General features: G+C 48.5%; 1 protein-coding gene across 1 annotated transcript; it reads left to right on the forward strand.

Moving 5' to 3' along the window:
- Nucleotides 1–42,501: 42,501 nt before the first annotated feature.
- Nucleotides 42,502–230,258, forward strand: NFASC (neurofascin). The gene is given in 32 exon segments (XM_079903031.1): nucleotides 42,502–42,608; nucleotides 133,949–134,057; nucleotides 156,105–156,275; nucleotides 163,003–163,108; nucleotides 164,881–165,077; nucleotides 165,547–165,669; nucleotides 168,789–168,959; nucleotides 173,481–173,531; nucleotides 179,599–179,710; nucleotides 180,149–180,333; nucleotides 181,665–181,796; nucleotides 184,264–184,407; nucleotides 185,068–185,179; nucleotides 185,474–185,640; nucleotides 186,135–186,282; nucleotides 187,514–187,638; nucleotides 188,530–188,574; nucleotides 189,820–189,921; nucleotides 190,212–190,409; nucleotides 191,230–191,300; nucleotides 192,645–192,867; nucleotides 194,865–194,980; nucleotides 196,603–196,807; nucleotides 197,979–198,101; nucleotides 199,190–199,284; nucleotides 199,286–199,364; nucleotides 207,238–207,459; nucleotides 210,952–211,068; nucleotides 212,247–212,399; nucleotides 220,092–220,223; nucleotides 222,489–222,558; nucleotides 226,007–230,258. Coding segments are annotated over 30 exon segments (4,047 nt in total). The 5' UTR covers nucleotides 42,502–42,608; nucleotides 133,949–134,057; nucleotides 156,105–156,184; the 3' UTR covers nucleotides 226,239–230,258.
- The last annotated feature ends 16,142 nt before the right edge of the window (nucleotides 230,259–246,400 follow it).

Here is a 246,400-nt window from a genome sequence, read left to right on the forward strand (position 1 = left end):
TTTTGCCATTTTAGTGGATGTATAGTGGTATCTCATTGTAGGTTTTTTTTTTTTTAACATCTTTATTGGGGTATAATTGCTTTACAATGGTGTGTTAGTTTCTGCTTTATAACAAAGTGAATCAGTTATACATATACATATGTTCCCATATCTCTTCCCTCTTGTGTCTCCCTCCCTCCCACCCTCCATATCCCACCCCTCCAGGCGGTCACAAAGCACCGAGCTGATCTCCCTGTGCCATGCGGCTGCTTCCCACTAGCTATCTACCTTACGTTTGTTAGTGTGTATATGTCCATGCCTCTCTCTCGCCCTGTCACAGCCCACCCTTCCCCCTCCCCATATCCTCAATCATTGTAGTTTTAATTTTCATTTTCCTGTTGACTAAAGATGCTGAGGATCTTTTCATGCACTTCTTGTCCGTTTGTATCTTCTCTTGTGAAGTGTCCATTCAAATCCTTTGCCCAGTTTTTTGGTTCTTGCATTATTGAGTTGTAACACTCTTACAACCTATAAAGATATATTTATGTCGGGTTGGCCAAAAAGTTTGTTTGGGTTTTCATACGTTACGGAAAAATCCAAACAAACGTTTTGGCCACCCCAATATCTTTATACGAAATATATATGTATTAGTCTTTTCATTTGCTTAAAGGTGTCTTTCAAAGAGCACGTGTTTTTCATTTTGATGGGTCCAGTTTCTCTCTTCTATATTTCTAACCTCTATTGGCTCCTCCCCTTCAGCGTATAAACATGCTCCAATCCCCCCGATTACTACCAAACCAAACCAAAGAAAAACAGGACAACTACCACTTCCCCCACCACCTCCAAAAGCCCTTTATTGAACTCACATCCCATTCTAGCTACTGTCGTATCCTCCCTCCTCCATTCACAGCCAAGCAGCTCAAAAGAAAAGACTTCATTTATTGTACCTACACCTTCTAAACCCATTCCCTCTTTAACCCACTTCCACCACTCCACTGTGAAATCTCAGGCAGTGTCATGGACCCAGAAGCACAGGCAGGTTCTAAACTCTAGACCATTCTCAGCTTGCAAGGGCTGGGCTGGGGGGCACAGCCTGGGTGGAAGTGGGGCCCTTGCGGTTGACTGGTGGAGACTGGGATACTCTTCCACCACTTTTTCTTGGTGTTTCACTCCTGCTTTCCTCTAATGTCTTTGTGTTGTCTAAATAATCATCACATCAACACATTCCCTTAGAAACGACTGATGAGGAGTTACCATAGGAGAGTGCTTGTTGAGAGTGACCTTTCCTGGCCTCCACTCTAGTTATGCTGCCACTCCCAGCCCAGAACTTCTCCACTGCCTCACTCTCTTCCCACCTATTCCATCAGATGAGCTCTTGGAGCTCATCATTCCTGACACCCCTGCAGTGCTGGCCAGTGCCCATATTCTCTTTTTCTCCTAAACATTCCCTGCCTTGCTTAGCAAATACATATTAAGTACCTATTTTGCAGCAGAACTCAACAGCAAAATTATTGACTTCTGGTTGTCTGTCAGATGCTACCCTCAAGACGCTCACAGTCTAAATGAGACATCTGAGTCATCTAGCCCCACAGGGTGACATCTGAGAGCCTAGGGGAACTGGGACTGGTAAGGGAGCTCCAAGCACTGGGGCAGCACCCACAAAGGAAGGCGAATGCACATGTAAGGGAAGTGAGGTGTGAGAGTATAGGCATTTATGGTGAACAGTCCTCATGGGGGAGCTTAGGGAACCTGTGGGAAGCATCATAGGATGTAAGTATTCTCTCTTTTAACAGAAGTGGGATTGTAGCCAAGCGTATGGCTGGACTACATTTCCCAGCCTCCCTTGGTGTTAGGTGGGGACACCAGTGGAATGTGAGCAGAAGGGGCGTGTGCTACCTGGATCCAAGGCTTTGTAGGAGTGGGTGTGCCTCCTTCATGCTCTCTTCCCCTTTTTGACAACTGGGCAGAGACAATAACAAGGCCCTATGGAGACAGTAGAGCCACATAATGGAAGAAGCTCCGGCCTTTAATGACTCTGTGAAGCAAAGCCACCCTGCAAAGCTAAACAATCAGCCAAGATTGTTATAGGAACAACAAGTAAACTTCTAATGTGTTAAACCATGGGAAATTTTGAGGATATCTTTATTGTTGCAGTATGGCCCTACCCTACATAACACATTCTGATTATGATACATTTGTGAAAACCCTATTAAACACACACATATGTATAGAAAAGAAATGGAATAAAATATACCAAGTTGTTAATAATGGTGGTTATCTATACGTGGTGGAATTATGGGAGGATTTCCTTTTCTTTGCATTTTTCTCCCTTTCCCAAATTCGCGACAATGAGCATGTGTTATTTTACAGTCATGACAATTATAAATTCTCTAAATTCAGGTAGTTACAGAGATAATAACAAGTTGAGAAAGAACCTCATTACCAGAAGGCATGTAGCAAGTCTATTCAAGTACAGAATTTAAGGGTAGAAAAAAGCAGAGGAAAAAGCAAGAAAATAATTCAGTTTCATATTCATTGAGGACATAGTCATGCAAAGAAAAAGAGTAGGAGCCTGAAGCAAGATGATGGAGTAGAAGGACGTGCTTTCACTCCCTCTTGTGAGAACACCAGAATCACAAGTAGCTGCTGGACAATCATCAACAGGAAGACACTGGAACTCACAAAAAAAGATACCCCACATCCAAAGGCAAAGGAGAAGCCACAGTGAGATGGTAGGAGGGGCGCAGTCACAGCAAAATCAAATCCAATAACTGCTGGGTGGGTGACTCACAGACTGGAGAACACTTATACCACAGAAGTCCACCCACTGGAGTGAAGGTTCTGAGCCCCACGTCAGGCTTCCCAACCCGGGGGTCTGGCAATGGGAGGAGGAATTCCTAGAGAATCAGACTTTGAGAGCTAGTGGGATTTGATTGCAGGACTTTGACAGGACTGGGGGAAACAGAGTCTCCACTCTTGGAGGGCACACACAAAGTACTGTGCGCATTGGGACCCAGGGGAAAGAGCAGTGAACCCAGTGGAGACTGAACCAGACCTACCTGCTAGTGTTGGAGGGTTTCCTGCATAGGTGGGGGGCGGCTCTGTCTCACCGTGAGGACAAGGACACTGGCAGCAGAAGTTCTGGGAAGCACTCCTTCACATAAGCCCTCCAAGAGTCTGCCATTAGCCCCACCAAAGAGCCCAGGTAGGCTCCAGTGTTGGGTTGCCTCAGGCCAAACAACCAACAGGGAAGGAACCCAGCAGCAGTCAAATGGATTAAAGTTTTACTGAGCTCTGCCCACCAGAGCAACAGCCAGCTCTACCCACCACCAGTCCCTCCCATTAGGAAACCTGCACAAGCCTCTTAGATAGCCTCATCCACCAGAGGACAGAGCAGAAGCAAGAAGAACTACAATCCTGCAGCCTGTGGAACAAAACCACATTCACAGAAAGATAGACAAGATGAAAAGGCAGAGGACTTTGTATCAGATAAAACCCCAGAAAAACAACTAAATGAAGTGGAGATAGGCAACCTTATAGAAAAAGAATTCAGAATAATGATAGTGAAGATGATCCAGGACCTCAGAAAAACAATGGAGGCAAAGATCGAGAAGATGCAAGAAATGTTTAACAAAGACCTAGAAGAATTAAAGAACAAACAAACAGAGATGAATAATACAATAAGTGAAATGAAAAATACACTAGAAGGAATCAATAACAGAATAACTGAGGCAGAAGAACGGATAAGTGTCCTGGAAGACAGAATGGTGGAATTCACTGCTGTGGAGCAGAATAAAGAAAAAAGAATGAAAAGAAATGAAGACAGCCTAAGAGACCTCTGGGACAACATTAAACGCAACAACGTTCGCATTATAGGGGTCCCAGAAGGAGAAGAGAGAGAGAAAGGACCAGAGAAAATATTTGAAGAGATTATAGTTGAAAACTTCCCTAACATGGGAAAGGAAATAGCCACCCAAGTCCAGGGAGCACAGCAAGTCCCATACAGGATAAACCCAAGGAGAAACACGCCAAGACACATAGTAATCAAATTGGTAAAAATTAAAGACAAAGAAAAACAATTGAATGCAGCAAGGGAAAAACAACAAATAATATACAAGGGAACTCCCATAAGGTTGACAGCTGACTTCTCAGCAGAAATTCTACAAGCCAGAAGGGAGTGGCATGATATACTTAAAGTGATGAAAGGGAAGAACCTACAACCAAGATTACTATACCCAGCAAGGATCTCATTCAGATTCGATGGAGAAATCAAAAGCTTTACAAGACAAGCAAAAGCTAAGAGAATTCAGCACCACCAAACCATCTCTACAACAAATGGTAAAGGAACTTCTCTAAGTGGGAAACACAAGAGAAGAAAAGGACCTACAAAAACACACCCAAAACAATTAAGAAAATGGTCATAGGAACATACATATCGATAATTACCTTAAACGTGAATGGATTAAATCCTCCCACCAGAAGACACAGGCTTACTGAGTAGATACAAAAACAAGACCCATATATATGCTGTCTACAAGAGACCCACTTCAGACCTAGAGATATATATAGACTGAAAGTGAAGGGGTGGAAAAAAGATAGTCCATGCAAATGGAAATCAAAAGAAAGCTGGAGCAGCAATACTCATATCAGATACAATAGACTTTAAAATAAAGAATGTTACAAGAGACAAGGAAGGACACTACATAATGATCAAGGGATCGATCCAAGAAGAAGATATAACAATTATAAATATATATGCACCCAACATAGGGGCACCTCAATACATAAGGCAACTGCTAACAGCTGTAAAAGAAGAAATCGACAGTAACACAAAAATAGTGGGAGACATTAACACCTCACTTACACCAATGGACAGATCATCCAAAATGAAAATAAATAAGGAAACAGAAGCTTTAAATGACACAATAGACAAGATAGATTTAATTGATATTTATAGGACATTCCATCCAAAAACAGCAGATTACACTTTCTTCTCAAGTGCACACGGAACATTCTCCAGGATAGACCACATCTTGGGTCACAAATCAAGCCACAGTAAATTTAAGAAAATTGAAATCATATCAAGCATCTTTTCTGAACACAATGCTATGAGATTAGAAATGAATTACAGGGAAAAAATGTAAAAAACACAAACACATGGAGGCTAAACAATATGTTACTAAATAACAAAGAGATCACTGAAGAAATCAAAAAATACCTAGAGACAAATGACAATGAAAACATGACAATCCAAAACCTATGGGATGCAGCAAAAACAGTTCTAAGAGGGGAGTTTATAGCTATACAAGCCTACCTCAAGAAACATAAACTCTCAAATAAACAATCTAACCTTACACCTAAAGGAACTAGAGAAAGAAGAACAAACAAAACCCAAAGTTAGCAGAAGGAAAGAAATCATAACGATCAGAGCAGAAATAAATGAAATAGAAACAAAGAAAACAATAGCAAAGATCAATAAAACTAAAATCTGGTTCTTTGAGAAGGTAAACAAAATTGATAAACCATTAGCCAGACTCATCAAGAAAAAGGCGGAGAGGACTCAAATCAATAAAATTAGAAATGAAAAGGGAGAAGTTACAACACACACCGCAGAAATACAAAGCATCCTAAGAGAGTACTACAAGCAATTCTATGCCAATAAAATGGACAACCTGGAAGAAATGGACAAATTCTTAGAAAGAATTTGTCCATGGTTCCAAGACTGAGCCAGGAAGAAATAGAAAAATATGAACAGACCAATCACAAGTAATCAGATTGAAACTCTGATTAAAAATCTTCCAACAAACAAAAGTCCAGGACCAGATGGCTTCACAGGTGAATTCTATCAAACATTTAGAGAAGAGCTAACAACCATCCTTCTCAAACTCTTCCAAAAAATTGCAGAGGAAGGAATACTCCCAAACTCATTCTATGAGGCCACCATCACCCTGATACCAACACCAGGGAAAGATACTACAAAAAAAAAATTAGACTAATATCACTGATGAATATAGATGCAAAAATCCTCAACAAAATACTAGCAAACAGAATCCAACAACACATGAAAAGGATCACACACCATGATCAAGTGGGATTTATCCCAGGGATGCAAGGATTCTTCAATATATGCAAACCAATCAATGTGATAGACCATATTAACAAATTGAAGAATAAAAACTATATGATCATCTCAATAGATGCAGAAAAAGCTTTTGACAAAATTCAACACCCATTTATGATAAAAACTCTCCAGAAAGTGGGCATAGATGGAACCTACCTCAACATAATAAAGGCCATATATGACAAACCCACAGCAAACATCATTCTCAATGGTGAAAAACTGAAAGCATTTCCTCTAAGATCAGGAACAAGACAAGGATGTCCACTCTCACCACTATTATTCAACATAGTATGGAAATCCTAGACACGGCAATCAGAGAAGAAAAAGAAATAAAAGGAATACAAATTGGAAAAGAAGAAGTAACACTGTCGCTGTTTGCAGATGACATGATACTATACATAGAGAATCCTAAAGATGCCATCAGAAAACTACTAGAGCTAATCAATGAATCTGGTAAAGTTGCAGGATACAAAATTAATGCACAGAAATCTCTTGCATTCCTATACACTAATGATGAAAAATCTGAAAGAGAAATTAAGGAAACACTCCCATTTACCATTGCAACAACAAAAAAATAAAATACCTAGGAATAAACCTACCTAGGGAGACAAAAGATCTGTATGCAGAAAACTATAAGACCCTGATGAAAGAAATTAAAGATGATACCAACAGATGGAGAGACATACCATGTTCTTGGATTGGAAGAATCAGTATTATGAAAATGACTATACTACCCAAAGCAATCTACAGATTCAATGTAATCCCTATCAAATTACCAATGGCTTTTTAAAAAATTAAGTTATTTTATTTTTGGCTGCTTTGGGTCTTTCCTGCTGCACGCAGGCTTTCTCTAGTTGTGGCGAGTGGGGGCTACTCTTTGTTGCAGTGTGCAGGCTTCTGATTTTGGTGCCTTCTCTTGTTACGGAGCACGGGCTCTAGTCTCATGGGCTTCAGTAGCTGTGGCTCGTGGGCTCAGTAGTTGTGGCGCATGGGCTTAGTTGCTCTGCAGCTTGTGGGATCTTCCCGGACCAGGGCTCGAACCCATGTCCCCTGCATTGGCAGGCGGATTCTAAACCAGTTCACCACCAGGGAAGCTCCACCAATGGCATTTTTTATGGAACTAGAACAAAAAATCTTAAAATTTGTATGGAGACACAAAAGACCCCGAATAGCCAAGCAGCCTTGAGGGAAAAAAACGGAGCTGGAAGAATCAGACTCCCTGACTTCAGACTATACTACAAAGCTACGGTAATCAAGACAATATGGTACTGGAACAAAAACAGAAACATAGATCAATGGAACAAGATAGAAAGCCCAGAGGTAAACCCACGCACCTATGGTCAACTAAACTATGACAAAGGTAGCAAGGATATACAATGGAGAAAAGACAGCCTCTTCAATAAGTGGTGCTGGGAAAACTGGACAGCTACATGTAAAAGAATGAAATTAGAACCCTCCCTAACACCATATACAAAAATAAACTCAAAATGGATTAGAGACCTAATGTAAGACTGGACACTCTAAAACTCTTAGAGGAAAACATAGGAAGAACACTCTTTGACATAAATCACATCAAGATTTTCTTGATCCACCTCCTAGAGTAATGGAAATAAAAACAAAAATAAACAAATGGGACCTAAGGAAACTTAAAAGCTTTTGCACAGCAAAGGAAACCATAAACAAGACGAAAAGACAACCCTTAGAATGGGAGAAAATATTTGCAAATGAATCAACAGACAAAGGATTAATCTCCAAAATATATAAACAGCTCATGCAGATCAATATTAAAAAAACAAACAACCCAATCCAAAAATGGGCAGAAGACCTAAATAGACATTTCTCCAAAGAAGACATACAGATGGCCAAGAAGCATATGAAAAGCTGCTCAACATCACTAATTATCAGAGAAATGCAAATAAAACTACAATCAGGTATCACCTCACACCAGTTTGAATGGGCTTCAGCAGAAAATCTACAAACAACAAATGCTGGAGAGGGTGTGGAGAAAAGGGAGCCCGCTTGCACTGTTGGTGGTGGGAATGTAAATTGATACAGCCACTATGGAGAACAGTATGGAGGTTCCTTAAAAAGCTAAAAATAGAATTACCATATGATCCAGCAATCCCACTACTGGGAATATACCCAGAGAAAACCACGATTCAAAAAGACACACGCACCCCAATGTTCATTGCAGCACTATTTACAATAGCCTGGTCATGGAAGCAACCTAAATGCCCATTGACAGACGAAGGGATAAAGAAGAAGTGGTACATATATACAATGGAATATTACTCAGCCATAAAAAGGAACGAATTTGGGTCATTTTTTGAGACGTGGATGGATCTAGAGACTGTCATACAGAGTGAAGTAAGCCAGAAAGAGAAAAACAAATATCGTATATTAACGCATATATGTGGAACCTAGAAAAATGGTACAGATGAACCGGTTTGCAGGGCAGAAATTGAGACACAGATGTAGAGAGCAAACGTATGGACACCAAGCGGGGAAAGCCGCAGTGGGGTGGGGCTGGTGGTGTGATGAATTGGGCGATTGGGATTGACATGTATACACTGAAGAGTATAAAATGTATGACTAATAAGGACCTGCTGTATAAAACAAAAAAGGGATCAAATGTATTCTATTGGAAAGAAGCAAAAATAGACCATGTTTACTGTCTAAATTATATAATAATTTAATGATATTTCGCATCTATTGCAGATGTATTTATTATTGCAGATTGTGTTTGCTTCATCAATGTCTCTGCTTTGGTAATCTCTGCTGTTTGGTCATTTCTTTTTTTTTAACTTGAAGTATAGTTGATTTACAATGTTGAGTTAGTTTCTGCTGCACAGTAAATTGATTCAGTTATACATTAAAAAAAAAAAAAAGAGTAGGGACATCACAGAGGAAAGCCCCAGCCCATGCCCAGCCTGCGTTCTTACTCCTGCCCTGAACCTCTGTCCACCTCATGCCATACCCTGTTGCTGCAGGCATTTGAGGGTGGGGGAGAGGTTTTAGCTTCTGTTTCTATTTTCCTTCATATTGTTTAAGGAGCTGAGGCTATACATGAAGTTAACACAGAGAGGGTCTAGGACCAGAAGGCAGAGAAAGGAGAGTCAGGTGTTGGAAGGTGGGCACTAGTAGGACAGAGGTGCTGCACATACTTCTGGAAACCCACTCCTCCCCAGCATAGTACAGAGCACATGGTATACATGTTACATGTCTGACTGTTCTATCCTGAATTCCAAGACATGAAAAAGGAGGGAGGGAGCTTTCAAAGGAACAGGAAAGAGAAAGGAAGAGAAAAAGATCAATAGAGTTTAAGGAAAGAGTTAGACAAGAGGGAAAAGCGAGGGAATGAAAAGATGAGAGGAGGGACCTCTAACTGGAGGAAAAGAAAAAAACGAAGAGAAAAAATAGCAAAGGAGGAGGTACTTTTCGCAGGATGACAGAGGCCTTTCCAGGGTGAAAGAGAACTGTGGTGCCTGGGAGGAGTTGGTATGATAATTAGGGCTGAGGAGCCAGGGGTCGATGTCAGTGAGGGCTCCCCAGGCATCAGTCCCAATCCCAGGTGGAGCAGCTCCGTCAGGGTGCAGTGTGGGGCCCTTTTCTTTGCATTTTTCACCTGCAATTCACCTCCTCCCTGGGGATGCTGGGGAAACAACAATTCTGTTGATGCCAAGTTGCTTGGATAGATTCTGCTACCTGCTATTTGAGGGATAGGACAGGCAGAGCTTTCTGGAGATTAATTTTTGATTTATTGGTGGTAACAATGGTTTATTCTGATACACCCCAGGGTAAAGAAAGGGCTGTAAATATTTTAAATGCTGTTAGCCAGTGACAAGAAACATCACTGGTTGGGGAGCAGGGCAAATGGGAATTTCAAATACCTTCCCTAAATTACTTAAAGGCAAACTGTGAACACTTCTAGCTTGTTTAAGAGGGAGGCTGAGGGTAGGCGAGGGAAACCTTATTAACTCGGACAGCATCTTCTTTTCTCCGTAGAGTGCATTTGCTTTCGCTACAGATTGGTTGGCTTGGCTTTCATAGCTTGCTGAGGCAGTGTAAGGAGGCAGCTTTCAGCCTCCTGAAAAGAAGAGAGATCAGGGACCAGAGCCACCTGCCCCATACTCTCCACCAGGACCAGAGGAGCTCAGGACAAAGAAGCAGGGTGGGGTGGTGGGTAAAGCCTGGACCATGAGTCCAGCCTGGTTGTATGACCTTGGATGAGTAATTTTGACCCCGAATCTCAGTTCCTCTACCTGTAACATGGGACGATAATCCTTGCTGGTGTGGCAGGATGAAGATTGTGAAGTCTGGGAGTATTTGGTACGATTCTTGGAAGAAACAGCCCTCTGGGGTTTGCTTTTTCAGCCTCTTCAGCCCTGTTTGTCAGGCAGAGAAGAGGCTATTTCTTCTCACATGACAAGGAAACTGTGGCTGAGTGAGGGAATGTGGGTGATGGTCAGTGTCAGGCTCCCTGGAAGCCAGGATTAGGATGAGGTGAGTAAGGTATTATATTTGCCCCAGGTGTGCAAATTTAACGGGGTGCCAAAACACTCTGTCATCAAGATGAATAATATTTTAATGTAATACTTTTAAGATCAAAATTAATGCAAAAAAATCCATAATGAACAAAATATCTAATTTTAAAATAGAGACAGGATCAGTTCCCATCTCATAAAATAAGCAGTTTCTTCCCCCTGAGCACAGAGGCAAGGATTCCCTGGGGTGGAGGAAACACTGCCTGGGACTCCATATTGAGATTTTGTCCCTCTTGGCCTCTCAGTTTAGGGTATGACTCCTTTCTTTCTCTGACCTCCAGCTTTCCCAGCAGAGCCAGGAGAGGCAGGCCACCTGCTCACTGGATCTGGAGTAAGACCAGGCTGCACTTCAGTCCCTGTCCCATTGTTTACTAGCTCTGGGAGAGTGGGATAGTTGCTTAATATTCTATAAGCCTCAGTTTCCTATCTGTAAGCCTCAGTTTTCTCACCTGTGCCGGCCTCATGGAGTTACTCTGAAGATTAAATGAGATCATGTAGGGGGAGGGATGGACTGGGAGTTTGGGGTTAGTAGATGCAAACTACTACATATAGAATGGATAAACAACAAGGTCCTACTGTATAGCACAGGGAACTATAGTCAATATCCTGGGATAAACCATAAAGGAAAAGAATATTAAAAAATAATATATATGTATATAACTGACTCACTTTGCTGTATAGCAGAAATTAATACAACATGGTAAATCAATTATACTTCAATAAAAAATAAAATTAAAAAAATGAGATAATGTACATAAAGCATGTAACAGAGGGACTGGTCCATATTAAGTGCTTAATAAACATTTGTTATTATTTTTTCCATAAAATGGGTATCATGTCCTCAGCCCCAAAGTGAGACAAGTTATATGCTAAAAAGCATGATAATACCTAGAAGGAAGGACAGAGCTCCATTCTACTCCTGGAAGCCACCAGGAAGACAGTTCTATATGCTCCTCCCTCCAGCTCCTAAAAATTCTGGTCCTGGCCTGGGCATCTCAGCAGCCCCTCCCAAGAGAGGCTCAAGGCTGGACCCTGACCGGCTGGCCACCTGCCACAGTGAGCAGGTGCTGCCAGCCCAGTGACAGGTCACCATGAAAAAGCAGACTCAGGGCAACTGAGCTGAGGGTCCTGGTGATGAAAAGCTCCCCACGGGCACTGTAACTGGTCCTGCTTCCCCTTTTAAGTTGGGTACTAAGAGCATGGAGCTAAATTTATGGCCCATCTTTAGCAAGAGCATAATCCTTCATTTCGTGCATTAGGTTACGAACCTCCATTTAAAATGCACGCTCTTATTTTCAATTTGTCTCATTTCCAGTCACTCGTTTTAATTTACTTTAAGCTGCCTTAAATCCATTTTGAAACAAGGTGAGGAATAAATAAATACATCCTATCTGTATTTAAACAGCTTTCCATTGTATATGTATGTATTCTTGTGTATCTCTTTTGAAAAAATTACTGCCTGCTGATGCCTACAAATGGCTGTGTTTGTGTTTGCTAATTGTGTAACTGACTGGATTCAAAATTGAGAGCTCTGATGAGTACCTAGGAAGCAAGGAAACAGAGTGTTTTCATTTTCAATATAAAAAGCAGGGTTGGGCCCAGGTGTCTGCCCTAGGAAGAGTCAATTTAAGGCAGTGGTTCTCCGCTGGGGCCAATTTTGCCTCCCAGGGGGCACTCACTTGGCAATATCTGGAGACATTTTTGGTTGTCACAACTCGGGGTGCAGGGAAGGCATCTGGCATTGCTACTGGCATCTAGTGGGTAGAGGCCAGGGACGCTGCTAAACGTCCTGCGATGCAACCCCCACCATAAGAATGATCTGGTCCCAACTGTCAACAGCACCGAGGCTGAGCAGCCTTGACTTAAGGGTAGAAAGAGGGAGGAGGGGCAGAATCTTGTAGGGACCAAGGAGGGCTAGAAACCATGGGGGCAGCTCGTGAACCTGGTCAGGAAAAGGGAGCAGATGAGGGCCCATCTCCTCAATCCCCAGGAGACCCCAGTGCTCCCATAAAGCCACAGGAGAAGCAAGAGCAACTTGGGAAAGAAAGGCCTTCTCCAGTCCGAGGGGGGCTGGGTTCCGGCTGGCTGGGATAGGGAGACTTTCTCCACTGGGATCTCCATCCCGCCAGGCTTTCTGCTGTGTTGGCCCAGGGGAGCCCTGCTGGGGGTCAGAGGGCAGAAGAAACACAGGCAAGGGGCCTTCATTCCTAGCCCCCCTCTGTGGAGCTGCCTCAGGCTGGCCAGTTCCTCAACCGAAGTCACAGCCCTTCTCGAGGCGGCCGACTCCACGTGCCTCTCCTTAGACGTTCTCCTAACAACCTGTAGCTCCCCCTTCGCCACTGACCACCACGGTTCTGCCACCAGCCAGCTCTGCACACCTGGGCGAGTCACTCCGCCTCTGTGGCTTTCACTTTCCTAGTTTGTGAGGTGAGGGGTTGGACTAGATAACCAACTCGCAGATTTTCTGTATCGGAATGAAAATGTCCTGGCCTGGGCCGCTGCCCAGATCCTGGGTTGGGGGCAGCAGAAGCAGGCATCCTGTGGCAACTGTATGCATCCCAGGCCTTCCAGAGGGTCCCTGGTGAGAGACGGAGAAGGCTGGGAGCCCCAGGTCCTCTTGTTGGCTGTCCTGGGGGCGTGGAGGTGGTGTAAGCTCTTCTGGGTCCTCCGAGGCCCCCTGACTCCCTCCCACCCTCCTCTGCCAACCACACCTCTCTCAAGGCTATATGCATTCTCCTGGGCCCAGGTGCTCCAGGCCAGGAAGTCCCGGGGACCACCGTACACTCAGCGCTGCCCTGCTGGTACCAGCTGGTGGGCTGGGCAGCTTCCTAGGCAAACCTGAACAAAGCTACACACTGGATGCTACACACTGGCAGAGCTGGCTAGAGGCCAAGGGGGCCCCCTGCCTCGGGACAATGTTGCATCCATCAGCCCAGACTTACAGGCATCGCTCCTGCTCTGATGGACCATCAGGGCTAGACCTCAGCAACCTCCTTTTAGAAAATGGGCGGGGATGGAAGCATGGTCGATGCAGTCACAGTCAGTGAGCGGCGAGCAGTGCCCACGTCAGGCATGAATAAGCAAACGCTTCCTGAGTCTACAGGGAGTACATGCTCCGTGCCAGGCGCCTTCATAGAGAGCATCTCATTTAATCTCACAAGTCCTCGGTGGTGAGGTGGGTCATTGTGCAGCTGTTTCTCATTGAAGACTCAGTGTAGAGAGGGGAAATGACTTTCCCAGGGTCACACAGCCAGCAAATGGAAGAGCGAGGGTTTGAACCCAGGACTATGGGCTCTAAACCCTGACAGCTTCCCATTACACCACACCTTACAGAGTCTCACCTTATAGAGACCACCCTCACTCTTCCTCCCCATCAAGGGAAAAGGCAGGGTTAAGTGAGAGCTGCCAGCTGCCACTGTCGAGTCTGAAAGCCCTGGGGCTTTCCAGGCTCTCCAGGGTCTTCAAGCCAGCATGGCAAGAGGGCTGGGAGTGCCTGCGAGGAGGTAGGGAGGCCATTCCAGGAGAACAAGACCACCAAGGTGTGGCCCCTCGGCACACAGCTTTCTTGCTGGGCCCACCCCACCCGATGCTGGGCGGATCAGGTCCTCTGGAGCATCTTCCATGGCATCTTCCAGTGGGGACGGAGTCTAAGGAATCTCCCACCAGCCTTGCCTCCACCTGGGCCGCGGCTACATAAGAGGCAAATTTTGCTAGCCTGTCCATCAGGAGCAAGGTCCCTTTTCCCCTTTGAGTCTGCAAGGGGCAAATCTGAGAAAATGTCCGTTTCTCTCCATTACACTTCTTAGCTGGACTGAAGAATTCTCTCCTCCCTCCCTTCCTTCTTCCTTCCTTTCCTCCCCTTTCTGTCCCATCCACATCCAACCTCCCTCCCTTCCTCAACACAGACTCAGTCACCAGCCTCCTCTGTGCTCCCAAGAAACCAGTGCATACCTTATCACAGCCTTGTCACCTGGCATTATAATTGCTTCTCATTGTCTGTCTCCCCCCGCCTCTTTGAGCTCATATCCCTGCCCTGGCCCAGGGCCTGGCAGGCTAAGGGCCTGTGGGAGAGCCCAGCTCGTCCATTTGCTTCCTCCACAGGTGGGCCCGGCTCTGGGCTTGGTGCTGGGAGAGGCGTGCAGGAGCTAGGAGACTCATCACTGCTTTCCGCCTCCTGGACTGTGTACATGGAGACAACCCAGGGTCAAGCAGGGCAGGGCCAGTACAGTAACCTCCAAGATATTACTCAGACTTTTTGGAAAGAGGAGATGAGGACCGAAGTTGTCAGAGAAGTCACTAAGGAAAAGGTGGGATCCTTAGGGATGCGTGGAGCTGGACTGGTGCAGGGGGGGCTACTCCAGGTCAGGGGAGGGGAGGCACAGTGAGGGCGGGGGACGTGGAGGGCGGCCCCGGCCAGATCAGAGGGTAGGCGCTGGGGAGAGGAGGGAGAGGACTAAGGTCAGTGCCTGGTCTGCCTGCTTGTCGGCCACCTGCTGCACCACAGGCTGACTGAGGCCCGCCGACGCCAGCTCTCGCTCACAGCAGCCCTGTGGGGAGGCGGGCCAGCTTCTAGCTCCATTTCGCAGGTCGACAGCAGGGCGAGCAGAAGCTCCAAGAGGTTCAGCCGGTGCTCAAGACCGAAAGATAAGGGCAGTCACCCCTTCATGCTATCCTGGGTGATCCTGCTCTGGAGAGACAGGAGGCTCCCAGCCTCCTATCTGGGCTGTGTTCGGGGACTGCGCTGGGGGTCACCTTCTGACCCCTACAGGTGAGCGGAGTCCGGCCTTGCAACCTCCCACCTGCTGGGCTCCCGGGTCGGCTGAGTCTCCTCTCTAGGTCTCTGTGCTGTGCACAGTGCCCCTACCCCGTCTTCAAAGCACCCCCTGCAGCACGGCATGGCCCCCTGCAGGCAGGGTTGTGACGTCGCCAATGCCTGCAGCGTGGGGGATTGATGGGGCAGCTGTGTCACAGGGAAAACAGCGCTGGTCTTGGAGCCAAGATGCTGAATTTGAACCTCAGCTCTGCTGTTTACAGACAAGTCATGTCACCATTCTGAGTCTCATTCTCCTCCTCCGTGAGCTGAGGGAATGGTCGGTACGACCCCAGGCATCATGGAGGGCAGAATGAGAGGACCTCTATGAAAGCACTTTCTTGGTGCTGAGCGTGTGGAGATTGAAGCCTGGGTCTCCATGTGTCATTCACTGTAAACCACAGTGATCATCTATACTGTACAGAATCACAGCATCTGGGCACTGGAGTGGGCTCAGGGGTTGTAGATTTCTCCTTCCTACCCTGTTCAGAACTCCGGTTACAGCATCATCCCTGATGGTGGCCAACTTGTCTCTGCTTGATCCCGTCCAGAGGCCCAAGCTCACCACATGTGGGTGCCCCAGACCGTGCTCAGGGTTAGAACGTTCTGCCTTTCACTGACCTGAAGTCTGCCTCTCTCCCCTGCTTGCACACATACACTCTGACACACACAGCAACGGGAGCATAAATATTTATGACACGTGGCTAATGCAGTCGGCTTATAGGATTCCCAGTGCTTCAAATGGGAGATTTTTGTACAAGAAGGCTTTTATCTGCGGAGGGGGCCCGGGTGGGGAGTGGTGGAGGCAAGTGGGAGAGAGGCGCCTCTGAGTGTTCACTGCGGCAGCCCCAGTGCCTGAATTTGAAGGGAAGGTTAGCTGGCACCTGCCATCTTGGTCTCTGGGCTACATGAGAATCAATCAGCTTTGGAGGATTTTACTCAGGAAACCCCTTCCTGGCTCTGCAGGGCCAGTCTCAAGGTGAAAGAGTTCCTAATCAGAGGGGTCTAAACCCTCCTTACCTGGCCGCCCTGAGACTGAGTCCTCCCAGAGGGTGGAGCAGAGTGTTTCCACTCCCATCCACGCTGGTTTCCAGATTTCTTCCAGAGCTGAGCCCAGGGAGGAAGTCCTAGATGGCTGTGCTAACCTCCCAAGACCCCTAATACAGTCACGCCCCACCACATCTCCAGCAGAGGAAACGCACATATTCCAAACACTTCAAATGGTGCAGCCAAGAGCTTGTATTCATGTGGGGTCAGATCCTCCCACGGCTGGCCAGCCCGTACCCTCAGTGTGGCCACACTTCTCAGCATCCTGGGACTCTGCAAGGGGTGGCAAGCAAAGGGGTGGGAGAGTGGTCAGCTTGCACCTGGGCCTCAAGCCTGGAGCGTGCCTGCCCCGTTGCCCCTTTCCTGGCAGCACCCACAGGGCAGAGCCTGAACTGGAGAGGAGTTTCCCTGGAAGGGAGTAGAATGACTTCTAGCTGGACTCTTGATAAGGCAAGATTTAATCACCCCAGAGCTTCCCCTCCACCCCCTTCCAACCCTACACCCTAAGCTACTGCCCCTCCCAGTCTTAGACTACACAACTGACCTATGAGTATCTCACTTCATTCCACGTGTCCCTTTAGCAAAACCAGTTTTATTTCCCCCACATCGGACAGCTCCTCTGCTGAGGAAGAAAGGGAGGATACTGAAGAGTATCAGGCTAAAGAGAAGACTGGCTGTAAAACCTGGGCTGGGCGCCCCAGATTCTCATTTATCATTCAGGCTGGGGTGTAGAACCTTCTCCTGCAGGAAATTGTTGCTCGTTCCACCCACCCCCAAAGGTTAATCCCCTCCCCTCTGTGTTCCTGTAACACCCTGGGCATCTTTCTATCACTGTGCTAACAACATTATATTCATTTTGCTCATGTGACTTCCCCCCCCAGAGACCATAAGCTCCTTGAGAGCAGAATCTGTGTAGTGTTTATTCACAATCCGTGCCCACCACAGTGTCTAACATAGAGTGGGCACTTGATAAATATTTGGTGAAAGCTTCCCTGAGCTTGTGAAATTCACAAAAGAAAATGGAGCCTCAGTACATACATATTAATGGTTCAGGTAGGGGTGGGATTGAAATGCAGTAATAGAGAAGAGAGACCTGCCTGCACTTGTACATGTTTTCCAGAGGGCTGGGTGGGTGGAGCGGAGGAAAGTGACTGCAGCAGTGGGAGGAGGGTCAGGGTTCTGAGCTCTTGGGGATGAGGCCAGCTGCAGGCTGCTGTCTCTGCAGAAAAGAACCACAGTCCTGCAGCACAGTGACCATGCCTCCAGTCACTCAGGACCAAGTGCCAGTATAAGGGGGGTGAGCAGTGAAGACAGCAGTGGTGTTACCTATGTTGAATGGCCATCCATCACCTGAGAACTCAAGACGTCTTTCAGGAGCACCCACTCTGCTCTTAGCACTGAGGGGGGGCATAGAGATGAACCAAACCCAGGCCCCCACCTTCAAGGAGCTCCCAGTGCCATTGGGGAGGTGAGACTCACAGTTCTCCAGTGAGCAACTCAGCCAGGGTACAATGACAGACTGCATTGTGTGGTGTGATTGTGAGTGTCAGGGGTGAGAGGGGTGACATCACCAAAGGCCGACGGCATGCTAGGTGATATAAGGAAGTACAGACACCTCTAATGGTACCTGTAGAGAAGCAAATAATGCCTAGAGCAGCCAGAAGAAAGGGCTGCACGTCCCACCAGCTAAATGTTGAGAGCCAGGGGAAGGTTGCCTTCAGAGGCTGGAGGTAGGGAGTCAGAGCCTTGAATGATCCCTAAGAAAAGAAAGTAGTTAATTACGGAGAGAAGAGTGGAAGGACAGGGCAGAGCCCAGGACACTCCATCCACTCAAGTCTGGGAAGGGGATGGGGGTGCTTGGTGTGCACCATGGAGATCTTCTTCCTCGTGAATGAGTTTTTGTTGTTTAAAATTAAAGCATTAAAAACTGTAAATCATTTTAAAAGGGCATTCAGTGAAAAGTTCAGCTCCCTCCTACCCTGACTACCTTCTCAGATTCCACTGGTACCTGTCTCTTATGTTATCACTCCAGAGATTTCTGAGAATATAAAAGTTTATATTTTAACACAAATGGCAACACACTACAATGTTCTATATCTTGTTTTTTAAAATTAGAAATATGTGGGTGATTATTCCATTTAAGTCCCTATAGAGTTGCTGGATTATTTTTGATGGTTTCAAATAATAATTCCATTGCATGCATGTGAGAAAGGAACTTAACCAGAGCTACAATGATGCACAGTCAGGTTATTTCCAACTTTTTGCTATTGTAACTGGTATTACAGTATTCTTGAATGTATGTCATTTTATACAGGTGTATCTACAGAAACAGCTGCATCAAGGAGTATGTACATTTAAAATTTGAGAGCTATTACCAATAGTCCTCCATAGAGATAACACTGTATGAGAGTACCTGTTTCCTTCCTTTCCCACAGTACTAAACTTATTTGATTTTTGCCAATCTAAGTAAAAATGATGTCTCATCATAGTGCTGATTTGCACCCTGAATGAGTTGAACATCCTTTCACAAGTTTAAAAGGCATTGTTTGGGGCTTCCCTGGTGGCGCAGCGGTTAAGAATCCGCCTGCCAATGCAGAGGACATGGGTTCGAGCCCTGGCCTGGGAAGATCCCACATGCTGCTGAGCAACTAAGCTCATGTGCCTCAACTACTGAGTCTGCGCTCTAGACCCTGCACACCACAACTACTGAAGCCCACTCACTTAGAGCTCGTGCTCCACAACAAGAGAAGCCACTGCAATGAGAAGCCTGCGCACTGCAACAAAGAGTAGCCCCCGCTCACTGCAACTAGAGAAAGCCCACACGCAGCAACAAAGACCCAACGCTGCCAAAAAAGTTTAAAAAAATAAAAGGCATTATTTGCCTTTCTTTTCCTATGAAATGTTTAAATCCTTCATCCATTATTTTCTATGAAACTGTTGGTCTTTTTCTTATCGATTTGTAGGAGCTCTTTATTAAAGTAACCTCTTTTTATGATGTTGCAAATACTTTCTTATCTGTCATTTGCACTTGTAGCTTTTTTTTTTTTTTTTTGCGGTACGCGGGCCTCTCACTGTTGTGGCCTCTCCCGTTGCGGAGCACAGGCTCCGGATGCGCAGGCTCAGCGGCCATGGCTCACGGGCCCAGCCGCTCGACGGCATGTGGGATCTTCCCGGACCGGGGCACGAACCTGTGTCCCCTGCATTGGCAGGCAGACTCTCAACCACTGCGCCACCAGGGAAGCTCTTCGTAGCTTTTTTAGTGTTTGGTTTTTTTTTTAATAAATTTATTTATTTATTTATTTTTGGCTGTGTTGGGTCTTCATTTCTGTGTGAGGGCTTTCTCCAGTTGCGGAGAGCCGGGGCCATTCTTCATCGCCATGCGCAGGCCTCTTACTGTCGTGGCCGCTCTTGTTGCAGACCACAGGCTCCAGACGCGCAGGCTCAGTAGTTGTGGCTCACGGGCCTAGTTGCTCCGCGGCATGTGGGATCTTCCCAGACCAGGGCTCGAACCCGTGTCCCCTGAATTAGCAGGCGGATTCTCAACCACTGCGCCACCAGGGAAGCCCTGTTTTGTTTTTTTGCCAGGTAGAAATGTGCAGTTTTTATATGTCTGAGCTTATTAGTCTTTTCTTTTATGACTCTTCCAGTTCTTTAGAGTTTCCTTTTTATTTTTAAATATTTGATTGATAATCTAGAACACATTCTGATTTTAGGAATGACAGCTTTTTTTCATGTAACAATGCAGCTTGAATCTCATTCTTACCAGTGTATAAAAGTCATCTCATTCTTTTTACTGTGTGAATAGTGATTCCATCATATGGATTTACTTTATTAACCAGTTCTCAAAATTATAGATGGTTAGATTATTTCCATGTAATATGCCATTATAAGCAATAATGTAATGAGTATCCCCCTCAAAGATATCTAAAAGGTAATTTCGTTTAATGCTTCTGAAACTGTCATGTGCTTATGGATTATGTGGGGATCTGTTAACATGTGGGTTCTGATTCAGTAGGTCTGTGGTGGGGCCTGAGATCCTGCATTTCTAATGATACTGAGCTGTGGACCACATTTTAAGTAGCAAGAGTTTAGCTGACCTCTTGTACAAGTCTTCAATTCTTTCTGTGCACCCCATCCACCGGGGAAGAAGTTGCACTCAGGAGACATCTCATTCCATCTCTGAATAGCTGTAGTTGAGGTTCTTCTTCATATTAAGTCAAATCTGTATTTCTTCACCCTAATTCTGTAGCCTGGATCTGAACCACCACTCACAGCCAGCCCTTCAAGTTTTTGCCAGGCTCTTTTCTTTCCTGTGTCTTTTCCTCAGGCTGATCATCTCTTCTCCACCTGCTCCCCATGCAACAGGGGTCGTGGGGTGGGAGAGATGGGGAAGTGTGTGACCCTGCCCCAGCGTCCTCCTTTTGAACTCCGGTCTCAGTTGTAAGTTCTTCCATGTCTGCTTGTTCAGGTAAAGTCATTAAGTCTTCTCAGTGCTGAAGGTCAAAGCCATGTCTCGCATCTCCCTGTTCTGGAGAAGAATCTCTTAAACTGACGATGGTGGGAGTGGCTGTTTGGGGTGGAGGAAGATCACAGAACTGGAGACAGGACGTGCTGGAAAATTAACAACTGCTCTCCAAAATAAGCTGGAGCCTCCCTGATTTGTAGCATTTTCTGATTTCCACAGTGTAAATTCTCCCAGTGTGACCGATTTCAGGCTGGCAGTGTGATGCCACTGTGCAGGGTAGCACAATGCTATACAGCATTTTCACCACACAGACTGAATAAACTTCAGGAACATAGATAATAGATTGTAGTATAATAATTAGAAGTGAGGACTTTTTAGTGTATGTTTCCTTTTTAAAAATATAATTTATTTCATTGTAAGTTTTAACAATGGCTGTGTTTAACAACTGGCTTGCAAATGTTTTGAAAATTCAACCATTGGTTGTGCGAGCTAGGTCCAGCACACCCCTGGTGGGCGCCTACCTTAAAAGTCTCTCCCCTCTTCTCTGGAGGCCCTTTGCTCCCTGCTGCCTCTGAAACCCCTTTATCTCTTGTTCCCAGCCTTGAGGGCAGAGCCCACACTTCCAACATCAATGCTCTTCTGCCCCCTAGTGGCAGCTCCTGCCCTCTGCGGCTGCCTCAAACCTTAAACCCGTAGCAGGACCCACTGGCTCCAGCTCTGAGACAGGATCAGAGGCTCCCGCGGCTAAACAATCTCTCTCTCCCACTCCAGCCTTCTGGAACACAAGGGGACCCAGGTCAGAGCGTCCAGGGCCTCTAGACCTGCTGTACCCTCCTCATCCCGGATTCGTGTGTTCTCACTGCCCTCTGCAGTTCCAGCAGGGTGGTGATGAGTTGGGGGAAGCGGGTCTTTCCCTGGCACAGTGGCTCCATCTAGTGCCTCTGCCAGGTCAATGACATACGCACCTCCACTGACAGCCCCATGCTGGGCACCCCTGAGAGGGAGCTGCTCTAAGGGAATTCTTACTCAAGTGCTGTAGTTTGTTGTTGTTTTTGCTTTGGGTCCCCATGAGAAGCTCTCACCAGTCATCTTCATTAGAGCTGGGGCTTCCTGAGGAGGGAAAGAAAAAGGACCGTGTCAGAACAGCACCAAATCTTCCTCCACATGGTGGGACCCTCTCACTAGAGTAGCCCAATTAGAACAGTAAACTCCAGCCGGAAGGATCCTGAGGCAGTGGCCTTCTAACCATAATGGCCAAGACCCGCAGTTACAAATACGTTTTACAACATAACCCAAGACACCCTATGTAGAGAAGGTTCAGAAAACAATACTTACCTTACTATGTGCAGTGTATTTTTGACATTTCCATAATTTTCTATCTTGTCCTTTCCACTAAAAAAAAAAGTCTTTCCACAACTTAGTAAACAGAATTCACAGCTCATTAACAGGTCACCACCTGAAGTTTGCAGAACACTGGCCTTGGCTGACTTCTATGTCGCTGAGAGTAAACTGAGGGCAAAGAAATAACACACGCCCAAGAGCAAATCAGGGGCAGATCAGATCTAGTATTCAGGTTTCTGAGCTCTTCTTCCCTCACACCAGGGTCTCCTCTGGGCTCTGTCCCAGACCTCCCTTTGCACTGAAGTTCAAAGGCCTCACTCTCTGTGGTCCTGGTCCATTTAGGACAGATTGTCAGGATCTGCCGACAGGCTCCTCCATGCCCCGGAAGTCAGGGGTTGCCAGCTGCTCTAGCTCAGGTCCTCCCTTATGAATGCCTCCTGTTCCAGCACAAGGTGGCAGCAGAGAGAAGCAAATGGTATTGCTTGTGGCAAAGGAAAAGAGGCGTGGTAGGCTCCTGGCTGTGCCGTAACCTAAGAGGTTAAAGAGCAGCATTAGCATCTTTACTTGAGGTCAGGGGCCTGGAGGCAACACTTCAAGGGTGTGGGGGACACTCTTACGACTAAACTATCAACAATAAGCATTGATGGGTATATGAATCTGTACAATCTTCCTAGAAAGTATTTTGTCATTATGTTTAAACAATTTTTAATGTTCAAACCCACTGATTCAGAAATTCAATAACAGGAATTTAATATAGGTGCTAATTATATATACAAAAACATTCACTGCAAAAATTTTATATTTTCAATGGAAAAAAATCTAAAGAACACCAACATGGAATTAGTTTTAAAATTCTGTCACCACCACCACCACAACAAAAAATGTATACTGTGCAGCCATTAGGTATATTAAGGTAGAATTTAACGTAGAATTTTAAAAGTTTACAAAGGAGTATGTGCTATGACCCCATTTGTATAAAGTGTCCAGAGAGTCTCTAGGTAGTGGGGTGAAGGTGAATCACTTGGGGAGGTTTTCAAACCATGTAGCTTTCCTCAACCCCTCACCCAAGGAAATTGTGATATGCTCCTCTGGGAGCCTCAGCTTCCCTTTGAGAATCATTGCAGGGGGTGGGGAGGATAGACAATTGCTGGAGGTGCACACATACTTGTTTGTGTGTAGAATGTGTGTGCTTGTAGGATGTTGATGGGATGTTCACCAGAGTAGTAGCAGGAATTGACTTTGGGTGGTGAGATTTTCAGGTGGTTTTAGATAATAATAATACTTTTAATAATTATGATAAAAATACTGTTTATTTAACCATTCACTTGTTCAAGAACATCTGGGTTATTTCAAGTTTTTGGCTACTATAAATAAAGTTGCTATGAATGTTTATATACAGTTTGTTGTGTGAGCATGTTTTCATTTCTCTGACATAAACGCCCAATAGTGCAACTGAGATGTGTCTTATGGGCTAGCATATGGTCTATCCTGGAGAATGCTCCATGTGCACTTGAGAAGGATATATAGTCTACTGTTGGGTAGTGTTTCATAGATGTCTATTAGGTCTGGGTGGTTTATAGTGTTCTTAAAGTTTTCTATTTCCTAGTTGATCTTCTGTCTAGATGTTCTGGTTTTGAAAAAGGGATATTGTGATCTCCAGCTATTATTGTCGAATTGTTTATTTCTCCATTTCTGTCAGTTTTTGCTTCATGTATTTTGGTGCTCTGTCATTAGATGCATATATGTTTATAATTGTTATATCTTCCTGATGGATTGGCCCTTTTGTCATTATGAAATGTTCCTCTTTACATCTGGTAACATTTTGTTTTGTTTTGTTTTAAAGTCTATTTTATCTGTTATCAGTCAGTATAGCCACTTTAGCTTTCTTGTGGTTGCTATTTGCATGGTGTATCTTCTCCTTTCAGTCTATTTGTATCTTTCAAAACAAAGTGTAAGTCCTGTAGACAGAATATATGTGGATCTTAACTTTTTTTATCCATTCTGACAATCTCTGTCTTTATTTGGATTGTTTGGCCTATTTATATTTAATGTTTTATTGATGCAGTTGGATTTACACCTGTTATTTTGCTTTTCATTTTCTACACATCTCATGTCTTTTTTGTCCCTTTTTTCCTCTTTCGCTGTTTTCTTTTGCGCTAAGTGAATCTTTTTACTGTAGCATTTTAATTTCTTCAATTTTTAAAAACTTTTTTAAATTAATTATTTTAATGGTTGCCCTAAGCCTTTTACCATATACAACTTAACTCGTTATAATCAGCTTCAGAGTTATACTAGCTTAATTCCAGTGATATATAGAAATGTTACTCCTATAGAGCTCTATTTCCTGACACCCCCCCCCCCCATTTTTAAAGTACAGATTTCTACATCAGACTAAAGAGCTTCTGTAAAGCAAAGGAAACCATCACCAAAATGAAAAGGCAGCCTACAGAATGGGAGAAAATATTTGCAAATCATATATCTGATAAGGGGCTTGTATCCAAAATATGTAAAGAATTCATAGAGCTCAACAGCCAAAAAAAAAAAAAATCATTAAAAAATGCGCAGGGAGGGCTTCCCTGGTGGCGCAGTGGTTGAGAATCTGCCTGCTAATGCAGGGGACACGGGTTCGAGCCCTGGTCTGGGAGGATCCCACATGCCGCGGAGCAACTAGGCCCGTGAGCCACAACTACTGAACCTGAGTGTCTGGAGCCTGTGCTCCGCAACAAGAGATGTTGCGATAGTGAGCGGCCCGCGCACCGCGATGAAGAGTGGCCCCCGCTTGCCACAACTAGAGAAAGTCCTAGCACAGAAACGAAGACCCAACACAGCAAAAATAAATAAATTATTTAATAAACTCATACCGCCAACATCTTAAAAAAATGCGCAGGGGATCTGAAGACATGTTTCCAAAAGGCATACAGATGGTCAACAGATTCATAAAAAGGTGCTCAACGTCACTAATCATCAGGGAAATGCAAGTCAAAACCATAGTGAGCAGTTTATCTCTTGTAAAAAAAACCAAAAACAACAGTGAGATATCACATCACATCTGTTAGAATGGCTATTATCAAAAAGACAACAAATAACAAGTGTTAGCCAGAATGTGGAGAAAAGACAATGCTTTTGCACTGTTGGTGGAGTGTAAACTAGTGCAGCTACTATGGAAAACAGCAGGGAAGTTCCTCCAAAAATTAAAAATACAACTACCATATGACCCAGCAATTCCACTTTTGAACATATATCCAAAGGAAATGAAAAACCAGCTAAAAAGCAGATCTGCACCCCCATGCTGCTGTGAACACCCCATGTTCACAGCAGCATTATTTACAATAGCCAAGATATGGAAACAACCTAAGTATTCATCATTGGATTAATGGATAAAGAAACTATGATGTATATATATACAATGGAATATTATTCAGTAATAAGAAAGACATTTGCGACAACATGGATGGACCTAGAGGATATTATCCTAAATGAAATAAGTCAGACAGAGAAAGATAAATATTGTATGATTTCACTTATACGTAGAATGTAAAAGACAAAACAAATGAGCAAACATAACAAAGCAGAAATAAAGTTATAGAGGCAGAGAAACTGACAGGTGGTTGCCAGAGGAGAGGGGGGTGAGGGGAGGAAAGAAATAGGTGAGGGAGATTAAGGTAAAACTTCCAGGTGCAAAATAAATCAGTCAGGGATATGAAATGTATAGTGTGGGGAATATTGTCAATAACTATGTAATATCTTTGTATGGTGACATAGCTAGATTTAACTTGGTGATCATTTTGAAATGTACAGAAATATCAAATCACTATGCCGTGTAGCAGGAACTAACAGTGTTGTAGGTCAGTTATACTTCAAAAACAAACAAGTAAATGCATAGAAAAGGAGATCAAATTTCTGGCTAACCAGAGTAGGGGGTGAGGGGAGGGGGAATTGGATGAAGGCCGTCAAAAGGTACAAATTCCCAGTTATAAGATAAATAAATACTAGGGATGTAATGTACAACATAATAAATATAATTAACAGTGCTGTATGTTATATATGAAAGTTGCTGAGGGTAAATCCTAAGAGTTCTCATCACAAGGAGAAGCATTTTTTCTATTTCTTTAATTTTGTATCTATAAGAGATGAGGAATGTTCACTAACTGTATTGTGATAACAATTTCATGATGTATGTAAGTCAAACCATTATGCTGTACATCTTAAACTTATACAGTGCTATATGTCAATTATATCTCAGTAAAACTAGAAGAAAAATTCAAAAAAAGAAATATGTGGAAAAATTTAACCTACTCAAGAAGTTCTATGAACTGAATTTTTTTCATAACTTATATGGTAGCAACAACTAATTTAGCCTGAAGTCACTTGGTAGCCAAACCTGACCTGAACTATCACAAGGCAATGAATTATAGCTTTATTCATCTCACTCAGTGTGAATATTCATACATTTCACTGCAGAAGTATTAATGTGTTTGATTTACAGAGTGTTTGCCTCATGTCACTGGGGTTGTTACATAATGTATGGTATTTGCACCAAATTGTCTTTCTAAAATCTGAACCATACATCTGGCTTATTTTCCCAAAGGCACCTGGGAAAGCACTACATTCTATTTTTCAAACTTTCTTGAAATTTTCTTTTTCTTTGCTAGTATTAAAAGAAAATATTTCTTTTCTAAGAAAAGTGGAGAAAAAGGAAACAGACAAAATTTTGACTTCTGTCTATAGCTAGTCAGGACAGAACTCTTTGCACTCTCTCTGAAAGTGTCCTTTCCCGAAGTGTGCAGACCACTTTGCAGTTTGTAAGCATTTACAGCCACCATTGGTCGTAAGTAGTCTTCCCAAAGGAAGCTAAGGAAGTGAAGCCTGGAGAGAGGAAGTGACTTGTTGGAGGTTGTGACCATGCGGTATCTCCACTGGGTGGGGTTCTGGGCAAGTTGTTCATAGGACCTCAGGAAGTCATTGCTAATAAACTGTTATGTCCAAATCACATGGTTAGTTCCAAAATTGGACTTTGGTTGGGAAGTGGCTCAAATGAAAGAAAAGGAGGGTGACCAATGGAAATGGAGCCCTCTGACTGGGAGCCTAGGGGAAGGGCATGGGCCCCTTTCCTTGGGGGTGAAGGGAACTGGCAGCTGCAGCACCCTGATCTGCGGAAGGCATCCAACTGGTCATTGTAGGGGGACACATGGAAGAGTGAGAATGGGACAGAGAGGCTTTGCACTCAGGGTCCATTTGGAGTCTGATTTAGAGAAGAAGTTGGCCTATAGTTTTGGAGATCCCCAAGACCACCTGCAGGGTCAGCTATTTACCAAATGGACTCACAGAACTCAGAAAAGCTATCATACTCATGGTTACAGTTTATTACAATGAAAGAAAATATTAAAACCAGCAGAGGAAATAGACACACAGGTCAGGGCCCAGGAGAGACTAGGAGCAAACTTCCAGTTGTCCTCTCCCAGTGGAGACATGTGGACAGCACTTACTTTTCTCAGCAAAGATATGTGGTAATGGAAGAAATTTTCACATATTGGGTATAGGGAAGTCATTCAAGCTTATACATGATTTAACTTGAATTTTAGACTAACAAAAACAGCCTATTTATGGCCTGTCAGATATGCTTTGTACATCTGCTTTAGCCATTAAATAAAAGAATGCATTTAAAAATTAAAATGGAGTAACTTTGGTTCAAGCATCCAAAATGCATCTGGGTGGCCATTGTGGATGTGGTTTCAGACACATTCCTACATTACTCAGAACTCGAATTTTCTGAACTGTATCAGACTCAAGGACACCACTAGCCATTCTCAAAACAATATCTGCTAGCTGCCAGTTGCAACCTTATGGTCTCAAGGTCCCCCCTAGTTATTAAGCAACAACTTTGGACCCCAACCAATCTTGCTTAACAGGCATTCTTACTTCTTACCAGCTCCAATCCTAATTCCTGACAAACAATTTATGTAATTTTGTGGGTTTTCCCTTTGTAAGCCTCCCCCATTTTGTAATCTTAGAGAACACAGTACAAGTTCTTCTTGAATCTGTGTCTCCTGGACTATAGTCCTGAGCATAGCTCACATGAAAATTCTTTCCTATTCCTATTATAGATTTTTTATTATTTCCGCCGATAATGGCAACATGTACAGACTATTGCCAGCCAGAGAAGCTCACCTGAGCTTATTGGGGATCAGTCATAGAGGTATGGCTGACTGACTACATGACTGTGGGCATATCTAGTAAAATCACTTGTCCCCTTTGGCCACCATTGCCAAGGTTGGTCATACCATATCACAGGTTATGTCATGATGCTCTGGAATTTCCCCAGCCAAACAGGGTTTATTGCTCTGCAATAGGAGACGTTCAAAGGGCCATAGCCTGACTGACCCACACAGAAGCTGGAGCTCTTATATTTGTATCTCACTGGTCATTCAGAGACTCTTTATGGGGAGTTCTGGCTTCATGAGGCCATGAACTTCCAACCTCTGAAATTCCTCCTAGACCAAAAGGACTTAAAAGAGATACAAGTGCACAATGAGATAAATGCAAATTAAAACGATGAGATACCACTACACACCTATTAGAATGGCCCAAATCTGGAGCATTGGCACCAAATCACTGAATATCAAAAGCTGGTGAGGATGTGGAGCAACAGGAACTCTCATTCATTGCTGGTGGAAATGCAAAACAATAGAGCCACTGTGGATTTTTTGTTTGTTTTTGATATTACATAATCTAATGTTTAAAAGTAAAAAAAAATACGACAACAACAATGATAAAAAGCTAATGTAATTCAAAGATTGCTGACATTCAGATAAAAGTTGCTATACCACAAGGGATATTGGGATATTGGCAGCTCCCTTAAATCCCTCTAAAGCAGGGCCCAGTCTGGGCCCAACGGGCTGCATTTTGACCCACCGAGGGGCTTTGCTTGGCTGTGCCCAGTTTAAAGAAATAGAAGCTCAGTGACTTCCTGGGGGCAGGGTGGTACATACTCTCATTTGTGGGATTTCTGTTCATCCCTTATTTTATTTTATTTTCACACACACACACACACACACACACACACACACACACACACACACTGTATTTTATTTTCACAAGAGATAAATAAACTGACACCAAGCATTGTAAATGGATGACGGCAACAAAAGCAACAATGATTGCAATTACCTAACACGAAACACACTCATACTATGTCATGATATTGACATTCAGTCCAGGAATCCTCCACTGTAACAGCTCCTTTACTTTGCAGTGAAAATTGATTTGTATATTTTTTGCCTCTGAGTCCTTGTGGGATTTTTTATTATTAATCAAACAGAAAGTCACAAAAATTATAATCATCCTCATCAGTTCACTCAGTCCCATGTAATTAATTTTTTTTATCTTGATCTTTTGTTAGCACTTTTATGAATTCATCAGTTTTCCATTTGATTTCGGAAAATGCTTATTCATTCAGTTCAGCAGTATAGTCAGTAACCAGAAACCTGTACTTGTCAGAGTCTTTTCCATGAATTCCTTGAAGATGAAACCCTTTTTTTTTTTTGCGGTATGCGGGCCTCTCACCGTTGTGGCCTCTCCCGTTGCAGAACACAGGCTCCGGACGCGCAGGCTCAGCGGCCATGGCTCACGGGCCCAGCCGCTCCGCGGCATGGGGGATCTTCCCGGACCGGGGCACGAACCCGTGTACCTTGCATCGGCAGGCAGACTCTCAACCACTGCGCCACCAGGGAAGCCCCTGAAACCCTTTTATAGGAACATTTTTGCAAAAGCATCAGAGTACACCCAGAACTGTCTGTAAATGATGAAAGACTTAAAAATGACCATGGTTAAAGGTTTGATGAACGTTCATAATAATGCAATTGACAAGGAAATTTAGTTATTTCTGAGATATACATTTTAAAGTAATAACTAGAATTATGACTTTTAACATTATACCAGAACATATAAGATTTTTAGAAATTTCATGTAATGTCTGAAACATTTATATTAACATATTTCCATATAAATAACCCAAAGAATGTTTAGTATTAGTTTTTTTTCTTTGTTTTTTTTATACTGCAGGTTCTTATTAGTCATCAATTTTATACACATCAGTGTATACATGTCAATCCCAATCGCCCAATTCAGCACACCCCCACCCCCACCCCACCGCGTTTTCCCCCCTTGGTGCCCATATGTTTATGTTCATCCCTTATTATCTCACCCTGGCCACTTCCCATGCTCATGAACTATAACAAAGAGTGGGGTAAATTATATGTGCTAGGGAGCCAGACTGGTTTTGAATTCTGACTCTATGACTTGCTAGCTTTGGGGCTTTGGGTAGGTAATTTAACTTCTCTGTGTTTTATTTCCTCTTTTGTAAAATGGGGCTCATAATAGACTCTAATAGTAGAGCCACTTTGGAGGACAATTTGGTGGTTTCATACAAGATCACACATGCTTTTACCATATGATCCTGTAACTGGGCTTTTTAGTATTTACCCAAAGAAGCTGAAAACTTACGTCCACACAAAAACTTGCACACTGATGTTACAGCAGCCTTGTCCACAGTTGCCAAAACTTGGAGGCAACCAAGATGTCTTTCAGTAGGCGAATGGTTAAATAAACCGTGGTCCATCCAGACAATGCAATATCATTCAGCACTAAAAAGAAATGAGCTATCAAGCCATGAAGAGACATGGAGGATCCTTAAATGCACATCACTGTGTGAAAGAGGCCAATCTGGAAAAGCTACATACTATATGATTCCAACAGTATGACATTCTGGAAAAGGCAAAACTATGGAGACAGCAAAAAGATCGATGGTTGCCGGGAGTTAGGTGAGGAATGGGTTGGATAGTCAGAGCACAGAGGAATTTTTAGGGCAGTGGAAACACTCTGTAGGATACTGTAATGATGGATACATGTCATTCATATATTTGTTCAAACCCATAGAATGTACAAAACCAAGAGTGAACCCAGAGGTAAACTATGGACTTTGGGTGATAACAATGTATCAACACAGTTTCATCAATTGTAACAAATGTACCACCCTGGTGAGTGACAGGATGCGAGAAATCTCTGTACCTTCCACTCAATTTTGAACTTAAAACTTCTTAAAAAATAAAGTCTTAATTAAAAAAATAGAATTGGGGGCAAGGGACATATTCACTCATGTTTTTATCAGTTCCTTGCCCTATTTCTTGGTAGGCATATTTGTAATTGGCTATAACATATAGAAATGCTCTCTTTCCTTCTCATTTTAGCATAATCCTCTTCTCTCCTTTTCGCCAAGGCAAGTCGGCATTGGCCACAGGTTCCACTTTCACTGTGATCCCTGCCCTTCATCATTCTAGGGGCTTTTCTGCACTTTTTTCCTCTCCTGTGGTTGCCCTGGCAGATCCCTGCGTGGCGCAGACAGAGCGCTCTCACTGGTGATGGGTTTCTCCAGAACAGCCACAGCCCAGATGATGAAATAGGAATCATTACCCTCCTGACTCCAGCAGGTGTCCCAGCCTGATCTCTCCCAACATCTCTAATGAGCTGGAAAACAGAAGATTAACTTCATGTATACCCATATGGCATTCCCCAGGATTAGGGTCTGTCCTCATCCTTTCTTCTCAAGACATCCTTACCCATCCCCCATTTGTTCCCCGTTTTATTCCCCACCGAGCAGAATAAATAGAGACCAGAAGGATGGAAAAGCTTCTCCACCAACTACCCCAAGGTCATAGCAGAGTGACTAATGCCCCACCCATCCACCCCCCTGCCAACCACCATCCCACCCCTAGGAAAAGAAGCAGTTCACAAAAGCTGAAAACCTAAAGCTTTAGCTTAAACAGTCGTCAAATATTGCTTTCTACTTTAAAACACATCTGCTTGAAGGCATCCGGTTTTTGGTTAAAGGCACAGACTCTGGAGCCATAGCACATGGGTTTGAATGTGGCTCTTCAGTTTGCCAGCTGGGAGACCTCTGGCAAGGTACTTCACCTCCATTTTCAGCCTTGGTTTCCTCATGGCTTTGATGTAATGAATCAATGTGTTTAATAGATATCGAGTTCTTACATGGGACAGGCACACAGTAAGCGCTGTGTTAGCTATTATTACTTTAATATAGAAATGTATACAACTACTTACTAGCTAGAGTACTAAACTTCCACCATCCCATCTCTGTCCCCATCAAGTCTGAGCAAAACTGATGATCCCTGAAGATATGCCATGTTCTAGAACGCTTGTTACAGCACTAATGACCCCATGTTGTAAAGCATGGAAGTAGGGAAAAGTTGACCCCAAACCAACTCCAGCCTAAATCCCTGTATCTGGCTGTTTGGTGCCAAATGGCCCCGCTGCTTCCTGCACCGAGGCTAAAACCCCTTTGCCTGGCATGAAAGCCCAGGCCAACCTTGCATAACCATGTGTTTCCATCACAGTCTCTTACTACTGAGCACCCTAAAGGTAAGTGTGCCCTGACTATTAAAGCAGCCGTCCCCCAAACCAGTATTTTGAAACATCTTTATACCTTAGGGAAATGCACCGTAGTAAAAACTGAGACAGATGAGGACTTTTCCTCTTTTTTTTTTTTTTCTGGTCAGGTGGGAAAAGGGCTATTATTTTTTAATTTTTACTTTATATCGGACTATAGTTGATTCTATAGTTGATTTACAATGCTGTGTTAGTTTCAGGTGTACAGCAAAGTGATTCAGTTATACACATACATATACCTATTCTTTTTCAAATTCTTTTCCCATTTAGATTATTGCAGAATATTGAGCAGGGTTCCCTGCATTCCCAGTAGGTCCTTGTTGGTTATCTATTTTATTGATAAATATAATAGTGTGTATATGTCAATCCCAAATTCCCAATTTAACCCTCCCCCCACCTTTCCCCTTTGGTAACCATAAGTTTGTTTTCTATGTCTGTGAGTCTGTTTCTGTTTTGTAAATAAGTTCATTTGTATCATTTTTTTTAGATTCTGCATATAAGCAATATCATATGATATTTGTCTTTCTCTGTCTGACTTAACTTCACTTAGTATGATAATCTCCAGGTCCATCCATGTTGCTGCAAATGTCATTATTTCATTATTTTTAATGGCTGAGTAATATTCCATTGTATATATATACCTCATCTTCTTTATCCATTCATCTGTCGGTGGACATTTAAGTTGTTTCCATGTCTTGGCTATTGTAAATAGTGCTGCAATGAACATCGTGGTGCATGTATCCTTTAGAACCATGGTTTTCTCCGAATATGTGCCCAGGAGTGGGATTGCTGGATCATACGGTAGCTCTATTTTTAGTTTTTTGAGGAACCTCTATACTGTTCTCCATAGTGGCTGTACCAATTTACATCCCCACCAACAGTGCAGGAGGGTTCTGGAAAAGGGCTATTTTGAATGCAGGCCACTTCTCAGACAATTTTAGGAAAACACAAATAGCTGAGGACCTAGAAACCAGTTCGCTTAAAACTACTTTTGTGCACATACTTCTTGGAAAGTCTGCTACCCGCAAGGATAGATCTACCCTATTTTGAAGACTGCTGTTCTAGAGTACAATGCCTTGAATGTGGTAGGCACTTACTACATTTAAATTTATTTGTTCTGGAGAATAAACAACAGAAGCAAAAGCATGGAGACAAGAAACCCACAGTAGGTTTGAGGAACGGAAGGCAGTCTGCTCTGGCTGAAGTCAAGGGTGTAAGTAGCAAGAATCCTAGGAAACGAGGCTGGAAAGGAAAGTTGGAGTCAGAGCACCGGGGGCTTGAACGCCATGCGAAGGTGTGTGGGCTTCAGCTTCATTCCATAGTCGCTGAAGAGTCTTGAGTAGAAGCAGCAGCTGTGGGATGATGGCAAGGACACTTTCTGGGGAATCGGAAGACCTGGGTACAAATTGTGCCTTGGTCACAGTGCGACTTCAGGGAAATCCCTCTGGGGCTTCGTGTCTTTGGTCAAGTTCCCTAGAAGCAGAGCCTAGGACAGAGATTTGGGTCCTGTGACTTATGGAAGGATTGCTCTCAGACACAGGGAATGTGGGAAGCAGGATGATAAGGAAGTTGCTAAGCCAGGCTGTGTCTCAGGTAAAGACCTTGGCCTGATCCACAGATGCTCTGGGTGTAACTCACACCATGGCATAGTCCTCTCTGGTACGAGAGGCCAGGCTTTGCACCCCGCATGAGTTATTACTGGCCATCATAACCTGCAGGCATCCCAGGGAGGAGGTGCTCCTGTCAGCCAGAGCAGCCCCCAGAGAAGGACACAGGGCGAGACTTTGACCATCACTGCAGCGCTCATGGCAGCTGGGATGGGAGCGCTGGCCACTAACGCGGCTGTGCGGCGTCTTCCACTTCTTTCAAACAGGCCTAATATACTGACCTCGCTGAAGTTGTTTTGGGAAACACAAAATCGAAATTCTAAGCCAGAAAGCGGCAAGAGCAGGGACAGAGCCGTGTGATGGCATGGCTTCAGGGCAGTAGTGTGCCTGAGCTGCCTGTGTCCGCTCACAAGAGCCCCCTGCTAATTTTCAGGAACTTTGCAAGCTGGTTGTGAAACACAGTCATTACTTAAAATTAAATTATATAACCTCACAGTCAAATAATTATATTGAAGAGTAAGAAATAATTCAAAACATCATTTCCTAATTATTCTACTACACTTTACTACTGTCTATGATCTTGAGGTTATTCATGTCTATTGTACTGGTGCGTTGGAAATATTACATAATCATGAGCTACTTCCTGCGTGTCTCTTCCCAACTCCACATTCAGTGACCTCATATCGGTACCTTGAAATTGACCACGGTGGGAGAATTTACACCATGGAAATCAGAAAATGCTACACATCAGGGCTTCTCTCTTTTTTATTTTTTTTCCCCAGTGAACCCATTGTTAAATATTTACCAACACATCCCTGCTTCATTCTGCCCCAACACACAAAAATATGTACACAATGGCCAAATGACTGTCCAAGGAATGTTCTCCCTGGGCAAGAGGATGGGTAGGTGAGAAGATTTTATTTGTTCTTGGAATTTTTACAGCTGGGTGTTAGTAAGGGAAGAAACAGTATCTGAGGGGTTCCTTCCCTCCTCCTTGACCCCTGCATTTTTGCAGATAAGATCTACCTCGTCATGGTACCTGGTCTCTATGAAGCAGAAGGAGTTCATGGTCCATGAAAATTTCTCAGGTGCTTTGAATCATCTTAAGTTATGGCTATTCATCTATTCATTTCAAATGCTCTCTGTGTCTGAGAGGGTGGGTACCCCTTATTCCAGCCCCATCTTCAACAAGGGAGTGAATGATAGGGACTCATTCTGATCCAGGAGCTCCTCAGCAGGAAGATCACATTTCCCCAGCTCCTGACACTTCAGAACTGAAAGAGTTAGTCTGTGTGAAGCCCTGAGAGAGAGAGAGAGAGAGAGCAAGATTTAATTATTAAGGCTGTTTTATTTACAAAGTCATTGCCATTTAATAGACAGATTCTTTCTTATAAAAGGACTCTTAGAGGACCCTTAACAGGAAGTCAGCACACACAATTGTAAAATTGTGACCAGTCTTGGGTTTAAGGTTTAGAAGCACACACCAGCCAATCTGCCCAGTCAGACCTACTCTCCTGGGTCTACCCACCTAGAGGAGGTGGGAGGCAGGAGGGCCAGCCACCCAGGGCCTAAGCTTACAGACATGATGCCATATTGATGCTTATTTAAAGCAGAAACCTCCTCCTGCTGCTTTCCCAGGGGTTTTGTGCTAATAAATTGGCATAAATAAGATAAACGAATTGGGGGTGGCCAGGCCCACAGGTCAGGCTCTCAGCTGCTACCACCTGGCTGCCAGCTCATGCTGATGCTGGCAGCCAGCAGGAGTTGTGCTGGGAAGCAGTGGCTGGGAGGGGCAGAAACAGAGAAGTTTGGATTCTGGGGCCTGGGGTCTGGGGCGCAGGGCCCTGGCTTGCTGCAAAGTGCAGGTGCAGCCTCCTTTGCTTTGCCCCAACCTGCTGGGTCTGGTCCAGTGCAGAAGGAGGCATCCTGAGCCATTTAGACTTATGATTCCTTTAGCAGTGTGCAATCATAGCCTATAGAAGATGGAAAGGACCTGCAAGGTACAGGGACCATATTTCCCTGATAGAAAACCAAGAAACATGGTCAAACAAAGAATTTTTGTGCATTTGCTCTGTGCAAGAGGCAGTGTCAGAAAGATCATTTGGAGGTTGAAATGTTGTAAATGATAAGACATTTCAATGGTTTATGGAAAACAACAGGAAAGATCACTGTAAATGTCACCTCGAATATCAGTGGCTACCATGTTAGAAACCTTCTGCGGTTGCTACGTGAAAGCAAATATTTTTGGGGGGAGCTGTATTTCAATAGCCGGCATGTTTATTTCTGTCAAGTATGTTTACTTCTCCAAGAAATAATCCTAGCAGAGTTATGTTCATTTCAAACATAAGAAGGGAAACAGACAGTTTTCAGGCTGTGAAGATAGCTAAACCTCTTTACATTTCTTTTCTTTGGTCTATTCATTATTTATATGTTTGGTAATACCTAACCATAATCTCTTTACTTCGGTTAGCCTGTATGCATTAACAGGTCATTCTTTAGATGTTCTCATGCCTGCCTTAGACCATAAATGTCTGTGTGATTCTTTCACCAGCAGCTAGCACAACACCACCTACTGGGAGGTACTGCATTCACAGAGGTCTGCTCCGAACAGTTGTGAAGGTTGTGCACTGCACAAGTCAAGGTGCCACCAGTCATAATGTAGTCCAGTGCTGTTCAATAGAACTTTCTGTAATGTCAGAAATGTTCTTCAATCTGTGGCTGAAATGTGGCTAATGTGACTGAGCTGAATTTGTAATTTTAGTTAGTTTAAATTTAAACTAGTGGCTAGTGGTCCCCATCACCGGGCAGTGTGGTCTATACTCACAGGAGCTCTGCTTTTATTCAAACATTCATTCATCTGTTGAACAAATATTTATGGAGCTTCAGCTATGAGCAGCGTGCTGTGCTAAGCTCTGTGGATGCACAGAGATAAGACAGTCCCTCTCCCATTGGCTTTCTCTGTATCTGCCTTCCTGACCCCCTGCACTGTGAGGGGCATAGATTCCTGGATCTTTCTAAAATGTGGTCCTTCTGTACTCGCTCTGAGCGTGCCACTCAGCTTGCTTTGTTACATCCTCACCCACCCACCTTGCTGTCCCTTAGTGTGGCCACCACTCTGTTCTTCCACAGGACGCTAGAATTTCTATCCTTCAGCGCTGGTCACACAATGCGGCAGTGTAGGGAGTGCAGGGAAGTGGGGAGGGGGCACACTGGCGTCTCTGAGATCTTTGTGTGACTCCAGATTCCACCACTTACCGTCTTCAAAGTTAGGGAGCATTCCACAAGACCACCCCCACTCTGTCACTAACTGCAAGCTTGGGCATCCCCAAGACCACCCTCAGGTTCAATAATTTGACGGCAGGACTCACAACACTCACTGGGAGCTAGTATATCCGTGGTTATGGTTTATCACAGCAAAAGGATACAGAGTAAGGTCAGCTACGGGAAGAGGCAGAGCCCAGGAAAGCTCCACACACAGAGTTTCCAGCTGTCCTCCCCCCCGTGGAGGCGTGGGGACACTGCTGAATCCCAGCAGTGATGTGTGACAGTATGTACTGACGACGGCCCGCCAGGAAAGCTCACCCGAGCCTCAGTGTGAGAGTCTTTATTGAGACTCATGGGACTGACCTGAGTTTCCAGCCCTCTGGAGGTCATGCCCCAAGCCCCTACCATAAACCGCATTGTTAGCATAGACTATCTAGTGTGGCTGAGCCCCCAGAAGTAGACAAAGACACCCTTGTCACGGAGGACATCCCAAGGGTCTAGAGATTACCTCCCAGAAGCCTAGGGCAAAGGCCAGGCCTCTCTTTGGGCAAAGTTAATCCTTTACCACATCCCATCTGTGTGATGTTGCAATTGTACTAACCTCATTTGGCCTCTCATCAGTAAACTGGAGACAATGATGCCCACCTCACTGGGCTTTTGTGAGGACTAAGTGATCTAACATATGGGAAGAGCCTAGTACGGGAAAAGCCTCAACAAAAATCAGGTCCCTCCTGATTTCCTCCAGGTGCTCTGTCCTCAGCTCCTAAACAGGTCCACAGCATCATTCCCTCTCTCTCCTTCTTCCACCCTCTTATACCAACTGGCTTTTATTTTTTTTCCCCCCAAAAGGATCATACTCTACATATTATTACACTGCTCTTCTTTTTAAAGGAGATGTGTGTGTATTATTTTTTAGGTAGCTCCCTATCTCTCCACCGCACAGATTATCACAACGTATTTGACCGTTGCCCTCTGAATGGGCTACACTGAACATCCTTGTGCGTGCACAGTTTTGTGATTTGTGCCAGTGTTTCTGCAGGCTAGAGTCTTAGATGGGTCAAAGGCTACATTAAAGTCTTGAAGGCACTGCCAAATTGCCCTGTATAAAGTTAAACCTCTAGCAATAATGCGTGGAACTGTCGGTTTCCCCACATCTTCTGGGGACCAGGTGGAGGAGGGTGGCTTGGAGGGTATAACAGACACTGGTGGGGTCCGGCCCTGTCCCTCAGCGTTCCCCAGGCCTGTAATGCCAGTGTCCTACAAGTACGTGAGACAGTGCGCAGGGGCTTTATCTTGGCCTGAGCCCAGGGTAAGGCATGGCTTGTGCAATTTGGTTGGGAGCCATTAGATGCTAGGGAATATGAAAATCATCAGTGACTTACAGTCACCATGACAGAGGACACAGGAAGTGGGGTTTCAAGTCTAGGGTCAGCAGAGTCCATGCCTGCTGGGCTTTCAGCCGGAACTAGAGATACACACTCAGGGAAGAAAAGGATGCAGGAAGGCCAGATAAAAGTCTAGAAGGAAAAAGCAACCATTTTCTGCCCTTGTTACTGATTCAGCCTGTTCCTGACACACAAATAGACCAGCCTGCGTGAGCCAAGGCTGGTGTCCGTGCCCACAGTCTATCACCAGCAGGTGGTGCCCATCCCCTAGTCAGGACAGGCCAGCAGCTCGGGGACACCAAAGCCAAGGAAACACCTGCTTCGCCACCCTCAGGTCCTCTGGCAGTTCTGCACTCCCCTCTGGCCAGAATTAATTTCTTTACACTAAGTCTGTGAGACCTGAGTTCCAGTTCAGTTTCAACCACCAAATCACTGTGTGATTTTCTCTCTGTCTAGCCTCAGTTTTCTTAGCTGCTTTTTAAAAAAAGGTGAAGAAAAGGAAGAGAATGCTGGTAATAGCTAACATTTGTGCAGGGCATTTTGGTTTACAAAGGGCCTTATCTCATTGGTGTTCACTTTATCACCATTTTACAGATGAGAAAAATAAGTCCTAGAGAGGTTAAGTGATCTGCCCAAGTTCACCCTGCTGGCCAGCCAGGACTTTCTTGGCAAATCCTGTGTTCCTTCAACTTGACCATACTGAAAGATTCTAATATTGTAAATCTAAGGTTCTTAGTTCTCACCCTAAAATAATAGTTTTAATTAGGTGCTGTCAGACACATGTAGGCTTTGAAGTATTACTTGGGTAGGTTACTTGAGCTTTGGTTTTCTAGTCTAGAATAGTAATCAGTAATATTTATCAAGTGCTTATTATATGACAAACTACATGAATTACACTACATGAATTATTTCATTTCTCCTCACAACTCTATGAGGTATAATTATCCCCATTTTACAGATGAAGAAACTGAAGCTTGGAGAGATCAATAGCAGTGCATTGGGCATAGAGAAACCAACAGGGACTGGAACACATCAGAAGGCTCTAGGAGAGAATCTTCAAGAAGATAAAATTAATAGAATACCTGAAAGGTCTGAACAAATGGACACAGACCATTGATGGAGAGTTTAGAGTTGGGTTATAGATACTTACTATATATGAAACAAAACGAGTAGACAAAAATGACAGTTATTAAGTGTAGAAAAAAACCCAAAAAGTTTGCAGGAACTGAAAAGGTCAGTTGTGAATAGGATTTAAGTAATCATAATAAATACTAATTCTGATATAACCAGTGCCGAGATATGACTAGATTGGGAGGCTGGAGAGGAGGACAGGAAGGGTATATGTGAAGTGAAGAGTGTCCGTCACAGGGTGGAATCAAGAGATAATGCCTAGGTGCTTCCCTGGCGGTCCAGTGGTTAAGACTTTGCCTTCCAATGCAGGGAGTGTGGGTTCAGTCCCTGGTCGGGGAGCTAAGATCCCACATGCCTCACGGTCAAAAAGCCAAAACATAAAACAGGAGAAATATTGTAACAAATTCAATAAAGACTTTTAAAGAAAAAGCAGATAATGCCTAAAACAGAAGCAAGAAGTAGCAATATGGCATGTTATTAGATATACAGCGGTAAATAGGCAATAACCAAAGATCAAAAGAGTTGAAAGGGATGACGTCTAGAGAGGGGAAAACATGAGGGAAACATATTTTATAAGAAATCTTATCGAATGACTTGGCTCTAATTCAACTACGTGCTTGTACAGATTTAATAATATTTTTCAAAAGAAATAAAAGGAAAATAAGTAAATGGCCCACTTTCATCCATATCTGATGTGATGGAGGTAGGATCTGAATCCCAGGAGGCTGTCTCTAAGCTGGTCTCACCACCACCATGCAATGCCACCTAAAAAGGGGTATTTTGTCAGCTATTTGGATGACTCACTATCACCGGCAGTCATTCATTCCTTCAGTACTTATTGAGCACCTACTATGTTCTATCTAGGGCTGGGGACAGCATGGGGAACAAGATGCATTCCTGCTCTCCCAGAGCTCACAGGCTGAAAGGGGGACAGGGAGACAGGTGGTGCCGGAGCAGGGGCTGTGTGAGCACAGAGAAGGGGGCTGAATGTGGTTTTGAATGGGACCTCAGAGGGGCGCTGCCGAGGGAACTGTGGTTTGGGATGAGAGATAGACAAAGCTTCTTCCAAGTGCTCTTTCTAGCCTAAGATTCTGTGATGACCCAATCCAGATCTTTCCACAATTTCAGGTGAGAACGAGCTCGGGTCTCTGCCTGCGCAATCGTCAGCCAGGGCCTCACAGTCTCCATTTCTGAGCCAGAAGGGACCTGAAGGATTATCCAATCAACTTTTCATTGTTCAGTTGAGAAAACTGAGGCCCACAAAGAAGTGTCTTAACCACGGCAGAGAGTCAGGAGGAGCCCTTGGATCTCTGGCCTCCCAGTCCCGGGTTTCTTCCCTCTTAACTCAAGTCCGGGCAGGCCTGAGCCCCCTTAAGGCAGATGAAATTTCCCATTTTTAAAAGAAGACCACTCCACCCCCAGCAGGTGTCACAACATTTCTCACGTCCCCAATTCGGGATCCACCAACTCTTCAATCAACAAGCGTTCCTGGGGCTTTCCTGGTGGTGCAGTGGTTAAGAATCCACCTGCCAGTGCAGGGGACACGGGTTCGTTCCCTGGTCTGGGAAGATCCCATATGCCGCGGAGCAACTAAGTCCGTGCGCCACAACTACTGAGCCTGTGCTCTAAAGCCCACGAGCCACAACTACTAAGCCCACGCGCCACAACTACTGAAGCCCACACTCTCTAGAGCCCGTGCTCTGCAACAAGAGAAGCCACCGCAATAAGAAGCCCGCACACCTCAACGAAGAGTAGCCCCCACTCGCTGAAACTGGAGAAAGCCCGCGCGCAGCACCAAGACCCAACACAGCCTAAAATAATAAATAAATAAAAATAAAATAAATTTATATAAAAAGAAAAAAGATCATCGGCTGTTAAAAACAAAAGAAAAACAAACGTTCCTGGAGAGTCTATCAGAAGCAAGTCTCCCTGGGAACACAAGCTGTTCGACAAGTTTCTGCCCCCAAGAAGTCAGTCTGATGGTGGAGGGGCATAAACGGGACAAACACGTGATACCCCTGGGTCTCCAGCGTATTTCCTCCTGTAGGTTTGGCTCGCAGTAGGCGCTCAGCGAACGGAAACGGGTGCTAATTAGTATCATTTTCAACGCCAGTCCGCAAAGAGGCCCGTGGGTCGGTGCGAAAAGGAGGCGCTTTTTCTCCCCGGTCCAGGCCCTGCAATCGCTCCCCAGCGCGCCTGGCGGGGCGGCGCGGGAACATCCTGCCCTGCTCCTCCAGCGTCCTGGTCCCCGCTCGGCGCGCGAAGGGAGGGGCGCGGGGGCGCGCACGCAGGGTGTCGGGGGCGCGCTGGCCGCCCGGGGACGCGCACGGGCTGGTCTCTGCCCTAATGCGGCGGCTGGCGGCGAGAGGCGCTGCAGGGGACTCTGGGGAAGTGGCGGCGCCGGCAGCGGACAGCACCGACTGCACCCAGGGCCGGAGCCCGAGCCCTTGCAGGTAGGCGAGCGCGAACAGCAGAGAGATGGGGGTGGGGGTAGAACGGGGGTCATGGAAACCCATCTAGCGACACCCCCTTGTTCCCGCCCTCCTCTGTCCGTCTCCATCCCCTGACCTGTCCCCATCCCCCTCCATCCACACCCCCGACCCTTCTCTCCACGCTGTTACCTGCCCTGAATCCATCGTATAGTCAATATCTGGACCCCACCCCATCCAGCTCCCAACCCCGTCCGCCCCAACACCTTTTCTATCTCACTGGCTGCTTCCCCTCCCCCTTCCTGCACCTCACTCTCTTCCCCTTTTCCTTCTGTCCCTGCCTCATCCCCGAGCTCTGCCCTTACCTGTTTACCTCCACACCCCACTTTGTGTGACCCCTGTCCCTTCTGTTTTTCCTGCCCCGCACACCAGCCTCTCTCCTTGCCCTCCCTGCTCTGGTCCCCACCTCATACCCCCATCACTCTGTGCGCCTGTCTCTCCATCAGCTCCCTCACAGCTTCTGTCCTTCTCGGGTCCCCTCTGCACACCCTGTCCCAGCGCCTTCCCAACTGCCTCTTGGTTTCCTCCTCCACCATCTCAAGAACCCCATCTTCTCCCCCTTGGCTGTTAGCTGGGCTGCCACCCATCGCCTTCCCCACCTGCCCTTCCTGGTGCTTTTGTAGCCACATGGCTTTTACTGAGCCCCCCTCTCTGCCACTGGGCCCTCCTTCCCTGCTTGGGGAGGCCTAGGGCTCTGAAGGCCCTATGTACTCGCTGTTGCAGAATCCACTTCTAACCCCCTTCTGTATGTTTGATCCTATTCATGGCTTGGGGGCAAAGGATGCTGGGTGTTTGTAGGCCTCTCTTATGTTCCTCTTCAGCTACTCTCTTCCCCTAGTTGTTCAGATTTGTTTCCTAGATGCATGGGGGTGGGGCGGTGTTAAACATAGGGAAACTAGGACCCTTGGGGCAGGGGTCCAAGGAGATGGCCGAGCACCCTCTTCCTGGTCCTGATCTGAGCCCTGGGGATGCAAAGGCCTGGATGAGGAGCCCCACTGAAGGGTTGGGGAATTTTGGATTTTAGATGGGATTTTCCTCAGCCTCCAAGTCAGCACTTTGGCATCGGGAGCTGTCATGAGTGTGGCCCATGGGCTGGGCTGAGTGGGCAGAGTGCTGAATCACCTAGTCTCTGGTCCCCATGGCAGCCCCTCTCTTGCCCTGAGCTGGGTTCTGTTCCTCATTCCTTCCTTGGCATTTGGCAGTGGTGTGTGTGTGTGTGTGTATGTGTGTGTGTGTGTGTGTGTGTGTGTTGGGCAGAGATGCCTCCTTCCTCAGTCCAAAGGAGTGGATGACAATGTACCTTTTCTGCCTGTCTGTCTCCAGGCATGAGGGCCTGGTGTGTATTATCTACCCTTGGAACTGTGATGAGCCCTGCTGGGCCGCAGTCAAATCTCGGGCAAGGGCAGATCACGGGGCTTTGAGACCTGGTTGGGCCCAAGTTGAATTGTTTGTATGGAGCTGGAGACCAGCAGGTTCACAGCCCACCGAACTTGAAACGTACGTAGGAGAAGCCCAGGGAAAACGTGTGTGGAGACCCTGGGGATTGGTCATGCCAACTGTGGGAGCAGCGGGCAGGGAGAAGAAGGAAGGCAGAGACCTGTCTCCCCTGGTTTGGGGATGATTGGATCTGGTGGATTTGTATTGCAGGAAGAATTAAAGAAGATGGGGGTGGGGTCTGCTATGCATCTAATAATTCTACCTTTTGTCGTGACAGAGCGGGCACTTCTGAGGCAGTAATTTCTTCCTCTTGTGTTTGGATTCAGCTGAAGGTGTGTGTGTGTGCGCGTGCGTGTGCGCTTGCGTGCGCACGCGTGTTTAGAAAGAAAAAGAGAGAGAGAACGAGAATGAATAACATAGATGAGGAAAGAGACTCACTCACACTTAGGCCAGAAATTGTGTTTCCTGTGAAACAGGAAATGTGAAACAGGGCAGCCCGATTCCTGCCCTGGGGACCTCAGCTAAAATCCCAGGCCTTAAATTGGAGGTTAAGAGCAAATTGCTGACGGATCCTGTCCCTTCTCTGCAAGGCTCCCTCACTTTAGAAACATGAGTGGACTCCTTCAGCTCATGAACAGCAACTCTGAATGGGATTCAGGCAGTGCCCAGCAAGGGGTGGAGGGGCGGGTGTGCAGCTGGGGGACTGGCTGTCCTCTGCTTTGTCAACCTTCTGTACCCCGCCCATCATGAGTGGGGGTGGGGCAGGAAGCTTCCCCTGGCATCAGCGTTCCCAGAGCTGCCAGCTTTTCCTGGCCCAGCGAGGAGGCATCACCTGGAGCCGTCTCTGAGAGCTGATTGGATTAAGGTCCTGACGTTGAAATGCTTGACTGCTTAAGTGGGGGATTCTGATAACAATGTACACATCTCCCAGTTTTGTGCAATGCACCTCATCCCTCATCCCTTGTTTGACATCACAGAGGCTTCAGCAGGGATGCATTGAGGCACACAGAAAGGGAAGCCAGCTCCCTGGAGAGCTGGAGCAAGACCTGACTAGCTCCCTGTGGGCTGATGCAAGCTGGGCTTATGGGGCCGGGCTGGATCTTTCAGGGGTACATTGAAGAGGTAGCTGGTATCTAGGGGTTGGGTTCTGGCTTTGGATATCCAAGGGGTGAGGCATAGAAGGTGGTCCTATTTCTGCAGTGACTGAGAAACAGGATTCCCATCACTCCGTTGTTGCAATGTGTTCCCTTCCCCTGGTGCCACTCTCCTCCAAGACCATCTGAGACCTGGGGTGTGAGGAGCATCACTTAGTCTTTAGAAAAAGAATTTCTTAGGAAACTAGAAAGAGAGAGGCAGAGAAGTTCAGTCTTCAGTCTGTTTGGCCTGGGAGAAGAAGGGAGAAGGAAGTAAGAGGAATTCAAGACTGGTTACATACTTATTCATTCAACAAATACGAATTAAACCCTAGAGTGTGCTGCTCTGCTAGGTGCTGGGATCATAGAGATGAAAAGAGTTCTCTCAGGGCTGCCAGTGTAATGAAAGAGACAAGTTATCAGACAAATAACATAGATAAGCTTGAGTGAGGACATGGGGACAGGGATGGTGAACAGCAGCATCTTTCACTCCAGTGGCATCAGCCCCCCCTTTACCGATGCTGGTTGATGTTGTCAGAATGGTGGTTCAGGGCTGACATGGAAGTTGAATGTGAGGGAGAAGGTGAGGGAGAAGGTAAGATGCAAGATGTTACCAGATCCCCAGCTTGAGGGGGAAGAGGGGATGTTCTGTGTGCAGCTGAACCCTGCTGGCTACTGCTTCAGCCTGAAGGGGGAACTTGGGGACAAGATCGAGGCTACTCAACTCTGCCATTCCTGTTTCCTAAGCTCTTGTATTTTAGGGGCAAAGTGTGGTCAGAATATGCTTAGAATGTCAGAGTGAGTGAGAGGAAAGAGGCCCGGGGGCTGATGGAGAAATAGCAAGTTCAGGTATGTGCTCAGAAACAAGGTGAGTAAAAGTATTGTGAACTCTGACATGGGTGGAAGGGTCTTGGAGTTCTGGGAGGTCAGAGTCAGGTGGGAGTCATCAAAGAGGTCCAGATAGGGGAGAGGAGGTTGATAGTGACAGGGAAATCCTTAAAAGTTACACTCGAGCACAGGTCACCAGGAACATCCATAGCTGAACTGGGAAAGAGCCTAAGGATAGAGACAGCCAGCCTCACCTGTCTGAGGAATCCATCCCCCACCCCTCCACCTACACATCTGATTTAGCTCATTTCATTAGTATGTCCTGAGCCTTTGAAAATGTCCTAGGAACTAAGCTAGATGTTGTGTGTGTAAGTCAAGTGAGAGACACAGAAATGAAAACAAATTAAAATGCGGTACAAGAAATGCTCTACTGGAGGTAAAGGGATTCCTGGCATTGTAAGAGCATGGCTGAGGGGGCCCAGTGGGCTGTAGGACCTGGGCTGATCGTACCACACTGTTTGGACTCCTGCTTTGGCTAGAGCAGCCTGATGTCAAACTTTTGAGCGTTTACTCCAAATGCTCGGCTAGGGCCCAGGCCTAGTTGCAAGGGCAGATGTTAGATGCGTATGGCCTGGTCCTTGGGGCTGCAGGGAAGGGCTCTGAGAGCTAATGGCTGTGCTGGGTGCTTGAGGAGGCACTTCCACAGCTTTGCTGACCTGGGATATTGGTCAGACTGTGCCAGCCAGCTTGAGATTTCTTGAACTACCCTCCTTTCCTTAGGTTTTGAGACAAGCTAGGAAGAATCAAAGTGGCATAATAGAATCGTCATCATTATAGAGTGCTCACTACGTGCCAGGCACCCTACTACATGCTTGGTATTCATCATCTCATTTAACCTTCATAAGGGTTAACTCTACAAAAAAAGTAGTGTTAGGATCCCGGTTTTACACATAATGAAACAGACCCAGAGAGGTTGTGATTTAAGATTATAGAACAGTGAGTTGCAGAGCTAGAATTGAAAATATATTAGTTTGACACCAAAGCCCATGCTCCTCTCCTGTGAGCTCTCTGACCCTGGTAGGACTGGAATGTTTTATCCACTCGTACGAGCCCCTCTAGGAAAATCTGTTAGAAGGGCTCAGTTAGCATGCATTTTTCAGTACCTACTTTGTCCTTCTGAAGGATACAGAAATGTGGTTCCTGCTTTCAAATAGGGGAAATAAGATGGAAACATGTGAAAACCCTTGGAAATAATACAAGACATTGTATAATTAAGTCTTCAGACCCTGGACAGTAAAATTGCAAAGGAAGGAGTTATGCCTCAGTATGGTTTGAGTCAGGGAGGTGACATGGCATCGCAGAAAGTGCTCAGCTTTTGACATCAGACGGACCTGCCTTCAAACCTTGGTTCTTTCACTTACTGGCTGAGGAGCTACAGTTTCCCAGTCTGTGAAATGAGAGTATTAATATGAACCTTGCAGAGCCATAATAAGGATTAAATGTGATGAGGCAGTGAAGGGCCCAGCACCCTCCCTGGCTGGCAGTAAACACTCGCCAATGCTAGCTGCTCTTCAGAGAGGGGTGGGAATGGAGCTGAGCCTTGAAAAATGGGTAGAATTTTAATAAGGAAGGGAAGATGAGAGTTTTCTAGATGAGGGAACCCACAGGGGTATAAGCAAATACTGGATGGGTTCAGGTTCTCTGGGAAAGAAGTGCCTTGCCTCACCCTGCCTGCTTCCCCCAGGTTCCTGCAGTACAGCCTTATAGAAAAGGACACCTTCATGAAAACCAGCCCCATCATTAACAGAGCTTAACTGTGTTTCTCTTTCTGTAAAACTAGAAGACTGCTAAAAGCCTCTAGTCCCAGAAGCCTGTCTCTGGTGTTCATGTAATTGATTAATTTCTTGTCTTGCCTTTCCTCTCCCCAAAGCCATGAAAAAGTGGGGATGCCTGGGGCCTGGTGGGGTCATCCCCTCAGGCCGTCATCATCCCTTCCTGACTACTGTAGCTCCCCTCCTCCAGGAAGCAGCTGCCTGAGCATCTGCCTTCTCCTTGGGCTGCCCCTCTTCACTCTTCCCTTCCCAGACTGGGCCAGCCCCTCCTGAAAGGCCTCCCCGGCAGCCCCTCTCCCCGTCATTATGATGCTAATCGTGTTGTTAATTTTTCTGAGATGCAGAAAGAAAGCCCCAATCTGTTCTAATGAATTTAATTAGAGAGGGGCTTGGAGGGCTTTAGAACCTCTTACCAGGATCACAATAAACAGAGTTAACGAGATAAACAGCTTGGGATCAGCGGCTCAAGGGTAGGAAGGGAAGACTTCTGACTCAGTCCTAGAATGAGGAAGCCCCTGACACTGAAGTTGGAGGAAGGCTGTGTGAGCAGTTGTTCTCCAGGCGGTTTCCCTTTGGGGCTCATTCTGCCTGCCCCACCCAGCCCCATGGACATAGTTGCATATCTAGTTTTGTCCTTAGGTCTCCGTCTGGAGAGGTCTTAGCATTTTCGTCATCATCACCAAACATTTATTGAACGTGGGTAAGGGGTACTGCACCATCTTCTGGAGCAAAATTGAGGCTCCTGAGACCTCATCTCCACCCTAAAGGAGATAAGAGATATATATTCAAAAATAAGGAACATTTGCTAATTCCAGACAGTAAATGCTAGAAGGATGACAGGAGGTTATATTGGGCTTAGATGATCTGTAAAAGCCTCTTGCATGGGTCTTGAGACCTCAAGACTTGAAGACTTAATGGTCAGAGCTGCTGGAGGAGGAGCAGATTCAAAGGCACACGTGTGCAGGGGATGTTTGAGTCATGATGAATAAATGGCATGGCTTGGGTGGTGGGTGCGTGTAATTTCCTGGTGAGGGAACAGTATATTGAGACATAGTCGTAGAGGATCCTGAGTAATGGAGCCTTTACTTTTCTAGCCTGGTCATACTGGGGTCTCACTGCTTTCCCTCTCCGAGCACTTAGGATGGTTGGCTCGGGGAAGGGCTTAGGACAGGATGATTCTGGCCCTTCATGCTGAACTCACTCTCCTGGATCCAGTTTAGGCCAACTGGGGTGGGTTGACCAGATGCTAAATTTTGTTCTCAGATCTTACGACTTTCTGGGATGAGAGTGAATGGCTGGCAGAGCAATTCCAAGGACTTTTCCCAGTGATGAGAGTTCCTTCTTTACCAATGCTGGCCAATTTGCTTTGGCACTTTTTTGCAAGTACTCAGTGGAATCTTCCAGTTCCAGGGTCAGTGAGTTTCGTAACTCTTCCCTTTATATTATTTTCCACTTTTATTTATTTATTTATTTTTTGACCTTGCTCAGCAGCCTGCGGGATCCTAGTTCCCGGACCAGGGATTGAACCGGCCCCCTCAGCAGTGAAAGCTCGGAGTCCCAACCACTGGACCGCCAGGGAACTCCCTCATCTCTTTATATTATTGAGTTCTTTGAATGTGTGTGTGTACGTGTATATGTGTGTTCGTGTGTACACGCTGCTTGTGTTATTGAAATTATTCCGACTAGATTCTCATTCTCGTGTGATCTTTATTTGCATTACAAAAGTTATTAAACATTTCTGGGCCTTAATTTCTCCATGTGCAAGAGCGAAAGAGTCATCCCTGTATCCTATTGTATGTAGATCCATAAACTGAATGCTTTGAGAATAGGATTTTAAACATGAGGAGGTACTATAACTATCGTTTTGACAAGAAGTAAAATATTGAGCTGAAATTTTAAGTCAGTTCTCTCTCCCCCGTGGAACCTCTTGACTTGTAAGACTAGTCAGAGTTTTATTTGGGGGCACCAACAAAGAGTATGCTTTTTGTTATTTTCCATAGTCTGTCTGGGCTTATGCATAATTAGTAATGGAGTCAGTACACTGCTGTCAGGTGTTGGTTGACCTATCCATGCATGTTTGTGTGAGAGACATTGTTACAATGCCAAGGTTATAATACCCGTTGTGCGGTATTTTTCCACTTGTTGGAGGTGACATGTTCTTTATGAAGGAAAATGCCTCTGAGGCCACAGGCAATTTTCCTATGCTGACGTAGGCAAGGACAGAAACTAGATCTCTTTCTGATCGTCATCACACACTGAGTGGAAATGAAGCCTTTGTGACTCATGTTGGGAGCTAAACCAGGGTTCTCTGGCTGATCCCAGCTCTGAGCTGTGCCTTGGTTTGTTTTTACACAATGCTCTTTAGTCTTTGAAGCCTTTATTATGAGCAGAGCACACTTCTGGGTGGCAACTTGTTTTGAGAGAATCTTCAACTCATCGAATGTTAGAGATGGTTTAATCTAAGATCGTTATTTTACTGATCAAAGTGGCTAGTTTCTGGCAAAGTCAGTTCTTCCACACACCAGGCCACTTTAAACACTATATATGAACCTAGTAATGGTACAAGAGGGTATGTAATCAAGTTCCTTAAAGCATGATCTAAACTAGAAATGCTTTGAGGTGTCAGAGAAGAGAGGATATCAAAGTAGACTAAAGTCCTTTGGGAAGGTTTTGAAGTGAAACAGGAGCTGGTCTGGGTCCCTAGGGATGGGTAGGATTTGAATAGATAAAGGTAAGGGAATGGCATTTCTGGTGGGCTAAGGGAGCATAATTAGAGGTTTAGAGGAGGGAACTTATACTCAGGCATTGAATTGGCCAGGCTGGAGCAGTGGAAGCTGCAGCTGGAGGGACCAGCTGGGGCCAGACTCCAGAGAATCTTGAATCTGACTAAGGAGTTGGACTTTGTCTTGGTGAGGAGCATTTAAGCTTCTTAGCTGAGCTTGCTCTTGCTCTAAAGACAAGATTGTGGTGTTAGGAGAAGTGAATGGGGAATTCCGTCACAGGCAGTGGTGGCTGGGGATAGTTGCTTCTGAAGGGGGTTTGGAGAAAAGGGGAGTACTGGAACTTTTAAACACTTGTCGGCTGGTCGGGAGCTTGTCGCTGTCCAGGGTGCTGAGCTGCCATCTGCAACATTTTTCTCCCTGATGATGCCAGGTTAAAAGGTAAAGCCAGGGGCTTCCCTGGTGGCGCAGTGGTTGAGGGTCCGCCTGCTGATTCAGGGGGCACGGGTTCGTGCCCCGGTCCGGGAGGATCCCACGTGCCGTGGAGCGGCTGGGCCCGTGAGCCGTGGCCGCTGGGCCTGCGCGTCCGGAGCCTGTGCTCCGCAGTGGGAGAGGCCGCAGCGGTGAGAGGCCCACGTACCGCAAAAAAAAAAAAGATAAGGCCAGGAAATGCATGGAACCGCCCAAAAGGGATCTGGAAAACTGTCCTGGCTAGGACTAGGTAGCATGTGGGCTTTCTGGCAGCAAATTGGTCTGTCTGCATCATCTGACTTACAATCCTACAATCCTTGTGATGAAAGCAGAAGTTTGGGTTGGGGGAAACTAGTAATGGCCCTTTTAAGAAGGAGTGACCATGTGTGTGCACATACGCATGTTAAAATGACCCAATTTGTAGCCCTATAAATTTTGCCTTAGAGTCTTTGTATTTACATGAGACTCTCAGCACATTGCTTCTTTCATTGTGAAAGAAGCAATGCGCTGGAGAGAGCAACAAAAGTTCCCAGAAGGCCCTACTCATTGCTTCAAATGAAACATCTAAATGTTCAACATTAGTGCTGTCCAATAGAGCTTTCTGTGCTGATGGAAATGTTCTGTATCTGCACTGTCCAACATGGTAGCCACTAGCCACATGTGGCTATTGAGCCTTGAAATGTGGCTAATGTGACTGAGAATTGAATTTTTAATTTGATTTAAATAGCCATGTGTGGCTCCTATATTCAACTGCACAGCTCTAATGTCAGAATCCTTGCAATTTGCACTTACCCTTGCATATTTGTCCCTCCTACCTAAACCTCTTTGACTTAGAGTAAAAATGGACTGTTGAATGGGGATGAGTTTGGCACATTGCTGGAGAAAACCCCAAGCTGAATCTGAACTGAGAGTCCGCGCCTGGCTGTGAGCTTTGCCCTTTTTTATTGTCACGGTGGGGACAACCATGCATGACGCACTGCGGTTTTCCTTTCAAGGGCAAGGAGAAGGCTTCTTGGATTCTGGCTCTGGTCCCAGGGACCTGACCCGAGACTTTTTGGAGCCTTGAATGGGCAAGCAACGCAGTGTGTATGGCCCTGGACACTTGGCTTTGTGGTGAGGTGGGGTACAGATTTTGTGCTGTTACATCAGATGTTTGTGGGCATCCAGCAGAGAGAAGTTCCTGGTCTTGATCCGTCTCCTTTTCTGACTGTAGGCATCATTTCATCTTGTCTACCTGGTATGGGGGATGTGGCCCAGGATGGGGATGTGGGTCAGTGGTAGAGATACCAGAGGGGGAAAATGCTTTAAAATGCCAATTAATAGGCAAGTAATAATAACCTGTCAAAAGACTGGAGCAGAAAATTTCCATTGCATAGGCACGTGCCAGTGCACATATCCTAAACACATTTGACTTCTTTGGGTCTCGGGTCTTAGGCTTTCTATGTATAAGTCTGGTTTCCTAAACCAGAGTGTGTGCTTTTTGAAGCCATGCCTTACAGTTTTCTTCCATAGACTCTCAGTGTTCTGATAATCTTAATAAATGCCTGCTTGTTGAATAGTTCTTTGTTAGCCTGGAGCTATCAGTTTGACTCCTAGAAAATGTGTGCGCATGAATACAAATAATATTTATGAAGCCCCTGCTGGGCATAAGTCTCTGTACTTGGTACTGTGGGCAGTGACAAAGGAGGAGCCAGGGATGGTTGATCTCAGTCTAATGGGAGAGCAAAGGCAGGCATGTGTGAAAAATTATACACACACACAACTGATAGACAGAAACAAAGACTGAAGTGGTAGGAGGGATACAGAGCTGGGGGAGGGGTGCAGGATGTTGGAAGGGTCATTTTATGTATGTGTCTCTGTCTGGCCTTCTCTTGAGGATTCCCTCCTTCATGAGGCTTAGCTGGTACCAGCCACCCCCATGCCTGCAGTGACAGTGCTGCCTTTATGGTGGATCAGGCAGCTCACTGTCTCGCTGGGGCTGTGCTGAGGCGCTGCTGTCCTGAGCTTGCCTCTTCTGTGGTGAAGACACTCGGAGAGGGGGGAGGGGGAGTGGGGGCAAAGACTGTGTGGAAGGGGAAGAAACTCCTTTTTTTTCTTGTCGCTGAAATGGTAACAGGGTCCTGCTCTCAGATTCCCTCCTGGCCACAGAGGGGCTTGTTGGGACTCCAGCAGCTCTGGTACATGGAGCCCCGTGATGCAGGCTCAGGTGAGGCTCTGGAGGCGACGAGAGAAGCAGAGCTTAGTGACGTGGCTCCCCGAAGTCACCTGAGCCCCTTGCTCTACTCTCGAGGGGTGTGCCCTGCCTGGTGGGGAGCAGGTGGGCTGCATCTCCCAGCTGGGGCTGGGGAGGGACTTCTCTGGTTGACTCACAGGGAGGAGCCTGCCCTTTTCCATCCTCCACGAGCACATGAGTCACCTGGGATCTTGTTAAAGTGCAGAGGCAGAATCAGTAGGTTTGGATTGGGCCTGAGAGTCTGCATTTCTAACACGCTCCCACGTAATGCCAGTACTGCCAGTCAGCAAAGCACACTCTGATTGGCAAGGCCCTAGACGTGTGTTCTCAGCCTGGCAACGGATTAGCCTCACCTGGGGAGATTTTAAATGTGCTGCTGCTGGGACCCTCTCTATGCCAAATAATTCACAATCCCTAAGAGCTGGGTCTCGGCACAGGAATGTTGAAAGGTCCTCCTGGTGGTTCTTATATACAGCCCAGGCTGAGAACCACTGGCTCTCTGGATGGTTTTTCTTCTCCCTCTGATCTGCTTTTCACCTGGCTATTCCTTCCTTACCCCAGGAGATGAGAAGTGCCTCGAAGGCGCACAGTGCCTTACCTCACCAGCCCTGCCCCACAGCTGTCCTCAGTCAGCAGGAAGGTGGTCAGTGGCTCGCGCTATCACTCTGGCCACTGCTCCCATGGATGTACCACCAGCCATGAGGGATCAAAGAATGTGGCTGGCTTAGAGCAGACCCGTGCTAGAACCAAAGTGAGTATCCAGTCCCTGGATCCATGCCCAGAACATAGGAAACTTTCAGGAAGTATATATTGAATGGATGATTATTCCATTGTGGGGTAGCAGAAAGGGCACTGGATTAGGGATCTGAAAACCAGATGGATTAGGGATCTGAAAGGACTAGAGCAAGTTATCTAAGCTTCTTTAGGTTTAATTTTCTCAATTGTAAAATGGGGACAATAATGCCTACCTAATAAGACTATTTAAATAAGAATAATATAGGAGAAAGGGCTCTATAAATGCTCGTGTTGTACAGATAAGCGATTGTGTAAGAATTCATTTTAAAAGTGGCCAGCTGAGCTATAGGTATTGGTCTTCCAACCCTTGTTCTACAGACGCTCCCAGGTCCCACCATGTGTGCCTGTGTCCACAGGACAGCCAGGGACTAAGGGACGAGCTGTTGACTGGACACCTGCCCTGTGTCAGGGACTATGCTAGATGCTTGGCTTTTGTCATCTCATTGATTCATCACAACCTTGGACTGGATGTTTATACCCATCACATGGAATAATGGGGGCTCAGAATGGGCCCAAAGTAGGAGAGCTCTAAGTGGCAGAGCTGGGATTGGATCTGATTCCAAAGTCTCCTAATCCTGGCTTATTACCCAATGGGCAACTCTGAATTCCAACATGGGGCTGATGGTCCCTTGTTTGAGAAGTTTCTGTGTCTGGGAGTCACTGTATTGAAGAGTGAGGTAAGAGTCTGAAACTTAAGTCTTAAGTTTCTTACTTAAGTAAGAAACTCCAGTCTTCTGTTAGGGAACGTTAGGGTCCAATGGCACCGAAGTCTTCTGAGTCTTGGCCCACAAGGCACTGTAGAACCACTGCTCTGAGTCTTCATCAGGCCCCAAGGCGGAGGCTGTGACACTTTCCGCACAGAAGAATCACCGTCTGTCCCACAGTCCCCTCTCTGCTTGACAGAGCCACTGAACCCAGCTCTCGTCTGTTTTGCCTACCGAGGTTTACCTTTCATTCTGGTGCTAAAAGAAAATGGGAACATAAAAGGGGACAATCCCAGGAGCCTCCCTCCACACATATAACATCGACAGAATATTTTCATCATCTGGTGCTCGTGTTCCTATCCAGCGGTGTGTGTGTGGGGGGTCTTCTCCAATAGATTTAGCACTGAGAGGAGATCCCAGTGTCTGTTGTTCTGCCCACCTCTCTAGCTTCAGCAGTGCTGCCATTATGACAAGGACACGTCCTGGCAGAAGTCATCCTGGCTAAGCTATTCAGTAAAAGAGCGGGGAGGGCCGAGTTGCATGGTCTGACCAGTTATGGAGGGATCCACCTAGTCCAGGTGCTTATCTGTCTTTACCTGGAAGAGTTCTTTAACTCAAGATCTTATCACATATTAGCTGAGACTAACAGAATCCACACTGGGAGAGAGAAATATATATATATATTTCACTGGGACAGGAAACTCAAGCATGACGACACAGGCACTACACGTATCCCATGTTGGGCCTTTGGATATAAATTTCTGCTCCTCACTGAGAAATGACTAACTCTCTGTTCATGTATCTGGTCTGCATTCGTCCTCTTGCTGTGTTCCAATCTGGCTGACTTTTTTTCTTACGCATTCCATGAAATTCTGTGCTGAGATACTGCTTTCCTGTGTCAAAGCCAGTGGTATTACAGCATCCAGACTTCTCTTAAGCTTTGTTTATGAACTGTTCAGTGTTTCCTTTTAAGTGCAGAGTGTTTATCCATTGTGTGGCTTCAATCTTTTCTCTGCTAAATCTCCATTTTATATTTTGGGTTTCCTTTCTCTTTCTCTCTGAGTGTCCCTAGGGTTTTCTGTTTCTGAGAACTCTGAAACAGAGTTTCAGAGTTTCTGGTTGTGCAGGTCAGCGTGCTGCCGCTCTGATAAGAGTAAGGACTTCCAGTTAGGCCTGGGCTAAAAAATGAATCCCCTATCACCTGGAAGCTTGGCCACCCACGACCTATCTGTGTGACACCGTTAAATACCCTATCTGACTGTAGAGGTCTGGGGTCTTAGTGCTTAATCTTTTCACTCCCACGGACGGTGGCTGTTCCAGCACAACCTGTCCTGGATAGTTTAGGAATCAGCGTGAGCCTACTGGGCTTCTGGGACTTGGGTGGGTTTGGCTGGTGGACCCCAGGTCTCTGGCTCTTTTCCTTCTTCATCTGGCTCCCTTCACAGCAGCGGGGGCCTTCATGATGCACAGACATTGGGGAATGTGGAATGTGCAGGTTAGGGGGAAGTCAAGCTAAAAGGAAATGTAGTAAAAGACTATGATGCTGTGTTGCTGGATCCTTCTGGAAGGTTCTGGAAGGCTGGTGCAGGAGTAGGGTCAGGACCCCATTCTGAGTCAGACTGGGAAAGCCCTCTCTGAACACATTCCATGGTTCCTCTGCATTTTTTTTTTTTGTGGTATGCAGGCCTCTCACTATTGTGGCCTCTCCCGTTGCGGAGCACAGGCTCCGGACGCGCAGGCTCAGCGGCCATGGCTCACGGGCCCAGCCTCTCCGCAGCATGTGGGATCTTCCCGGACCGGGGCACGAACCCGTGTCCCCTGCATCGGCAGACGGACTCTCAACCACTGCGCCACCAGGGAAGCCCCCTCTGCAGTCTTAAACCTTGGAAAATAAAGAGAAAGCTTTTGGATGGCACCCTAAAAAGTTACAGTGGGGGCTTCTGAGAGCAAGAATGCTTTGTTTCTCAACAGGCTGGTGACATCATCTGGGGTCTACCCAGATGCTGGTATGTTGGGGACAGACCAAAACAGGCCAAGTTCTACTCAGTGGTGGCTAAAGATATTCTGCTGGCTTGGACTCTTTTTGCTCCAGATCATTTATCTGCTTTCTCCTCTTTCTGCCCTCCCAGGTTTGTTTTTCTCAGCTCCCAGTGTGGAATGCTCAAGGGCATGCGTCTGGTCTTGCGAGTAGAAGATAGTGCAAGAGCAAGGCCCTGGAATCAGGCTGCCTGGATTCCAGTCTGTCTCTCTATTCACTAGTTGTGTGATCTTTGGCGAATGACTTAAATCTTCTCTAAGTTTCATCTGTAAACCGGGGAGTTAAATAGTGCTTACCCTGCATGGATTTGTGAAGATTAAATTAGATAATGCACATGAACCCCTTTGCATAATGCCTGGGGTTAAATAAGAAGTAGCCGATGAAGGTGAGCTGCTGTTGTTACTTCCCCGCCTTCCCTTCCTTATAGTAGCTTCATGCCCAGCCTTATTCAAGTACACCTAACAACTTTGGGGAGCAATCAGAAAATATTTTTGAGCCTAAAATAGTTGCTCATTTGTGTGCTAGGTACTATGAGAATTACAGTGGAGAAGGAAAGGCAATCTTTGCCCTCAAAAACCTTGTACTCGGGCTTCCCTGGTGGTGCGGTGGTTGAGAGTCCGCCTGCCGATGCAGGGGACGCGGGTTCGTGCCCCGGTCCAGGAGGAACCCACGTGCCGCGGAGCGGCTGGGCCCGTGAGCCATGGCCACTGAGCCTGCACGTCCGGAGCCTGTGCTCCGCAACGGGAGAGGCCACAACAGTGAGGGGCCCCCGTACCGCAAAAAAAAACCCCAAAAAACCTTGCACTCTAGTTGAGCAAGTGTACCAGGCATCCATGCATGGTCAAGATGACTAATTACACAAAGTAATAAAGAATAAATGCAAATGTATGGTTTGGACCACATAGTTCTTGGAGTTTAAGAGAGAGTTCATTTTAATCTATGGTAGTTTGGAAGACTCAAGGAGGAGATTTAGAGTGGAGCTTTGAAAGAGGGAGCTCTTACTCTTTCTGTGCTCCTAACAATCTCATTAGGGAGTGTCTTCAAAGGGGCGGAGGTAGAAATTCAGAAGAAATGGACAATCCAGTTATCCTCAAGCCCTAATTTTCTAATTTCATGCTGGCCACACCTGTAACGAAAAAGGATGGTGGGGAGAAAGGGGTGACTTTCCTGAGGCACAGACACAGTGAGGAAATCAACACAAGGTTAATCAATGAAACAGAGGTAGAAGTGAGACCACATATCAGTCCAGAGTATGAGAGTTCATTTCTTATAATAAGCCATTTCAGTTCCCTCGTTTTGCTCCCTGTAATCTACTTGTAACCTTATCATACCCTTGCCCCACCAAGTTAATACCCTGAGCTAATGTATCATTTCCACTGTAGAGGTGGGGAAACCAAAGCATAGAGAGTTGGGTGACCGGTTCAGGAAGCAGCATGAGTCAGAGCAGAGCCAAGCCAAATTATCTACCTGTGGATTCCCAGTCTAGCTCTCTCCTGAGCTTCTCCTGGGACACAGGTCTCAGCTGGTGTCTAGCATAAGGCAAGCCCTGGATCCCTAGGGGGATGGAGAGCAGTTCAAGCCGCTCTGGCCCAGAACACCATGTGACCATCACTGCACCCTCCCAGCTCTGGCAGCGTTTCAAGTCCTGGTCTCAACAGCCACGGGACTTGGTGGCCAGGCCTGGGAAGAGCCCATTGTCTTCTTGCATGACCACTGGCTATGTGGCTGCTGGCTAGCTTGCTTGTTCAGTTTTCATTTGTTTTGTGTAGGCTGCTCTGAGCCCTATATTCAGCTGCAGCTGGGCAGCTGGCACCTGCTCAACCTTTGCCCCAGTCTATCCTAGAATTCTCCACGCTACTGATGGAAGACTGCTGGCTCTGTGTGTGTAGGGCTGGGGGGCAGCGGGGGAAGGAAGGTGTTAAGCTTCCCGAAAAGTAAATCTCTTTCTCTACTGGGCACTCATTCTGGGAGGAGATAACTCAAGGCTGATGTGTGACTGTATTTTGGGAGCCCCTGTGGTTTTCTTCTTTCAGATGTGTGTAAATTGACCTTGGTTATCAGCCTGACCACCAGTGGGAGGACAGGAAGTGTACTGTGGTCATGGGTTCTAGGCATTTAGTCGCTGTGACCTCCGCCATCCCTGGTTGTTGTCATAACAGCAGCAGCAGTAGTAGTAATACTAGGAAGAGTGAGGTTAGAATAATGACAGCTGCCAGATACTCAGAGCTTATTATGTGCTGTGGGCTTTTAATAGGTGTCTCACTCCACACTCACTTATGAAGTATTTTCAGTGGCCTTGCTTTACAGGCAAGGAAAGGGAAGCACAGGGAGCTTGATGGCTTTTTTCTGAGGTCGCTCGGCTAGTAAGCTGTGTGTTCGGGGCTTCAGTTCAGACCCTTCTGATTCCAGTCAGGTTCTATCCTACTGAGCGCTTAACCTTCGGTGTTCTCCTGAATGCTGAGAAGATCCTTCCCTGCCAGAAAGTCCACTGTAACCCTGACCACCACCCTGTTCCCTCCCGCTGGAGTAAAAGGCACAGGTCTGACCAGCTGATGGATTCCTCGGTTATGGGGAAGCCTTAGTATCTCATGGGTTTCTTAGACATCTGAGCTTGGGGAGTCCATCACTTTGCACAGGAGGAGGATGAAGCCCGAGGAAGGGACTCACTCAAAGCTGGCAGCAACCTAATAGCAAAGTGAGGAGTAGAACCCAGCCTCCCGGCTGGTAGCCCAAACTTGTCTCACCACCGTCTACTTGTAGAGCACCTTTGCTGCCCCACGCCTCTCCACCCACCTACCCCAGATGCCAGTGTGAGACAGTGGGGAAGGGGGAGGGCCAGGCCGAATTCTCTTTCCCACTGGGCTACTGACTTCCATAGGCAGGGGAGAGTCCCGACTAGCTCTTTCCTCCAAAGTGCACAGCCTCTTTTCCTTTGTGTCGGTTACCCTCTGGTGCACTTGGGAAGTCGGGGGGTTGTAGAGGACTTGACTCTTTCCTGCCACTCCGCACCCCCTTCTACCTTTTCTCTCCAGGAAATTCCACAAACCCAGTAGGTTATGAGAGACTCTTCCCTGGCCTGGTGACGGATGCGCTTCTATCTCCATTTGAAGACAGCCACTTTGTATTTTGCGTCTTTCCCCATGAGCAGGAGGCATGGGGGGTAAGGAGTAGTGGTGGGAGTTGTCAGGTTCGTCTCTTTCTGAGGTAGAAGCTCACAGGATCCCTCCAGAGCCAGAGGAACTCGATTGCATTAGTCTCAGCTATGTTGTGGATAAGATGAATACAGAGGTGGATGGCAGTCTGGGTCTTAGGGACTCATTTCTGGCTCTGCCTTTGTCTTCTCATTAACCCACTGGAAACAGTGATCATTTCCCCATTTCCCAGAGGGACACACTGAGACTCAGGGACCCAGAGCCCCAACCAGGGAAGTCTTGAGAATTCATCCTGTCCTTCTCATCCCTCCTGTCCAGGAACTGACGCTACCTCTTAGCAGGGATAGAAAGATTCAGTGGGTTGGATACAATCCCCTTTGTCATTATTTTTTTTAACAACTTGTATTAAAGTAAAGCATATATACAGTGAAGTACAGAAATCCACATTTTATGTTTCTTAAATGTTAGTTTTCTGGTTATAAAGGTAAAAGTTATAAAACTTGAAAAAAATTAACAAACAAAACCCCCAATCACTTAGAAATAAGAGCCATTAAGATTTGATGTGCATGTTTTCAGTTGATCTTATCCTGGTTTGAGAGTTATTGCTAGAAGTCGGCCACTGGGGACAGAGGACAAGGACAGGGGTCCTGGAGGGTCCTTTGCCCCTTCTCAGGATGTTTCATTCCTGGTCCCAGCTACAGCCTAGATTCTGATTTTTATTTTTTTTATTTTTATTTTTTTTTATTATTAGCTTCTGATCTTCACCTGCAACTTAGAAACATTATCATCCCTGCCCCAACTGTTAGTAAATCAAATAATTAGCAGTAACACCGTGCAAGCCATTATTTGAATGACCCTGCATTGTTCAAAGTACAAAAGTCAGGTTTGACACGTTGGGAAGAGAGTCCTAGAGCATTTGAGGCCAGGTGTGGCCCAGGGAGACCAGTTTTGGCCTGGGTAAATGCTGCATGTTTACACACATCTGGATTGGTGTCTGCCTCTAGCCTGCTTCTCAGGCCTCCCTTTGGGGCTTTATTGAACAAGACTTGGAGGGCAGCAGCCACTGAGTAGGAGGATGTGGCCTCACTCTTGGGCCCGTCAACCCAACTCTTTGCGTCTGAGCCTCCCTGCAGAGATTGGCTTCCACTGGGGCATTAAGTCATTTTACGTGGAGTGTTCAGAAGAGTACTTGGCGCTGCGAGAGCTCTGCCAATGTTCCTGTATACCATCGTCATCCAGACCACTGTCTCGTTATCCAGGCTGGGACAGAAACTGTCAGAGCCGCAAGGGACCTTAAACACAGGCTACTCTGTGAGTCTCAGACTTCAGCCTGCATCAGAGCCCCCTGGATGGCTTCTTAGAACACAGGTTGCTGGGCCTCACCCCCACAGTTCCTGAGTCAGGCCTTCTGGGGTGGGGCCCAAGAATGTGCATTTCTGACAAGTTCTCAGGTGTTGCTGCTGCTGGTTCAGGGACCGCACTTGAAGAACCACTGATCCACCTCTTTCATTTTCGCAAGTGTGAGCCTGCTATAGTCTGAAAGCTTGTGTTCCCCCCAAATTTTATATGTTGAAAACCTAATGCTTAAGGTGAAGGTATTAGGAGGTGGGGTTTTTGGGAGGTGATGAGGTCAGGAGGGTGCTACCCTCATGAATGGGATCAGTGCCCTTATATAAGAGACCCCAGAGAGCTAGCTCATCCCTTCCACCGTGTGAGGACACAGCAGGAAGGCAGCCGTCTGCAGCCGGAAGAGGGTCCTCACCAGAACCTGACCGTGCTGGCACCCTGGTCTTAGACTCCCAGCCTCCAGAACTGTGAGAAGTAAATTTCTGTTGTTTGTAAGGCACCCAGTCTGTGGTATTGTTTTTGGAGCAGTCCGAAGGGGCTAAGCCAGCATGGTGGACCACACCATGTCCTGGTCCGTTTATCCTCTGGGAGGTGCCAGCAGCTGGGTCGTGAGGGACTGCTTTCTTGATGCGATAGAAACTGTCCCAACTCTGTGGAAAGGGGACAGATACAGCATGACCCAGGGGTGAGAAGGAGAAGCAGGTGTACAAATCCTGGCCCTGCTACAATTCCATTTATTCATCCAAGAAACAGTTATCACGTATATCCTGTGGGAAAAGAGCTGTGCCTGCTGCTGTGCGGCCTAACCAGGCAAACAGGCCCTTGACAGGGCCTCACCCTCAGATGGGCTTTGGAGCCATCCTGTCACTGCTGGCTGCACAGGGAGAGGAGAGAACTCAGAGTCAGGAGACTGGGTACTGAGCCTCACTCAGCCCCGACTCACCAGGAGACCTCAGCTAAATCCTTCTCGGTAGACCTCAGTTTCTTCATTAAAAAATTCAGTGCAGGGCTTCCCTGGTGGCGCAGTGGTTGCGAGTCCGTCTGCCAATGCAGGGGACACGGGTTCGTGCCCCGGTCCGGGAAGATCCCACATGCCGCAGAGCAACTAAGCGCGTGCGCCACAACTACTGAGCTTGCACTCTAGAGCCCGTGAGCCATGGCCGCTGAGCCTGTGCATCCGGAGCCTGTGCTCCGCAACGGGAGAGGCCACAACAGTGAGAGTCCCGCGTACCGGGAAAAAAAAAAAAAAAAAAAATTCAGTGCAGCAGTGGGTGAGGTGATGGTTGAACAAGACCTGTTCCCTAACCTGTAATTCTAAAACTCTGGGGGCTCTCAAGTGGTTAAAATGTCATCTGACTTCATTTCTGTTATTTATTTAGTTAGTTAGTTAGTTAATTTTTGTCTGTGTTGGGTCTTCGTTGCTGCATATGGACTTTAGTTGCGGCGAGCGGGGGCTACTCTTCATCGCGGTGCGCGGGATTCTCATTGTTGTGGCTTCTCTTATTGTGGAGCATGGGCTCTAGGCGCGTGGGCTTCAGTAGTTGTGGCTCGTGGGCTCTAGAGTGCAAGCTCAGTAGTTGTGGCGCACGCGCTTAGTTGCTCTGCGGCATGTGGAATCTTCCCGGACCAGGGCTCGAACCCGTGTCCCCTGCATTGGCAGGCGGATTCTTAACCACTGCGCCTCCATGGAAGCCCCTTCATTTCTGTTTTTAATCAATTAATACTTTTATTCCATTTTTTCCTCCTTAATATGAGACAGATTGGGGCTCTCCTAGCGTGTGAGGTGTGAGGACTTCGAGGAGATTAGGTACTGTATTATCTTCTGAACACTGCTGACTGCAGGGTGCTTTTGCCCTCAGAGTTTTAATTTGCTTCTCTTCTTAGTCATCTATTATTGCGTTTATCCATAATGAACCATGAGTGGAGGCAGGAAACATGGACCGTCACGGAGCTAATGAGGAACACAGTAATAATGATTCTACAAATTTGCCTGAAGATGATGGTTACCAGATTGTACTCATTTGACCAGAATTTTTATATAGCACATCAAGATGTTTCTAATACTCAAAAAAAGTGATAAATATACCTAAAGTGGATTTTCATTTACTGGAAATAAATACTTTTTACACCTATAACAGAGAAGTGCATGTAAATTAGTCTGAATACTTCTCTCTTGCAGAAACAAAATTTCAAACTTACAAAAAGCACCAAGGATAAGAATTTCCAGCTTCAGGATGTGAGAGCAGCTTTTGACTATTGTTGTATCTTAACATTTGATTCAATTACTATAGTGTAATTTGATCCCCAAGCCTGACATGATATAATATGCCACCTAAAAATGTGTTAACAAATCATGCTTCTTCTTGTATAGTTAACCTGAACTAAATTGGACAGTATGTGCGACTTGCTAAATTGGGAAGGGGGAGAGTCAAATTTATGCATGTAATAACCATTATTAAAGATTGTGTTAAAACCGCACTTTATAAAAATTTTAATAATAATCTGATCTAAAATAGCATATTTTTAAACTTAAAGATATGCAAAAATAACCAAATTATGATATCATTTCCTTGGCGTGATTACAAGACAGAAAGATGGGAAGTGTTAACAAGAACAACTTCTGAGGTTCCTTCTGCCTCTGACACACTAGGATTCTAGGATGGTGCAGGGTCTGAAAACCATGATGAAGAACAGGAGAATATGTTAGTTTGGGGGCTGTGGACACAGTATGCCCCCTTTCCCCTAGATTGTTGTTGGAAATGGGATTAGACAAGGTCTTTGAGGGTCCAGATGTCAGAACTACAGAAAGCAACATTCTGTCCAACTTACCTAAGAACTTTCTAACCATTAGACTCATTGGATTATAGAGTTGGATGGGATGTTAGATATCATCTGACCCTATAAGAGCTTCCTCCAAATAAGAAGTGGAGTGAGAAGCCTTGCAAGGAGTGAGCTCTGTGTCTTAGGGAGTGTTTAAGCAGAGGCCAGTTGACCCCAGGCCTGGGATGGTGGCCTGCTCTGCTGGCCTCAATGGCTGGAGCCTGCTAGTGGGGCTCAGAAATGAGTGTGGCCAAATGGTCACTGCTCTCTCCCCTAAAAGTTGTCTTTGGCAGAGGTCAGTCCAGGGATGGATGACTTTGGGGCCTGGTCCTGGGACTTCTGGGAGCACTGCTGTGGCACCATGGGGGCTCTCACCAAACTCTTAGGCATGCCTCGACTGGGTGAGCTGGCTGGCGTGTCTTCAATGGCATCAGAATTTTAGCTACATGTTTGAAAGAGATGCTAATGGCCTGGTCTGGAGGAAGGGCCCTTGGACTTGGAGTTGGGACACATCTGAGGCCTCACATAGCCTAAAGCATCTTCTGCACTGTCAGTAGACACTGTCTCCATGCCACTTCCTCCCAGCCTGGCTTGCCTCTTTTCTGACCACATTAACAGATGGGAAGCAAATGTCACAGAAAGCCCAAACCCTAGATAATCTACAGTCCACATTTGGTTTATGAATGATCTACTGCATATCATTTTTACACAGATTATCTTTCCTAATTTTTCTTTTGCTGAGGCTGAAAACAAACGCTTTTATATACTTTGAGCCCCTATTAGAAGTGGGGTACCCACTGCATTCATTCAGGCTCAGAAGTAAGCTATCCTAGGCCTGGACATTTGCTGCAGATAATTGATTACCTTTAGTTCCCCACAATCCCATTAGCTTATATTCTTATACGTTAATTCTCTTCAACTTTGGTCATTTCCTGTGTGTGTGTGTGTGTCTCCATATACCCCATTTAGACTTGACTGGCCTCTCCAAGCCCCAGCCTAGGGCCTTCTTTCTGTATCTTTCTATAGTCAGGGCTCAGTAACTAGCTCCCATATTATTTTGGGGTGCAGTTAAGATGAAGCCAATTGAAGCATAGGGTTTATAACCCTGAGCCAGTCCTTCATGTTCTTTTCCTATCTGAGGGAGGCATTTGCTGTGTGCGTGTGTGTCCTGAACACAGCTGTTCACACGGTGCATACCTCCTGGTATGGTGTCAAACCCATGCCAGCCCCTGTAGATCTCACTGACATATGTTGAGAGACGTCTCTGATGCTCTTGACTTGTCCACTTGGAGAGTGAGAAGGGAATCCCTGTTGGTGAAGGTGTGAGTGAGTTTCTCAGTGGGGTTCTCAGGACACACCCTTTCTGCCTGCTACTCAACTGGATCTCTGCTGGCATAGGAAAGGGGGAAGGGGGAGGGGCTAGAGAGAGATGGGCCACCGGAGAGCTGATTGGCTTCTTTTCTGCTCTTCTTGAACGGGCTCCAAGCACGCTTCCTGACTGTCTCTCAAACCTAGACTTGACCATTAGCATAACCTTGCGGCTAGATTGTTTGCTGACTGCCCTTAGGCTGCCTCACTCCACCCTCCAGGCCTTTCTGTCTAACCTATTCACAGACTCTCGGCAAGGGCCAAAATCCTTGCCACTTCTCTTTCCCTTGCTCATTCTGATATCTGGGCCATGGGTCCATCCCACTGCGAGTGGGGGCTGCGTGTAGGTGGCCTCAACTACTTCCACTTTCCCCACCTGGGCCGCTTCATTTTGTGGCAGACACTTCACCCAGGAGGTGAGTACCTGTCTTGGGGGAGGGGCCAGCTCAGCACCCGGGAGCTTGGCCTGAGACAGTAGAGCGCGGCTGCGTTGCCTCCCCCACCCTCCTGACCTGGGAAATCCTCTAAGCTGACCTAATTACCTGCAGTGAGAAACTGCATACTGATTCCCAGCAGACGTTGTAGTTTGAGGAGGGAGGGGGCCCTTGGACAGGTGGGTGTGTGCCAGCCTGGGATTAGCCCTTTTGTGGCTGCCTCCCTAGGACAAGTGTCTCCTTTCACTTTGCCATCCTTGTGGAGGTGAACCCCTTTGGAGTCCTTCCAGCCTGGTCAGTCCTCCCCCGGTCATCCATTCGTCTGGGGGATACAGGAACCCCAGTCCCAGCTTAGCACAGATCTGCCTTACCTGGGGGCATTTCTGCTCCTTTCTCTCGGTGGGGGTCATCAGGGGATGGTGTATTTAGCCAGAGTCCCAGTCTTTCCTCCTTCAGGGTCCCCTTCCACCCCTGTCCAGGCAGGAGCCGTTCGGTCCCCTGGCGAGTCCCTGGTGAGAAGCAGTTTTCCGCTGAACCCTCTCCAGGCCTCACTGTGCTGCCAGCTGTTCCTCCAGACCCACCACCTCCAGGGATGCTGGAACCCTGGGGGCTGCTGTGCCCGGCAGGTCCCTGTGCTCATCAAGTGGTTATGGAGCATGTGCTTTATGAAGAGTGTCTTCCGTTGTCTCATGCTTTGGAGTGTGCAGGGTTCTTTACCTGCAAGGCCATATTTGAGCTTCCTTACAGTGCTTGGAGAGCTCTGACTGGGAGCCTGGAGGAGGACCCCTGAGATTCAGGCTCAGTCAATGAGGGAGGCATGGAGCCAGGATCAGCTCTCAGCCCACCTGACTCCAGCAATGGGCTTCTGCCACCACCACAGACGCGGCGTTAGTGCTTGGCAGATAGAACACATGTATGCGCCTCAGTCCCTTCCTCAAGTTTATAATCTTAATGTGGGAACAAAAGTTACACATGCAGAAAAAGAATCAGGAACACCATTCCATGCTCGAATATAATTGACTCTCATTGGCAGCCGATAGACAGCACTGGGGATAGGAGGGAGGAAGGAAGTCCATTGTTGACTGGGGTCGTTGGGGAAGCCTCTGTGGAAAAGTCAGGCTTTAAGCTCAGCATTAAAAGATCAATAATATATATTTTTAACATCTTTATTGGAGTATAATTGCTTTACAATGCTGTGTTAGTTTCTGCTGTGTAACAGTGTATCAGCTATATGTATACAGATATCCCCTCCTTCTTGCGTCTCCCTCCCACCGTCCCTATCCCACCCCTCTAGGTGGTCACAAAGCACCGAGCTAATCTCCCTGTGCTGTGCGGCTGCTTCCCACTTGCTATCTATTTTACACTTGGTAGTGTATATATAAGTCCATGCCACTCTCTCACTTTGTCCCAGCTTCCCCTTCCCCCTCTCCATGTCCTCAAGTCCATTCTCTATGTCTGCGTCTTTATTCCTGTGTTGCCCCTAGGTTCTTCAGAACCATTTTTTTTTTAGATTCCATATATATGTGTTAGCATACGGTATTTGTTTTTCTCTTTCTGACTGACTTCACATGGGGAAAAGGAGAGAGAATGATGAACAAGGAAGCAGAGGGAGTAGAAAGAGTGAGGAGACCTCTAACTGCAGGACAAGATGTATGTGTGGAGCAGGGGAGGCTGAGCGATCCCTGATTGTGTGCACGTGTGTGCACGCATGAGTGTAAATGTCTGTAAAGCCTACACCGAGGTAGAGAGACTGATCTCCCGTATACCTAGGGCTTAACTTAAAAAAATAATTTATTGAGATGCAATTTGCATGACGTAACATTAACAATTTTTAAGTGAACAATTCAGTGACATTTAATAGATTCACCATGTTGTGCCACCACCACCTCTCTCTAGCTTTGAAGCTTTCTCGTCACCCCTGAAGAACAGCCCATACCCATTGAGCAGTTGCCCTCCATTTCCCCCTCCCCCACCCCCTGGCAACCGCTCATCTGTTTTCTGTCCGTATGGATTTGCCGGTACTGGAACCATACAATGTGTAGCCTTTTGTGTCTGGCTTCTTTCACTTAGTTTTCACTAATCCACATTGTAGCACGTATCAGGACTTCATCCCATTTCATGGCTAAATAATATTCCGTCGTGTGTATATAGCATAACTTGTTTATTCATTCATCCGTTGATGGACTTTTGGGTTGTTTCCACCTTTTGGCCACTGTGAATGGTGCTGCTGTGGAAAATGTGTATACGTGCACTTGTTTGAGTACCTGTTTTCAATTTTGGGGGTGTCTGCTTAGGAGTGGAATTGTAGGGTCATATGGTAATTCTGTGTTTAAGTTACAGAGGAACCACCAAACTGTTCTTTCCAGGGACTGCACCATTTTATGTTCCCACAGGGATGCACTAGGGTTCCAGTTTCTCCACAGCCTCCACCTAGTGCTTATCCTTTGACCTGAAGACCACCCCTCACAGCTTTACACACTAGACAGCAGGTGCTGCCTCTTTCTCACAATAGAGCCTTAAGTCCACTCACCTTGGGCTGGGGGCCTTGGCCGCTTCTAGCTCTTGTCATTCCTTGTTGCACATTGGTTCTGCCTTTGGGGCAGCCTTGTGTTCTCTTAGGTTAGGGAACTGAACCCCAAGAAGTGGGATGACTCTGCTGTGGTCATCCTAAGCAGAGGAACCCAGGACCGCTGCAGTTTCCTGTACAGACTGGCCCTGCCTTCCTGGCACCGGGTCGGCTGGCTGGCTCCTGGGCTGGTCTGTCCTGCCTCTCGTGTGCCCTCTGTCTCCCAGCTTCAGGGCCCTGGAAGCCCATTGTGTGAACACATGGGATCTCAAAGTTCTCTGGCTGTGCTGCTGAGATGATGTTTTCATTCTGTTTGGCACCCCAAAATGACAACTGGCTTTAAGGGGGTCTTATTTGGGTAGTGTATTTCTAGGGCTGCCATAACAAAGTATTACAGACTGGGTGGCTTAAACAACAGAAATTTATTTCCTCACAGTTCTGAAGCCTGGAAGTCCAAGATCCAAGTATCAGCAGGTTGGTTTCTTCTGCGGCCTCTCTCCTTGGCTGGTAGATGGTCCTCTTTTCCCTGTGTTCTCCCATGAGTTTCCCTCAGTACATCTGTGTTCTAACCTTGTCTTCTTATAAGAACACCAGTCATATTGGATTTGGGCCCACCCTAATGACCTCATTTTACCTTAATTATCTCTTTAAAAGGTCAGAATTCAGTCCCATTCTGTGATGCTGGAGGTTTGGACTTCAACATAGGAGTTTTGGGGTCACAGTTCAGCCCGTAACAGGTGGATAGAGCAGCTAGGGTGATAATGATGAGGGAGGCAGAGAGGCGGGGGGATGGAGGGTTAGGGGGCCCCAGTGATTTCTCCTGGTTCCTCTTTGGTTTCCAAGTGACTCTCCTTCAGGCAAATACACAATAGGTAGAGGAGGGGAGATTAATGGTGGCATTGAAGAGGGCACTGGGGGCTTCGGGGAGGCAGGCAAGCAGTGTCCATGATCAGTAATTTATTCCTGGATACCATGCAGGAGGGCGTCGTCATGGCAACAGGCGGCTCCTGAGTGGTTGGCCTGAGAGTTACCTCTCAAAGCCTCCCCTCCCCTTCCCCTCATTTTTCTTGTGTCTCAGGAGCCTTCTTGTGGGGTGGAGGCTGCCTGCTTTCAGTGTGGGGACTCTGTAGCAGCTCCTTCCCCACCCCGGTGTGGCCCCAGGGTGGGGGATGACCAGGGCCGTAGCCTGACTCCTTTTTCTGGAAAGACCCTCCAGAGGTCATTTCACCGGCTTTTCAGCTGCCGGGCCTCTCCCCTTAGTGCAGGCACTCTGCGTGCTGCTTTTCCTAGAGCCTGTTTCACACTGTCCCTTGGTGTCTCCTAGCAAATGGAATGAATTAACTTCTTGCCACACTCACTGTGCCTCTGTCCTTGGGGAGATCCCCTCAAGCAGCGCAGCTGGGCAGTGCCTTCCCCTGCCTTAGTCATCCTTGCACTGCCCGTCATTGGCTGCAGAAGTCCGTCCTTCATCCCTTCCTCCTGGCCTCGGTGGACGGGAACATGCCAGAAGCATGCAGCTAACCAGGAAGTCTGTACTCCCCCCTGTACTCTAGGCTCCATGGTGCCTCATAGTAGGTGCCTGGTAAATGTTGGCATTGTGTGTGCAAGAAATGAAAGCGAGGTGCGAAGGAGGCCTGGGCTAATGACTAAGTCAGCAGCAGGCCTTGTGTGCCTAGGTCTCTCTCCCAGTCTTTCCTGGAGGCTGGGTCTCAGGTCCAACAGCTGCACTGAGCCTCAGCAAGAGAGACCATTGAATTTTTTTTGTTGTTTTTATACAGCAGGTTCTTATTAGTAATCTGCTTTATACACATTAATGTATATATGTCAATCCCAATCTCCCAATTCATCCCACCACCACCACCCAAGACCACTGAATTTTTTTTTTTTTTGCGGTACGCGGGCCTCTCACTGTTGTGGCCTCTCCCGTTGCGGAGCACAGGCTCCGGACGCACAGGCTCAGCGGCCGTGGCTCATGGACGCAGCCGCTCCACGGCATGTGGGATCCTCCCGGACCGGGGCACGAACCCATGTCCCCTGCATTGGCAGGCGGACTCTCAACCACTGCGCCACCAGGGAAGCCCGAGACAACTGAATTTTTAAAGTTATTTTTCATATGTACTACAATTCACTGCTCCCCTGATTCACTGGCTGTCACAACTAATAAGGGATCTGGGTCGGTAATAACCATGTAAGACTTAATGTTATTAGTCCTGTAATTGGTGCTAAGGGTCTTGTCTGTTCTCTGAATTTGTAAATCCTCACACACGAAGATTAGGAAAACATACCCCTAAGCTGGAGGCGGCCACGGGTGGCTGGAGAGCAGCCTCAGCTGCCCGACTGGTGTGTGAGTTTCCTGCTAAAGCCTCCAGCTGGGCCTGCAGATATGCCCCGGGAGCATCTGTGAGCCCCTCGGGGAGCTGGGGAAAGAAGGGAGGGGGTGCCTTGCAGAGCAGTGTGGCCTGGGTTGCCCTCATGACAAGCAGCTGCTGGTGAAGAGGGGAGTCTTATCTCCAGGGGAAGGACAGCTCCTTCCCTGCCCCCTCCCCAGCGCATAGGCTCACAGCCCTGATGACCCCAAAGAGATAGCAGTGATGTCCTAATCAGATGGTCATGATGCTACAGGCAGAGATTAGAGTTGACAGGAAAAGCAGCTGAATTAGAAAAGTCCTCCTCTGGCCTTATCTCGGGAAATGTCCCTGCTTCTCACCACAGGGGATCTTTTTTTCACACATGGCTTGAGTGCCCATCAAAAAGCATTTACTGGGCTTCCCTGGTGGCACAGTGGTTGAGAGTCCGCCTGCCGATGCCCCGGTCCGGGAAGATCCCACATGCCGTGGAGCGGCTGGGCCCGTGAGCCATGGCCGCTGAGCCTGCGCGTCCGGAGCCTGTGCTCTGCAACGGGAGAGGTCACAACAGTGAGAGGCCCGCGTACCACAAAAAAAAAAAAAAAAAAGCATTTACTGTGGGCTTGATGGTTTTGGTGACTGTCACTGGTGTGTGGGCCAGTGGCCTTGCACCCTTTCTTCTCTCCCACCTGTGACACTTCAGCACTGCTCCCTGTGAGCGCTGCCATCCGGCGCCAGCACCACTGCCCTCTGCATACCGCTCTCCTGCCAGAGATCAGCATAGAAACTCTGCCAGCTTCTTTTTTCTTTTTCTTCTTTGTGGTAAAACACATATAACATAAAACTGACCATTTTAACCATTTTCAGGTGTTCACTTTGTGGCATCTTGTTTATTCACAGTGCTGTGCGCCATCACCACTGTCTAGTTCTCCCGTCTCTAGCCCCTGGCAACCATTAATCTGTTCTCTCGACATGCCTCTTCTGGACATTTCATATAAATGGAATCATACACTATGTGGCCTTTTGTGACTGGCTTCTTTCAACTTAGCATAATGTTTTCAAGGTTCATTCACACTGCAGCAGGAGACAGTACTTTTTTTTTTTTGTACAGCAGGTTCTTATTAGTTATCTGTTTTATACATATTAGTGTATATATGTCAGGCCCAATCTCCCAGTTCATTCCTGTTTGTGGCTCTATAATATTTCATCTGTATACATCACATTTTGTTTATCCATTGATCTGTTGATGGACATTTTGGTTTATTGTGAGTAGTGTTATGAACATTTCTGTTGATGTTTTTATTTGAGCACGTGTCTTCAGTATTTTGGGGTATATACCTAGGAGTGGAGTTTCTGGGTCATATGGTAATTCAATGTTTAACTCAACGAGGACCCACCAGACTTTGCCAACGTCTTTACATGTGCCACTCCCTGTCTTCTTGTCAGAGAGTGGGCAGCCTGGCCCCTATGCCCACTCTAGGCTATGACCTTTGGTAGCCACTTTTGGAAAGTTTCTAGTTCCTAGCGCCTGGTCAGACACAGTGACGTGAGTGGACACAACAAAGGAATCTATGGCGACAATGGAGTGATTTCTAATTGTTTTTAAAGGTATAACCAGATCTTAATGATTCACACATGTGCTTTCCTCCAAAGCTGCACCACTTGAGGGCTGCATGTTTGTCCCTACAGTGGATCCAGTGCTCAGAATCTTGCTTCATCCTCCCTAGGAACAGTCTTCAGAGATCTTGCCTTGATAATCATTCTTTACTTTTAACATTAAGTAGTATTCCCAACTGCATCACCAACCATCTTTGCCATTCTTAGCCCTATCTTTCGGGGTAAGAGGAAACATCAAATCTACCCACATAGGATAAAAATTTGCCACCTTGGGGGCGCATCAAAAGAATACGCTACAGGCTTTGAAAGCAGTTCCAAAGGAGAAGCTTCAGAAATGTTCTCAGCACGGGAGAGTGCATTGTTGGAATATGTATATAGCCTCCCAAGGGGACTTCTTTGAAGGAGTCAGCACTCATTTGAATGTATAAGTTCTGGTGTGTTCATTTAAAAGATCAGTCAGAAAGCCTTATAGGCGTACAATAAAAAGATGATGTGAATGGTGGTTGAATTATATACAGCTCCAAGATATCAAGAAAGATATGCATTTTGGGAGTTTTAGGGAGACAAAGTCTAAAATATAACCTGGGATTGTGGTGGGATGGTTAACACAAAATAGTATTGCCCAGCTGCCGGGGAGGAGAGGGGTCAGTGGGGAGCATCCCCTCTTCATGAGGGTTAGTAGGGCAGTTAGGGTATTCCAACCATTGGTCTGGCTGGGAAGGGGACCATGTACAGAATGTCTGTTTTGATCGTTCTCCATCTTTGGGGGCAATGTGAGAAGGGAGGCTGGTGACCAGTACGTACAGGTGAACTGGTGCCTTGGTGAGTTGAATTTTTAAAATTTTAAAATAGCACATCTCTTGCTGTAGCCTGGACAACCCAGGGGTTCCTTTTAAAGGTTAAATATTTCAGCCAGCTTTGGAAGTCTGTCAGAGAACTCCAGGCAAAGCTCCTAGACCAAAGTTCTGGATATATTTCACCTACCAGATGGTAGTATTTTTCTTCCTTGTTCAGAAAGCTAAGGGACTTCCCTGGTGGCACAGTGGATGAGACTCCGCACTCCCAATGCAGGGGGCCCGGGTTCAATCCCTGGTCGGGGAACTAGATCCCATATCCGTGCCGCAACCAAGAGTTCGCATGCCACAACTAAGGAGCCCACACGGCACAACTAAGGAGCTCACGTACCACAACAAAGGAGCCCGCCTGCCACAATTAAGGAGCTGGTGAGCTGCAACTAAGGAGCCTTGGAGCATCAACTAAGGAGGAGCCTGCAAGCCGCAACTAAGGAGACTGCCTGCCTCACCTAAGACCTGGTGCAACCAAATAAATAAATATTAAAAAGAAAAAGAAACATAGCTGAAGTCAGCAGTGAAGGGGATGGAACTAAAGACATCTAGAGAGTGGCCTGGAGGGTCAGGGATGTATGGTCTGGTTCTCATGAGATTTCGGAGGCACTTTGGAGGCTGGTGACACTGTCCCCCAGGCCCGAGAAGTGAATGACAAGGTCAGTGGAATTTCAAGAATAGATCCCTCTACCACTCCATCATCACAGTGGCTCACCCCGAGGTTTGAAGAATATCGCCCTCTGGGGAAATATTCTTCTGAAATCTCTTTCATATCTTTGTCGCATTTGTCCTGACCATCATTTATTTGGGGTCAGATACTGATGGGTTTGACAGCAAAGCAGGGAAGGATGCTGCAGTGATTTTAAAAAAAATTGTTTTTTATTGCTGTAAATGTGTGTGTTTGTGGCATAAAATTTGCCATTTAAACAATTTTAAGTATACAATTCGTGGCATTTAGGATATTCACAATGTTGTACAACTGTCTCTATTTCCAAAGCATTTTCATCACCCCAGTAGAAACTCTGTAAACATTAAGCAACAACTTCCATTCCCTGCTTCCCAAGCCCCTGGTAACCTTAATCTACTTTCTGTTTCTATGAACTTGACTACATAGATCCCTCATGTAGGTGGTACCTTTGTGTCTGGCCTATTTCACTTAGCGTAATGTTTTCAAAATGCGTTGGTCTTTCAGCATGACTCAGAACTTCTTTCCTTTTTATGGCTGAATAATATTCTGTTGTTTAGATAGACCACATTTTGTTTATCCATTCACCCATTGATGAACACTGGTGTTTTTTCCACCTTTTGGCTATTTTGAATAATGCTGTGATGAACGTTGGTGTTTCTGTTGGTAGGTATCTGTTTGAGTTCCTGTTTTCAGTTCTTTGGGGTGTATATGTAGGACTGGAATTGCTGGATCATACAGTAATTCTATGTTTAACTTTTTTTTTTTTTTTGCCCTGCCTTCCCTGGCTCTTAGCCTCATTCTCCCATCTTCAAAGGCACCAATGTTGCATCTCTGTGTGCCTTTATTCAGTAGTCAGGACTTCCTCTGACCACAGCTGGGAAATGTTCTCTCTGATTTTTATTTTTTTAATTAATTAATTAATTAATTTATTTATTTATTTTGGGCTGTGTTGGGTCTTCATTTCTGTGTGAGGGCTTTCTCTAGTTGTGGCAGGTGGGGGCCACTCTTCACAGTGCGCGGGCCTCTCACTATTGTGGCCTCTCTTATTGCGGAGCACAGGCTCCAGACGCGCAGGCTCACTAGTTGTGGTTCACGGGCTTAGTTGCTCCGTGGCATGTAGGATCTTCCCGGACCCGGGCACGAACCCACGTCCCCTGCATCGGCAGGCAGACTCTCAACCACTGCGCCACCAAGGAAGCCCTCATTATGGTTTTGATTTGCATTTTCCTAATGGTTAATGGTGTTAAGCGTATTTTCATTTGCTTCTTGACCATTTGCATATGTTCTTTGGAGAAATGTCTGTTCCAATCCTTTACCTGTTGTGTGGCTTTTTGTTGTTGAGTTTTAGGAGTTCTTTATAAATTCTGAATACTAAACTTTTATGATATGTGATTTGCAAATATTTTCTCTTATTCTGCAGATCTTTTCACTTTATTGATAGTGTTCTTTGATGCATAGAAGTTTTAAATTTTCATGAAGTCCAATTTATGTATTTCTTCTTTTGTTTTCTGTGCTTTTGGTGTCACATCTAAGAAGCTATTACCAAACGCAAGGTTGTGAAGATGTACCTCTAGTTTTCTTCTAAGAGTTTTATAGTTCTGGCTCTTATATTTAGGTCACTGATCCCTTTTGAGTTAATTTTTGTGTGTGGTGTGGGGTAGGGATCCAATGTCATTAATTCACATGTGTAAATCCAGTTGTCCTAGCACCATTTGTTGACGAAACTGTTCTTTCCCCATTGAGTGGACTTGGCACTCTTGTCAAAAATCAATTGGCCATAGATATATGAGTTTATTTCTGAACTCTAAATTCTATTCCATTGGTCTGTCCTAATGCCAGTACTGCACTGATTTGACTGCTGTAGTTTTATATTAAAGTTTTGAAATTGGGAAATGTGAATCTCTGGTTTGTTGTTCTTCTTCAAGATTGTTTTGGCTCTTCAGGGCCTCTTGCAACGCCATATGAATTTGAATATAATCCCTCTTGAACATGCCTTTTTACGGAGGTAAGTGCTGACTTCCGTTGGGTGCATGCCCAGAGGTAGAACTGCTGGACCACAGGGTGTAAGTATGCTGAGCTTGAGTGCACACTGCTGAACAGTCTTCCAAAGTGACTGTGCCAGTTTATTCTTCTACCAGCAGTGTATGTGTTCAACAACATCTTTACCAACATTTAGTAATGTCAATTTTGGGGGTAGAATTTTAGCCTTTCTGGTAGATTTCCCCAAAGTACGAGTCAAACACTGCTGTGATTCTTCAATTTTTTGTTCAGGGGATCTTTCTCCCGGTGCCAGGACTTGAAGAGTGCTACTTGCTCCCTTCCCCATCATCGTGAGCCAGGGTCTTGCTCCAGAGGCTGGAGATCTAGCTGGTGGGAAGGCAGAATAGGCTGCACCTTCACAGTGCAAAAGCTCAACCTACGTGAGAGAACCTTGGGATTGGGCGTGTGCGTGTAGAGTTGCTAAAGGAAAATTGGTAACTGGACTCCATCCTGGCTGCAGCAGCCGGCCGTATGAATTCCAGTGTGGATGGGACGTTTGGAGCAGTGCCCAGCCCCTGAGAGAGGTCAGTTCTTAGGTAACCATGCTTCACAAGAATGAAGAAGCTGGCCCAACTGTCCCATTTGACCTTGGGCAATTTTTCTCGGAAGCGGCTCCTTTAGACACAGAGCCTGAGTCTGGAGAGGGTAATTGGTTTTTCCTAGCCCTACAGTACACCAGGGCTGGGGACTCGCAAGCCTATGTCTTATACTTGCCCAATTCTAAAGGCCCCAAGACAATATCAATGTTGTTTCCATTTTCAGCTTGCTGGGTAGCTGAAGTCAAGTCATATAGTTCAGTAAACATTTACTGCAGGCCTCTGTGTACCAGACATTGAACCAGGCACCTAGGGAGCCACAAAGGACAGGATGAAGTTCCTGACTCTAAGTTCTTCATCGTCCGATAGTGGAGGAAATACTTGCACACATCATTGCAATGAAAGGAGAACGGGATCTGTGCTTAGTGAGGGATATACGTAATTAGCTTGGAAGCTGAAGGTAGGAATGGTCTGAGGATTGGACTGGCTTCCTGGAGGAGGTGGTATTGGCCTTAGAGGATGAGTAAGATTTTGTTGGGCAGAGACAGGGTAAGGGAACTCTAGGCAGAGAAACAGAAGAAAGCAGAGGTGAAGGTGAGCTATCTCGGACATTTGGAGAAAAACAAGTATAGTCAGATTACTGGACGGTGACATGGAGTTCCCTAGGTGTCAGACTGGGGGAGGTGGGTTTTATTCTGCAGAAACAGGGAGCCCCTGCAGGGTTTGCAGGTGGAAGATTCATTCAGTGTTGTTCCTGACTGAAGAGCGGCAGGGAGACCGTGGGACCGCCCCTCCCCGTCCTCATTCTGCTCCTGCACACCCAAGCACGCGCATGTGCAGACACACACACACAGGTAGTACAGACATCAAGGTAGACATACACACCCACAGACATGCATATAGGCACCAGGACAAACACACGCATGAGACTAAGAGACCCACACATCAAACATCTATCATAACTTACACATATTTGCACTCACATACCTACACGATGATACCAACCTATAAACCCGAGGAGACACCCATCCCATACCATATATGTGAACTGCAACACCTGTAGACATGTACAGACAGACAAATACCCACACATAATGAGTCACACTAATAGCGTAAGTCGCATGCACATGCCACTAGACAGACAGATACCCTTAGTCCTACACATAAGCCCACCAAGCCAGGCGGGTAGGCATGCACTTACATATACATACACTGAGACACCTTCACACACACACGGCCGAGTAAAGTGTGCTCACACTCACTGGGGCGTACACGTGGTGACCCAAACCCCTCCCCAGGTGTGTGCCTTCACACAGACTCGCAAACACACTCACACATAGGCACAACCACAAACAGATCCAAGCAGCAGTCACAGCGCAGCAGAGATGGACCACAGACCTGGGTGGTACAATCCTAGGCCACGCTGCTCTACGGACACCTGCCATTCTCATCCCAGGCTCACTTCTGAATGATTTGCTTCCTGCCGGCCGCCTCCAGCTTTGTGTAATCCTGGGGTGTTGGCACTGGACGAGCCCTCGGAGTTGCTCTTAGCCCACCTCCTGCTCTGTGCAGGGATTTCTACAGCTCCTCTGATGGGGGTCACCCAGCTATCTTTTAACCACTTTAGATGAAGTACTTCACGACAGCAAGTTTCTGGTTGTAGTAGAATTTGCTTTTCATTCCGGAAAATGGGAATTATGTCCCTAGAGATGAGACTGGACCATTAGCCGCAAGAGTTAACGGTTAACAGATGCGGTTTGAGGGCCTCAGGCTCACCCAGCCCCGCCCTGTCCCCTCGGTCCTATGGACAGTCCCTTAGCCACACTCTGGCAAGGTCACCAGTCCCCCAAATCATTTCGTTGCTGATCTGCTCTGGTGTGGAAGAGTGGCATACCTGTCCTCTTAGGAGGGGGCTGTGGGTGAGGGGGGAGTGATCCTGAGTTAGTGAGCGGGACTCGGCTGCCCCGCCTAGGATGGGACGGAACTCTGCCCCAGGCACGCCAGGCCAGCTGTTGTTACAGCCGTTCTGGGCTGGTGCGGGCCGTCCTCTGCAAATGTGACCCACATTCCGGCCAGCCAGCCCCGCAGCTCTCTGCCCTCTACTGCATTCCTCCCCTCTGGCTGCCAAGCCTCCCCACGCGCTGTTCTCCGCTGGGCCGTCGCTCTGGGCTGAGAAAGGGGCAGCTATCTGCAGGTGGCTCTGAGGGATTGGCCAGTGTGGCTACCTCCATGAGAAGAGCCAAAGACACTCTACAGCAGTGGATGGTGGGGGGGTGCACCGTCTGGGTGCACCCCCAATCTGGACGTTGGCCTGATTTTCTCAGATTCTTGCCACCCTTTATTCCTCTTCAATGTTGGATAAATCTGCTCTCTCCATTAACCCCTCCCTACCCTGCTGAGATGGAGAAGGGGCTGCCTCTGCCCCCCACCTGAGAGGTACCCCTCTACTGCAGCACTGAACCTCAGGCCAGCACCTTCCACTCTGGTTGTGCCTTTCTCAACTATCCTTCCCACACTCTTGCAGACTCCACTAGCCCCGTGTTCATTACAGGCAAGAAAAAGGGCTCAACAGCAGCCCCTGGGAAAAGGCCAGGCTGGGGGCAAGGTGTGGGGCTGGAGGGAGCCAGGGCCATGGGGCTGGGTTATCGACTTGACGCTCAATACAAGGCAGCAGTGTGATGTGATGGTCAAAGGCAATGCCAGATTGGCTTCCCCAGAGGAAGGGCAGCATCCAGGACCAGGGGTGCCGTGTGCTGCATGCTAGGGATGGCACCGTAAGTACAAGAATACTTATTCTTGTTAACAAAAGTAATTTATGTTCTTTGCAGAAAATTTACAAAATATAATTAAGCACAAAGCAAAAAAATGCAAATTATCTATAGTTTCACTACCAAAGGTAGCCATTCTTATCCTATTTTTGTAATCTGCCTTTTTCACTTAATTTTTCATATTATTAAAATATTATTCTACCGTATTTCATCATTTTAATAGCTATGTAATATTTCATTGCTTATGGTAGTAGTAAGAATCCATGCCTTTTTATTTTAACCATTTACCATATCTATCAGACACTGTCATCATTGAATCTTTGTAACTTGAGATTGATACTTTTATTATCCCAGTTATACAAATAAGGAGAGTGAGGCACAGAGAGGCTAAGTAACTCGCCTAAAGTAACACAGCCAATAAATGGCAGAACCAGAACCGTTGTTTCCATACTCTACACCCTGTCAAACCATGGACGTGCCATAGTCTAACATTTCCCCTAGTGATGGCTGTTTAGGATGTTTCTAATTTTTTACCTTTATAAGCAGTATTCTGATGAACATTTGTGTGACTTATATATCCTAATTATCCTTGATTATTTACTTAAGATCTACTCCCAGAAATGGAATTTATGGAACAAAGGGCATAAACATTTTAAAGACTTCTGAATGTATTTCCAAGCTTTCCTCCAGAAGGATGTTAGCAGGGTACACTCTCACCAGCAGGATAGGAGAGCTGGGCCTTACAGTTTGAGGGAAAGCCTGACCCTCTGAAGTTTGGCCCTCGTAGGGGAAGCAGGACGGTGCAATGGCTGGAAATAGTTTCATGAGGAGTGGTTGAAGGGACTGGAGGTACTTTGCCTGGAGATTTGGAGTGTTGGAGGGAGGGCACACTCATGGCTACCATCAGATGTGTGATGGCTGTCAAGTGGAAGAGAGACAGGTTTGTCCTGAGGCCCTGAAGCAGAAGTGGACCAGTGAGTGGGCTGACGTTGAGGTTTACGGAGAGCCATTGTTCTGTGCGGGGCCAGCACAGAACGATGTGGATGGGCAGGGTGGGTGTTGAGTAAATGTTCCGTGACCTGCTGCCGTCCCTGGCTTGGGTTTCATGGAGGGGGGAGGCGGTACCACCCACTCCACGCCGTGGTCCCCCGCAAACATCATGCCTCTGAATCTTAACTGGGGGGATCTGCTCCCCATTCCACTCCCGCCTTGGGGAGCCTGGCCCAGCCTGGCACCCCTCTTTGTCTATCCCCTTGGGGCCTGAGCAGCACAGCCTGGCTTGTGTCATGGGCCACACAACTCCTCCATTATTCATGAGGGAATCCAGCGGTGAGCGAGTGAGCGAACGGGTTGGGGGTATGAGTGGTTATTAATAAACAAGTGTACTGTGTGGCATTCCATTCACGGCCCTCTCTGAGGACGTGGTGGGCTTGAGATAATAAAGCCCTGTTTATGCCACGGAGGGCTGGGGAGGTGGCCAGTGGGAGGTGGCAAGGAGCAGGGAAGCCAGGAGTTATTTGGATTGCACTGAGGGCAGGGCTGCTGTGTTTGCTCTGAGGCCAGTATCCAAGGGGAAGGTCTAGCTGGGATTTTACTCAGTCCTACATCTGCCCCTTGGGATGGCCTGGGGTCTAAGGAACGCCTAGCTTTCCATCTCCACCTACCCCCATGGAGGGAGACTGAGAAGATGCTGCATGAACTGGCCACGTCTCCTTCAGGACAGAGCTAGGAGGGTCGACTCTACCCTACCCCTTGGCTTCCTATCGCTACCCCATTCCTCCTCCCAGGTGAGTCCTACAGCTTTGGCCTCAAAAGTCTCCTAAGTGGCATGTGTTAGAATTGTGAATGGTTTCCTGACGATGCTGGAGTTGTGTTTGTGTACAAGGTCTGCAAGAAGCTTCCTAGCCAGAGAGTGGACCCGTTTGGCGTTAGAATCAGGAACGTGAAGCAAGCAGCCTAGAAGGGAGAGAAGCGATTGTGCTGAATGAACTGAAACGTAGGAGGAAGAGAGGCAAGGGCGAGGGCGGGCAGGGGAGCTTGGGTCTGAGGGGCGGGGGTGTCTGGGAAAGGGAGATGCCGAAGAGCATTTTGGCAGAGGGAGGACTCGGGCCTATGGACCTAATTGCAGAGCCCGCATTAACTCTGTGACTCGGTCCTCTCCTCTGTTAGTCTTTCCTGAGTCTCTCCCTCTCTTTCCTTCAGCCCTTTACTCTGGGCTCCACCAGCCCAAAGCAGCCTTCTCTCCGTACCCCGGCCTGTCTCAGTCTTGGCATCTGTGGATCTCAGGTCAGGAATGCACAAGCTGCTGGTTGGGAAGAAGTGAGAATAGGCCATTTTGCTCTCAGCTGGCTTCCAGGGATGGAGAGCAGGTCCTGGTTCAGGGGAGTCTTGGTTCCCTGTCACGTGGTGCGGAACCAGAGCAAGGGGGAAGTCAGCTGCGTGGGTCGCCTGTCTCCATCGGGAGCTGGCGATGCTCACTTTGACCTTTGGAAGCAGCCTGGCTAGGGGCTACCTTGAGTTAGGAAACCCTTTCATCTCAAGCAACTCTGTCTGAGAGATGTGTACTTGTTTGGTTGTGAAATGGGAAGGAAAAGGAAGGTGGTGGAGGGGACGGTCTGTCCTGCCCTCCTCATGGGTGCAGGGCTCCCTGTGGCAGGGATTTGGACCCAGTGACTTTAAATTTTTGTTTGGATTAAGGATCCAGTGTCCCCACTTAGCCTAGGAAGGTTTGAGGCTGCATTAGGGCCAGAATGGGCTGATTCTAGGTTATTGAGCCATCACGTCCCTGCCTCAAACCAGAAAGGGACAACCTCCCCCAAAGCAGGGGGGACCCGCCCCTAAGACTTGAGCCGTGCAGACTGCTCCCTCACCCGTGTGCGCAAAGCAAACAGGACAGGCTCTGTGAGCACAGCGCATCCCTGGGGTCACCTGCCCTGGCCCTGGCCTCAGGGCGGTCGGCGATGAGCAGGCTCTGCAGAGGATGACGCTTCTCCTGGGCTCTCCACTCCTGCAGGCGCTGTGGGCACTCGCTCCCCTTCCGCCTCCCACGGTCTGAAGGAACAGTGACTATTTTTAGAAGCATCTACTTGCTCTTGGGAGCACAGTTTTTGGAATTTCTCTGCTCTGCTGGATGCTCTTCTGCTTAGCGAGGATGTGAGAGCTGGAGAAACAGCTGGAGGTGGGGTGTAGGGGTGTGTGTGTGGTCAGTCCAGTGGGAGTTGGCCCGGCTGGGCACCTGGCCTGGAGGAATGACCCAGTGTCCTCCACCAAGCTTTTCGGGGGTTCCTACTGGCTGTGTTTATGGTTGTCAGTTGCTGTGGGAGGTTCCTGGAAGGTCCAGGAACAGAGGCAGGGGCCTTCCTCATAGAGGCAGCAGGCTGAGTCACGCTGTGGGCACGCTGCTCTCTGTGGCTGCCGTGCTCTCAGTGTACCCGGAGGAACTGGTAAGGTGGCCTTCCTCGGTGATGGGGACACCATTAACAGCCGTAACAGTGGCGACCGTTCATTGGGAGCATACCCTGGGATCGGCACTGCTGGAGCCTTGACCTCTGTCGTCTCCTGTAACTCTCCCAACAACCTGTGCTGTCCTCTGCTGGCATCCAGAGGAGTGAGGCACGTTGCCCAGTGTCACACCGTCCGCCCTGGACAAGAGCCTGTGCCCCCCGAGCCCTTGTGCCGTGCCGCCTCCCCAGTAGAAGGCAGCAGCATGTGTTAATTTGGTGGCTCAGATGCACGGGTATTTCCCGACAATGAGAGGGAACTGTGTGGAATGTTCTTCCTTAGCGATCTTTGAGAAGCATCCAGCTCTTCGGGAGGGGGAGGGGGCCTTCCTGCAGACCAGACTCTGGATTGATGACCCTTCGATGGATTTTCTTTCTTGGGGTTTTGGCAGCTCTGTTTCCTGGACCCCTGGCCAGTCCCTGAAAGATGCCAGCCCGTGTGTCAGTAACATGGGTGTCAACGACCAGCGGCTTCTGGGCGCATCAAGGGCCCAACTGGGGTTTGGGATGTGGAAAGGCTGGGGAGACTGGATAATTCCCTAGGCCCCAAGAGGAAGGCTGAGAGAGGGGAACGGCTCTTGGGAGCTCTGGAGTGGCCTGTGGGTTAATGGACTCCCAGGCAGATGTGCCTTGCTCACCCAGAAAGCAGTACTTATCTTTGCCAGGGCCCCGGTTCCTGGGCCTCCCCACACGGGACACAAGCGTCTGTAGTGGATACATGTTTAGCGACGGCAGCTGGGGCCCCTCCAAGCCGACTCAGTGTAGGAGCCAGAGCAAAGGGCCCCCTAGTGAGATCCGTGAGCATCTGGGCAGGGACGGGGGCCCCTTTTGGCAACCAGCTGCAGAGCTGCTTATGCAGTTTCTGCCCCTCTGTCACCCTGATCTGTACCATGGAGCAGCCTCAGAAGAATGGGGGTGCTGTCTCTCCTCCCCTGATTTGCTGCCGTGAGGAGGGGGTACAGCACCCTTGAGGCAGTGTTGTAGGATGGTCAGACATGTGGGTGGTGGAGCCAGACTGTCTGGAGTCCAGTCCCAGTTCTGCCCCTGGTGGGGTGACCTCCTGGCTTCCTTGTCTGTGGAGTGTGATATTAATAACACCTGCCTCTTGGCCTTTGTGAAGATAAATGAACAAATCCATGAAATCATTTAGCACAGGAGGAAGGAGGAGGAGAGTCCCTCTGTCCAGGGCCACGTGGCCACATTGGTCTCTCTCCCAGGCCCAGACTGTCTTAGGCTGGGCCAGGCCTACGTCGGGGGCTGTCCTTGCCAAGTGCTGGTGGTTCTGTCCCCTGCTGCTCACCTTGGCTCAGGTGAAGGAACCCAGCAATCTCCTGGCTGCTTCCTGCCGCCACCCCCTTTAGCTCTGGGAGCCAACACTAGGTTGGATGCTCAAGGTTCAGGTCTCCTTGAGCCCTGCCTTTGGCCCCATTTACTCGGGGTCTCTAGAGGTGAGAGTCCTCCTCTGGTTTATGCCAGGTTTCTGACTTCATGGGTCTTCCTCACAGCTCAGCTGTTACCAGCACTTTGGGGACCTGGGAAATCGAATCATGGCTTTCTTCCATCCCCTCTCTGCCCTGTGCCAGGCTCTCCAGGGCCCTGCCTACAGTTCTAACCCACCGTCCTGCACCCACCTCCCTCCTTACGCCTTTCTGTCTCCTGGTCCTGATTGCATCTGCCCCAGATCCTGCCTTTTCTCTGCCAGCACCCTTCTCCCCTTCCCACCTCTGTCTTGTCCCTGGTCTGAACCTCACCCAGTTTATACTTCTCATGGATTCTGGTACACTTTGCATGCCTAAAGCAAACATCTGTTGACATTTAAAAGTACTTCAAGGCCCACATTTTCATTTCCGTGTGAACGCAGCATACTCTCTTTCTGGTATGCAAAACTTAAAGGAGGCCCCTGTGATGGAGTCAGCCCACATTTATAATCACTTTTGAAAAAGAGAGGTAACTTTCCATTTTGCTCTGGACTGAGCAGGGTCAGGATGAAGAGGTTGGGTGGAGGAGGGTGGCATAATGCTCTCTGGCTGCCCTCAGGCACTGCCCTGTCCTTTTTTTTTTTTTTTTTTTTTTGCCCTGTGCTTTTGAGGTATGTCCTCATTCAGTTCCTTCAATAATCTGAGGAGGCAGATACTGCAATCCCCATTTTATAGATGGGGAAACAGAGAGGTTAAGTGACTTACCTAAGGTCACACAGTGATTAAGTGAGAGAGTCAGAATTTGAGTGTGGGTCTGTTTAATTCTCCAGGAATCATGCAGCCTCTAGAAGAAGGTGGATTGGATAGGGGATGTTAATGTAGACATAACTGAATTTTGATTACCCTGGAGCTGGATTTTTGACCCTTAGCAAATCCAAGCATCTTGTTCATGTCCCTTCCTTGTAACTCTCCATCCCTTCTCTGTGGAGGGGAGACCCCAGCCTCCCATTGCTCTCTGTCAGCCTCCAGGTTAGACCAGGAGTGTGGGGACACTGCTGAAGCTGTGAGCTTCCCAGAAGTCATGCGTCCCTGAGAATAGACTATATTTTGCCGGAAGAAGGGAAAAGAAAAATAGGTCTGGAAGTGCCTGAATAATACAGTAATAGAAAGTTGAAGTGCTTCCTCTCCCAAAAAACAGACTGTGAATGCAAAATTCTTGCAGATTGTCCAGGAGCGCTGAGTGTGGGCACCTGTGCAGTCCATAAAAATCACTGCTCCCAGTCTCCAGGCTCTGGGCTCTCCTTGGAGCTTTCCCATTCCCCAAGCCTCTTAGCTCCCCTGCTGGGGGCTCTTTGTAAGGGAAGATGTAAGTGGCAGGGTAATGGGCCTAAGCACACACTAAAAGCCAATGGGAGGGACCAGCCACCCAGTTCCCCCCTCCGCAAATTCCCAACCAAGACAGGATGTTATTAACTACTTCTGAGGAAGCATTTGGAATTCTACTTCCATCAGCCTGAGGAGAGGTCTGATGGGGTCTTTGTTTGCCTGACTCTGAAATTCTGGGGTTAGTGGGGAGAGGCGGAGGGAGGAGGGGTCTGTAGGTCTCTTAGACTCAGCACAGAATTGTCTGGTAAATACACAGTCATTTGGGATGTATCGTCTTCCTTACTGAGCCTTTAAGATTTGCCTTCTAAATTACTACTAAAGCATGTGACTTTCTTACCCGAGCTCTTTTTTTTTTTTAACTTTTAAAATAAACTGTATTGAGGTATAATTTCCATTCAATAAAGTGTACTCATTTTAAAGGTATAGTCAGATGAGGTTTTGTTTTTTTTTTTAAATAAATTTATTTATTTATTTTTGGCTGCGTTGGGTCTTCGTTACCGTGCATGGGCTTTCTCTAGTTGCGGCGAGTGGGGGCTACTCTTCGTTGCAGTGTGCGGGCTTCTCATTGCGGTGGCTTCTCTTTGCTGTGGAGCACGGGCTCTGGAGCACAGGCCCAGTAATGGTGGCACACGGGCTTAGTTGCTTCTCAGCATGTGGGATCTTCCCAGACCAGGGCTCGAACCCGTGTCCCGTGCATTGGCAGGCGGATTCTTAACCAATGCACCACCAGGGAAGTCCTGTCAGATGAGTTTTGATAAACTCCAATCAGGATATAGATTATTTCATCTCCCCTAAAAATTCCCTCATCCCACTTGCAGTCAGTTTCTCTCCCGGCCCTGGCCCCAGGCAACCTCTGAGGGCTTTCCGTCATTGTAGATTGTTTCTGCTGTTCTAGATATCTGTATATTTGTATATATAGGCTGGTCTCTTTGTGCCACTTCTAGAGTTTGATAAGCCTCAGGGGAGAGTAAGAGTGATTTGATTTCCCCAGGTCTCTGCACCCTCTCAGTCCTTCCCTGAGCCCTTCAGCCTGTTTTTGCCCTCGTTTGTGGACACAGATACATTGGCAGGAGAAAGACACTCCCTTCCCTCTGCTTCAGCAGTAAGTTTAGGGAAACCAGAGGGAGAGGAGATTTCGGGGAATTCTGGCAATGGCTGAGGAACTCCGGATGTGGAGGATTCTGTTCTCAACCATAAAGTGGATGTGGGATCCGGGTTGGAAAGCATGCGGGGCTAGGGCTGGGGCAGCAGGGGTCTGTCCTCTCTCCTGCTGCAGGCTTTGCTGCCACTGTTGCTGCCATTCTTTGCATTGAAGTGGGTTTGAAAGCCGCTCTCCTGGGGAACATTCACCCTGGAGTGCCAGCGTGCTTTTGAGTGAATCGAGGGGCAGGGAGGCACAAGATGCAGACCTCAGAGGGCAGCTTCTGTCGGGGTGCTGGAGCGAACAGGCCAGCTCCTCACACCCTGGTCAAGCCCAGCCTGAGGGCTCTGGCACTGAGGTGTGTGTGTGTCCTGCCCAGCAAGGAGGTGCCAGAGGACAAGCAGCAGGGGGCTTGGGGCTGATCAACACCACGCTTTTCGGCGTGTGTCAGGTCTGCAGCCCACCCCGTCCTCGGGCAGACAGGAAGGGCAGCAGACAGGACTGACTCTTACATGGCAGTAGCGATCCTAGGTGGCAGCCTGCTGGAGAAGGACACATTGCTAAAGATTTGCTACAGTTTGCCTAACCTTTCTGGGATTCAGTTGACCCATGCTACAAGTGGGCCTATTTGAGGATATTTTAAGGTTGTTTCAGCCCTTGGGAAAAAGGGATACAAACTAAAACCAAGATGTTGTCATTATAGTATTTTTTTAAATCATCATCATCATTATTATTACTTCATTATGGTAAAATATATACAACATAAAATTTACCATTTTAACCTTTTTTTTTTTTTTTTTTTTGTGGTACGCGGGCCTCTCACTGCTGTGGCCTCTCCCGTTGCGGAGCACAGGCTCCGGATGCGCAGGCTCAGCGGCCATGGCTCAGGGACCCAGCCAGTCCGCGGCTTGTGGGATCCTCCCGGACCGGGGCACGAACCCATGTCCCCTGCATTGGCAGGCGGACTCCCAACCACTGCGCCACCAGGGAAGCCCCATTTTAACCATTTTTAAATGTACAGTTCAGGGGCATGAAGTACATTCACTTCGTTGTGCAATCATCATCACCATCCATCTCCAGACCTTTTCATCCTCCCCAGCTGAAACTCTATACCCATTGAACACTAACTCCCCATTCCCCCGCCTCTCCCAGCCTCTGGTGACCACCGTTGTACTTTCTGTCTCTGTGAATTTGTCTACTCTAGTAATCTAGTAAGTGGAATCAGTATTTGTGTATCTGGCTTATTTCATTTAGCATGATGTCTTCCAGGGTCATCCATGTTGTAACAAGTATCAGAATTCCGTTCCTTTTTAAAGCTGAATGTTATTTCATTGTATAAATAGAGCACATTTTGTTTATCCATCTGTCAGTGGCTATCTGGGTTGTCTCTACATTTTGGCTATTGTGAATAATGCTGCTGTTACGAACATTTGTGTACAAATACCTGTCTGGTAATCATGGTATTCAAATGCTCAGCAGTCCCTTCTAGCGTCTCCTCTTGCTTAAACCTACCGCCGCCCGAGGCCTGGGAGAGGGATGCATTTCTCTTTCCTAGCCTGCCGCCCTATCCCTTCTAACTTAGTGCCTATGACAAATGATGCGCTTCAAACACTTCAGTCTTGGATGGGTATTTGGGAGCTCAGGTTTCCCAGGCAATGGAGTCGAGTTCCTTTCTTTAGAAGCCTTCTTTTTAGTGTGTCTTAGTTACTGTTGTCCGCCAGCTAACTTCTGGAGTTTGATTCCACTAAGCTTCTTAATACTAGAATACAATAGAACATCTTTGTTCCGTTAAGGGAAGAAAAGAAACTAAATTTTATCCCGCATCTACTATGGGCTGGGTACCGCTTGAGGTGCTGTCACAGTACTACAAGCTTCACTTCCTTTGCCTCACTGGACAGCCCTGTGAGGTAGGGACAAAGCCTGAGTTTTAAGGGTAAGGAAGCAGAGGAGAGGCAGAGAGGTTAAATTACTTGCCCAAGCTCACAGAGGCCAACAGTCTTTCTATATACCACCTAAATACCACCCTGACCTTTCAAATGCCAGAGGTATTTCCTGGAACTTTTCTTTTATAATGGAAACCCATGTCTGGAGTTCCCCCTATGATTTGAAAAGAGTAACCCTTTGGGGTTCCTTGCCCTAGTTCTGTAAAAGGTGGAATCATTAATCAAGGTTTTGTTTATTTTTCAGAATATACAAGAGTAGAGACAGTAGTATCATGAATCCCCATGTCTCCATCACCCAGCTTCAACAAGTATGGACACTTGGCCAATCTTGTTTCATTGATCAGGTTCCTCTTTTTGATCTGTGGGGTCCTCCCAAGTGGAGTGGCAGCAGTTGGTGTTTTCTGGAAGAGGGAAGGGGAATCAGTAGATCTGGGCATCATGAAGCTAAATCTGTTCCCAGCTGGAAGAGTGTTAATTGCTACCGGTTGGAATCCTCTCTGATGGTTCATTATTCGGCTGGGTACTGAACACCATCCAGGAGGCAGGGGGAGGGGGAAAAATCTTTTGAGAGGCCTGGCAAGTCCTGGCAAGGTGTTGTGCAGAGAGGCTTCCCTTTCTTAGAGCATTTTCCTTCTTCTGTTTGATTTTATTGGAATTTTTCTGAGTAGGAGAGAAGGTTATGTGAGGATAACCATTCCCTTAGGGGAACAGCCAAGGCAGTCTTAGGATGGAGCGGGGACCAGTGGGAAATAAGCTTATGGCCTCTTCAACTAGATTTATTTAACAAACATTTTAATTTTAATTTTTTTTTAAATATCCACCATGTGCCAGGCACTGCGCTAAATGCTGGGAATCCAACTATGTACTGTTGGTATCTGCTCTCGAGAAATTTGTGGTCCACAAAAATAACAGCCAGTAACAACTAACATGTGTGTGTGCCAGACACTTTATGTACATTGTCTGATTATACCCCCCAACACAGTCTGTAAGATGGGTACAATTGTGTCTGTTTTGTAGACAAGGAAACTGGGGCTCACTGCCTCCCACGTAGCTGGCAGGGGGTGGAGCTGATTGTGTTTGTGCTGCCCCATCTGAGCAGAATGAGAAGTTCAGGCACAGGTGGGAGAAGGTAGAGGGGGCCGGGGACTGTCTCTTGAGCTGCAGGAACGTGCATGTATAAAACCCCGCGAGATGTGCTTTCTCACAGGATTGGGGGCAGCCAAATGGTAGGTATATTTTTCCTCTCGACTTTACAGAGGACTGTGGGATTTATTTTTATTTTGAAGACGGGAGTTCTTTGGGAGGAGGGGAAGAGTGAAGACTGGAACTTCAGAAAGAGTTCTTTCCTGAGGCTGCAGAAAGGGATGGAGAGAAGAGAATGAGCTAGGTTTGTTCTGTTTTTATTTAAACGAAGATTTGGCATCTTTCAAGGGAGAGGAGTTGTGGGAACGAGAGAAGTGGTTTTAAGTATAACGAAGGGACAGTTTCTGATCTGGTTTGACTTAGTCTAGGTATCAGATGGTTTTGGGTTCAGTCACAAGAGCAGCTGCTGGTGCCATTCCTCTCTTTCTGGGATGAAGTCGGCTTGGTGTGCCCAGTTTCTTTCGCATGGAGGCCTGCTTTGAGTGTGAACATATTTTCGAAGGTTGCATCAGCAAGTACCTCTGTCGCAGGGGGCAGTAAATTATTTATTTTAAAAGAAAACCTATGACTCTCTTTTCCACTCATCCCAGTAAGCCCCTCATCCTTACCCATGTTTAAGCTGTAACCTATAGTGTAAGATAAATGTAGAAAGCTCTGCCTGCCTGACCAAAAAGAAATATGAAACGTTGAAATCAGAGTCCCAGGCTGGGATCTCTTTTAAGGAAAGGAAAATGTTTATTATTAGCATTTTAATTTAGTTTTTAATTCGTTTTTTTTTTTGCCGTGAGATGGGGCCAAGGGCCATCTGGCTCAGAGGCAGGAGAATGGAACATCTCAAGTTCCTTCCAGGTGTGTGATTTGTTTTTTTTCCTAGTTTCCCCACTCTGAGTTCCCAGGTAATATAGAAGCAAGATTTTATGCAGTATCAGCTTCAGATAGAACCCAGGAGAATATCCCATCTTCAAATCAGCATAGCATCTCCATTTGCACCTGGCTGACAGAGAGGAAATAGATGAAAGTGGATGAGGACACCTCTTTTTTTTTTTTTTTTTTTTTTTTTTTTTTTTTTTGCGGTACGCGGGCCTCTCACTCTTGTGGCCTCTCCCGTTGCGGAGCACAGACTCCGGACGCGCAGGCTCAGCGGCCATGGCTCACGGGCCCAGCCGTTCCGCGGCACGTGGGATCTTCCCGGACCGGGGCACGAACCCGTGTCCCCTGCATCGGCAGGCAGACTCTCAACCACTGCGCCACCAGGGAAGCCCAAGGACACCTCTTTTAGGAATTGAGCGCTTCCAAACCAGCAGGAGAAAAGCGTGTCTCCACTCAGAATAAATGGCAAGAGTGATGCTGCCTGCCCTCCAGGGACTGCAACTCACAAATGCTGGTTGCTCTGGATACGGGCAGCTGAGGCTCCCTTGGGGCAGTGGTGGCAGTGGAGGCCTCAGGCTGTTGCAGTGATACAGGGCTTGGTGTTGGTGTGTTCTCCATGACGGCGCTTCAGCGTGATGGCAGGGACCAGCTTTGCCTGAGCTGCCACCTTGGCTCCTCTAAGGGCCTCAGGTGGCCCAGCCGGGAGTTGGCGGGGGAGGGGGGGGCAGCGGTGCACCTGAGGTAGGCCACACCTGCGTGGAGCTGCTGCACTTTAGGTGGCAGGTAGGGTTTAGGGTTTGGGCCCTGTCCTGGAGGCTGAAAGGAGGTATCAGAAGGAAGGGGAAACATAGTTTGTGCCTTCAGGGAGCTCCTGGTATGAGAGGGGAAAAGCCCATGCGCTCAGTGGGCTTCCAGTTTGATGCGGACAACGAGATGCACAGGAAGACACAGGGTAGGGGACAAAGAGAAGGAAAAAGCCATGGCTTCCTTATTTTAAGCCCTCCAGTGGCCTCCCTTCATGCTTCCCATAAAGTCAGACTCACCTCCATGGTGTACTCAGTAGTGTACCTGGCCCCTTCCCACCCGTTCCTCCCCCAGGCTCCCTGGTTTCTGCCACACTGGGCTCTGGGCTCTTCCTCAGGATTCCAGCTGGCTGCTGCCTTGGGGCCCTTCCCTGCTATTCCCTTGGCCTAGAGCTGTTTCCCCCGTCACCTCCTCCTCCTTCACCTTATTCAGGCCTCTGCTTTGATATCACTTCCTGACCACCCTGTGTCAAATCAGCCCTTCCTTTCTTCCCACACCCCTCACTTACCTCTTTCCCTACTCTGCTTTTCTTCACAGCACTTGTGTATTTACTTGTTCACTGTTTGATTGCCTCCTCCCCTCCTGGAAGGTCTGCTCCTCCGGAGCTGGGACAATGTCTTGTTTACCCCTGAATCCCATTGCTAAGAGCATCGCCTGGCACATGTGAAGCAGTCAATAAATATTGGATGACTAAGTGACAAACTGTGTAGCTCAGAGGATTGCATTCGATTCTGTGAGAATGTTTACAATGTGCTTTTATATTACTCCACCAGCTGTAAGGAGAAAACTTCTGTAAGTCAGAAAAAGAAAGACAAATACCATATGATATCATGTATATGTGGAATCCAAAATATGAACTTATCTATGAAACAGAGTCACAGACATAGAGGACAAACTTGTGGTTGCCAAGGGGGAGAGGGGTGGGGGAGGGATGTATTGGGAGTTTGAGATTAGCAGATGCAAACTATTACATATAGAACAGATAACAAGGTCCTACTGTATAGCACACAGAACTATATACAAACTCCTGGGATAGACCATAATGGAAAAGAATATGAAAAAGAATGTATATATATGTATAAATGAATCACTTTGCTGTACAGCAGAAACTAACACAACATTGTAAATCAACTATACAATAAATTTAAAAAAAAAATCTAAAAGAGAAAACTCTTTTGCAATTCTAATTTGCAGTTGAAAGACATTGTTCATAAAATGAGATTTTGGTTTCTTGAGACAGTACCTCTTACACTGGGGTATACAGACCCCTGGGGGTTCTTGGATGTGCCCATGGGAGTCTGGGGATTTTTTTTCCTTTGGAAGTTGTCTGTATATTAGTCAAGTTTGGGAAATCCATGTGTAGCTGTTGGAAATCATGCACATAAGGGCTCACGAGGTAGGGTGCATTGGAGGTGGACTCTGGAGGACTTTCTGGAAAACAGACCTTAAGCAGTAGTTAGAAGAAAGGGGCAGGTCTTAATACAGGACAGAAGAGCTTTGGGTGACTCGCTTTGAGGGCCTGGTTTGTAACGCTAAGAAGCCATATGGGGCAAGCCCTCACGGGCCACTGGGGAGCATGTGTGCCTGGCCGAAATGGAATCTGAACTTGGATAGAACAAGGTGAAGCAGTTAAGTTGAGGGTACTTCATGCTCTGAAAGCCTGAATTTGAGTGACAGCTGTGCAAGGGCTGGGACTGCAGTGGAGCCGTAACCCATAAACTCTGCTTTCTGGCCTCTTCCTCATCACTTATGTGTCACTGAAGTCATGTTGGCATGATCCCCTCCAGGGAGCATTGGCCCCCCTCCTGTGGCCTGTGCAGCTGGGGCATGGAGGGTGCGTGGGAGTCAGCTGGCAGGTGGAAGATGACCCAGCCCTGGGGAAGACGGTCCCCAGCTCACCAGCTTGCAGTCCTTTGTTTAACTGGGAATCAACCAGACCAGAGGTCAGCATTTTCCTTGGGAGACTGTCAAAGCTCGCCTGAGGTTGAGGGGGAGCGGGGTCAAGTTCCCAGGGAGTGGGCCAGGATACGGCCCTATCTCCTGCATCAGCTCTCCGTTGTCTGCAGCCCGGCTGGTGCAGCAGCGTGTGATTGGCAAGGTGGCTTCCCAGCCTGGTCACAGGCTGCAGACCTGAGGATCTGGGAGGCCCTTTACAAGCCACGCAGCGACTCCCTTGTTGTAGGGATGGGGTGCTTGAGGCCCAGAGAGTGACAGAAGAGTCAGGACACCCAGCTCAGTGCTCTTTCTGCCGTCTCCTGTTTAGGACAGGAACCCAGGTGGGCCACGAGATACGGGCAGCAATACCTCAGCACCTCGATTTTCGCCCGTGCATCTCACGCATAAGCATTGAGGTTTGCTTTGAGAAGTTAAAATAAATGTATCCTGCTCTCTGCTGGAGTGACAGTTATTCTCCTTGGACACGGGGCTGTGATGTGGCTTCCTCACCCTGTCAGGCTTCAGGCAGGACTGTGTCTGGGGGACTGTCAGCCCTGCGGGTAATGTCTGTGTACAGAGTGGCTCCCGAGTGGAAAGGCAGCTAGGCCTGAGAAAGAGGATGTTCGTGCCCCGTGATGCCCTACCCTTCTCTGTCCACAGCTTCCTGTCCCCCTCCGCTTGTTCTTCCAGGGTCAGTCATCCTGGTGGAGGTTCCTAAAACCACCACGTGGGCTTTGAGGTCCCTTCCTCCTGCCCCCTCCCCCCAGCCTGGAGGCAGGAGAGTGTGGAGGTTAGGAAGGGAACAGGCAGACCTGGCTGGGGCAGGAATACCTGAAGTAGAAGATGAGGTCAGGGGTTTTCTAACTCGTTAATTTAGGATCTGGAGAAATAGGCCATGTCTAAGTGTTCAGAGCTCTGGTTTTGGAGTCCAGGGAGACATAGATTTGCACCCAAGCCCCTCCCTTTGACTTTGAATAGGCTACTTAATCTCCTTGACCTTGAATAGGCTACTTAACTTTTTTGACCCTCAGTTTTCTTATCTGAAAAGTGGATTTAACAGCCCCTGGCACCTCGCACCATGTGGGGATTCACTGAGATAATCCATGTCCACAGGGCACCTATCTGAGTACCCAGCCCCAGAAGGCAAACGTGATAACGTAACTTAGCGTCCCCATCAGCACCACAGGACTGCTGAGTGCCTGCACGGTGCCAACACTATGCAGGATGCTGTGAAAAGTAGAGAGGATCACGCATCAGCCACTGGGCACGTAGTCTGGCTGGAGAATTACACATAAAACAAAGGATAGTGCACAACATACATAGAGATCTCAAACGGGGAGAGATCTGCAAAGGGAGGAAGAGGATTTGAAAGGCCTTTTGAGGAGTTACGGGTGGGATTAAGAAAAAACTTGATATATATTCAAAGTAATATTCCACTTTTAGTATGTCCCCGCCCCCGCAAGTGAACACTTTAGAATAACACACGTGGAGCAAGGAGAAAGTCCTCCCGCTGAGGGGCAGGCAGAAGTTCCGAGTGGCCAGTAGCCAGGGGAACAGAAAACTCCATCCTCACCCTCGCCTTGCCCTCCCAGGGGCTTGGTGCATGGGTGCCTCCTTCCCAAAGGCCAGAAAGTCTGTGTGGCTAGATAGAGGAGGAATCTTTCACACTCTTCACTCTCACTGGACTCTGTGGGATGCTAGAAATATTTTCCAACCCACCGCAGGAGAAAGCATCGACCAGGGCTGGTGCCAAAATATTCGGTAAATTCAAAAGAGTCTGTTGTTTGCTGAAGAAAGCAGCTGAGCTGGAGACTCCTCTTCCGATCTGACATCATAGCCTGGTGGGGTGGGCCTTCCATTCTTGTCCAGCTCCCACTCCCAAGCTCCAAGGTCTTAGCCTATGCAGGGTTCTTTAGGAAAGCGCAGTTCTGGTTCCACCTGTTAGTTCCCTTGCCTTCGGCAAATCCATCAGCCCCTCTGGCCTTAGCGGTTTCACCTGTGAAGTGGTGATGGCCGTTCCACTCGCTCTGAAGGGAGGGATTGGCCAGGTGGGGTGGTCTTTTGCTCCACCGCCAGCTCTCAGGTCTGAGCTCAGATGCAGCGAGTGTTGCCCCTTCCCAGATGGGCACTCTGAGATGCCAGACACACGCGTCTGTCATTATTTAGAACACGTGTGAGCTCTGCTTTGGAATTTGCCTCTGAGCCTGTGGCGCGTTCATTCTTCCTCAGTGAGGGGGAGTCTTCTTCTTAGAGGGAATTTGATTTCGGGGAGCAGCCTAATCAAGAAAATAAGTATAGGATCAAGCTGAATGAAGATACTTTTAGTTGCAAACAAATGAAGCTGATTTCATCCAGCTTCTACACTGACTCAGAAACGGTTCCAAATAAAATTTTAAAAATGTTTTGCTCAAGGACTGCATCCTTAGAACACAGGTGATATGTTCTTATTATTTTAAGGACAGTACTCATTTGGGTACATTAATTCTGATTTTTTTAAATGATTTTGCTACTTTATATTTACATCTCATGTTTTTAAAAAGCGATTATCCTCTTCATTTCCTAATGCATTTGTTTTATGTGTTTGGATATTTGTGCTTTTTATTTTATTAAAAATGTGGCTTGGGCTTCCCTGGTGACGCAGTGGTTGAGAGTCCGCCTGCCGATGCAGGGGACACGGGTTTGTGCCCCGGTCCAGGAAGATCCCACATGCCGCGGAGCAGCTGGGCCTGTGAGCCATGGCCGCTGAACCTGCGCATCCGGAGCCTGTGCTCCGCAACGGGAGAGGCCACAACAGTGAGAGGCCTGCGTACCGCAAAAAAAAAAAAAAAATGTGGCTTACTGAGTTCATTATCAATTATAAAAACATAAAATGTTTTATGTTAGTGGTTCTCAAACCTCTTAGCTTATTCAAACCCAGGTGGCTGGGCTCATGCACAGAGCTTCTGATTCAGTAAGTCTCGGGTGGGGCTCGATAATTTGCACTTTGATATACTCCCAGGTGATGCTGTTGCTCCTGGACCATGTTCTGAGACCCCCCCTGACCTAACTGAAAGGGGCTTTGGTCATCAAATCTAACCCCTTTATTGTACATGTCGGTTAACTGAGGTATAGGGAGGAGTGACTCCCTCACCAAGTGTTGTATAATTAGATTAGTGACACAGCTGGATCTGAAACCCAGGCATTCAGTAAGCCCAGTCCAGTGCTTCTCAAATTATTATTTCTTGGTTGGAGATAGTTAACTTGAGTGTAAGGGTTTAAGATTTTGTACGACCTTCCTGATTTCAAATAATCTGGCCTGTTATCCCCTTTAGTACAACTGTGTCATGATTTTTATTTCATCACAGGAATAACTTGTGTTTGATTTTCTTTTTGAAACATTGTGATAATGTTAGACCTTCGCGGTCTCCTAGGAGTTTCGACTCGCCCAGGAAACAACAAGAGTCGGAAGCCGATGCAAAACACAAGAGGTTTATTGAAAGCCGGTGCACCGGGGTTCCTTGGTCCTCACGCAGGAGGTCGAAGAAGGAACCCCTTTTGGGCGCGAATATGTCAGTTTTATAGGTTCCCACTTCCCCGTATGTAAATTATAGATTTGGTTGTGTTTTCCTGCTGATTGGTCCCGGCTTAGGCTCGGACCAGAGAGGGAACTTGTCCCCAGCTTCCTGATTGGTCTTTGACAGATACCTTTTTTACATTTTGTTTATCTCCCTCCTTCTCAGAAGGGGGCCGGACATCCTGGAAATTCACCCATTGTCTAAGAAGCCCCTATTGTCTGGAGAGTTCTTAATCATTAGCTGGAACAATGTCCCTCGAGTCCCACAATAAAATACACACAACACAAAATTTAATATTTTAACCGTTTTAAGTATACTAAGTACACATTGTTTTGAAGCCATCACCACCACATCCATCTCCAGAACATTTTTTATCTTCCCCAACTGAGACTCTGTACCCGCTAAACAGCAACTCCCCATTTCTTTGTCCTCCAGCTCCTGGCGACCACCATTCTACTTTCTGTCTCTATGACTTTACTCTAGGTACCTCATGTAAGTAGAATCATACAGTATTTGTCCTTGTGTGTCTGGCTGATTTCACTTAGCACAATGTCTTCAAGGTTCATCCATGTTGAAGCATGTGTCAGAATTCAGTTCCTTTTGAAGGCTGAATAATATTCCACTGTATGTATACACCACATTTTATTCATCCATTTATCCATTGATGGACACTTGGGTTGCTTGTACCTCTTGGTTATTGTGAATAAGGCTGCTATGAACATGGGTGTGCAAATATCTCTTCGAGCCCCTGCTTGCAGTTCTTTGGGGTACATACTCAGAAGTGGAATTGCTGGATCACATGGTAATTCTATGTTTAGTTTTTTGAGGAACCTGATTTGCTTTTGATTCTGGGAGCTTGAGGCTAGAATTATGGACCTGCTATTAACAAATTAGTGGGTAAACAGAGCTGGAACAGTCCCTGGCTCTTATCCATCTGGTGCTAATGTTGGAAGGTGAATCAGCTGCCCTAAGGCCTTGTGATAAAGAGACCTTGTTATTTCCAGTTTACTACCAGAGACTGCAATGACTCCTAGGTTTTTGCTCTTCTACTCCTTGGCTCTGCTCTGATTTCGCTGCCACCAGTCTTCACTCATATTTGCCTCCCTCTTCGTCTTTGGGCATTTATCTGATAGTTTGTATTCTTGTCCATCAAATCTTGCCAGCCCCGAACACTCCCATTGCATTGCAGAATGAAGTCTGGAATCAGTGGGCCCAACCCCATTACACTGCACCTTAAGTTCTCTATATGGAATATGATTGTGATCTGGGAGGCAGCATGCCAGGTGGTGGCGTGGGAAGACCTCACATGTAGTAGAGATTAAGAAATACTTGTAGAATTAATGAATGAGTGTGACAAGAGGGCTAGAATGCTGTCAGGCAGGGTTCCAGGGCTGGGCATTTTGCAAGAAATAGCCAACTACTTGGATTGGTTTTTGCCGCCACCCAACAGTCTCTGGGGCTGTACCACCTCCAGGGGATCTTGTGCTGCCCTGGAATTAGAGGGGCCAATTGGGAGGCCTAGTGCCTGCTGCTTCCAAGTAGGTGCCAGCTTGAGGGTTGCAGAATGTGTCTTCCTTGGGATCCAGTCTTGTCTGGAGGGATCTAGAGCAGCGACTCCTAGAATTGGCAGAGTGTTGGGGGCTGAAGGAGAAGAAAGAACAGGCTGTAGACTTGCCAACTCAACGGTTCCAGCCCAAGTCTGCAAAAACCCAAATGTCTCTTCAAGTGACTCAAGAGGATATTGTGAGACTTCAAAACCAATTATTATATTTTTAAGTTTAAGGAAAATTAAGACTGTACAGCATTTTCTTTGTGGTTGGTTTATAAAATCCTTCTATCAGTGCCGTTAGATCAATAGCAACCAGGTATAGAATTCCTAAAACGTGTGTATCAGCATCATTTTTCCACCCTATCCAGGGTCAGGGAACTAAGTGGCTAGGTTACTTCCTTTTTAAATTTTAAAGCAAGATGCCCATTATTGAGGTCATCAGAAATGACTCTTTTTGTTCTAGTGCTCCATTATCCAGGTTAACAGAGGGGAACAGTGAAACAGATGTGGTCGTTAATCCACAGAATCCCTGTTGGCTCAGAATAGCATCTTTTTTTTTTTTTTTTTTTTTGCAGTACGCGGGCCTCTCACTGTTGTGGCCTCTTCTGTTGCGGAGCACAGGCTCTGGACACGCAGGCTCAGCGGCCATGGCTCACAGGCCTAGCCGCTCCGTGGCATGTGAGATCTTCCCGGACCGGGGCACGAACCCGTATCGGCAGGTGGACTCTCAACCACTTCGCCACCAGGGAAGCCCTAGCATCTTTTTTACTTACTCTGTATCAGCAGATGATACTGCCTTTCTGTATAGAGTTTCATGGTTTACAGTTTGCTTTACCCACGTCTCTCCACAGTGGTAAGTGTCTTGTTAGATCCCAGGACTTTGTGTTTCTCTTCCTCCAGGCCATTTTCCCAGAAGCAGGTAGTCCGGCTTCAAATGTCTATCATCCTTGTTTTCTTCAGTCAGGTTAAAATAGAGGCTTGTAAGAGTTCCCAGATCCCAGGAACAGTCATGGAAGGTAAACATACTGGGTGGTTGTCGGTGATCTCTCTGGATGCTGGGAGCTGTCATCAGGTCTTCAGAGTACAAATTTGTAGAATCCATTAACATCAGTGCTTGCTACTAATTGTAACCAGACCCAACCTTCTCTCAGCATCATGCTGCGACTTAAAAGGGTAATTCCCGTGCAGTAACCGACTACCCTTTCTGGTTGCACTGTAACAGAGTGAGCACATGAGACCAGCAGGGTCTTCGTGGGCCTCCCCTGTCTATGAGAGCTGCCCTGCTTAGGGTGCTGCACAGCACGGAGGCACATGCGGCTGACTCGCCGGGTGTTAGACCTGCAGAAGAGTTAGTCAGCACTTTAAATCTCCTGAGACACCTCCTTGGTAACACCCACCCCTTCCCCCATCCATTCATTTAGATAGCGTTTGCTCCGGGTGTGCTTGTGCTGGGAGTGGCCCAGGGGCCAGAGCTGTGTGAGACCTGGCGTGTGCCTTCACAGTGCCTCCAGGATGCTTGAGAAAACCAGTCTGCTCTACATGAAGATCTAGGCAGCGATACAAGGCAGGCTGTAAGGCACCCAACCCATGCATTTTACAGGTAAATCGAGGGGGCATGTGAAACTCAAGCTCTTGTTCCTAAACTAGGCATGAAGTAATACCAGGAGAAGGGGAGAAGTGAAGTATTTTAAGCATCATAAGTAAAAGTACTTAAGAAAAACAGTGTCTGTGTCTTTGGAAAGTGAGGGGCCCTTTTCCAAGAGGAGTGGTAGAGGGGAATGACAGTGCATGTATGCCCTGGTGTTTGCCCATTGGTCTGGTGCTCTGGTCATGGGCCGGGCCTTCTTGGGCAAGCAGAGTGGGATGGTAGAGAAAGTGTTACCTCAATTGGGAGCCAGAGAAATTTGGGTCTTCACTGAGGCAGCTAAGCATAAGATGCCTAACGTCATATTTGAGGGTGGAACGTAAAGATCTACCAGCTGGAAAAATCCTAGATTACTTGGCATCTGGCCTGGAGTCCCTAGAACACAGAGCCTAAGGCAAAGGCTTACGTGCTGCACCTTTATCAGGGAGTGCAATCCCAGAGAACAGAAGTGAAGGAGAAGGCGAGATGCAGGGAAAGGGCAGGCCAACATGAGGATCCTTTATTGATCTGGCTAGCACTTGGTATCAAGCCTAACCAGTGGTTCAGTCTTTCAGGGTTTGAAGAACTGACTGCTCCTCAGGACAATCAGTCAGGAGCGGAAGGGGTCCCCCCTCCCATGGGCCAAAGCCTTATCCCACTGGGTGTAATTCCCCTACATTTCTGGGTTGCACATGCCCAGTCCCCCTGAGTAGGCCCTGCTGTGTCTCAACCCCCAGTGTAAATAGGAAGCCCTAAGGCCGGAAGCAGGAGGTACAGGAAGTGGGCATAAGTCTAGGCACGGTTGGGTGGTGCCTGTGTGAAGTGTGTAGCTCTACAGAGCTGGTCACTACAGCAGTGTCTGGGGCTGGAAGGAAAGGCCAAAGGCCCTGGTGACAGATGTGGCTGAGAGGCACTTGACCACACACCCGTACACCACAATGGACAGGAGGCAAGATAGATTTTCTTTCAATACCAGCAAGAGCGTGGGGCACAGAGTGGGGCTGGGGGTGGTGCCAGGAAGCATTATTAGATTTCCTGTGGATGGAGATGAAGAGGAAAGATGCCCAGGTAGCAACAACAGCTGCCGTTTAGTTTGCCGTGCCCCAACCTCTGGTCAAACAAAACTAGTCTACAAAGAAAACGTTATCTTCTCCAGTCCTCCTCCATGGAGCCCTGCACCTAACCCAGCCCAGGGAAAAAGGTTCTGTGGACTCCTCTGTTAATACTTAGCACCAAGGATGTGCCTTGCATCTATGTAGGCATGTGATGGTTGAGCAAGCAATATACAAGCATAAAAGGGGGGCTTAGAGTTGGCAGAATTGAAATAAAGTCAGTCTCTGACACTGACTACCAATTTGAAAATTACTGTTACATTCACCCTTCTTTACCCTCTTGAACAGTTAACCCCTTCGTCCCTTAAGACCTTCGTTTCTTTAGTAAAGACAGCAGCACTGTCTACTGCTGTATCAGTTTTCTATTGCCACGTAACAAGCCACCCCCAAAACTTAGGGGCTTAAAACAACCACCATATCATTTATTCACAATTCTCTGGTCAACAATTTAAGCAGAGCTTGGTTGGGACATTCTTTTTGATGGTCATGCCTGGAGTCACTCATGTGGCTGCAGTCACCTGGTGGCCCAAAAGGATGATTAAGTTGGCCTTGCACATCTGGTAGGTGCTGCTGCCAGCTGCTTGGTCGAGGGCTGTGCTGTCCAGTACAGTAGCAACTAGCCGCATGTGGCTATCGAGCATTTGAAATGTGGCTGGCCCAATTTGAGGTGTGCTGTAAGTGTAGAATACACTGGATTTTGAAGACTTAATAACTGTGTCCCATGTAATCTATCTCATTAATAATTTTGATATATTGGTTACATGTTGAAATGCTAATTTTTTAATATTGGGTTAAATACAGTATATTAAGCTTAATCTCACCTGTTTCTTTTTAGTTTTCTAATATGACTATTAGAAAATTTTAAATTACATATATGGCTTGCATTATTATATTTCTACTGGACAGCATTATACTATATGAATGAAATATATAGTTGCGTTACAAATGGAACTATGATGTAATTTCACAGTTTATACATATAAATGATGAAATAGGTAAACAGTCCTACCTTTCACCTCTGGCCCATACATTTCACTTCTGGTAGAAGGATCCAGAATGATTTAAAGTTGGGGAGCTTGGACTAGCATACAGAGTCTTGCTTTGTAACACCTCTGTTTTGTGAAGGAGGGAAACAAAGGCCCAGAGGGTTAAATGACTTGGTAAGAACTAGAGCCCAGGACTACTGCCATCCAGGCCTTGGCTGCACAGCTCATGGCCCTCAATGATGTGTCATTGAATCCCAGGCTTCTCAGTGGACCATCTGCTTCTCCAGCTTAGGTGCTTCCCTCCTTCTAGACACCCCCAAACCCTTCCCCATCACATCCCATGCCTTCATGCCACTGGCAGCCCAACTCAATCCCAAGCCCCAGAAGCAGATACAGTAGCTCAGAGTCCTACAGTCTGACATTCTGCTGTAGTCAGTTGATGTTCACTCACCTTGCTGGACCAGGTGGACAAGATGGTGAGCAGGACCCCCAACCCAACCTGGAACAAACGATGAAAAGTAGAGACTGTAATTAGTGACAGTCACTGAGCTGGGCTGAGGAAATCCACCTAGCCTTTTGACCCAAATGCTCTAGGTCCTAAGGAAGTCTGCAACTTCTGTGGCCACAGCAAAGCAGAACTGTACCATATACCTTGCTGAAGCTCAAAGATAAATATTATTAGGCAGCAGGAAGACAATTACCAGGTTTTGTAGTGATCCTGTGGAGACTTGAACTAAAGCACAGCAGGAAGCATGAATAGGAAGGGATAGAATAATTAGATACCTGGGAGCCAAAATATCTATAGATAGGAATTGGATATGGGAGGCTTAGGGTTCTCAAGTCTAGCCAAGTGGATAATGGTGTCATTCACTGATAATGTGACCATAAGGAAGAGGGAGAGGTTTGGTAGAGAAGATCATAGGTCTGGTTTAATTATGTTGTTTTTAAAGTACCTATGGGAGACCCAAGAGGAGATGGTCAGTAAACAACTGTAAATATGGATTTAATTGTGGGAGAGGAGGAAGGACATGAGAAATTGACTGGGAGCCTTATCAAGTAGGAGGTAATTAAAACCATTGGCAAAGATAAGATACTCTGGGAGAGGCGGGTGTAGACTAAGAAGATATTGCTTGAGAGGGAGACCCTGGGAAACAGCCAGTACAGGGAAGGGAAACAGAACCTTCGAAGTAGGCCAAGAAGTGATCTCGTAACAGAGCTTGGTACTTAATCTATAATTGCTAAAGAAAAGGAGAAAGAGATTCCTGGAACATCGTGGGCCATGTGTTTAGCATTTTATTCCCCAAAGGGCTGTGTACAGAGAAGACAGGGAGTAATATTTGTTGAATTAAATTAAGTTGCATTGTATTGCACTGCACTGGTTTGAACTGAATTGAGTTTACTACTTCCTGGGCTGCGCTAGCTGTTTTAGGCTTTTTCCCTGCTCTGTTCAGCTTCTCCCCCTTTCCCTCCTCTTGTTCACTGTGTCCAGTATACAGCAAGAACTTTGTTGCCCAGTTAAACATTTCAGGGTCTTAGTAAAAGCTGATTATCTCACCAGTTACCGTTTGCCAGCCTTCAGATGACTGTGAACAGCATGACTACATAACAGAGGCTTAAGTAAAAGGACACCTAATTACCTCTCATAATAAGCGGTCTGAAGGTAGGTAGCTTCAGGTTTGGGGCAGGACTTATGTTATAAAGGACCCAACTTTTGTTGTCTTTCCTCTTTGGTATCTTAAGTTTGTTGATCCTTAGTCCCCAGGTTTAGCACCTCATGCTTATGGGATGTTTGCCATACTTCTAAGCATCATATCCCAAAATAGTCAAGTTCTTGGAAGGAATAAAATGTCAGGCCTCTGCTGTATCTTTGACAGAGATAAAAATCTTTGTCAGAAGTTTCCCCAGCTGATTTCCTCTTATGTCTCATAGGCCAACTTGGCCATTACTTAACCAAACACAAGCAAAAGGAGATGGTGTTACCATTCTGATTTAGCCAAATCATGGCTCATCCCTTGGAGCAAGAGGAAGATTTACCTTCCCTGAGCCTGGTACCACCAGGAAAAAAATGGGGTCCTGAAAACTAAGGAAGAAGGAGGGATGGGTGTTGGGTAGGAAACCAATGGTGTCTTCCATACCCATATTTTTGGTCCTTGTAACTTAGGCTTGAGAACATTCAATCCAACATTTATTGAGTGGCTACTGTGTAGCAAGAACAGTTATTTTACCACTGAGGCAGGTAACAGGTCAGGTTTTAAAATACTGACTAGATCCTTCTGCCTACCACCTTTCATTGGCCTCTGTTATTCCTTGGAGGCCTTTCCTGCTTGGGATACTGAATCAGCCCTCTGGGCTTTGCTCAGTTCTAAATCAATATTGCAGCCACTTGCCTCACCATCTTGGCTGGTGCAGCTAGTCCTGACTTTGGAAACCCTGTATTCCTATCATCTTTGTTCTGTTTGTGGTGGACCTTGTCCTCTGTACTCCTGGTCTCCCCTTCAGCTCCTCCCTTTAAAATACTTTACCACCTATTCTCCTTTCTGTCTGTGATGAATCTCCCTCATTCCCAGTTTCCATCAGTCAATCTCAATGTCGTCTTCAAGCTTGTTTGCTCACTGTCTACTTCCGACACCATTCACCCTCTTCAACCTCGTGCCTTGCATTACTTTGTTCTTGAGGAGTCACCTGCTCACCTCTGCTGACTGTTCCCAATTTGAACACAGTCCCTGGCTTAGAAAGTTCCAGTGAGTCCCCATTGCCTGTTACATGAAGTCTCTAGCCCGACAGAAGGATAGCCACCGAGCCAATAACAGTGTTGTCTATGTAGAAGAGACTTGAGTGAGAGGAGAAGGTGTTAGGGGGTTCCGTATTACTTCAATCTTTTACTGCAAGAATGTATTCTATGTAACTTGCAAAATTTAAAAAGAAAAAACCTCTAGTCTAGCATTCAAAGTTTTCCACGTTCTTTCCGGGTCCTCTTCCACTGCTCTTCTGCCCGAACTTTCCTCTCCATTCAAATTGGCATCCTTCCTACCCTCAAGACCAGGCTTGAATCGTTGCACAAACACAACCTAGTATCAAGTGACTCATGACTTTCCTGCCAGACTTAATTTCTACACCTTCTTTAATCTTCCAAGACCTAGACTGTCTAACAATTTGCTCAAGAGCCCCCATCCCACCTCCTGGCAGCCACCACCCCTCCCCATGAGTCTCCCACAAGCTCTTCCTTCTCTGAACTCCGAAGCACTTTGGCTGTTGTACATCAGGGTTCTCAACACATCTGCCCCTTTGTGTCATTGATCTCTGCTCTTTGGGTACTGCCTAATAGAGCATCCATTCTCACTGCCTTTACTCATTCACATTCTGATTTTAGCTGACGACACGGAATGTGGCTGGAGTGACCGAAAGAGGATTTCACCTTACAAAAGTGAGCTTTAAGATGTGGTCTCCAGAAAGGCCTTGCCTATAAACTGGAATACCTGAACGATTCATTTGACTTTTAAATGTAATATCTCTGATACTGTAGCCTTGAGGCATTACTTAAATGCCACATTGTTATTTACTATTCTTATTTATCTCATCCCCCCTAACAAGATTGTAAACCACGTGGACAGTGTCCTATCTTATTTATTTCTGTTTACCCCCCACAGTATCTTTCCTAGTAAATATTTGTTGGTTTGATTTTAATCCTATTTTCTTACATTTTCTTCATGTGAAGAAAATGCAGATCAGCACTCAAGACTCATTCTTTAAATAGTTAAGACCCTACATTTGAACTTGCGGGTTGATGTTTCCAACCCCCTTTGTATAAGTAAGTGGCCCCTCTAGCTCTATAAGCACCTACTTGGAGGTACAAAGTCTTCAAGCGCCTTCCCCAGGTTTCTACTTTCCTCCCTAATCTGTAGGAGGTTGAGAATGAAGGGAATTCGTTCTGCCAGTGGGTTAGGTTGCCTGGAGATGGCCTGGTCCACTCGTCTCCTTGAGATTATTTTGTTTAGAAGCTTGTGGACTGCACACAGCTCTGCCCACTCTCTGGCCTGACGAAGACAGCATGGTGTAGGCCAAAAGGAACAAAATGGAGGCGGGGAGCGGGGTGGGGTAATCAGAAAAACTGAATGCAGAGAGCTGAAGTTCACTGCCTGGAGTTGCTGTGAAGCTGGTGGGAGGGGTAGCATCCCAGCCCCCGCCTGTGGCTGCTGCTCGTTGGGTTCAGTAATTGTATTCTGAGTAGCATTTAGACAGGCCTAGAATGTGAATTCTTGCAGGGGAGGCAGCCAGCACAATCCTGCTTTGTTCCAGTTCTTTGAGGACTAAGGAAATAATTTTTAAAACAATACCCTCCTTCCTGGGCTGTCACTTGTTTGTTTGCTCTGAGGATTTCTCAGTAACTCTTTGGTCTCTGTTGTGTGTGTGCTCCTAACCACAAGCAGGAATTGGTAGAAAGGAGGGTTTGGGTTTATATGAAAGGCTGGGGATGTATTAATTGTGACATTCTACGTACGTTGGACACTCATAAAAGGCCATGGACCAGGGTCTCTCATTCACTGTTCCTTTAGGAATAAACACATTCTAGGCCTTGGTTTTGTGTCCAGGACCATTCTAAGAATGGTGGAAAAGAAGTAAAAGATATGGTTCTTGCCTCAAGAAGCTGTAGTGAGCATATAATAATATTATTATTAATAATGGCTGACACCATTTATTGAATCCTTTTTAGTCTGACTAGAAATCAGGCTAAAGACATTATAGATATTGCTCAGTTTAATCAGCCAACATTTCTTGAGCACTTCTTGTCTAGGCACTGTGCTAGGGGCTGGAGTAGGGATCTTAGTCTAGCAGGAAGACAGATATCATTAAACAAGTGATTACAGGCATGCAGAGGTGCCGTGTCACTCTCAAGGGTACTCCTCCCAGCAGCATTGTTACTGAACCAAACAGATCCACTCACCTGCGTGCAGTAAAGGCAATCTACTGACATCCGGTTGTGGTGAAGGAAAGTGCAGCGTTTATTGTAAGGCGCCAGACAAGGAGAACAGGTGGCTCATGCTCTAAAACCCTGAAGTCCCCGAAGGGTTTCAGCAAAGCATTTTCAAAGGCAAGGTGAGGGAAGGACATCCCAAGGTATGTGATCAGCTCATGAACATTTCTCTGGTTGGTTGATGGTGAGGTTGAAGGTGGTGTCACAGGGGTTAACATTATCAATCTTTAGGTGCCAGTAGGTCTGGGGGCTACATGCTCATGATCACCATGTAGTCCGTTTCTTCCATTTGGTGGTGGTTTTAGCATCTGTATAACAACCCAGGAAATACGCATCAGATACTATTATCTAAGTACTTCAGAGAGAAGCTACAGCGTAGGGGTCTGTCCTGGGAAGGCCCCACAGGGTCCTGCTCGATTACAGTATCAGATCACCTACAGCTTGTTAGAAATAACAAATGTAGGGCCCCACCCAGACATGCCGTATAGAATATGGCATGATCACTGGGTGATTCATTTATATGTACACTGAAGTTTGGGAAACACTGGCCAGCAGACAGGGATTAGCTTGGTCTAAAGTAGAGGATGAAGGAAGGCCTCGCCCAGGCAGTGACTGTTAAACCGAGATGTGATGAGGACCCAGCAGGAAAGAAGATGACAGGTGGGGCTGGGATGCAGCGAGTTTCAGGCAACGGGAACAGCCTGTGAGCATGTGGGGCTGTGAAGTACAGTGTGGTAGCTGAGCGGGGGGATAGGCAGGAGCCAGGAGGGGAAGGCCTGGTAAACCAGGGTAAGGAATTTAGATCCAGTGAGAATGGATTGAAGAGATACTGTCACCAATGTATAGATGAGGCCACCAGAGCTCAGATAGGTTGAGTAATTGGCCCATAGCCACACAGTTAGTAATTCACTGGTCAAACCTGGGATGTATATCCAGGTCTCTAATTCTGAAGCCCATTTTATGAACCACTACATAATTTTGTCCTCTCAGGTCATTAACAAGACAAAATATACACACAATATAATTTTTAATGCATCTCTGTATAATTTAGGATTTGAAGACTCTTATAATGGCTTAGATAAAACAAGGTGATTAAATTTGGAATAAAATAATAAAACCCATGAACTGAGAGGAGATATAAATTCCATCTGAGCACAGATTCCCCCCCCCCCCCACCTAAGTTTCTTAGGAGATACGGTATAAAAGGAGAAACTGTAAGTTGTATAGCTAACCCTTGTTATCTGAAAAAATGAAGTAGACTTCTTCCTCAGGAAGAACCTTTTTCTTTTTCCTATCATTAAACTGTAAGAGGAAGCATGAAACGACTAATTGTGAGGGCAAAGCACTCTGTGATTAAACTAGGGTTGTGCTGCTAGGCTGAGAGAGCCCTTCCTTTCTCTCTGCTCACAGGGTGGGCAGCATGGCTCATGGGGCCAGAAGCCAGGAGGGAGGGGCAGGGAGGGAACGGAGAGACCAAGTGCAGCCGGTGTGCTCTGCATCTCAGTCCAGATATGTGAGATTTGGGCATCGCAGGACGAGCTGAGTGCCTGGTCTCCTCCCAGGAGTCTGACCGGGTCCTGTGTGGTTCATGGATTTCTGAGAGGTCAGATTGCAGGGGAGGAGAGAATACAGGCCCCTGTCCTTGGTGTTGGGGGACGTTAATAGAGGAGATGGGAGCCCTGGGGTTCAGGGGATTCTAAAGCTATTGGGAGATATGACCTTTAATTTGGGTAGCTTCCAGTCTAATGGGAGAGGCACAGCCCCTGCCTTCGGACAGCTCCCAATGTGATGGGAGAGGCACAGCTCCTGTGTTCATGAAGTCACCCTGAAGGGGAGTGACAGACCAGCCCCAGGGAGCCCCCAGGCTGATGGGAGAGATAGAAAGCACAGACATAGGAGAATAAATAAGAGCACAATGATCAAAGTTACCAAAGCCATAAAAAAAAGTCACAGCCCTTCTGACTCCACACTGCCACCAGAGGACTTTGAAACCTTCGCTTCTTCTTGCCTTTTCCTGGCCAGCTGCAAAAGCATCAAGTGCCCATCACATCTGTAAAATGGGAAGCCAGTGAAGTCAGTCATGTCAGAGATAGTGCCCGTCTTGGTTGAGCTGGTCCTCTGCCCAGGGCTTGTTTCAGGTGCCTCCTTATGGCCCTGGCAGGAGGGAAGGAGAAGCTCCTGAACAGAGACAGATAGCTGGCAACACCCAGGCTGTCTCTCTGCTCCCCTCATCCGAACCCCAGCTTGGCTCACAGCTCACACTCTGCTGCGCAGGTGAGGCTGGTGGCACAGGTTGGGCCAGTTCCCGCCTCTGGAGGACAGCTGTGCCTCTAGAGCACTGTCTAACATGCGTTGTATTTGTCTGGCCATCCTTGGCAAAAATGGAATCCTTCTGTCTCCCGCCCTTCCTCCCTATCACCTCCCCTGGAGACCATGACTGCTGATGTCAGGCAAGAGAGAAAGAGAACTCGAGGTCTACTGAAGGTGATGTTGGATTAATCAGGAAGCTCTTGCTTTTGTCCCACAAATGACTTACATGTCACCTTGAGCAAATTCTCCTCCATTCCTTTTCTCTGCTACCAGGACCACTGTTTTCCCATCAATATTAAACTAAGGAAGCATGGTGGACAGGAAAGACCACATGATGTGAAATCATGAGACCCAGGTTCAATTCCTGGCTCTCCTGCTTCTAACTGTATGACCTTGGGTAAGGCAAATCCACTTTCCCACAGATAAAGGATTTTTAAAATTTTCCTTATTTTTTTGGCTGCGTCGGTTCTTAGTTGCAGCACACGGGGTCTTCATTGAGGCACGCAGGATCTTTCTTTACGGCATGAAGTCTCTTCATTGCAGCGCTCGGGCTTCTCTCTAGTTGTGACGCACAGGATCTGTAGTTTGCGACACGTGGGTTCTCTAGTTGAGGCGCGCCAGCTCAGTAGTTGTGGCTCACGGGCTTAGTTGCCCTGCGGCATGTGGGATCTTAGTTCCCTGCCCAGGGATCAAACTCGCGTCTCCTGCATTGGAAGGCAGATCCTTTACCACTGGACCACCAGGGAAGTCCCCAGATAAAGGATTTTTAAAAATCACTTGAGCTTCAGTTTTCTTACCTGTAAGATGGAAATTATGACAGTAATGTCTACCATACTGGGAGGTTATGAGGGTCAATATAGTGAATATGCTGAAATACTTGGACAATTTTAAATCGCTTAATAACCAGTGTTATTTTTTGAAGGGGAGATACATACCCTTCCCTTTCCTCCTCACATGGTTGTGGTGGTGATAATATTGAAAAAAAAGATCATATGTGAAAACAAAAAGTTTATTAAAATGTAAGAGATTAATATTAGCTAAAATAAATATTGAGTCCACACAGGTTTGAGAGCCTGAGCGGCAGGAACAGCTAATTCATGACCAGTACTATGTAGGGCTGAGGGGGAGAAAGGATAAGTGGGAAACCAGGTCTCAGGCTCAGAGAACCCAGAGTCTAGAGGGAGAAATGACTAAGGGTCGTGGCAGTAAATACATGATACTAACTGCTGCATTTCAGACTAAGTGCTGGGGAGGTTCAGAGGACTCCAGGAAGCCTGTGTGGAGGAGATACTTTTTATTATAGCTACATGTATAAATGTATTTATTTATTCAACAAATATTTTTGACCACCTTCTATGGGCTGGACACTGTTCTAGATGTCAGAAATATAATGGCAAATAGATAAAATCCCTGTATTTCAAGGAACTTACATTTTAATAGGGAAAGACAGGTAATAACCAAACTAAAATAAGTAAAAATATGTGGTACATTAGGAAGCAATAAGTGCTAAGAAGTTATAAAATAAAGCAGGTAAGGAGGACAGAGAGGGTTGCTGGGGCAAGATGGTTTGTAATTTTAGACGCAGTGACCAGGAATTCCTTACTGAGAAGGGAACATGGAAGCAAAGATCAGAGGGAGAGAAATAAGGTAGTAGACGAGAATGGTGGTGTGGACCAGGAGAAGAGCAGCAGAGGAAGCGAGGAGAGAGCAGATTCCTTTTCCAGGAAGAGGTGATAGGATTTGCTGATGCTCAGGGGCAGGGTGAGAGGGAGAGAGCGGAGTCAGAGATGACTTGAGGGTTTGTCATGAACACCTGGAAGAGTTGTCATTAAATGAAATGGGACTCCACTGTGCCGGTGGAGTCGGAGGAGGAAGGTGAGATCAGGAGCTGAGTTTCAGACTCTGAGACACTTGTTAGAAATACAATTGGAGGTGCCACGTCGGCAGTTAGATACGTGGGTCCAAAGTTTGCTGGAGAGGTCTGGGCTAGAGATGTAAAACTGGGAGTTTTGAGCATACAGGTGGTGTTTAATGCTGTGAGACTAGATGGGATCACAAGGCAGAGGGCCCATGTAGAGAAGACCTCCTAGGACTGAGCCTGGGGCACTCCATCCAGCACTAGAAGTTGGGAGGAAGAGGAGGGTCCAGCAGATGAGATGGAGAAAGACCAGCAATAAGGAAGGAGGAAAATCAGGAGATTGTGCTGCTCCAGATGTCAAGTGAAGGAAGTGCTCCAGGAGGACAAGTGATCTCTTGTGTTACGAGCAAGAAAGATGAGAGCTAGGAGTTTATTTACCCCTGGACTTACACTACTGAGGTGACCTTGATAAGAACAGTTTGGGTTGAATTGTCGGGGGGGAATCTTGACTGGTACGGGTTTAAATGAAGTTTGGAGAAGAGAAATTGGAGGACGTAAGCGTGGGCAGGTCTGTAAGGATTTGTCCTGTAAAGGGAAGAGAAATAGGGCCATAGCCAGAGGCAAGAGTGTGGGCAAGGGAAGGCTAGTCCGTGGGTTGGGATAAATCACAGCATTGTAAGCTGGTGGGAAAGATCCAGTAATGATGAGGCAGGAGGAAGAGAAGAATTGCTGGAGCACTGTTGCTGAGTGGGCAACAGGGGATGGGGTCCAGAGCACAGATGGGTCATCCACAGATATGGGAGAGAAGGTGAAACATACAAGACAGAGGTAGGTGGGCAAATGGAGCGGCGGCACCTGTGGAAGTTCTTACTCATTGCTTCTATTTTCTGTCAAAGAATAAACGTGGCCATCAGCCAAGAAATGGTGGGGGAATCCCAGTTTAAAAAAAATAAAGGGTAAGGGGAAAAAAAGAGATGCAACTCCAGTTTCTTTAAAAACAAATAAAGTGTAAGGGAAATAAAGAGATGAAATTTACAGATTCAAAGAGACATAATTATCAGCTAATGTGTGGACCTTATTTGGATTCTGATTCAAACAACCAGTAAAAAAATGGACATTTGTGAGCCGGAAATTCAGACATTGAATGGATATTTGATAATAAAAGTTATTGATAATTTTGGAGGCGTGATGTTACTAAGGTTATGTTTTGTAAAAGGGTCATCTTTTAGAGATAGATGCCAAAAAATCACTATTTATAGATGAAATTATACAGTAACAGGGGTTTGCTTCAAAATAATCCAGTGGAGAAGTGTGTGTGTGTGTGTGTGTGTGTGTGTGTTAGATAATGTGTGATTGGCCTTGGGTCAGTAATTGTCAATGTTGGCTGGTGTGCATATGGAGATTCACTCACTATACTTCATAATAAAAATTAAAACAAAGGAAACAAGAGTGGGGAAGGAGAGGTTGGGGGTTAAGAAGAGAGGGGAAGGTGTGAACTGCCATCTGGGAGGGCAGATGAGGGGGAGATGCATTCGATTGTCCCATGCCATTAGAGGCCCTCTTGAGATTCAAAAGCATGAATTAAAATGAAGCCAGGCAGCATCGAGGTATGTATTTCCTCAGCCACGAGCAGCTGCACACATGGGGGCACAGAGTAGGTGAAGCGTTGTGGGATTAGCCAACCAAGTACAGGAATTGAGAATATCATCCTCCCATTGTGTTGATAAAGTCTTGGAGGACTGGGGTTCTGTCTTTGCTTCAGTGATTTCACAGCTAATTTGACTAGCTGATTCCCTAGCCCACCCACATGGTTTTGTTTTGTTTTGTTTGTTTGTTTTTTGCGGTACGCGGGCCTCTCACTGTTGTGGCCTCTCCTGTTGCGGAGCACAGGCTTCGGACGCGCAGGCTCAGCGGCCATGGCTCACGGGCCTAGCCGCTCCGTGGCATGTGGGATCTTCCCGGACCGGGGCACGAACCCGTGTCCCCTGCATCGGCAGGCGGACTCCCAACCACTGCGCCACCAGGGAAGTCCCACCACCCACCTGTTTTGACTAAACTCAATACTCTATCGCAAGTACTTTAAAATGATTTACTTGGAGGTGCTAAGTGGAGAGGGGAATATGGGGATATATTGTTTAATGGGTACAGAGTGTCAGTCTGGGAAGATGAAGAAGTTCTTAGGATGGATGGTAATGATGGTTGCACCACAAGGTGCAAGATTTACTTGATTGCATCTACAAGCAAAAAAAAGTGGGAATAGAAGTGGTTTCAGTTGCCTTGTGTCTCATGCTCCTCCCCTTTGGTCCTAAGTAGCAGGTAATCTTGGTTTGCGAGTCCTCTCCCCATGTGCACGTGGCTGGGACAAGTGTGATATTAATGCCTCTCATGAACAATGTCAGATCCCCATTTTCTTTATTGAGGTATAGTTGATTTACAATGTTGTGTCAATCTCTGCTGCACAGCCAAGTGACTCAGTTTTATACATATATACATTCTTTTTTTAATATTCTTTTCCATTATTGTTTATCCCAGGAGATTGGATATAGTTCCCTGTGCTCTACAGCAGAACCTTGTTGTTTATCCATTCTAAATGTAATAGTTTGCATCTATCAGCCCCAAATTCCCAGTCCATCCCTCTCCCTTCCCCTCCCCAACCCTGGCAACCACAATTCTGATCTCCTTGTGAGTCTGTTTCTGTTTTGTAGATAGGTTCATTTGTGCCATATTTTAGATTCCACACATAAGTGATATGATATGGTATTTGTCTTTCTCTTTCTGGCTTACTTTACTTAGTATGATAATCTCTAGTTGCATTCATGTTGCTGCAAATGACATTATTTTGTTCTTTTTATGGCTGAGTAATATTCCATTATATATATGAACCACATCTTCTTTAGCCATTTGTCTGTCGATGGACATTTAGGTTGTTTCCATGTTTTGGCTGTTGTGAATAGTACTGCTATGAACATAGGGGTGCATATCTTTTTGAATTATAGTTTTGTCCAGGTATATGCCCAGGAGTGACATTGTTGGATCATATTTTTGGTTTTTTAAGGATCCTCCATACTGTTTTGCGTAGTGACTGCACCAACTTAACACTCCCACCAACAGTGCAGGCGGGTTCCCTTTTCTTCACACCCTCTCCAGCATTTGTTATTTGTAGACTTTTTAATGATGGCCATTCTGACTGGTGTGAGGTGATACCTCATTGTAGTTTTGATTTGCATTTCTCTAATAATTAGTGATGTTGAGCATCTTTTCATGGGCCTACAGGCCATCTGTTTGTCTTCTTTGGAGAAAAGTCTGTTTAGGTCTTCTGCCTATTTTTCTATTGGGTTGTTAGTTTTTTTTGTTGTTGAGTTGTATGAGCTGTTTTTATATTTTGGACATTAAGCCCTTGTCAGTCGCCTCATTTGCAACTATTTTCTCCCATACCGTAGGTTGTCTTTTAGGTTTTTTTATGGTTTCCTTTACTATGCAAAAGCTTGTAAGTTTGACTAGGTCCCATTTGTTTTTGTTTGTTTTTATTTCTATTGCCTTGGGAGACTAACCTAAGATAACATTGGTACGATTTATGTCAGAGAATGTTTTGCCTATGCTCTCTTCTAGGAGTTTTATGGTGTCATATTTAAGTCTTTAAGTCATTTTGAGTTTATTTTTGTGCATGGTGTGAGGGTGTGTTCTAACTTCATTGATTTACATGTGGCTCTCCAACTTTACCAGCACACTTGCTGAAGAGACTGGTTTTTTTCCCATTTTATATTCTTACCTCCTTTGTCGAAAATTAGTTGACCGTAGGTGTGTGGATTTGATTCTGGGCTCTCTATATTCTGTTCCATTGATCCGCATGTCTTTTTTTGTTCCCATACCACAGTTTTGATTACTGTAGCTTTGTAGTATTGTCTGAAGTCCAGAGAGTTATATCTTCAGCTTTGTTTTTGTTCCTCAGGATTGCTTTGGCAATTCTGGGTCTTTTATGATTTCATATAAATTTTTGGATTATTTGTTCTGGTTCCGTGAAAAATGTCATGGGTAATTTGATAGAGTCAGATTCCCATTTTCACTTGTTAGCTTGTTCTGTGAAGCATGTCGTTGAGGCCCAGTTGGGAGTCAAGGACTCAGGGTGTTTCCCACATCCCTGATGATGGCTCAGCCTTTGTAGAGTGCTGCCCTCACCCCCTCCCGTCTATCAGTTTGTGATCTTTTCCAAGTCTCTTCCATCTGAAGCAGGAGCCTATCTTTCACTGGAGCATTTCTTCCTAGGTTCTAGTCACAGAACTAGGGGTCCAATTGCTATGACATACCTACTTTATCTTCTTTAAGAAGAGTTTTCTATAAATCAAAACATTTCTCTGGCAAGGTCATGTTACCATTACAATTTGTCTTTCATTCATGGTGTATTTTAAAACCAAGACATATGGAATATATAAACCAAGGGTAATTATACCCCTTTTCCCCCTTGGGCATAATGACAATTTTCTGATATAATCACAAAGAGAACTTTTAAAAGAAATCCAGGGCCATTCACAAAGTAGCAGTTGGAATGTTACTTTATTGCTGTGAACTAGGCTTCCACGTGGCATCAAAGAAGTGTGGGCTCTGGAGACACCCACCAACCTGGGTTTGAGTGTTGGCTCTGCCACTCACCAGCTGAGAAACCCTAGGCAAGTTTTTTTTTTTTTTTTAACATCATTAGGCTTCAGATTTCTAATGTGTAAAATCAGGATAATAATGCCTTCCTTATAGGAATGTTGTAAGGATTAAAAGTGATGGTTAGTGTAAGAATGGATGTCTGTTCTTAATTTGCCCTCATTGCTGCTTCCTGTTTTAACAAACATGGTTGAGAAAGGATTAGAACGTAGATAGCTGTGTGACAGAGAGATCATTGAACATCTCTGAGCGTTATTCATATTTCTCATCTATTTCTGCATCACTTTTCTCATCACATTGAATGATGGAATTCAATTAGAGATTTCTGAGATCCTTTCATTTTAGGTAATCCAGGATTCCTTTGACCCACTGGAACAGACTTTTGTGGGGGAGAACCTCAGGTACAGAGCATTGGATTAATTATAATCCTTGGTTCATGATTCATTCTCATCATTGGTCCATGCATGCCCTGCTGTTTTTCTTCTCTCTTTTATTCCTTCTCTCCCTCCTTCCCCTCTTCCTTCCTTCTTACCTTCCTTCCTTGCTACCTGCTTTCCTTCCTAATTGGCTATCTTTGTACCTACTTATCTATAGTAATACTGTAAGTACCTGCAAATCTACCACCTACTGCAAAAAGTAGGACTTTGAGATAGCAAATATCTAATCTTATGGTCCCACTACACCCATTCAGCTGTTCTCTCCACCTCCCCCACTACCAGAAGTAATCATTATCTTTCTTTTTCAATTGTAGTAAGATATACATGACATAAAATTTACCATTTAAACCATTTTTAAGTGTGCAGCTCTGTAGTGTTAAGTACATTCACGTTGTTGTACAACTAGTCTTCAGAACTCTTTTCATCTTGCAAAACTGAAAGCCTGTACCTATTAAAGAACAGCTCCCCATCCCTCCTCCCCCTGGCAACCACCATTCTACTTATGTTTCTATGAAATCTGACTACTCTAGGTACCTCATATAAGTGGAATCATACAGTATTTGTCCTTTTGTGACTGACTCATTTCAATTTACATAGTATCCTCAAAGTTTATCCATGTTGTAGCTCATGTTAGAATCCCCTTCTTTTTTTAAGGCTGAATAATATTCCATTGTATGTTTATACCACATTTTGTTAATCCATTCATCTGTTGATGAACGCTTGTGTTGCTTCCACCTTTTGGCTATCTTAAATAATGCTGCTGTGAACATGGATGTGCAGATATTTCTTTGAGACCTTGCTTTCAATTCTTTTTTATATGTACCCAAAAGTGGAATCGCCAGATCATATGATAATTCTGTCTTTAATTTTTTGAGGAACCACCATGCTGTTTTCCATAAAGGCTGCACCATCTTACATTCCCACCAGCAATGTAGAAGCGTTCCAGTTTCTCCACATCCTCACCAACACTGCTATTTTCTGTTCCTCTTTCAGCACTTGATATCATCAGATTTAGTAATTTTTGCAAATCGAGTGAGTGTAAATTGGTATCTCATTATGGTCTTGATTTGCATTTCCCAATATCAGTGTGTTTATTAGCCATCTTTCTATTGGATTGTTTATCCTCTTATTTACTTATGGGACTTATTTATATATTCTTGATAGTAATCCTTTGTCAGATGTGTATATCCAATAGCTTCTCCTAGGTTTTTTTTTTTTTTTTTTTTTTGTGGTACGCGGGCCTCTCACTGTTGTGGCCTCTCCTGTTGCGGAGCACAGGCTCCGGACGCGCGGGCTCAGCGGCCATGGTCACGGGCCCAGCCGCTCTGCGGCATGTGGGATCTTCCCGGACCGGGGCACGAACCCGTGTCCCCTGCATCAGCAGGCGGACTCTCAACCACTGCGCCACCAGGGAAGCCCGCTTCTCCTAGGTATTAATTTGTCTTTTCCCATACCTTAAGAGGTTTTTTTCCCCGAGTCGGGTCTATTGAGGTATAACTTAGATAGAATAAAATTCACTTTTGTTAGGTGTACAGTCCTATGAATATTACAAACACATACAATTATGTAACCACCACTGTAATCAAAATACAGAGCATTTCCGTCATTCCATAAAGTTCTCATGTACCCCTTTTTGGTTAATCTTCTCCCTCCCAATCCCAGCTTCTGGTAACCACTGATCTTTATTATGTCCCTAGAGCATGCATTTCCTAAAATGTCATATAAATGAAATCACACAGTATGTAGTCTTTTGAGACTGGCTTCTTTTACTTAACAATGCACTGGGGATGCCTCTGATTTGCTGCATGTATTAGTAGATCATTTCTTTTTATTGGTAAGTAGTATTCCATAGTATTATGTACCACAGTTTATGTATCCACTCGCCTGTTGACACATATTTGGCTTATTTCTAGTTTTTGGCAATTATGAATAAACTTGCTATAAATATTCACATGTAGGTTTTTGTGTAGAAATATATATTCATTTCTCTTGCATGAATACCTAGGAGTGGGATTACTGGGTTATATGGTAACTGTATGTTTCAATTTCTAAGATTCTGCCAAACTGTTTTCCAAAGTAGAGGTACTATTTTTTTATTCCCACCAGCAATGTATGCAAGTTTCAGTTCACATCCTCACCAGCACATGGTATTTCAAGGTTTTTAGTTTTGGGGTTTTTTTGAGCAATTATTCTAACAGGTATATAATGGTATCTCATTGTGGTTTTAATTTGCACTTCCCTAATGACTAAGGGTGTTGAACATCTTTTTGAGTGCTTATTTGCCAAATATATCTTCTTTGGTGAAGATCTGTTTAGATCTTTTGCTTATTTTTTATTGGGTTGTTTGTTTTCTTATTATTCAGTTGAGAATTCATTGTATATTCTGCAACCAGCCCTTTATCAGATTTATGTTTTGCAAACATTTTCTCTCAGTCTGTGGCTTGTCATTTTGTTCTCTTAGCAGTGTCTTTCCAGTGGCCATGCAGGCCCCTCTAGCCTCTCCTGGTTGCTCCTCCCCTCACTATGCAGCAGGCAGAGCTGCAGGGGCCCACTTGATGCTGGCCTCCCCACTATCACCAGCAATCACTCTGGGCACATTTTTTAATTGAAGCATAACTGATGTACAATATTGTATAAGTTATAGGTGTACAATATAGTGGTTCACAATTTTTAAAAGTTATACTCCATTTATAGTTATTGTAAAATATTGGCTATATTCCCTGTGTTGTACAACATATCCTTGTAGCTTATTTTATACGTACTGGTTTGTACCTCTTGATCCTCTACCCCTATACCCTGGGCACATTTTGAAGATACTGTTTCTCCACATTGTTTACTGTTCTGTTTGGTCTAACTTTGCTGAAACTGTGAGTGAGAGTGCTCACATCTGTCTTGAACTTTCCAGAGTGAATGCCCATCTTTCTTGCATTTAGAGAACCTCTTTTTCCTCTTGCTGATGGCTTCAGAATGCAGGTCCAGCTGTACTGAAATAACAGTGTCGGATTTTAGTGGGATTTTTTTTGCTCATTTGGAATCTGAGACCCACTTAGTGAAGCAAGTTATCAAGGAAGGCTAACGAATCTCCCTTCTTGGAAATGTCATTTTTGAACACTCGTGATGCTCTTAGTGTTGGGCAATTTGTTCTCAGGAGCAATAGCTTTTAAATACATCTAGGTTTTAGAAATACTGTCAAAATTCTGTAATCTGTGCTAGCCTGTAATGAGAATATGTTAAAAAATTATTTCCATCCAGTTTGTATTACTTTATAGGATAGCAGATTTTTCTTTCCTAATTTGTTTTCCTATGCCTAACATTAAGTTGAATCTGCCAAAAGAAAGAAATGAGGTATAAAAATTGGAAATGAGGAGATATCATCATTATTTACAGATGATATAATTATTTACATGGAATTCAAAAGGAATCAACTGAAAACTATTTTTAATTAATTTTTAAAATTTGAGACAATTATAGATTCATATGCAGTTACAGCAGATAATACAGAGAGATCCCTTATACAGTTTGCCCGGGTTCCACCAGTAGTAACAACTTGCAAAACTAGGATATTGACGATATGCTGTCAAGATAAAAAACACTTCCATCACTACAAAGATACCTCTTGTTGACCTTTTATAGCCATACCCACCTCCTCCCATCACCAGCCCCCTTCCTTAACCCGTGGCAACCACAAATCTGTTCTGCATTTCTATAATTTTGTCATTTCCAGAATGTTATATAAATGGAATTACACACTTTAACCTTTTGGGTTGACTTTTTTCACTCAGTATAATTCTCTGGAGATTTATCTAAGTTAATGTATGTTTCAATAATGTACGTTCTTTCCTTTTTATTGCTGGGTAGTGTCCCATGATGTGGACATACTGCTGTTTGTTTAACCATTCATCCATTAAAGGATGCCTGGGTTGTTTCCAGTTGGGGGCTATTATGAATAAAGCCACTATAAACATTCTTGTACAGGTTTTGGTGTGAACATAAGTCTTTATTTCTCTGGGATAAATGCCCAGAAGTGCATTTGCTGGGTTACATGATAGTTACATGTTTAATTTTTTTTTTTTTGAGAAACTGCTGAACTCTGTTCTAGGCTGGATGTACCATTTACATTTCCACCAGCAATGGATGAGTGATCTAGTTTTTCCACCTCTTGTCAGCATTTGCTGTTGTCACTATTTTTTATTTTAGTCATTCTGATAGATGTGTAGTCATATCTCACTGGGTTTTTCTTTTTATTGTGGTTTTAATTTGCATTCCCCTGATGGTTAATGACGTTTAATATCTTTTCAAGTGCTTATTTGCCATCTGAATATCTACTTCAGTGAAGTGTCTTTACCATGACTTTGGCCATGTCCTAATTGGGTTGTTTGCATCTTTACTGCGGAGTTTTTAGGTTCTTTATTTTATATTCTAGTTATATTCTATGACAGAGAGCTAGTTCTTTGTCATCTGCGTGGTTTCTCCCACTCTTATCTCCTGAAAAGCAAAGTTTTGAATTTTGAAGTCCAGTTTATCCATTTTTGCTTCTATGGATCTTGCTTTTGGCATCAAATCTAAGAACTGTTTGCCTAGATTTTCACTTGTATTTATTCTACAAGTCTTATAGTTTTACATTTTAACTCCACCATCCGTTTGGAGCCCATTTTTGTATAAGGACTTGGGTTAAGCATTTTTTTTTTTAGCCTGTGGATCCTATGGACGTCCAATTCCTCCAGCACCATTTATTGAAAAGGCTATCTTCCTCCATTGCTTTGGCCTCTTTGTCAAAAATCAGTTGAGCATATTTGTGTTGGGCTATTTCTGTGTTTTCAATTCTGTTCCATTGAACTATGTGTCTATTCCTCCACCAATACCACATAGTTTTGACCACTGTAGCTATATAATGAGTCTTTCAATTGGGTAGCCTGATATTCCCCATTTTTCTTCTTTTTCAAAATTATTTTAGCTATTCTAGTTCTTTTGTCTTTCCATATAAATTTTAGAATAATCTGTCTATATCTACTAAAAATCTTGGGATTTTGATAAAGGTTGCTTTAAACCAGTGTATCAATTTGGGGAGAATTTGCATGTTTACTGCATTGAGTCTTCCAATCCATGAACATGATATGTCTCTCCATTTATTTAGATCTTTGATTTACTTCATCAGTAGTTTTCAGCATACAAGTCCTGTACATGTTTTGTTCATTTTATACTTATTTATTTTTTTGAGGGGCTGTAAGTGGTATTTTAAATTTTTTCATGGGTTCATTGCTTATATACAGAAATACAATTGATTTTTGTATGGTTACCTTGTATCCTGAGACTTTGATGGCTCCAGTTCTAAGACAACTTTTTGTAGTTTCCTTGGGATTTTTTACATAGACCATCAGGTTATCAGTACATAGAAACAGTTTTATTTCTTCCATTCTGACTTGTACGCCCTTTATTTCCTTTTCTTGTCTTATTCCAATGGCTAAAATGTCCAGCACTGTGTTGAATAAGAGTGATGAAAGTAGACATCCTTGCCTTGTCTCCAGTTTTAGGGGAGAAAACATTCAGTTCTTCACCATTAAGTATAATGTTAGCTGTGGGTTTTTGTAGATTTTTAAAAATCAAGTTGAGGAATTTTTCTCTCACTTCCTATGTTTCTGAGACTTGTTTTCTTTATCATGACTGGGTGTTGAATTTTGTCAAATGCTTTTTCTTCATTGATTGATATGGTCATGTGTTTTTCTTCTTTAGCTTGTTAATATGGTAAATTACATTGACTGATTTTACAATATTAAACCAGCCTTACATCCCTGGAATGAACCCTACTTGGTCATGGTTTATAATTCTTTTTATATATTGCTGAATTCTATTTGCTAATATTTTGTTAAGGATTTTTGTATCTATATTCATGAGAGGTATTATTGATCTGCTCATTTTTTTCCTTCCTTCCTTCCTCTTCCTTCCTTCCTTCCTTCCTTCCTTCCTTCCTTCCTTTCTCTCTGTCTCTCTTTCTCTCTGTCTCTCTTTCTCTCTGTCTCTCTCTCTCTCTCTCTCTCTCTTTCTTTCTTTCTTTCTTTCTTATACGGTCTTCATTTGATTTTGGTATCAGGATAACACTGGCTACATCAAATGAATTCGGAAGTGTCCTCTCCTCTTCTATAGTTTGGAAGAGATTTTATAGAATTGGTGTTGATTAAGAGTTTGTTAAAATTCTCTAGTGAAAGAATCTGGGCCTGGAGATTTCTCTTTGGGGAATTTTTAAATTATGAGTTCAATTCCTTTAATGATTATAAACCTATTCAAATTACCTAGTACCTATTGAGGACTGTGGTAGTTTGTGTTTTTCAAGGAATTGTTCCATTTCAACTACGTTTTTTAATTTATGGGTGTGGAATTGTTCATAGTATTTTCTTAGTATTCTTTTGATGTCTGCAGGATCTGTAATGACATTCGCTTTTTTCGTTCCTGATGTTGGCAACTGTGTCATCTCTCTTTTTTTTCTTCTTCAGTTTTGCTAGAGGTTTGTCCATCATATTAACCTTTTCAAAGAACCAGTTTATTTCATTGATTTTTTTTCTATTGTTTTTGTTTTCTATTTCATTAATTTCTGCTTTTTATTTCTTTCATTCTTCTTGCTTTGGGTTTATTTCGCTCCTCTTTTTCTACTTTCTTGAAGTGGGACCTTATATTACTGATTCGAAACTTTTCCTTTTTTTTTAATGCATGTATTTAGTGCTCTAAATTTCCCTTCAGCACTGCTTTAGCTGTGTCCCACAGATTTGGATATATTGTATTTTAATTTTCCTTCAGTTCAATGTATTTTTTAAATTTCCCTTGAAGCTTTCCCTTTGAATGATGAATTATTTAGAAAATAAAATTCAAAATAGTGGAATTCAAAATTAATATAAAACAATTCTTTTTTTAAAATTTTATTTATTTATTTATTTTTTGGCTGCGTTGGGTCTTCATTGCTGTGTGCAGGCTTTCTCTAGCTGCAGCGAGTGGGGGCTACTCTTCATTGCGGTGCATGGACTTCTCATTGCGGTGGCTTTTCTTGTTGCAGAGCACAGGCTCTAGGCACATGGGCTTCAGTAGTTGTGGCACATGGGCTCAGTGGTTGTGGTTCACAGGCTCTAGAGCATGGGCTCAGTAGTTGTGGCACATGGGCTAAGTTGCTTCACGGCATGTGGGATCTTCCCGGACCAGGGATCGAACCTGTGTCCCCTGCATTGGCAGGCGGATTCTTAACCACTGAGCCACCAGGGAAGTCCTTAAAACAGTTCTTTAAAATAGCTTAATGAAAGATCAAATGCATAGTAATAAATATAACAAGAATGTATATAATCTATATGAGAAAACTTTAAAATGTAGTTGAAAAGCCCCAAAGAAAATTTAAACAAATTTAAGGTATGTCACATTCTTAAGTAGATTCAACAACATAAATATGTCAGTTCTCTCTAAGTTAATTTATAATTTTAATATGATTTTTATAAAATACCATCTGATTAAAAGACAAACCTAGAGAATCTGATTTTGTAGTTCATGTGAAAAAAAAAAGCAAAAATAAACAGGAAAATTCTTAAATATCAAATCAAATAAACTACAGTAATTAAAAGTGTATGGTACCTGCGTATGAAGAGATAAATAGATGAGTGGAAGAGAAGATCCAGGAATAGACCCAAACACATAAGGGGGTTTAATATATGAAAACAAAAAAGGTATTTCAAACCAAAGGGTAAAATGTGAATTCTTCAGTACATGGTGTTCAGAAAGCCATCTTATATATTTATAAAGTTATAGTCCTCCCTCCTATGATTTCAAAGTAATTTTCAGATGAATAGAAGATTGAAACATAAATATTAAACTATAGAAATGCTAAAGAAAACATGGGAATACTTAAAAATATTCTTGGAAGAAGATGCCTAAGTATGACAAAAACAATGACAAAAGATCTATAACTATGAAAAAACTTTTTTTTGCATGGCAAAAACACCATAAATAAAGTCAGGATAAAAATAATGATATGGACAGTTTGCAGCTACTCTTATAAATAAAGGGGTAATTTTCCTAAAAAATAAAGAGTTCCTTCAAACTGATAAGAATAAACCAACTACCCAGTAGAGAACTGGGCAAAGAATACAATAATTCAAAGAAAAGAAAAGTGCTCAACCTCACTATAATAAGAGAACCACAAAGGGACACCAATTTCTGTGCATCAGATGGTTAAAATTAAAAAATAATAATAGCAACAGCATGTTGGAGAAGGAAAACAGGAACTTTTATAAATTGCTGGTGGGAGTTTAAGTTGTGAAAACTTTCATGGAGAACAATTTAGCCACATTCCCTTTGACCTAAGAATTCTGCATCCAAGAATTTATCCTAAAAATAATCTTGCAAATGAGAGAAATCATATTTATCCAAAGACATGTATTGCAGCAATTTTCTACATCCAGGGATTACAAACATCCTAAATGTCTATCAGTAGAGGGTTGAGTAAATTATTATATGTTCATACAACGGAATACTATACAGCTGCTAAAAGTAATAAGGCAGTTTCATATGAACTAATATAGAAAGACATCTAAGATATTAACTGAAAAAGGCAAGTTAGGAGAAAATTTGTATAGTATGCTATAATTTTTAAAATGTATCTATGTATGCATGGACGTCTCTGGAAGGATACACAGAGACTGGTAAGAGTGGCTGGTGGGGGAGAGGGGCTCAGTGGGACTAGGAAGCTGCAGGACAAGATTGGGAGGGAAATTTACTTATATATACTCTACTTCTACTATACACTCTTGTATCTGTTGAGTTTCATATCATGTGAAGGGGTTACCTATTCAAAAAACAAATAAAGTAATTTTTTAAATGTTTAAGTAAGAACCTCAAGCAAGAGACAGAGACAGAGAGAGTTCTTGTTCCCTGAGCTCAGACTAAATATTCAGAGGGAGGCAGCACATGAACCAGGACTCAGGACAAGTTTGACTTTGTACTTCTTCAGAAATAAGCATTTATAGAATCATGGAATTCCAAGGTGAAAAAGTCTTAGAGTCCCCAGACCCGCTTTTCTTCTGTGGCAGAGGGAAGGACAATCTGAGAATGAACATGAGATGCCCAGCAACCTGGCCATGGTCCCCACCCAGCTGGGCCTCAGAGCTGCTCTTCTTGCAGCTCGCAGGGTATCAGGTGTCTTTCTTGATCCCTGATCGTCCCCAGAGCATCAGGTGTCCCTCCTGGAACCTTCCTATCCCTGGGTCAGCTGGAGAGTCTAGACCCTGGGTTTGAAGCCGCACTTCTCATTTAACCCTGAAGTCCTGTGAGTGATGATAGAGGTATCAGGGTAATGGCAACCTCACTCATCTTTGAGAGTTTTCTGTTTCTCTCTCTTGATATCTGTCTATCTATCTTCAAATCACAGTTCTCCGTGGATCCTCACAGCAACCGCATAGGGCATATCTGATCCCCAATTTTCAAATGACAGCAAAATATTTATACAAAGATTTGTTTTCCAAGTACGTTTCTCATTGCAGCCCCCCATTAACCTCATATAGGCAAGGAAAGTTTTATTAATGCAGATATAAAAGATGAGAATATTAAAGAGGCACCTCTGAAATAGTGAGCCTTTGGGCTAAGAACATGTGGGCTTGAATCCTGACTCAAAGGATTCTTTACACTTATTTCCTCCAGGGTAAAGTGGGGATAATAATATCTATATCCTTGGTCACCATATAGGGTTGTTGTTAGGATTAAATGACTCTGGTTCTAAAGAGTTTCAAGACATTCTAAGATTTCTCATTTCTCAACCTGTTCTGTCATTTAAAGTTTATTTTTATTTTGAAAATGTGTTACAAAGAAGAGAGAATAATGTAATGAACCTGATGTATCTATCACTCTCTTCAACAATGATCAGTACAAGGCCAGTCTTGTCTCAGCGATACCTCTACCCACTCCTCCCTCTTTTGCTTTATTGACCAGATTTTAAAATAATAAAGTGTATTCCTAACATCCCTAAAAGGTGACTCACAGGTTATTTGGGCTTTTAAAGAATATTATTAGCGATTTATAAGATTTAAATGTTTAAACACATTTGTTATGTTACAACCTATTGTAGTCATGATCCTTTTTAATGCTCAACTTGACCAGGGACACCTTATGCTGGGTAGCTTCCAAGTCCTTTTGGCATAACTCTAGTAATCTTTTTTTTCTTTTTTTTAACATCTTTATTGGAGTATAGTTGCTTTACAATGTTGTGTTACTTTCTGCTGTATAACAAAGTGAATTAGCTATATGCATACATATATCCCCATATCCCCTCCCTCTTACGTCTCCCTCCCACCCTACCTATCCCACCCCTCTAGGTGGTCACAGAGCACCAAGCTGATCTCCCTGTGCTATGCAGCTGCTTCCCACTAGCTATCTAATTTACATTTGGTAGTGTATATATGTCAGTGCTACTCTCTCACTACGTCCCAGATTACCCTTCCGCCTCCCCGTGTCCTCAAGTCCACTCTCTACGTCTACGTCTTTATTCCTCTCCTGTCCCTAGGTTCCCCTAGTCTGAAGTAAGGGAGACTGATTCCTCCAGCTCTGTTTTTCTTTCTCAAGATTGCTTTGGCTATTCGGGGTCTTTTGTGTTTCCATACAAATTGTGAAATTTTTTGTTCTAGTTCTGTGAAGAATGCCATTGGTAATTTGATAGGGGTTGCAATGAATCTGTATGTTGCTTTGGGTAGTATAATGATTTTCACAATGTTGATTCTTCCAATCCAAGAACGTGGTATATCTCTCCATCTGTTTGTATCGTCTTTAATTTCTTTCATCAGTGTCTTACAGTTTCTGCATACAGGTCTTTTGTCTCCTTGGGTAGGTTTATCCCTAGGTATTTTATTCTTTTTGTTGCAATGGTAAATGGGAGTGTTTCCTTAATTTTTCTTTCAGATTTTTCATCGTTAGTGTATAGGAGTGCAAGAGATTTCTGTGCATTAATTTTGTATCCTGCTACTTTACCAAATTCATTGATTAACTCTAGTAGTTTTCTGGTAGCATCTTTAGGATTCTCTATGTATAGTATCATGTCATCTACAAACAGTGACAGTTTTACTTCTTTTCTGATTTGGATTCCTTTTATTTCTTTTTCTTCTCTGATTTCTGTGGCTAAAACTTCCAAAACTATGTTAAATAATAGTGGTGAGAGTGGGCAACCTTGCTTGTTCCTGATCTTAGAGGAAATGGTTTCGGTTTTTCATCATTGAGAACAGTGTTGGCTGTGGATTTGTCATATGTGGCCTTTATTATGTTGAGGTAGGGTCCCTCAGTGCCTACCTTCTGGAGAGTTTTTATCATAAATGGGTGTTGAATTTTGTTGAAAGCTTTTTCTGAATCTACTGAGATGATCATATGGTTTTTATCCTTCAGTTTGTTAATATGGTGTATCACATTGATTGATTTGCGTATATTGAACAATCCTTGCATTCCTGAGATAAACCCCACTTGATCGTGGTGTATGATCCTTTTAATGTGTTGTTGGATTCTGTTTGCTAATATTTTGTTGAGGATTTTTGCATCTATGTTCATCAGTGATATTGGCCTGTAGTTTTCTTTTTTTGTGACATCTTTGTCTGGTTTTGGTATCAGGGTGATGGTGGCCTTGTAAAATGAGTTTGGGAGTGTTCCTCCCTCTGCTATATTTTGGAAGAGATCGAGAAGGATAGGTATTAGGTCTTCTCTAAATGTTTGATAGAATTCGCCTGTGAAGGCATCTGGTCCTGGGCTTTTGTTTGTTGAAGATTTTTTTTTTTTAACATCTTTATTGGGGTATAATTGCTTTACAATGGCGTGTTAGTTTCTGCTTTATAACAAAGTGAATCAGTTATACATATACATATGTTCCCATATCTCTTCCCTCTTGCATCTCCCTCCCTCCCACCCTCCCTATCCCACCCCTCCAGGCGGTCACAAAGCACTGAGCTGATATCCCTGTGCTATGCGGCTGCTTCCCACTAGCTATCTACCTTACGTTTGGTAGTGTATATATGTCCATGCCTCTCTCTCGCTTTGTCACAGCTCACCCTTCCCCCTCCCCATATCCTCAAGTCCGTTCTCCAGTAGGTCTGTGTCTTTATTCCTGTCTTACCCCTAGGTTCTTCATGACATTTTTTTTCCTTAAATTCCATATATATGTGTTAGCATATGGTATTTGTCTGTTGGAAGATTTTTAATCACAGTTTCAATTTCAGTGCTTGTGATTGGTCTGTTTATATTTTCTGTTTCTTCCTGGTTCAGTCTGGGAAGGTTGTGCTTCGAATTCGTCCATTTCTTCCAGGTTGTCCATTTTATTGGCATATAGTTGCTTGTAGTAATCTCTCATGATCCTTTTCGTTTCTGCAGTGTCAGCTATTACTTCTCCTTTTTCATTTCTAATTCTGTTGATTTGAGTCTTCTCCCTTCTTTTCCTGATGAGTTTGGCTAATGGTTTATCAATTTTGTTTATCCTCTCAAAGAACCAGCTTTTAGTTTTATTGATCTTTGCTATTGTTTCCTTCATTTCTTTTTCATTTATTTCTTACCTGATCTTTATGATTTCTTTCCTTCTGCTAACTTTGGGGTTTTGTTGTTGTTGTTGTTGTTATTCTTCTTTCTCTAATTGCTTTAGGTGTAAGGTTAGGTTGTTTATTTGAGATGTTTCTTGAGGTAGGATTGTATTGCTATAAACTTCCCTCTTAGAACTGCTTTTGCTGCATCCCATAGGTTTTGGGTCATCATGTTTTCATTGTCATTTGTTTCTAGATATTTTTTGATTTCCCCTTTTATTTCTTCAGTGATCTCTTGGTTATTTAGTAGTGTATTGTTTAGCATCCATGTGTTTGTATTTTTTACAGTTTTTTTCCCTGTAATTAATATCTAGTCTCATAGTGTTGTGGTCGGAAAAGATACTTGATATGATTTCAATTTTCTTAAATTTACTAAGGCTTGATTTATGACCCAAGATATGATCTATTCTGGAGAATGTTCCATGAGCACTTGAAAGGAAAGTATATTCTGTTGTTTTTGGATGGAATGTCCTATGAATATCAATTAAGTCCATCTTGTCTAATGTATCATTTAAAGCTTGTGTTTCCTTATTTATTTTCATTTTGGATGATCTGTCCATTGGTGAAAGTGGGATGTTAAAGTCCCCCACTATTATTGTGTTACTGTTGATTCCCCTCTTTTATGGCTGTTAGCATTTGCCTTATGTATTGAGGTGCTCCTATGTTGGGTGCATAAATATTTACAATTGTTATATCTTCTTCTTGGATTGATCCCTTGTTCACTATGTAGTGTCCTTCTTTATACACACTTTATAGACACTTATAATAGTCTTTATTTTAAAGTCTATTTTGTCTGATATAAGAATTGCTACTCCAGCTTTCTTTTGATTCCTATTTGCAAGGAATATCTTTTTCCATCCCCTCACTTTGTCTGTATGTGTCCCTAAGTCTGAAATGGGTCTCTTGTAGACAGCATATATATGGGTCTTGTTTTTGTATCCATTCAGCCAGTCTATGTCTTTTCGTTGGAGCATTTAATCCATTTCCATTTAAGGTAATTATCAATATGTATGTTCCTATTACCATTTTCTTAATTGTTTTGGGTTTGTTTTTGTAGGTCTTTTCCTCCTCCTGTGTTTCCTGCCTAGATAAGTTCCTTTAGCATTTGTTGTAAAGCTGGTTTGGTGGTGCTAAATTCTCTTAACTTTTGCTTGTCTGTAAAGGTTTTAACTTCTCCATCAAAACTGAATGAGATCCTTGCTGGGTAGAGTAATCTTGGTTGTAGGTTTTCCCTTTCATCACTTTAAATATGTCCTGCCACTCCCTTCTGGCTTGCAGAGTTTCTGCTGAAAGATCAGCTGTTAACCTTACGGGGATTCCCTTGTTTGTTATTTGTTGCTTTTCCCTTGCTGCTTTTAATATTTTCTCTTTGCATTTAATTTTTGATAGTTTGATTAATATGTGTCTTGCCATGTTTCTCCTTGGATTTATCCTGTATGGGACTCTCTGCACTTCGTGGACTTGATTGACTATTTCCTTTCCCATGTTTGGGAAGTTTTCAACTATAATCTCTTCAAATATTTTCTCAGTCCCTTTTTTTCTTCTTCTTCTTCTGGGACCCCTATAATTCAAATGTTGGTGTATTTAATGTTGTCCCAGAGGTCCCTGAGACTGTCCTCAATTCTTTACATTCTTTTTTCTTTATTCTGCTCTGCAGTAGTTATTTCCACTATTTTATCTTCCAGGTCACTTATCCGTTCTTCTGCCTCAGTTATTCTGCTACTGATTCCTTCTAGAGAATTTTTAATTTCATTTATTGTGTTGTTCATCGTTGTTTGTTTGCTCTTTATTCTTCTAGGTCCTTGTTAAACGTTTCTTGTATTTTCTCCATTCTATTTCCAAGTTTTTGGATCATCTTTACTATCATTACTCTGAATTCTTTTTCAGGTAGACTGCCTGTTTCCTCTTCATTTGTTTGGTCTGGTGGGTTTTTACCTTGCTCCTTCATCTGCTGCGTATTTCTCTGTCTTCTCATTTTGTTTAACTTACTGTGTTTGAGGTCTCCTTTTTTCAGGCTGCAGGTTCGTAGTTCCCATTGTTTTTGGTATCTGCCCCCAGTGGGTGAGGGTGGTTCAGTGCCTTGTATAGGCTTCCTGGTGGAGGGGACTTGTGCCTGTGTTCTGGTGGGTGGGGCTGGATCTTGTCTCTCTGGTGGGCAGGACCACGTCTGGTGGTGTGCTTTGGGGTGTCTGTGAACTTCTTATGATTTTAGGCAGCCTATCTGCTAATGGGTGGAGTTGTGTTCCTGTCTTACTAGTTGTTTGGCATGTGGCATCCAGCCCTGGAGCTTGCTAGCCGTTGGGTGGAACTGGGTCTTAGCATTGAGACAGAGGTCTCTGGGAGAGCTTTCGCTGATTGATATTACATGGGGCCGGGAGGTCTCTGGTGGTCCAGTGTCATGAACTCGGCTTTCCTACCTCAAAGGCTCAGGCCTGACACCAGGCTGAGCACCAAGAGCCTGTCAGCCACACGGCTCAGAAGAAAAAAAATTAAAAAGAAAAATTATTAACGTAAAATAATAATAATAGTTTTAAAAGAAAAGAGCAACCAAACCAATAAACAAATTCACCAATGATAACAAGCGCTAAAAACTAAACTAAGGTAAACATAAATATCAGAAACGAATCAGCCGCAGACAGCAAACCCCAAGTCTACAGTTGTTCCTAAAGTCCACCGCTTCAATTTTGGGAACATTCATTGTCTCTTCAGGTATTCCACAGATGCAGGGTACATCAAGTTGATTGTGGGGTTTAATCCGCTGCTCCTGAGGCTGCACAGAGAAATTTCCCTTTCTTTTCTTTGTTCGCACAGTCCCCAGGGTTCAGCTTTGGTTTGCGCCCCACCTCTGTGTATAGGTCGCCCTCAGGCATCTTTTGGGAAGTCTGAGGTCAGTAGGTGTTCTGTAGGAGTTGTTCCACATGGAGGTGTATTTTTGATGTATTTGTGGTCAGGAAGGTGATCTCCACATCTTACTCCTCTGCCATCTTGAAGGCCCCCCAACTCTAGTAATCTTTGACGCTTTGTTTGCTTTTATGGTGTAACAAGATGCTCTAGGCTCATCTTATATATTTGCTGCTTCAGACCCTTCTCCAAGGAAGCCTGATTTCTTTGTGGGGGATGGTATATAGAGTTCATAAGCTGATTGCTAGGGGGTACTCATTCCTTCCAGGATGATCCTTGTTTCTAGGCCTTGCTAGGTATTTTGTGTGTGTGTGTGTGTGTGTGTGTGTGTGTGTGTGTGTGTGTGTGGATGGATGGATGTAACATAAAACATATGGAGTTCATCCTGATACTCTCAGTTCACAATCAGGACTACAAAATTTTAACCTGATCTCATCGAGCTTATATTTGTATCTTCTTGCAATAGGAAACCCTTGTTTTTCAGTAATATAAATATTATTACTCATTTGGTTTATCCCACAATACACATACAAAAGTCTCAGAATAACAACAACAATAATAATACCATAACTTCATCAATAATATGATTAGCGAAAACAGTTTAGGATTTTGGGGTGGGGGGAATGAGGCAGTTCTTTTTATTCTTAGGATATATCCCTCCAAGGATATAGAGTCAAATTACTGTGTTTTAATTTCTCTATGTGTAGTTATGCCAACCAGCTGGACATACAGACTCATTTGCTACACTTTCATTTTAGGGATTTCTTTCAAAAATATTGTTGCTTATAATTATGTCAAATATTTACATGTTCCAAAGCAAATCCACAAAACAAGGTATATTCAATATCCCTGTTCCCTCCACCTCATTCCTCCCCCTCCCTATAAGTCCTTTAAATTTTATTTTATGCTTTATCCTTTTATTGTCTTTGCAGAATATAAGCAAATACATATATATCTTTGCATTCATTCTCCCTTTCTTAAATAAATGGTAGCATATTAAGCACACTTTTTCCTATCGTGTTTCTTTTCACTTGACAATAATCCTGTAGGTCAGAACTTGGGCATCACATAAGATATATTTCAAAAAGATTCCTAGAACTGAGGCTACTGGGACAAAGAGTAAATGTATACTTATTTTGATAGATATTGCCGCATTCCCCTCTACAAAGGTGGATGTGACCATTTTCTGCAGACACGTTTTAATGTTAAAGCAAATGATTAAGTGAGATATGTTATCTGTAGTGAGAAAGGCTAAATGATTGCCGCAAAGGACCAGACCTGGGACTTGAACTCTTGAAATGCCACCTCATAGTCTAGTGGTCTGACCCACTGTCCTGTACCTTCTCCCCATTTAACAGATGAAGAAAATGAGTCACATGTAGGGACGTGATCTATGCAAAATGATAAAACAAGCTAGGACCTAAAACCCATGTCTCCTAACACTAAAATTAGATCTCCTTTTAATGGGTAATTTATTTATGGTGAACTTGGTTTGATTATCTGTAGATGGGGAAGAAAAACATAATAGTTCTCCTAAGTAAAAAAGTTAATGAGATAATTATGGGTAAATTCTCCCTTGGGTGTAGGAGAGATTCTTTGAGGAGTGGCTTAACTCCTTCAGGTGACTAGGGATTCAGCAATTCGATTATGATGTCAGGCCACAATAATGATCTTATGAAGAGAGAGATGATCCCAGCTTCCCAAAGTCCAGCACGCTTAGGCACCTTGCAGAATCGGTCCCATTTCTTGCAGAGTGCTTTGAATTTTTGTGAACAAAGATGCTGTTATGCTATGTAAAACTGCCCAAATGGGTGTGGACAACGATGTAATTTCCCAGTGAATGAACAAGCTGCAAAGCACAAAGGCTTTTCTTTTCCTCTCCCAAAGTGACCCTGGGGTTCTTCTTTGTGCTTGCTTTGTGACAGGTTGATTGACTTATGTGCAATTTGGGACGCTGGAGTGTTCCTTCCCGCTGCAGACTGGAAGGGAGCCCCCTCTGGTGTTACAGGAAGGAGGCTGAATGAGGCAGAGACGGTGAGTGGGGCTTGGGCCTGGGCCTGGGCCCCGTGTCTCAGGGGTAGGGTGGGAAGAAATTCTCACCTCCTGCCCCTTCTCTTTGATGAGAGACGTTTCAGGCCCCGGAATTTTCTGAGGGGACATCTCCTTCCTTCTCCCCAGAGTTGGCCACAGAGCCAGACCTCAAGGCTCTCCTAGGCCAGAGGCTGACTCTGGGGAAGCATTTGTTCCTTTTTCTCCAGCAGATGCAGTGAGCCGGCATTAGCCCTGCCATTGTCCCGACTGTTCAATTGAAAAATTGGGAAACAGCTGTGTTTGTGGCCCTCACTCCCCCTTAGCCTGGCCTCCACAACCTGGGAGCCTCCTGAGTGACAGCCCCAGCATATGGGGGGCGGTCTGAGAACCCCTCCTCTGGGCGGAGCAGTGGGCCCTGGCAGATGGACAGCTGTCCAGGGCACCGTAAACAGCTGAAGCTGACATCACTGAAGCCACACCCTGTGTCCAGGGTCTGCATTGTTCCATTCTGGGGTAAAATTTCCTGCTGCTCCCAGCAACTCCTGTCTTAGTCTCAAGGCAGGGATGGCAGGGGAGTACATGCAAGCAATAAGGGCTACAAATTTAACCAAGGAGTAATTGGCATTGAATCACACGCTAGCAGCCTGGAGGCTTCTGGGCTGGCAGAGTCTGACCTGGAGGCCCGAACAGAGAAAGGTTTCCCTGTTCTTGAGTGTGGGCATCTCAGCCTCATTGCTCCAACTCCCTTTTCAGATGGCTTCTGTTCTCCCAGAAAGAGTTGGAGATTTAGGCTGGGAGGATGCAGGCAGGGAGGGAGTTGAAAGGTAGGAACAGAATACGCTGATGACATGGATTCTGGCTGTCCTTGCTTTGTGACTGTAGGAAAGTTTCAAACCACTCTAGGTTTATACAGCAGGGATAATAATGAACATCTTGTAAAGATTAAACACATAAAGAACCCTGCACTGTGCCTGGCTTATACTAGGTATTCAGTAAATGAAATTATTTGTCATATCAACAGCGGCTCAGATATACTTGTTTTATGAAGGTAGTTTCTGTGTGGGTTCTCTTAGGTCTGCGACTTGCCTTAGAACAGTGTCAGGTTTCGGGGACCACCAGGGAAATCCATCTGACCACAGGACTTTTTCACCTGTTACTAAGTGTTGAACTTTAACATACTGGCAGTAGTGGGGCAGGGGGTGGGGCACCATTCTTTTGGTTTGTATTTGGAGGACTCTGATTGCAAAAATAGTGTACAGGTTATTATAATGGGCCTGTAAATATATGTAAAACAGCATGGGAACAGATCCCCAGGTTTGTGCCAGAATCAGGGGTTAGTCCAGCTTTGTGGTCACCGTGGCCCCTCTCTTGGCACTTTTTCATGAACCCACCTTACTTTCTATCTCTGCTCCCCCTCCTAAGGCCCCTCCACACTCCTCCCTGGGCACACACACTCTGGGTTGCCTAACCAGATCCCTGCCTAAGGAACCTGGGAGCCCCCCGACCTTCTCTGATGATAGCAATGTCACTACCCAGCAGCACATCTGAGTGGCAGCCAGAGTCACACCTGCTGCATCCTGCCTGGTGCAGAGCAAACCTATCCAGGCTTTGCACCTCTGGACCCTTCCAGTCTAATCCACGAGCCCAAAAATCGGAACCTAATATTGGTTCACTATAGTTCTACAGTGCATTCATTTACATTAGTTGTGTCATTTGACTTTCACGACAATTCTGTGATGTGGGCAAGGCTGGCGTCATCATTCGCATTTGATTGATGAATACAGTGAGGCTCAAGAAGTTACTTCTCCAACGTCCACAAAACGAACAGCAACAGAACTCATATTAGAACTCAGATGTCCTGGGGCTTCCCTGGTGGCACAGTGGTTAAGAATCCGCCTGCCAATGCAGAGGACTCGGGTTTGAGCCCTGGTCCGGGAAGATCCCACATGCCGCGGAGCAACTAAGCCCGTGCACCACAACTACTGAGCCTGTGCTCCAGAGCCCACGAGCCACAACTACTGAGCCTATGTGCTACAACTACTGAAGCCCGTGCGCCTGGAGCCCGTGCTCCGCAACAAGAGAAGCCACCGCAATGAGAAGCCCGCGCACCGCAACGAAGAGTAGCCCCTGCTCGCCGCAACTAGAGAAAGCCTGCGCACAGCAACAAAGACCCAACACAGCCAAAAATAAATAAATTTTTTAAAAAAAGGAAGAACTCAGATGTCCTGAATTGTGGGCCGTTTTTCTTGCTGGGACACCACACTGCCTCCTCCAGTCTGAGGCGCCCACACCTTCAGGAAGTCAAAGGATCAGAGGACCTTAAGACATACAGGGAAACTTTTAACAGAAGAAGAAAAGAGCGCACACATATGGCCACGTGAGGACCACTAAGCTCTGCGGGGGTCTGAGCCGGTTCTTTAGAGGTGGTAACAGCCATCCTTGCCAGAATCAGCACTGGAGGACTCCCCAGCCGCCAACGCTGTGCATTTTCCATTTAATCCTCCTCACAGTAACCCTATGAAATAGGGCCCATTGTTACCCACATTTTACTGGTGACGTAAATACAGAAAGGTGGAGGAACATGCTCAGAGCACCACAGCTGAGAAAGCGGCAGCAGCTGAATTCGAATCCCAGCAGTTCTCCAGCTCTGGGACCCGCACGGTTGGCCATTTGGGCTCGGGGTTGCAGGGTTTTTTCAGGGTGGTTTGGGGCTGCATAGATGTTTCTGAGCAAGCCTCCGGCCAGGTTCCAGGTAAGAATCTGATTTTGTCTCTCCACTTGGGAAGCCTCAGAGGAGCAAGTCCTCTGTTTCTCTGTCCTCCTTCCCTCTGGCTCTTCTCCTTTTGTTCTGGGCCACTGCCATCTGGAGCGGCCCCAGGCATCTGCTCCCCAGCACAGGTCTCCTCCCTCCCCCCTCCTCCTGCAGCCCCAGTGTGAGGCACCTTCCCACACAGACCAATCTCTCCCATCCGGTGTCTCCCCTGCCCCAGTGCTTCAGCCCCTGGGCCTCGCCAGGCACTCAGAGCAGACACCTGCCCTCTGATGCAAGGCAGAACCACCCAGCTCCCCCAGGCCTTCAGTTTCTCAAATGGAGTCATTTGGTTAATGGCACTCACACTCCTCAGCCCCTCTGCCTGTTGGTAAGAAGCTGGGCCTTCTCTCTCCAGAAACATTACAACAGGCTGCTGTGGCCAACGTGGGCTCAGGACACACCACTGTGGGATGATTGGGGAAGGGCCGTGGAACTGCATTAGGAACCGTTTTGCCTCCGCACTCCCTGCCCCCGGACCAATTCCGGGCCCCTGAGGCAGCATCCATGCTTAGCCACCTTCTCCTGGGTGCTGAGATCTGCAGGGCTAGGTGTGGAGCCACAGCTGGCAGCAGTGAAAGCTATTCCCCTCAATCGCGTGTGCTATCTACCTCGTTTCTGCTGAGGTGATGCAATCGCTTCTACACCCCTCTCAGCCTTCCTTGCTGCCCTACTAAACCCACCTTTTTACTGGAGGCTGGGCTGTTGGGTTTGAGACAGCATGTCACCCTGTGAGTTTCCGTTTCTAATGGGAGGTTTATAGACTATAGCAAAGGGAGGGCTTTCTACAAGCAGGTGTATGCGCTCACTCGGGGCATTAACACCAAGCTTTTCCCTACACCGCTGGAGCCAATGGTGTCTTTGGTGTGAGCATAATAGCCAGCACTTTGCACCAGACTTCTAGACAAATGCATCTTATAATGCAGGAAACAACCTTCCCCTGTCTGTTCCACCTCCTCTCCTCCACGCGCCTGTATTTTCACATCTCCTCCAGCCTGTAGAAGCCTGCCAGGATGGCATTTGGATCCAGACCGATGTCTGTGTTGGATGTGAATGCAGAGGGCTGGAGAGAGAGGAAGAACAGATGCTGCTCCCTCCTGCTGTCTTAGTCCTTTCCTCCCTGTGCCTCCTTATCATGTCACACAGGAATCTTAAAAATGCCACCGGGGTTGTGCAATCCTTGGAATATCAGCAGCTAGACCAATATTGGCAGCAGGATGGAAGCCTCAGAAGAACTGACCTGGCTCCATTGAGGTTGACTCGAGTCTGGTGCAGTTGATGTCATAGGTCATGGACCACTGGTGGAAGAAGCTGGCACGAACAAGGGCAGGATTGGGGCCGTGCAGGGTGGTCTCCAGGAGTTTGAAACACTTTGGTTAAGGAAGCCAGGGTAAAGGCAGGAGAGAGGGCAGCGCAGAGCTGCTTTGGCTGGTCTGGAATCTTGCAGGAACCTCCCTGCTCTCTGGTCCACAGTAGACAACACTTGTGCAGATAACCGTATGTCGGCTCTAAGAGTGAATAATAACTCCTTGGCCACAGAGCTAACGTATGGTTATTAGCACAGGCATTGTGTACTTTGTACATCTACAAAATAGATCTGTAGGTTCGAAAGTCCAGCTTGTCCAAAGTCATGTAGCAAAGCATTGCACCAGCTGTAACTTGTCGGGAAGGGGAAATGACTAATAGTTTTTGAATGCTTAGTTTGGGCCAGGCCTTGTGTTAGATGCTATACATAAACGTTAGCCCATTAATTCATTTAAAATGAATTAAATCAACTCAGTTAATAATCATCACAATAATCTTATAATAAGTAAGTGTATTATCCTGTTCAAAGACAAGAAAACTGAGGCTCTAAGAGAGAGAGTAAACAAATTGCTGAAGACCACGCAGCAGGTAAACGGCTGAGGTGGGATTGAAACAAAGGTGCGTGGCTCGCGAGTCCATGCCCCTTCCATGCGCCAGAGGGATTATACTACGTCACTTACTCTCAAAGCTGCGTCTCAGAATCCATGTCTGGTGTGTTTCCCCTGGTCTGCATCTTCTTAGCTAGCCCTGTTCTGCCTTGAGCTCGTGCTCGCTTCTATGAAGAACACAGGAAAAAGGTAGAAGCCACTGCCCGCACTCTCAAGAAGCTCACGGTCCAGTTAAGGGGCTGGAGGTCATCTCTCTTTCCCTCAACCCAAGCTTCTTCAATAATCTTGCCCCACTCCCCGCCCCTTTTTATTTTTCCTGCTTGAGCTCATCCTATGGTTTTCAAATGGCTTTAGGACCCTGGTCTGTTGAAACTAGGCTTGGAATCCCACAAATAGAAGGTGGAGTAAGCAGCTTAACGTGAGTGACGTTTGAGCAGATGGGTCCAGATGGTAGCTCCTCAGATGGACAGAGGCCCCGACTCCAAATGGACACCCCACTCAGGGAGCCTGGGAACACATTGGTCAGTGACTCGAATGAGGAGCTGGGGTTTGAAAGAAAGTTGGCTATAGGGGTTTGTACAGCTATCACCCTTCAGGAAAGCCGCCAGGACAGAGATTGAGCTTTCAGGCTGTTCTTTCTGCAACATTCCCTTTGTACAGCGTTTTGCAGTTTACTGTGGAGATAGGGACTAGACAAACAGTGACTTGTTCTGGGTGGCATCCAGGAACTTAGCCCTAGGTCTTTTTTAAAAAATCAATGTTCACTATGTTAAAGTTAGGAATCCCCAAACCTAATTTTTCTTCAACTTTTCATGTCAACTGACAAATTTTAACAATTCTCTTCATAAATCTCATAAATTTTAACAATCACTTGTTTGATTCCATTAATAAACTTAGTTAAATTCCTTTGAACATTTGAAACTGCATTTATAAATGTAATCATTCATTTCCCTTTTTGAAGTATCACAGTTTTCTTACAAAATCTTCCAAGTTCTTATGTCATTAATTCTTTTTCTCATTGATATTTTAAATAACAGCTTTATTGAGATATAATTCACATACCATACAATTCACCTATTTAAAGTATACAACTTGTTAATCAACTATACTTCAATAAAAAATAAATTTGAAAAAAAAGTAAAGTATACAATGCATTGATTTTTAATATATTCACCGAGTTGGGCACCAGTCACCGTAATTAATTTTAGAACATTTTAATTACCTTCCACTTCCACCACAAAAACCCATACCCATTATCAGTCACTCCTCTTCCCACCCCCGACCCTGGTCTTCCTCTAGCCTTAGGCAATCACTAATCTATTTCCCACCTCTGTAGATTTGCCTATTCCAGACATTTCGTATAAACGGAATGGTACAATATGTGGTCTTTTGTGTCTGGCTTCTTTTACTTAGCATGATGTTTTCAAGGTTCATCTATGTTGTAGCATGTGTCCATATGTCATTCCCTTTTTATGGCTGAATAATATTCCTTTATATATAGATATACCACATTTTACTTATGCATCATCAGTTGATGGACATTTAGGTTGTTTCAACTTTTTGGCTATGATCAGTTATGCTACTGTGAACATTCATGTTTAAGTTCTGATGTGGACATACATTTTTAGTTCTCTTTGGTATATACCCAGGAGTGGATTGCTGGGTCATGTGGTAATTCTGTGTTTCATGTTTTGAGGAACCCTAGGTCTTCTCATACTAAATCCAAGCCTCCCTTTCAGACCTTCTACCTTCAGTCTCTACCTTCTCTCCCACTCAGGTCCCTCCTTCTTACCCTTCCCAAATATTGGGCTGTACCCTTGCACACATAGGATTATGTCCATAGGATTATGCTTACTTCCCCCTCCAGCCTTCCTCAGAGCAATTTCCCTTTACTAACAGGCCCAGGGGAGCCGGCTCTGCTATCCCGGGTGTCTTCTCCCCCACTTGGAGGTGGGTGGAGAGCTTCACAGCCCTCTCTCTTCTCCCTCCAGCTGTGAAGAAGATGTGTGTCTAATTGCTGTGAAACTTCCTCCCTGAGGGTAGAAAACAGGGAGATGAGTGTGAAGTTGGTTCTTAAGTTGTAGAGAGGTGGGGGCTCTTCTTCTCCTTCTTGGAGGTGGCAGAATTTCTCCCCCCACCGAGGGAAGGTTGTTACCTGTGTCTTTAGCTGATGTCTCCAAGGTGGAGGCTGTCTGCATACCCTACATGTTAACTTTTGTTCCCTTTGCAATTTGCTTTACCTGCTAATCTCTATAAGAAAACTGGTCAGAGCTCAGTTAACCCCGAGCAGGGGCAGTGAGTGGAACCGGAATAAGGGAAATTCACAGATATCCACAAACCTTATTGAAGGCAGCCCCTGCACAGCGTGTCACATCAGCTAACAGGCAGCTATACTGACTACATTTGAGAGTCTTTTCCATTCCATGTGTGTTTCCCAGTCCTGCCTCTTGGAGGATGAACGAATAAGCAATAATAATGAGGAGAAAATGGACAGCCCCAAAGAACTTCAGAAAGCTGGCTTCAGAAAGCACCGGCGATATCCCTCCCAGTGTGCCCAGCAACTGCCGGCCTGTGCGGTCGGCTGTCCAGGGCTGGGCTGTGGACCCAGCTGCCTGGATACTTTGGGCTGTCTTGCTATGCCAGGCTAAGATGTGTCAGGCTCCAGTTGGCCTGGGGTCAAAGAAACAGGATAAGGCAGCAACCCCACGTCTTCCATATATCGGGTTGTATGTACAAGGGTGTTCATTGTAGCATTGTGGTGATGGAGAAAAAATAAAGAAAAATAATCTAAAGGTCCACTATAAGCAGATGGTTAAAAGATTTGTCGTAGATCCACAGAAATCAGTTATGAAAAGTATGCAGCAGGTCTCTTACGTCCAAGCTCTATTGACTTAGTGACTCGCCCAGCTCTGCCCGCACAGTGAGGTGCCTGTGCCTTTCCCCCTAGAAGGGGGGCACTTTCCCGGTGGGCGCAGCCTTCGTGTGGAGCCTGGCTGCCTGGTGGCTTTTGCACACCAAGGTGCCCCGCAAGTGCTTTGTGCCCCAGAGAGCCTGCAGTGAACACGAGAAATTCACTAGGTATTTATGGTGGGCACCTCGAGGAAAAGGTCCCTTCCCCCTTTCTTCTTTCCTGACCCCTCCTTCCCTCACCCCCAACTTAATAAATAGCCCAGTGGTTCAGGTTTCAACCTATAGATTAGTTCTGGGTGTTGAGCAGGAAACAGCTGTTTTCAGCCAAATCCTTAATCCTAAACCCAGGTGTCCCCCTCCACCCCCTCCCGGCGGGAATCAGGGCCACCTGATACTGCTGTTCCCCCACCCTGCACTCCTGCTGAGACCCTGACAGCCTCTGTGAACTTAGCCCAGGCAGGGAGAGGAGGGGCCGGACCTGCTGGTGCCCCTGCCACCAAGCGGAACCCTATCAATGGTTAAACACACAGCCCCTCACTCCTCCCAGATCTCTCCCCCTGACCATGCAAGGGAGCCAAGCATGAAACACAGCCACCGAGCAGATGGAGACCACCCCCCTCCAACCCCGAGAAGGGAGGAGGGGGGAGGGGGCTTGAATCCCATAACAAGGTGTCTTTAGCTGTTGGAAAATCCTAGAAGACAACTGGTTCAACCCCACACAGGGAGGAAGCGGGGTCTCCCCTCCTGGGCAGCGGGGAGAGGCAGATCTAGAAGCAGGCTGGTGAGTGCTTTCTTAGGCTGTCAAGTCCTTGGGCCCGGGAGGGTTTGGTGCCGTTACAGCCCCATAAAGGGGAGGTGGGAGGACTGCGCGGGCAGAAAGACTTTGTAAAGATGCTGAGACTGCGGTCATTTCGTGGGCGGTGAAGGGGAGATGTGAGATATCAAGCTTCCCTGAGGCTTTCTCAAGAGGAAGGCAGGGGGCTCCCCCTGCGGCTTCCCCGTCTTGTCTCATCCTCTTCCAGAGACCCCTCTATCTTCCTTCTCCCTGCTTGGCGCTCTGTCTCTTTGGGACAGGCTGAGGATCACTAATAGGGGGCATTTCCAGTTTCCTAGGAAACCCCTCTGGCCTTCAGATGCCTGTGAGTGGAGGGAGTGAGTGGGCTCGGGTCACCATCTGTTGCATGGTTCCTTCCTTGGCATGAGAGATGGAAGGGAGGAGGGGACCCGAGGTAGGAGGGGAAGCAGGGAGGAGGGTCCTCCACAGTGCCCAGGGCAACCCTCTGCTGAAGGTGACCTCAGAACCAGGGCAGCTAAGCGGAAGCACTCGGGATGAGACGCGGGGAGGCTGGGAACAGAGGTGATGGCCATTCTGGAGTTAGTGCCTGGAGCGGCTGAATCCCAAGATTCTGAGAGTCTGTCTGTGGGTTGGAGAAAGCACGGTGGCCTGACTGCGATCAGACAGAAACCCTGAGAGGGAGTGGGGGAGGATTTCAGGAAAAAAGGAGATGAATGTGTCTGCTGAGCAGGGACAGGATCTATCTACTTCATGGGATGCTTAATAGATATTATTATTATGATTTCACAGCTGTTATTTTTATTACTCAGGCTTATACTGTAACAACAGTTTTTATCATTTGTGATTTAATCAAGGGTTTATAATATACTAATTCATTGATGGGATGCATATCTCTCAGTAATAGGAAATATCTGATAAGATGGCTGTTCACTGGCCCCACGAATATTTATCGTACTGTCTCACTACAAAGGGAGACAAAACATGGACTCTGACCTCAATAAGTTCAAAGTCTGATGCAGGAGATGGATGTTGGAGCAACTATTCCCACAGGCAGGAGGAAATGACCCCTAGAACAGAGTGTGCTGGGGAGCACAGGGGAAATTGCAGCCCACTTTCGGTGGGAAAGTAGGGTCAGCATCGCAGAGAGGTTGCTACTGAGGGCCTTGTAGAGAGGTAAGGGGTTAGCACTTCCAGCCTATGCAGAGTGTGGCCAAAGGTCCAGAAAGCACCTGGCCGGTCTGGGGAGTGGTGCGAGGTCTGGGCTGGACCTGCGGGAGAGGAGGCTGAGCGGGGCGGGAGTCCGGTCACGGGGGCTTGCCTGGTGCACAGAGAGTGTAGATATTGTCTCTTAGGCCAGTTCCTCGACTGTTTTTTCTGCCAAAACAAACGTGATAGAGGACACACACTGGCTCTTTCTCCGTTCTTCAAGAAAGAAAACAGAAAGTGAGGGAAAATGTGATTACTATAGCAGTAACCTGAGCCACTCAGATTTATATATAAATCATTTACAACTGTTCTTGGTTTGTACTGGGAACAGATTACTTGAGAAATTCCTTATATCCTAGTCCTGAGTTCCAGCTAAGAGGGCCTGCCTGCCTGTCTACAGGGAACCCCCCCGCCCAGTCTGGAATACTTCCGAGCTCTTTTCAGACCTCACACACACAGCCCTTCCTCACTTATTTTGATGTGCCTCTGTTTCCTCTTTTGTTTCAGCTCCTCTCTCTGATTTCTGAACAGGTTGCTTCTGGGCACCTATAGTAATAAACCCTGCTGCGTGTTTGTTTGTTTGTTTTTAATCTAATGCAGAATGGCTGAGTTTTGCGTTGGCTCTGTCGGGCTTTTATTATCTCTCTGTTCCCCCACAATATCCTGTGGCAGTGATGTGTGAGTGTATTCCTTAGTTGGTTCTTGTAGTACTATTCTCGTCATTCCATTAGTTTATTCTAAGAGCTAGTTGCTGGCACGTGGCCTCATAGCACTAATCTGTTGGTGTGCGTATCCCCAGGCAGTAATTCGGGAGCACAGCCTCAGACTACCTGCAGAGCTGTTTGTTCACGACCCTGGGCATTTCGAACTGAACTTGGTTCCAACCTCATGATCTCCCTGAGCCCCAACCACTTCCAGACTTTTCCCCTTTCTTTATTCTTTTTTTTTTTTTTTTTTGTGGTACGCGGGCCTCTCACTGCTGTGGCCTCTCCCGTTGCGGAGCACAGGCCCTGGACGCGCAGGCTCAGCGGCTATGGCTAACCCAGAGACCATCCTCAAATCTCAGGGAGGCCTTGGAGGCCATCAAGCCATTCATCTGTCGCACACACAGTCTCTTTCACACCTGCCCAGGGGCACCTGTGGAATCTGGAATCTAGGAGAAGACAGGTGGAGTGACGGGGAGAGGAGAAGTGGTCGAGAAACCTCACCCCTGGGCTTAGCTCCCAGAGTAGGAGGATGATTTAGGGCAGAGAGTGGCCTGTGGCTAAGCCCCAGACCGGCCAGCAGATGGACAGCACGATGGGCAGATCACAGGCCCTCTCTAGGACTTAGGTTTACCTGATAAAGGTCTGTGTGTAGTGGAGTCACTTGAACAGTGAAACAGCTTCCATCTGTACTGTGCTTCGCATTCCTATGCATTATTCATGTGATTCTCACAATGAGCCTCTGCAGCAGGCAAAGCGGGAATATTTATTTCCATTTTTGAGATTTTAAAAAAGGCTTAGAAAACAAGTAATTTACAAAAGATAAGTGGCAGGACTGAGATCTTTACTTGGATCTTCCTTTCCATAAATGTTTCCTGCCAGGGGCCCTGCCAGACACTAGGGACACAAAAATGATCAGGGCCTCACGAATTCCACAAAGAGGGGAGAAAGCGTAAGCCAGTGGTGAGCAACCTACAGCCCTCAGGCCAATCCCAGCCCACTGCCTGTTTTGTAAATAAAGTTTTATTGGAACATAGCCATGCCCATCCGCTCACTTATTGTCTATGGCAGCCCTCATACTGTAATAGTAAAGTTCAGTACTTGTGACAGAGACCGTCTGTCTTACAAAGCCTAAAATATTTACTGTCTAGACATTTACAGAAAAGGTCTCCAACTCTTACTTTAATCACATAGTTTTGCCAGTGTGCTAAGGGCCTCAGAGAAGCAGGTTTAAGCTACAGTAGAGATGAGATGGACTCTCAGCTCTGCTTGGGGGTGGGGGACACAGGCTAAGCACAAGGAATTCTTCACTGAGCAGAAGATGTCTGAGCAGTGAGGTCTTGAAGACTGAGTAGGAGTTAATCACGTGACAAGGAGGAAAGGACTTTGCAAGCACAGGGGACGGCACAGGTAAAGTGTGGAGGCTGTAAACGGTGTGGTATGCTCAGAAAATGGTACAGCATTCAGTAAGGAAGCATTTGGGGTTTGGGTGGGCTTGGAGAGGCCTCCAGGAACCTGATTTCAAAGAGCCTTATATGCTACGCTTGGGGGGTTGGATTTGATCTTATAGATTGATGGGGAGAAATGGAGAGGTTTGCAGCAGAGCACTGATACGATCAGGTGGCGGTTTAGAAAAATCACTGTAATAGCAACATGGAGAATGGATTGGAAGGAGACCAATTGGGAGGTTACTGCAGTGGTTCATGAGACATGATATTTATCAGAGGTAAACAGGTGGGAACATGCAGAAGGGAGGGGGCATGAGAGACACCAGGAAGGAGACAGTCCAAGGGCCTTGGTGCCTGGATGTGAGATGTGAGAAGAGGTGGGATTTAAGGGTGCTTCCAGGTGTCTAGCTTGGTGACTTAGGTGGGTACCACCAACAAAGGCAGGGAATAGAGATGGAGGGTCAGGACCCTGATGGAGACACTGAGGACATCAGGCAGAAGAGGATCCAGCAGTGTGATCAGTGCCGTCGTGGAGGCCCAGAGAGAAAACGAGGCCCCAGGGTGGTGTTTCAGAGGCTAAGGAGGAAAGGATGTTAGGAGGGATGGATGGGGTGGTTAACAAGTGTTAGTGCCTCCAAGAGGTCTGGCAAGATAAAGACTGAGAACACTGGTTTTGGCCATCGGGAGGCCAATGGGAGGTCCAGACAGGAGAGTTCCAGGATGTCGTTGGATGAGGAGTGAATGGGAATGAAATAAGTAAAGACAGAAGCCATTGACCACTGTAGGAAAAAAAAAAAAAAAACTTTTATGAGAAGAAATGGAAGAAAAAACTTCAGGTACATGTAGGGAGGCTGTGAGATGCAGAGAATGATGTTATGGTTTCGTTATGAGAGAAACTCATGAACATGTTTCTCTGCTAAGGCAGGGAGCAAGTTGAGAAGAGTTTGGAAATTCAGGAGAGAGCAGATAGTTTTGGGGTTATTTTTCACCAATTTATTTATTTATTTTAAGATGGGGAAAAAAGCACTGATTATGACACCCTCCTGTGTCCCTCTTCACACACCCCATTAGCACGGGAGGGTTTCGGGGGGGGGTGCTTTATCTCCTTCGTTTCCAGCACAGTACACACTTTGGCTACATTTTAAGGGCCTCAGGAGATGGAAATCCCCTGAGTTTTCTTTCTTTCTTTTTTTTTTAAATATATTTATTGGAATATAATTGCTTTACATTGTTGTGTTAGTTTCTGCTGTACAACAAAGTGAATCAGCTATATGTATACATGTATTCCCATATCCCCTCCCTCTTGAGCCTCCTTCCCATCCTCCCTATCCCACCCCTCTAGGTCGTCACAAGCATCGAGCTGATCTCCTTGTGCAATGCAGCAGCTTCCCACTAGCCAACCAATTGAGAGCAGAGGGTTGGGGCCGGGTCCAGGCAGAGGCAGGCAGGTAGGTGGAGGGAGGAATGCTTTTTTAATACAGAAAGTGGAGGTCATGGGAAGCTTATGTGTTCAAGCAACATACTAGGGGCATTTCTGACTCTGACAGCACTGTCATTTCCAAGTGATAGAGAACTCAACTCCAGCTGGCCTAAAAATTCAAGAGAATTTTTAATATAAACACACAAGTAATTTAAAATCCCCAAGTAGGGCTTGCTTCAGGAAATGCTCCATCAGTGACTCAGTGACGGGAAGGATCAGGTCTTCCTGTGTCTTCTCTCTGCCTTCTGCAGTGTTGGAGTATCCTCACATTATGCTTGGAGACCCCCCTACTCCCACTCCCTGAAGCTCCATCCTCTCCCCTTAGCGGGGTTCCTCACTGGATCTCTTTCAGAAGAAAGGGGGAAACTTGTCTTTCTCAGAGCTTTTAGCAGAAGTCTACGTGAAGCACACTGCCTCCGGCTGGATGAAGTATCCTTTCCTAAACCAACCATATTGGTGAGGGGTAGGGAATGCTAATTTTCTTATATTAATCACAAGCCAGCCCTGGAATTGGGGTAGGATCATTCTGGGAAAGAGGCAGAGATAAATTTGCTGAAGAAAAATGTGGGTACTATTATGGACAGAATCGTGTCCCCCCCAAAATTCATATGTTGAAGGTCTACCCACAATGTGACTCTATTTGGAGACTGGGCCTTTAAATAAGTAATTAAGGTTAAATGATGTCATTATGATGCGCCCTAATCCAATAACATTGGTGTCCTTATAAGAAGAGGAAGAAACACCGGAGGTGCATTTGCACAGAGGAAAGGCCGTGTGAAGACACTGCAAGAAGGCAGCCATTTGGAAGCCAAGGAGAGAGACCTTAGGAGAAACCAACCCTGCCGGCACCTTGATCTTGGACTGCCAGCTTCCAAAACTGTGAGACAGTGAATTTCCAGTCTGTGGTATTTTGTAATGGCAGTGCTAGCTGATGAACACAGGTACAGTGGATAGGAGGAGGAGAGCAAGGATGCTGGATAAACATCCAGTAAATGCCCACTAGGTTCTCTGTGTGCTTGACAGCCTCAAGGAGTTCACTGGGGAGACAACAATCCACACCAAGACCTAGCACTCATTACAGCGAGTATATCCCAGAATTCTCTGAGAGCAAGGAGGATGAGGACTGCATCCAGCCTTGGTGGGATAGGGTGTTCCAGGGAAACCAAGGAAGGCTTCCCAGAGGTGGTGTCACCTGCGCTGAGCCTGAAAGATAACAGAAAGTTGAGTGAAAGAGCAGAAAAGGCAGACTAGGAAAAGAGAGTAATTTATGTAAAGTTAGTGTGAAAATAAATGCCACCCAAATGAGAACAAGCAGAGGCTATTTGGAGTGAGCTATAGCAAGGGAGTCAGCCACCATCACTTGCTTTGGCAGAGACTTAAAGGCAGAGAGGGGAGAGGACAGGTTTTTAGTGAAAGAAAGGGAAGACTTCCTGTATGCTCAGACTGACATGGGCACCTGGAGGCGGGCTAAGTAGAAGCAGGCATCCCATGTGATTGGTCTGAGAAGCATATTTGTCTTTCCCGGGTTGGTCTTGAGTTGGAAGTACTGGTAAAAAATATCTGAAAGCCTGTAGTCACTGCCCGAGTCCTGACCACTCTGGGCTGTCTGCTGCAGAGGCTGTGGGCCAGGCTCCTGCTGTCGTAGATGGTGTGGCCGTTGTCTGTGCAGTCCTCTCTCAGTGGGTGGATGATCGAGCGAGGACTATTCATGGAACTAGGAATAATTCAGTATAATGGGGTGAGTGGAGGAGCGGCGGATGAGACTGGGCAGGTATGCAAGGGCCTGATCAGGGAGGGCTTTCAAAGCACGTTTTATTTTAAGAGAGACATAAAGGACAGAAGCAGCTGGGGTGGGGATGGACACAGGTTGACCAGGGGTGTCAGGGATTGTGAGGCTGTCCCGAGAAGGCACCCCAGGCCTCAGTGAGGAGATGCTAGCCACGGGAAGCCAGACGGTTTCCAGTGCAGTGCTGCGGCCCCAGCCTGGTGTGCTGTTCCTCACGCCTGCACCTGGCTGTTGCACTCACATGTTTTTGCCACTGGGCGCAGGGTTTCTGCATTTGGGAAGTTAGGCTGTTGCACAGGGGTTTTCAGTTCTTTGTTTTACTAACAGAATCCTTTCTTGAAACGAAACCTTATGCAAAAGCCCAATGTAAAACAAGGACTGTGAAGCAGCTAGCCACCCACCCTCCCCCTCGGAGAGGGCCTGAGGCACTTCCAAAGAAGCCACCCAGCTGCTCTGGACCCATCGTAAACACCCAGCACTAAAAGATTTTTGCAGAATTTTTCAGCTCTGCCCTCACCACCGGGAATAAAACTTTGTGTGATGAAGTTTCTGGGTTTGGAAGCTGAGGGGCTGGCCTTGCCCCAGAGGATACAGCGCCTCCTACAAGGTCTCCCTGCTTCCAGTGTTGTCGATCTACATTCCACCCTCCACGCAGCAGAGTGGTCTTTACAAACAAATCTTATCGGGTCGATTCACCACTTAGAACCCTACAATAGTTTCCTGACATGCTTAGAATATACTTTAATTCCTTACTTTGGCCTTCAGCCCTCTGGGAGTATACTCTTGTCTCCCTCTCCGACTATGACTCGTACTGTTCCCCACGTACCCTCCAAGCTCCAGTCACACCAGCTTCTGTCAGTTTCTTGCATGTCCCCATCTGCTTCCTGCCACTGGGCCTTTGCACAGGCAGTTCTAGCTGCCTGGAATGTTTTTCTGACCCATCTTTACAGTGTTGGCTCCTTATTGCCATTTATATCTTGGTCAAATGTCACATTTTCACAGAGGCCTTCCTTGCTTTTATCACATCACCATCACTGTAGTTTCTCTTTTCTTTTTTTTAATAGACTTTATTTTTTAGAGCACGTTTAGATTCACAGCAAAATTGAGCAGAGCGTGCAGAGATTTCCCATATGCCTCCTGCCCCCACACATGCACAGCCACCCCTGTGTCATCACCATTCCCACCAGAGTGGTACACTTGTTACAACTGATGGACCTACATTGACACATCGTTATCACCCAAAGTCCATAGTTGGCAATGGGGTTTACTCCTGGTATTGTACATTCTATGAGTTTTGACAAATTATAATGATACCATTAGAGTATCACACAGAGTAGTTTCATTGCCCTAAAAATCCTCTGTGCTCCACCTATTCATCCCTCCTTCCCTCCAACCCCTGATCTTTTTATTGTCTCCATAGTTTTGCCTTTTCCGGAATGTTCCATAGTTAGAATCATACAGTAGGTAGCTTTTTCAGATTGGCTTCTTTCACTTACTAATAGGCATTTAAGTTTCTTCCATGTCTTTTCAAGGCTTGATAGCTCATTCCCTTTTAGTGCTAAAAAAATATTCCATTGTCTGGATGGACCAGTTTATTTATCTATTTACTTACTGAAGGACAACTTGGGTGCTTCCAAATTTGGCAATTATGGAAAAGGCTACTGTAAACCTTGTGTGCAGGTCAGATTGTATTTCCTTCTTTGCACTTACTGCTGCCTGATTTTGTTGTTGTTGTTGCTGTTCAACGTTTATTTCCTGTCTTCCCCACTGAGACGTAGGCTCTGCAAGAGTAGAGAAACCTCAGCTCTTGTCCCTGTCTATTCTCTAGACTGGCGCCTGCCACCAGGTCTGGTAAGTGAACGAATGGCCGGCTGACTGCTGGCCAAAGGTCCAAGGCGGGTTCTGCTGCAGGGGCCGTGGTGCTGCCGACTGAGGCGTGTCTCCGCGCAGCCTGTCTTTTCTCCCCATCACTTCAGATGTGTTGTGAACACCACAGCTTGCTCAGAATGGGGCTGCGGGAATGCGGGGAGCTCCTGACGGCGACAGCCTGTGGGAGCTGTGGGCCTCTCGTCCATCTGCCAGGGACAGCTTGTGGAATCAACACCAGGGGCCCCCCAATCTGGGGAAGGAAAGCAAACCAGGACCCAGAAGAAGGGAAAAATAGAAAAGCACCCTGATTGCGGTTGGATAAGTAGTATTGCTCCTTGGAGCAGTTGCTGGTAGTGTCCTGGAGGTAGTTCAAAGCCCGATGGATAGCACTAGCTAACATTTCTTGAGCTTGTACCCCCATGCTTTGTTAAGTGCTTTCTATAGGATTTGGGGTATCAAGTCACAGTGGCAGCCCTCTGGGATAGGTGCTTCTATTATATGCATTTTTCAGATGAGAAACACAAAGCTCCAAAGTTTCAGTACTTGCCCGTGATCCCCCCTTGTAAGTGGGGAGCGGCTTCAAACCCAGGTGGTTTTGCTGCGTGGCCAATGCTCTTGAACTCACCCGAGAGAGGCTGTCATGTCTGCTGTCCCCCCCCACTGGCTGATCATCACTCAACTCACGTGCACTTTCCAGGGCCCCATCTTAGATATTTTGAATTCAAATCTCCCACAGGGCTTGCAAATTTAAAGTCCTTGGGTTCAAGAAGGCCTAAGTGTGTGAAGCACCCCCATGTAAGATAACAGAGGTTCTAAGGGCATTCAAATTTTAAAAAAAGTTTTAATCTGCAGGCTTGATTTGACGCCCTACCTAGAAGTTTGAGGATCCAAGTATTTGTGTATTTAAAGAGTACCCAGGGGGGCTTCCCTGGTGGCGCAGTGGTTGAGAGTCCGCCTGCCGATGCAGGGGACGCAGGTTCGTGCCCCGGTCCGGGAAGATCCCACATGCCGCGTAGCGGCTGGGCCCGTGAGCCATGGCTGCTGAGCCTGCGCGTCCGGAGCCTGTGCTCTGCAATGGGAAAGGCCACAGCAGTGAGAGGCCCACGTACCGCAAAAAAATAAAATAAAATAAAGAGTACCCAGGTAATCCTGATAAGTATCCAGTTTCCCTCCTGTGGGGGCACATTGTCAGGGACACATCTGACCAAATGCCATATGGATTCTTTATGAAAAGCAGTGAGCTCAGCACATCACATGCAGAACACTTCATATTCAGGTGACTCTATTCTCTTTTTTCTTTTCTTTCTTCTTCTTCTTCTTTTTTTTTTTTTTTTTTTTGGCTTTTCTTTTCACACAGTGGATTGGGGTGCGGGCATCTCAGGTACACAAGAATTGAATTAATCATATTCTCTAGTTCATAGTACACCACCAGTCCACACAAGATTTCTCTTGGTTTTATTTATTTTTGTTCTTTTCCTCACTCCCCGTGCAATAGGCCCCCCTTCAATGTATTTTGTAGCCTTACAGTTCACCTCTTTCCTGTTTGATTCGATATAAAAGGATCCTTCAGGTACATCATAGTGGTAGTGTGTGTGGATGGTGTGTCTCATTTTCATGATTGGTTTTGTACGACGGCTGTGGATCATTCTTCCTTGCATCTCAGAGAAGCATCTGCCTCTCTGGAACTTCCTCCCATTTGATCCTTCTTTTGCCCCCGTGGAGCTACACAGAAAAATTCCACGCCCTCTTCCGACTTTCCAAGACAGTCATCACCACCCCCTCTTCTGCAGCCTCTATCTGCCCTCTCAAGGATATGGGATTTTCCTTATTCCTCCACGGGATGCTCCACAGTTAGATAGCATTTCCCTTGAAGAGCCCTGACAACTCCACCCCCAAGCCCCGCCCCCGGCTGGATGGTCTGCTTCTCCTCTCCCAGCGATAACCTGCAATTTGTTTATTCATTTATTCTTTGATGGACATTTGGGCTCGTTCCACCTCTCAGCTATTGTGAATGATGCTGCTATGAACATGTGTGTACATGTACTTGTTTGAGTCCCTGTTTTTGATTCTTCAGGACATATATCTAAGAGCAGAAATACGGGCTCATATGGTAATTCTTTGCTTAATTTTTTGAGGTACTGCAAAACTATACATTTCTTTTTTAAGTTGCAACTTTGCTTAGGACCTATCATGCATATTGAGAGACAGGGAAATTGGATGGAAAAACCCTGAGTTAGGAATCAGGAGACCTGGGTTCTTTTCCTAGCTTTGCCACTAACCTGCACAGTGACCCTGAGCACATCACTTCCCCTTTCTCCGCTCTTGTTTCCTCATCTGAGAAGTAAGGGGATTGCATAAAGCTACATGCTCTTTAAATTATCTTCCTTTTTAAAGATTTTATTGGAAAAATTGGATTCCAGGAGAAGAGAGAGAGAGAATTGTCAAACAGTTAAACGTGATTATTTCTCTGTTCTTTTCCTGCTGTGTTTTTAAATTGTGAGTTAAAGACACCCCGAATAATTGGACTTTCTTCTTGCCAATGTGTATCTAGTTAATGAATAGCTTCTGGCTTCCCGGTTCCATCAAGATTCCCAGAATAAGATATCCTTCTCTTTCCCATCACTTCCTACCACTTGGCAGCTCCTGAACAAAACATGGCGGTCATGGAGCCAAGACTGGAGCCATCCCCACTGTCCTCCTGGAGGGAAAGCTGAGCCTCCCCCCGGTGCCGGTTCCCTCAGCACTAAGGTTTCAGTTGGATAACCTGAGTCTAGTCTTTGGAAATGCAGGAGCCACGGAGAGGCATTCGCAGACTCTTTTTGAGACAGTGTGAGGATCATCTTAGGAGAAAGAACCAAAGACCTGCTGTGATGCCTTCCAGCCAGACAGTCCCCGCCTTGGGACATTTTGTACTTTCTTAACTCTCTTACAGCTGGATGGTTCCCTGGCCAGAGAGCAGTGCCTGTGTAGGGAGGGAATTTTGTCCTCCACTGATTGGAAGCCTTTGCAGTTTGCTGCCCAGGTCCAAAGCCTGTGTTCTCCTGCGCCGCCTGGTGGTTTTGTGGGGAAACAGGTTTAAAACATGTGATCCAAGTGGTTTATTATTTTATTTGCTCATTTTTCATCCAAAATAATATTTGCTCGTTTTTATTTGCTCATTTCATTCATCCAAAACCATCACATGGTTTTGAGTGCCTGCTATGTTTTAGGCACTATGCTGTATTCCAGGAATCACAAGACGAGGCACCTTCCCTTACAGTACCTTCCCTTCTATAGGGCGTACAGACTAGTGACCTTTAGAGTACTTTTAGAATACAAAGTGACAAGTGCTATAATAGGGGGTCATGAGTGGTGTTCAGGAGTGCAGACAAGGGGGCACATAAGTCATACTTAGCATAGCCTAATGAGAGAAGGCAGGTGCAAAGAGTGTTCTAGACGGAAGTTAACCTGTGCAGAAGTCAGCACAACAGAGCATTATGCACTGAAAGACCTGGTAGAAGACCCATGGTGGCCAGAACACAGAACACGAGGGGATGGTGATAAGAAATGACCTTGCGGACGGGGCTGCATCATGCAGGACTCCTGAGCCATTTCACGGGCTTCAGCTTCAACTTTGGAGCAGCAGTGAGCTAGTGAGTTTGACTAGGGGAGTGGCATATTTATACTTGCATTTGAGGAGTAAGCACTCTGGTTGTGGATGGAGAATGAACCAGAGAGGCAAGAGTAGATGTGGGGAGAGACCACTTAGGAAGCTGTTGCAGTAATTGGCGTGAAACAGTGGTGCCCAAAACCAAGGAGGAAGCAATGGGAAAGGAGACCAGCAGATGGAGTCCAGAAATACACATGAGGTTGGAGGCTGGTATTGGGCCCAGCTTCCAGGAAAGAAATTGCTGAAATCTGAATCAGCATCCTCTAGTTTGCTCACATCCCGGCACAGGGCATGCCTTACACCTTCAGTCTGGAAAGCTGTGAGACGGTGGGGTTGTACAGGTGATAGAGGCTTCGTTTTGCTGCCAAATTGTTTTAAACAGTGTGTCCATTTGCTAGATGGCTGTTGGTCCAGCAAAGCTGGAGGAATTGTGGGGAAACTGCCTCCCACTGTCCTCTTTGCTTTCTTTGGCCCCATGGTAGGTAGAACAGCAAAATGGACCCGTTTTTACAACTCGGTGTTTCCGAGCCTCGGGCAGTTTTATAGCTCAGTATCTGAGCCTCAGCTTGGGCCATGCTTGCTCTTCTCTCTCAGGACAAGGGGAAAAGGGTTTGTCTCTCAAGGACCTGTTCCAGGCTCCTTGGACAGCCAGTTTTAACCCTTACCCCTGTAAGCCCTGGAATGACGTCTGGTGCTTGAGGATGTGAACATCGTGCTGTCATAAATGTTGCTTATTCTACCAACCTTCCTGGAGCCTCCTGTCCTGGGCCCTCATCTCAGCACTGCCTTTATCTCTTAAGGGACAACATCAGGGACCACCGCCAAATATTTAGCTGCACAAAGTATTTGCAGAAATCATTCATTTACAAAAAGTCTTTGGGGCAACCAAGTTTTCACTTACCAAACTTCCGGCCCACAGTGCGCTCCCCTCCCCCTCTCTCTGGGTCAAAGGACAGCACTGTGATCTTGTCTCTGTGCTGCTACCCCAGACACACTCGGCCTCGGGTCCACTCATCACACGTGGTTCATAGAGGCTGTGAGATTGGTGCATTTCCTGCTGGCTCAGTGCATGACACCTTCTAGGTGCTGGACCTGGGAGCCAGTGTTTGTTTTCATGACTGTTCTATGCTGAGTTGTCCTTCCTTCTAGAATACTGGTTCTCCACAGGGGGTGGTTTTGCCCTCCAGGGGACAGTTGTCAATGTCTAGAGACGGTTTTTGATTGGAGGCAGGAGTGAGCTCTACTGGCATCTAGTGGGTAGAGGCCAGGAATGCTGCTCAACGTGCTACAATACCCAAGACAGTTCCCCACACAGAGAATCACTGGGTCCCCAGAGTCAACAGTGCAAGGTTAAGAAACCCTGTATTAGAACATAGGTCTCTATCCAAGGGGACCCTGGAGTCCTCAAGGCCCTGTAGGATTGCTGGAGCAAACCAAGAGTTCAAGAAAAACTCACCTGTCATCGCATTTCTTTCCACAGCTGAGCTCTGTCCGGGAGGCCCAGTTACAGCGGCTGGAGGCTGTGGGCCAGGGAGCAGGGAGCGAGGCCCAGTGCTCAGGATGGCCAGGCAGCAGCCACCGCCCTGGGTCCACACAGCCTTCCTCTTCTGCCTGCTCAGCCTCAGCGGGGCCATCGAGATTCCCATGGATCGTGAGTCCTGCGCTGTCCTCTTTTATTCTCCTGATTTGTGGCAGAGGAATTGGAGGGTAGGGAAGGTCAGGGGAGAGTGAAGACCATTCAGAGAAGTTTGGGGATGGGGAAGCAGTGGCTTCTGGATTCAGAGCTGGGTTTCCCTCCGAAGAATCGATGCAGGTGGCCTCATAGTTGGGGCCCTGAGACCTTGAGTCGCAGTGCCGTCTCTCAGGGCCATGGCTGCGAGGATGGCTGCCTGAAGCCTGCTGAGTGGGACCAGAGCCGGCAGAGTTTGGAAGTCTAGTGTCACTGGGGAGTTCTTCCCTCCACACCCCTCCCTGGGCCCTCCGTCGTCTTGACTTACCTATCGAAGTGGAGTTTCCAGGGGCCGAGCGTGGTGGACAGCTCTTATTTGCCTTTCTCGTATGTCCAGGTCCTCTTGGCTGAAGTGATGAGGAGGACAGATGGCCTGGAAGGGTTGAGAAGGAGATTACTTTTGCAAAAGACTGTGGCTAAATGAGACATTAAAATAGAGCCCCATTGTAATGTCACCGTGGGAGAACCAGGCATGGATTCCTTCTGTTTCTTTTCAACTTTCCCATGGTAAAGTTGAAAAGTAAAATCCATGGCATCTGTTTACCATGGTGGGGGAATTATTCGGCCATCAGGATCATAAAGTAAAGCTTAAAATGCTGATCTAATAGCCATGTCTCCAGCAACCGTATCTGGTGTTGCATTCGTAAATGGCCCGTTGACTGGCAGCCATGCTCCTTGGCTCTGCATTTAGATGTGTACCATCTTTGCCACAATTCTGACACTTCTGCCAGAAAGTCTTGGCATCCCGGTGCTATGAGGTAGACATACCACCTCTCTCCCCTGTTCCCTGCTTCTAGGAATAGATGGGGCCCACGTGATGCCAGCATTGACTTGGGCTCTCTCCAGGTGACAGGTGTCTGGGGAGGGGTGAGAGAGTGATATAGCCTCCAAGAAGTCCCCACTGAGCTCTCCAAAACCAGCCGCTGGGGCCTGGAATTAGCACAGCTTGGAGAAGAGTTGCAGGTATCTCTGCTCCCCGCCCCCGACTTCACCAGTAATAGTTGCTCAGAGGAGTGGGTGCTTCTGGACGGAGGAGGCCAGGAGAAACTCTAAGCTGGACCCTGAGCAAGATGGACAAGGTCCCTACTGCCCTCCCTATGGCCCCAACGTGTGTATGTGTGTACTTGTGTACGTGTGTGTGTGTGCGCACTCGCACGCACGCACTTAGGGAGGGAGGGAGAGGGGAGTTGTAAAGGGGACTGTTCCCATGGAGACCATCTGCACTGCTGGCTCAAGGATAGTTTCTCATTAACAGTCCCAGGCAGATAGTCTAATAAGAAGCATGATAAGGCCTCGTCCTTGGAGAGGAGAGGGGCTGCAGAGGAAATTGCGTTATGAAGGAAGTGGTGAAGGCTCATTTCTCTTCTGCCGCTTCTCCTCACTCACTCACCTGCCACTTTGATCCCCGGGGCTGGTGGGTGAGGGGTTCCTGCAAGGTGAACCTGTAAACAGATGGCTTTGATGTCTGTGTTAGGAATCTGGAGTCCTAAAGCTCAGCTGTGCCCCGGGCAGGACCCCCCCGCAGTCAGTCTCTCCAGAGCACCACCTGTGGGCCAGAGAGCTGCCAGGACCCTGAGGAGGGTCTGCAGGACCCCTTCCCATGTGTTCACGAGAACTCAGGTCCCTACTTGCTCAAGGTCACACAGCAGACGGGTGATGGACTCATGGAAAGAACCCAGGCCTCTTGGATCCCCAGTCTGGCACAACATGCCGCACCCCTACCTCTGGTAATCTGCCCCCTTTTAGCTCCTCTTGGAGCCCCCATTATTCTCCCTGGAGTAGCAGCTGCCGTGTGCTTGATAGAGAGCTAAGAGCTTCCCAGGCATCATCTCCCATGATTGTCACAGCGAATCCATGAAGTAGGTATTATCCTTAGCTGACAGGTTAGAAATCTGCGGAGCAGAGAAACAAAGCTGTTTTCTCCTGCTCATAGTGGCGGGGCCAGTGTTCCTCTGAATGAAGAGGTGAGTCCTTCTGCAAAGCCACTCCCAGTGCCCTGGGCTGTGCACTCCTGCCGCCCCCGCTGGAGCCTGCCTCATACATACTTGTGCCTCCCTGGTTGCTGCAGGCACAGTGGCCGCGGCGACGTCTCCAGACTGAGTCTACAAAAGCTGAATGCAAGGCAAGAGTGAGGCAAGCCCTTCAGAGAATACCCAGTTGCCATGGGAAGAAGTCCTCTTCAGCCAGGACTTTCCCTCCCCCTGGGCCCAGGATAGACGCCCCCCAGATTATCTGAGCCCATCCTTCCATCTCACCCTGGGCTGAGCCCCAGTGGAATGGGCTAGGGAAAGATCGGGCTTTCTCCCCTCCACCCCCAGCTTTATTGAGATATTATTGACATGTATGTCAGTTTAAGGTGTACAACTCGATGATTTGATGCACATACACAGTAGGAAATGGTCACCAGAATAGGGTGAGTTAACACATCCGTCTCCTCACATAGTTACCTTTTTGTGTGTGTGGTTGATAACTTTGAAGATCTCGCATAACAATTTACAAGTATATACTACAGTACAGTTAATTATCGTTGCCATGCTGTACATGAGATCCTCAGAACTTATCCATCTTGTAGCTGAAAGTTTGTGCCCCTTGGCCAGCATCCCCCTACTTGCCCCACCCCCGGCCCCTGGCAACCACCATCCTACTCCCTATTTCTTTCAGTTTGACTTTTTTAGATTCTACATATAAGTGAGAACACACAGTATTTGTCTTTCTCTGACTTATTTTCACTTAGCATAATGACCTCAGGGTCCATCCATGTTGTTGCAAAAGGCAGGAGAGGTATCTGCACCCCCATGTTCATGCAGCATTGCTCACAATAGCCAACGGGAACCACCTCAGATCAGGCACTCGTAACTTTCTCTGTGTGTTGGCTGGAAGGGACTGAGGGGCTCAGGCCAGAGGCTCCCCGGCCCGGCGTGCCCTCCACTCGCTTCCCCTTTGCGAGGGCGTCGTCTGTGCCTTAAGGACCAGGGCGCTGCTTCTGCCCTGGGGAGCTTGGGTGCAGCAGCCTTCCTGGAACGGACCCCCGGGCCGAGGCACAATCCTTCATTGAACACTCGGCCTCCCGTTCCCACTGCTCTGCCAGCCGAGTCACATGTACCCCAACTCACCACCCCGAGCAGAACAGCATGACCTTTGGAAAAAGCAAAGGGTTGCCCCGTCCACCGGAGTGATTTTGCCAGAAAAGTGAGTCTGCTGGCAGCTTGCCCCTCCGTCTCCCTCCCCACATCAAAGAACTCAGCATTTTTCTCCTAGGAACCCACAGAGGAGGGCCCTGGGGTAGGAGAAACACTTCCTCCTCACTGTCATCCCGGGCAGTGAGGCTGCAGGACACCTCAGCAAAGCACACACACATACACACACACTCCATTCTCCAAGGGATGACTGCTTTGGTGGTAGATATCAGAGCCAGGGAAAGAAAAGTGGTTCATGAATAAAGAAACCTTGCAGACTGGGTAGGCATCTGCCTCACCCCCTGCAGAGACCATTGGAAGACTTTTCCTCCCCCTTGGAAGTCAAAAGAGCAAATTCATTCTCCACTTGACATCGTCATCCAGCAACTTCCATAGAAGGAGAGAGGGCAAGTGGTGTGACACGGGGGGCAGGGGCGTTCCCGGGACTAGATGGGTCGCCTTTGTCCCTAGGAAGGCTGTCCTCGCTGTCTTCTCCCTGTGGCGCATGTCCTCTGGGTTGATTGTGTCCCTGTAATAAACCCCTTGGTAGCACCATGGTGGCTGCAGATGTCATTACCTCTTTAGGCAAGTAGTTTCTCAGGAGGTCCCCGGCCTGACTTCAGTGTGGGGCCGGGGACAGCATCCTGAGCGTCTCCCCTCCCCCAAGCTCTGTCCAAAGTGTCGAGAACAGAGTGCCAAGACCCTACCAGACTAGCTCATCTCTCCGGCCAAGGATGGATTTGCAAAAAGAGCTCTTGACCATCAGTGGGAGAGCTGATTCTCATTCCTATTCTGCAGCAAACTTCCTATGTGACCTTAACTGAGTGACTTCCCTTCCAAGAACCTGAGATTCCCTGGGCAACGTCTAGGGCTGTTTCCATTGAACTGGCCTTTATATAAAAGAAGCTGGAAGCCCATGTGGGCAAAGCAGATCCTTTGTCAGGCTTTCCATCCAGGGTGAGGCCAGAGTCCTCAAATGGATAGGAGGACCCAAGAGACGTCAACTGGGTCTTGAGTTGAAGAACCCAGGGGTCTGGGCTGGTTGTCAAAGGAGTAGGTCAGGTGTCAGCCCTGCTGCTCCGGACAATGGTCCCTTACCCCCAGCTCCCCCTCCCTGCCCAGCCCCACTGATTTTCCAGAATTACCTTTCTTGGGCCGTGGCAGGGAAATCATAGAGGGTGAAGATGCTGCAGTGGGGCACTCCACAGAGCCTGTGTTCAGAAACCACAGATTTCTGCTGTTCCCCTGGACTTTTCTTTTCCTTTTTGTTTCCTGCCAGGGCTGCCCCAGGCACATGGTAAAGCAGATAAAATTTCTCTTCAGTGCCCGAACAGGCCACACAACCCTGGCCCAGTGAAAGAATTGTTTTGAACCTCTCCAAAAGCCTTACCCTCAACACTTTCACTTCCTGATAGCATGTGTAGCAGGGCCCTCATCCCTGCTACCCTCCGTCTCCCCTCTCTGTCTCCCTTCTCTCTCCTGTGGCTCCTGTTGCATCTCTTAGTCCCGTCTTAACTCTGCCTTCTCCAGGCCGCCCCCTCTCCGAGCCCCTAAACTCCCCTTGCATAGTTCACTGCGGTCAAGTCAGAAAGCTTTGAGGTCACCGTGCTCAGCCTTCCCCCAGGAAGCGATCACTCAGAAGAGGTCAGCTGACAACACCGGCAGTGTCTGACATCCCCACCAGCATGAAATAAGAATGGCATACAGTAATATAATCATGTAATACATATATTGTATAATTGTAAGGGAAAAAGTTAAAAAGTTATAGCAACACATGTTCTCTTTTCTACAGACAAATTTTAACCAAGCCCTTCTCCCCACCAAGAGTATACCCTCTAAAACCTCTGAAACCTTGCTATTCAAAGTGTGGTCCACAGACCACCAGCACCGCCATCACCAGGCTGCTTGTCAAAAAGGCAGAAGCTCAGACCCCGCCCAGATCTACTGAGTCAGAACCTGCATTTTAACCAGACCCCCCTGCAAGGTGATTCTCATGCTTCTCAAAGTGTGAGAAGCCTAAACCCCAAACATGCGCACACCTGTACATGAGCACATGCACATCTCAGGTGAGCGCCGGGGAAAATTTGTGCCACCTGCCTCTTTACCCTCTTTGTAAAAAGCACAGAAAGGAGTGGTGGGCTCTGCTTCATCCCCAGAGTTTTTCAGAAGCAGAGTTTCCATAGAACAATTTACTTCTGCCATGAGCAGATGACGATAATTCATCCGTCCCTCGAGTTTTCCAAAGGATGGCAAAGGAGGAGACCATGAGGAGAGAAGGTGCTTTCAGGTGTGAAAGAGAAGAAGGTGTAGAGGGAGGAGTGAGGCCTGTGGGCCTGGCTGGGCCCTCGGGCTTCCCCCTGTAGCGGTGGTTCAGATCCACTCCTTCCCTGATGCCCCCAGCCTCACCCTTGCACCCTTGGCTAAGGAACCCGCTTTTCTCGGGGGCATCTGGAGATGACAGGCTGCATCTTCGGACCCCAGCCTCTTCTGAGCAACATTGCCACTCCTGATGGGAGACATCCCTGGAGACATCATCATTTGGTCAGAAGGTGGTCATTCTGCTCAACTGCGCAGTCTGGTCTCCTGGGGGAGGTATCACCTTCTCCGTGAAGCACTTGCCGGGTCTGTCCCCACTCCTGTTTGGCTATTCACGGAGTTCCACAGCTGGGAGGAGACAGCCCGCGCGCTGCCCTCCCCAGGCCTGCCTCGCCCTCTCCCTGTATGCTGGGGTGTGAGGCCACCTGGGCGATCAGTCGTGTCCGACCACAGATAACCGATAACCGTTGTCTTCTTTTCTCCCCCCCTCACAATGCTAACCCATCGGGAACTAACAGCAAGCATTCAGAATGAGCGTAAGTCCCCTGGGCGCCTGTCTGCACTTGTGCCTCCGGGAGTTAGGAGGGCAGCAAGGAGGGGCGGGAAAAGGCCAGGGCGGAGATCCCTGGAGAACTTTGGAGTCCGGGACTGGGAATGAGAGGAGCTGGCTCTTTAGCTGCAGACAAGTAAGTCCCTGGGAGGGCTTCTGGGGACTGAAGCATCTTTCAGCTCCAGCCTCACCACAGTTTGGCCAACTGTTGATCCTCCAGGGCTCAGAAGGTTCTGGAAATGGCCGCTAGGTTCTGGAAATCGAGCAGCTTTTGGCTCCTTTATTCATTCAACAAACATTTGTCAAGAACTGTTGTACGCTAGGCATGGTACTAAGCACTGGAGTACAAGAATGAGTAAAACAAAAGCCTGGCCTTCAGTTTCTCACAAAGATATTATGAGATCTTAAAGGGATTCTTCTTATGCTTAGTCCTTGACACACACCCCCTTTCCTGCAGCCCCGTTTAAGGAGCTGGGTCTCTAGAATGGGGCGCTGTTCACCCCCCGCTTGCCTGCTTGTCTGTGTGGCTCCTGAAGCTCTTAATTTCAGCCGCTCCCCAAGGGCAGGTCCCTGCAGCCCTGACTGCCCACTGTGTGTGCCGTTGCAGTGTCCCAGCCCCCAACCATCACCAAGCAGTCAGTGAAGGAGCACATCGTGGATCCCCGCGATAACATCTTGATTGAGTGCGAAGCAAAAGGGAACCCTGCCCCCAGGTGAGTGTACTGGCAGGTAAATCCAAGCTGGGTGGAGGGAAAGGGGCCTGCGAAGAGGGCATTTAAACCGTCCCCTTCCGCCTGGGTCTGATGATAGTTGAAGCAGCTGAGAAATTAACTGTATCCATTCAAAAAGTGTCCATTAGGCACCCACAGGTAGAAGGTACAATTTGGATAGCCAGGAAATTTAGCTGATGAGGACACTGGGGGCCAGAAAACTCAACTGGCTTAAGTTCACGCCAAAAAGCCAGGACTAGGTATTAAGTTTTCCGACTTTGAGTCAAACATTCTTCCCACTGCCTATGTTCCCAGCAGCCACCCCATGCTTAGGTTATAGGAAGTTCCTCTTCAGGCTAACTTGAGTCTTTCATTCTGAGCTCGTCTCTACTTATTTATGTGTACATCAGGATCACATGAGGTGTCAGCAGACATGAGTTGCAAGCCTGCTGTGCCAGGCTCTGTGTTACATGTTCCTCACACTGTCTGTTCAAACACCTCACTGCCGTTTGGGGAAGGACTCGTGTCCTGGTGAAGAGGCCGTAAAGTGGAGGCACAGAGATGTGAAGTACCCGATCCCAGGCCTCTGACTGCCCAGGCCAGTTTCGTTTCTACCAAGTGATAAGCGTTGGTGATAAGGATGCAGGACGCGTCCACCACCTTCAAAACAGCATCCACAGGCCGGAGCTTTCAGGAGCCTCATGCTGGATTCAGACCCAGATGTGACAGGCCCCCATGTAGAGTGTGTCTGTCAGCAGGAGAAATGAGGCGGGTGGAGCCTGCCTCAGGTGTGTGGCATCTTGCTTCTGCCTCCCTCCCCGGGTGTGCCTGAGATGGTCTGGCCCAGAGCTGTGAGCCCGGGAGCAAGCAGGGCCTCTCTTGCCCATGACGGGAGAAGCAGGAGTCACCCTGAAAAGTCAGGCAGGGCACTGGTGACCTTGCTTCTGAGGTTTGGTCTTTCTTCCACGGTCCTTCGCAGGAACAATGACTCTGAGACACCGAGCAGCCGCTATGGCTCCTGCTTCTTTTACTTAAGTCCTGGGCAGCTGCAGACACATGTCCCCCCAGGAGAAGCAGGGATGTTCTAGTCTCTCCACCCCGGGGCTCAGTCTTATTAAGGCTGCCCTTTCTTTCAAAATTGCTCCTCCCGAAATGTACAGCCACCGTTTTATAATCTGCATCCACTGATCTCTTCATAATCAGTGGATCTTTAATCTTTATAATCTGCATCCAAGATCTCTTACCTATGCAGCGGCATAGGTAACCCGGGCCATTTCGATTATCAAGTAGAAGACACAGGAGGAACAGGGCTGGCTCTCGCTGATGTGTTCCGGTCACAGGGAATAGGAATTTGGGTTTGCATTCCTAGTCGGAGGCTGGGAATGCTTGGGGGTGGAAGTCGCAGCTGACTCTGGATTTAAAAACTCAAAATTGCTGCCTACTCCTCTAAAGAGCACAGCCCCCAGGGGCTACTTGGTATCTGTCACTTAGAGCCATGACTCCCAGCCTGGGTTGGGTAAAACTACTAATGTCAGGGACCTGCCCCAGGGGTTCACCTGGGTGGGACCCGGGTCCTGGCATTTTATCAGGCATTCCAGCAGGTCCTGCTGCTCAGCCAGGGCTGGGACCCATTGGTCTGGAGGAACAGTTATGGGCCTGAGTCAGCGTCTAGGGCCCTGAGATTCTGACCTGGAGCTCAGAGCCTGGAGCCCACCCTGCTGCTCTTCGCTGTCCCTGCCCACCCCCCTCCAACCCACCCCCTTCATTGTCCACAGCTTCCACTGGACTCGCAACAGTAGGTTCTTCAACATCGCCAAGGACCCCCGGGTGTCGATGAGGAGGAGGTCTGGTACCCTGGTGATCGACTTCCGCAGTGGCGGGCGGCCAGAGGAGTATGAGGGGGAATACCAGTGCTTTGCCCGCAACAAGTTTGGCACGGCCCTGTCCAATAGGATCCGCCTGCAGGTGTCCAGTGAGTGCATGGGGCAGGCCCAGGATGCCCTGGGTCAGTGGAGGGCAGGGCATGGAGGGTCATTCCAGAAGGGTTGCCCCACCCTTGTCCTGCAGGTACCTTGGTGCCCCACGTGTCCTGCTTGCTTTTCTGCCTCTGAGCAGGGGTTCACCTCCCCCAACTCAAAAAGATTCCTTGGAAAAGAAGTTTCCAAAACGGTCGTGAACAACTTCACTGGCCACTCCGGGCGCAGGGCGGGGAAGGAGAAGAGGCTTTAAGGATGTGCATCCAGTCACATGAAATAGGCCTCTCCCGCCCCTCCAGGGCTGCGCCTCGCTTGGACTCACAGGCCCCGTTCCTCTCTCATGCCTCCCTTGTTCTCCCATTTCCTCCTCTCTTTGCCCTCCTTGCATGCCAGCCTCTAACCCTGCTCCTTGCCCCAGCCCAGCCGCCACTCTCATCGGATCCTCCTTTGTCTGTTTCTCCCTAGAATCTCCTCTGTGGCCCAAGGAAAACCTAGACCCTGTCGTCGTTCAAGAAGGTGCTCCCTTGACGCTCCAGTGCAACCCCCCACCTGGACTTCCGTCCCCAGTCATCTTCTGGATGAGCAGCTGTAAGTCTTGGGGGCCTGGTGTTTTATTTCTCTTTTAATCTTAGGGAGTGTTAAATGGGGAGGGGTCTTCCCAAGGCTAGACGACCTTGACTTGTGAGAAGCAGATATAAGGTGGCCATGTGGCAGAGGACCCCGGCTTTGCAGAGAGAGGTTGCTAGGGCTCACTTTTTAGCCTGGCTGCTATTAGCTGTGTGATCTTGAACAAGCTGCTTAACATCTCTGGGCCTCAGTTTCCTCCTCTGGAAAAAATAGGGCTGGTAATCGTACTTATCTAATAGAATTATTGTAAGGATAAATGAGTTAATACATCCAAAGTGCTTAGAACAGGGCCAGACACACAATAAGTGCTCAGTCATATTTGTGAGGATTAAAAAGAGGAAGAGCAAAAGGAATGGGACGGAGGAGAAACTGATTTTCAGTCGGCCAATTGAAGGCAGGTTGAAACCAAGCCTCCTCCTTCAGTCTTTGGTGCAGCTGGATTTACTCTGATTCACTCTTCTTGTAGGACAGAAGCGGGATTCAGGAATGAAACTGCTGATAAAGGAGTGATGGGGAGACAGGATGTTTGGAGTCGGGGACAGAGTACATCATTCAGAGCTTGTCCTGGCTCAGTTTTGGACAGAGGCTCACTTAACTGCTCTGGACCGATGTTTATTCCTGTGTTTTCAGTCAAATAAAGGGAGAGGGCATTATGAAGATGGATAGAAGACTGCTATCTATCTGAGCATCACCCTGGCTTCCTTCCTCCCTCCCTCCCTTCCTGAATACCTCCCATCCCCTCCTTCCCCTCCTCCTTCCCTATCTATCCATCCTTTCATCAATCTATAGATACTCCTCCCTGTCACCCATCATTCTCTCCATCCCTGAATTTTTTTTTTAATATTTATTTGGCTGCGCCGGGTCTTAGTTGCGGCACGTGGGATCTTCTTTGCCACGTGCGGGATCTTCCTTGCAGCATGCGAACTCTTAGTTGCGGCATGTGGGCTCTGGTTTCCTGACCAGGGATCGAACCTGGGTCCCCTGCACTGGGAGTGTGGAGTCCTAGCCACTGGACCACCAGGGAAGTCCCCATCTCTGAATTCTTATTAGCCTGCTTCCGAAAGAGGCTGCTTTCAATTGTTTTGCGAGGTGAGGATGGCTTTGTGCTCAATCATTGTCCCTGCCTTGCCTCATCACCGTGAGTGTATGTGGGCGACAGCCTGGAGGGTTGGTTTGTTAGCTAACAGTTCAGACTGTCCTCTCGTCCCCCGCCATCACACCAAGTTGTGTCCATGCTACCTCCTGAGCAAATCTCACGGCCCTCCTCTTTCCAACCTCTCTAGCATCTACCCAGCACAGGCCACCGTCGGCTTTTCCCTGGGTTAGAGTAATCATCTGTACCTGGCCTCCCCTGTCTTTCTAAAAATGTAAAACTGATTCATTCATGCTCAGAGTCCTTCATTGCCTCCTCATCACTTCCCATAAAGTCCAGACCCCTTTCCCTGGCACGCAGCTCCTGACGTGGTCCCCTCTGACTCTCCAGCCCTCCCCCTACCCCCGGCCTCTCCCCACCCCGACTCCCCTGCTCAGGCTGTGGATTCTTAACATTAGCACACACTGTTCCTGCTGCTTAGAAACCACTTAGGTCCCTTCCCTTCTGCCTGGTAAATGTCATGCAGCCTTCAAGTGTCAGCTCAAGCCCCAGAATGGACTGAGTGCTCCTTCTCTCAGCTCATCCCCTTCTCATCTGGGGCTTCCCACGCACCACACTGCATTGCATTTATCTGCTGTCTCTTCTACTAGACCGAAGGTGCTTTGAGGGTAGCAACTGTCTTTCTTTTTTTTTTTTTTTTTTTTTGTGGTACACGGGCCTCTCACTGTTGTGGCCTCTCCCGTTGTGGAGCACAGGCTCCGGACGTGCAGGCTCAGCGACCATGGCTCACAGGCCCAGCCGCACCGCGGCACGTGGGATCTTCCCGGACCGGGGCACAAACCCGTGTCCCCTGCATCGGCAGGCGGACTCTCAACCACTGCGCCACCAGGGAAGCCTGGAACTGTCTTTCTTATCTCTCTGTCTTTCAGCAGTGCCTAGCACAGTGCCTGACGCCTACAGTAAATCTTTGATAAATGAATTGAAAAGCTCACCAGCCCATCATTGGAAAGTTGGCATCATTAACCTTTAAGAAATGGTGACTTGATAAACAACAAGGTCCTACTGTATAGCACAGGGAACTATATTCAATACCTTATAATAACCTATAATGGAAAAAGAATCTGACAAAGTATTTTTTATATATATATATATATATATATATATAAACTGAATCACTTTGCTGTATACCTGAAAATAGCACAACATTGTAAAATAAATAAATAAATAAAATAGAACCACTTTTCAAGAGAAAAAAAAAGAGAAATGGTGACTTGAGAAACAGTCGTCAGGGATGAGAATGAGATACCTGTGAGCAGTCAGCCTTATTAAGTATACTTTTTTAAACCTAACAGCCTAGAAACCTGATCATTTGAGTTTACAGATGCAGTGCTTGAAAGAAACGTAGATTATGTTGTCAGCATTCTCAGCCACTCCTATGATGTCATTAATTCTAAAAACACACATTTTCATATTTTAACATCTCTAAAATTGGAAGGTGTCCTAAAATTGTTCGTATGCATCATTGATTGGTATACCTCTTACAATTATAATTGGTGGTGCTTTTTCTTTCTTGGGGATGAGTAGACGTTTAAAAAATAAAACAGGTGAACTTGACTCCCAGTTTGGGGAGCATCTGAAGGATTGTGTTTCCTCCCTCTGGCCTCGGAGCCAGTCAGATCTTTTGTGGCACGAATAGGAGATAGAAAAGCATGGTCACGGAGCCTGAGCATGGTGGGCAGGCAGGTCTGAATCGAAATCCTACTCCCCTCTCACTGCTTTTGCAACCCAGATCATGTTAAATCCTCTGCTTTCTTATCCTTAAAATGGGAATAAGCCCTGCCTCAGAGTTGAAAGGATTAAATCAAATAATGTCAAGCTCCCAGCCCCCACCTGGCCCTCTGTAGGTGCTCAATTACCAGAACTATGATGATTTTTATTACTGTTATCGTTACTGCTAACCTCCCACTGTACCTCTGCTTCCTTATAGCCATGGAGCCCATCACCCAAGACAAGCGTGTCTCCCAGGGCCATAACGGAGACCTGTATTTCTCTAATGTGATGCTGCAGGACATGCAGACGGACTACAGCTGCAATGCCCGCTTCCACTTCACCCACACCATCCAGCAGAAGAACCCATTCAACCTCAAAGTCCTTACCAGTAAGTGCAGGCCCCTGCCCGGGGCTGGGAGCTGGGGGCTGGGGGCAGCAGCCCGCTGAGCCCAAGCGGCCCCTGGCACCTGGGTCTGGGAAGAGCCTTGTCCCCAATCTTGACCTAGAAATCCTTGCAGCTCATTGTGCCTGAGTGACTTTAGCTGCTCTTCAGCCACATCTCTTGATTCTGGAGCCTTGAGTTAGACTTGGTCCTACTCCACACCAGCGCTTCTCAAATTTTGGTGGAATCAGAATCACCTGGCGGGCTTCCCTGGTGGCGCAGTGGTTGAGAATCTGCCTGCCAACGCAGGGGACATGGGTTCGAGCCCTGGTCTGGGAAGATCCCACATGCCACGGAGCAACTGGGCCCGTGAGCCATAATTACTGAGGCTGCGCGTCTGGAGCCTGTGTTCCGCAACAACAGAGGCCGCGATAGTGAGAGACCCGCGCACCACGATTAAGAGTGGCCCCCGCTTGCCGCAACTAGAGAAAGCCCTCGCACAGAAACGAAGACCCAACACAGCCATAAATAAATAAATAATTAAAAAACAAAAAAAAAAAGAATCACCTGGCAAACTTGGCACCCGTACCTAAGCCTAGCCCTCTCCTGCCCGGCAGTCTGGGGCCTCTTTGGTCTTCATTAGTTCTCCAGGTGTTTAGGGACACACCACAATTTGAGAAGCACTACTGTAAGTGGTCATCCACCATCGCTCTCATGCAGCCAGCTTGATTATTTCTAGTCTTTGTTTGGTTATCTTTATTTCTAGAAGAAAGCAACAGTATGGAATATCCACGTTAGTGAGTACAGCAAAATGAATTGTGTTTGATTCTGTAATAAGTATATGCTGGACCATGTGGAGTCTCTGTGTTTAAAAGTTGCAGGTTTATCTTTTAGTTTTATTTGTTTTCAGTTTTATTCCCTGATTCTGTTTGGCTGGTATCAGAGTGAATCAGCATTTCCTGACCCATTTTAGCATTGTGACCCTCCACCAGGAGAGAAAGAAGACAGTCAGGTCAGAGAGACACTTTTTTTGCCAGGTGCCAGCCGGCCTGGAGCTTTGGCTGCAAAGTCCTCAGCCTGCTCAGGACATTGAAAGTGGCTGTGTTGGTTTATACCATGGATTTGTAACTTGCCTTCTGTAGAAAAGGCCCCCATAGACCTTCGTCTGTCTGACCCAGCTCTGAGTGTTGTTTTCAATGCCAGGGGCAGAGGCGGTCATGGGGGAGGCCAGGCAGAGGGCCCCACGTGGGCGCGGGCAGTTTCCGCAGGTCGAAGCAAAGAGGCTGAGCCCTGGCTTCCCGGAGCGCCCCCCGGAAGTGGGTGGGTGGTTGATGACGCCTCCTGGGTGGGCGCAGGCGGTGGGGGAGAGGCGCGGGTGAGCTCACCCCTCGGTCAGGACAGGTGGGCTCTTCTCTCCCCACCAGTTCCTGCTAGTGATGGGAACCCCTGGTGCTGAGAGTCAGCCCTGCCCCACGCTCCGTCTCCACCGCAGCACGGAGGGGACCCACAAGAAGCAGCATCCCTTCCGTTCCCCTTCTCCTGTTGTGGTCCTTTTCTTTCTTCCTTTCTCTTCATGTCTTCCCTTTTCTTTTTCACTTCCTTCTTCACTGTTTCGCCTCCCTCTTTCTTTCTCTCTTCTTTTCCCCTCTCATCTTTCTCTCTTTGAACCCCGTTTCACCCTCCTCTAATTCTCCCTCTCCTGCCTGTACAGCTCCCCACACACTGCTCTGAGTTGCCCGTGCTCTGGTAGCCAACACGATGGCCAGCAACCCAGGGACAAGCCCCCCTTGTTCCTGGCAGGGTCGCCCAGCTCCGATCCACTTGCTACCTGTTCCCTGGTTTTCTTATTCCGGACCCAGGCCCAGAGAGGACCCCTGCAAAGAAAGTTGGGTTGTCTGAGATGTCGCCTCAGTGCAGGGGCGATCGCCTGCCAGCTGGCTGAGCTGGGGAGGACAGTGTGGTCTGCCCAGGGCCTCAGAGGGGCCTCCGGAGCCAGGACAGAGCAGGCAGCCTTGGGCAGTGGGAGAGACAGGAGTACGAAGAGCAAGATGCTCCCTGGATAGCCTTCAGTGCCATCACCTTGAAGTCTGCCTGCTGTTTGCGGACTGAGTCAGGGGACCATCTGCAGTCCTGAGCAGAGGCCCTCACTGTTACACGGGGTAGAAGCAGGGAGGTAGAGGTGGGGAAGAGCCTTCCTCTGTGGAATTAAGCAGCTGGAGATTTCAACAACATTTACAAGTTGAACTTTCCAGAAACATCCTTTTCCCTACCAGAGGAGGTAAGGGATGTTTGTTTCTGCTTCATTTCTGGGTCCCCTACTCCACTGAAATCGCTTTCCCCCAAATGCTGAGAAACCCCCTGGGTGATGGGAACAGAACCCTGTCGGCTTCCTGGAGTTCTCCCGAGGGCAGCTTTGGCCGGGAGCAAGTTCTGGGCATCCGAGCCAGCCCAGAATTGGGCACAGTTGCTTAAAATAACTCAGTTGTGCTCTCTCTGCTTTCCTGCCTGGAAAGGACACAAGCTTTTTCTTGTACCTTCAGAACCAGGTCTGGGGGTGGGAGACAAAACAGACAAGTTGGGACAGCTTCAAAGACTGTTCTCACCAGGGTTTTCTTTCACAGTCTGCCCATTGGGGAAGAAATACATCTCATCACAGCCCAGTTTTTATTACCTGCATTAAAGGAAGAAGAGAAAGGGATCTAATTCCAAATACTGGGCAATATAAAGTCATTTTAAAATTTTGTTTTGGGATGCAGTCAAAGACAAACAGTGAAGTCGGAGTAACAAAGAGATGCCTGTCCCACTTTGTCCACACCACCCAGGCACCGGGCGCCTCCTGGGGACAAAAGGCAGCCGTGGTGAGGGAGGAGGGATGGCCCTGAGGCGGACGGTGGAGCGCTTACCCTGCTTCCTTCTAATGTCTGTCGTCTCAGGGACCTTCTTAAAGGAGTCAGAAAGTCTCCCTAAATCTCTCAGATGTGCTCCAGAATCCACAAACCAAGAGGTCAATCCTGAGCTTGGCCACTTCTGTTTCACCTGGTGGCACTGGGAGCATGAAGCAAGGGCCCTTTCACCTGTGTGTGCCCTGTCCTCCCCAGGAGGGGGACGTCACCACCCAAGGCCAGTTGCTGCCCCTCCCGCCCCTTTGCCACCCTGTCCCTTCTTTCCACTGCAGATCAGTTCCCACCTTTAGCTCCAGATAAACCCACGCCAGCTTCCCAAACGCCGGCTAGGTCTTTTACAACTTGCTCCATTTTAAAGGATGGTTCTGAATAATGAAACTCCTTCTAGCAGGTGTTAAGCAAATTTGCGATGCAGCGCAATGCGGGTCCCAGAAAAGAGCTCGCCTTGCCTCCCTGGCATGAGTGGTAACAGGATTTGATCTGTCTTCAAATATGCAAATGTTCTGGCAGCACCTCTCCCCCCTCAGGCAGCTGGGCTCAGTCCAGGCTTCTCAGGGCCGTCTGCTTGGCTTCCAGTCGGCTGTTCCACTCCCCACCCTCTGTTGGTACTGTCAAAACTTGAACCCAGTAGCTGGAAGGGGACAGTGATAGGAGAATGAAAATCTACTTAAGGATGTTGGCATGATGGTGCCCTATTCCAGAATGCCTTTTTCACTGAGGATGAAATGCCCAAAGGTTTTAATTACGTAACGTTGGAGCCCACTGATGTTGTTCCTTAAGGAATGGCTTCATCCCAAGCTAGTCTAGAGAGCTCTGAACCTCTGTCTTCGTCTGCAGGCCTTTCCCTGTTCTAAGTGTAGAACTCACAGCTCACACTCTCTCCCCTGTCCCAGGCGGCCTTTCTAATCCTAAAATCTGAACCTCAGCCTGGCCGTCCCCACCTCCCTGGACCACTCCTCACCTCCTCAGAAGGAGGCCTTTCTGCCAACAGACACATCTCGGAGACCAGGGCGGCGCCCCCCTGGACAGGTTGGGGGGTGTTTGTTGCTGGTCAGCGCATGATTGCTGGACAATGCCAAGGGTCTCTCTGTCCCACTCTGTTGATGATCTGTTTCTCTCTGTCTTGTCCCCTCATTTACCTCCCACCCCTTGCAAGTTAACTTCTGCTCAGGTAGGGTTTTGCTCTTGCCCCAGGGCTCACTAACACTCCTTTCTCTTCAGCGACCCCAGGAGCTGGCCTGATCCAGAGTCCTGGGAACTGAGGATTTTGGTGGGAAAGAGTTGTTCCAGTTGCTGCGGGATACCACTAATTCTTATCTCATTTGTTTGAAAACATAGTAGGACCAAGCAATTAAAGGTCAAGCCTAATTTCTTTATTAAAAAAGAAACATTATTGCCTTCTTTTGCAGGATTTAACCTTTTCTTCCCTTTCGGGGGCTGTTTTGTGTTGCTTGTTCTTCACCAAGCCCATTTCCTTTCCAAATATGCTGTGTGTTTCCTTTGCAAAAGACCACTGGTGCTCCCTGGTTGTTTTGTGGCTTTGCATTTCTGTTGTTCTCTCCCGTTTATGCCTCCATGACCTCTCCGTGGTCCCTGTTTGCTCACCCTCTTTTGTTTATTGCAGACCACCCCTATAATGACTCGTCCTTAAGAAACCACCCTGACATGTACAGTGGTGAGTCGCCGTGGTAACCTTGGGAGTAACCTTGCCGGTCCTAACCCCAGTTTGCCTAACTTGACTGATACCATGCCATTAACTCACACTGGGTACCGAGTCTGACAGTTGGCCAGGTCAAGATACCAAGGCGCCACCTCTAGAGCGCTGCTCACGGGGAGGAAGGTGGCCAGCGTGGGAGGGGAGGTGCGAACCCTTCGAATGTGCCAGCCTCCAGTCTGAGTTCTGGACAAGTTGGTCAAGCCAGGGTAGGACTTCAAAAGAGCTTCTTGGAGGGTTCAGTAGAAACTTAGGAATCAGTGGTGGATGGATGGAGAATACCTGAGGATAGGGAGTTCCCACAGGCAGGAGGAAAGGGGAGGTCTCGTCTCTATCGGTGGTTTAAAGAACACAGAAAGTTTTGTAGTGTGTGCTTAGCTAGCTCTTAAGTGTCTGGATGTGAATTGCCTGCACTGGCCTCTAGCCTTAGTTACTGGGGTACCATTTCACAGGTCCCATATCCCTTTAAAATCCATCTGGGAAATAGGAGGAAGAGTCTAGCTCTGAGTTCTCTTTCAAGGTAAGTATAAAAGAAGTTGGACCATCCACTGCAATCTATCACCTGGGTCTCTTCCCTGCTGTGGGAGTGCATGCAAATCCAGTGCCCATCCACCCACACATTTGCAAGTCATGGAATAATTTCCATGAGGCCTATTTCTAACTCATCACACAACTGGTTGCTCAAGCTGATTAGTAGAGTAATTGGCTGTTTCCACACCTGAGCTACCCCCAACCATGGCTCAAGAATGTCTTGTTTTCCTTGAGCAGCCAGAGGAATCCTCATTTGCTGGCTCTGGAGAGGCAGCTGGCTCCCATCATCAGTTATGCCTCGGAAGCTGAGGCTGCAGGTCCCCAGGGGGGTCATTGTGGGCTCAAATAGATAGGAAGTGTCTGTATTGTGATGTGCTAATATAAACAATGATCGGTGTCTGGACTCGGGGGTGGGAAGAGGGAGTGAGAGCCAGCGAGAGTGGCAAAGGCTTTAACTTGGCACCGGGCAACCAGAGCCACATTGAGATCCTGCCAAAGAGATTTACTGCCCGAGGAAGCAGGGGACCTTTGTTGGATTCGGGGCATTGTTTGTTTTCAAAATAATGGGGCCAACACCATTGTGTCAAGAGCCCCAGAGCATTGGTGTGGAATGTGCCTTTTTCTCAATTGGACTCCGGGTAATCTGTTATGGAAGTATTCTTAAAGCTGGAGTCTATCAAAGCCAGAAGGTCTCTTAGAGGCTATCTGGTCCAAGCTCCTTGCTTTATATAAGACAAGCCACTGAGGGGGACATGCATATAGAGTTGTTTTATCAGTTATATAAGTTTAAGCGATTCCAGCCATTTAAACCAGTTTGTGACCAGTGGTAGATATTATTGTAAGTGAATAAGTAGGAGTTATAAGAACCATCCAGGGCTATGAAACCAAGCAAAACTCATAAGAGCTCAGAAGAAGATGGACCTCATCTCCTCAATCCAAGGCAGAGTGGGGCTGACCAAGTATGACCCCAGCTGGAAAGGGTATAAAGTCAAAGTGAGGTACATGTTGAACAAAGGACAGCTAACTTGAATGCTTCTAGAAAGAAACAGAAAGTGAAAAGAAAGGAAAGAAGATAAGGTCCTTCCTGAGTTCAGGGAGCTGGACAGAGAGACACAGTATGATGAACAGTACCCAGTACACCTCTGAACTTGGCTTTGAAGTATGCCTCTTTTGTAACAGTAGGGCCAGCCCATGGCTGTACTTTGTCCTAGTGATCTCTATAGTGGTTTGGTATCCTCTGAACATATGCCAGATGCCCCCTGACCTGCTAAGTAGCAGGGGGAAGCTGGTCTGAAAATTGTAACTTGCCACTTAGGATTCATCCAGGAAAGGAGAAAGGAAGATAAGGATGTGTGCTGTGAGGCAGACTGCTTTGAATTAAACTCAGCCTCCAGGACATACCATTGAGTGACCTTGGGCAAGTCATTTAGTGTGTCAGACCTTTAATCTCCTCATCTGCAAAATGGGTGTATTACCTGCCCCGAAGGCTTGTTGTGAAGCTTAAACAGGATAATGTGCTTATGTTCCTAGTGTGGTGTCAGACACAGCAATGATTAATAAATGTTACCATTATCGGTGTTAAAGGCTTGGTGTTGACTATATCAAGTACAGTTGTTCTTTGCCTCTAAAATTAAGAGGGACGTGGAGAACTTGAAGAGAAGCTTAGGGGAGAGAGGCAGGCACAATTATGGGAAGAAAGTACTACGGAGGGAGAAATTTTAGGGCAGACTAGCTTTCCAGAAAGCTTTTCAGGTTCTCAGCTATGCTGAGAACTGGATAAGAAAAACCTCCAACTACAGCATGAGGGATTTGGGTTAGATTTATGGAAGAGATTTCCTTGGCAGTAGAAGGTATCAAATTTACTAGACAAAGAGTTTTTCTTGTCTTCTGGGGTTGTTTTATCAGCCGTTTCTAGAGCCAGAGAGGTGGTGAGATGCCAGGGATCCAGGCCCATGAGTTCTCAGTTCTGAGAATCACAAGTTGCTAAAGGTAGGATCCAGCCGCCCCTAAAAGCTGTTTGTGGATTTCAGATACATCTGATTCATTGAACTCTCTTCTGCTGACACACAGTACTTGACAGAGGGGGAGCAACTCGGGTTTTCAGCAATTTTGACCCGTACTTTTGCAGGACACGATTGAGGCATTTACCATGGGCTCTTTAAAGCCGAGGTGGTTGAGGCAGAGGCGTCTGCTGACGTCCCCCTGCTGACCAGATTTCCCTGGAAACTGATGAGCCTGCTCTTGTACCACATCTTGTGAGAGGCAGGAGAGGATGGACTGCCCTTGGCCTAGAGGTCAGATGGGCCTGCATGGGAAGCTCTTCCCCAGTCCTCACAGATGTGAACTTTAGCATCTGGGTTCTGAGATGCTCAGATATCAGGTCCAGCCCTGAAGATACGGGAGAGTCAGGGAAGCGTCATCAAGCTGGAGAGGCTGGGATCCCCACCTCTGAGAAGGTGGCGGGATCCTATGATGCCCTAAAAGACTCTGTCATCTTCCACCATATAGAGTCTCTAGAGTAATCAGTCGCCTTTGTCTCCGACCCTCCTTCTGGGTCTACGTCTCCAGGGAAAGAAATGAGCTACCCTCCCTTGGGAGCAGTGGCTCCCAAAACCACCAGCTGGATTATCCTTTGTAAATTTTCCTGCAAATCCGTTTCATGTAAGACCACATTTTTTTCACGATCTCCCCTTTGGGTCCAGCTTTCTCATCCCTTAATGATACCATGTGTCACCCTGCCTCCTCTTCAAGCTTTCTGTGGCTTTAACAATCCAGCTGAGATGTCTTTGGAGCCTCTTAATGTCCAGCCCAGCTTCTGTTTTTCCAGTTTGGGCCCGACTTGATTTAATAGCCATTGAGGAGAGATAGAATCTCAGCTGAGATGGTAAGAACAATATTTGAGAAAAGCATCACGGAAGAGTTTCACCAGAGCAGCTCATTAAGACAAAAATATCTTTCTCCTTTACGTCTTTGGCCCTTGAATTTTGGTATTCTTTGGTTTGAGTACAAAAACTCTTCCCAAAGCTGACTGTCAGAAGTAGGAACAGAAGTAGGGTATCCATCTTTAAAGAGAGAGGCGATATAGAACAGATGCTAGAACACAAGCTTTGACACCAGACGGTCCACAGTCCAAAATCTAACTGGCTTGTGACCTCGGCAAGTCTGTTGACTCCACTGAGCCTCAGTTTCCTCTGTGGAAAATGGGAGTAATACCCCCCAAGCTTGCCGAGAGGATCGAACGTGATGATGGTGATGGAGATGGAGCCCAGCCCCAGCGCTCGGCCCATAGTAAACGGCCAAGTGGCGGCCTGATTATTACCTCTGCTTTAGGATGTTCTTCCCTGTAGTTTTGAACTTTGGCTCATTTCCCAGTAGCTTCTCCTCCTTTGGAACAACCCTGTGGCTGCTAGCCCACATCCCACAATTGAAGGATTGCTGTAACCTTTTTATAGTCACAGCTGCAGTGTGTCGAGGCAGCCACAGCAGCCCTCGGTGTTCATTTCCCCCTTTCCTGTACTTAATGCTTTGCTGGTCGTGTGTACTTGCAGGGCTGCACGCTATGGTGTGAATTAAATGTCCACAGGGTCACAGATTGGTTTCTGCAGGTTTTGTTCCCATGTGGAAGGAGTATGCCGACTGAGTTGCCACGTAACCCCACGGTTCGCAGCTCTCCCAGATTCACCAAACCGGCACCAGAGCCTCCTGCCATCAAATCTTCTCCTCATGTGCCCCTGACCTTGTGTTGTCTGACCGTGTGGGTGATTCCGGGATGATGGGTGGGAGGAAGCTGCTGCTTTGGTATCAGGCTTCTTCGGTACTGAGAGCTGGATGCTATAAGAGTTATAGACGGTAACCAATTAACCACATAATGGCTTAACCCCTTCAGTGGCCACTGTTGTATATGTGTGTGCTGGTGGGACAGATGAGCATATCTACAGAGAGAGAGATAACATGGGGTAAATTGTTGCCTTTTTTATCCTCTTCTCCTCTTGAATTTATTCATCCCACAAACACTTACTGAACACTCGATATGTGCCACGTACTGTGCCAGTGGCCTAACTGCCTCCACGTTTCATCAGTTCTTCCCCTTGACGAAAGGATAAAAGAGGTGCCAACTCTACGAAACGCACTCCCCTGATGGCTGATGGAGAGAAGCTGGGCGCCCCTAGGACAGGAGCCCCACTGTTCCAGCCAGCCATTAGCTAGCTCAATAAGTCCAGCAACGTCACAGACACAGAGATCCCCCTGCCACTCTGTCCTCATTCTGCCGGCACCCTGTAACAATACCTGACTCCTGCCGGGAAGAATGCCTCGCTCTCACTCCAGGCATGTCTGAGGGCTCCCAGCTCCTGGCAGCCCTGCCTCCCCTCCAGCTCTCACCTCTCCAGCTGAGTTGAAGACCCATGAAACCCATGGGTAGGCCCAGCTTATATTTATATTTTTAACTCTTCTTGTTTGCAGTCATACACCTTTTGAGCAGGGGTGACTGCTCCAGTTTCCCTTTGCTTTGTGGTTCCTGGTTGCAAAATCCTTGTTCTTCTCCGTCCCATCTTATCCGCTTCCATAGAACTGTGCTCTGAGGGAGAGGTGAGGCTGAGGTAAGGTGGGGTCCACTGCGCTGGGGTGACCCCAGACTTGCATGACCCCTTCCACAGGGAAATAGCCACCCTGACAGCGTCGCTCTCTGTGAGCCATCTGGCTTCCAAAAGCTGTGTGCATGTCATTGATTCCAGACCCCATGGCTGCTCCAGCCTAGTTGAATTGCAGATCGCCTCTTCCATCTTGGCTGCCCCTTGCCTCTCACCCCTCCCCCAGTCTCTCACATCCAATTAACACCCTCCTCCCCAACCCCCTTCCAGAGTCATTAGTGAAGAAGCAGAATGGTCTTGGCCCCAAAGTGATTTCCTGTCATCTCTGTTCATTAAATCTCTCCATGTCTTTGCTAAACCATTAATAATACTCCCTGCATCTCTGACTGTTCATCTGAGTCTCTGTGGCTTCATCCCAGCTCCTTGTCTCCAGGGTCCCAAAGAGCAGGTTATCCTGCGGCCCCCAGATGTTCCTTCTCTTTCTTCCACTGCTGCTGAGATGGCCTCCCTGGAGGCCACCGTGCTGGCCTCTGGATCCCAACACGAGATGCTCGGGAAGTAGACTACTCGCTGCTCAGGCAACTCCTCCCCCGTTCCAGGGCCAGAGAGGCTTACTGAACTGGGAGGGAAGCTGGGCTCCTCTTGGCAGATCCTGTCAGAACGTAGAGCTGCTCACACACATGTGCTGGTGGGGCCGAGGAGCCCTGCGCTTCCTAACACACCTCTCTTAATGATGCCCCGGCCCTTGGGGTGGTCTCAGCGGGGAGGGTCTGGGGCTTGGTGCCTCTGAGGGTAAGGGGGTAAGCAGGAGGGCATGATAACCTTTCTCTCTAGCCCGACAGCTCTGGCCTAGCTGGGTCAGCCCTCTGGGCAATAAGCTCACGAGAGCTTGTTCCATCCTGTTTCAGCCCGAGGAGTTGCAGAAAGAACACCCAGCTTCATGTATCCCCAGGGCACTGCAAGCAGTCAGATGGTGCTGCGTGGCATGGACCTCCTGCTGGAGTGCATCGCCTCCGGGGTGTACGTACAGTTTGCACCCCGACTTCTGGTCACCCTCCAGGAGGCTGGGCTGGGGGTTTGTGCATGCTCTGTTCTTGCCACATTTTGGGGGGGCGGGCGTTGTGGCAGTGCAAAAAGCGAGGCGAACAGCTCCTAGCGAGGACGATGCAAATCATAGTCATCTCTATCCCACTGGCCGCCTCTCTTTTTTAGATAATGAGGAAAGGAGGTGGCTAGGCTTCCTGTATGTGTGTTAGACCGTCTTGTGACCTTAGATAAGTCCCTCAGGCGCCCTGTGGCTGAGCGTCCCCTCTGCATAGGAGGCATCAGCTCTCAGAGGACATGCATCCTCCTGGGCCCGAGTACACTTGAAGGATACCTGGGTGTCCCGGGCTCCATACAATAATAGCAGAGCCACATTTCATGATAAGTCCCTGTTTCTCGCCTGGTCCCTCTTAGCCCAACACCAGACATCGCATGGTACAAGAAAGGTGGGGACCTCCCGTCTGACAAAGCCAAGTTTGAGAACTTTAACAAGGCCCTGCGTATCACCAACGTGTCCGAGGAAGACTCCGGGGAGTATTTCTGCCTGGCCTCCAACAAGATGGGCAGCATCCGGCACACGATCTCGGTGAGAGTAAAGGGTACGTTGTGTGTATTTCTCATTACGATGATTTTGCCAGCCCTACGCTCCGTGGCCACCCTTCCCTCTCAGGGTGGTTGGGGGGCAGGGTGAGTGGGGAAAACGTCCAGCACGCTGATTAGTGGCAATAGTGTCCTGCAGGAATGGTGTCACCCCCAGGTGTGTGTGTGTGTGTGTGTGTGTGTGTGTGTGTGTGTGTGTGTGTGTAAAAGGGCAGGGGGAAAGAGGGAGGTGTTAAGGGAGGGAATCTGCCCTGACCATTGCCCAACTCCTCTTTGTGCCTGGGGCTCCCTCAGCAGGTGCGCTTTCTCCTGTGGCCTATCTGGATCACCCAGAACCTTTCTGTCTTTCGTTTCGCAGTCCTGTTCACGGTGTGTTGTCTTAGGCCTGTGCTGTCTGTATACTTGTGTGTGGTTCTCTTTTAAAAATGGGGAGTCGTCATGGCCCAAATTATTTTTCAAAAAATCACTTCCCTCCCCTCAAAGCATAGATGGGCCACCTGAGCTGTTGTAGGCAACAGAGCACATGCCTCTGTGGGGGTCCCAGCCACGGGTTGCGAGGGGGGTGCACTAGTCACTTCTCAGTCTGAGTGGTGGGCTGAATGAGGATTGGGGTGATGAGGTCTGAAACCACAGCGCAAGAACTTTCCTAGTACATGCTCAGGTTGACTTGTGACCTTGGTTTCAACACCACGCTCGAACCAGGGGCTCTTAACCCTTACTGGGGTTTCAAGATCTTTGGGACTCTGATCCAAAGGACCCTCTTCTCAAAAAAGTCCATATCCACATATTCACAGAAATTTCCAGAAAATTGGAAGGGGTGGCCGGCTAAGAGCGTCTGCTCTAACCGAAGCTTAGTGTCTAAAAGAATGAATATCAGGCCTTTCCTAAATGGTCTGATCCTGCAGCAACAACCGCAGGAATCCACAGGGCCGAGCCCTGCTACTTGACCACCCTCCCTGGCTCAAGCCCTTGGGTGCACACCACGAGTGCCTGGGGAGCTCCCAACGCATTGGCCGCCCGGTCGTCCCCTGAGGATTCCGATTAGTAGGTCGACGATGGGCCCTGGCACCCATGTTTGTTAACAGCTCTTCAGGGAGCCCCAGTTTAGAACTCTTGTTCTGTGAACTTGAAATAAATCAGTCAGCGTCTGTAGTGCCAAGCTGACCAAAGGCAGCCTAGACTGTCACCCTATCGGGATGAGCCCTGGGCAGGTGGCGGGGGCCTGGGGCTGGCACTCGGGGGCTCCTGCCTTCCTAGAGGGGGCCCACTGGTTCCTTCTGGCTGCTCCTGTCATCTGACACCCCTGCCTATGCCTGTCCTTGTCTTCCAGCTGCTCCCTACTGGCTGGATGAACCCAAGAACCTTATCCTGGCTCCTGGCGAGGACGGGAGACTGGTGTGTCGAGCCAACGGGAACCCCAAGCCCACCGTCCAGTGGATGGTGAATGGGGAACCTTTGCAATGTGAGTAACGCACTGTTCTCCCACCTGCCTCTGCTCTGTCTCCTGCCAGAAGATGCAGCTCACCATCCCTGCGGGCCAGCCCTGTTGCAGCAGAAGTGAGGGAGTAGCCCATCTCTTTGGACATCTCAGGAGGCAGGAAACCTGCCTCATTTGTGTGTGAGAGAGAACAGAAGGCTTGTGGTTATGTTCCCATGCTTAGGGGATTTCTGCTCCCTGGGGTTTTTTCATAAATTTCTGCCTTCTGCCCTTTACAACTACAGAGCCCAGTTCAAGGGCTAGAGACCTCAGCCTGTATCTCCTGAGAGTATAGGCTCTGAGTGATGGCTGGGGCTCAGGAGGTAGACGAGAGCTCGGTAACTCATTTCCATCGTTTACCCAAGTCCCTCTCTCTGCCGAGGGCAAAATAAGAGGCAGGGTTACGCGACAACATGAAAGATATGGTCAGAAATGAGGGAAAACTTCCCTATGAGAGCAGAGGTGCACAGTGCAGTTACTGAGTGCGCACAGACGTCAGGAAGATTTAGTCCTACCCAGATACCGGAGTGCGTGACTCCAGGGATCCTTCCAGCCAGAGGTCAACTCTTCACATCATTTTCACTCCAGTTGCATTTACTTTTTAAATGTCCTGTCCTTACTTTCTCTAAGGGGTCAGAGGAAATGCAAACAGTGTTATCAACCCGATGGGGCAAAAAATAGATGGCAAGACCTCAGAGCCTAACTCACAAGCAACAGCTGATAGAAACAGGTGGCGAGGCAGGGAGACAGGTAGAGGAGAACGCACCTTCCTAGACATTTATTGTGTGCCAGGCACTGTGCTTTCCTCTTATCTCTTTAACCTCAAACATTAAAGATGAGGAAATGAGGCTCTGATGGTGCAGGGAATTGCCCGAGGTCACATGGCTGGTGAGTGGGGAAGCTGTGGGCTGCTGTGACAGCGCAATATGTCTACCCTGTCTAGTACTGAGCATCTAGTTATCCCAGGAAATATCCTGCCTCTGGATACGAGCGACACACGGACACGGCCTGCCCTCTGCCCTTCTCCCTGTCCTGGTAGCAGTGTGGGGACAAAGCAAACAAAGGCTCTAAACTTCACAGCACCATTAAATAAATGCAAAGTTCAGGATTTACAGCTGAGCCTTGGCCCAGGGAAAGGTCCCCCGTCACTCAAGGGAGTGACCGGGAGGAAAGCTGGTCTGTGGGAATTGCCGGGCAAGGAGACTTAAAGTTGCTGGCATAGGCTTCCTTTGCGCTTTTTTGCTGAGTGGAGACTCTGGAAAGATGATAAGGATGCTGACCTCGGCTTTGTTCACCTGCTGATTCCCTAGTTCCGGCCTCAGACTTGCTATCTGTGGGGTGGAGCCCACGGGGCCAGACCCTGGGTTCCTCTCTGCGACTTCTGTGGTAGGTCTGAGTGATCCTGGATGAGTTCCTAGATCACGCAAACCAAGTCATCTGGCTCAGTCCCGAAATCTTACAGAGGAAAGGCACCTTCTGGTGGTGAAAGATGAGAAAAGTAGGGATTCTTTACACTTCTAAAAAACTTTTATTTGTACAGCTCATTATCTCATTATCATTCTCTTATCTTAACCTTCCTCAGAGTAGGGGAAAGATGGGAGTAATGCTTCCGCATTTGACAGGTGAAGGAAATGAGGCCCAGAGGAGTTATTGATTTGCCCCTGGTCTTGGAGTGATAACAGGGACAGGTGTGAGACCCCATGGCCACTCCCCAGCCTCTGCTCTTTGCATCCCCAGCCAGTGGTACCAGCAGAACTGCAGCAGGGATTGTCTTCTCAGTGTGCACTCGTCTTGGGAAGATCAGGTAGCTTTGGCAAACGCAGGGACTCATTCAGCTTTCAGCAGACATCGACTTCCGGATTTAACTTTGTGAATGTCTGCAGAGTGCTCTGCTCAGAGGATGGGAAGGTGGTAGGTCCCGTCTAGTTGGACATTGCTTTATCCTTTTCAAAATACATTTGAGTATATGCACATTGAATTAAAATAACAACAACGATAATAATCAGTGTATGCTGAGCCCTCTGCTAATGGCATGCAGAGAATCTCCGGTCATCCTCACAAGAGCCCCACAAGGTGGTATGTTATCCCCATTCAGTTGACAAGGAGACTGAAGTGCAGAGCCATTGAAGAGTGCCGGCAGGTAGTGTGGTTAGAATTCACACCCCTCCTGTTTCCAAAGCTTACGCTGTCAACCACAGCTGCCCAGCTGCTGTGTAGGTTTGACCGGGATTCCTATTCCCATTGGATGGATTGAGAAATAAACTCTAGTGGGCTCAGTGATGGACCCAGGCCACACAGCTAGGCAGTGGTGGGCCGGAAGCTGGGTCTGAGCTGGCCCAGTGCTACTGCCTCCGCAGCGCCCCAGTCCTACCAGGGAGTCCTGGCCAGAGTCCCAAGTGCCCTTCGCCCTGCCCTCCCCCATTCTCACAAGGAGTGTCTTTTCTGACTGTAGCGGCACCACCCAACCCAAACCGTGAGGTGGCCGGGGACACCATCATCTTCCGGGACACCCAGATCAGCAGCAGGGCCGTGTACCAGTGCAACACCTCCAACGAGCACGGCTACCTGCTGGCCAACGCCTTCGTCAGCGTGCTGGGTGAGTGCACCCCTCCCTCCGCTCGCCTGCCTGGACCTTGCCCCCCTCATGGGCACACTTTCTTCTCCAGTGATTGGTCAGGCTGGTGGGGTATGAGGGCGGCAGGATGGGGGAAGCACGGAGACCCAGAATGACATTTGCGGGGAGGGTGGAGGACTTACAATCCATAGAGCTGGGTGTGCAGACAGAGTTCATTCCATGCCAAAAGTCAGTCTCAGTCCCCTTCCTCCCCTGATGAGAGGAGGGACCGTCTCGTCTCCTTGGTGTGTCCATGTTGACTCTCCCTGGGTTCTCCATGGTCTCGGTGGGAAATAGTCCTGAATATGTTTGTGGCATTCCCAGAGCAGGGAGAGGGCAGTGGGCAGGTGCAGCGAGGAGAAGCCTTGGGGCTGTGGAGGGGCAGGTATAGGAGCTGCTGGAAAATTGGGGGGAACCCTTTGCAAAAGCTGGACTAGATGTAGGGTAGGTGAAGGACAAATGGATAAGCTTCCTCCTTCCTCACCTAATCCTCAGAGGCTTCTTAAAGGTGGGAGGTTGATGGGGGAAGGTACGCTGGTGCTGAGAAAGCTGCTGTGAGGAGAAGGAGCAGAGAGATAAGACTGGTCCACAAAGAGGAAGAGGAAGACTCCCCAGCCAAGGTCAGTTCTCTGGGAATTGCAGACGTGCCGCCTCGGATGCTGTCACCCCGGAACCAGCTCATCAGGGTGATCCTGTACAACCGCACGCGGCTGGACTGCCCGTTCTTTGGGTCTCCCATCCCCACACTCCGATGGTAAGTTCCAGGAGACCAGGCCTCCCCCACGGGGTCCTCTGTCTCGCCTTTCTCATTCCATCTGGCCCATGAGAGGTATTCAGCAAGTCCTGGGAGCCTTAAAGGGTTGAAGCTGGGAGGAGTTGGCAGATCAGCTGGGTCAACCCTCTTATTGTGCAAAGAAAGAAACCGAGGCCCAGAGACTTGCCAAGGCCACCCAGTGGTCGGAGGCAAGACCCACAAGGCTCGGGGCTCCTCCCGCCCCCGGGCTGGTCCTTTCTCAGTATGCTGTGTGTCGTGCCGCTCTATTGTGAGGTTTAAGAATGGGCAAGGAAGCAACCTGGATGGTGGCAACTACCATGTCTACGAGAACGGCAGTCTGGAAATCAAGATGATCCGCAAAGAGGACCAAGGCATCTACACCTGTGTTGCCACCAACATCCTGGGCAAAGCTGAGAACCAGGTCCGCCTGGAGGTCAAAGGTAAAGCAGAGAGTTGCTAGCTAGAGGGAGGGGTGGGGAGGGCAAGGAAGCCATCTCCTCAAGGTTATCCATGTGTGTCACTCACTTTGAAAATGTGCCACCTAATGCTTAATACCTAGTGGGACCTCCCTCCAGGTCTGTGTGTCCTCTCCGTGGAAGTTTCGTGGCCAGGGCCTCTGGCTGGCCTGGTGTTGCGAGCACTGAGTCATTACCAGCCTGGTCCAAACAGACGTAGGCAGGGACACCTGTTACCCACACCAGCTCCCCACTACCACCCCAGAAAAGACGTCCTATGTTCCTGAACTGGAGAGAAAGGATTTGGGGATTGGCTACTGTTTGGGATCCCCCCATACCAGGCGTCCCCTACCATTCATGTAACCGAATCCTATTTCTGCCACTTCCGTGGTCCATCTAACCTGGAGGTCATGCATGTCACACTGTGTGGCCACACGGGCGTGGGGTGGCAGAGACGAGCTCCGGGGGCTTCCCCACAGACCCCACCAGGATCTACCGCATGCCTGAGGACCAGGTCGCCAAAAGGGGCACCACGGTGCAGCTGGAGTGTCGCGTGAAGCACGACCCCTCCCTGAAGCTCACGGTGTACTGGCTGAAGGACGACGAGCCCCTCTACGTCGGGAACAGGTTTCTGCTCCTCCCTCCTTCCTTCCTGCTGCTCCTCTGGGGCGTTTTCTTTTCCCTTGCTCTTGGGGATGCATTGAAGAACATAGGGAACCTGTGTCATGTGTGTCACTGGGGAACTGCTGAGGAGGGTGTGACAGCCTCAGCGACTCCCTCCACATCAGGCGAGACCCCCCTCCCACTGCAGCTTCCCCCCCTCCCCCGTCAGGGCTCTGCTTCTCTCTCCTCCTCCTCCCTCCCTCACTTCTTCTCTTGTCCTCCTCCCTTTATTTTGATCCTTTCCCTTCCTCCTTTTCACGGCCAGGACGCCCTCCCCATCCTCTCAGCCCTGCCTGCAGCGCTCCTGTTCTCCAGCAGAGGGCACGGTTGGCCGAGCAGACTCTAACCCTTGTGGTTAATGGGGCTCTCCGCCCTTAATGCACCTGGGACCGCTTACCAGGCCCAGGCCTGCCCCACCCATCCATCATCCCAGATTCGGATTTAATTGGAGTTGAGGGAGGGCCCAGGCATAGATAGTGTTTAAAAGTCCCACCAAGGTGTTTGTAATGTGCAGCTAGGGTTAAGAACGGCTGATCCGAGCCTCCCCTCAGGACTCCGTCCGTCTCGGGGCAGGTTGAGCATCGGTACCAGCTGTTTCCAGCGATGATCTGGTTTTCTGCAGGGGCGTAGCCTGTGGGGGGGTGCAGGCATTCTGGCCCTCAGCCATGCTCACAGTCAGCCCTGCTCTTTGGTGCCCTCCTCCCTCTGTGGGAGACAGTACAGAGGAGCCCGGGGCACCTGGGCTGAGCCTGGGCGTCAATCTGGGCTGAAGACAGAGCTGGAAGTACGAGAAGACCTGCCTTTTGGGCGTGGGCCTAACTGTGCCCTAATTCGGGAGGGGAGCACAGCACAGGAAAGGCACAGAGAGCAGACCCAGTGTGGGAACTGAGGACAGTGAATATGGGCCAGGGCTGCTTTGGCTCCACCCACTTTCCTGTCCCCTCCCGCAAGCACCATAAGTGCTCAAGGTGACATGAAGACCCTGCCTCTCTCGAAGCACTGAGGTGGAGCCTCACGTCCCCTAGGATGGGCTGTGGCAGCCCAGCCCAGACTACAGCACCGCCTCCTCCCTTCTGACCCACCGTCCCCACTTCAGGGAGAAAGCAGCCGGGCAGTGCCCAGCATTCCTGCTGCCTGCCCCCTTCACTGTCACCCTCCTCACCTTCCTCCCAACCCCTCCCCGATACCTTTGCAGGATGAAGAAGGAAGAGGACTCCCTGACCATCTTTGGTGTGGCCGAGCGGGACCAGGGTAGCTACACATGCGTTGCCAGCACCGAGCTGGACCAAGACCTGGCCAAGGCCTACCTGACCGTGCTAGGTAACTGCCGCTGCCCACACTGGCGCTGATCCCCACCCCCTATTTCCCGAGGCCAGAGAAGCGGAGGACGGTTCCAAGGGCAGAGCCCGTGGTCAGCGAGCCAGCCAGGCCTGGTGATCCTCCTGCCAGGCCTGGTGATCCTCCTGCCTTCTGGTTTAAGGGTTAGGAAGCTGCTCTTTTCCGAACAAGCTGTGCTGGACGCCTTACCTCCTGAATGGAACCATTAACTTGCCCAAACCCTCACCTGAAGGGTGCCTGAAGGAGAGAGGGAAATGGACGGGGGTTCTCATTGGGATCATTTTTACCAACTTTACAGCTAACTCTAAACCACTAAGTCAGTTAAAACAATCCATCCTTGAAGCAAGACTGAACTTTGTGCTTGTCCTTCCAACACCCTCTGCTAGCCTTCCTCTCTGCACCCCTTTCCTGATGGGACTTCACAGGGTGCTGTGCATTTCGGGTGATCCTGTCTTGGCCTGCCCTCGTGTCCAGGCCAGACTGTAAATACTAAGCCATCCCAGACCTGGGGACGTAGCCTCCCCCGTCCGGGGAAGCAAATCACCTCCTCATCTCTGCTATCTCTGGGCCCCCTATTGCCATAACTCTCAGTGCACTCCTGTCCCTCAGCAGTGTCCCTGCATGGTCGCAGGGAACAGTGGGCCCAGGCACAGTCGTAGCATTGGGACAGGAGGGACCCAGGGTGTCTGCCCCTGGCTGTGGAGGGAGCACAGGCAGGCCTTTGTGAGGGTGGGGCCCTCTCCGTGGAAGTGGGGGAGGGGTGAAGTTGCGCAGGGGCAGCTGTTCAGGCCTTGGCTACCTATTCCCACCCTTCGAGAACACCTTTATCCCCACATAACCTGCTAACCTGGATAACCCATCTTACCTTTGCAGCTGATCAGGCCACTCCAACTAACCGTTTGGCTGCCCTGCCCAAAGGTAATTCATACTAATCCCGGGGACCGTTGCCAAGCACTCGAGGTGTCTGGGAGGGAGGAGTCCAGGAGGAGGAAAGCACTGCCGGACAGGAGTGCTGTGTACAGGCAAGGGGCGGCCTGCCCCGCTCCCTGCCAAATCTGACTCCTCTGAAGAGGCCCACGTCACCTACCCTAGCCCATCACAGCCCGACTCCCGGCTTCCTGCTCCTTTCACAGACTGAGCTCCAAAGTCCGGCTGTCGCTCCCGCGTCCCCAGTCCATTACTCTGGCCACGCCCACCACTCCCTGGGGGTGGCCTGTTCTCCTCCCCCAGCTTAGCCTCTGAAGTGTATTCAGTCAGGAAACCCACTTGCTTTGAGTTATCTGTAGGCCCATCTGTTTTGCAGCCTTTCACATCTACTATACGCCCATTTCCAATCCGCACACATTCGTGTGCAACACACATGAATGTGGGCTCCAGTGACTCACCTTCCAGATCCTTCCAGTAACCGGCCAAAAGGTGGAAATAGCTGGCTCAAGGAGCCAGGATAGGAGAAAAAAAATCACGCCCACCCTCAGCAGTCAGTGGCCAGATGCCTTTATCCCCAGGCCGGGAGGGCACGCACACACACTTAGGAAATCCAGTGAGACTGGAGCCCCAAAGAGGTGCTGCCCCCACCCTTGTTAGGGCCTCTGTCCTGCTGTCCATCACTGAAACTTCTAGACTGAGTCCCTGTCTCCTCCCTGGCCTGGTCCTCCGTCTTTGTCCCCTCTATTCCCTTAACTGGTCTGCCCTGCTCAGCTCTCCAAACACCCCCCGGGCTCCTGCCCCCTCAGAGCCTCGGCACACTGAGTAGAAGTTAATTATGAGAAAATGAGACAAAATCCCAGACTTCTTCACCAGTTTTCCTAAAGGTTGTGAACATGGATCTAATGCAAACGGCAGCATTTCCCAAATGCTTGCACTCCGAGAACATCCGCAGCAATGGGGTGGGTTGGCCCCAGCTCTCCCTGTGCCCTGCATTCCTTGATATTTTGGGGGTGGTGGTGGAATTCAGGGTTCTCTCTTTGTTCTTCCTTGAACCCTGAGGGAAGGGGGCGGTCCCTGTGCTGACCCTCCGGCACAGGCTGGGGTTGGTTCCTGCAGTGGTGACCTCAGCCCGCCAGAGTCCTGTCCGTGGGACAGTGTTCAGGGCTGAGGCCAGCACAGGGACGGGCCGGCTCTAACTCGGGAGGCCTGCGTGGTGTCTTCTCCCTCTGCTGTCAGGACGGCCAGACCGACCCCGGGACCTGGAGCTCACCGACCTGGCCGAGAGGAGCGTGAGACTGACCTGGATTCCGGGGGACGATAACAACAGCCCCATCACAGGTCAGCCGAGGCCCTGCACTACTGTCCAGAAAGGGGGGACGGCAGCCCGGAAGCCGGAGGCCTGGCCCTGGTTTCTGGTCCCACTTCGGCCTCACTTGACGTGTGTCCTGGCCTGTTGACAGAACGCGTGGAGGCCTTGGTTTCCCTTTCTGGGTTTTGGGAAGAATACCAGTGCCTTTGTCTACCCAAGGGAGATTATAAAGACTAATGGAAACCATGAAGGAGTGCTCTTGAGAAAAAACTCACTAACTCAGCTCCCCAAACAGCTCTGTCTTCCTTTGCCCCCTCAGACTACGTTGTCCAGTTTGAAGAGGACCAGTTCCAGCCAGGGGTCTGGCATGACCATTCCAAGTTCCCAGGAAGTGTCAACTCAGCCATCCTCCAGCTGTCCCCCTATGTCAACTACCAGTTCCGGGTCATTGCCATCAATGAGGTGGGCAGCAGCCATCCCAGCCTCCCGTCCGAGCGCTACCGAACCAGTGGAGCACGTGAGTGCTTGAGGGCTAACGGGAGGTGCTGAAGCCAGGTACCCCAAGTTCAGACTGAGTTCCCCCGGTCCCCAGCCACATGAATCTGGGCAAGTTACTTAACCTCTCCAAGGCTCAGCTTCCTCATCTGTGAAACAGAGAATAATAACACCATCTCCATCATGGGGCTGTTGTGAGGATTACGTTCGAAAATGGGATTCGGGTACTTACCGTGATGTGCATATAGCAAGCACACAATAAAAGTTAACTGTCATTTTTATTATTACTAATATTATGAATAATTCTTGATGCTCTGCTTCAAAGGGAAGAGCTATGGCAAAGATTTGCAGTAGAAATATATAATCTGGGGTTGCACCAGGTTTCTTAACACACTTGGGTAATGAAATGTTTAGATTTCTAAAATCATGCTGGTTCATTGAGGGTGGAGACGCTCCCCAAAAATGTTGAATGCCAGGGTAAACCAGTCTGGCATTAAACATGCTTAGTGGGTAATCCACACAGGGGATAAGCCACATTGAGTTGGCTGTACTGAGCATCTAAAGTGTGGAAAGCCTCATGATAAATGCTGTCTTGTAAGGGATTAAAATTCAAAAGAAATTATCCCTGCTTTGGGGGGTATAAATCTTAGCTAGGAAGGCACATCAGCCTTATGAGAAAGTGGCAGAGCGAGTTCAGCTGCTTATGGGACAGAGTGTGTTGAGAGACGCTGAGAAAAGACAAGAGCGTAGAAGGGACCAGTCAGGCTGCGGGAGAGAGGCTGCTTACTGTGCCCTGGTAATGCACAGACTGGGGTTGAACTTTGCATCCATTTGGATTCCAGCCCCTGAGTCCAACCCCTCTGATGTGAAGGGAGAGGGGACCAGAAAGAACAACATGGAGATCACGTGGACGGTAAGAGCCCCTCGCAGCCCATCCACGATGGGCTTGCTTGCCTCGCAGCCTGGGAGCCCTCGCCCTTCACACCCCTGTGACTCCAAGGCCGCAGGGTGGCTCAGACTACCTGGCTGGTGCGGGGGCTACTCGTCTCTGCATTGAGCATCCAGAAACCAAACAGGAGAACGTCTAAGAGCAACATTGAAGACGGGAGACAGGAGCAGAGATGACCAAGGAACAGAGACTGTCAGTCTGGCAAAATCAGACAGAGTCCTGCAGGATCAATGGGCTTCTTCAGAAGAGGGAGAAATTTAGATTAGTCTGTAGGAAAGATTTAGCCCAAACACCAGTACCTCGCTTTGGTGTGTTCTGGGGGCCCATCACTGGAGATTGCTGGGAGTGGGGAGAGACCAGCCTCTGAGTGGTCCTCCAGTGCCAGCCATCTGTAAGTCCAGGATGGACAAGGTGACTTAAAAGATGTCCTCCGGGCCAGGATTGAAAAAGCTCATCTTCATCTCGGCTCACTGACCCACATTTTCCAAACCAAAACTGGGATATCTGGCCTCAAAATGACTTCTTTCCAAACCCCTTCCAAGTCTAAGAGATGCAAATTCAGCCACTGAAATATTAACATTTTTGTGCTGTTGACGTGAGTAGTGGAAACAGGGAGATAACAGAGTTTGGAATCACGACCATCCCCGTCTTCGGAGAGCCTGGTATCACAGCAGCCTTGGCAACTGGGCAGAGCCCAGACTTAAGACACCGGGACTCGTCTTGCAGGACCTTGCAAGGGTCGGTTCTTGGTCTACGGCTCTGTATTCCAGGCTCCCGGGGAACTGCTTCCTGGACCAGGCCCTTAGGGAACAAAAACAAGAGTTATGCTCACTCCCAGCTCCAGCCTTTTGGGAAGGACAGGGCAGACACGCAAGGATTAAGTAGGACTGAAATCTGGAATTTTGCGTTCATTGGCAGCACGCGTGCTATGGCTGAACCAAACTCCCCCCTTTCTGACTTTGGAGACATTGTATCACTGTCCACATTTTGTTTTCTGGTTGCTGCATCACAGGAAAGAGTCCTGTCGACAATAAAGCTTTCGCTCCCTGTGCACCTGCCAGGCGGGCTGGCTGTGGAATCAGAGGGACTAGGGCTTGGGTGGAGAATCTGCGCGCTGCTGGCTTCACAGGACTCCAGGCTCTGGGGGGACTCAGAGTGGGGGCCATGGTCTCCCCAGCTCTGCCAGGGGGCTGGCCGCTGTTGGGCACTTTGGGGCAGGGTGCCTGGCACAGAAGGAGTGCAAGCCGTGGGTGGCCTGGGCTCCTCGCCTGCACCCTCTCCACTCTTGCCGTCTCTCTCCCTGCTCAGCCGATGAACGCCACCTCCGCCTTTGGCCCCAACCTGCGCTACATCGTCAAGTGGCGGCGGAGAGAGACCCGAGAGACCTGGAACAATGTCACTGTGTGGGGCTCCCGCTATGTGGTGGGGCAGACCCCTGTCTACGTGCCCTATGAGATCCGAGTCCAGGCAGAAAATGACTTTGGGAAGGGCCCTGAACCGGACACTGTCATCGGTTACTCCGGAGAAGATTGTGAGTACCCTCCCCTGTCCCCACCCAGGACCCTGACGGCTGGGCTGCACAGGCCACCCTCACAGACCAGGAACCTCAGGGTGGGTCGGGGGTCTTCCGAGAGCATCCTGGGAGGACAGCCAGTTCCCAGGGAAGAGAAATCCCCTACAGTGACCTAGAGCAGACAGGCCCCAGGTAATGCCGGGAGCAGAGATGGTATCATCCGAACACTAGTTAGTATTCTTGAACGTCATCACCTAGTCCAATACTCTCACTTTATCGACATGAAAACTGAGGCCCTGCAAGGGAAACCCCTGCCAATATTGCACAATAGCAAATGTCAGGCTTGAAAATAGAACCCAGGCCTTCTGATCTACCTTACCGCCAGGGCTTGCTAGCACCATCCGTCCCAACGGGCCATAATTAGGCACCTCCACTGGAAGCAGGGCCACAGGCCAGACTCCTCCCTGGGCTCCCCAGGGGAATCCTTGAGGAAGCAAGGTCCACAGAGCCCCAGCCTGGAACCCTCCAGACCAGGCACTGCGACATTCCCAGTGTCGCTCTTAGCCCTTGGAATTAACATAAAAAGAGAAGTTCTTTGGAGGTTGTCACTGAGTAAATCAACACAATTCTGGGCATATATGTAGAAGTATGTGCCTGGCTTTCCAGATGGTGGTAGCCTCTCTGCCCCCAGCACATCAATCCTGTAGGCTTTTGAGCAAAGCAACAGCGTCGGTGACGCCCCTCCTGGTCAGGGCAATCCATGTCCTGGTCTGTTTGGGTCTGATCCAAGAAGAAATCATGTAGGTGGATGAGGTGACCAGAGGGAAGGGAGGAGAGAGTCTTGGGGAGGAGCAGAGTCACAAGGGCCAATGCTGGGGTCAGGAGTAGGGCCAGTGGGGTTCATAACGGTGAGATGGGAGTAAGTGAGGGTTGGGCGCTTCCCTGGAAGTGATTATGCATTGGACCCACTTGGGAGATAAGTAGACGGGATCAGCAGGCCCTCCGTCTGTCCCACGCCTCATCTGCACGGTGGCAGACACTTCCGGACAGAAGACGGTAGGGACTACTGGAGGGTAAGTATGGAAAAGGCAGCATCTAGCCATGGACTTCACGGACCACCTCACGGCTTCCATCGCATCCGTGTACCCCTGCGGCAGATGCTTTAGAGAGGATGGGGCACACCTGCTTTTGCAGCAGAGTAGAGAAAACGGGGTGAGAACCAGTTATGGGGGAGAGAGGAGTGGCCCTCCCTTTGCAAGTAGTCACAGGATCAGGATCTTCTCCTGAACTTGGTTGGGGTGTCTTTAGTCTGTAGGTAACGTTTCCTGCAGGGCCCTGGCAGAAAATAAATGCCACTCAAAGGGGACTATTTCTAATGTGAGGACAGGGTTAAGAGGGACAGCAGCAAGGTACCGCAAACCAGCTGGCGCGCCAGCAACAGCAGGAGGCTGTTATACCGCTCCGGCCCTGAGGGGCTGGCGGCGGGCGAGTCACCATGGCCAGCGAGGGCTGCCCTTGTGTAGAAGAGTGCACTACTGTCCCCCTGCCTCCCCGCAAACGGGCAGCCAGGGGGGTAGATACCATCTTCCCTCTCCTGCCCTGGGAGCTCCTGTTGCTACCTCCTGTTGGGCAGACCCATCTGGAAGCCTGAGAACAGGGGAGCCCCGCTGACACGGTCCAGAGAGGACAAGCCTCCCGGGACCCAAAGCAGGGTGGGGAAGGGTGGCCAATGGGATGGAGGGGCAAACAGAGACTCTGTGTGACGGTTGCACATAATTGCCCTCTAAACGTGTAGGCAGAGCCCTCCACCTGTGCTGCCGCCCTTTTGTCCTGAGCCTCCCCACACTCTTTCAAGTCCAGGCTGGTGGAGGAGGCATGGCCCCTGCCCTCAGGGAGTACCCAGTGTCCAGAGTGGGCTGGAGGCGCAGGCCAGCAGAGAACAAACCGGAGGGGACTCCGGAGTCGGGGGCCCAGCCCCGCCTGCATAACCAGCTCTCTGTCCCAACACATTGCAGATCCCAGGGCTGCACCCACTGATGTTAAAATCCGAGTCCTGAACAGCACAGCCATCAGCCTTCAGTGGAACCGCGTCTACTCCGACACGGTCCAGGGCCAGCTCAGAGAGTACCGAGTGAGGAAGCCAGCCCCAAGCCCTGTCTAACCACCCGGCTCGCTAACCAGGGCAAGGGGGTAGCAGATGCGGGCCATAAGATATGTGGAAGGGGTCCCTTGGGATAGCTGTTGGAGCCAGAGTTGGTTCAAGAAGACGATGTCTAGGATTAGCTGTTCAAAAATACACCCAGAAAAAAATATATATACATGCAGATGTATCCTGCACCGGGTATGCTGAGAGGTTCCGCTCAGCAGAAAATCATGAGAAGGGTGGTGGGCTTGGGTTGCCCGTACATAGCACATTATGCTTGTAATACATGTGTGTGGACACACATGTATCTTCAGAAGCAGTGTTGGGGCGCCGCTGAGCTACACCCCTCCCCTCTCCTAACGGCCCCCGCTGGGCTGCTTGCCTCACCCGGTCTGATTTCCTGAAGCCCCAACTAACCGGAAGAGCCACTAGAAGGGTACAAACCCTTCCCTGTTGTCACAGCCAACTCCGATTATCGAGGCCCTTGGCTTCCCCTGGCCACCTCTTCCATCCCTGACGTCTCTCTCTTTGAAAGGGAAGGGAGAGAAAACCCAGGGTGTGCAAGGCTCTCCCTGATGAGTAGCTCTTTTTAAAACTTCCTGGGGAGGCTGTAGCCCCGGGGTAACACAGGCTTAGGGGTCATCGAGAGTTGGCTGATGGACAGTTGGGGGCACACAGAGGGAGTCAGTCTCTTCTCGGGAAATGGATTTGGTAGGTAGGGGAAGGAAGGCAAGGTGATATATATGCTTAAATGAGCTCTTCCCCAACTTGCACCCTTAACCTACTTGCCTAGAGATTTTTTTGGCTAAAGCTCCCTTTGGGTCCCCCTCTTAAGTCTGGACTTCCTCCTTACCTTGCCCTTGGGGGCCCCGGGTGATGCTCGTGTGACAGCTGACCTGGGGCTTCTCCTCCACTGCTCATCAGACCCCGTGTCTCAGACTCTCTCGACTGTACCTGTGACACTACCGCCTTGCACAGGCCGTCCCATCCCATCCGAGCTCTTGCCACCCCACAGCCCGGTCTCCCATTGGCTTGGACGTGTCACTATCCTAAAGGTCTTTAAACAGTATTAAAAGGAACCATTTGACTTCAATGGATTAAATCAACCCTTTCTTATATTCAGACTTCCGGGGGTAACCTGCTGCTTTTCAACTCCTGCCCGCTGCCAATCTAAACCATACTAAATCTAACTCAAGGTGATGCGGTCTTTGAGCACGGAAAAGAGCTTTCCGTGCCTGGACCCTTGGCTCAAATTTGTGGTTCTGGCACGGACTCCCTGAGCAACCTATTCCCAGCTTGGAAAGAAGTCTCAAGACGGAGCCGCTCAGCTGTAAGTTGGGCTGACTTGCCTGTTCCCCAGAGAGGCGACATGGCTCAGAAAATGATTGAAACCAAAAACTCTCATTTTGTTTGACATCAGTCCCCACTCACTAGTGGCTAATGTATGGGGACTGTCAGGACACCCCCAGCCCTCTGTGGGCCGGACGAGGTCGTCGGGGGTTTGGAGCCTGTGGCCAGCAAAGGGAACACCGGTCACCACGAGCACCACCACTAACAACTAACCTGGCCCTGCCTGGCCGAACCCTTACCGGCCTGCCTCTGTCCTGAAGGCCTACTACTGGAGGGAGAGCAGCTTGTTGAAGAACCTGTGGGTGTCTCAGAAGAGGCAGCAAGCCGGCTTCCCCGGCGACCGCCTCCGTGGCGTGGTGTCCCGCCTCTTCCCCTACAGTAACTACAAGCTGGAGATGGCTGTGGTCAATGGGCGAGGCGATGGGCCTCGCAGTGAGACCAAGGAGTTCACCACCCCGGAAGGAGGTAGGTCCGGCCGCAGCTCCCTGGGTAGGGCAGGACGAGGGTGGCGCGGCCAGGTGGCCCTGAGCGGCTCCAGCGTGGCTCGGCCTGGACCACACAAATTGACCTCTGCCTGACCTCAAGGAGGGCTGACCTGCGAGCTGAGCAGCTCCGGCCGTGCTCATGGAGCACCGTCACCAAGGCGGCCGCCCTGACGGGAGATTGTACGTCAAGACGAGACTGTGCTGGCTGCTGACACGATTCCAGACGGGATGTGCACACGGACTCCCGAGGGCACTGCGGGAGCCGGGGCTGCCTGCCCGCCACCTCCTGAGGGAGCTCAGGCACCTTGACCCCAAGAGGCACCTGGTTGGTTTGCCGTACCCGAGGACCTTCACTCTTGTTACATCACTGTAGTCAGGAGACTGCCCCGCAGTGGGTGGCCCGGTCCTGGGAGGCAGACATCTGCCGAGGTCCCGGCGCATCTCCTGTTCCTGCCAGCCCTCTTGAACCAGCTGGGCAGTGGCTTTGCCCTCTCCTGTTTCTCCTTTCTCCCTTCTTAACTATTATTTTCCCCATTCTTCTCTTCCTCCTTTGTCCTCTCCTCTGTTCTCCCCTCTTGTTTCTTTACTCCTGTCTCCCCTCCTCGTCTGGTTTTCATCACCAGCCTCTCCCCATTGCTCGTGCTCTTGGCACCATCCACGTGTTCCATCGTGGGTTTCTCTCTCTTCATCCCCGAACCCGGCGTTCTCAGCCCAGAGGCCAGGGCCTGACGCTTGGACCCAGCGGTGAGAATCCTTGTCTGAGGATTGGGAACTGCAGGCTCTATTACCAAACGGCTAAAACTGGTTCCCTGCCTGGGAATGCCTGCCCACCTTGGAGGTTTCTTTGCAGGATCAGAGCCTAACATGTGTTGAATCCAGGATAGTTGCTAAAGGAGAACTTGACTGACTTCTTCTCCATGTAAACCGAGTCCAAGCCGTGCTTGTCCTAGATCTGGGGAAACGCCATCCTGGATGGGGCGATGGGCGCTGGCCACCTCGTAGTTCTCTGGGTTCTGCCTTAACAGTGATCCAGCACGGGGGTTGCCCAGAGGTCAATGCCTTCATACTTGTGCTTTGTTTTTTGTGTTTTCTTCATCTTGCCCACCCCTCTTCTCTCCCCCATCTCCCCCACTCTCTCCTCCTTCCCCAAGTACCCAGTGCCCCCAGGCGTTTCCGAGTCCGGCAGCCCAACCTGGAGACAATCAACCTGGAATGGGATCATCCAGAACACCCCAATGGGATCCTGACTGGATACACTCTCAAATACGTGGCCTGTACGTTCTGCCCTTCTTTCTCTTGGATAACCTGAGAATCAGAAACCCCATTCTCAACACTTTTCCTAAGGAATCAAGGTAGAAAGCCTGTGGGTACAGAGGTCGTTGTGGAGGGATAGAGGGGCCAGGGAAAAAGTTTCCTGTAGGGTTAGCGGAGGCAAGTGAGACCCAATCCCTGCTCTTCTGACACACCTCCTCCTGCAGGGAGCTTCCAGTCGGCCCGGTGAGACAGGGGACTTCCGGTTTGATGAGGGATTCAACCCCTGCCCTCAGGAATCTTAGAGTCTCTAACACCTACAAGTCTAGGAGAGAAGTTTCCTTACCTGATGGACCTTCCATCCGATGGGGCGGATAGTACGTGCATAGGAATCCAGGGGACACCTTAATAAGGTGCCATTTATGGTAAGGCAGCTGTATGTAGAGCTGCCATGGAACTGGGAGTGGCTCAGTCAGGAGCCTGGGTCTGGACGACCTCACCTAAAGAGTTCAGCATCACCAGGCAGGGACAGGAGTGTCATTCATTTGAAAAACTTTAAGTCTCCTAAAGTGGGTGACGATGTGCCTCAATGTGAAGCTCAAAGGACAGGTACTGTGCCGTTGAGGATTTTAATAGCCAACTGTGTGCGTGGTCCTGAATCCATCTCTGGACCTGACCTTCCCCCTTTGAGGTATTTGACAAAGGAGGCCTTTTACAAAGGAGGCATTAGCAATGAAAAGCTCTAGTGGTTTTGCCCTAGTTCTGTTTGAAAGGAAAAAAGGAACTTCAAGTTCTGTTCTTGTTGAAAAGGCTCGAGGATTAAAAATTGAATCTTTCCGAATCAGCCGCATAACTTTGCACTGAGCTGGCGATAATGAGATCAGTGGAAAAGTGTTACCCTGGTGCGTCATCAAAGAGCCGGAAAGGAGTTCTTGCACAGCCCTCGGCCTTTGAATCACCTCCCTCCCCTGAGTCCTTAAGATCATGGGCAGGTTTCACGGGTTCCCTTCCGAGCAGAGTCGGGAAGGCTTCGTCCTTCCAGCTGCAGATCATATAACCCATCATGGTCAATGTTGCTAAAGTTCAATTCCACTTACCTGTCTCTCCCCAGTTAATGGAACCAAAGTAGGAAAGCAGATAGTGGAAAACTTCTCTCCCAATCAGACCAAGTTCACGATGCAAAGAGCAGACCCCGTGTCGCGCTACCCGCTTTTCCCTCAGTGCCAGGACGCAGGTGGGCTCTGGGGAAGCAGTCACAGAGGAGTCACCAGCACCCCCGAATGAAGGTAGGTGCACTGCGGCAGCCTCGGGGCGAATGGTCCCGGGGAATTCAGATGCCTAGAGAAACACTCACTCGGCCTCTGGCCTCCCCGGCCTCCTGGGATGGAGAGGCTGCAGGCCCTCGAGGCCTCCAGAGGAGGGAGCCACCCTGTGTGCTGAGAGGTAGGTACCGGCGATGTATCTGGAAAACACATCTTCTTACTGATGCAGTCAGACCTGGCTCCCGACTTGGCCTTAGCTTACTCAGCTACTTAACATCTGTGATCTTTCCTTCTGGTGGGGGAATAGGGAAGAGAGTGTGAATCGTAGCTGAGTTGAGGGGATGAGAGAAAGCATGCTGGAAGTAACTGTGCTCACGAACTCCAAAGAGCAGTGAAGATGCTCGCCTAGTGAGGGAGGCAGCAGTACAATGGAGACCGCCCCGTGAGGGATCTGGGGGTGCCCCTTCTTCTCTCGAGGATGCGTGGCGCCGAGAAGAGAGGGGAACAGCTGTGACTGAAGCTAATTGCCGGGATCATGAGTAGAGCAGGAGGTGTAGTCCCTGTAGTCCCTCCTTGCCGCCTGAATTGAGGGAGTTGTCAGGCTGAGGAGAGGAAAGGGGGTTTGGAAACAGCCATTTGCGAAACCAGCTCCACAGAGAGCACGTGAGTTCCTCTCCTGGGTTCTGGCATCTAGCAGCGTCGCACCCCGCCCCAGAGCTGCACCTGCCTGAGAACTCCACTAGAGGGGGCTCCAGGCCCATCTGCACACGTTCTGGCTTCCAGGAACCTCTCGGGCAGGCGAGCCGCTAGAAGCCTCGATATTGGCAGATCCCCTATGACAGCGGGTGGAGGCTCTGCCTCTCCAGAGGCACCATGGTCTCTTCAAAGGCCATTTCTCGAGCACCCACAACATGAGGTGCCAGACGCTGTACCCAAAACAAGGGCTGTAAAGCTAATAAGCTCACACAGTCAAGAAGGAGGGCCATCCACAGGAATATCTAATTGTAATTCACCATGAGCTGTGCATGTCTAAATGGCAGAAGTGCAGTGGCTGTGCAGGGGAGGGGGGTTGATTCTACAAGGGAAGACTTCAAAGAAGGGGTGATGTGATTAGGAATCCTTGAAGCTGACAACAGGTTATCCTGTCTAGTGCTTTCCCCAGAAGGCTGAGGTCCGGTGGCCTGACCCTGGCCTGATTGGACCTCCTGAGCAGCGGTACCCCTAACCCAGGAGAGGAGCAGTGCTTCCAGGCCCTGCTGCCCCTGCTGCCTTACCCCAGGCTCCCAGTGCAGCTTCATAAGCAGCCCTGCATCCGTCCCCAGGCCCCACTTCCCTGGCCAGTAGGCCAGCACTGAAGCAGAGAGGAGAGGGGGCAGGCAGAATGTAGAGAAAGGCTGACAGTGCTTTGTCTCTACCTCTCTGCTCTTGTAAACCAGGAGTGAGCTACACAGTAAGCTCCCCTCCTAGCGTACCCTTCCAATCTCCTGGGGACCTGGGCAATTTATTAGGGCTGGGGGACTTTGGGTAAGTGGTTAATATATGCCTGTTACCAAAGGCCAGGCCAGGGATGATGCACTTCCTTGATTACTTAATTCTGTAAGGAGATACATAAAGAGAGCTTCTTCTCCCTCCCCGTCTCCCCCCCCATTACAGAACATCAGATAAACAAAGCCCCGTTACCCGGCCCCAGTGACCACCCCAGGGAAGGATCTTCAGCTCCAGGGGACAGGAGAACAAAGGGAGACTTTCTTCTCAACCTAGGGGTTTGCGGCAAATTCAGGAATTCCTTTTAGGTCTCTCAGTCCCGAGCTGAGTTTCTTACTTCATATAATACAACGGGGCAGCAGGACAGCAGGACAGTGGCTCCGGGCTCCAGTCCATCACACGCCCCAGCCTTCCGAGGCTGAGCTGGTGTGGGGAGCGTTCAGCCAGCCAAATGCGCTCCCTCTCACCCACCCCCCACCCCAGCACTGTTCAGCGCCTGCCCCTGGGGATGAAGGAACCATCCTTTTGACAGGCGTTGATGTCCTCCTAAACCACCTGTACCTTATGCCTTCAGTTCCTGGCGTCACTGAGGGTTACCCAGACTCCTTCACCCCAGCCCAGCTAGGAAAGGACACACCCTTCGAGAAAGACCTGGGAATACAGCACTCGAGGTGGACTGTTTCTGCTGCCACCTCTTAGCTGTCCTTGAGTAGAGGCAGAAACGAGTATATTAGAAAGGTTTCCAGGACCCAGGAAAGTTTTCCGTAGGAACGTGCCAGACCCCAGTGGAGTTGAACATGATCCCCGAACACCAGGTGGCATCCTCAGGGCCGTGACCAGCACTTGGCCATACCGTCTGGGTCAGATTTGAGCCAGAACCTTCTCTGTCCTGTGATTGCTTGTCTTGTGGTTTCACCTGTGCTGTTTTCTCTTCCCTCTCGTTCTTTTGCCCTCTCCCTCTCTGGCTATCTTGGGCGCTGTGTTCTGAAGCTGCTCCAACCGCAGGTACCGTACCAGCAGCGGAGGTAATGGGCATGGCATGGGGCGATTCAGGTGGAGTCCAGCCCAGCCAGAGCGGAGAAGGAGGGAGAGGCTTGGGGTGAAAGCATGCTCCGGACTCACCCTTTCAGTGGTTGGGAAGCCAGACTCTCCAGGAGGATGTATGTGGAGGATGGGATCAGAGGAGATCAAACACATTCTCCTCCCTTCGCTAGAGAAGGAGGTTGGCTTAGAAGGGGCCCCACATGCATAGGCTGCAGACCTGTTCTCTGGAGCTGCAGCTTTCTCTGAAGCTGAGTGATTACTTCCCCTGAGCCACCTGGGGCCTTGCCCAGGCTTGACATCTCAGAGCACAGAGAAAGGGTCCACAGCCTTTGGGTGGCCAGCTGCGCCCTAGAAGGAGTGGGGGCAGCTGGCTCCTGTCTCCTGGTCAGGCTGCCATCCCCTGAAAGGGTGGCCTGTGGGTGAGCACGCCGTGCATGCTGGCCTTGCATGCTGCATGGGGCCTGGCACCAGCTCTGCCACCCACCATGGCTTCTAGTCAGTGAGAACGAGTCTGCATGTCCCAGGATGGGGCCGGGTGCCCCAGGACCTGGAGTCTCAGTGGACACCATGCACTGATGGCCTGCTCACCCCTCAGAAACCCAGCTTCTCAGAGTCTTGGGTGTTAAGAACAGTCTCCACTCTTGGGGTCTGGGAGGTGGACGCACAGTGAGGAGTCGGGCAGGCAAGTCTGGAGCAGGAGATGACCTGCTAGCCAAGGTCCTTGTCTCAAGTCCTCATGTTGTGGGTTTGAGGAACATCACCACCGAAGGCCGGTCCTCAAGCTGGAGGAACTAGGCAGGGGCCTCAGGGTGCCTTCCGCTGCCCTCCTTTGAGGCAGAACCAAGGCTATAGGGCAAGGGTTTGCCAGAGCCTTCTCAGGCTCTAGGCAGCAGGGAGAGCCGAGAGCCAGGTGAGGAACTGGAGGGTTGGCTTAGGAAGAGGACGCCACCTTACCCGGTTTGGTTCCCCTCCACCTTCACTCATTTACCGCCCCCCGCCCCGCTATTTTAGGTTGATTCTGTTTCTGTTGCGCACCCCGCTTCCTTTGTTTGCGTTTGCTCCACCAGTCAGATCTGGGTGGTGCGCTGCCATCATCCTTCCCACCCCCAGTCCTCTCCATCCCCCCCGCCCCCAAATAACCCAGGCCTGCAGGGGCCAGTGCCTCCCCACCTCTGCTGGGATGTGAGGCAGAGAGGTGTCCTGGGCCTGGAGACCGGGAGAAAGCCATCCTTGCAGTCTGGGAGTGGCCCTAACTTCCTGATTCAAGTTTGCATAAGGGTTTCCCCTGGGACTATTATAGCAGGTGCTCAGAGCAGCCGAAGCAACTTAGTGGAGATGGAAGGGGAGATGCAGGGAGGGCACCACATGAATCACCTAGACGCTCTTTGGTCAAGCAGCTCGCAGTCCACCTTCCCCATTCTGGCACCCAGGACCCAAAGCAAGTGGATCTGGTCGCGGGGAGTATGCTTTGCTCAGTGGGCATCCGTGCCAGTCTGTGCTGCCCCTCTCGTGTGTGGCAGGTATGAGGGGGATGGATGTACTTCCAAACACCCCACTTCCTACTTCTCGCTTAGGAAAGATGCAGAGGCTGCCAGGGCCTCCGTCCATCGGTCAGATGTGTTTCCTAGGCTCCAGCTTCCATGTGACATGGTGGTAGAGGCACAGCGCGCATCTTGGTAAATGAGCTGTGCTGGTAACATCAGCCGTTCCCAGCCTTAAATGCATAAGAACCTCCTGCACAGTCTGCAGGTGCGAGGTGATGGCGCTCAGGTTCTATACTGGTGACGCGGGCCTGGAGTCCAGCCCGCTGCTCCCTTCCCTCTCATCTTCTCCAAACGTGGGCATTCTCCCCCGCAGACTGATCTGTTCCTATCTCACCCGGTAAAGGTAATCCCTGTCATGCACCCCCATCTGCAGTCTCTTAGGGTTGCTGCCCATCAGTCCTGGCCATCTGTGATTTGGCCAGGGTGGTCCGTGCACCAGGTGGACATGTTTGGACTGAACCCTCCACCTTGGAATGTCTGGAAACTGCTGTCCTTGTCTTTGACTCGGCTCAGATCTGCCAGTGTTTGGTGGGCAGCTCCAGGGCAGGTTCTGGGCAACAAAAAATGAATAAGAGACGTGTTGTCTTAATTTTCTCCATCTCCTGCGTGGTGTCGCCCAAAACTCTGGTGGAAAACCCTTGGCCATAGCTGGGGTGCCTTCCAGTGTGCATTAGGTAAGCCATTAGGTTGACACTGCCTTCAGGTAGGGGTCCTGTGCTTCCAGCTCCAGGCCCACTGTGGCTCCCCATTACTCTCGGTCGCCAGGCTGGTGGTCTCCACTGGGCAGTGACCAGGGTGGTTCTCCAGCCCATAGTTCCTGCTGTGGCTGAAGATGACACCCTAGCCCAGCAACGAGTCTGTCCAGCCTGTGGGCCACTCTGACTGTAAGCCCCGCTTCTGGTCCTTATTCCCCGTTTATCTGCTACCCCCACCCCGCCCCAGGGGTTGAAATCATCTGAATCCCCTTAGACCTGAGCGCTGGACAGTTTCCCATGGAAAACCTGCCCTCCCCTCCCACCTATAACAACTCACTCACCTGACCCTTCTGTCCCTTCCCTCAGAGCCTTGCCTTCTTACCTCTGCCTTCCCAGTCTCTCTGGCCCTGTCCAACCCTGGGACAATAGACACAGCTAATGAGTAGGCCAGAGAGGATGCTGATTTACCAGCTGGGACCTCAGCCAGCCCAGAAGGTGTCTTCTCCGCTGTGCCTCCAGTGCCGGGGACCCTCTGGGAGGACGCCTGGAAGCGCCTCCTTTCCTCCCACCCCCTTCTGGTCCCCTCTCGCTAATACCTGATTGTTGCTGCTGAGCTGAAGGATAAGCATCTAGGTAGCCATCATCAAAGAAAACCCTTCCTCCTGTCACAGTTGGCAGAGGCAGGGGAGGGAGTGTGGAAGCATCCTCAGTCATTGCTCGTTCTTGTCTCTGCCCAGCAGGGCCCAGGAAGAAACTCGCTCCAGCGTAGCCTCTCTCAGCATCTCTGTTTCTAGGGCTGCTCGCTGGAGCGCCCGGGGAAGCGTGTGGGCCTGGCTCTAGGCCCTGTGTGAGCATGAGTGTGTGTACCTGCTTGTATGAGGACCAGGGCCCACGTGAGAGTGTGAATAGCTTCCGGGGGCCGGGAAATGCAGCACCACTGTGCACATAAGAAGGGAAGCCCACGTCTCTGCACTGCACAGAGTGGGATGATTTAACTTTAAAGGCATTTTCAGTGTTTTGATGACGCCTTTTAAATAGTCATAGCAAAGGGGAACCTTGTGAACATTGCAGTTGCCAGAAATTATTAGAAAATACACTATTGATAAGGAGCCAGAGCAGAGCAGTCCTATCCAGATGGACAAAATAGCTTCTCAGGGTTCCTTCCGGCAGCTCAGAACAGCAGGAAAAGCCCATGTGTGTTCCGTGGCCACGGGAGCTGCCAGGCATCAGGCCTGAGAGGGAGCTCACCTTTGCCTTGTGATCTCTCAGGCCCTTATGTGTGTGTGTGTGTGTGTGTGTGTGTGTGTGTGTGTGTGTGTGTGTGTCTTGGTGGGTGGGATAGGCGAATTCCCGCAGGCTGAGCTCTTACAGCGCCGAGCTTGCATTCCAGGCCTGGGGCCACCTTGGACTGAAATACATCCTTGAATACTGACTGTGAGAGGGAGAGTTTTTCCCACCGCACGTTCCCCTCCCCCCACCCCTTCCTGATGTCTGCGAGTTGACTGGGGTTTGGGGAATATAGCGCAGTCTGCCTTCACCTTGCCCAGGAATCTCTGGAATGCATGGGGCATAGTCAGCTGCCCAGTGTGACTTCTGTGGTCGGCACCCTCAGGCCCAATAATGCCTCTGATCTTACAAATAGGGAAGCAACTGGGATCCCGGGAACAGTCCCTCCTTCTCTATGGAGGACTTGTAATATTGGAGTCCCCGGGGGAATGAAAGGGCTTCTGTTGGTCAGGCCCTTGTTGAGAAGACTTAGGATCTCTTGATTCTTGAGAAAGGCTTTCTGGCAATTTTCTCTCTGGTTCCCTCACTGCCCTGGCTCCCTTCTGGAGAGCGGGGATAGTATTTTCCTGATCTTCTGCAGATTTGGGATAAGGTAGGATATCACTCTTCCTTGAAAGTTAGAGTTACCTACTTATGTCTTAACATCACTGCCTTCTGCCCCGTCAGCGGTGACACTAGAAAGTAGACTGTGGTCAGATCACAGGAGATAGTGGGCAAGGAGGAGAGGCAGCTCTGTCTCTCTCTGATTTGCCCATCATTCTTCTCATACCCTAAGCTTTAGCAATACTGGAACTAAAGAGTAATAGGCCAGCCCTTTGTTAGTGTCCACAACCCTTCTGTAGAAGGAAAGACGGTCTATGGAAATGTTGTCATGATAGACTTAGCCCCTTAGGGCTGACCGACGACAAAGGGTAGCTTTGGATGGGAGATGAGGAAGTAAGAGGTAGTGCAGATTCGAACTTCTCTGAAGATTTATGCTCTTTTGCATTTATGCTCTTTTGGGGATTTCTACATCTACTGTGGGCTGGGAAGATGGTGCTACTGAGCGCAGGCCACACTGTGAGTCCATCAGTGCCCTTTTCCCACATTCTAATCAAAGGGAAAGGGCTTCCGGTGCCCAGACCCCAGATGCCCTAGAGAGAAAGGCAGTTACTACAAGTCAGGGTGGATTGGGGTAATCTGGGACCGTCGCTGGACAGAGAAGAAGGGAGGAGAGGCCAGGGAATGAACAAGAGCTGAGAGCCTGGGGAGGGGCTGGCGGTGGAGGTAGGAAAGACGAACCAAGGTGCAAGTCTTGCCCACAGAGTGGGGATCGTTCTCTCTCTCTGTCACTGGGTTTGGGTGGTGGTAGAACTCAAGCAGGCAGGAGAGGGGGTGATTTGGGCGTGAAGGGGTGGGAATGGCAGGCTTCCCGGTGCTCCTGCAGGGCAGGGCCCCGCAACCTGCCCACCTCCGAGGCCGGGGCTCCAGGCCTGGACCCAAGTGGCGCTGCTTGGCCTGTGCTGGGTGCTGCTTGACCTGGGACTCCATGTCATCCCTGGGGTCTGAGTGATCTGGTGTGTGTCCCGTCTTCATCACGCCCTTGGCTGTGTGCATGCTGGCGCTCTGAGCCACACAGACCATGAGAAGAAAATGAAACACACAGGCTTCATTCTCTTTCCTTGCCATGGTCCTGTTCTCTTTCACGGCGACCCGTCTGACCCAGTCCATCCTGCTCGGGGAGGCTTCTGGTCCCTAAGCTCCGTCTCTTCTGCGGGCTGCCTGCCTTGCACGTGGGGCCGTGTGTCCAGGCTGGGGACGGCCACACCGACCAGACTTGGCTGTTTTACATTTCCCCCTTAGCTCCTCCCACGTCGCCCCCGACCACGGTGGGTGTGACGGGCACGGTGGGCAGTACTGATGCCACTGCTGCCACCACCGAAGCCACAACAGTCCCCACCATCCCAACTGTCGCACCCTCCACCGTCGCCACCACCACCGTCGCCACAACTACTACAACCACTGCCGCCGCCACCACCACGGAGAGTCCTCCCACCACCACCAGGACTGAGATTCAAGAATCCGGTACTGCCCGTCATCCGTGCTCCTGTCCCTCCAACCACAGGCTTCCTCAGATGGGGGGGGCGGGTCTGAGATGGTGCTGGTCAACACCTCCCTTTGTTTCTGCTTTGAAAGCACAGGAGACTAGATTCTCTGTCTGGTGGCCTAGAGGCACAGAGCACCCGCCCCTATGGTGGCCTCCACTGCTCAGAGCCCCTGTCCTAACCTTGGATCCCTGTTCTTTCACAGAGGGCCCCCAGGCCCCAGACTGTAGGGCTGCCTCCAGCCACATGCTGAGGGATCAGCTTAGGGCTGAGCACTCCAGAAGGCGGAGAGTGGGGAAGGAAAGGGCCTGACACTGGCCAACCAGCCTGAGAAGGCTTCCTGTCTCCGCCATGACGCCCCAGGCTTGCAGCAGAGGGCTGAGGAGTGGGGAGTGGCCAGCCATGCCAGGTTCTGTCCCCAGAGCCCTGCGCCTCCCTTGCACCTCTCCCCGAAAGGCGCACTTACAGACTTTTCTAGTCAGAGCTTGCAGGAAATGGCATTACCAAGGAGTCCTGTAATGCCACAGAGTGCTCTGTGGCTCTCCCCACTCATATTCCCCACACCCCCAGATATACACACGGAGGGAAAATCGCAGCCTTTCTAGGGGCCCTTGGTAAATAAGAATCGATCCCAGGGCTGGCCTGCTGAGCCCAGAGAGTGTGCTGTTCTTGCATCGCGCAGCCAGGCCAGGAAGCTCTGTTCTTCCAGCATGAGGAGACCCCCTCGGGAATCCAGCAGTACTTCTAAGAACTGACATCAAACAGTCTTATTACCACGGAGGGGAGGGCCTCTAGCTTGTGGAGCCACAGGCCAGCTGTAAAGCACGATGCAGCCGGCAGGGCTGGCAGGAAGCACCCGGAACCCTCCTCCGGCAGCCGTAGAACTGTAGGCCCCCTCTGTTTCCCGGGCAAGTCCCCTCGCCTTCCGAGGCCTCGCTGTCACCCATCCCACCCCTCTTCTCTCAGCACTTGAATGAGGATAGAGGCTTAATGCATGTGCGAGTATCTTCTTCAATCCAATTACATGGAGTTGTGTGAGCCGTAAGGGGAGACACGTGGTACGTAGCTGACATTATGCTCCTCAGACCTTGAAAACACTGATTTGCCTTAAAGCTGCAATAACGAGAATTTAAACAGCGTGCTCTGTAGGGAAGAGTTGGCTGAGAGAAACCTGCTAGGCTATGAGAAGCTGCCATTGGCAGTTTGGTGACTGACGGGTGTTCTTTGGGTCCACAGTGAGGCTTCTTTTGCATTCAGGGGGGCCTCCGTGCCCCACTTTAATGCTCCGAGTTCACAGAAGAGGTGTACCAAGAATGAAGACAGGGAGTGGGTCTTGCTCGTTCTGGAAGGATTGGCCTCGCTATCACAGAGGAGTAGCCTATGGACTCTCACATGCCAACTGCTAACTGAGCCTGAGATGCTGCGGGGGCCCGGCCACACTCTGACCTTATCCTTAGAGCTCGGGGGCTCCCCTCAACATTCTCATCTCCCTCAACGCAGCAGAGTGGCTCTGTTGTCCAGGATTTTCAAAATGAAAGTTCATCTTTATCGTGTCTTACAACTTAGGACAAAATGTTTCCTAAGTTGACTCTTTTGGGTGGTGAAATGGGACATTTTCTTTGTCCTTAACTTGTCTTTTTCAGATTTCAAGGGATACGTCTTAAGTCTCACATCCCAGGAGCTGACAGGACAATCCCTGCTTCCCCTCACTTCTTCCTCTTGTTTTTATAGTAATTGATAGCTTTCCTTCTCGGCGCCTGTCTTTGAGCTTTTCTGTTCTTTAGTGATCGTCATCTTGGTCTCTCTAGATGCCAGTGCCTTCTTCCAGCCCCCACCTCTAAATCATTTTGGTTTCCCATTGCTTGACCTTATCTAATAGTGCCCCAATCTCCATTACCTTTAAGACAGTCAGATTTGGGCCAGGGTTGTATTGGTGGTCAGACTGTCTAAACGCAAATTCTTTGGCTATTTCCAGGGCCCAGGGCTGAGGAGGAAAAATCTCAAGTCCCCAAATCATAACTGATCATAATTCATTCCCACTAGAAAGAGCCATGAGATTCTAAGGAGCTGGGATTTGGGCTGAGTTAAAGCAGCCAACACAGCGGAAACCTTTGGCAGATCAGTAAAGAAGGCTGCCTTCTGCCCTCCCCACGGAGAATGCCTCATGCCATCAATGGAATCTCTTTCTAAAATGAATCATATTCACCTGGGGCGACTGACAACTGACAAGGTTGTAGTAGAGAAGGTGCTTCTTTGAAGTGGAGACCAGGAGATCTTTTATCACTTCCCCAGCCCTGCAGACTCAGTCACATGTCAAATAGCTAATGAATAAATGCATCACCAATGTACTCTATTCATTTATTTTTGACAGGTGAGCCGGTGACAGTGCCCCCTTGCATGCTAATAAACTATAGAGGAGCCACACTTGTAAAGTCTTTGAAATAGAAGCCTTCGTGCTAGTATTCTGCTATTAAATCTTTGCTGGGAAATGGGGTAATCAGACCGCTGGGATGCTTGAAAAATGATTACGTTTGAAGATGAGTGCCATTCTCCTGTCCACAGGCTGTAGTTTCAGACAGGGTGATGGCTTTGATAAAGTAGCTCCCAGCTCATAGGAACTAGATAATTAATGTCTTCTGTGTTACATAGAGATCAGGCCTCAAAGATACAGTGCTGAGAAGGCAACAGAGCAGGATTCTTCTGGTATCTGGACCACTGAACGTTGGGTGTCAAGAAGGAGTTATCTTCTCTGGTCCCCTCTAGCTCATGAAAGGGAGAGGAAGGATTTGTACTGTCTCTGCTTGGGGCCCTGGGGTTTTAGGCCCCCAGTCCCCTTAGAGAATCTGAGGCCATTTTTCAATAATTCAGCATCTTGTTGACCAAGAATGACCCCAGGGGCTCCTCAGACTAGAGTCACCCTTGTAGGTTGCCATTCTCCACCTCCAGTTTCAGGATCCCATTAAGGCTTTCCCCTGTTTGGTCCTGTCCTTTCTGCAAATCTCAACATGACCCTCGAGTGGCTTTTCAAGATACCCTCTCTCCTTCCTGTAGACTGTCTATAGTTGAGGGGAAAGAGGCTGGCACACCTCTCCCGCCCCGTCTGCATCCTAGCTAATGGGGCTTCTCACTGGCCCCTTTCGCTGCACTGTTCACATCCACGACAAGGGACCTAAAAAGTGAATAAACCCAGGTTAGAGCCTCCAATGGCCTGGATCAAACCCACTCTTTCATTCCTACTCCCACCTATGTGGACACGTAGTTTCCGGCTCTCCCTCACATACGGGTCCTCCTGACTGTACTTGCTCATACCTAGCCTGGCTACCAAGGCTGCAGCTTGGAGCTCTGTCGGGCCCTGTGCACAGCCACTTCCTACTCTACCCTTTCCTAGCTGCCCGCGTGTGTGTGTGTGTGTGTGTGTCTACAGTGCTGCCTCCCTCCTCACCACTAACTCCTCTTCTAACCCCCCTACCAGCCCCCGATGAGCAATCCATCTGGAACGTCACAGTGCTCCCCAACAGTAAATGGGCCAACATCACCTGGAAGCACAATTTCGGGCCCGGAACTGACTTTGTGGTTGAGTACATCGACAGTAAGCATTCTGTGCGGGTGGCGGAGATGCCATTAAAAAGATCCCATGCGCCCCCCCAGGCTCAGGGAGGCCTTCCAGCCGCTTCGTTGTGGCTTAATGAAGTCGACATGTGCTCAGGCGGCAGCGCGGTAGGAAGAGCAGACTCGAGGAGGAGGAAGGGGTTTCTGCGGCCGTTAGTGAGGGTCCAGGGGTGCCTTGCGGTGGGGGCGGCCTGGGTGAGGGGCCCTTCGTCCATTTCCTGCCCAGGATGACGGTTCTGGTGGCCCCCAGATGAGCCAGATCTCACCTTTGCTTGGATCTTCTTAATTCAGGATCCAGATTCTCAGCTGTCTCCCCTAGACAGGCTAGGCCAGTCCAGACTTGGGGTTCAACTGTGCTTTGCACAGAGGGACACTAGCTGCTCACAGGTCAGAGACACCGTCCAGGGTCACTCGTCTCAGCTGGTGGCTTGAGCTGAGCTGTTCATTCTTTACTGGAACTGGGGAGCAGGCGTCGAGATGTGTGAGGCTGTAAAGTGTGGTCAGGCTATCTGCCTTCTCTGAGCGAAGGCCCCTGTTCCTGAGGGCTCAGACCCACCATGCTGGCCTATTTGGCTTGTGCTGGAAATCCACCCAAAGCTCTTTGAGGGAGAACAAAGCCAACTCTTAGTTCTCTGCGGTTGGAGAGATATTCACATCCACAGAATACAGAATTCCTAGTTTGGTCCGCACTTTTTCAGACACCCAGGCACTCGCTTCTCCTGATGTGTGAATTCACCACACAGTGAGAAATGAGAGGGGAAACCAGGAGTGAGAGCTGAGAAGCAGAGGCCGTCTCACCTCCGGTTACCGTGAGGGATGCTGACTGGCTCTCTGACCCTCTCCAGGGTAACGGAGCGCTGGCTGACACCCTGAGAGCTTAAGGAAGCAGGTCATGATGTGCTAAGTGCTTAAGACTGGGGTGAGGACAGAAAACTTTAGGAGAGGGAACAGTGTCCTAGGCTGCAGGGCCATCGTGTAGGAGAGTCAGCATGTGAGAAAGCTGGTGGAGCTGCCCGGTGACCTCCAGGTCTGCAAGACAGCCTGGCCCCTTCCCCCACCCTCCATGCTTCTACCTTTGACAGGTGCCCAGGAGCCTAAGCACTGCCTCTCCAGCTCATCATGCCCAGCCTTAGGCTGACTGAGGTTTCTGTTCCCCAGGCAACCATACGAAAAAAACTGTCCCTGTTAAGGCCCAGGCCCAGCCCATACAGCTGACAGACCTCTATCCCGGTATGACATACACGTTGCGAGTTTATTCCCGGGACAACGAGGGCATCAGCAGTACCGTCATCACCTTTATGACCAGTACAGGTGAGAGGGGATCTGGCCTGGCCTGGCCGTCCCCTACAAGCATGGGGCATGTTGTTCTCATTGTCGGCTTCCTGCTTGTCTCTTCTTCTCGGAAAGAAGACTCATCCTCTCATTTCCTCACCTTGCATGACGTGGCTCGGCTCTTCTTATGTGTCAGTCTGCAGCTCCCCGGAAGACAAAACGAGCCAAAAGTGCATGCCAGTAGATAGGAAACCATGCTTCTGACCCTGTGGGGATGAGTGGGATGGCAGGGGGGAACGGAGGTGTTGTAGAATGAGGGCAGGGGAGACCACCTGGCCTCCACTGTGCTTGAGCCACCAGGGCTGGGTGTATATGCAGACATGGTCCCCTCGTGTGGGTCTGGGGGCAGTGTGTCCCGGAGGCACAGGGGCTTGCTTCTCGCACGTGGGGTTAGGGGATAGGCCATCCAAGGGTCTTGACCCCCAAATCCTCCCAGGAACCAAACCAAGGATCAGCATGTATGTCACTGCCTTGCCACTGTCATCTGTTGTTTAAAAATTCGAAAGTGTGTTACACAAGTTGTTTTGGTTTAATTTTGCCCCAAGTTTGTCGTGGCTTAAATGTAGTTGACCTTTGGTCGTTCTGGGGAGGGGAAGAAGCTTTCTAATCCTAAAAGAGCTCTGGATCTATCAGGGCTGTGGATAGAGAAGCTTCTTCACTTGTACCAACTGGGGCTCAGTAAAAGGTACAAGGTTCAGAAATCTCTCTGTTGATCAGGGTGGCTGGCAGTCTGGAGACCGTGAGGACACTTGCTCCTCTGTCTGTGTGTCTCTTTAAAATCATCCAGGCAAGCTAGCCAAGTGGCCAGTTTGCTGAGCCCTGGGGTAAGGATGAGTGTGAGGAAAGAGACTGAGAGCGGGAAGCACCAGTCCCTGCCTCAAGGCACATCCTAATCAGATGCAGGTTACTAGACACAGGATAAAGGAAAAAACACAACGATTTATATGAACTTCTGAATGTGGACTTAAGTACGTATTACTCTCCCTGCGCCTGGCTTGACGAGGCTGATCTTGGTAGCTTGCATCTTGAGAGTCACTGCCCATGTGTATGAGGGCCTCACTCCACCCCTGCTAGCCTGGTGCCTCCTGGTCTGGGTGTCCCGGCCTCCTCCCTGTGTCTCTGCCTGTCCTGTGCATGCCCATGCCATCAAGTCTCGGGGAGTCTGAGAGTGCAGCTGCCTGCTTGAGGCTAACGTGGCCAACTCAGGCAGGATGTCCGTGAGCAGCCAGGTCACCCTGGGAGCCAGGCCAGGGGACTGGACAGTTGACCAAGCAGAGCAGGTGGCTGGATTCTGTCTGACCCAGTCGGGGTCCCAGGCTGTTGCTCACCAGTGCGTGCATTTGATTTTGCTCATTACAAACCTGAGTCCAGCACAGGGGCAGAAAGCAAAGATGAGATTTGAGGGTAGTGTTCCATCCTAGGGATTGCAGCAAAAGCCAGCTCAGCCTGCTTTCAGACTTCGACTTCTCCCAGAGCTGAGCCCTGGGACTGTGGGTGAGGGTTGGGGAGAAAGAGCCAGAGCAAAAAGGACCAGCCCCTACCCTGGGGTATGTCCCAATCTGCTTTGAGATATGAAACATGCACTACAGAAAAATAATAATAATGATTGGTAATACACTTCTGAATATTGACTCAGGTGTTCATCTCTCTTTTCCTGTGGTTGCTATGGAGAAACTGATCCCATAACTTGCTTTCAGAGTAATTGAGGCCTTCAGCACTTGCATGTTTCCCCAGTTCCTCCCAGTGCAAGCTGGAGAGGGCAGGTATGACCCTCGCCCTGAGTACATACAGCTCACTTACCTCCCTGGCTGGCTGGAAATGACTATGTGCAAACTACAGAGAGAAGGAAAATATTTCCACTTTCTGAAGTTCATGTGTGTCTGTGAGTGTGTGTTCAGATCCTTTGAAAACACACAAAGGAGTGGCAGGACTCCAGAGTCAAGTTCACAGAATGTCCCAGGTCTCTGTGTCTCATCAACGTAAGTGATCATCTCTGAGCCCAACCACTAGTCATTTAGGCAACCACAGGCCATCACTGTAGTCTATAGACTCAAACATGCTACAGTGGTTCAGGAAGGAAATGGAAGAAAACCACAAGGAATGCTAACAAGCTCCCTGACTCTCACCAGAAAGATCTCACATGGGAAGTTAATCACCAATTCTTGAAGCTTTTGAAGCCAAAGAGACCCGAGGGACCACAAACACATAACCCTGGACTCCAGGAGGCCTGCCAGCTCTTACATCCTGGGGCAGGTGGGATGGGGGGCTGACGGGGGCCAGCGAGACAGACAGCAAACTGCCTTAGACCTCAGGGACTCCGGGAGGAGGGACGTTAGGGGACCTACTTGTATTTGGCCTCTTTCTGCTGTGTTTGGGAGAAACCCAGGATGGAGCGAGGTGAAGATGGAAAGGTGTAAAATGATGCTTAAGTGAGAGCAGCCAAGCTAAACTGCATTTGAAGAAGCCCAGGGGCTTCCCTGGTGGCGCAGTGGTTGAGAGTCGGCCTGCCAATGCAGGGGACACGGGTTTGTGCCCCAGTCTGGGAAGATCCCACATGCCACGTAGCGGCTGGGCCCGTGAGCCATGGCCACTGAGCCTGCGTGTCCGGAGCCTGTGCTCCGCAGCGGGAGAGGCCACAACAGTGAGAGGTCCGTGTACTGCAAAACAAACAAACAAACAAACAAAAAAGCCCATCCCTGTCATACTTGTTCATCTGCCCTATTTCTGAAATATAATTTTTTTGCTGACTTTGAGTGACTGGCCTCTCTCCAATGGCCAAACCAATTTCCTCCTGATCAGAGTTCGGAGTTATGGGAACTGTCTGCCTTGCAGGTGAATTGCCCGTTTCTGAGCAGGATTGTAGGGTGCGGTGTGGAAGGCACACAAAATATGGCCTCTAGGCCAGAGTAAGAGTTATTAGGACCTGTGTGTCCCCAATGAACGGCTGCTGTTCTGGCTTCCGTTAGCTACAGCAAAGGTGGTGAGTGTAAATATACCCTGGTCTTGGGATGTTGCTATTACTGTGTCCGTTAGGAATCTGGAAACATGTTGAACGGATCGATTAAGAGTGGTGTTAGCAGACAAATGTAACTGCCTTGCAAAAACGCCTTATTCCTCTCAGAGTCTGTGTGTGGGGTCACATTGTGAGTGAGATCACGTCCTAAATTTCTTTTGGTTCTTGAGAAACTGAGTCATTTTGATGGGGTCTGGTTGAGCCCACCTTACCCCAGGTCCCACTGGGTTTTTGGTCTCTCTGTTTGTTTTTGTGTATCATTGACACTGATTAGTTTTAGGCGTACAACATAATGATTTGATCTATGTATATACTGCAAAATGATTATCACTATAGGTTTAGTTGACATCTATCACCAAGCATAGTTACAAAATCTACTTGGTTTTGAACAGCCTTCTGTGTCCAAACTTCACAGAAATTTCTTTGATCTTTTCAGTGAGGACTGAAGGTAACATTTGAACTTTACGTGGTGCTGTCAGGAATGGAAAGCTACATTTAATTTCTAAATTGCCCATATGGCCACTTTCCCTGGTATTGTGACTTTCTCTCCCAAGAGAAAGGAGTCTCGTGGGAGACGGCTATCAGCAAGATGGTGGAGCAAACAGGTCACTGCAGACATTCAGACCAACTTCTCTGCAAAAGGTGGTGACCACCATCCAAACACAAGTTGAAGTGGCTCCTTCATCCCAGTGCCCAGGTGGCACGTGGTCAAGCCAATATCCATGTGACCCTCCAGCTGTTATCAGGAAAAAATGCAAGAGACACCCCAGGTTAACCATAGCATATTAGGATTAAATTGGTCATTAATCAATAAGTAGTCAATGACTGCTTGTTAGGTGACCAACATCATGCTAAGTACGAGGGGGCCCAAGGAATCCCCTTTTCTCAAGCCTTAATAGTATCATTGGACATCAGAACGCAGGAAACAGAGCAATTAAATGTTACATTGTGCAGAGTAAATAGGGGTGAAGTGGGGGTTCAGAGATTGGTGTGAGCTGGAGGAATGGGAGATTCAGGAAGGAGGGGGTACAATGTGGAAAGGTGGAGGGCAAGAAGGGTGGCAGTCCAGGCTCTCTGGGGCAGGATGGGAAGGATGCAGGGAGGGGAAGACCAGAGCACCTGGCATGATGGAAGTGTTCTGGGAACATGATAACATGATGTGTCATTGTATCCTTGGGATCTGATGGACACTGGGGTGAGGGGACTCCTTTGGAATGGTGCAGTGACGTGAATATAAGAGACATTTTGGAAGGAGTAAAATGATAGCCCTTAGAGATGAGTCTTGAAGCCACTGGCAGAAGCATGGGGGCAGGAAGGGGGCAGAGGGACCGTCCAAGGAGATGTCAGGAGCAAGCCCTGGGCTTACAGTGTAGGACAGGCTGGAAGGACAATGAGAGATGAAAAAAGGATCACCAGTTGGAAGGGCAGGACTGGAGGGCAGGTGAGAGTAAGAGTCAAGGGTGTCGAGGTAAGTCTGGGAAAGATGCCCTCAGTGATGGTGGATGAGCGCTGAGTACAGAGGGGCTCGAGGTTAGCGTCTTGGGGGCAGAGAAAGGAGTTGGCAGGAACTGGAGATGATGGAAGATCAAAGAGTTTACCTAGGGCTTCCCTGGTGGCACAGTGGTTGAGAGTCCGCCTGCCGATGCAGGGGACGCAGGTTCGTGCCCCGGTCCGGGAAGATCCCACATGCCACGGAGCGGCTGGGCCCGTGAGCCATGGCCGCTGAGCCTGCACGTCCGGAGCCTGTGCTCCGCAACGGGAGAGGCCACAACAGTGAGAGGCCCGCGTACCGCAAAAAAAAAAAAAAAAAAAATATTTACCTATAAGAGGACAGTGCATGCACTAGAGCCAAAAAGTCTGCCAGGTTCCTCAAGGGTTTTTTGTTTTAAGATACAAGGAGCTTCAACGTGCTTAACAGCAGAAGGGAGGAGATAGCACAGAGGAAGAAATTGAAAATGCTAGAGTTTTCAGAGATCCTTACAGGATTGAGCCACCAAGGAGGTGAGGCATTGGACACAGAAGGAAGGGACAGTCGTGGAGGCTGTGAGGTTTCAGTGGTCTCCAGAGTGGGGCAGGTGAGCTCGACACCGAGACACTGACTCAGAGAGAGGGTCACATGGGGGCAGCGAGAGGGGGAGGGGGAGCAGTTGGGAGGGGCAGTGAGAAAGGAGTGGAAGGGTGGCCAGGCTGCAGAGAAGGTCCAGTTGAAGTATGACTTAGTGAATCTGTGAGGGGCCTGGGTCTTCATCTTCCTCCAGCAAAGCTCAAAGCAAGCACAAAAAGAGGCCATAACTGCCAAGGGGACCCACAGCGGGCGACTGAGTCGCGTGCTGGAACGGGTGATGCGGAAGGGAGGGCAGCGTGGAGTTTGAGGGAAGCAGAGACCCCATCAGGCCAAGAGGATGAGTGGACTGAGCGAAGGGAAGGAAGTCAGGAAGCAGATCAAGTGCCTCTATATTCCAGGCTGTGTCCCAGCACTGGGGGGATGACAGTAACCCTGACAGTCCCTCCTTCAAGGAGCTTACTTCTGGGTGGAGAGATGAGAGCGGAGTAGTGAAGAGCACAGACTCGAGCTGTGACGGCCAGGGGTCACAGCTCAGCTCTACCACTTACCAGCTCTGGGCCCCTAAGCAAATCACTAACCTCAGTGCCTCAGTTTCCCCACCTGTGAAATAGGGGTAATAGTAAAAATCCACCTTATGGGGTTGTTGTGAGGATTAAATTAGATAATCATGGGAAAGCACTTGGAGTCGTGCCAGCCCATAGGAAGTGCTTATGGGTGTAAACTGTTAGTAAGATAGCAAATGGTTATAAGTGCTATGAAGAGGACAAATTCGAGCCCTCGGACAGAGAGTGGCTGGGTGGGGGAGAGGGCTTTTGCCTTAGCTGGGAAGTTCCAGGAAGGCCTTTCCGAAGAGATGACATTTGCTGAGGCAGCCATCTGAAAAAAAGAGCAGCAGATGCAAAGGCCCTGGGGCAGGAGTGGGAATGGCCAGTGTGGCTGGAGTGTCCAGGGTGGTGGGAGATGGGACTGATGGAGCCCAGCAGATCAGGATAAGGAATGGACGGTTTTTCCTAACAGTAATGAGAAGCATTGGAGGTTGAAGCGAGGAAGTGATCTGATCCTGCATGGGGTTTAGGAAGACCTCTCTGACCCTGTGCAGGAAATGGCCTTCGGGAGCGGGAGCGGAAGCAGGGATGGGATTTGCCCCACAGCGTACCTGGATCAGGGTAGTCACAGCCATGTTCCCATGGGACTCAGCTGCTTTCCATCCCGGGCTGCCTGGGCAGCCAGAGCACAGAGAGCGTGGAAGGTCTTGTTCATCAGTCTTCATTGTTTATTGAGACCCATCTTGGTGCAGTACCCTTGGCTAGATGCTGAGAACGCTGTAAAGACAGTTTCTCTGCCCAAGAAGAGCAAAGGGTAGACTGCACCCAGATACGTGCCCCACAAAATGGTGTGTGATGCAGACCCTAGAGTACGGCACGGGCCCAGGTCCATCCTCTGTGCCTGTGCTTCTCCCCCGAGGAGGCCCTGAGCTTCGGTTCTGGCTGCGTGGCTCTCAGCACTCCCGATGTTGTCTGGCTCTCCCAGAGGCCACTCCGCTCGCTCTGCTGGCCCCAGGGTTACCCAGGGTCTGTTCTGCCCCTGTGATCCTTCCTGTCCTCCACGTCGTGGTTTCCGTGGAAGGCTGCTTCTTTTGTTCTCCAGTCCATAGAAAGGAAGAGGGCAAGTGACTCCGACCCACCCCACCCCTTCTGATCTCTAACCTTAGCCATTGGTCCTCCAGGACACCGTCAGATCTGCTTCTGGTCTCCAGGCCCGCCCATCCGCCCCTCGCGTCATGAGGGTGTCTGCCCACTTTGAGACAGGTCTCCACATGTCCAGGCAGGGACAGCGAGGGGCCCGCTGTCACAGGGGTCTCCACGTACGGAAGTGGTCTGGGAGAGGCAGCATGGGGTGTGCTGAATGCACAGCCCTGGCCCTAACCTCGCCACCGGCCCGTCTGGGCTCCCCACACAGGGGCTGTCTTTGCTGTCAGGGAGCCCACAGTGCAGCGGGGGAGACACAGGGAAGCACGGGGCATCCTGGAACTGTACCCCACCTGCGACCCACTGCCGGGAAGCCCGATTGGCTTCAGGGCCGTACTGGTGGGACAGGCCGCCGCTCTGTGCCTGTGCAGGCCTGCGAAGGCGTTCGTTCTTCCAGGGGTTTTGCCATGTGACCGCTGACCTTGTTCCCTGGCGGGTAGCGTGCCGGCTCACCCCTGTGGCTCATCCGTGGGAAATCATAGTCAACCCCTGGCCTTCCCTCATTCCCCGCCAGGCTGTGCCCAGCCATCGGCTTTGCAAGAATGCCACGCCTCATGCTTAGGAAACTTCCCTTCCTAAAGGGCCTGTTCAGCCCCCTGCTGCTTATTCTGCTTCCTGTACCCCATCCTGTGCCTCTTTTCTGACCTTTTGACCTTGACTTTTACATTATTTTCTCTTTGTCCCTGTAGCAGGGTAGGGTAGTTTGGGCCAGAGAGCTGCTGGGTGGTACCGTTAGGCTGCAGGAGCAACCTGGACATGAAATAACTGAAGTTCTTCCCTCCTCTCCTCACTTTCTCCCACGTCAATCATTCACCACGTGTTTGCTTCTGGCCCTCCCCCGCCAGCCTACACCAACAACCAGGCGGACATCGCCACCCAGGGCTGGTTCATTGGGCTCATGTGTGCCGTCGCCCTCCTGGTGCTGACCCTGCTCATCGTCTGTTTCATCAAGAGGAGTCGAGGAGGCAAGTACCCAGGTAAGAGGTGTCAGAGGAGTGGGCTTGGGGGACAGGGCCAGCGGGCTTTCCTGTGAGTCACCAGGTCCCCTGCCAGCTCCAGGAGGCTCCACCCTCTCAGGGAGCACAGTCCTTGCCAAGCTTGGACGTACAGTCCTCTTGCCTGTTCCGTGCATCTCAGAGTTGCCAGAAAGCACTTGAGTTAATTAAGTTCGCCTGAGGTGGGGGGATGGAACAGTCCAGGCAGCCAGAGAGGAGATGGAAAGAACCCTGGCTCCCATTAAGAATGACCTTCCCTCCCCTTGACTCACCACCCATCTGCTCAGTAATTGGCTTTTTTCAGCCTGAATCTCATTAGGATCCTATGTCCCAGTGAAGTGGGAAGGAGAGATGCATTTTCTGGAACTGTGAGAGAGAGGCCGTGGTGAAGAGAGGTCTGGATGGAAGAAGCACATGCATGAGAGAGGCCGCAGAGCTGGGCTCTCAGCGCGGCTGGGTTGAAATCAGATATACCAATAGAGGGTCAGATGCTCCTACATGAGGAGCTGGCAGAGGCTGAGGGGTGGGTTGCACTGAGAGGGACCCCCAGTCCTTAAAGGGCTTTGAGCTTTTCTTGAGTCCCAGAGCAGTATTTCTCTTCTGTGGCCTGAAGATCCTCCAGCCCAGACAAACCAAGGTCAAGGACAAGGACCTCTGGCTTTTTTGTTTCTGGAAATACTGACTGTTTTTCAAACAGGGATGAGAAAGCCATCTGTCTGTGATGGAGTGGGTAGGGTGACAGGAGACAGGACAATGGATGACCCTGAGAGTGAAAATCCAGCCGGATTGCACAATGAAATTGCTCCCTGCCCCCAAAGCCATCGCCAGACACACCCCGTGCTCCCCAAGTGCCGGCTTCTGCGCACCTCTGTGAACACATCCTCCTCCACGAGCCCCTAAAACTCAACTCAAAGAGAGAGGAGATTCTGTTTGATTTTCTTCCCCTGGCCCGTGTGCCCTCAGACCCTAGGATTCTAAAGAGTTATGCCTCTCCTTCAAGTCAGGGAGGGCAGGAAATTATACTTCTTTATTGGGGAATGATGTTTTCTTTCACTTTGTTGTGCTGTGTTGGGGCTGGTTTTCTTCTGTAAGACAGAAAGGCAGCGTTAGGAGAAGGGCAGCCTTTCTGAGCTTACCCTCTGTTCCAGGTGGAACTGATGCACCTGAGAACTGATCAGATAAACTCAGCCTTCCTCTGCCCGTTCCAGAAAGTTCTTCTTACAGCTAATCTCCTTTCCTCCAGCTCCAAGGGAAGCCCCCCATCCATTAGGAAGATGAGTGAACCAGGAGCCTTGAGGCCAGGGCTCCAGTCTCCACCTTAAACTTTAGTTGCTAATTAGTTACGTGACATCTTCAAGGCCTCAGCTTCCCTCCCCTAAAATAGGGGTGATTATCCTGCCTCGTACCTCAGGAAGAAACGAAGTCACTCACCTCAGTGTCTGCTGTGTGCCAGGCTCTGTGCTGGGTGCTAAGGATACTAGAAGGAGAGGTGACCCCTCCCTCAAGGACAGTGCCGCTGGCATAGGAGGAGGATCACAGCACAAGACAGGGCCTGGGAGGGACGCTGATACATCACAGAGGAGGTGTGGGAAGAGGGAGTCGCACAAACAAGTGAGGTCACAGTTAAGAGAGCACCTTCCATTCCAGAGGTGTGTGTGGCGTGTCCTGTCTGCCCAGGGCACTCTCTTAGGAGCTTTGAAGAAACACAGTCCCCACCCTCGAGAAAAGAACTGGCATTCTGTTACAGGCAAAATAAATGTGCACACATAATTATAACAGGGAACCAGATTAAGAAAGGTGCCAAGGAATTCCCTGGCGGTCCAGTGGTTAGGACTCAGCGCTTCCACTGCAGGGGGCATGGGTTCGATCCCTGGTCAGGGAACTAAGATCTAGTATGCCGAATGCCGCAGCCAAAAGAAAAAAGAAAAAAAGAAAGGTGCCAAGGATCGCATCCATTTGGTGTTTGGAGAAGACCTCATGGAGCGGTGGTGGGGAGCCGGGTCGGGGGAGATTTCAGTTGTCAGTGGGGATGTAAGAAAAGCCCCAGTGACGGGGAGGAGGAAGCAGAATTCACTTGGCACCCGAGCAACCGTGGGAGGCAAGAACAAGGGGGGCATGGATGGGGCCTTGTTAAGAGGGAGAGTCACGGAACCCAGAGGCGGCTTCTTTGGCTGTACTTTGGGGCCCCGCAGAGCTCGAGCACGCTCAATCATGACGTCTGTGTCTTTGCTTCCCTTACTGACCAAGTGCGAGAAAAGAAGGATGTTCCCCTTGGCCCTGAGGACCCCAAAGAAGAGGATGGCTCCTTTGATTACAGGTGCGCGATCTCCTTGACTCCTGTTCACACAGAGCACCCCTTGTCAGGTGCGTTCTCCTCACCCCCCCTGAGGCAGCCCCTTCCCTCAGAGCTGCTCAGCTGGGCTGAGACGCTACTGCACGGATGTCCTCTCCCATCAGGCTGTCACCTCCGCCTCTGTGACAGCACCCCCATACCCCCGGGGATGGCGCGCACTGCCCAACACACTTACACTCATTCGATGAACAGCATTTCATTCATTCAGCTGCACGACTCAGGTTTATTGCATCTTTGTATGTGTGTTTCCACCTTTTTGCTCTGAAAGCACACCCAGGCCCCCCTTGCTGTGAAATGAGCTCTGCTCTCAGCTTGCTCTCTGCCTACACCCCACTTTCGCTCCGAAGATGATGACCTGGGGAAGTTGTAATGTCTTTAAAACTCAACTAGGTGAGGGATGAAGGGGGCGTGGGGAGGTGTTCTAGGCCTTTTCCTCAGGAACTAGAATGACTTCTCTGGGCTGCAGCTTGGAATAGGCCTTGGAGAGGCATTTGGTCCAGTGCCTGTGTCCCAAATGAGAAGACCACGGCCCAGGCTGGGAAGTGACCTGGAAGATTCCTGTGCTCTCCACTCAGTGAGCTAGTGCAGAACTGGAGAGCCCAGGGGCCCCACGTCCAGCTACTGCCACTGTCCTATGCCCATGCTCCCTCTCAGATCTGGACGGGCCTTTGTATCTGGCTTAACAAAAGTTGTAATCTGTCCATTTTATTGGCAAGTATGCTTTGAGTAAAGGAATGGTGCAGGGTGAGTCATGGAGGTCTCGTTCCCAGGCCAAGTGCAAAGGGAGGAAATCTTCTGATTGGAGCCCTCCTTCCCCACCCCCACCAAGTCACTCTCTGAGGCCAGGTCACCCCATCCTCCTCTGACCTCTCCTTATCCTATCTTGGGCCGCCGCCACTCTGCCCATCTGCAGCCTCTCAAACAGGATCAGATCAATGGGCGGCAGAGCCTCTGCCCACACAGGAGCCCATCTGGCGGCTTATAGACGCTGTCTATCCATCCAATTCATGCATCCCCAGGAGCCTCTCAAAGAACAAGCACGAGAGACCCTCCCAGGCTGTCCTCAGCACCCTTGGTGGGGCCCAGCTTCCCCATGGGCCAGGAGCTATCCTCTGGCCATCAGTTCCAAAGGCCCTGGGCCTTTTCTCCCCAGCCCTCAATGCAGCGTGAGGAAGGGTGAGGACCTCCTCAAATACAGGGCCAGGTAACCTGCGCTATGAGAAGCCACTTCCTCAGGTACCTCTCCTCCACCAGACACCAAAGCTGTTGGGCGAAAACACCTGCCTCACCACCCCAACCCCCTGACCCACCGACACTGAGGCTGGAGACACATATACTGGTGCACGCACGCACGGGCTTCCACACCACGCACACACATGTACACACACGCGCACGCACATACGCACCCCTTGGCTTCGGCTCTGGGGAGGCCTGCGGCATCCATCCTAGAGCCCCCACTTGGATGAGTCCAAGAGTCCGAAACTGGGAAAGGGGAGAAATTAATACATTAGAGGAAAAACCAAGTTTCTGGGCGGGACAGGCTGGGGGTCTGGCTCACCCTGCTCATCTGGGACCTCGCTGCCCGAGCACCTCTCTGGTGTGTCTCTCTCTGCTTCTCTGTCCCTTGTCTGCCCACCTGGTCCTCGAAGGTCTCCTGGAAGGTAGGCTAACAGGTGGCTGGACCAGGGGGCCACAGTCATTGGGTTTCTTTCAGGCTTCCCTTAGGAGAGGTCTGTTCTTTCCAGACCTAGATCCTCTTTCCCCACAAGAACCTGACACACTAAGGACCCCTCCCACCCCCACTGGGCCACCCTGTTCAGTGATTGCATTTAGCTTGGGGGCCTGGAATTCCCGAGAACCACATAGACACAATTGTCACTCCCTTGCAGGGGGAATGGAGGGCGCTGGGGAGAGGGTGCCTGTGAAAAACACTGGCAAGTAGGGTAAGGAGCCTGGTCGTTAGAATCTGCTGGTTCTCAAAACGTGAATTCCACCCCCTGAACAAATACAGCATAACCCCAGACACCCACTTCCCTCACTCAGCTGCCTCTCCCACAGCACTGCCGTCAGAGAACACAGTTAAGCAGGGTAACGGGCCGCATTCACTCAGCTCATGGGGGCAGTGGGCTAATAGCCTTCCATCTCCTGACGCCTAGGTCCTCTGGCTCCCGGCCCACCCCCCCACCCCCACAGCTGTCTTTGACCAGCACTGAGGTTAGAAGTGAGAACTCACGGCCCACTCTAATGGCAACCCAGCCGGTGGTTTGCCACAAGCCCAGGAAGGGCTAAGTGTGGCCTGGGGCAGGGGAGTGGGGGTGGGGGGTGTCTGCTCAGACTGCCTGGCACCGCTGTGGTCCTGCCTGCCGGGACCCAGATGCCCACTGCTGGTCCGGCTGCCCCCTGCCGGGACCTCGTCTCCTCTGAAGTGCAGCCAGCAGCACCTGGTCCCCGCCTCTGAGCCTAGAAGAGCCAGGGGAAGGGATGTGGTGCCTGAGCAGATGCCGGCCCACTCGGGGTATCTCACTTCCTGGGGGCACAGCAGGCACCCCAGTGGGTAGACGCCACTTTAACTACCAGCTCTCCTTGCATGAGAGGAGCTTAAGGGCAGGACCTGGGGCCTCAGAGGGGGGCTAAGCTGGATCCTCTGAGCCTTGCTGGTTTTGTCTCAAGTTGCTGGCCCCTCCTATCTCATTTGCATGTCCCTCCCTCCTCCCTCCATCACTTGCTAGCCCTGAAACAACAGCATCTGTTTGTGGATAAACCAGAACTGAGAGGAACACCACCAAGACAAAGAAGGGGAAAGGCAGGGAGAGGTTTGTTCCTTTAAGGCCCAGACCCTTGCTTTTTGTCACGAGCAGAGTCTTTCCAGAGCCAGTCACAGATCACAGAGAGTCAAAGCTAGTTGAACCCTCTTGATGGAGGAACTAAGGTCCAGTAAGAAGGAAGGGCTTTCCCAAGGCTGCAGAACCACACAGTGACACACATGGGACCAGAACTCCCAAGTCCTTGACTCCCCTTCTTTGACCCTTCCTGTCCCCCTGGTCTACAAGCGGCTGGCTCTGCCTCACCATGGGGTGGCGTCCTCTGCCTGCTTCCATCCCGGAGAGCGACCCAGCTTCCCGGAGAGGACCCCAGACCCAGCGTCCAGGAGTGTGGGTCCATCCCAGCTCCGCACCAGCTTGCCCCTCGCCTGGGAGACGATGCTGTCCTCTCTAAGCCTCAGCTTTCCTTCTGCAGAACTGGCCGGACGGGGAGGGGAGTGAGGGCTGGTCTGGGTCATCCTGAGGTCCCGTCCTCTCTGAGCTGTGTGGTATGCGTGCCTGGCAAGAGGCTGGAGGCCTTCCTCTGCCCGGCCTGGGTTTGGGCTGCGCTGGGTGGGCCAGCCCTGACTCTCTGTCCTCTCTCCATCCAGTGACGAGGACAACAAGCCCTTGCAGGGCAGCCAGACATCCCTGGATGGTACCATCAAGCAGCAGGAGAGTGATGACAGCCTGGTGGACTACGGCGAGGGCGGCGAGGGACAGTTCAATGAGGACGGCTCCTTCATCGGCCAGTACACAGTCAAAAAGGACAAGGAAGAGACAGAGGGCAACGAAAGCTCAGAGGCCACATCTCCTGTCAACGCCATCTATTCTCTGGCCTAACAGAGCCCCCCAGGCACAGCCACTACCTTGCAAGTAGAAGGAGGGGAGAGGGGGAGACGAGCCACTGCAGACCTACCACGAAGCCACCACCACCTTCAGGGACAAGGGTACCACATGGGAGTCTGCCAAGCTGTGAGGACCAGTGACCACCCAGCCAACCGCAAGCCCCCTCCCGATGACCCCCCCGGGGTGCCACCGGTGGGCGAGCTGGAGCCATGGCTAAGCTCAGCTGGAGGGAGCCCAGGTCCCTTGCTCAGCCTCACAGCCACCCCCAGCCTCTACCCACACTGCCTGCCCTTGACCTCAACACACACACTCACCAGTTTCTGTTGGTTATGGTACTTACTCATTGTCTTTATTTTTGCTTTGTGGGTCTTCTCCTCCAGACCCAACATCTCCATTTTCTTTTCCTTTTGAAGAAATGTCCCTGGAAAAAAAGAAAGAATAGGTGGATTCTCCCCCAGGAAACTTCAGAGATAGGCAAAAAAAGGATTGATCCGTAAACGAACATACAGAAAAGCTATAGTATTCAAACCGCAGCTGGGCCAACGTATTTCCGAAGGATGCCTTTCTCGCCAGATGCCTCCCCTGGCCCCCAACCCATCCACCTCAGCCTTGTCAGTTGCTGAGCTGGGCTTGGCTCCTTTCTGGAAAATGACAGTATTTTTGGCAGGGAGAGGGTAAGCAGGCCTTCTTGCCTTGCTCTGGTGCAGTTGGGAGGTGGGCTTACCTCTTGCTCCTGGCTCTTACCCTGCCCCTGCCTCTGGAGTGTCTGAGACGAAAGCTGCAATGACTGAAGGAGTTTAAGGAACAGGAGCGGGAAGGACTTCAGCTCCAGTGACTGTGTACCTCAAGCAGAGGAAAACCAGGCGTCCGTCCCTAGGGAGCTGTGCCCACCTCGAGAGAGAAGGAAAGGGCTAGGTTTGGACTTCCTGCCTCCCCATCAGTGAAACTCAGGATGTGGGAGAGAGGACCACACCCACTGCATCCAGAGTAGAGGGTGTCTCCCACCTGGTCAGGGTCTGTGCTGCTGCCCTCCAGGAGATGGACCCCTGCGATGTGAAGACTGTGCTGGTGTGCTTGGGGGTGGAAAGCACTGCTCCCCCTTTCGTCTCTAGCAGATAGCAGCTCATGTATGATGTTGAAACTGGTGTTTTATGGCGTGTGGATGGGGCCCTGCTGCCCCCAAGACTGAGCCGGTGTGTCCTTTCCTTAGGGTATTTACCTATCAGGAGACCCCCCCCCCCACCAACAGTGCTGTAAAGCCTGGCCTGGGAGTGCTCTTCGTATGCCTTATGCAGCTCTGACCTGTCCCTGCAGTTCCCAGGTTCCCAGCCCCTCCCTGCAAGCCTTGAAGCCTCCAGTGACGTCAGTCTCAAGGAGAATGGGGCGGCCTATGCAAGCATCACAGCAGAACCAGAGCAGCCACTCAAAGTGTGCCCCGCAGCCCGTTGCCCCAGATGGAGACACTCGCAGACCTGCAGTTCTCTGAGACCCAAGGCACTGCCTTCACGCTCCCTACCTATTCCATTTTGAAACCAAAGGTACCTAGCCTCAGAGAGAGAAAGAGAGAGATCTAGAGCCTAAGAGTAACCCTTCAGCTGTTGCTGCAGCTAAAGTCGGTTTCAGGAGGGTGAAGCTGACCCCCAGGAGTGGACCACCTGCCACAGACACAGCCTCTGATTGGCGCCTCCAGCTTCTTGCCAGGCGACCTGGGCAGGAGCAAGGCTGTGTCCTTCAGAGACATTATTAAAGCATCGTTTGCCACATGTTTAAGCCGCAAAGGTATTAGCAATGCTTGCATCACTTAATAATCAGTCAGTTGAAGGTCAAGCCCATAGGCACACCTACTCTGTCTGCAGGTGAGAAAATGTAGCCCAGAGCTGAGCCAGTTATGTTGTCTGAACCTGAGCGAGTAACTGTCCTTTGGTCCAAGCCGTAGCCAGGTGTGCTGCCCGGAAGCCTGGGGGGAAGCTCTCTCGTGATGATGGGGAACAGGGCGAATAGTAGGGGACTAGGGAGCCAGCTCAGGGGTCCCCTCCCCTGCCTTTCCTCCTCCACCTGCCTGGGTACTGCTGGGCATTCCTGTAGCCTAGGGAATGTCAGGGAAGTGTGCCTGTGAGCTGCATTAAAGGACCGGCCTTTCCAGAAAACACTCTGGATCTGAGCAGAGCAGTCAGTCTGTCAGGCCCTCGTTCCATATTGCACAGGACGCACTAGTAAACTCATTGCACCGGAAGTAAGCTCTTTGGGCAGGATGGACCGTAAGATGTCACGCCCGTCCCTCTGCCTCAGGAAAGTCCTCCACACAACTGATGATGGGGGAAGGGCTGACAGTCGTGGAACTGAGTCTTGGGACAGAGTGGCATTGGTTGGCGTTGATTGGCACTGAGTGCTTAAGCCGCCAGTGGCTCCAGGCTCAAAGGGAAGAGCTTTGGAGCGGGAACTTGGTCCTGAAGACTGGTCAAGACAGGGGCAGTCCTGCTGCCTGAGCCTCTCTTCTCTGCCCCTTGGGCCAAGTTGCTGAACTTGTCTGTATTTTGGTGCCTCTGTCTCCCCTAGTCAGTCCCTCCTTTGAAAACCTGTCCCCACGTGGGGGCATGGGCCCAGCTAAAGGAGCGGGGAGGCCAGTGTCTAGGGAGAGCACCACTGCAGGGCCGGGGGACAGCTGCCTCTCACCTTGCCTGGGTCGTTGTGAATGGGACCCTTCTTTCCTTACCTTGCTTTTGGGGAGATGGTTGAGTTTCAGCTGAAAAGTAGCCACTTCCCTCGTCCGTTGCCTTCGCCCTGAGGGGTCAGAGGCATTTGGTCTACCCCCTTCCTGGCAGGTCCCAAGGTCTCAGTCCCAAGGTCCGAGAGGCTGCTGGTGCCAGTACTAATCACCCCGCAAGGGGACCGCTGCCTGGGCCCAGACAGTGCTTTCATGGTTTCCGTGCACGCAGTTAGCCCTGGAAAAGGGGTGGGAACAGACCCACAGACATCTGTGGCTTTTCCAGCTGCTGGACTGCCTCCCTGCACACAGCCGGCAGCCACACCGGCACCCTCACAGCAGACCTAGTGGCAGGCGCCTTTGCAGGGCGGCACTTTCGGGGGAGCAATCCAGATTACGACCTTGTCTTGAAGAGGATGAGTCCATAGCCAGGCCCGCTGGAGATGAAATGTGAAGGGCTGTGTGGGGTGCCGTGCACAACTCAGGGCAGGGGAAGGAGGCTGCCCACGCTGGGCCCCACTTGGGCAATTCTTGGAGGCAAAACCGAGAGAGACAGAGTCTGATCCGAAGGAGAGCGAATTTTCCCCAGGAACAGCACAGGCAGCAGCTTTTTAAGGCTCCTGGGGCTCTCTGCAGTATCAGAGCCGAGTCACAGAGCATCCCAAACAGCCCGTGTGACGAGAGCCGTGGGGATGTCACACACTCTTGCCTCAGTCTTTGCAAGGCTGCTCCACTAACACGCTGAAAAGGCGAGGCTTCCTGGGCTCTCAGCTGGTGGGGCAGGTGTCAGGAATCACTTCTCAGCGGGAGGGCACAGAGCACACTCCCCGCCCGTGATACCTCGGTCACCACTGCACCAGCCCCTGCCACACACACACAAGCCCGTGTTGTAGTTCGTTCCACCCAGCTAGGTCCACTGGAAAGAAATCACGCTGTGGATCCTAGTTGATCTTTACATGGTGGCTTAAGAGTAGCATATAGGGAGATCCCTGATTAAAATAGAAAACCAGAGGAGTCAAACGAACGAAACAAAGAGCTTGAAATGTCAGGAGGACACTCAGTGCCCCGGGCAGAGCCCAAATCCTGGGCAGCCCCTCCTTGAAACCAGGCAGGGGCCACCCCATGGGAGTTCAAGCCAACCTTGTGGCTGTCCCCAGCCTGCCCAGCCCAAGCCAGGGCAGTGCCCTTTCCTTCCCTCCCCTACTAAGAATGGGTTCTGAAAAGGAACAGAGGGAAAGGAGGACAGCTGTCCAGGGAAGGCACCAGACCCCACCACCCAGTATCTCAAGCCACACCCAAAACCAGTGCCCCTCTAGAAGTACATTAGTATTAAATGGATGTTTTGTAATGATAAGGATGGAAGTGAAATAGGTACAAAGCTGTCTAGCTTAAGACAGGATCAGATCTCAGCATGCAAAAGGATCACAGAGCTGATCTGATTGAAAGTACTCATCGTAAGCTAAAATCCAGGGAGGTAAAGGGACTTGCCCAAGGTCACACAGCTAGTAAATCAAGGTGAGGTAGGGCTTGAGCTCAGGCCTTCTGACTCCTTGTTCAGTGTTCTTTCATCTCACTGCAGCTGCCGCCTTGGGAGCAGTGGTGTTACTTAAGATCTGGCCTGCTGGTTCACTGTCTCCCATGTCTCTTTCCACGTCTCCCACATCCCCATACACCTCCACAGATGAAATCAGCGGATTTTTCTGAGTCCCAGATCAGCCAGTCTGTGCCAGCCTGTGGTGAACCAGCCATGCTGTTAAGGGGAGACCCAAGCCAGGAGAAGAGAGTGACGAGCTGATTGGTGTTTGTCACCATGAAGCCTAGAGTATCCCCTAGGGTGGTGTCTCTCGCTTCGTAATGCATCGCGCCCCCAGCATACTGTGTCCCTCGGAAGAGCGACGGCCGCGGGGTGCCGAGGGGCAGCAGGGCCCATGGAAGCTCCCTCCCCCCCGGGATTCGCTGGGCTGGAGGTCAGCACGTGTAAAGACTTCAGTGAAGCAATAAATACAAAAATCTGGGAGAAGAAATCCAGAATTTTGTGCACTTCTCTGTTTCTTTTTCAAAAAGGATGCAGATCAGGTGACCCTGCCCTGCTCTCCTTTCTGATTCCCAAATTCGACGTCCTCAGTCAGTGTTGTCCCTCTGCCCAGCTCCCAGCTCTTTGCCAACCTCACATCCTCCTGCACTGAGCATCAGTTGTCTGTGGCGTGGCCACCTTCTGTCCTGGTCCCACCCTCACCCATGCTGGGCCCTGGAGGACCTCTTGCCCTTCACCTCCCTTCAACACACACATTTTCCAATTTGTTCCTTTCAGTGGGGAAATCTTTTCCGAATGTCTCCATCCCTTCCCACCTACCCACACACCCACCTACCCACACACCCACAAATTGGTCTGATCTTTTCTTCCATTGGCTAAATATTTAACTCACCATGGCACACCTTGTTTTAACCCCTCTCACATCGTGTTCTTTCCTTTTTGCGAGTTGTTTTGCATTAACCAACGTCAGTGACAGATGCATATCTGAGGGTGTCACGCTCGACCTTCAGCAGGGAAGGCTTCTGGGTCGTGAGGACCATCTAATATGTGGACTTATAAACGACTGCATGAGCAATGAAAAGGCCAAATTATTCAGAATTTTTTTTGAATCACTGTAAAAAAAAAAACTGATTTCTTTTGTATAGAGAACACTAAACGTATAATAAAAGTTGTTCAAAATGGACTCTGGCCATGTAATTTGTTCATTTTCCTCAGTGAGTAGAAGAGGGATGTCTGGGGATTAATGACAGAAATGAATCATGGGGTTTTTCATGGGCACCAGACAGCATACCCAGAAATTCCGCGATACCAGCCCCCATCTTGAAGTTGGTCTTATCTTGGAAAACTCATTGGCACAGTTAATGTTTTCAAGGTAGAACGAGTGGTATAGGAATGTGCTCAGCCATGGAGACACCCCTGATTCAATGCAACTGACATGTGCTTGTGCACAACCACCTGTTAAAAGTGCCGTGTTGGGATGTTGGGAGAAGGAAAGGAATGTGCAGTGAAGCTCTGCCTCCTAGCCGCTCCTCCTTTGCAGCCCTGCCGCCTTGAGATGTGAGAACACTGGCATATGCCCCGCCTTGTGCCTGACACAGAACAGACATTTCATATCGTTGAAAGGATGAATAAAACTGCTTACAACAAACCAAACCCCCCTCTTAATAGGCTCAAAGGAATCTCAATCAACAGGCGAGTAGAGAAGGGAAGGAAACAGAGAGGGCTGTGCTGGTTAGGGACACCGCTCAAGTTTCACCACGCCGCCTTTCTTGATACTTTGGCCTGTAGTTGTGCACATTCCCCCTGAGGAATGGCTGAAGACCGTCACCCAGGCAGCGTGAGGATGCACCCAGACACTGCAAGCCCCCTCCCTTTCCTCAGGTTAGTGTGGGGAGTAGAGTGGTTCTGCTTGCGTAGAAAGATAACTAGTGGTTTGTAGGCAGTAATGGGAAATGAGGGCAAAAAGATCCCCCTGCAAACGTAGACCCAAATCTCTCGGACAAAGAACCGCAAAGTAACTATCCCAGCCACCTGTGTTTATTCTTCCTTCAGAAAAGATCGTTGACTTGAGGGGTTATTGCTTCATTAGATTAAAACAAGACCTTATTTCCGGGTCTGGCTCCTTCTGAATAACTCGTTGGGTTTATCACACACCACCTCTGAACCTCCCTATTCACTTATTGGAATATGAGAAAGACCTTATCATTCTCAAGTTCACAGATTATCTCAGAAATTTGCTCCTTGTGTCCACTGGCACTGTCCCTCCATTAGTCCAAGGCCTCATCCTGAATTGACAGTGTCCTTGCCTCCTGTGTTGCATACTCCCCCTTGAAACTGTAGCCAAAAGGGTCTTCTAAAATACAAATCTGATCATGTCACTCCTTTACTGGAAAACTTCAAGTTTGCTACAATAACCTTGTTTGCTATAAAATAGGATAAAATCTAAACTCCATGGTTTGACATGTTAGACCTTACATCTGCAGCCTCATTTTTTTTTTTTTTTTTTTACTACTCCTCACATATACCCTAAATTCTAGCCATTTCAAGCTATTTCCAGCTCCCCTGACATGCAATGATTTCTCAGACTCCTCAACTTTGGAAATTCAATTGAGCTCAAAAAGCACCTATTAATAACCTACTCTGGGCCAATTAATGACATAAAGTAAGTAGGATAGAGTTCCAGTCCTCAGGAAATTCAGACTGTCATGGGCGACAGTCAGGTAACAAAAGTAATGTGATAGTGTCCAGGACAGCGGGCTCAACACTGTGGGTTCAACGAATTATGGCCCAAAGGTGAGTCCGCTTGGAATATTCTCCTCTCAACCTTCCAGACCCCCCCTCCCTCTGGATAATTCATAATCCCTGGAGTTAATGCTCACAACCAAGCCTTGTAAGTCCTGATTCCAGGCTCTCATACCTCTCGAATCACCTTTCTCCTTACAGATCATCTCTCTGGGCTCCTGGAAGGCAGGCTGTGGCCTCCGTGCTGGGTCACACATCTTTAACAGGAAGTGCAGGTGACACTGTCTCAGGAAGTCCTCCCTGATCCTGATATGACCTCACAAGTACACACACACACACACACACACACACATCAGCACGGTCTGGTTGAGATCCCCTCGCTATGCCCCCAGAACACCTATTTTATATCTCTCACTGGGGCTTGTCATATGACATTTATTGTCTGTTTCTTTCACTAAATTGTGACCATCCTAAGTGTAAGAGACCATTTTTTCACCTCTGTATCCACAGGCCAGTCTGGTACAGAGCAAGGACAAAATGAAAGAATATGAGTGAATAAGTGGATGAATGAATGACAGAGACAGCTTGTGGCTTTGAAGGAAAGAAGTGGCCAGGTGAATCCGAGACTTTTGTGTCAGCCTCTTTGGATATTTGGATTTTGGACTTGGATATGACATTTGGGGGGTCCACTGGCCCATTTTTAGAGCAGGAGCCCTCTCTCAAGGGGACAGAAGTGGAGAGATGAAGCGACCACCTTATTCCAAGAACATCCACCTCAATTTAACTGAGGCCAAACAAAGAGAGGCCCGCCTCCCTTCAGAGCCCCGGAAAACCCCAGAATATCTGTCATCCCTCATCCCTGTCTTCTGAAGGCTGCGCCTCCCAGCCCATTAGAAATGCTAATCTCCAGCGTGCAGTTGGATTAACTGACCCAGTGGGAGGGGACAAGTCATCTTCCAGTCTTTATTAAGAGTGAAGGCTATACCCGCTCTTGCCCAGCTGCCACCAAAGGGATGGAAGCTGAGGATTCGTCATGGCTCCTCTCATCAAGTCAGCCTCTACCGCTCAACACCGTATTAGCTGGATGCGGGTGGGGGAGGGCCCATTTCAGCCACCCTCTCCCCACTTAATGCATCAGAGCCCATTTGTTTGATGCTGGTTCCTGCTGGAGCACGGACCAGGCCGTGGGCCTCAGAGCAATTTGGAGCCACAGCTGCGGCTCAGCGGCCCAGCTCCCCACCCCCACTCCCACCCCCCTCCCCAGAACTTGCTGCTGATTAGCCCCAGACCCCACGATAGAGAAGCACAGCTTTGTGTAGACAGGGAACAGTCTGGCAGGGTCCACAAACAGACTCTCAGTCCTGGCTCAGGCTCCGCAGGAACTCATTTTACCTACCCCAAACAGGAACTCTGACCCCTCAGGCTCAAGTAAGAGACCACAGCAGAGGGCGAGCTGTGTCTGGAGGGCAGGGGAGTAGTTCACTCTGAAACAGACAAACAAAATTACTTAGTATATATTTAAAATCACAGTTGCCCTCTAACAGGGCTGAATCCTATTAAATGGAGGGTCCAGGATGAGTCTGGGTAGGGAGTTTGCAGATAGCAGCAAGAGAATCCTGCATGACAGAGGGGAGAGATTTGAGAACTCTGCAGCAATCCAGGGCAAAAGGCAGCGGAGGCGCAGAGACAGGCAGAAGGAAGGTTAGAGTGGTGGTTTCCAAGTATGGTCCCTAGACCAGCAGCATCAGAATCACCAGAGAATTTATTAAACTGCAGATTCTCGGGCCCCGCCCTGATCTACCGTCTCAGAAACTCTGAAATCTGTGTTTTGACAAACCCTCTAGGTGATGCTGAGGCAGACTGAAGTTTGAGGACCCCTAGACTAGAGGGCCACAAGGAGAAGGCGGGGCACTCTGGGATGTGGCCCTACCTGGCGCCCCCACATTGTCAGTCAAATCTACCCAATTGATGAATTAGCTTCGTGTGAGTAGACGTTTTATAAAAACTAGCAAAGTTGGCGAATTCTACATCCAAATTGACGCAGGATGAAGCAGAGACCACAGGAGAATGTAGAGGTCAGAGCACAAGACCTCAGGAATTAGCAAAAATTACGGGAGAGGCTTTGACTTCCACAGACCATGGAATTGGCAGGCAACTAAGCCATTTATATGTAGATGTCAAAGAGGCAAGAGGGCAGCAGCTGGTATTTGGGTCACCGTGCATTTACATTAAGTGACTTAGGAGAAGAGTAACTAATAATGTTGACGCCGGCCAGCTGTGCAAAGCAGAGGGCTGCGCACTTTATGCAAATGTTCTCTTAATCTCACACCAGCCGTCTGAGGCAGGTAGCTTTCTATCCTGTCACTCATGAGGAAACTGTGGCTCCACAGGGCTGAATAACTTGCCCCAGGTAGGTGACAAAGCCAGAACCAGCTGTCAGGTCCGTCTGACTCTGAAACCTCAGCTTTCACTGCCACACTTGGGCATGAATGGGCATCATTGTGGAGAATTAGCCCTGGCGACGTGCTTCAAAGGTTTCATGCCAGAGCAGCCCCTGCCAGCTCTTCACAGGACCCGGCAACAGTTTATCCCTTCCTGCTCTGCGCTGCTGTAGCAGGACATGTGGGCTCCTGACTCCACCCCAAGAGAACCCAGGAGAGCTCAGGAGAGGGTTGGGGTGCCATGCAGCCGCTGGTCATGTGATGAGGGGCAGGGAAGCCATAGGCGCTCATCCTTCTGCAAGTCGGCCTTGAGTACCGAGAAGGAGCCAGGGCTCGGCAGACAGGGCAGTAAGGTCCTAGTTGTGTGACCTTGGGCAAGTCACCTAACCTTGCTTTCCTCAGTTTCTTCATCTATAAAACAGGGGTTATAATTGTAGCTACCTTTTAGGTTGTTGTAAGGGTCAAATTAGTTCAAATATGAAAAATGCCTGAAGCATAGTAAGCACTATATAATAATTTGTTAAATTTAGATAAATGAATGAATCCCCTTCTTCTGCCTTCTAGAATGTTCACCCTGACCTTGACTCCTTCCTTCAAAAGTCCTTCCCATCCTTCCAGCCAGGCTCAAACCCCTCCTTTCATAAGTACCTTGGCCCACAGATCTGTCTCTCTCCAAGGAGCTTCTCTTGAACTTCCTGCCTCCCCTTCCCCTTGGCCTTCAGCGTAAGTGCCCAACTTGTCCCCCCTATGCCTGGCCAGTCTACAGGCCTCTGGAGGGCACGACAGCAACTCATGACCTTTGTGGTACCTCATGCACAGTGGGTGATCCACTGATCTTTAGGACCTAATGGTCCCCGCAGGGTAAGCAGGCCCTCCTTGTATTCAAGCTGTCTGCATTACTGTATTCACTGCCCAGCTAGTGGTTTAGATTGTGGGGCATCAACTGGGCTGGGGGTGAGGGGGTGGGGAGGGTGGGGTGAAAGGGGATGGGAGCAGGCAGTTTTTGTCTTCCTAAAAGCAAGTTCACCACGTTCCAAGTGGTTGCATGTAAGGGCCAGTGATGAGTATTGAGAGCTAGAGGTTCATTCTACAGCCCCATTAATTAATTTTCCCAGAGTCCCCTAAGTGCTCTTGTCTCCCTTGAATCCCTAGGAACCCACTCTCATTTATCGGAAAGGACTGTCCATCTTTCACCTCCCTCCCTCCTGCCCCTTCTAGCTCCAGCCTGGATGTTAGGACACAGCACAACCCTCTACCCACCAGATAACCCACGTGGCAGAAGAGGATGAGGCTAGATGTCTGGAAGGCCTGGGTTTGTCCCAAGGGAGAATGACCACAGGACAGAACTCAGCCAATGTCCCCTCCATGAGCTCTCACAGCCCTGGTCCAGATGCAGTTGGATATAGTTACCTCCCTGGGGTCATTTCCCCTGAGATTTAGGAGCCCAATGCCCAACCTCAGCACAGGAGAAACCACCTCTTCTAGGCCACAGGTATAAGACTCAGGGTTCCTTCCTGCTCAACACTGACACACCTCTCCCCAAGGAAGGGGAGTTTGGCAAAGACCATCATTGATGCAATCAGCTCTCAGGTCCAGAGGAGCTAAAATCTGCCATCCTTCTCCCTCCCAAGGTCCAGCAACAACCTCCATGGGAAACAAAAAACAAAAGGTCCTTCTTCCTGAACCACATGGGCGTCCTTCCCAAGTTTTCCTCAGGGCTGTGCCCTGGTGTGGCTGAGGTAGTCAAGGCCACGAGCTAACTGCTGGGGAGAGAATATGGGCCGGACTGGGTGTGCACAGGGGCCATTGGGGCAGTCTTTAGTTGGCAGGGTCCTTGGAGTCACCCCAGCCCCCCTCAGTTATGTGCATGCGGCTTGGACCCACAGGATGTGAGGGCTGGTGTGAGTCCTGGTCCATCCCCTCATCCCACGGATTCCCCACATCAAACGCTAAATGCAAACTGGCTCTGCCACACCCCCCGTGAATGCCCCGCCCTTGCCACACACCCCCGTGAATGCCCCGCCCTTGCCTTCCACATTAGCTGAGGCCTCCTTGGGGAAAGCAGGCTCACATTTCAAATTATGGCCAACCAGACTGCATTTGAAAAGGCTGAAGGTTTTTCGAGGGGAAAAAAAGAAAAAATATATATATACATATACATATATATATATATACACACACAAACATAGACTCATTCTAAAGACAGGTAGAAATAGTTTGGGATTTTTAGCTGCCCTAGCCTTCCCCTGGCCCTCTATCTCCCACCAGAGCAGACAGCTGGAAGCTGTTTTGAGTTTGGGAAAGTTGGGGGCAGAAGAGACAATATGATAATTCTCAGGAAACTCGTCTTATCCTAAACTGAGGAATATGTAGGTATAACTTTCATTCCCAGGAGCAGGTAGGCCCCAGACCAGGGCAGAGCCTCTTCAGCCCTTTCCTCCCACCCCCAGTCCCCCCACAACATCCACCCCTTTCCATTTCTGATTGTCCAGCCCCTCTTCAGAGCTGTCAGGCACACTCTCGCGGGTCCATCAGTGGCTTTTAAGGGAGCCTCTGGCTTTCATCCTATTAGTGAGGCCGGGAGTAATTACGACTTCATTAGCCAAATAGGTTCTTGGTTCAGAGACCCCACCACCACAGAACAAAATACACACCCGCTTCCCTGCATCTGAAGTCCGTCCCCTGGGGTGCCAGCTAACAATGTAGCAGGCTCCAGGGAAACAGGGAAGAGGGAAGAAGCCAGGGACGGCTGGCCAACGGGGAGGAGGCCGGCAGCCCCCCCTCTTCCGGGGCGCATCTGTCAGCTGGCTGGCCCCCCGGAGAGATTTTTGACAAGGAAAGGGATGGCACTCCAGCAAATGAGGAGCATGACCCCTTGCATCTGTCTGCTGCCCCTTGCCCTCTGGCCCTGCTCTCCTCCCAGTCATGACTGGCCATCGGTTGATGGCCAGTTCACTTCTCCGATGGACAGACGGGCAACTGCCTCCTCTCGGGGGCTCCCTGGCCGATGCCCAGGGCCTCCAGAGACTCGGAGTCCCCAGACCCCCCACTCCCAGTCTCCCGTCTATACTTCAGCTGCTGCAGCTCCAGGAACAAGGAAGCAGAGGGTCTCCCAGGCAAGGACAAAGCTGTGCCCCAGGACCATCTGTCCGGGGACCTTTATCCAGGTCTGGCCACCAGAGCAGGCAGGCAGGTCCCTGACACCTGAGATGGATTCCACCGCTCCCCTGTCACTTGTCTGACATCACAGTGTTAGAAAGTTTTTTGGGGATGGATGGACCTAGAGAATATCATACTAAGTGAAGTCACAAAGTCAGAGAAAGACAAATATGACGTGATATCACTTATATGTGGAAGCTAAAAAATAATACAAATGAAGCTATTTACAAAACAGAAACAGACTCATAGACATAGAAAACAAACTTACGGTTACCAAAGGGGAAGGGTGGGGAGGGATAAAATCAGGAGTATGGGATTAACAGATACACCCTGCTATATATAAAATAGATAAAAACAAGGATTTACTGTATAGCACAGGGAACTATATTCAATATCTTATAATAACCTATAATGGAAAATACTCTGGAATATATATATATATATATATATATATACCTGAAACTAACACAATATTGTACACCTGAAACTGACACAATATTGTAAATCAGCTATACTTCAATGTTTTAAAAAAGAACAAAAAAAAAAAAGGAGTTTTCTCTGGGTCTAAATTAGCTCCACATTGCAATTCAAACCATCCCCACTTAGGAAATTGCTTATCGTCCTTCTCTTTTCCTGTTCTTTTAATAGGTTTAGAAGCATAGAGTCTAATCCTCCTGCCTCTAAGCTGGACCCAGTGAACCTGCTCTAGTCTGACCCTTCCTCAGTTACTCCCAGTCACATGGTTTTAGTCACAGTCCCCTCCCTGTCCCAGGTAAGCATCCAGGATGAGGCCACACCAGCTCCGGCCACTCCTGCTGCCCCCACTCTCTACCAGGAGAAAGTGCAGGCTCTCTGCAGACCCTCAGGCACATGCCTCTTTGTCCGTGAAGCTTCCAGAGAGCGCTGACTGCTGCTTCTGGGGGCTTTGCAAGTAACAGCTGGTGAATTCTCATTCCTGCTGAGGGCCCCTCTGTTTGGATCCTCAGCCGGCAAGACACCGTCTGCTGAGGCTGGACCCAGAGACAGGAGGATAGATGGGATGACCTCCAAACAGCCCTGCCACTTACCAGACTCCAAGCTCCATGTACCCTGGCCCTGAATCTGACCTGACCCTGTTCTGCCCCCAGGCCCGACGCTCGGGCTCAGCCCTCCCTCTCCCTAATGCCAATCCACAAGCAGCCCAGAAGCCAGGCAGGAGGACCCCTGCTCTGTGCCCTTCCAAGGAAAGGGAGTCCCCAGAGGCCAGCCCAGCTGTACACACTGCGCTGCTGCTTGTGTTCCCTGAAAGCAACTGTCCTTTTGTTAATTTTGCAATTTCCCAAAGTGCCAGGAGCATCTCATCTGACAGTCACAGCATCTGTTCTTCTCACTCTCCAGAAGGTTGGGTGGGAGCAGTGCCAGCCCCTTCCCTGGGGCTCCCCCTGCCTCACGTTCCTTCTGCCAGTTTGGACACCCTGATCACCTGGTCCCCTGGGAGCACCTCCAGTTCCTCTACATCCCTGGCCCTGGCACCCCTCCCTATGACCTCAGCTGGCAGCCTCGATAACCATCTCCCCTTCTGAAACCAAGTTCACTTGCCCAAGCAGGTAGGCACCTGTCCTGTTCCTTAGGGGGCTATAGGGGAAGAGGCGATTCTTTCATTGGAGGCCCACCCAGGCCCCTAACAGGTACAGGAGACTCAGGGGGCCAAGAAGAAAGCTGGCCTGCCCACTGCCCCCTTCCCTATACACACAGTCCTTGGACTGCTCAGTTCCAGGGCAGTGGAAGTTCTGGCTGGGCCTTCAATCCAGAAGACCTACCAGCACTCTGGGCTGCCCTGTCCTGAGCTTCTGCACAGGGTTCCCAACCCCGGCACTGCTGACGTTTGGGGCTAAGTAGTTCTTAGTTGTGTGGCTGCCCAGTGCTTAATAGGCCACTGAGCAGCATCCCTGACCTCTACCCCCTAGATGCCTAAAACACACACCCCGCACACACACACACCCGTCGTGATCATGAAAACTATCTCCAGACATCGCCAAATGTCCCTTGGTTGAGAACCACTGAGCTAAGGCAAGAAAGAAAACTGACACCTGAACATCAGTGACTGACACCCCCCCACGTTTCTGATTCCCAGGCTCCAGCTGACAAAGGGATGGCTCAAACTAGGCACTGGCAAACATTTTCTGTTAAGGGCCAGATAGTAAATAATTTCAGCTTTGCAGACCATATAGCCTCTGTGGCAACTATTCCACTGCCAGTGCAGCATGTAAGTGGCCAGAAATACACAGATGAACAAGTGTGACTGTGTTCCAATAAATCTTTATTTATGAACGTTGAAATTTGAATTTCATATCCTTTTGTCAAATGTCACAAAACTTTTTTCTTTTTTTTTCCAACTATTTGAAACTTTGAAACACACACTTAGCACTTGGACCCAAGCATCTCAGAGGGATCACAACACGAGGACATCCAGGTTGGGGAGGGAGGTAGCCAAATGTGGCCCAGCATGGTCTCCTCTGCCCCATCCTGAACCCCAGAGTAGAATGGATGACCCACTAATCAAGCCATTTAACAAATATATATTGAGCACCAGATACTATGATGAGGATGCAAAGGTATAAGACACAGGGTGAGACACCCCATCCCCATACAGATTAGTGAGAGGGTTGCCTATGAGATGACAAGGACACTGAAGAGGGCCACCTAGTGCCCGAGAGAGTGGGGGCAGATTAGGCTTCCTGGAGGTGGGACCTCAGGGCCAATCCTTGAGAGCAAGGAGGACTTAGACAGGTATACCGAAGGGAGAAAGATAACCATTTCAAACAAGGAACAACACTAAAAGAGTGAAATGAGAGAGTCCAGCCACTTCCAAAAAGGGCAGGCAGGTCAATATGCCTTGAGTGAGCTGGGGATATGCAAGACAAGGGCTGAGCTAAAGAGGGGCCAGATGACAATAGCCCGTGTGTCACAGGAAGGAGCCTGCCATCAACCTGGAGACAAGAGAAGCTGAAGAATTTTTAGTAGGAAAGTGGCATGATCTGATTTGCATTTTAGGAAGCTCTCTCTGACTGCAGTCTGGAGGGTGAATGGGAGGGGGCAAGACTGGAAACAGAAACCCTGGGAGGACAGATGGTAAGAATTCAGGTGAAAACGGGTGAGGGTCAGAGCTAAGACTGTGGGAGGGAGGCTGGGGCGGGTGGCGGGACATGTATAGGAGCGGCCCTTGGGAGGCAAAGTGGGAGGACTGAGTGGTTGGCAAGACACAGGAGTGAGGGTGAGGGAGGGAGAAGCCACAGAGGATGTGAAGGTCTGGGGGGTGTCATTCATGGGACAGGGAACCCAGGAGGAGAAGCAGGTGGACAGGGCAAAGAGGGATGTATCAACCAGGGTTCTCCCAAGAAACAAAACAAGTAAGATGTGTGTGCACAGGTGCATGTTTATGTACATATATACACACATACACGCACACACACACACACACACACACACACACATATGATTTATTTCAAGGGACTGACTTACATAATTGCGGGGGCTGGCAAGCCTGTTTTCTGTAGGCAAGCTGGCAGGCTGGAAACTCTGGTAAGAGCTGATGCTGCAGTTTGAGGGCAGAATCTCTTCTTCCTCAGGAAAACCTCAGTTGTGCTTTTCAGGCCCTTCAACTGACTGGATGAAGCCCTCGCACATTATGGAGGGTAACCTCTTTACTTAAAGTCAACTGATGGTGGGTGTTAACCACATCTACAAAATACCTTCTCAGCAACACCTAGATCAGTGTTTGATTAGATAACTGGGTACTGTAGCCTAGCCAAGTTGACACACAAAACTGAACATCACGGGGGTGGGGACAGGGGGTTCATCCCATCTAGAGATGTGAGAGGCCCATGGGCACCCAAGTGAAGACTTCTGGCTGGCCGACGCAGGTCTGAGCCCAAGGATCCTTCCAGGTCCCTGTCACTTCTCCTCTGACAGTGCCTGACTAGCCCGGATCCCCACCTCCAGGTCTGTGTCTGCTCTAGGCCTTCCACCCTCCCTGCCACCCCAAAGTGAACTTCCCAAAGCATACGTCTCAGCCTGTCTCTTGCCGGCTCAGACCCCTCTGACCGCCCCCACTGTTCTCAGATAAAGCCCCTACAGGGCTCATAAGGCTCCTCGAGGACTGACCGCAGCCTACTCCTCCGGCCTCACTTGTTCCTTTGTTCCTTTAACTCCAGACATGCTGACCAACTCCCGCCCCAAACTCACTCACTGCTCTGCGGTGCTACCGCCGGGAACCACGCCCTCCTTGCCCCTCCCAGCGCATGCCTCTTACAGCTGACCTATCTGGTGAGCTCAGAGCCTTCCTTCAGGCCTCAATTAAAATGTTTTCTCTGTTCCTAAGCCTCACTAGGCCAAGGCAGGTGAGGCTTATGCAAGCCTGGATTACAGCACTCACCGGAATGTATTTTGATTATTTTTCCTGTCATCTCACCATTACACTGTGAGCTCAAGGGTTCATACTATGTCTTATTCTCCTCAGTGTCCCCAGCACTCAGTACGGTGCTTGGTACAAGAGGTACTCAATATTTACTTGTTAAACGGATGGATGGATGAAAGGACGGATGTGGCTGGGTGCGTGGATACAACAGTTTTCTAACAACTTCTGGCTATCACTGACTGGGCACTTCTCTTGTTCCAGGCACTGTGCTAGGAACTTTAAGTCCAGAATCAGTCCAGGTTCTTGGTTGCAGGAAGCAGAATCAGACTTTGGCCGTCATAAGCAAAAAGGAAATTCACCAGAAGGTTATCAGATGGATCACAGAATCAGAGGAGGCTACAGAAGCCAACGCAGAAACGGGCAGAAACTGAGGGAGGCTAGCCAGCAGAGACACATGCAGGTCACATCACAGAAACAGCCTGATCAGGATGCCACCGCTGGCGTCGCCCACACTGGACATTCCCTCCAAGGGTGCCGGAAGCTTGAGATTCCCACTGCCCCCTCCACTGCTGTCCAACATGTGTACCTCACCTCGTGTGATCCACACAGCCCTTTGAGGCAGGTAATCTCACCTCCATTTTACAGACGAGGAAACTGAGATTTAGAGAAGCCTAAGGTCGCCAGCCAATCAACAGAGTGGTTGGGGTTGGAATCAATAGCTGTCAGATGCCAAAGCCCATTGCCGTCCACTCCGCTCTGCACTGTCTCCTTCAAGGAGCACCACGCACCGTTCTTATATAAATGCAGTTCCCTGGACAGTGCTACACAGCAGCCCTGAAATTCCAATGTGCTAGCTTTTTTGTAACTATATATGTGGGGTATGATTTTGGCCCTGACAACGTCAGCACAAGAAGGCTGAGTACGACTCCCCTGGTGGCGCAATGGTTAAGAATCCGCCTGCCAATGCAGGGGACACGGGTTTGAGCCCTGGTCTGGGAAGATCTCACATGCCGTGGAGCAGCTAAGCCCGTGCGCCACAACTACTGAAGTCCGCACGCCTAGAGCCTGTGCTCTGCAACAAGAGAAGCCACGACGTTGAGAAGCCCGCGCACAGCAACGAAGACCCAACGCAGCCAAAAATAAATAAATAAAAATAAATAAATTAAAAAAAAAAAAAAAGAAGGCTGAGTAGAGAGAGGGTCTGTGCCCTGACGTGGGCTGATTGAAGCTGCTTCCAGGAGGTTATACATCAGCCATCCAGCAATGCTAGAAAACAGGGGCCTGGCCTGAGGCTCAGGGAGGCCTGCAGAATCTGGCCAAGGACTCCTAGTGTCCTCACCTGTCCCTTCTGGCTCCCGTGTTCCCAGGCTGCACATTAGCCACCCAGGGCAGGCTTATGACAAGAACACTCAGAGGCCCCTGCTCGGCAGCCCCGCCACATCCAGGGTCACAATTTGGCTTTGCCAGAAGATTCCCCCACCAAGCATGTCCTCCTCAGACCCAGATGTCCTGGAGAGGCAGGGAACCCAAGCACCCAATCCTAGTCCCAGCTGCACCTCCAGCACTCTGTGACCTGGGCCCAACCTTTCTGGGCTTCAGTTTCCCTATGACTCAATCCTTCCTCTGCTGCCCCTGCCCTCCCACCCTCCCACCTCCCACACTGGCCAAATTGTTCATAAAAAAAGATCTCAGGTTCTCTGAGCTCTTCGCAGAGACCACATAAATGCAGGGCGTTATTAGCACTATTACTATTAAATATTAATAATGACATTAGCATTGTCTATTATAAGCCTGAAAAGAAGCTCCGAGAAGCCCTGGGTTGAAACGGCTAAGAGAATAATTAGGCCCCTCCGGGCCGCAGACCCCTTCAGGCCCTCAAGCAAAATTAGGAAGGCAAATGTGGATGGAGTAGTGAGATTTCCAGCCCCCAGGGGGCTCAGTTCAACTTGGCTCTTCCTGGACCTGCGCAAATCATGCTCTTTCCAGCCCCCAACACCCTCATGCCAGGAATGCATTCCCCACCTCCGCTCTGTCCATCCAGGCCCAATTCAAGATGCACCCCACCCCACCCCCACTGATGGAAACCTTCACCCACCTCCTAGCTCCCTCTCTCCCCGCACCTGAACTGTCACAGCGGTTATTCTCCACCATTCATTCACCAGTCAACAAATAGTTATGTGAGTCTCTACTAGGCACCAGTCACTATGTTAAGCCAGGGGCGGGGGCGGGGGGAAGAGACATTAATGAGATAAGCTCTGCCTTCAGAGACTGCAGTGGAGGGAATTGTAACCAGTATTTTGCATGGCACTTGTTCATACAAAAACTGCTTTTAAAATCATGTTTTATCCACATGTCCTTACAACTATTCTAAGTAGGAATAGGATTATTCCCATTTTACTGATGAGGAACTGGATTCTCAGAGCGATTAAGTGTCCTTCAGTGACCTGCCATCGTCATCCAGCTGGGAGTGACACAGCAGAGTCCAGCTCTCTTGAATGTGAATCCAGAGCCACCCAACCCTCGAAGTGGAGAAGAGCTCAGCCTCGTAGGTGCCCACCCTCGTTACAGATGGGGAAGCTGAATCCTAAAAGCGTCCAAAGGGAAGTAGTGACGTTTATTGAGCACCTACTATGTGCTTGATTCAAAGCTCACACCAACTCAGCGAGGTTTGTGTCTTAATCCCCATTTTCCAAATGAGGAAACTGGGGCTCTGAGGAGGTAAGTGGCTTGCCCAGGGCCACGCAGCCCAGAAGTAGCAGGATTATGTGTCAAGCTGGTCCTGTTTCAGAGCTTTGCCCAACCTGCCTGTCACTCTTCCCCAAAGCTGTGGATGGATCGTCCTGTTACCACCGTCAGACTGCTTCCAGAAAGGTTACAGGCACACTGAAGGCAGACCACATCCTGTGGCTCTTGAATCCCCCACTGTTCTAGGCAGAGACACGGCTCCATAAACACATAAACATTCCTGGGAGCTCTAGAAAAGGTCTGAAGCCTGAAACCAGAGGTAAAGAGGCTGGCGGGGGGGGGGGGGGGGGGGGGGGAGGGGGAGGGGAGGGGGCAGGAAAGGCTATGTGGGGCTTGGCACTGAGGAGGGAGGAGATCAACACCTTCAGGGCCCTGGGGCCTGGCAAGGTCTCAGCTCCTCTCCACTGGTCCCCTGGGGCTGGCCCGAGGCCCCTC

Source organism: Stenella coeruleoalba (genome assembly GCF_951394435.1).
Source record: "Stenella coeruleoalba genome assembly, chromosome: 1".
Taxonomy (NCBI): Eukaryota; Metazoa; Chordata; class Mammalia; order Artiodactyla; family Delphinidae; genus Stenella; species Stenella coeruleoalba.